Source organism: Halichoerus grypus, chromosome 9 (assembly GCF_964656455.1).
Source record: "Halichoerus grypus chromosome 9, mHalGry1.hap1.1, whole genome shotgun sequence".
Lineage (NCBI taxonomy): Eukaryota > Metazoa > Chordata > Mammalia > Carnivora > Phocidae > Halichoerus > Halichoerus grypus.
Window position 1 is genome coordinate 68780451 of NC_135720.1, and position 203204 is coordinate 68983654.

The following is a 203204-nucleotide window of genomic DNA, read 5'->3' on the forward strand; positions in this document are numbered from 1 at the left end:
ATTTAAAACGTCGTAAGAATTAATATGTGAAAATTAATAAAGGGAGACTTCACTCAAGTAGAGTCGGGAGGCTAGAAAGGAAAGCTGGGCCACTCAATGTCACTCCCAGGAAGAATGGTCAATAACAGACTCCAACAGAAGGTCAGCAGGAAAGGATCATCAATTACAGGATCCAAGGGGTGGGAAGATGGGAGAGGCGCAGTGTGCAAGAAATCAACTACCCTTGCAACTCCGTGAGAAATCTTGCTTTTTCACAATGGGCTTTTCATAACCCCTCTCAACTTCCATCTGTGTAAAATAAGTTCCTCTCCTTTATTGGACTTGCCTGCAGTTTTGCCATAGCTTGCATGTCCCCAAATGCAATTCTCTACTCCCAAATAGACCCGCTTTTGCTGGTAAAATAACCTTACATTTAAGATGAACATAACTAACGGCAACCATGGAAGATGCCACCACGGGGAAAATGGTTGCAAACAGAAAAGACCAGGATGAAAACAAAAGATGAACAGGACACAAACATTAAACATTTAAATTTTTATTTCTAACTGCACATTTAAAAAGCCAACAGGAATACACAAATAATTTCACCGCTCACTCTCAAAAGCTAACCACAGTGCCAGGAACTGTGCCAGTTCCCTTACCACTCCTATTATCACAGCTATTTGTGACGCAAGAACTGCTATCCCCTCGCACCCCCAAGAAAATGTATCCTAGGATAAAACTGCCCAAGGCTTTATAGCTCATTACTAGTTCCCACCGCTTCAGTTCAGCCAGACTGCGGGGGATTTGGCGGCCAAGTGCAAGCCGCGAACCGCCTCCCAGGAAACCCGGCTCGCCCTGCCCCCTGGTTACGCCCCCACTTCCGCTCCTGCGCACTGGAGCTCTTGGGAGGACCGCGGCTACCTGGAGGAAATGGCCACTTCCCGCTTACCACCGGCGACGCTAACGCTAAAGCAGGTAGCGCCGTTTTCGCCAGCCTTTCCAGGATCTGATCTCAATTATCCATCTCTCCCTCCACCCCACCCTGCGGAGTGGGTCGCGGGGGCGGGACTTCGTGATGCGGCAGCCGGCGGTGGGAGTGGGGAGGAGGGGTCGGGGAGGAGGGGGCTGCCCTCTGGCCCTGGGTTCGTGAGGCGGGCGGGCCGTGGGTCTCTTGGAACTTTAATGCCTTGGCCACGGTGAAGACTGTTATGTCTGTCGTACTGAGCTATGGTAAAGAGTGAGATTGCCGGCATTGGTTTAAAAAAAAGTGCTGTTACTGTAGTTACAGCCTCTAATAACTGGTAGTTCTTTTTCTGCTCATTGGTTATCTTTTGATGTTAAGGGTTTCTTAGGTTTGACAAAGGAGTAAGCAAACAGCCCCAATACACTTTTTGCCTTTTTCTTAAAAGAGAAGTTCTTTTTTGCCCTTTTCAAAATTGAGGACCAAAGAGAAGTCATCCATTTAGTAGATTCCTAAAGTAAAGCCCTCTGGGCTGTAGATTTTGCAGTTGTAATAGACAGTTCTCCTCCCCTCTACAGTTCATGAGAAGGCAACAAGTTCTCCTTCTCTACAGAAGGATTTTGCAAGCAATTCGGGAAGTGCCAAATGATTCTGATCGAAAATACCTGAAGGACTGGGCAAGGGAAGAATTCAAAAGAAACAAAAGTGCCACCCAAGAGGTGAGAACAAGATCATGATGAGGACAGGCCCCGACCATTTTGTATTTTTTTTTTTTTTTAAAGTTTAATAGACATTTTGGAATATAAGGATCATGGAGATGTACGTACATCTTGATCATTCCTTTAATGTTACCAATTTTCCACTCAAATGATAATTGAAATTTTACAATCTTTACAGTAGCATCACCTGACTTTTCTGTTAAACCATACGTACACACAGGAAAAGATTATAAATAGGACAGCATGATGGTTTGGGAAGTATGACGACTGGGGTTTACAAAAGCATGTCAGACACTGTGCACCCTTTGTTGTCAGTTTGGGGCTTTCCTAATACACAGTGGTTCCAATTCTCAGTGTTGGTCCCTGAATAATAAATGAAATGATAGAGCTGTACCTTGTTTAACCAAGTAAAACAGTGACCAGCTTTCACTTTCTTCTACAGGATACAATCCGGATGATGATTACTCAAGGCAATATGCAGCTCAAAGAGTTAGAAAAAACGCTTGCTTTGGCAAAATCTTAACGATAGCATTATTCTGAAAGACTTTCAAAGTATCCATGTGTATTAATTAGACTCAATGGGCAGCCTAAAAGCAAGTCAAACTGTACAGTACTTGGGAAAATGTCAGAACATGGAGCATGGCATGTCAGAGCAAACAAAAGCACATCAGAACAATTGCCTTAACACTGAAAAACATACCCTGCATTTTGAAAATGTTTTTGGATGTGTCAGCAGTTCAAGCAGCAAAAACCAGTACAAGTGGTCAGCACTTGAGATGCTCAACACCATTAACCCTCTGGGAAATGCAAATTAAAACCACATTGAAACAGTACCACATCCACTGGAATAACTATAATTAAAAACAGTTAAGCAAATGTTAGTAAAGATATAGGGAAACTGGACCCCTCATACATGCTGTGGGAATATCAAATGGCACAGCCACTTGGAAAACAGACTGTCAGTTGCTTAAAAGATTAAGTTACCAAACAGTTCAGCAGTTTTCTCCTAGGTTTATAACCAAGAGAACTGAAAATCTTTCTACAAGAAAACTTGTACAGGAATATTCATAGCAGCATTATTCATAATAGCCAAGAAGTAGAAGCAATCCAAATGCCCATCATCTGATAAATGATTAAATAAGATGTCTGTAGAATATTATCTAGCAATAAAAAGGAATGAAGTACTGATACATGGATGCACCAGAGACCAGTCACAAAAGATCACATATTGTAGGATTCCATTTATATGAAGCATCTAAAATAGGAAGAAGGAGGTGGTTTCCCAGGGTGCGGATAGCATGGAAAGTAATTGCAAATGGATATGGGGTTTCTTTTCTGGGTAATGAAAACATTCTAAAGTTGGGGGTGTGGGTTGTACAACTCTGAATATACCAAAGTCCGTTGAATCATATATTTTGCATGTGTGATATGTGAATTATACTTTAGTAAAGGCTTTACTGATTTTTTTGCTGATAAAGAACTGACGTATAATACTGTGTAAATCACTATTTCAAGAAATTGTATGAGATATATGGATGTATACTGACCTCAGAAGATACCCTGGACCTTTCCTGAAAAAAAATTCTTCTGTATTACTGATGGTTGTTGAGGTAGGTTCTTCGGATGTGTCATGATCCAGTAGTCCAAGGATTCCCTGAAAAGACCACCACCGGTAATACAGATCTTTGTTGGAAAGAGGAGAGACAGAAGCTTAATGAACACATTGAGGAACTTACCAAAAAGAAGAGGCAACGTCTGGATGAAACTAATGCAATTATCTTAGCATCCACATAGAAAGAAGTGAAACCGTCAGGGAAGATCCTTGGTGCTATAGGTTCTCTTCCAGTGACAGGAAGAAAGAGTTTGAAGAATACATTGAAGACAAGAAGTTGACTTGAGGACATTCCAACCAAATCTATACCAATTACTTCAGTGAAAATGAAAGCTTATGGAAGAGGTGGGATCGGCGGTCCTATAGACGGATGTCCTCTGTTCTTTTACAGAACAGATCTAAAAAGTTAATCCAAGAATCTGCCCAGCACCTGAAAAATGTAGGAGAAACTTTGCAGAATGATAAATGGTTAACCTAGTACTGGACTGCCTGCCAGAGAGAGAGGAGCAGATGGTGGCGTTTGTCCATGACCTGCCTGCATTGCCAGGGTCCACCCGCCCCTCCCACAGCCTCAGCCCACAAGACAAAATAATTCTGAATATTCTTCAGCCGGGTAATCTAATTCAAAATGCTTGAGCTAATTATCAGATTTGTACATAGCTGTACATCAGTTAACCTACTGCAAAGCCATTTGATGAACAGAAGCATTTGTGAGCAGTCTCTGAACAGAGAACACTTTTCTTTGTGTAGCATGATCTACCTATTCGAGTACAGGCAATTTCTAGTAAATCTAAAATCTTGACACTACAGATCATCCTTTCGTGAGGTGTAGAAGTCCATGACTTGGTGATGTTCTTCCTAGTGGTGGTGTATGTCAAAGATGTAGAGCATTTGTGGTTTAAGTTTGTAAGATACAAATACCAGACTCCAAGAAAACCTAACTTGGGATCTGTTGTGTTTTTTAAATTGGGCAAAACACTGCAAATTGAATGTTCATCTTCCAGACGCTAAGATTGTTATAATCTTAATAATGGACAGCATTTGAGTGCTAAATAAATCTCAGGCTAAACAACAATTTCTCCTCCCATATGGAACCATGCTCATTAAAATGTTGGCCAGGTTTGAACTCCTGGTGAAACACATTTTATTTAGCATCTTTATCAGTGTTCTGGCCTAGACAACAAATTACCTTTCTGGATATTCCCTGTGAACCAGACTCATGTGGGGGCACCTGGGTGGCTGAGTCAGTTAAGCGTCCGACTCTCGATTTTGGCTCAGGTCATGATCTCAGGGTGGTGAGATCAAGCCCTGCGTCAGGCTCTGTGCTGAGCATGGAGCCTGCTTAAGATTCTCCCTCTCCCTCATCCCCTACCCACCCTCTAAAACAAAACAAAAAAACCCATAACTATACTCTTGTTTGAATGTTAAAGTTTTGTTCCCAAAGTTTAAAGTACTTGGATGTTCAGTTTATGTATTTGAACTACAATAAGTCAAATCTTTATATTAAAACTTTTTAAATACCCAAGCTTTCTAGCATGAGGATAAGTGGCTAGGGCTATTATTTAGCATCCTGACTGTCCCTACGTCATTACCTTTTTTGAAGTGTGCCATCTGGTTGGAAGTTTCTGAACTCAGCACAGGCATTGCTGTGGGTGGGCCTGCAGAGGACGTTCTAATATTTGGGGAAAAGCAGCACGTATTCTTTGGTGTCTATATTACTGGAGTCACACAAGTAGACACTCAGGAGAGGCTGAGACCCCCACTTACCTAAATTGTCTCTTACGGAAGAAAAATGCTAGTCAAACAACAGAAGGAAACAGTTCACGTCTACCGTGGGAAAAAACTGGGATTATGTAGAGTAAGGTCCAAGCAGAATCAAAAGCAAATTGTCACTTTGTGCCAAACTAGAAATCGCCGCAGCCTATTTCCTTCCTTGAGTCAGGCATCTGAGAAATTCAGGATTAAGTTTGCTATTTTTGTTTACTAGGAAGAGGAAATTGCTTTTTACCCACTCTGGTTTGCATTAGGAAAATTGCTGTTTCCTGGTTATGTGTCTCATGGATTCAATATATTCATATTTATCGCCGTATTTTGACAATATTACAGAAGAATATTTCCCTTTAAAATCACAACAGGGGGCGCCTGGGTGGCTCAGTCGTTAAGCGTCTGCCTTCGGCTCAGGTCATGATCCCAGGATCCTGGGATCGAGCCCCGCATCGGGCTCCCTGCTCCACAGGAAGCCTGCTTCTCCCTCTCCCGCTCCCCCTGCTTGTGTTCCCTCTCTCGCTGTGTCTCTCTCTGTCGAATAAATAAATAAAATCTTAAAAAAAAAAAAATCACAACAGAAAACAATTTAAATTTTTTTCCTTATAAGTATTCTAAAAGGTCACTGGTTTTGTCTTCTAAATCTTAATCGATTTGGCTTTTATATCACAGGAAGAAATGTATTTAGCTTTTATGAATAATTTGTTAGAAAATGTTATTTTGCCTGCATACAGTTATAAGTGAGGTTTTGTTCTCTCAGTTCAGTATTTTCTAAAAGGTCAGCAGTCTAAACAAAAACATTAAAGCTTGTACTGAGAAATATTTCCATATTATTGGCTTTTGAAAAATTTATTTTTCATGCAGTACACCTGATCTCTACTCTAAAGCAGATGTATTTACCAGAAGTTACCCTTCTATCAAAACAAGGTAAAGTATGCCTGCATGAAGGCACTCTTTCTGGGAACCGTAAATTTGATTAACCACACAAACGAAAATATACACTAAATAGTCACATTTTCATTTTTTAAATAAGGATTTTAATATCCATAGTGTTGAGAACCATGTTTAATGTTTGAAAGAGACAAATTCAAGGTAATAAAAATATTAAATAGAAGACAACATACCTCTCAAGTATCAGCGCTTGACTGGAAAAAAAAAAAAAAAAAAAAAGATTTAAGCATGAAAACATCAATTCCTTTATTTTGGGCTCCCGAAGTCAAAAGTAAGATTAGAACTATATTCAAGCTAACCACAGATTTTACTTTACTCAATGCAATAATTCACTAATAAAAACCCCACTTCAGTATTATACAACCTTTCTGTGTTTTACATTTTCCCCCATAGCTATTGAAAGTTCCAGTCTCCGTTTCAAACACGACCCACATGACAGACTTTCAGTTAATAGTTTTGCTTCTTTGGAAGAGTACTATCGTGGCATTTGCTCATTTTAGCAGATAGCCTAAGGGAAAAATAAGGAAAGATACCCATCAGACCCGGAGTTGAATTTTTGACAATACTAAAGAATAAAAACCCATAAAATAAGCTGTTGGTCTTGAGATGCTGCCACTAGTTTGGGTTAGGAGGCCAACTGATAGGTGTTCTGTTTCCTTGCCTCTACTGGGCTCCCTTCGGTTAGAGAAGGATCCGTGTAATCGGCCAGACCAGGTGCCTTCGACTCTTCTCATTCCTCCCTCGTCTCTTCCCTGTGACTTGGACAAAAATACCCAGTTCATAATGATAAGCTGCCTGCTTCTGATGGGTAGAGGTTACATAATCAAAATACTTCCTTCCAAAGCACTCTATGGTCGAGATAAAATTTAATTTGTTTTCAGCATTTCTCAACAAGGATACTCCTTGGGGTAACAGGAGATATGTGGTAAGTGAAAAGAACTGCTTAGACTACAACTTAAGGAGTATCTCAGCATTTCATCTCTGAGTATCGGGCAGTTCTCAAGAAACTGATGTGTGTTGAGAAAGGATTCTAAAGCTGCCCATGACCCGAGAGACACTGAAGGCACCATCCCACTGCAGTTGGGTGGTTCTGCCTGGGGGCGCAGAGGGGAATGGAGAGAGAAGGCGCCTCCCCACCGAGCAGGGTAACAGGAGTCTCGGGAACAACAACACATCCTGAATGGTAGTTGAGGAACAAGACAAGCTCACAGACATGAACATCAGCTCGAGAGGACATTAAATTGATTCCCTATCTGGGTTGTGTAATGGTGACCTACATCTAGATCTAGATTTGTTAGGAATGCCTTTGTCCATAGATTGTCACTATTAAAAACAAAAATAACCACGAGCTTGATTAGGCAAAAACAAAGGGACTATAAACATACTGTGTTTTTCTGGGTGTGCCCATGTCAGGAAATCATTTTCTCTTTGGCTCAATGAGCAACATTTTATTCAACGTTAGAGACAGTAGTTACTCAGTTCCTGTGTTGTTGGAAACAGAATGGAGATTTCTGTGCATACATGGAATCTGGAGGAGATGAATATAATCCCACATACCAAGGGACAAGAAGCGGAGAAATCCAAAATTTCAACATACCCAAGCTACTTTTATAACTTCGTATACTCCACAGAGCAGAGTAAAATCCTTGGGGCTCCACAAAGCTGGGGAACAGTGGGGTCTAGATCAAGTTATTGAATTATTTTACCTTGACAGAATCACTGCAAAGCAGTGGGAAACTTTTGAGGCTCTTCAATGACCGGACACAATTAGAAGTGAAATACTTTCAAGAAATAGCCTTACTTCTTTATAAAATGTAGATCAAAAAGCTCAAATTTGGAAAGGTACTCTTGGATAATTGGGTGTGATTAAGGATAGAAGCTTCAGGTAATTGTTAAATGAATGTTTTTCCATTAATCTTTAAAATCAGGATTAATCAATTGTCGTATTGCTGTATTTTGGCTGAAAATACAGAAACAATGACCCAATGATTTGAACCTTTCTCATTTGAGTTTATTAACAAATATTCCCAGTGCTTTTTGCCAATTCCTCATTATTTTAAATACCCTCCGACTTTGCAAAATATTTTAAGATATGCTGGATCTAGTGACATTATGAAAATCTTTTTCTCCTCAAAATCTATTTGATAAGTTTTCATCTGGTTAAAAGGTCAGCCTTTTGAGAAGTAGGAATTTGAGAGGGGACTTTGCGCATCTCAGCCACAGCGCTCACAGAAAGATGCCCCTGTCTGGGCCCAGCAAGTGCGCGTCACATGAATGACTACTGGCGTTCACAAGGGATTCGTTTTTCTTCTTCCCTTCGATTTGTATTATTTCATACATCCTGAATTTTAGGGTTTAGACTCTATAGATCGTCAGTTTCTAAGCGTGGCTCACTTAATCTGAGCTTTCGAACCTCAGATGAGCCTGGACTGAGGTTATGAGTTTGTAATGAAACCTGAAACTAAGCAAGCGTCTCCCGGTTTCAGTCTCACTGTTGAAGTCGTCATAACTTCAGGGCATAGGAAGCATGGGTCTGGCACATCTCAGAAATTTGACTTTTTTTGAAAGACAAGTCCACTGTGTGCACAATAATGGACACCTTGGGCCTAGCTTTTCTAGAGCTGCAAAGCCAGCAATCATCAAGAATCCCTTCTTGTGCCACGCCCCAGGTCCTAATTGTCCTTCTGCACCTTTGTCCTTAGTTTAGCAAGTTCTTCTTCTAAGCTTTTAATATGTTCCTTCAGGGTGGCCTTGTCTTGCTGGGCCTTCTGACTGGCTTGGCTTCGTGCTTCCTCAATCTTCCTTTCATACCACTTTTCCATCTGGGTAGAAACGGCCTCAAAAAAGTACTGGGTAATCTCCAGAGCTTGGGAGGCATCTCGAGCGTGAGGGGCGGTCTGCTCGCTGCCTGTTGCTGGTGGCGGCCCGCAGGGGGTGCTGGGTGCTGGGTGCTGGGTCCGATGCCTCGTTTGCCCGCTTTTCCCAGACTTCCTGGTTTGGGTGCCTCTGTCTACACAGGGCCCAGCCTGCTGATCACATTTGGCTGCCTCTTTCAAGGGTAGCAAGGCTGTCTGGACCTTGACGTTCCTCAGCCGGGAACCCGTACAGTCTGAGGAAGACAGCTCCTGCTGTGTTCTCTGGGGAGCCGTGGGGTTGAAGGCCTTTTCCTTGGGCCTCACCACCTGAGGAGAACTGTCAGAAGCCGCGACTGGACCTGCAGTGACCACTGATTGATCCACACCTAGTTTCAGAAGGAAAACAAAACCACATTCACACAGTCCCGTGGCTCTGGGTCGGCATTTCAGAGTCCTGGTAATCCTGTCAACCATCAGCCTTCCCAACTGCCAACCACCATGTGCAATTTCTCCTCTGCCCTCCCCACTTCCACTTCCCCCTGATGATCATTTTTGCTTGTCAGGGCTTTCACAGATTAACGACACTGGTGGCATCTAAGCCAAAAAAGTTGCTGGCCTTTCCTTTAGCCAGTTAGAAAGCTTAGAAAGCTCTGGGTAATTTTGTGATTGCTAAGGATGACACAGCTCACCAAGTATCTCCAAAACAGAACTGGGTATGCATAGATGAGAATGAATCTGCCCCATTCCCTAATTTCTGGGCCTTTTCCACACCATAGCCCCAGTTACTAGCTCTCTATACCCAGAGCTCCAGCCAAGTTCCATAACTAGACCTAGCACGAAAAATTTGCCCAGGATTTCCCCAATGTTATGGGCACAAAGAAGATAAAACCACGGTTCCAGAAATGGTCTATAATAACATAATACACATGACATATCAAAATCCCTCACAGAGGCCTAATTACAAAGGTTCTAAATGTCCTCAAAATTAGCACTGAGTATAATCACTGCGGCTAATGAAAAGACACTTTGCTTGAAAGATCTCTATCTAGCACCTGGGGCTTCAATATATGAACTGCTGTTTATGGAGGTTTTACACAGTTGGACAAAGGTCAAAGGCTGATCAAGTAGAAAGCAGCCCAAGGGCCAGGGCAAGGACCCTGCTGAGGAGACAGATGTTCATTCCTCACTCTTCATCTTTGGGACCCACTCTGACACCATCAACATTGTACCTGAAACACTGCTATCACCAGTCAACAATTCTTGATTATTCCTTTATTCAAAAATGTCTGAATACTTAAATAGGAGTACCTTATTACCGTATAGTAACTGAAAGTACAGCAGTAACCAAAGTAAGTTCTTAGCCCTGTAGAATTTAGAATCCAGTGTTTTCCACAGCCCTATCCTAGGGGCTGCCTTTGGATACAGCAGAGAACAATCTCGGGGGGTTTTACCACCTTTGGATGGAATGGCTCTCTCTGCACACGCGTTACCTGTAGAGGACTCGCAAGTAGATGGTACGGATTTGGTCCTAGAGGCCCTAGAATCTCCAGAAAGCTTCAGCTCCAGATTCTGAATCTTTAACATGCACCAGGTTTTTAATTCATCCACCAATGACATCTACAAAAACAAAAACAAAAACAAACCCACACAAATGATTAGGTGAATTGGACATGTGGTTTATGAATGAAAGCACCAAGAGTGGACTCTTCAATTATGAAAGTTCAGGATATCATCTTGACAAGCCTAAAAGCTGTGGATTCCCTCCACTCCCACAGCCACACAGCCTTCTCTGCTGCCCTGTGTAGACCAGGATTCACCCAGCACCAAACCTGATAGTTTCTATAATCTTTGAGTGACTTAGGGCAAGAGACACCTTGAACACCCAAAGCTTCCCAAATCTTACAAATCAAGAATTTTTGGCTGTTCAGGAGCATGACCTCTCACACACTCAACAAGCACTCATTTTATGTGTTGTTCTTAGGTAGACAAACTCCCCAAGGGCAGGAAACAACTCTAGCTCAACAACAGAGCAATGCCTACCAGATGCACAATACATAGAAGAGATTCCAAGCAGAGACCACATTTTCCCCAGCGTATTCTATGAATGTTTCAGTCTCCACCAATTACCAGAATATTCAGCAACAAATGGACTGAACTACATGTTCTTTTCTATTCATTATATAAATGAATAAAAGGACATTAAAAAGGACATGCTACATAATACAAATGCTTTTATGGGTTCTTGGCCTCTGGGTTTCCAACGATGGGTCCAAGTCTTAACTCGGTGGAGAGGTGTAGTAAATACCCAGCTAATGACGCATCCTGGTTTTCACCTGTCGTTTCTCCCCCTCGTGCTTCTCGGCGTCCGAATGCTGCTGTAGGCGGGTCACGCACTCCGTTCTCTCCGCTGCGAGCCGCTCGACCATCAGCTTGTCCAGAACACGCATCTAGGATTCAGCGGGCAAAGAGCACAGAACTGACATGATCTAAGGATGGGGTGCGGACTCCTGACTCCTGGGACGGGGCTCTGGGGGACCAACAGGGGCCAGAGGAACAGAAGCAAACCTCCACTTCTTTTTTATCCTAGTTTCATCTAGTATTCATCGAACTCTAGGTTTTCACAATCCCTCAGCATGTTTCTGCGTTATTCAAGGCTTTTTTTCCTCATTTGTTAAAGTCCTAAGGGGTTGAAGACACTGAACACACAGTAAATCCACAACATAAGCCAACAGACCTTGTACATAGAATTTTTATATGTTTCAGAACATTATTTCCAAGACTATTATTGAAAGGAAAAACTACTTCTAGAAGTATGCAGCTGTACCTGATCTTAATTATCCTTTCTATTAATTTTTAACACCCCATCCTTAAATGTTAGTGGCTGCCTGTGAGGCAGCAAAAGCAGCTGAATGCTCAGCGCTTTTACCCAGTGTCCTTAATGAGCCAACCCCTTAGTGCGTCGCTGAAAGTAGTCAAAGCAAGCGTGAAGAAGGGTGGGGAATTAAAGTGTGTGTGTCAGAGAACAGATGATTGTCCCCTTTCAGTCACGCCCTCCTAGGTCCCCCCAACATCGTGACATTTCCCATAGGGCCCTAACACCCAGGAAAGCCAAACTTCCACTGCTTTGACAAGGTCCAAACAGGGGAAAGGAACTTTGTTAGCAGGGGCCAGCCCACAAGGGCTCACTGCTGAGCTCTCCCGTCAGGGACACACATGATGCTCAAAAAACTAAAAGAGCAGCAGGTTCCGGAGATGTGGTGAGCACCTTCTGTTTCGTTCCTTCAGCCCTCATGTTTTCCTGTGAGCCGCTCTCCTGTTTTCTAGGATTGGCCTACTCCCCTACCTCCTTATCCTCTGTCAAGAGCAACCGTGTTGACACAGCTTTGTTCGAGGGCATGGCTGACTGATTCACGCAGGAGTGCCTGACTCGTGCCACACCAGGGTCCTTTACCTGTGGTTAGGAATTAGGACGAAGGTTCCACACCCCCAACTGTCACCCTCCTTGAAATGAAGTGAGGTCCTTGAGAAGATCCAGCATTTATCTAACACATTTCCTCTCTGGGCTTAGGCTAGCCGAAGTGGGTTTTATTTATAAGACAGTCTTAACTAATATATTATGGCATTAGGAAAAGATTTCTTGAAGGTGCTTTCCATGAAGTACAAATAGCAAATAAACCCAAAATGTTCTACCTCACCAACAAACAAGGAAATAAGAATTAAACAGTATTCTTAATTCGACAAAAACTTTAAAAATGGTAATATTAATGACAGCAAAAGTTTGAGACAGAGACTCAATTTATATCCTATCCTGCCTGTTGGATATAAATTCACACAACCTTTCTGTTAAGTAGATTACTAATATTTGTCAAGAGCCTTAAACATATTCTTAACTCTGGACCCAGTTATCCTAAATCTGAGCAAATAACTTGAAGAGCAAACGTTTACGCATGGGGCACCTGGGTGGCTCAGTCGTTAAGCGTCTGCCTTTGGCTCAGGTCATGATCCCAGGGTCCTGGGATTGAGTCCCACATCGGGCTCCCTGCTCAGCCGGAAGCCTGCTTCTCCCTCTCCCACTCCCCCGCTTGTGTTCCCTCTCTCGCTGTGTCTCTCTCTGTCAAATAAATAAATAAAATCTTAAAAAAAAAAAAGCAAAGCAAACATTTACGCACATAAATGTCCATCATAGCGTTATTTATAAGAGTGAAAAACTATAAGCAACTTTAAAGTCTAATAAAAAGGAATAGTTAAATAAACTGTTGTATTAATATGCTGGACTATTATGAAGCAAAGGACATGGGAAAGTGCTCAGGATATCAAATTAGGTGAAAAAAGCTGGAAGCAAAAATATATAACTTAAGGTGACCTAACTTAAGGTTTCATCTAGTATTCATCGAACTCTAGGTTTTCACAATCCTTGAGCATATGTTTCTGTGTAGTCAAGGCTTCTTTTTCTCATTTGTTAAAGTCCTAAGGGGTTGAAGAGACTGAACACACAGTAAATCTACAACTTGAGCCAATGCAGACCTAGTATTAAGTTAACCTAAGGTGTAACGTAGGGAGGTGGGTGGGGGTTTGGGTGAAATAGGTGATGGGGATTTAGGAATGAACTCCTTGGGATGACCACTGGGTGATGTGTGAAATTGTTGAACCACTCTATAGTACACCTGAAATATAACACTGTTCACTATACTGGAAGTAAAAATAAATAAACCATGTACTAGACAAAAACAAATGATATGTTTAGCTCCATATACAGAAGAGTACCTTGTCTTAAACAGCACAACAAAACTCAGCATGTCGAAGACATTACTAAATTTAAACATAAGTTACAAAGATGACAAGGGCTCTTCGGGTCCAAGATGGGGAGGTAGTAAGACCCTTATCTCCTCCACAGACCCACCAAATCTACACCTATTTATAGAGCAATTCCTCCTAAAGCCCTGGGGGATGACTGAGCAGTTTCTGTACCACAGAAAATAAACCATATAGAGAACAGCAAGGGAGAGACATGGTAGCAAAGGGACCCCCCCAACACTGAACTATAGGGCAGATAGTACTGAGCAAACGTGGGAAGATTTGTCTGCCCTGGTGCACAGAAGAAAAGCCTGGATGTAGAAGGGCAACTAGAATACAAAGGAACCAGAACCCTGCCAGGTGTCGGGGGAGCCGTCGGAAAGCTCTCGAGTCAGAAGGGCCGGCAAGCCCCAGAGTCTATGTTCCTCCATCACCTTGATACCGCAGATGGGAGCAGGGCCTGGGCACTCCAGGCATCCTGCCACGTCAGTGAGCCCTGCCCTAAGCCACACCAGCCCGAGCCGTCCCACCAAGGCAGCCCAGCACAGCACACACGTGGACACCCTGGTCAGTGCTCACGACAGCTCCAGCCATGTTGCTAAGGTGACACAGGCGCAAAGCACCTTGAACACTCCAGGCCCACGTCGCTCCAACTCCCAATGACTTGCCAGGGCACACTCAACACAGTGCCCTGAGACCTCCCCCCCAACTCCCCTGTGGCTCCAGATGACGTGCCAGGGTGCATCCCGTGAAGAGCACCCTGCAACACATCACCTTGCACCCACTTCAGCTTCCGCTGGTCTGCCAGGGCACCCTCCGCATAGAGAGCTCCAGGACACCCCTATACCCACACTTCAGCTTCAGCTGACCTGCCATGAGGCCTGTGGCACAGAGAGCCCCAGAACTGCCCCGATTTGCACCCACTTCAGTTCAGGCCATGCCGCTAAGCCGCAGTGCAGAGAGCCTGGAGACCACCCCCCCCCCCACCAGGCCACACCGGCCACAGTTCTGCCAGCCAGCCAAAGTCACCAAGCATACACACTCTACAGAGTGGGTTACCATACATAAGACCCTTCCTTCAAGTTTAGGATAAGTAGCTGTTTTGCCTAATTCTGCCCAAGAAACAAAAGCAGAAAGTCAAGCAAACGAGGAGACAGAGGAATATACTTCAAACAAATGAACAAAACAAAAGAAGAACTAAATGACACGGAGGTAGCCAATCTGCCTGATAAGAGTTCAAAGTAATGGTCTTAAAGATGCTCACCAGCTGCACAGAAGAGAATGAATTCAGAACCTCAACAAAGAAACAGAAAATATAAAAAGAACCAATCAGGGAAGAACATAGTAACTAAAATGAAAAACACAATATAAGGAACCAACAGAATAGAGGATGAGGAAGAATGGATCTGGAATCTGGAAGATGAGGTAATGGAAAGCACCCAAACTGAACAAAAGAAGAAAAAATAATTTTAAAAAATAATGGTAGGTGAAAGGATCTCTTTGACAACCACAAACATTTGCATTATAGGCATCCCAGAAGGAAGAGAAAGAGAGAAGGGAACAGAAAACTTATGTGAAGAGATAGCTAAAAACTTCCCTGAGCTGGGGAAGGAAAACAGACACCAGGTTCAGGAAGCACAGAGAGTTCTAAACAAAATGAACCCAAAGGAGATCCACACCATGACACATAATTAAAATGTCAAAGAGTAAAGATAAAGAGAATTTCAAAAGCAGCAAAAGTAACTAGTAACATTCAAGGAAACCCCAATAAGGCTATCAGCTGATTTTTTTAGAAACTTTCCAGGCCAGAGGAAGTGACGTGATATATTCAAAGTACTGGGAAAAAAAAACCTACAACCAAGAATATTCTGCCCAGCAAGTTTATTATTCAGAATCGAATGAGAGATAAAGACTTTCCTAAACAAAAGCTGAAAGAATTCATCACCACTAAAACAGCCTTACAAGAAAAAAATTTTTTTTAAGATTCCATTTATTTATTTGAGAGAGAGAGAGAGAGCACAAGCCAGGGGAGGGGCAGAGGGAGAGGGAGAAGCAGACTCCCTGCTGAGCAGGGAGCCCAACACCGGGCTTAATCCCAGGACACCGGGATCTTGACCTGAGCTGAAGACAGATGCTTAACCGACTGAGCCACCCAGGTGCCCCAACTTTACAAGAAATTTTAAAGGGATCTTTTTAAATAGTAAAAAGTCCATAATTAGAAAATTATGAAAAAAAGAGTTCATGAGTAAAAGCAACATACAGTAAAGGTAGTAAAGCAATCACTTATAAAACTAGTATGAAGGTTAAGAGACAAAGAGGTGAAATTGTATCTTTAGTTAAGGAAACTCAAAAGAAAGATACAAAATGACAACATACAAAAAACATGGGGGGGGGTCAGTAAAAATGAAGTTCTTTTTGAATGTATTCAAACTTAAGTGACAATTTTTTTTGAGAGAGAGCATGCATGTGCACATGAGTGGAGGATAGGGGCAGGGAGAGAGGGGGCAGAGGGAGAGCAAGAATCAAGCAGGCTCCATGCCTGGCGCAGAGCCCAATGTGGGGCTCGATCTCATGACCTGACATGATGATCTGAGCCAAAATCAAGAGAGTTGGTCACTTAACCGCCTGAGCCACCCAGGCTCCCCAAGTGACCATCAATTTAACATAGACTCTCTACAATTACGAGGTTATATATGAATCTCATGGTAAACACAAACCCCAAACCTAGGATACACACACACACAAAAGAAAGTGAAGCAGAACACTAAAGAAAGTCATCAATCATAAGAAAACAGAGCAAGAGAGGAACAGAGAATTACAAAACAACAAGAAAACAATAAAATGGCAATAGGTACATACCTATCAATAATTAAATGTAAATGGTCTAAATGATCCAATCAAGAGACAGAGGGTGATTGAATAGATAAAAAAATAAATAAATAAGGGGCACCTGGGTGGCTCAGTCATTAAGCGTCTGCCTTCGGCTCAGGTCATGATCCCAGGGTCCTGGGATCGAGCCCCGCATCGGGCTCCCTACTTGGCGTGAAGCCGCTTCTCCCTCTCCCACTGCCCCTGCTTGTGTTCCCTCTCTCGCGATGTCTCTGTCAAATAAAATCAAATCTTAAAAAAAAAAAATAAGACCCATCTATTTGCTGCCTACAAGATACTCACTTCAGACTTAAAGGCACACACAGACTAAAAGTGAAGGGATAGAAGAGATTCCATGCAAACAGAAGGGAAGTGGGGTGGAGGTAGCCAAAGTAGCAATACTTACAAGAAACAGAGACTTCAAAACAAAGACTGAACAAGAGACAAAGAAGAACATTACATAATGTTAAAGGGATCAATCCAACAAGAGGATTATAACAATTGTAAATACATATGCACCTAACCTCAAAGAACCTAAATACATAAAGCAAGTATTAGGAGACAAAGGGAGAAATTGATAGTAATACAATAATACTAGGAGACTTTAACATCCCACTTGCATCAGTGGATAGATCATTCAGACAGAAAATAAGGAAATTGCCTTTTTTTTTTTTTAAATTTAAAGATTCTATTTATTTACCTGAGAGAGAGAGAAAAAAACGCACAACAGCAGGGGGAGCGGCAGGCAGAGGGAGAAACTGGCTCCCGGCTGAGCAGGTAGCCCAATGCGGGGCTCCATCCCAGGACCCTGGGATCATGACCTGAGCTGAAGGCAGACACTCAACCAACCGAGCCACCCAGGAAATGGTCTTTGAACAATACATTAGACCAGATGGACTTAACAGATATTTATAGAACCTTCTAACCAAAAACAGAATACACATTCAAGTGCACATGGAACATTCTTCAGAATAGATCATGTGTTAAAACAAGTCTCAATAAATATAAGATGACTGAAATCATATCAAGCACCTTTTCTGACCATAAAAGTATGAACCTAGAAATGAAATACAAGAAAAATAACTGGAAAAAGCATAAACACATGGAGCATAAACAACATGCTACTAAACAACCAATGGGTCAACAAAGAAATCAAAGTAAAAACAAAAAATATATGGAGACAAATGAAAACGAAAACAATAGTACAGAATCTTTGGGACCAGCAAAAGGAGTTCTAAGAGGGAAATTTAGGTAATATGGGTCTACCTCAAGAAACAAACAAAATCTCAAAACAATCTAACCTTACACCTAAAGGAACTACAAGAAGAAAAAGCCCAAAGTTGGAAGAAAAGAAATATCAGAGAGAAAATAAATGAATCAGAGACTAAATAAAAATAGAAAAGATCAGTGAAACCAAGAGCTGGTTCTTTGAAAAGAAAATTGATAAACCTTTAGCCAGAATCATCAAGAAAAAAAAGAGGACCCAAATAAATAAAAGAAATGAAAGAGGGAACTAACAACTGGCACCACAGAAATGCAAAGAATTGTAAGAGACTTCTACAAAAAATTATATGTTAACAAACTGGAAGAAATGGATAAATTCCTAGAAACACAGTTTTCTAAAACTGAATCAGGAAGAAATAGAAAATATTAACAAACCAATTACTAATAATGAAATTGAATTGGTAATAAAAAAACTCCCAAAAAACAAAAGTCCAGGACCAGATGGATTCACAGGTGAATCCTACCAAACATATAAAGAAGATTTGGGGAGCCGGGGTGGCTCAGTCAGTTAAATGTCTGCCTTCAGCTCAGGTCACGATCTCAGGGTCCTGGGATCAAGTCCCACATCGGGCTCCCTGCTCAGCAGAGAGCTTGCTTCTCCCTCTCCCTCTGCACCTCCCCCTGCTCATGTTCTATCTCTCTGTCTCAAATGAATAAATTAAAAAAACTTAAAAAAAAATAAATATGCAGACATCAATGGAACAGAATAGAAAACCCAGAAATGGACGCTCAACTCTATGGTCAACTAATCTTTGATAAAGCAGGAAAGAATATCCAGTGGGAAAAGGACAGTCTCTTCAACAAATGGTGTTGGGAAAATTGGACAGCCACATGCAGAAGAATGAAACTGGACCATTTCCTTACACCATACACAAAAAAAGACTCAAAATGGATGAAAGACCTAAATGTGAGACAGGAATCCATCAAAATCCTAGAAAACACAGGCAGCAACCTCTGTGGCCTTAGCCGCAGCAGCTTCTTGCCAGACACATCGCCAAAGGGAAGGGAAACAAAGGCAAAAATGAACTATTGGGACTTCATCAAGATAAAAAGCTTCTGCACAGCAAAGGAAACAGTAGACAAAACCAAAAGACAACCAAGAGAATGGGAGAAGATATTTGCAAATGACATATCAGATAAAGGGTTAGTATCCAAAATCTATAAAGAACTTATCAAACTCAACACCCAAAGAATAATGCAATCACGAAATGTGCAGAAGACACGAACAGACATTTCTCCAAAGAAGACATCCAAATGGGCAACAGACACATGAAAAAATGCTCAACATCACTCGGCATCAGGGAAATACAAATCAAAACCACAATATGATACAACCTCACACCAGTCAGAATGGCTAAAATTAACAAGTCAGGAAATGACAAATGTTGGCAAGGATATAGAGAAAAGGGAACCCTCTCACACTGTTGGTGGGAATGCAAGTTGGTACAGCCACTTTGGAAAACAGGGTGGAGGTTCCTCAAAAAGTTGAAAATAGAGCTACCCTACGACCCAGCAATTGCACTACTAGGTCTTTACCCCAAAGATACAAACGTAGTAATCCGAAGGGGCACCTGCACCCCAATGTTTATAGCAGTAATGTCCACAATAGCCAAACTATGGAAAGAGCCCAGATGTCCATCGACAGATGAATGGATAAATAAGATGTGGTGCGCACATATATATATACATACACACACACACACACACACAATGATTACTCAACCATCAGAAAAAGAAATCTTGCCATTTGCAACAACGTGGATGGAACTAGAGGGTATTATGCTAAGCAAAGTAAGTCCATCAGAGAAAGACAATTATCACATAATCTCACTTATATGTGAAATTTAAGAGACAAAATAGAGGATTGGGGGGAAGGTAGGGAAGAATAAAACAAGACGAAATCAGAGAGAGAGACAAACCATAAGAGACTTAATCATAGGAAAAAACTGAGGGTTATTGGCTTGGGGGGAGGGGGTGCGGGGATGGGATCACTGGGTAATGGGCACTGGGGAGGGCACGTGATGTAATGAGCACTGGTGTTATAGAAGACTGATGAATCACTGACCTCTTCCTCTGAAACCAATAATACATTATATGTTAATTACCTGAATTTAAATTAAAAAAAAAAAGATTTTTGGGGGGCTTGAAAGAAATCACAAAGGCAGGCCTCTTGCCTGATAGCCCGCCTGACATGCTCAGGGCAGAGGCTGCAGAATAGAAGGATGTGCTGAGGGCTCTTTCTGATTTCATTTCCTGTCAGAACACCTGGACATGAGAAGAATTCCAGGCAACTCACTGACCTGGTGCTGGGTCTTGTTCTCCATATGTCCCAGCTTTGTGTTCATTTTATCCTGAACTGACCCCAGCTCTGCTTTGATCTCCTCCACAGCTGCCTCCAACTGGTTCTCCAGCTTGTTGATTAGGGGTTCACATCGACAACCATTTATCGGTGCCTGACAGGGGAACAATAAAGCAATCAATCCACTCATCCGTTCCTTCCCCAAATTGGTTTTGAGTACCCATCCAGTGCCGGTCAGTATGCCAGGGGGATAGAGACGATGGAGGAGGCGCAGTCATGCCTGGCCTAACTTTGGGATGTCCAGTGGGCCAAGCTTTGGGACCAAGAGGCACTGAGAAGTTCAGAGAGTCCCAATCCTTGTTTCTTTTATCCACTCTGGGGCCTCAAGATGATGCAGACACCTAAGGATGGTGCAGAAAGCTCTGTAACTAGCCCTGTGTGCCTGGGCCTAAGCTAGGGGGTGCCATCTGCAGTTCAGGTCAGGAGGGCCGCCTGGTTTATCTTCCAAGCTCATGCCTTAAGTCAACACTGAAAGTGGATCTTCATTCCCAGGAATAGTAAGAAAGGCACAGCCTTGCTTAAGGCCTCCTAGGTCCAGACAGGGCTCACTAGATCTACATCACTCTCCCTGTGCTCCTAGGCCCAGACAGGGCTCACCGGGTACCTGCGTCACTCTCCCGTCCTCCTAGGCCCAGACAGGGCTCACCGGGTACCTGCGTCACTCTCCCGTCCTCCTAGGCCCAGACAGGGCTCACCGGGTACCTGCGTCACTCTCCCTGTGCTCCTAGGCCCAGACAGGGCTCACCGGGGACCTGCGTCACTCTCCCGTCCTCCTAGGCCCAGACAGGGCTCACCGGGTACCTGCGTCACTCTCCCGTCCTCCTAGGCCCAGACAGGGCTCACCGGGTACCTGCGTCACTCTCCCGTCCTCCTAGGCCCAGACAGGGCTCACCGGGTACCTGCGTCACTCTCCCGTCCTCCTAGGCCCAGACAGGGCTCACCGGGTACCTGCGTCACTCTCCCGTCCTCCTAGGCCCAGACAGGGCTCACCGGGTACCTGCGTCACTCTCCCGTCCTCCTAGGCCCAGACAGGGCTCACCGGGTACCTGCGTCACTCTCCCGTCCTCCTAGGCCCAGACAGGGCTCACCGGGTACCTGCGTCACTCTCCCGTCCTCCTAGGCCCAGACAGGGCTCACCGGGTACCTGCGTCACTCTCCCGTCCTCCTAGGCCCAGACAGGGCTCACCGGGTACCTGCGTCACTCTCCCGTCCTCCTAGGCCCAGACAGGGCTCACCGGGTACCTGCGTCACTCTCCCTGTGCTCCTAGGCCCAGACAGGGCTCACCGGGTACCTGCGTCACTCTCCCGTCCTCCTAGGCCCAGACAGGGCTCACCGGGTACCTGCGTCACTCTCCCGTCCTCCTAGGCCCAGACAGGGCTCACCGGGTACCTGCGTCACTCTCCCGTCCTCCTAGGCCCAGACAGGGCTCACCGGGTACCTGCGTCACTCTCCCGTCCTCCTAGGCCCAGACAGGGCTCACCGGGTACCTGCGTCACTCTCCCGTCCTCCTAGGCCCAGACAGGGCTCACCGGGTACCTGCGTCACTCTCCCGTCCTCCTAGGCCCAGACAGGGCTCACCGGGTACCTGCGTCACTCTCCCGTCCTCCTAGGCCCAGACAGGGCTCACCGGGTACCTGCGTCACTCTCCCGTCCTCCTAGGCCCAGACAGGGCTCACCGGGTACCTGCGTCACTCTCCCGTCCTCCTAGGCCCAGACAGGGCTCACCGGGTACCTGCGTCACTCTCCCGTCCTCCTAGGCCCAGACAGGGCTCACCGGGTACCTGCGTCACTCTCCCGTCCTCCTAGGCCCAGACAGGGCTCACCGGGTACCTGCGTCACTCTCCCGTCCTCCTAGGCCCAGACAGGGCTCACCGGGTACCTGCGTCACTCTCCCGTCCTCCTAGGCCCAGACAGGGCTCACCGGGTACCTGCGTCACTCTCCCGTCCTCCTAGGCCCAGACAGGGCTCACCGGGTACCTGCGTCACTCTCCCGTCCTCCTAGGCCCAGACAGGGCTCACCGGGTACCTGCGTCACTCTCCCGTCCTCCTAGGCCCAGACAGGGCTCACCGGGTACCTGCGTCACTCTCCCGTCCTCCTAGGCCCAGACAGGGCTCACCGGGTACCTGCGTCACTCTCCCGTCCTCCTAGGCCCAGACAGGGCTCACCGGGTACCTGCATCACTCTCCCGTCCTTGCCCCGGTACAGCGTGTACAGTTGGTAGGCTCTGAACTCATGGGGAGGGGGCGGGGGGGAGCATCGGTGCCTGGGCCTCTTTTTAGGATGATTATGTGCATGCGCGTCCTTCTGGCGTCCAGGCTGTTGGTCTGCTGGTGGGGTGGGGTCAGAAAACGCTGACACCTGTGGGAGAGGAAGGGACAACCCCCCTGAGCACCGTGACATCCGCAGGACTGACACCCAGCCCACCGCTCCCATCTTACTCCCGTCCTGCTCGGTCTCATGGCCTTCCCCTCTAAGCAGCCCACGTCAAAAGAAATCTATCAGCACGCTAACCGTGTGTTTGAAGTTAGCCAGATTTAAGTTCTGTGCTCCGGCTCCCAACCAGCAAGCCAAGCGAAGTGGCATTCTAGCTTTGGGTATGACGCTGTCCCAGAGCCCTCTGCCAGCCTGTCTCCCAGCCCTCCCCTGGCTGCTTTCACAGGCCTCCTGACCTTGGGCCTTGACTTTCTCTGCCTGTTGTCCTTTGCTCTGGGCTCTGGAGAGGCGGACAGGAAATCTTCTCTGGCCTCTTCTTTTCTGGGTACAGCCTGTTCACTGCTGGGGGTGTCTCCTGCTGAGACACTTCCCTACAGAGGAAAGAAAAAAAGCCCAGAAACCAGTTCTAATTGCCCCCCTCTGCCTTTTTCTGTAATGGTGTAAAATGCTGTTTGCAAGACTGCATCCACGAAAGGACCCGTGGGACTCTGAGCCAACAACAAACAGGGAACACTGCCTGGTGGTTGACACTGCACATCTTCCGTTTTCCCAGTTGCTTGAATATTTGGCTTTGACTCTATTAGGTGCCAAACTAAATATAGTCTTGGGTCTAATTCTATATTCTAGAGCTTCGGGAACCTACCACAAACACTTCAGCGTTAGAGATTTTTGATTTTTTTTTTTTTTTTGCATTTCAACAACCGCAACCATAACAAAAATACCATTCATTCTTTGAACTTGGACCTCACAATTCCTAATGGAGTATGGGAAATCTCTGAAATGAAAAAACATCACAATTCCACTCCTTATAAGAGCTTTTACAAATTAATATATACAATACACCCACAGGAACTTAATCAGAGTTACAATGCCTTAACCCTGGAAACGGATAAGATTTTGAAATAGAATAATGAGTACATGGTATAAAATTTTATGAGCCCAAAGTTGTCTTTATATCCTAGCCTTTTTCGTCCTGGGAGAGCTGAAAGGCAGAGTTCGTTCCAAGGCTACGGTGTCTAGTCGTGCAGGCTCTCCCCATACAAGGGCACCTAGCAGAGGGAGCTGAAATCCAGCTCGGGCTTGCTTTACCATATGTGCCCGAGCAGGGCTGGGCTGCCCAGGGGGCATCTTCTTCTCAGTTCTCACAGAGGAATCACATGGGCTAACACAGCCTCAGTCCATTCCCTAAGCAGAAAGGGAGGAAGCAACCTAGGCCAGTGGTGGTCAAACTTTAGTCCACATCAGGATCACCCGCGGGGCTCATTCAAACACAGCTTGCTGGGCCCCCTCCCGGAGTTTCTGATCCAGTAGGTCTGGGGTGAAGCCCCAGACTCTGCATATTTAACAAGGTCCCAGGTGACACAGTGGATGCCACACTTTGCAAACCACTGCCCCATACAATTAAGGGCACAGGGTCTGAGGCAGAGCTGTCCACATGGTGGTGACAAGGCCATAGATAGAGGGGGCTGGGAAAGACGGGCGAACAGGCACACGATCTGAACCCTTGGAGGAGTGGAGGACAGGGAGCTGAAGAGAAAGCACGGACGACAGTTTGAAGAAGCAGTGGGAAGGAGAGACAGAGGAGGGCACGGCCACTGCCACATGAGCCCAGAAGCAGCGGCGCGAGTTTCCCACCCTCTGGAAGGGGGTGAAGTTGGGGAGGCGCGGGAGGGCTACCCCCCACCTTGCTTTGTGCCACCTCATCTCTTGGCACAGACTGAGCTCTCCTCTCTTCCTTGAGCCTCTCTCTCTTTTTCCTCAGGCTTCGCCCACGACTGAAGCGCAAGACCTGAAGGAGGCAAGAGGCATTGTTACAAACCACCGGCGTGCGCAGCATCAGTGTGATGGACTCGGCCTTGGACCTGGTGCTCTGATCTAATGGAGCTTCCAGCCTAGTGGGAGAGACCAAGCGTTCACGTCAACAAGCACTTCCAGACTGTCTGCTAGGCTTCCTAGGTCCTGCGCCGGGCTCTCTAGGGAGCCAGAGAGGAGAAGCACATTATCCCTGATCTCCAGTAGCTTACGGTCTAGGACGAGAACAGGCATTTATGTGCCGGGCCACGGCCACCGTATAGGTGTGTGTAGGCTGTGTATGGCTGAGCTCCAGGGAACACCACTCACAGAGACTAGGACAGGAATGGCATCCCCTGGAGTGGTCAAACGTGGCAGCCCCGGGCCAGGCACAGGCTCACCATCTTGGTACACGGGATCTGAACTAGCCCATCAGATTTTCTCTTGACCAAACCGTATTCAAGGATATTTGCAGTTTGATTCAAACATTGAAGTGTGTCTGTGAACCATGGTCCCAACCATGGGACAGGAATCTCCTCCCCAGAAGGAAGCATTTGGTCTGCCCCTTCGAGTGCAGGAAGGTAGAACGGACACACGCATGTAGACACGGGGTCCGACAGCCTGATTTTGGAACCCAGCAGCAGCTAGCTGTAGAATCTTTGGGCAGGTTATTTGCCCTCTCTGTATTCTCCAGTGTAAATATGGGGAGTTAATGGAATTAACGATGACAAAGAGGCGGCTGGTACACCCTGGACCATCAATCACCATTAGGTGCCTTCCTCCTGCCTCGCTCCCTAGAGTACCTTGACTGGCAGAGGAAGTTTAACGAGGGTACAAATCTTTGAGCTGTCAGAAACCTTCAATCTCTGGCCCAGCTCCACACCCTTCCCCCAGGCCCCTTCCTTCCCATTTCCAGGGGCACCCCCTTTAACCAAGGAGGTCCAGCAAGTAAAAACACCTTTTTCAAGGTATCACAATTTCTCTGCAATAAAACATCTTGTCTTCATAGGTAGATAGTTCACCATAGTTTTCAGCTCAATGTTCAACTTTGTGTTCATTAAATTCAAGTGACACTATTATGGGACAAAACCTCTATGGGCAGCAGGTACCACCTAAATGGAGAATTCCTGACAATATCTGCCTATGGCTGAACCAGATTTTTAAACTGTATTCTCATCCCCTAAGCCAACAGCTCTGAAAGTGTCCTGGAACCAAGGCTAAAATTACCTTCATAATATTACCACAACGTCGGCCTTTTTCTCTCTCACACTGAGTATACCGCGGTGTTTACCAGAAGCTGCACACGATACTTCAACGGATCACATGCATCTTCCTTTTAGGAAAACAGTATGGAGATTTGCAGAAATGAAAAATAATGCTACTTACTCTTCTCACACAACTTGTTTTGATAAAGTTACTTTTCACAAAAACAAGTTCATTTTGTGGTAACATAAATAGAGTTAAAAATGTTTATTCATTTAAAAACATTTCTCAAGTTGAATTTCAAATATGGTAACTATTAACAGATACAAACACAGCTCTTTATGGGCCTCTAGAACATTAAGTGTCCCTAGACCAAAAGGTCTGAAAGCCACTGTCCTAAGCCCTTTCGTAAGCTAAATTCAGACTCACTAGGAAGTCAAGTCTGATGAGGAGTGACTAGTGCCCTTTGCTCATTCAGCTTATGGACTCCTGGAACAGAATACAGCCCCAACATCAACCCCAAATTCACTTTCAGAAGCATTTGTGAACTGTATCAATCTAAAATGGGAAGGGATACTCAGAGGTCACCCAAATCATCAGAATAATTCCCTCCATAGACCATGTTATTAGCCAATGAAAATAACTTTGCATGGCTTACAGCCTTTCTCAGCGAACCATGTCATCTACTAAATGGAAGGTCATCAATCTTTTCCAGTTCACGGAAATCAGGGTATATGGATCTTTAGAAAGTAACCTCTTAGTACTGCTGTGAGCCAGTGAAATCCATGGTCAGCTAACATCCCAAGGCAAGGAATTTCCTGTTTCACACACAGGAAGGCTAGTTCTAGAACCTCAGAACAGAAGAACGGCATGTATACAATTTTATGCACATTCCAAAGTTCCTTCTTCATGTTGAGAATAGAGTTTAGCATATATAATTACATAAAATATTCCATAAAATGTCATTTTATTTGCCATTCAAATGGGTGTGGAAAAACTGAAGTCTTTTTTTTTTTTTTTAATGGAAACACTAAAGGAGAATCACACAGGAAAATGGTCCACGGTAAAGCTTTTTCTCTATGAACTCAGACCCTTGAGTTCTGGAAGACAAAGGGCAGGTGGGTTAAAGGCCTATAATTCTGTGTGCCTTGGGGATACTCCACCCCACAAAATTCGATGATCTTCATACAGCCAAGGACAGAGCTGGCTCTCCAAACTGCCAAACACTGAAATGCCATAGAACAGAGATGGATTCTGACCTTTATTATAGCATCCCATACTTTTTGATCTGTAAAAGACCAGCATTTTTCTATCAGGATTCATGGATGTGATTCCGTTGATGATTTGTTTGCAAATAGTCGAAAAGAGGTGGAAACTTTCTCCAAAGGACCACGTGACTTGTGTCTGTCAGGGATTCCACAGACTTCCAGACACCACTGAGAAGGACCAACTCCACGGGCAACAGGGTGATCAGTTTTCAGAAGGCAAAAATCTTCACCACTTCCAGAATCTGCTAGTTATATCAGGTAGGTTTTGAAAACAAATGAAATAAAGGCCATGCAGACCCCTGGGCTGATGGGGCTCAGGCGCAGCAGGCTGGTATCTGGAATCTTCCTCTGGCTCTCTGAGACTTTACCTTCTCACAGTTATCAGGCATAATAAGTTCGAAAACTAATCTGTTTTTGCTGTAATGTAACAGAGTACCTCCAATCGGGAAGCAAACCATTTCCTTAATATTGGACATTTAGGTTAACAAAATATTGGACAGCAACAAAAAAGCAAACTGGCTTTCATTATGATGAATTATGTGAACTGCAGAACATTTTCCTACTATAGTTAGGATAAAGGGCAGGATACAAAAGGGTATGTATATTGTAGGCACAATTATGAAAATTATGTGTCTGAAAGGTAATATGAATAAAAAGTTATTTCAGGGTGCTGAAATGATGAATAGCTTATACATTATTAAATGTTAGGTAATTTCAATCTCAACTCAAATGATATCAATTTTTTAAGTTAAATGATGCTCCAAATACCACTATATTCAATAAAAAAGGAAAGAACACTATTATACTTGACTGCCTCTAATGGACATTTTACTGCCTTGTTTGCCTAGACTGGATCCCTTCCTCCCACCTTTCTCCAGGAAATGCCCCTTCCAACCACATAGTCAATGGATACAGCTATCTTCCTAAAGTGCCTGTCCTACTTGTTCAGGGCATTTGCCCCAAGCTCGCCAATCATGATCTTCTTCTGTATCATTTAAACCAGAACTTCTTCGCTGAGTACTTGGGGAGTTATAATCCACAAAGCTGGTAATGACCATGATCCAGCCACAGAGAAGAAAGGATGCCCATGTATGAAAACGAGCCCACTGAACCTTATGTCTCCAGTTCTGGTTATCTTGGAGGCCCATGTGGATTCCTGCATTTTCCACTGCCTGGTTGCAAACCCATCAATTTCTGATTTAAGTTATTTTGAATTGGCTTTAATAGATGGCCACTGGAGATTCCCAACAACTTTGCAGCCCCACATAATCAATATAATGGAAAATACAATAAGTCCTACCTGGGGAGCTTTAGTGAGGAGAAGAGCAACTTCCGGATTATTGTGGTAGCGGGCAGTCTCCAGTGGAGTCTGGCCTGCCTAGGGAAAGGCACAGGGGAGGACAAGTGAGTAAAAGACACCAACCCTGCACACATCTAGCCCAACTGGGACAGCAACTCTGCACTCAGTCACACCAGCATGTAAGCAAGCTCAACAAGATATAATCACACATAAGACCTGGCCTTGGGGCGCCTGGGTGGCTCAGTTGGTTAAGCGACTGCCTTCGGCTCAGGTCATGATCCTGGAGTCCCGGGATCGAGTCCCACATCAGGCTCCCTGCTCAGCAGGGAGTCTGCTTCTCCCTCTGACCCTCCTCCCTCTCATGCTCTCTGTCTCTCGTTCTCTCTCTCTCAAATAAATAAATAAAATCTTTAAAAAAAAAAAAAAAAGACCTGGCCTTGCTCTTGAGCCTCGCCCCATTTAGTGCAGGAGCCAAGTCACACCTGAGAGCACAATGATTAACAACATACAGCAAGAGAGGGTCAGTCCTGACCCTCTAGGAAGCAAAGCTCTGGGATACCTGCCCACCAAGGAATGCTTCCTAGAAAAGAGAGGAGGGAATGTAAAAGACAAGGTCACGGTGGAAGATTTCAGTTGAAGAAACACAAAGGATCATAAAATCCAGCCAAGCAATGAATTTTCCCTGAAGGACACTTGGAAGATCAGGCCCCAGCCAGTCTCAGGACCTGGATTGTAAAGAACAATTAGGAAGCGGGGCGCCTGGGTGGCTCAATCGTTAAGCGTCTGCCTTCGGCTCAGGTTGTGAACTCAGGGTCCTGGGATCGAGCGCCGCATCGGGCTCCCTGCTCCGCGGGAAGCCTGCTTCTCCCTCTCCCACTCCCCCTGCTTGTGTTCCCTCTCTCGCTCTCTCTCTGTCAAAAAATAAATAAAATCTAAAAAAAAAAAAGAACAATTAGGAAGCTTTGGCCATATCGGAGCCTTTAGGGAGATAAAGGCAAAAAGTAGGAGTTGCTAACAGCGGGATTCAAAAGAAGGGAAAGGCCATCATGGGACAGGTACGATGATGCACCACACAATATAGGTAGGAGAGCTGTGAGGAAGAAGAGGTGGAGGAGGAAGCTGGGGACTAGATACAGGAGCCTTTTGCCAGCTCCAACACTCCCCAACTCTCTACACAACTGTTCTGTCCCCAGCCCCTGAGTCTGGGCTACTTCAGGAGGGCAGAGACCACAGGTCAGCCTCAAGGAAGAAAGAGTGCCTGAGCTGGTGCCTGCCCTAGAACCTAGGAGAGAGAGAGGGAATAGGGTGGGGTGGGATATTGAGAGAGAGAGAGAAGGAAAGAATAAGGTGATTTTGGAGAGAGAAGAGAGTTTTGAGGATGATTAATCTGACAGTCATGTGGCCACTTTTCTGAGTAGCCTATTCGTTTACAGGGCAGGAACTCACTTTCCGTAACATCCACTTGTTAGTTTACTTAGACACCCACGACCTTCCCTTTACTGGCAGGATGTGCTCACTTCATCTAAGAGTCTAAGGATAAAGCCTTAGGGTTCATCAACTCATGGGGCTGCTAGGAGCAAGGGTTCCTTCAAGTCCACCTCTGGGGTCCTCAGCTTTAACAGCACCCCAGCTCTTACAGAGTAAGGCTGCGGGGGCTTTGTGCCCTTTGCAGAATAAGACTGGGTGAGGCTATGTGCCCTGCAGGAGGTGAGGTAGTAACAACACACTCCATTCTGGGAAGGGGTGGGAATGATTTTTAGAAACATTGTTGCAACTTAACTTACATTATTAACAATGGTCCCATCTGCTCCAGCTTCCAGTAAGATTTTAACCACCTTCTTGTGATTTAGGGCAGCAGCAACATGAAGCGCTGTGTCTCCAGCCTGAAATTAATCAGAAGAGAGGCTGCTAAACTCCATCTGATTATGGCATACAGCCCTCCAGATTTTCATCCCATGGCCTGGTGGTGGCTATTCAAATTAGGATTTGCCTTAGACTGATAGGGGGCCCTTTGCTCAAGTGTTACATGGTTCTCTTTAAAGAGATCTCTTTAAAATGACCTACGTACAAAGATCACACTCCTTTCTGACTAAGGATACTAGAAATCACAGGATTAAGTACAGGGGGCAAAGTAAGGTTGGGCTGGGGTTGTTGAGAATGGGGAGACCTGAAGCCTTACACCGAATTAGATAATGGGCACACAGCCATCACAGAGCTCTGTACCACGACCCTCTGCCCAGGCAGACGACCCCTTGGTTTCTGAGTACTAGAATGAGCAGAAGCTGCAAGAAAATGGCTACTTCTGCAAGCACCAGGGGGGATCCTAGCCCTGCAGCACCCATGGGAATGTAAGGGGCCCACTAGGAATCACTTTGCAGGCTCAGGGTATTCTTCGTTTGGGTGGAATCACTGAAAAAAAAAAAAATCAGTGTTCACTTAAGACCAGCTGTTTTCAACCTCTTACCGAATAGCCTATAATAAAGCTCTTATTTTCTTTCTACAAAAAATGTTCAGACAATCAACTATGAAAGGAGGCTATGGACAACTGCAGCTTGGTGGGCCAATTACCAATGTGAACATTTGTATTTCCCAAGGCAGAAGGATATAAATAAATCAGGCAAATACAGATGTGAAATAATCCATTCTCTCCCATTGGGTGATCAGGTAAAGCTCCGGATGACGTGTTTTCCTGGGCAGCATGAAAATCAAGCTGTCCCATGGCCCTCCTCCCCCAAGGGTAGCCAGGGAAGTTTTAGTTCACTGCTGAGTCACTTAGCTGCGTGTGTTGGGGACGCTCTGCAGCAGGAGTTTCCAACCTTGGCTGCAAATTGGGATCAGCTGGGGAGCTTTAGGAACTATTAACACCCGGGTCCCTCCCCCAGGCACTGATTTAATTGTTCTGAAGTGTAGGTTGGGCATGGGGATTTCTCAAAACTCTCAGGTGACTGAAAAACATCCTGCCAAAGTTGAGAAACATAGGTTCGTGGGGGCTGGGTAAAGGTATGATGAGCGAGAATCCGCTGGAAGCCTGGAGAAGGACAGGATCAGGTATTCAGCTAGGCCAGTGGTTCTCAATCCTGTCTGCACACTTAGGTCAAGAGCTTTCTAAAAATCCCATTACCTGGATTCTGGTCATTTAAACTGGGGTAGAATTCAGCAATGGTATTTATAATTTCCCTGCTGATTCTTAATATGCAGCGGGAGTCAGAAACCACTGTTATGGGGCACCGTCAATCTGAATAATGATCTGTTTTTAAAATTTCAGATATATGCACCCAACTCAGAAAAGCCAAACAATGTATCACTTAGGTATCAATAAATACCAAGACATTTAAAAAATTTAAACTACTGAAAATCATGCACATTTCTATGGAACACTGTAATAATCACAGCTTTATTGCAAACCCCCAGTATATGGCACAGATGCAGATCACATACCCAGTTTTACAGAGACCAGAGACTCCATCAGCTCAAAGTGGCAGTGCAAGGAACAGAACTCACGGAGTCAGGAGACACATAATTCCCTTGCCCATTTATTAAGCCACGTTCCTCTTTGTGGGTTTCCTTTGTGAAAGCATTACAACAAGCAAAACCTGCCCCAAGATCTTCAGAAAATGTTCAATATGCAAATGTGGAGCTATGCACTGGAATGAGAAGAGCAGGCTCTGTCCAGGAGGCCAGATAAACCAGGACCACAGGAACTCAGTGGGACACTCATGCAAAGGCCAGCACTGGCCTTGTCCCAGACTGGAGGCCCCCAGCAGTCTCTGTCCCCATTTGTGCTAACACACCTGCCAGCCTTGTGGGAATGGGGCCCGGTAGCCATGGGGAGGACACATGCACTGACCTGGTTCTTTTCATGGACAGAACAGAAAGCACTGAGGAGGAGCTTAATGATGGACAAGTGATTATAGCGTGCGGCAACGTGCAAACAGGTATCGCCTGCCTGCGGACAGAAATCAAACTCTGAGCACAATCTGAGCAGTTACATAAATAAATAAATAATAAATAAATAAATAAAGATTAAAAAACTGGCAGACTAGTGTTATGTTCTTTAGAGGTTATCAGCCTGAACTGGAAGCATCCCCTTTCCCGTGGACGCCCGACTGCAAGCCCCACAGCTCTGTGCTGTTCTCTGTGGCTCCACCGGCTTTCTCCGAGCGGACTCTCCGCTTTCAGGTTTCAGACGCTGGGCGCCCGCTCCCCACGAGGCCTTCACCGGAGCTAAGGCGGGCTCTGCTTACCCAGCACTTGCTAGGAACCCACTCACCACAGCCTCTCCTACAGCCCAAAGGCTCTGGAGTATACCGAATTAAGACCAACAGCACTGCTTTGGAAACGAGCCCTTTTCCATCATGGATTTGTCACGGCTCAAAGGTCAGTGCGGCAGGGACAGCCGTCAGATTTTAAGATCACGTGTGTTCTAAAAAAATTCAAGCTGCATCTCATTTTAGTAGGACCCCAATATTTCAGGCGGGGCGGGGCAGAACAGTCTGGGGAGCTGATGAGGAGACAATCACTGGCATAAGACAGAGCATTCAGGAAAAAACTCAGGATCAAGATCTTCCTTAGTGGGCACGGGCTAACCCACTCCCAGAGAGAATAAAACTGGAGACAAAGTCAGGACACTCTGCAGTGTTGATGTTTTCATTCAAACTTTGTCTAGAGATGTCCGCCACCCAGCATGACCTTCTCCCCTGGATTAAGAAGGAGCCAAGCTCAAAGCCCAAGTTCAGGGCATTCTGAGACTCACTTTAGAGGAGTCTGCCCTCAGTGAGGGAGACCTCAGTGAAGGCTATTTTTCGAGAGGAGCCCCAGCCAGAGTCTCTAGTCGAGGGATGAGGCACGGGACTTACAAAGGAAACACCGCTGCTTGTGGAGGGAGGGGGCATGCCCACGTGACCTCCAAAGTCAGGCATCCTCTAAGAACTACTGACCCATCGGCTCATCTCAAGGGCACCTCAGTAACCAATTTGTAGACACAGGCATCAGAGGATCTCCCCTGGACGGCATCGTCTGCCATTTGCTAACTGCACAACACTACGTGGGCAGAGGTTTCCTGGACTCATTTGCCAGCACATGCTATGAAAAATGTTGAAACAAACCCAGGCTGAGGAGCGAGGGGGAAAGGATGGGAGAAGAGCAGTGTTTGAATCTTTTGAGTCCTCTTCTCCTGCCCCTGGCCGACCCCTTAAGGCATAGCAAAAAAAATAAATACTTTATAGATAGTCCCCAAACACTTTTCCCATTTTCAGTTTCATTTTCTAGGTGTTAATACTCAAGTATGCTTTCAGGGTTACTTTCCAAGGTGACATAGGAGAGCGCGAGAGAAGCCGGATTTGTTCACCCACATTATTTTTGAGGTCGGCCCGGGACCCGCCCAGCAGGAGGACGCGAGTGCTCTGGGAGTGGCTGTTCTGGCAGGCCAGGTGCAGAGCGGTGTTCCCCGCCTTGGAGAGAGGCAAGAGAAGGGAGGACACGTTAGCAACATGCTTCTCGGCCGGCCTGCATGGGGCAGGCTTTGCAGGGGGCTGATAGACACTTGCAAGAAAAAAAGTCAATGCTCACATTCTCTGCTTCCTGACTGGTGGCCCCAGCAGAGGGGTTTCAGTGGCAAGAACAGTTAATGTGGAATCCAGACAGGCGCAAGAGTCCCATCAGCCACAAAACCTTGGCTCTGCCACTTCCTAGCTGAAAGTCACTGGTCAAGACTCTTAATATGCTCAGTCTGGAATTCCTTACCTGTAAAATGGAGTGTGACCCCTACTTCCTGAGGCTGTGAGGATTAATTCGGAGTGCCTGCGAGAGAGTATTTACTTAATGGCAAAATGCTGTGTGCGTGCAGTACGTTGCACTCCTTTCGGAAAGGACCGCATCCTTCCTGCCCAACGCAGATAACAGCTGTGGCTACAATACACCACTGGAGTAAAGGCAAAAGAAGCCACTTCCTGTGAGTGCAAATAACTGAGATTTAACTTGTACGCCTTTGGAAACCTTCCATTCTTGTGTTTTCCTTGAAACATCAAAATCTGAACTATGGACAAAGGTACGCACACTGCAGGCAATACGATTACGTCCACCACTTACCATACAGATGGAGACCCTCTTGCTTTTTGGGCTCCACCACCAATATGCCATTTCACAGTGACAACCAAGGGTCAGAATCACGTCCATAGCAACGTTACAGAAAGAATTCATGACATAAACAGAACTTTTTAAAACCATGCAGACGGTGCCTGCAAGGCTGCTGATAAAAGTAACAAGAAAAGCAGACAGCACAAGAGGAGATGCGGTGTTAGTCTGAGAGAGCCTAGGAGCATACAGGAGGTTAAGTCTATAAGCTCAGGACTGGTGGGCTGAGCTAAAAAGCTGGGTCAGGACTGCAACTGTGTGGGCTCAGAGCTATTTCACTGCCTGCTTACAGCTTTTCCTCGCCCCGGATCTGGATCCCATGGCACTGTCTGCCCATACTCATGGATGTTCTATTTCTCACCTCTTGAAAAGAACAATGACTTTTATAAAAAAAAAAAACAACAACAAAACACACAGAGGAAAACTGTATGTCGCTGGTTCACTTACCTCCCCTCTCATACCCTTAGCTCTAAGTAGCCTGGGTAGAATCTTTCTTCCTTACTGCTCCCTCCAAGGAACCTGAAGGTTATAGGCCTGAGCGCTTAGTGAGCTCAGAGGTTATCAACCTTCCACTGCACCAAAGAATCACCTGGGGAGCTTTTAAGACTACTGGTGCTCAGCTGCAACCCTTCTAGGGACTCTGATTTACTCAGCCTGGGGGTGGAGTCTGGGCAGTTCAGGTCTCAGCACCAAAAGTCCCAAACTCCGGGAAACCCCTCGGCCCAGGGAAAACTGGGACAGCCTGTCACCTGAGGCCCAGTCATCAGGTGAGTTTGTCACCCCCCCACTTTTGTTTTTGTTTATAGTTTTCCAGGAGATTTTAGAGCACAAACAGAGAGCCACTGCTAGCTTAGCTCTCAAAAACAGAGGATCGGCCCACGTTTTAAACACTCCGTCCTCTGTGCAAGGGCTCGGCGCCTGGCTTGGTGTAATTCTTACTGCCCTGGCAGTAGGTTGTCTCAAAGGTGTTGGTTTCGTGGGAGTTATTAAATGTGTTGAATAAATGGGGAAATAAAAGGAATCTGATGGTTCTGGAACTATACACCAAACATTGCTTTGCTAATAAGAAAATATCAATTATGCTGAAAAACATTTGGATCAAGAAAATCAAAAACTGTGGATTAGAATACACAAATGATGGTATGTTCATACACTGGACTCTTACTCGGCAATAAAAAGGAATGAACTAATCCCACATGTAACAACATGGAGGACTCTCAAAAACATGAAGGGAAAGAAGTTAGGCACAAAATGCTGCATACTCTTTGATTCCATTTATATGATGTTCTGGGAAAGGCAAAGCAGATCGGTGGCTGCCAGGAGCTGGGAGTGCTGGGTGGGTGGGAGACTGCCACTCAGGGGCACAAAGGAAGTCTCTGGGGTGATGGAAACATTCTATATCTTGATTGTGCAGGTGGTTACGCAACTGTATACATTTGTCAAAACTCATACAACAATATACCGAAGAAGGCTGAACCTTATTGTATATGGATTATACCTTAGAAGCTGACACTTAGAAAATGTGACCTAGGTAGATATGCGTAGCAGGCATTTTTCCATCCTGAGTAATGAGTACTTATTTCCCAGACAGGGGCTGATATACTCACTGAGTAAGTTCTTATACAACAGAATGTTCTTATACAACAGAATATCATCCAACCTCAAAAAAAGAAATTCTATCATTTGTGACATGCATGACCCTAGAGCACATTTGTTAAATAAAATAAGCCAGACAGGGAAATACTGTATGGTATCACTTACACATGGAAGGTGGGGAAAATAGGGAGAGGTTGGTAAAAGGGTACAAAGTTTCAGTTACAAGTATCCTCTAACATACAACATGGTGACTATAGTTGATAAATTGTATACAAAGAATAGAACTGAATGTTTACATCAAAAATTTTTTAGAAAGTGTAAACATGTGAGGTGAGGGGGGTGTTCATTAACCCGATGGGGGCAATCCTGTCACAACGTATACATATATCAAGTCGTCACTTTGTACATTTTAAATATCTTACAATTTTATTTGTCAGTTATACCTCAGTAAAGGTGGGGGCAGAGGGGAGGGCCTTTTTAGAGGCTTCGCCAGAGGATGTGGCTGGTGCAGAACGTAGAAGTCCTTTTCCGGGATAGCCCCTACCTTTGCTTCTGACAGTCTCTGCTGTTCTATCTAGAGAGACCTTGTGGCTTTCCACAACACCTTCGGGGCCCCATACAGGATAGGAGGCAGTGTGGTGGAGCAGACGGACTCAGGCTAGTTTATGGCCCTACCTGTGTGTCTTTGTTGAGACTACTGGCTCCCAGCTCAGGCTTCCCTATCCATTAACTGGGAACCACCTACTTCTCAGAGTTCCAGGATCTAAGATACAACATGGGTCCACCTACAACTCATGTTCCAGACAATATACCACTTTTAAGAAATGAAGGAGCCACCAGTTTGCAGTGACTCAGGCATTACTGGAGATACCATGATGCATGGCTTGCTTCTTTTCCTCCAGTTTTTGTCCCATGAGGGAACCATGAGAAACATTTTTTTTTTTTAAGATTTTATTTATTTATTTGACAGAGAGAGACACAGCGAGAGAGGGAACACAAGCAGGGTGAGTGGGAGAGGGAGAAGCAGGCTTCCTGCCGAGCAGGGAGCCCGATGCGGGACTCGATCCCAGGACCCTGAGATCATGACCTGAGCCAAAGGCAGACGCTTAACGACTGAGCCACCCAGGCGCCCCCATGAGAAACATTTAACCAGTAAATGACAGCACAAAGCTGTGTGGAGTGCCAAGGGAGCTCTGCAGGAAAGAGCCTGATGGGCCTTTGGGGAGGGAGAGGCCACTGCCCTGGGAGCCCGGGTTGGAGGTCTATAGGCGGATAGGAGAAGCAGCCTTCCCCAAAGGGAGCGGGCAACGGGAAGGACGGTGAGCCCACTCTGGTAGCACACGAGGACATACTGGGAAAGGCTCAGGGAAGAGGCTGCAGACAGACTGAGGCCACTCCAGGGAGGCCCAAGACAGCGTCAGGCTGGGGAGCTTTCCTGGAAGGTTTCTGAGCAGAGAAGGAGCAGGATGAAGAAGGGACTAAGCAAGCTGGCCAGTCTGCTGTGAGGTTTCTGCAGTAATCCAGAGATGCCTTCATTAATAATGAGCACAGAAGGAGGGGATGAGACATGATGAGTGACTGGAGGGGAGACAGGAAAATGCGGGACAAGAGGTGCTGCTGGCTCCTCCCCGTCTCCAGGGGGACAGGGCTGCTTGCCGAACCACACCCGGATAAACCAGTGGGAAAGCGGTGAGAGCCAGGAGAATTCAGAGGAAGTCAAAGCCACTCTAGTAGGTTCTCTTGCTCACCACGGAGATAATGTTTCATTTCCCCTGGTCCCCCGAGCTCGCTTCGCTCAGTGAGGAGGCTCACACAGGGACGACAGCCTGCAGCCATCCCCACCTGTGAACGGAGAGTTCTAGCACCTGTTGGGCCTCACCTTGTTCTTGGCAAGCACGTTGGCTCCTGCCTTAACGAGCAGTTTGGCTGACTGGCTAAAACCGTGCCAGGATGCTTCGTGTAGGGCCGTATTCCCGTCCTGAGGAACACATACGGAGACAGAAAGCACATTACCCAAGACCTAATCCATCTCATTAGATGATTACACTAGATGATCACTAGATTACACTAGATTACATTACATTAGATTACATTAGATGTACATTAGATGTAATCTAATGTAGTAGATTACATTAGATGATCACAGTGTATTTCTAGGGTACGCATCACAGGTCCTTTCTCAACTGGGGCTTCTCAGAGGAACCACAGAGCCCAGAAAGTGATTTCAGTGACTAGTTACTCCATTCTCCCAGAAATGGTACATAACAAGTACCATTTTATTTTATTTTATTTTTTTTACAATTTTTGGCGGGGAGGGGCAGAGGAAGAGGGGGAGAGAGAATTTTAAGCAGGCTCCACCCCCAGCATGGAGCCCAACTCAGGGCTCAATCCCATGACCCCGAGATCATGACCTGAGCTGAAATCATGTTGGATGCTTAAACTACTGAGCCACCCAGGCACCCCAGCAAGTACCATTTTAGATTGATGATGTACAACAGATGCCTTAAGGCATTAGGGCTTAAATCTCTCCAGGAACCCCGGTTGAGAAAGGCTCATCCATAGTCACATTTAACAGAAAACAACATCGAGATGATGTTCATTCCTTCCCACCTCCATCACCCCTAGGGTCTGCTCTGCTCTGCTCCTGGCCCCAGAGAGAACCCTGAAAAGATCAGGCAAATGAAGAGTCCAGCTTCATAAGCTGCCGGGCCCAAGGGCTGGATAGGCAGATTCCTCCTCTCTTTTTCTTCCCCCAATTTAATCTCACCCAGTTTAATCCAAAGTCTCAGGGACTGAAACAAAGAAGCAGACACTGAGACAACAGTGACTTGTAAAAAAGATAAACAAGTGTCCTCAGTATGTGGCTTTTTAAATAAAAACCAACCAATTAACGCACACAGCTGGTATTTGCTTAACTTCCTACAATAGAAATATTAAGTGCAGTGAAGTGAGTGGGTGGGGCTGAGAGGGCTGGGGTTATAGGGAGGGAGAAGCATGCAGAGGAGAGGTGGAGAGACCGCGCATGTGCTGTTCCAGGTCAGAGCGCGGAGCAGGCCTGGGGGCAGGGCAGGTGCACTGTCTGGGCACGTCCAGGAGCTGGCTTTGGCTCTTCTTTGTCCATACCACGAGACTGGCTGAATGGCACCGACACCCACAAGGAGGAGGCTAGGTAGGGTCTGAAAGGCCTGGGAATGGGGTGGTGCTGGGAATGGTAGTGGCCATATTTGGGCTGGCCCAGGGGACTGACTGCACACAGCAGGAAGCAGAAGGAAAAGTGACTGGATGGGGACACTTGTGAGGGGGCTTCTGGCATGCTGCTAATGATCTGCTTCTTGATCTGGGGGCTCACAAAGATGTGCTCAGTTAGTGAAAACTCACTGAACTGCATGCTTATAATTTGCACATTTTTCTGTATATATGGGACACTTGAGTTAAAAAGTTGTCTAAAAAAGTAAACACAGGCCAAACTGCACTTAATTACAAAGTTCCCTGCTTTAAGATTAACGATTTAAAAGCAACGATTAATATAAAATATATCATTGGGATTTCTTAAAGAATTGATTTTGCTCATTTTTTTCCTCCCAATATATTTCAAATTAATTCTAATTTTTTTTTTAAAGAAAAGTGAGCAAGTTAATTTGAGTCCAGGGCACATCCTTTCCCCCATCCAGGCCTCCACAGGTCATTATTTCTAGAATTTTTTTCTTTACCATTTATATTTATGTGGTTGCCCGCTGCTGCCACAGAACAGGGGGAAGGATTAAAAAAAATACAATTTGTTGGGATATTAGATACTGTTTCAAAAGAAAGTTGGGCTGATTTTATCATGTTAAAGCATGAGTGATAGGACTCAGGAATGATAACATTGAACAGTCACAAGCTCCCGAAGCAGGGTGCTCAGGCGGACACGTCCCACGTCACCTTGTCTTGGCGGTCCAGAGCACAGCCCTCCTGGATGAGCGCCGCGATGACATCCGTGTTCCCCACCACTGTGGCCCGGTGCAAGGCGGTCTGATCCCCCTGCAGAGTGACGTGGAGGCGGGAACATCAGTCGGCTCTCCCAGCCCTACCCTGCAGCACTCACTGCGCTACTCTGACACAGGGACATCTCCTGTCCTCAATCGGAGCAGACTGGCCACCATGCCAGGCACAGCTCTTTTGTTCCCAAACTCAGTAGGAACCTTAAACCGACCACAGAATGACTTCAGAGCTGACATCAGAATGAGGGTCAGGCACTCACCTGCCGCCCCGAGGAATGGCAGTGTTCAGAGATTATGACTGTCACATCTGGAAAGTGGGTCTGAGAGCTAGACTGTGCGTGCTATGCAGTTAAACCAGCAATCTTTACTCCCTACTGAGTCCTCTAGTTGCCTGTTCTCTTTCAGAGGAATCACTATCCGGCTAAGTCAGCTAGCAACACTCAACGATTTGATGATGGGTGTATATTTGTTGATTGACTTATATGGGCTGAGGGCAATGTAGAGGTTTATGCCATGTCATCTGAGGACTCCAGGGACTATCACTGCATAAGTCTATGAAGCCTATTCTGATATTTCATGACAGCATCCTCACTGATTTATGCTGCATTTTCTTTATGATCAGATGCTGGGGATTGCTGATCTTCTCCTTCTCCATCAGGGCACCAAAGGGAACTTGACTCTTTCCCCTAGCTGCAATTGAGAGAAAGTAAGATGGTCAAGATAAGAGAGAGTTCTGAAGTCTCTAAGAGCACATCTCATCTCTGACATGTACTCAGGAAATCAAGTCGAAACAAATTAAGTCTAGCCTGGGGTCCAAACTGAAATGGGGAGATAGGTGAGCAGTGTGGAAAACTTCTGGTAGGAAGGGAGAGGTGCAGGGCAAGGGGGACAGGAGATGTGAATCTTGTACAGTCTTGGGAGACACCTGTCATTTCATTGGGCCTCTGTTTCTTTACCTGTAAAGGAGGGGTGGATGCTCCCTAAGTTCTGTCCCTTCCCTTCTTGGGTTCTATGCTTTGGTTGGTAAGAGTTCTGCATAAAGATGTTCTGGTGGGGCACCAGAGGGGCAAAGGACACACCCTGGGGCATCCCTCATCTTTAGCCCAAGAGAGGAAAGAGAGACTATTATAAGACAAAAAATATGGAGATTTTTTTTAAGGGGGATACACTGCTACCTATGAATCGCCTTAATGAAGTACTGATTCTACTTACTAAACACGCTGGAATCTAAAACAAACAACAATGCACATTAAAATCACTTAATCCAAACAGAAATTCTGGAGATGGATGGTCATAATGGTTGTTCAACAATGCAAATGTACTTAATGCCACTGAACTGTACAGTTAAAAATGGTTAAAATGGTAAATTTTATGTTATAAGCATTTTATCACAATAAAAAGCACTTAATGGTATTTAAAACTCAAATTCACTTTCTTAAAATTAAACAAAAAACCTCCCTTTAAAAATCCATGAGGGGAAGTGATTTTTATTTTCTTCCTTATACTTTTAAATAGTTTCCTACTTTTTATATTTAACAAATATAATTTTAGCCACAGGAAAAACTCCTATTTATTAAAAGTCTAAGCTGTAACAATCTACCAATAATGGGATTGTCCACGTCTCAGAATCTTTTCTCACTGTTCATGTGTAGAATGTAAGGGATTTCCACAGTGATGGGTCAGCACATCCAGCTCCAGTATTATAATTGATTCACTGCCCACAGCATTTCTATCATGAATCCTCCCCGTTGGCATCAGAAGCCATTGTTCCCATTAGACATTAGGTTTAGACTGGGTTTTCTCTTGTCCACCTTCCCAGAGACCCCTTACTCAAAGAGAACCCTTTCTGCGCACCTGCAGTCACAAGAGGAATGTGGCCACTGGATGGGCGGGTGCAGGAGGCACGTCAAGCCATTACACATTCATCTCAAACATCCTAGGAAGTGTTTCCAGATGACATACACTATGTCCAAACAAGTCATCCTATGAGAAACTGCCCAAGTCTTAACTTTTAAAAATTTCTATAAGAATTCCCACGATTGCCATTTCCCCATTAGAATGGTGACAGGTTTTCCCAAAACGGGCCTGAAGTGCAATTTATGAGCTGATGTGAAAGATGGCGCTCTGGTCTCGGCAAGAAGGGAAGACTGCAGCTCATTCTCTAGGGGTAAACACTGATGGGGCTTTAATTCCCACAGACTGCCAGCACTCAGAACAGCACTTCTTGGACTGATGATAACAACCCTGACACAGAACAGAACTTAACCACTCGATCTGTGTTGTGCACAAAGCCCAGAACTCATGGGTCGTGTCAGTCACTCTTCTGTCTGAGTCCTTGCATGAGGGGCCTTGGCTGGTTAGAGCACAGTCTAGCCTAAGCCTTGCTGCAGGTCAAGTGTTTTATCGTGTTTCACAAGCTACCCCTAAATCACGAGTTCAAGCAGCTTTGGAGCCAGAACATCAGTATTATTTATTACTTGCTCTCGGCATGAATCATCTGTTTTTGCTTCCCTACAGAGGTCTTTTCCTTTGTGAAACTCTAGCTCAACGAAAGAAGCTAAATCTAACTTTTGGTTTAGCCTTTAAAAGTAAATTTCCAGACGGATTAACTAGACTCAAGGAGATCTAACAACTCGGTGAGACTACAGTGAGAACACAAACTGTCCTAAGCCACTGGGACAGGTGTCTCTTGCAGAGACCTTTTAGGGGCACTGCCTGTCTCCAGACCACCACTTCCCCTCCATCTTCACTGCCCTCAGAGGCCTCACTCCGAGCCCGGGTCCTGGCCTCCTCAGTCAGATAAACACTGCTGAGAAGGCCAACATCAGCCTTTCCCCACTGCAAGTGGCTGTCCTTGAGCCGCGCCATTAGCTTTGCGAACACCGAATGGGACAGTTCTGGAGGACTGAGGAAGACAATTTCTCTGGCTTATAAACACCAGCCACTCCAAAGTTACCAAGATGAGAGTTGAAGGCCACTCAGAGAGACATAAAACACATAAGCAAAGGGCCAGCCTGGGCTATCTATCTCAGGGCTACTCTTCCCCAGAACACAACCCAATCGAGCACCCGAGACCCTCAACTGAAACAGGGCCAGTTACCTGGGAATCAACTTTCCTCCTATAAAATGTACTGTGGAAACATTTCCTCTTTTTTTTTTTTTTTTTAATATTTATTTGACAGAGAGATAGAGAGCACAAGTAGGCAGACAGGCAGGCAGAGGGAGAGTGAGAAGCAGGCTCCCCGCTGAGCAGGGAGCCCAACGTGGGGCTCGATCCCAGGACTCTGGGATCATGACCTGAGCTGAAGGCAGACACCCAACCAACTGAGCCACCCAGGCGCCCCGAAACATTTCCTCTTTGAAATAGGACACAGAAAACAACAAAATGTGTCCTCAATACATACGTATCAGCAGACCCAGGCAGCAACTTTGACATAATCCTTATTTCTGTATTATCTAAATACACCATGAAATTCTGAAACTTTGAAAAAAAAAAAAATGCTGCAAAAGGTATGACACTCTTAATAGCATTCGATAGTTGTTTGTTCAGTAAATATTTATTGAACCTCTACTATACTCCAAGTGGCATCTAATTCTCATTTTATTGATTAAAAAAAAACAACAACAGCTAAGGCTCAGTGCTGTTCAGTGCCTAGCCAAGGATAACCAGCTAATTCGGGGTAGTGTGGTTAGGCCCGAATTCAAACTGTCAAGGCTCTTTGCACTTAACTCCAAGCTGTTTCCAGCCTGTGAAATCAATGAACCTCAGTCTGGCAGGCCTTAAAAAAGATCAGCTGCCTCTTGATGGCATCCCCTAGCTGAATGCTTTAGCACAATGCCATGGCCACTACAGGCGCCCAAGAAGTATCTGTGGAATGATTAACTACAAAGATGCAAAAGGAAAAACACCACAGCTGGAAATGCGGAGAGCCAGCCACCTTGCAGTTTGGCACTTTGGTTTGGAACATGCTGACCTGTTCGCAAAGTGCATGAACTGCCAAGCTCTCAATTTTTCTGACTTCAGTGTTTCTCACGTATGGAATCTAAGGAGTTTGGAACCTCTGAGGTCTCCATCTTTGTTGTGAAATACTTTTAGCGTTCTCTCCTACATGGTGAGAAAGAGTGGGCACAATGCACGCAGATGCCGAAGCTAAGCTCATGGAAGAAACCCGAGTCCCGCTAAGGCGGAACACGTCCCTCTTCAGGAGGAATCTCTCCCAGGTGGCACAGACATGTTGCAAGGAAGCCCAGGACGGCGCAGGTGTGCAAAGCAAGTTGCTGACCTCTTTTTCTCTCTCTGATCTTCTAGGGTTCTTGCTAGCCTTTCTTCTCTGGTTTTTCTTATTTTTTTCTTCCTTTGTGGCTTTTATCATGGCCACGGGGTCCTGGACTATTTCTGAAGTGGGGGCCGTGTGGTTGCTCATGGACCAATCAGAGATGGCATCAGAGCTCCAATGTGAGTTGACAGGATTGGCCGGAAGCAAGAGGGAATTTTCTCTTGGAGTTTCATATTCTAAAGAACTGGTTTCCACAGGCTGAAATTCATAATAATCCCATTCCAGGCCACTGGAGGTCATTCTTCAACTAATTCTCAGTCCTTACCATGACATAAGGAATGTATCTGTAGAATATGAAGTTAGGAGTAAATTCTTCACAACATTAACATTCTCTATTTCTACCCATCATCCAAGACAGGTAACTTCTGAACTGATTTTTTTCCAATAATTAACGTCCCAGCTTCTTTAAAAAAAACACCCATAGTTTTCTTCTTCGAATTCTTGCATAAATTTCAAAGCTGATCACCAACAGGCACAATAAATATGTAGAAGAGAGACATAAACAATATTCTGGCAAATGCATTGCTTCAGAACTAGTGAAGATCAATTCTACCTTCTCCTTTTTCAACCATTTTTACACTGTTTCGTTGCTGTGTTTTTGTTTTGTTTTTGTCTTGATTTAAGCTATCAGGGAGAAGCAATGTACACACTGTCTGATTAGGGCAAGGAAAAGATGCAAGAAAATACATTATTCCAATAAATGAAATGAAGGTGTTCCTGTCTGAAAGTAGCACTGAATTTCCTTCGGCTGACATGTCTCCCCTTGGCTACCTTGTGAAAACTCCTATTTTACTTCCTACCTTGCCTGATATAAACTTCTAGGAAGTTAGCATGGCTTTTGCTGCATGAGAACACATGTGATTCTCGGAGCTCAAGACCGGAGGCAGGAGTTGGGTAGGAATGGGTTAACATGCCTGGCATGGTAGCCTTGCCAGAATGGCCAGTGAGGACTCTAAGGCAAAGAGAAGACCTGATGCATCCCAACATGTCTGTACCAGAAACCCAATGCTCTGCCTTTTCTGTGGTCAGAATCTCTTCTCTCTCTCCTTGTATGTTCATTCCTGTCATCTAAGGAGATGATATATAATCAGGAATGTTATGAGAGTTACAGTGTGGGGAAAAAATATTATGACCCAAGGTAGAAATCAACAGCTAAAAGCTAAACCAGCATCTTTTGAAAGTAACATTTTTGATGACCCAACAGGTTCCAAACATAACCAGAGATTTATGAATGATACTGGACAGCCTTCTGCCTGTACATAAAGCGATGACATTTAGCTATTTCTTTACAAATGCTGTCCATCTCACTTGTGTGTCTGCCAAGTTTTAGAACATTACACAGATGACTAAAGAAAATTAGAAGCCCTTTGGTAACCTATACCCTAGCACACCTGAGGGTCTGAAATTTGATTAACACTCTGTAACCACAGTTATTAAAGGTGAGTCAGGAAGAGATTATGGTAAGTGCAAATTCTATAAGATTTTGTGTTCCTCACAAAATTTCTTATTTCTTAGAGTCCTACCACACAAATTAGAGTTGAAATTAGAAAGTTTCTGAAAATAGCTTCCAATCACATTATCATAGGACTTTTTCCTAATAACTAATCGGAGGACAATTTACATAATCTTATCTATATCCTCCTCTTAGAGAATTTACTTCCCCAAAGACCCAAGGCAACCCTGTGCGCTACGTGACATCACCCCAGCCACTGCTGATTGACTCAGAAATGGATACTTGACTCCAAAGGAGCCAATCAGAGTCTTTCTCTAGATAATCTGAATGAAGAGACTCAGAGACTGAGTCTTAATAAAGGCACAGCACCAGAGGGAACTCTTTCAAGACTTCCTTTTTCTTGGATTCTATGATATCAGTTGTTTTTTCTTTTGGACAGGTCCTCTTTAACTAAATGTACACTAAGAGAAATCAAGGTGAGAAGAGGAAAAAATTAAGTTTTTAAGCCCTACTTTTTTTCTAATGGTCAATGACACATTTCCAACAGGCCTTGCCCACACTCGGGTGTATGTGTATGTGGTGTGCTCCTTCACACTGAGACAGGACATAGGCAAAATACCCTTTGAGGCTCTACACTTGGATGATACTAGATAGGACATGAACCATGATGGGAAAACCACCCCACCCTTGCAAACTCTAGCTTGGTACCTAGAATGGATCCCAGGTCTTCAAGAGGAAGTTCTTCCCACCATGGGGACCAAGATGAAGCTAAAAAGTGCTAGGAGTGCATCTTTTACCCTCCCACATTATAGCAGGCTATACACTGTACTCTGGATTTCTAGGCAGACAAGCTCCCCTAACAACCCATCCCAATAGAATGTGGCTTCTACTCACATCATCCTGGACATCAAGGTCACAGCCAGCCTTCAGCAAGATCTGGACCACAGGAAGATGACCCTTATTGGCAGCAAGATGAAGGGGGGTCCGGCCATGCTGTTAATGCAAAGCAAACACTTATTTCAGAATAGGACATCAAAACCACTGCTCTGGGGGTGCCTGGGTGGCTGTCGGTTGAGCTCCTGACTCTTGGTGTTGGCTCAGATCATGATCTCAGGGTTGTGGGATTGGGCCCCGCGTCAGGCTCTGGGCTCAGCATCGAGTCTGTTTGAGATTCTCTCCCTTTCCCTCTGCCCCTCCCCTGCTCATGCACATACACACACTCTCTCTAAACAAATAAATAAATCTTTAAAAAAAAATAACCACTGCTCTGGAGGGAGTGGGGGCCTAGAGCAAGGTTTACATAGTGGAAGCCCCCTTCCCCTTCAGTTTGGCAGGAGATTCTTATATATTTACTCAGAATTCAAGTTTGTCTCAGTTAACCTTTGTTATTGGCATTGTGATAAATGAATAAAATATGCTAAAAATGTGAAGAGTTCCTTCAGTGCATAATTTCTACTCCCCACTCAACAAACAAGTAGGAATATGAGGGGTTTCATGTTTTCTCTTATTTTCCCCCTGGTGCTAATACTCAAGCATGATGGAGTGGTCACAATGAATTGGGATAGGGCAAAAGATAGGAGAACAGTAAGGGGTCAAGCTAATCAGCCCAGAAAAATCTGGTTAGTAATTATTAAAAATTGAAACTACTGGCCAAACAGTTTTGAATAGGTTCTCCCTTTTTTATTTACTTATTTTTTTTTATTTATTTTGGTTCTCCCTTTTTTAAAACAAATTTTTAAATTACAACATATTTCAGCCATTCAAAAATATGAATAATATTTTAAATGTACATACCCACCAATCACTTTAAAACACCATAGATGTTCCTTGTGAACCCCTCCCAGATTTCATTTCCCTCCAGCTCCAGGGATAACCATTCTTAAATTTGGTATTCTTCATTCTTTTGCCATTTATTATATTTTACTACGCATTTATTGCTATAAATAATAACTAAACATTGTTTTGCTTACTTTAGAGCCTTACATAAATAGTATTAAACTTTTTATCACTTGGCAATTTTTTTGTCCAATGTTATAATTTTTAGATTTTTTTTTTCATATTGTCACATGTAGTTTCGGTTCATGTATTCATTATTCACACATTCTCTACTGATGGGCATCCAGGTTCTTTTCAGTGGTTTGCAGAACACATTTGTGTGCACATCTCCCTGTGCATCTGAGGGGGCTTCGTAGCCCTATTGTTGGATCACAGAGATGACCATCCTTCAACAGCCCTAACTAATACACAGTCTCCTGAGGTTATGACACGGGGAGTAACATCCAGAATTACTCTCTTCAGTATAAATCAACTATCCGGAGAACTGACCTTGCCAAACTCCAAATTCCTCAAATTCTAAAGGAGACATTATGTTCCCTTTGCTTTCTCACTCAAGTTCACTGTGAGGAAATGTTCTCCCTCCTGCTTCAAAAATCATTTAGCCATGGCTCCCACCCATGTTGAAACACACCCTCCGCATCTCATATGGGTCTCTTATTAAGGGAATAATAGTCTCTTAGGTCCTTCTAGCACCTCAATAAAACTTTCCAAAGAGCTTTATTGATATTCTAGCAGGATACACCCATTTATGATCTCCATAAAGTGTCAGTTTGCCATGGGTACCTAGCCATGGAGGAAAGCAGAGATAGCAGACAATAAAGGATCTTAATTTCTACCCATGAAATGCAATCAAAGCACTAGAATGATTCTGTAAAGAGGTCAGAGCTCACTTTAAAATTAGAATTCTTAATTAAGAAAAAGGTTACTCCCAAGAAAGTGGGCTATAAAAAGTCTTCCTAAAAAGGTAATGTCTAAGAGAAGATGGAGTGACCTTCCTTGGCTAGCACTTGTCTCAGTGCACATTGCTTAACCTTCATTCTTTCAGTGAAAGGTCCACAGCCGATCAGATGGAGCCAACTAAGCGGGTTCCGCTCCCTGGGCCTGGTCCCAGGCTCCGTCTGTCATCACGTGTCCTTGTTGAGGACATCAGATAATGACCTTCACCAAGGTTCTAAGGCATTACGAAACACAGGGAAGTTTGTCATGTTTGTGAGGAGACAGAGGAGTGTGCTGTTAGGAAGGCTGACAGGATGGTGGGACCCAAGTGCTTCTGAGCAACTGGAAAATATAAACCCTGATGCGGAGAAGTCACTGGAGAGAGCCTGGAAAGAGGACAAAGGACAAGGAGTCTCTGGGTGTCAGGTCAGGGGAGCCCGAGGAACATCCTCCTCAGCAACCAGATATGGCTGGTTGGACGTGGAAACCCAAGGAGGTAAAAGGGTTTGCCCAAATGAACACAAATAATCAGAAGGCGGAAGGAAATGCTGCTGTGGTTCAAACCAGGTCACACCCGGGAGGGCGCTTTAGAAACTATAAATTACTGACAAGATGGGCCTGGACTAGAGGCACCTTCCCAATCCAACGTCAGCAGAAATCCCCTCCGTGGTGACAGGGCAGGCTGGAGGCTCTGGCGCCTGACAAGCCCAGTGCAAATCCCGGCTCTGACTAATAATACCGGTGTGACTTTGTGCACGACACTCTCCTAAGCCCATTTTCTCATCTATAAATGAGGAATAGCCGCCACTATCCACCCCATAAAAGCTTGAAATAGGATAAATGAGGTAATATCCACCATCTAAGATGGGTTTTCCTTCCCTCCAGCTGTCCTCACCCCTCACCCCTGAAGATACCCCAACTGTTCCCTCTCTTCTTTGACACCCCTGCTCCTTTGCCTTAGCAAAGACCAGTGGGGTATTTTCAATGGCAAACAGACCTGGGGGAAGGGTTGGAAATCAGATCACTTGGATAGCCAGATGGGCTCCAGCTGAAGGGTCAAGGTTCCTACTGGCCAGTCCTTTTTTTTTTTGAGGGGGAGGGGCAGAGGGAGAAAGGGAATCTTAAGCACGCTCCACACTCAGCACGGAGCCTGACATAGGGCTCGATCTCATGACCCTGAGATCATGACCTGAGCTGAAATCAAGAGTTGCACATATAACTGACTGAGTCACCCAGGCGCCCCTCCTACCAGCCAGTTTTGATCCACTTGTCCACTTCCATTTGAAATATAGCCCATGGTTTCCAGTTTCTGCATCTCTGCTGGATGGGCATTCTTCCAGGGAATGCCCTTCTCCAAACTATGCCTTCTCTGATTCCCCAAGAAGCATTCCCTGGCTTATCTTCTCCGTTCCCACAGCACCTGAGCTTCCTCTTAGGAAACCACCACATTCTGTTTTGAGTGTCACCCTGGGCCCTGGTTTTTCCTTCCAACTGGGCCATGATCTGCCTGAGGGCAGGATTGCGCCTTCCATGAATGATGAAGCAAGTTGACTCTGGGGTGGAATGGGGCCATGTCAAAGAGGTGCCAGTGTTCCTCAACCACAGGCGGACTGAGGCTACCAGGGACACAGGAGCAAATTCCCAATTCCAGGCTTGACCTCAGAGAAACGGAGAGTCTAGGGGTCGCTGCAGACTCCAGGTTTTGGGATGCCCCAGCCCCTCAGAGGAAGTGTATACCTCTAGGGGCTGCATAAGTACTGCAGCAGGTGCAACAGTGACATGGGGAAGGCTGCAATCCCTAAGTGTGAGGGCGCAAATAATACCTGACCCTAAGAGGGGCCTCTGAATGACTTAAGACTCCAGGATGCAACTGCTCTCATCTTCCTGCCTGTAGGACTGGCCAATGAAAGAAATGGGAAAAGGACAAAAGACTGTCAACTATGAATGATAACAGGAAGAAATTTTTGAAGCATCCATTTGTCCTGGGACCTCCCCCAGTTCAATGACTAGTTCAAGTTAACTCAACCTGGGCCCTGGAGGGCTCAGGGAGACCACTAATAATAAGGACAAGAGGAAGAAACAGCCACAGCTAACATTTATGAGATACTTACTATGTGATATCTTAAGAATTTTACATGTATTAGCTCATTCAATCCTCCCCACAGCCCTATGAGGTAGGCACTATTTTTAAGATGAGGAATTTCCATTTTACAGATGACAAAACTGAGGCATGGAGGGACCCTGTCACTTTTTCTATGTCATAAAGCAAGTAATTTGAGCCTGGATTCACCCCTAAGCCATCTGATTCTGGCCCCCACGTTCTGACCCACCATTCTACCTGCTGCCCCCTTTCTGGCGGTGGTGGGGAGCTCTCTCCTGGCAGAGGGGTTTCATCTCTCACTGTTAGGAAGCTCTGAAGACTCCCAGATGATGACCTATGGAAATAACCTGGTTTCCTTAGAATCTCAAGGACAAGGATAGAGGTTTTCTATTCTCACCATACATCGAATCACTTGGGCAGGTTGGTCTGTTTGTCCATCCACCTATATTGACACTTGAGCCCCTCCACCAGAGTTTCTGACTCCACTCTCTGTTGTGGGGCCCAGGCATCTGTGGTTATACACCCTCCATGAGTCATTCTAATGAGTGACCCAGGCTGAGAACTATAGGATGAGATGAAGAGGGGCCAGGATAATCCTCTCCAGGGAAGCTATAGGCCCTCAGGTGAAACCTGCCATGTCGGGCCTGTCCAAGCAAGAGTCATTCCTCTAGCTACATTCTTCATGATGCTCTCAACCCCTCCTGTCAGTACAAAACACTAAAATACTGCACCACCACAGCCCAGAGTTTCTGCTTCTTAAAAGAGCATGTGAGCAATATAATGACATTACTAAAAATCTGGAAAATAAAAAATCTGTAATTCTACCACCCAATACAACTATTATCATTTATTTTATTTATGAGAGAGAGAGAGAGAGCTCTCAAGCATGGAGGGGAGGGGAGGAGAGGAGAGGAAGAGAGGGGAGGGACAGCAGGACAGAGAGGAAGAGGAAAAGAATCCCAAGCATGCTCCACATTGAGCAGGGAGCCCAACAAAGGGTGCAATCTCATGAGCCTGAGATCATGACCTGAGCCAAAACCAAGAGTTGGATGCTTAAATGACTGAGCCACCCAGGTGCCCCACAACTATTATCATTTTTATCCAGTCTTTTTCAGTGCATCTTTTCTACTGATGCTTTTGCATAGTTTTATCAATAGGTCACATATAACTATCTTGCTTTTTATATATTATACCTTAAACCAGGGGTTCTCAAACTTTATTAGGCAGCAGAATCTCTTGGATGGCTTGTTAAAAGACAGATATCTGGGCCCCCCTTCCAGAGTTTCTGGTTCAGTAGGTCTAGGTGGAGACTAAGAATTTGCATTTCTAACAAGTTCCCAGGAAGGGCAGATGCTGCTAGTAGGGGATGACATTTTGAGAGCCACTGATGTAAACCACTGGTTTTCAAGCTGTTTGCACATTAGAATCACTTGAAATCTTAAAATAAAAACAAACCTAAAATTTACCCCCAAAGGACTGAGTGTGTTGTTTTTAAGTTCCAGGTGATTCTAATGTGTAGCCAGAGGTTATAAACCCCTGCCTTGGACCCTTTAAATGTGTCAGTTGCTCCAATCTGCCTTGGTATCAGAAGAGGCCAGCTGAGACCAGTAGGAGTGAGAGGACACAGGACCCTGCAGGGAATGCACATTTTCCTTGATCTACCCAGGGTGAGACAGAGACTCAGCACCCGTCCACTTCCGGGGAATAGCAAAGGGCCTTGAGATGTTGCCAGGCAATAACCACAAAAAAGGGCCCCAGTGTCAATGACTCTGGGGCTCTGGTCTAGGGTGCTACTTTGTTCTGGCAGGTCAGCCCCATGAGTCCCAACTTCCAGCAGAACTGCTGCATGGGGACAGCGGAGAGAGTCCTGTTCTGGCAGGCGACCTGTAAATTACACTCACAGGTGACCATAAAGGGTTGGCAGAATGAAGCTGCTCATTCTGAAGAGGCCAACTCCCAGCTGGAGGGGCTGGGCTCTGTCAGGGAGCATTCCAGGAGGATTCCTGTTCAGATAAAGATCTCCTACCAATGGGGATGACTCGGAGACCAGCCAAAGGTAATGAGCTTGAAATACACCTTGAAAGGAAGTGGAGGTGTTTTGTTCCCAGCAGGTGTTCAGATATGGTGCTTAACCCTTCTCCCAGGCAGACAATCCCAGGCAGAGGGGAGCGTTTATTGGACAGTCCTCCTAAGGAAGGGCTGAGCCCCAGGGAGGGGAACCAGGGACCATTTGAGAACCACAAGGGACAGAAGCCTGGAAAGACTCCTTTTCTACAGACTCCATGGGGCCATGACTCTGGTCACTCATTACTCTAGTCAGGATCCAGACGTTGGGTCTTGGCTCTTTTCTCGTGCTTAGGTATCCTGGATCTTCCATAGTAAAGAGCAGGCTTTTCAGACTGACAATACGTGCCCCATGAATGATGAGCCCTGACCCTCCGGCAATTGCTCGGTCTAACAGAGCAGGCCTGAAAAGTGAGAAGGCAATATATACAAATATCGAATCATTACATTGTTTACCTGTAACTAATATAATGTTAAATGTCAATTATATCTCAATAAAAAAAGTGAGAAGAAAGGGTGCTGTGCTTACCCATTCTATGACCAAAGTCACGCAGAGACCTGGGGCAGAACCCAAAGTAATAAAAAGGCTAGAAACTCTGAAGAGAGGAGAGGCAAGGTTGAAGGAACCAGGACTCAGTAGCTCAAAGAAATAAAACAATTAAACTGTCTTAACTGGAGGTTGTTACAAGGTGGGCAGTTGCACAGATGTTACCTACTTGAAGGGAAACAGTTTACGGGGAAAAATTTTAGGTTAGATTAATGTAATAACTTCAAAATGGCAATGCTTCCTTTCTTCCCGAGATCATGAAATACATCAGGGTCATGCAATCTTTACTGAGGCAAGAAAACGGCTGTCTATGTTACCTGTGGCATTAAAAAAAGAAGCAAGGAAAGAGAGAGGTAGGAGGCAAGAAAGATGCAATGCTGGGAAAATAAGAGTGACATATTTTAGGAACAACAGAATATTCAGATTGATAAGGGTCTTTGAGAGTTTAATTTGGATGAGTATAGTAAGGCTAACAGAGGTTCTATGACTTTGCAAGATGACAAATCTAATTTCTGGCAGAACTACATAGAGTAGAATTCTGGCCACTTGGACCCTCATTTAGATATTAAATTGTAGAAAACCCCCACCAGGGGCGACTGGGTGGCTCAGTCAGTTAAGCGTCTGCCTTCAGCTCAGATCATGATCTTGTGGCCCTGGGATCGAGCCCCGGGTCAGGCTCCCTCATCACCTGGGAGCCTGCTTCTGCCTCTGCCTCTTGCTCGTGCTCTCTCGTTGGCTCTTTCTCAAAGAAATAAATAGAATCTTAAAAAAAAAGAAAACATCTTTCTTAGATGCCCCCAGAATCCTCTTCTCAGACACTGTATTCCCCAAATCTCAACTGGATAGAATGGTATAGATTTGGGTAGAAAAATTCAGTCCTTCTTATGATTCAATGAAAACCAAAGTTATGAAGGCATTCAGAAGAAAATGGGCAAAGAAAAAGTGCCATGGATCAAAGGAGACTGAGACAATAAAACTTTTTATTTAAAAAAAAGCTGATAGTTTAAAAAGCCTTCAGAGGGGTGCCTGGGTGACTTAGTCGCTTAACTGTCCGACTCTTGATTTTGGCTCAGGTTATGATCTCAGGGTAGTGAGACTGAGCCCCATACCCAGCGTGGAGCCTGCTAAAGATTCTCTCTCTCCCTCTGCCCTTCCACCCACTCTAAAATAAATAAATAAATAAATAAATAAATAAATAAATAAATAAATAGCTTTCAGAGCTTTCTTTCCTTTTTGGAAAAGTATTTTTTCTACCTGTCTACTTGGATGAGTAACTTATCACATCCTAATGAGACTGCAGGTGACAAAAAGCAGTGAGAGAATAAATTCGTTGGATGACAAAAATCAGGATCCAAGAAAATCTCAGATTGGAAGAACAGGCTGATTTTCGCAAGACAAAATGTAATGGGGGCAGATGTAAAATTCCTGTGCTGAGGATCAACAGTCCAATCACACAAGGGCAGGGGTACAGGGATTGTCCCGTAAAATAATCCTCCCTTTTCAAATGATCCATTTCCTATGCCAAAAAGCTTCATAATCCTTCTCTAAGTCATACTTTGGGGATGGCCTGATAATCATAAATAATTTGGCGAGATGATTTGAAATGTATATTGTTAGGAATCAAGTATTCAAATATAATGACTTAATAAGACAGTTCCTTTAAAGGTGATCCAATAACTGCCAGGTTTGGGCTTGCTTCTAGAAAAAGCAAGAAGAACCAAAATATTTCAAGCAACTTAATTGGCTGTTAAGAATTCCATCAGTTCCTGTAGTATATCTGTCCCTAAGTGATAAAGCATCACTTAAGGGCACCCATATTCCTCCACAGGTAGCTGCTTAGACAACATTTTCAATCAGTTGATGCATTGACAGAGCAAAACATGGTGGTTCAATGCATGATGAGCTATGGTCAAGAGATAAGAACTGTCCTCTCATATTTTCTGTTTTTTACTAAAAATCACTGCCTTTTCAGCAACTAGTAATATAATCATTTGGTTTTCTCCTTTAATTGTTGGTATATCGAATTATGGAATCATCCATGCATTCCTGGATCAAATTCCACGTGATCACACAGTATTATTCTTTTGATCAATGCTATATCCTTCTAAGAAATGTTATTAAGAATTTTTATATCTATATTCATAAGTGAGTGTGATCTATACTTCTTGTACTATATCTTCCTCTCTCTCTCATTCATATTTACCTGGTTTTTGTATTCAGGTTGTGCTGGTTTCATAAACTAAATCTAGCTTTCCATTTTGTTCTATGCTTTACAATAGTTTAAATAACAATGGAACTAATTTTTTATTGTTGTTAAAATATGGAACAGGGCTAACCATTTGGCCCTAGTACTTTTTTAAAGTTACATCTTTAATCATATTTCTAATCATTTCTATGGTAATTAGACTATTTAAGTTTTCTGCTTCTTCTTGGGTCAATTTTTTGCTGATTTTTTTTTTCCCAATATTGATGTACTTTTTATTAAATATCTAATATATAATAATATACTATTATATTCAAACTCCTTCCCGCTTATAACCTGCTTTATCCCGTTGGGTTCCTTTGCTCTCTAGACTAGAGCAGTAGTCTCAAACTTTAGCAGGCATCAGAATCATCACAGGGGGCCCACCCCCAGTTTCTGACTCTGTAGGTCTGGGGGGGCCTGAGAATTTGCATTTCTAACTAGTTCCTGGTAATGCTGATGCTGCTGGTCAGGGCACTACATTTTGAGAACCACCATTCTAGAGCAGTGTTTTTGCTTTTTTTTTTTTTTTAATTATGTTATGTTAGTCACCATACATCACATCATTAGTTTTTGATGTAGTGCTCCATGATTCCCTTGTTGCTGATTTTTTTATTGTGGTAAACTATACATAGCATAAAATTTACCATTTTAACCATTTTTAGGTGCACAATTCAGTGGCATTACACATAGTCACAATGTTGTAAAACCATCACCACTATCAAATTCCAAGTTTTTGGGGCACCTGGGTGGCTCAGTCGGTTAAGCATCTGGCTCTTGATCTCAGCTCAGGTCTTGATCTCAGGGTCACGAGTTCAAGCTCTGCGTTGGGCTCCACACTGGGCATGGAGCTTACTTAAAATTTTTTTTACAAATTAACAAAATAAATATATAAATTCCAAATGTTTTCATTATTCCAACAAACTGTATCCATTAAACAATAATTCTCCATCCCCTGCTAACCTCTATTCTATTTTCTGTCTCTATGAATTTATCTATTCTAAGTATTTCATACAGGTGAAATCATACAAAATGTGTCCTTTTGTATCTGGCTTATTTCACTTAGCATGTCTTCAAGGTTCATCCATGTTGTAGCATGTATCAGAATTTCATTCCTTTTTAAGGCTGAATAATATTCCATTTCATGAATACACGTTTTGTTTATCCTTTAATCTTATTGATGGACATATGGGTTGTTTCCACTTTTGCTATTGTGAATAATGCTGTATGAACATGGATGTACAAACGACTCTTCAAGGCCCTGCTTTCACTTCTTTTGGGTGTATATCTAGAAGTGGAATTGCCAAATTATATGCTAATCCCGTGTTTAACTTTTTGAGGAACCACCATACCATTTTCCAGAGTAGCTGCACCATTTTACATTCCCACCAGCAATGCGTTAAGTGTTCTAATTTCTCCATGTTTTTAAAACACTTATTTTCTCTTTGCTTTGTTTGATAATAGCAATTCTGAGTGTGAAGCATCACAATATGATTTTGATGGACATTTCCCTAATGACATTTCCCTATTAAACATCTTATCAAGTGCTTATTGACCATTTATACATCTTCTTTGGAGAAACATCTATTCAAGTGCTTTGCTTATTTTAAAAATCGAGCTGTATTCACAAATCAATCAATGAGATACATGATATCAATAAGAGAAAGAATAAAAACTATATGATCATTCAATAGATGCAGAAAAAGCATCTGACAAGGTACAACATCCATTCATGATAAAAAACCCTCAACAAAGTTGGCTTAGAGGGAACAAACCATAACATAATAAAGGCCATACATGACAAACTCACACCTAACATCATACTCAATGGTGAAAAACTGAGAGCTTCTCCCCTAAGATCAGGAACAACACAGGATGTCCACTCTCACAACTTTTATTCAGCATAATACTGAAACTCCTAGCCACAGCAATCACACAAGAAAATATTTAACATCTTTTCATTTGCTTATTTGCCAGCTGTATATTCTCTTTGGAAATGTCTCTTCATGTCTTTTGCCCATTTTCTAATAGGATTGTTCATTATTTTACTGTTGAATTTTAAGTTTTTTATACATTCTAAATACAAGTCTTTTGTCAAATATGTGGTTTGCAAATATTCTCTCCCAGACTGTTGGTTGCCTTTTCATCTTCTTAACAGAGCGGTTCACACAGTAAAAGTTTTTAAATTTAATGATTTATCAAGTTTTATCAAGTTTTCCTTTCATGTATCATGTTTTAGGTGTGAAACCTAAGAACTCTTTGCCTGGCCCTAGATCCTGAAAATTTTCTCTTCTGATTTTTTTCTGAAAGTTTTATTATTTTACATTTAAGCTTAATTTCTGCATATGGTATTCTAAAACTATGGACGTCCAGTTGCTCCAATATCATTTGTGGAGCGTTCCTCTACTGAATTGCTTTTGTGCCTTTGTTAAAAATCAGTTGAACATATTTGTGTGCGTCTATTTCCGGGTTCTTAATTGTGTTCTATTGATCTCTGTGTCTATCCTTCCACCAATACCACATTCCTCAATTACTGTAGCTACATTTTGAGCCTTAATATCAAGTAGAGTAATTCCTCCCAATATACTTTTTTTTAGGTATTCCAGAGTCTATGCCTCTCCATATACATTTTAGAATCTGCCTGTCTATATGTGCAAAAAAAAACTTTGCTGCAATTTTTTTAAAAATATTTTTATTTATTTATTTGACAGAGAGACAGCAAGAGAGGGAACACAGCAGGGGGAGTGGGAGAGGGAGAAGCAGGCTTCCCACCGAGCAGGGAGCCCAATGCCCAGGACCCTGGGATCATGACCTGAGCCGAAGGCAGACGCTTAATGACTGAGCCACCCAGGCACCCTTGGAATTTTAGTAGAAACTACATTCAACCTATAGATAAATTTGGAGAGAATTGTTATCTTTACTATGTTGAGTCTTCTAACTGTGAACCTGGTATGCACCTCTAATTAGGTCTCCTTTGATTCCTTTCACCAGCCTTTTACAACTTTTCAGATCCTGTACTCATTTTGTTAAAAATATACTTAAGTATTTAATTCCCTTTAAAGTGACTATAAAGGGCATTGTGTTTTTAATTTCCATTTCCATATGTTCACAGTTAGTATATAGCAATGCAATTGATTTTTGTGTGTTGATCTTCTATCTTGCAAGTTTGCTAAACTCTCTTACTAGTTTTAGTTTTTTGTTGATTCCTTAGCATTTTCCATGTAGACAATCATGTCATCTGCATACAAAGACAGTGTTATTTCTTCATTTCTAATCTGTATGTCTTTTTTTCTTCTTGCATTATTGCAGTGGCTGGAATTTACACACTATATTGAATATGAGTGGTAAGAGCAGACATCCTTGCCTTGTTCCTTATCTTAGAGGGGAGTTCAGTGCTCCACTATTAAGTATGATGTCAGCTGTAGGTTTTATATCGATGCTCTTTATCATGTTGAGAAAGTTCTCCTCAATTCCTATTTTGCTGAGTGTTTTATTTTGTTTTTACAAAATATGGGTGTTGGATTTTGTCAAAAGCCTTTTCTGCATCTGTTGATATGATTACATAATTTTTCTTGTTTAGCTTATTGTTATGGACTAAATGTTTGTGTCCCGCAAAATTTATATGTTGAAGTTCTAACTCCCAATGTGATAGTATCTGGAGACATGGCCTCTGGGAAGCAAATAGGCTAAGATGAGATGGTGAGTGTGGGGACCTCAAGATAGGAATTGTCTTTATAAGAAGAGGAAGAGAGAGGCACCTGGGTGGCTCAGTCAGTTCAGTGTCCAACTCTGATTTCAGCTCAGGTCATGATCTCAGTGTTGTGAGATCGAGCCCCACATTAGGGACCACTCTGGGTGTGGAGACTATTTAAGATTCTCTCTCTCCCTCTCCCTCTGCCCCTCCCCTGACCCCCCCAATCCTGCTTGTGTGCACTCTCTCTCTTAAAACAAAACAAAATAAAACAACGAAGAGGATGAGAGACCAGAGGTCTCTCTCTGTGTCATGTGGGAACACAGTGAGAAGGTGACAGTCCACAAGCCAGGAAGAGGATTCTGACCAGGAACTGAATCTGCCCATACTTTGACCTTGGACTTGCCAGCTTCCAGAATTGCGAGAAATAAGGAGCTGCCCAGTTTATACTATTACAGTAGAGCAACCCGAGCAGACTAAGGCTTGCTCTCCTCAATTGCAGCCTGTCTCCCCACAGATTCCTGCTGGGACTCCTGTCTGACCTGCTACACCAGTTCTCACATTGTCCACCTTTCTTTCCTCCAAGAGCATCTCCAGACGGTGCCTCCCTACCTTTGCTAGAACTGCCTGCCTAATTAACCCCCTCATCATAAGTTAACACTGAGACTTTCCTAGTATTGACCCTACACATTTCCATGTATTGTCTCATAGGCAAGCCACGTAATTCACTTCCCACGTCTCAGACATTTATTTCCTGCTCATTAAACATGTTTCCAGGGGCGCCTGGGTGGCTCAGTCGTTAAGCGTCTGCCTTCGGCTCAGGTCATGATCTCAGGGTCCTGGGATCGAGCCCCGCATCAGGCTCCCTGCTCGGCGGGAAGCCTGCTTCTCCCTCTCCCACTCCCCCTGCTTGTGTTCCCTCTCTCGCTCTGTCTCTCTCTGTCAAATAAATAAAATCTTTAAAAAATAAAAATAAAATAAACATGTTTCCAGTTTGAATTATGGTGTTTAGATGATCAGTATTTCGTAGTGTTCTGCAAAGAGCATCAGGACTTACAGGTGTCCAACCACTGCCTTGGCCCAGTGCCCAACACAGTGTTGTTCTACCCCACATGCAAGGCTCTGGAACCTCAGGAGACACCTGGAGCGGTGAGCGGTTCTCCATCTGGCTGCTCATTAGAGCTTTGAAAACCCACCAAGCCCAACCTGCACCCAGACCAGTTAAATCAGAACCTCTGAGCATGGGACCTGAGCATCAGTATTTTCAAAGGCTCTCCACATGTGTGGTCCATACCCAGAACCACTGACCCAAAGGAACTTCTGTGCCTCTGAGGACCAAGGGCTCAAGTGAGAAAACAGTAACTATGAGAAAACAGGAACAATGAACTACCATTCATTGATCTTTGCATACCCTTCTTACACCAAGCACTCTGCAAGGACTACCTCATTTAATCCTCACAGCAAATCCCTGAGGGAGGTGTTGTCATGCTGATGTTACAGAAAGGAAACCAAGGCTCAAGGTGGCTAATAACTTGGCCAAGGTCACAGAGATGGCAAATGTGATTCACTGCCTCCACTCCTGGTAAGGAGAACTTGGGAAAGATTTTAAAATGGGTGACAAATTTATAGAGACAGAAAGTGGAATGGTGGTTGCTAGGGACCAGGGGCAGGGGGAATGGGGTGATACTGTTTAATGGGCACAGAGGTTCAGTTTGGGACAATGAAAGGTTTTGGAGATGGATGGTGCTGATGGTTGCACAAAACTGTGAATGTACTTAATGCCACGGAATGTACACTCAAATATGGTTCGGATGGTAAATGTCAGGTTATGCATCTTTTGTCATAATTTCAAAAAATAAAAACAAGATAAATTTTAAAATAAAATAAAAATGGGTGAGAGAGTCGGGTGAGGGGCCTCAAGGCCCTGTCTCATGCACAGCGCAATTCCAGGTTATCTCCCGGTTATCTTCATGGTCTTTTAGCTGTTTTACAGCTCTCAGGTATAGGATGGGGAGTGTGATGCCAATAAATTGTGTTTAGCAGAGATCCAGTAGATATTGGCCAGTTTTACATCTAATAAGCAAATTTATTTCCACTTTCCTGATGGCCTACACAATTGTAGTTCTTTGAATTCTCCTTTGAACCAGTTGCAACATCACACTGGTTCCCTCATGACTTGATTAAATAAAATCTTAACATATGTTTGTTTTATAACTGTTGCTCAGAATTACCACCATACGTCAAGTTTCCCTGATGATTTCTGACAATAAACCACAAAGGCCTAAGTTCTCCCGGTTGAGGTTTGCTCCGCACAAGGCGACTCTTCTAGCTACTGCAGAACAAAAAGCAGACTTTCTGTCTGACCTGACATGTACCTGAACGCCCTTGTTGCCCCCCATGGAGTGTGTAGATCTAAGAGCCCAGAGCAGGACCAGGAGCTACCTCAGCCCTGCGCAGGCTCCAGCCCTCATTCGGGAGGTAAGAACACACTGGGCCACTGGGTGTGAGGTGAAAAGCCCCAGGCAGCCTTGGGAGGGACCGCTGTTTTCCAGCTGAGGAGATGGTGAGGAAGGGGAGGGGTGTGGAGACACCCCCCCCCCTTGCTCCCCTCCCATCAGCCACTCCCGTGCTTTTCTCCCTGACTCCCAGTAGTGGGCCCTAGACACAACCCAGAGCAGGTGAAAAAGAGAAAATTCTATGAAACCCATGTTGAAGCAGAGAGGAACAATGGCCAAAAGAGAGGCCAAATTAGCCACAGCAGAGAGCTCCTTGAGAGAATGCTAGAAAGGCAGGATAAATTCAGAAGACGAAGGGCCAGGAAAAGAGGGAGGACGGAGCTGTCAAGAAGGAAGAGGTCAGTGAGTCACTGGTCAGAGTGCACATAAAGGTCAGACCTCCAGGCCTCTCTGTGCTGGTGGAATGTCCACTGGTACAACCTCAATGCAGAGCAATTCCACAGGCACACATGCCCCTGACCCAGCAGTGCCAATTAGAGAAATCTGTTCCACAGATATAACCACACTGCATGATAAGACCTTAGGACAAGGTTAGTCACTGCAGCATAATTTATAAGAGAAGATTAACATAATCTAAATGCCCATCAATAGGGGATAAAGTTAAGCCAATTATGGTTCATGGAATAAAGCATAGTGAAGAAGGCTATGTATGGATTCCTATGACTTGTATAAAAGGAGGGAAACACATAGAGATACATCTATTTGCACATATATGCATGAAATATATCAGGAAAAAACCAGCAGAAACAGATAACACAGGCTGTCTACCAGGAGGGAAACACGGAGTGGCTGGGAGGCAGCATGGGAGAAAGACTTGTCAACTTCTGTATCTTCGGTATTAGAACCACGTGAATGGATCACTTATTCAAAAACTGAACAATTTTATATCTTTTTTTAAAATTATTTATTTATTTATTTGAGAGAGAGTGAGAGAGCACAAGCAGAGGGAAAGGGAGAAGCAGACTCCCTGCTGAGCAGGGAGCCCAGTGCGGGGCTCGATCCCAGGACCCTGAGATCATGACCTGAGCCGAAGGCAGACTCTAAACCGACTGAGCCACCCAGGTGCCCCAAAATTTTTATATCTTTTTAAGCAAGTTCATGGAGTCTTCTGGAAGAAGCATGCTACGCACAACACATTCTCTCTCAAATGAACCTTTTCACCTGAGGAAAAACCTTGTAAGCATGTATTTCTCCCACCACCCACCTACTGAGTACTGACAGCTACAAACCTACAGGCTGGCAAACACAAGTTCAGACCCACATCATTCCAGTAAGTCCAAATATTAAACACACACCCAGAAAAACCGTAAGAGACTCTTAACTCTAGGAAACAAACTGAGGGTTGCTGGAGGGGAGAGGCGGTGGGGGGATGTGGTAACTGGGTGACAGGCATTAAGGAGGGCATGTGATGTAATGAGCACTGGGTGTTATATATAAACTGATGAATCACTGAACTCTACCTCTGAAACTAATAATATACTATATGTTAATTAATTGAATTTAAATAAAATTAAATTAAAAATAAAGTAAAATAAAGCATCCACACTTAAACAACAACACAACAAAACAACAAAAAAACATACCCACAGAATAAAAAACAAAGCAAATGAACAGTAACAAAATAGATCCTTGGTTTCCACTGCTTTGCCCTGCCCAGGAAAGCCGGCCTCACAGACCCCTCCTGGGGATTTTGCCCAATGGGAAACAGGTTCAAGAGCAAGAAGTCCAGGCAGTAAGAGCAGGAGGGATGATGCATGCAAAGCCTACTCTTGCTCTATTTCCTAGGCTGTGAATGTACATCATTTACCTCTTTGGAATGAATGCCAGAAAATATCTACCAGCCCCACATGCTCTTCCTTTCTACAAAAACTATCAAGAGTCATGCCTGGGAAAGTTACTTTACTACAATCAAACCCTTTGCATTTCTCTTTTACAAGTTTAGAGTTTATATTAATTGGAGCATAGTCATTGACTAGTATGGGGAGACAAGACATGAAAGCCCCCAAGAGGGCGCCTGGGTGGCTCAGTTGGTTAAGCGACTGCCTTCGGCTCAGGTCATGATCCTGGAGTCCCGGGATCGAGTCCCACATCGGGCTCCCTGCTCAGCGGGGAGTCTGCTTCTCCCTCTGACCCTCTTCCCTCTCGTGCTGTCTCTCATTCTCTCTCTCAAATAAATAAATAAAATCTTTAAAAAAAAAAAAAAAAAAAAAAAGCCCCCAAGAGTCACACCTATAAATGATGAGAACAAAGTTATTGAACCTCCTTAAGTTTGTTTCCTTATCTGTAACAATGATTATATTTAGAACAGCTATTTTAAAAAATCAAATTTCTGGGGACTTGCTTGTTGTTCTGCCATAGCTTGCATGTCCTGAATTGTAATTCTCTGCTATTCCTGAATAAACCTATTTTTGCTGGTAAAAAAACAAAAACAAAAACAAAAAAACAAGTTTCTGGAGGCATAATTTACATTCAGTAAAATTCACCTTTTCAAAGTATTCAGTTTGATGTATTTAGATAAATGTACACAATCATATGACCACTACTACATGCAAGAGGTAGAAGACTTCCATTGCACCCTTCCCCCTAATTCCTTCCAACTTCTTTTCAGTCAATCCCTTTCCACCATCCTAGACCTCTGTTTTCCATTCTAATTGTTTTGACTCTTCTAGAATGTCACACAAATGGAATCATATAGTGCATGGCCTTTTGTGGCTTCAAATGCATAATGCTTTTGACACTTGTTTATGTAGTTTCCTCTATCAGTAGCTCATGCCTTTTTATTGCTCAATAGCATTTCCCAATGTATTTATCAGTTCAGTGGTAGTGGTAAGGTTTACTTTAAGGAATTAACTCCTGCCAATCCCGGAGGCTTGGCAAGTCCAAACTCCGCAGGGTAAGCTAGCAGGCTGCAGACCTCAGCAAGAGTTGTTGCTTCACCTCAAGCCCAAATGCAATCTGGAGGCAAAACTCTCTTCCTCACAGGAATCTTTTTCTCTTAAGGCCTTCAACTGATTGGATAAGGCCCACCCACATTATGGAGGATAATCTGCCTAACTCAAAGTGTTTAAGTGTTAATCTCATCTAAAAAATATTTTTACAGAAACATCTAGAATAATGTTTGGCCAAATATCTGGGCATCATGGTTTAGCCAAATTGAAACATAAAATTAACCATCACACAGATCACAAAGATTTTATCCTGTTTTCTTCTACAGTTTTTACAGTTTGTAGTTCCTGCAGTTAAGCCTATGATCCATTTTAAGTTAATATTTCCACGTGCTACAATACATTCCCCCCTTTTTTTTTTTTTGCATACAGATGTCCAATTGTTCCAGCACCATTTGTCGAAGAGACTGTTCTTTCCCTGCTGAATTGCCTTGGCATGTTTGTCAAAAATCAATTGACCACATGTGTGTAGATTTATTTGTGGACTCCCTATTCCGTTCTCTTCATCTTGTCTGTCTTGGATTATCGTAGTTGTATAGCAAACCTAGAAATCAAGTAGTAAAAGCCCTCCAACTTTGTTCGTCAAGATTGCTTGGGCTAGTCTAGGGCCTTTGCATTTTCATATAAATTTTAGACTCAGCCTCTCAACTTCTACCAAGAAAGCCTGAACAGTCATTTATTTAATGCCAGAAATTGTGCTCAACAGTTGCCATCTTACTCAGTCTTCACAGCAACCCCACGAGGTTGGGATTATCCTCATTTTTCAGAGGAGGACACTGAATGGCCTTGTGTGCTCTGCTCAGGACTCGCTGCCTGCGACTCTGACCACGACTTTCAGAGAAGGAGGTGGCCACTGTGGCATCAGTGGGGTCTCCTGATGGCTACCACATCCGACACCAAGCATGGTTCTAAGTACTTTGCATATATTGATTTAGTTGCTTAAACAACCTAATGAGGTAGCTACTATTACTTATTACTCATTTCAGAGGCGACAATATGAGGCACAGAGATGAAGTAACCTCCCCAAGATCAAAGAGGTGGTAAATGAGCTGGCATCTGAACCCAAGGTAGTCGGGTTCCACATCCACACTTGCACCCTCTACACTACACAGCCTTGGTAGGGAATCTCGAAGTTGCTACAAAACTCTCGGAATGGTGTGCATGTGGCATGGGGAGGGGGATGGGGGAGAGAGTTGGTGGTGGAAAAGCCCCTTTGGCCTAACCCCTTCCATAGGACAGCCTTGTTCTCTGTGTGCACCAATGGGGAGGAGGAACCAGGAAGGAATGGCTGGGACTCATGCTGGAAGGGGCAGGGACAGTGTAGGTGCTGGAGAAAGGGGCAAGCCCTGTCCTAGGTATTGGCCTCAGAGCCTCACAGGGCTGGTTCCCTCCCGGGTCGGCTTCCCATGCTTACCTGGCCTTGACCCTATTACTTCATGTTCAGCAAGTCCCTTTCCTTACTAGCATGACAGAGACAACAGCACAGGCTTCTCAGAGCTGCTGGGACAATTTCAGAGATAGTATATGCAGAGCACTGGTCCAGTGCTTCGACGGGCACTCGAACACAACTTCAATCAACTTGATTTTATGTTTGACAAATCACTAAGGTAACATATGCTTATTTTAGTAAGTGGAACAAGGGGCGTCTGGGTGGCTCAGTCGGTTAAGCATCCGACTCTTGATCTCAGCTTGGGTCTTGATCTCAGGGTTGTGGGTTCATGCCCTACGTTAAAAAAAATAAAAAAGGAATGATACAATGAAAAAATCTATAAAACAAAGCTAATCATCTTCCACACCAAGTAACCAACTTTAGCAGTCTCCTGTGTTCCACGCGTTTGTCCCTGCTCAAGCAAATACAAGCATGTTTGCATAGAGAAGTGGATTTGTTTTTTAACCAAATGACATCATACTGTACCCATCACTTGCTACCTGGCTTCTTCATTTACCAATATATAACTGGTCAATATAAGTTCTAACTCTCCCAATTTCTTTGTGCATAAATATATGCAAATATGCAAATTTGCATATACATTTACATGTACATTACATATACATATACATATACATATACATATACATTTATATATGACCTTTAGTTCTCTTTTTCTCTACCTCCACAAAGCACCCCCATGTGGCCTCCTCCTGAGTTTTCTGCCTGCTCACTCTGCGGTAAACCCTGGGGGCTCCCTCTCTGAACAAACTTCTTGAGGCCATGATCTGTACTTCTTAATTGTCTAAATCCCTATGTCATTCCTCAGAGGCAGTGGTAGGTATCAAGTGGATATCTGGTAAACATTAATTTTATGAATAAAGCCATTTTTCTTCTTAAATAAAGTTACATCAAATAACCTTTGTCTGGTTGCTTTGGGAGGAAACAACAGCTGCAGTGAAACATCCCAAGGACCAGCTTCCTAAAAGCTCTTTATAAAGACCCTCTGCCTGTGGATTGCTAGAGGCTCACCACTCTTGCTACATGGTCAGGGCTTGGCAATGAGGTGCAGAGGGTTTACTCAGACAGCAAAATACCTACTGGTATTGAAATAAAATTAAGTGGTATGGAAAGATTTTTACCTAAAATGTGAGATGACTATGGAGAGAATACGTTCACATAAAACCAAGGCTTTCTTGTAAAGAAAAAAATCCCGCTTTCTGTTTTAGTACCAAATATCTCAGGCACAATCCATCAGTGGGGCAACTAGAAAGGCACAGAGGAGAGAGAAAATTAGGAGGCAGAAGGGGCTGCACTGGGCCACTGGGAACTTGTATAAGGGGAGGGATGTGAAGGAGTCCAAAGAAGGGAGGGTGGCTTGGGCTTCTGCTTGAGGACTGAGCAAATGGGTGCCATCCATCAACAAAGAGACCATGGAAAGAGGACAGGGTTTTGGGAGGGGCACAGGGTCAGTGCTATGTATTCAGATCTGAAGTAGCTGTGAAGTACCCATGCATCATTCAGACAAAGATGCCCATGAGGGCATCTCAACAGGTGCATCAGGAGACAGAGGTGAACGGGTGCCCGGCCAGAGCTGGTAAGTCAAAGTGAGTGTGCAGAGTGAGAGCAGAAGAGGGCTGAGAGCCCCGAGAAAAGACACCTTTGGAGGCAGAAACAGCAAAAGGAGATGGAGGAGGCAGCATCAGAGAAGAAAACCAGGAGGCAGAGCATCAGGGATCCAGGGGAGCTGCATGGAGGGGAGGGCGGGCAACATGCGAATTCTAGCCGGGCTCCCCAACAGAAACAGACTTTTTCTCCCTGTCTTGCTCACTGGTGTAAAGCAGGCGCTCAATTAATACTTGCTGGATGGGTGAGATAACAGGTGACTTTGGTGGGAACAGTGGCACAGACGTAAGGGGGGCAGGAGCCAAATTACTGGGAGATCCTGAGCTTCCATCTCTAACAGCCAATTTACTCCAGGGATGTGTCTGACTCAGGATACCCACTGTCCTTGTCAGGTTACCTGTTTCTAACTGAAAATGTGTTGGTCAATACAACATGAAAAATAATTGGTCTAAATATGAAAATTGGGCAAATGGCTAATCAGAGTTCTTAGTGAGCCTCTTAAAACATGAATTATAAATTTTTACATGTAGTTTCTACCCAATTCCCAACTCCCAACCCCATTAACTCTGAGGACTTGTCCTGTGCATAACTCCGCCCCTACTTGGTGAATAAGGTATTGCAACCACACACTATTAGCTACCAAGTAAAATCTCCATGAGAAGAGAAGACACTGCCTTTGTCAAAGCCCTGGTGTAACAGAGAGGACATTTGCATGGGAGCCAGGAGATCCCGGTTCTGGTCTCAGCTCTGGCACTTTCTAGCTTGTACCAGTCACTCCCCTTTGAGGGCCTCCCATTTCCTCACAACTCTAAAAGAAAAATCTGTATATGTATATGTCACAGGGTTCTGGGGCTGAGCAACACGAATGTAAAAATAATTTGCAAAGTGTAAAATGTTACATCCATGTGCAATACCATTATTGGGATACTGCTTTGTTAAAATACCTGTGGTCCCAGGCAGGAAAACATTTTACAGATTACATCTACTATGTGCAAGATGCCCAGGAAAATATTCTAACAAGAAGTAGCGCATAGGAAATTCACAATCCAAAGTTATAAACCACACAGTTGAAACATGCTGGCTCAGAGCAAAGACTCTGAACCAGATGGCCAGGGTTTGAATCCCAGTTCTGACACTTTCTAAATGAAACTTTGGATTGGTTAGTTACCTAACCTCGTCTTACCTCGGTTTCCTCATCTGTGTAATGAGGATAATGAAATTGTGGTGAGGTTTAAAACATTCAATCACCGAGGGGCGCCTGGGTGGCTCAGATGGTTAAGCGTCTGCCTTTGACTCAGGTCATGATCCCAGGGTCCTGGGATCGAGCCCCACATTGGGCTCCTGGCTCAGCAGGGAGCCTGCTTCTCCCTCTGCCTCTCTCCCTGCTCATGCTCTCTCTCTCTCTCTCTGTATCTCTGTGTCTCAAATGAATAAATAAAGTCTTAAAATAAAAAAAAAATCAATCACCGAAAAGCTCTTGCAAGAGTAGCTGGCACCTCCTAAGCACTATCTAAGTGCAAGCAGTTTACCCTCAACAACGCTATTCCCCTCACTCAATGTACATGAGCCTTATTGTATGAATACTGTGCTGGGCACTGCATATGTTGTGCCCACTTAGATTTTATAACTGTGGCAACTCATGTTCTCACACTTAGTCCTCACGGAAACCCTTTAAGTTTGGGGAGGAATTTGGGGCATCTGGCTGGCTCAGCTGGTAGAGCATGTGACTCTTGATCTTGGGGTTAAAGTTTGTGTCCCATGTTAGGTGTAGAGATTATTTAAAAATAAAATTTTAAGGGGTGCCTGGGTCATGCAGAGTCTGTTTAAGTTTCTCTCTCCCTCTCCCTCTGCCCCTCCCTCCCACCCATGCACTCTCTCTCTCTCTCTCTCTCTCTCTCTCTAAAACAAACAAAACTTAAAAAAAAAAAATAAGGTCTTTAAAAAAAAAAAGTTTGGTGAAGCATTTGAAACTCATGAAGTGAAAAAATTTGCCTACATCACTGACTCTCAGCCAGTGGTGATTCTGTCCCCCAGGAGACATTTAGCAATTTCTGGAGACATTTTTCATTGTCACAACTAGGGAGAAGGGGGTACTACTGGCATCTAATGGGTAGACGCCAGAGGACCTACCTACCATGCATAGGACCAATTCCCACAAAAAGAACTGTGTGGCCCAAAATGTCAATAATGTGAAAGTCAAGAAACCCTGGCCACATTAACAAGTAGTTAATAAGCAGTGGAGCAGGTACCTGTACCAAGGTCTTTGGATTCCAAATCCATTGCTCTTCTTCTGTGCCAAGCACAGAGAGATGTGGGAGATAAACTCAGACCCAAGTCAGAGTGATAGTCTGGTGGGGAGATCTGAGTACCCAACACAGCAGTATCCAATTATTAGAGAAACAGAGAGAATGGGCAGCATTTCACCAGTTGAGAGGAGAGAGAGTTCCATGCAGGATACTTCTCTGAGAAGAACTGCCTGAGCCAGGTTCTGAATGAGCAGGCCTCATAGGGGCAGAGTGTGTACATAATGCCTTTCAAGAGGTCTTGCAGGGAAGAATCTATAAACTGAGTTTCCCAACAGCAACACCGTAAGCTCAAGACAATAAAATATTGCCTTCAAAGTTCTGAGGCAAAATAATTCTCAGATTTGATACCAAGTTGTCACTTAAGTGAGAGGTTAGAATACCAAGTTGTCATTTAAGTGAGAGGTTAGAGTAAAGATATTTTTTCAGACATGCTGACTCTCAAAACATTTATCTTCCCTGTTCCCTTTCTTTAGAAGTTACCAGTCACATGCACCACCAAAGTAAGGGTGACATGCGTTCCAGCAAATGGGATCTAGCACAGGGGAGAGGTGAAAGGAATTCTCGGGATGACTCTGTTCAAGCAGAACTAGAGAGCAACACAGATCAAACTGGAATGGAAAGATGGATGGGTCCAGAAAAGATATCTCAAGGAAAAGAATAAAACTGACAAATCCATGATAGGATTAATCATATAGGAAATTTGTACTAATCAATAACAAAAATTGTACTAAGAATTGCTTTATAGAATTGTTGGATGGTAGAGGGAACTCTTAATTATAAGTTTAAATAAAACTAAACAAATAAAAAAATCAAGGCAATTATCAAGTCCAGGAAAAACAGCAAGTTATATAAAAATGGAAATGTAATTAATTATAGTACAACTCTTGGCTCACCAATGAACAGCAATTACATAATCACAGTAATTATGAATCTGCTTAATATTGTGATATAACTAGATTGAGAGAGTATGGAAGAGAAAGGGGCAATAGATTATGTCTAAAGTTGATCAATCTCTCCCATCCACTCATTCTCAGGAAGATATCACAGCTGTGCTATTCAATACAGTAGCCAAGAGCTACATGTGGCATTTTAACTTTAGTTAATTAAAATTAAATTTGAAATTCAGCCACACTAGCAACATTCTAGGCACTCAATAACCATGTGTTGTTACCCTATTAGACAGCATAGCTACAGAACATTTCACCATCACAGAAAGTTCTGTTAAACAGTGCTGTACTAGAGGGTATATCACATCAAACCAAGGGAGTAAACCAAGAAAGAAAAAGACACTAGGAGATCAACATATATGAAAGTGGTAAACAAAATCCCTAGGATAATAGTGAAGAGTGACATTTGTCAGAAGGCCTTAAGGGCCACCAGTCTGGACTGAAATAGGGGAGAGGGCTCCAGAGAACATCTCTTCAAAGAGACTCAGTGGAAAGACTACCTAACACATTTGAACATCCAGAGAGCAGATCAGCAACTGAGTTTTAGGATAATTTGTGATATGCACATACAAAACTAAGGAAACAAATATAGGACAATTATTAACATCAGAGTAAAGGAATTATTACAAAGAAAAAAAAAAGGAAACATAATGATAGTACAATCTACATGGTTCAGCTATAAATAAACTAGTTAAGGGGCACCTGGGTGGCTTAGTCAGTTGAACGTCTGATTCTTTTTTTTTTTTTTTAAGATTTTATTTATTTATTTGACAGAGAGAGAGAGCACAAGCAGGGGGAGCAGCAGGCAGAGGAAGAGGGAGAAGCAGGCTCCCCGCAGCGCAGGACCCTGGGATCATGACCCGAGCCGAAGGCAGACACTTAACCAACTGAGCCACCCAGGTGCCCCATGAACGTCTGACTCTTGATTTCAGCTCAGGTCATGATCTCAGGGCCACCTCAGGCTCTGTGCTCACCAGGGAGTCTGCTTGAGATTCTCTCCCCCTCTCTCTCTTCCTCTGGCCCTCACCCTGCTCTCTCTCTCTCCCTCTCTCTCAAATAAATAATAAATCTTTAAAATAAGTAAATAAATAAACTGGTTAACTTAATGTAAAGACTGAATGCTGATGTCACCTAAGTAATGACACAACTATATTGGAGAAGGTAGACATGCACATGTGAGAGCAGGGAAAAGAAACTTAAATCTTAGATCATCCGTTTTCATATTGTTACATCAACAGATAATGCCTAAATTGGAAAAATCGAGATTGAGCAATATCAGCATATCATTTATGAATGTAAACACTAAAATACCCAAAAGACTTGAATGTAGTTGGTTATGAAGGCTCAGAAATGGAAGAGAAACATAGTAAAAATATTTGACACTTTAATCTATGTGTAGGTACAACATAAAAATTAAAGTAAAACCTACTGTTTTTTTAAGTTTTTATTTTAATTATTAGTTAACATGCAGTGTCATATTAGTTTCAGGTGTGTGATATAGTGATTCAGCATTTCCATACCTCACCCGACAAGTGCACTCCTTAATTCCCATCACCTATTTTACCCTTTCCCCCACTCACCCACCCCTGGTAATCTATCTATCTATCTATCCATCTACACACACATATATATAATCTTCTGTTATATGGCCGAATAATATTCTGTTATATATATGTGTGTACATCTTCTTTATCTATTCATCTACCCATGGACACTTGGGCTGCTTCCATACCTTGCTACTATAAATAATGCTGCTATAAACATTAGGGGTACATGAAACACTTTGAATTAGTGTTTTTGTATTCTTTGGGTAAATACCCAATAGTGCAATTGCTGGATCATAAGGTAGTTCTATCTTTAACTTTTCGAGGAATCCCCATTCTGTCTTCCACAGTGGCTGCACCAGTTTGCATTCCCACCAACAGTGCAAGAGGGTTCTTTTTCTCCACAACCTCACCAACACTTATTGTTTCTTGTGTTGTTGATTTTAGCCATTCTGACAGGTGTGAGGTGCTATCACATTGTCGTTTTGATTTGCATTTCCCTGATGATAAGTGATGATGAGCATCTTTTCATGTGTTTGTTGGCCAACTGCATGTGTTTTTCAGAGAAATATCTATTCAAGTTTTCTGACCATTTTTAAATTGGATTATTTGTTTTTGGGGTGTTGAGTTTTATAAGTTCTTTATATATTTGGATACTAACCCTTTATTGAATATGTCATTTGCAAATATCTTCTCCCATTCAGTTGGTTGTCTTTTAGTTCTGTTGATTGTTTCCTTTGCTGTGCAGAAGCTTTTTTATTTTGATGTAGTCCCAATAGTTTATTTTTGCTTTTGTTTTCCTTGCCTCAGGAGACATATCTAGAAAGAAGTTGCTAAGCCTAATGTCAAAGAAGTTACTGCCTGTGCTCTTTTAGGATTTTTATGGTTTCAGGTCTCACATTTAGGTCTTTAATCCATTTTGAATTTATTTTTGTGTATGGTGTAAGAAAGTGGCCCAGTTTCACTCTTTTGCATGTTGCTGTCCAGTTTTCCCAGCACCATTTGTTGAAGAGTCTGTCCTTCTCCCATTGTACATTCTTGCCTCCTTTGTCGAAGATTAATTGACCATATAATTGTGGATTTATTTCTGGATTTCTTTTCTGGTCCATTGATCTATATGTCCATTTTCTTAAAGACTTATTTATTTATTTTGGGGGGAGGGATGGGGAGAAGCAGAGGGCGAGGAAGAGAGCAAATCTCAAGTAGACTCCCTGCTGAGGATGGAGCCTGATGCAGGGCTCGATCTCATGACCCTGAGATCATGACCTGAGCTAAAACCAAGAGTCTGATGCTTAACTGACTAAGCCACCGAGGCACCCCATGTGTCTATTTTTGTGCCAGTACCATACTTTTTTGATTACTGCAGCTTTGTAATATAACTTGAAGCCCAGAATTCTGATTGCCTCCAGCTTTGTTTTACTTTTTCAAGATTGCTTTAGCTATTTGGGATCTTTTGTGGTTCCATACAAATTTTAGGATTGCTTGTCCTGGTTCTATGAAAAATGCTGTTGGTATATTAATAAAGATTGTATTGAATGTGTACATTGCTTTGGATAGTATAGACATTTTAACAATATTTTTTCTTCTAATCCATGAGCCTGGAATATCTTTATAATAAATATATATTTAGTTTTAGTCCCCATTCCTGGCTCATGGCTCCTCAAATCCTTGGAATTTCCTAAGTGATAAGAGCAATGGGAGCATCTTTTGTTACAGTAGTTGGTCTTTTGTCCTCAGTTCCTGAAATAGCTCCAGATCCAAAAAAGTGAAAGAAGTGTTTTCTTCATAGTAAGTCCGTTTCAACCACACCTGAGTTTTTATTAATGAGGTAACTTTTGGAAAGCCCCTAAGGATGGGGGCTGGTTGCCAGGGGAACCAACCTTGATTAGAGGGTTAAACTTTCTGTCCTATCCCATGGCCTCCAGGGAGGGTGGTGAGACTGGAGGTTGAATGTCAATCAGTAATTATCAATGAAGCCTCCATAAAAACCAAGAGAATTCAGAAAACTTCTGGGTTGGTGAAGACGTGGAGGTGCTGGGAGGGTGGTGCACTCAGAGAGCATGGAAGCTCTGTGCCCCTTTCTTCATATCTTGCCCTAATGTCTCTCTTCTATCTGGCTGATCCTCAGTTATATCATATCCTTTCATAATGAACTGGTAATCTAGTAAGCAAAATGTCTTCCTGAGTTCTGTGACTGCCTCTAGCAAATTAATCGAACCCAAGGAGGGAGTTGTGGGAACCTTTGATTTATAACCAGTTGGTTAGAAGCACAGGTCATAACCTGTGCTTGGCAACTGTACCTGTGTGGGGGCGGCGGGGGCGGGGGAGGCACTCTTGTGGGACTGAGACCTTAAACTGTTAAACTGCTTGCTTGGTGATGCCAAAAAAGCACACATCAGAATCACGAAATATAGAGACTGCATATGAGTAACTGAAAATGTGGCCATTCTTTGCCACTGGTGATCAGGCATTACCATTTGAAAACTAAACTTTGCTTCTTACCACAGCTCTATCTGGGGTGGCCTGGAGGGTGGGCTTTGGAGTTAGACTCTGCAGGTACAAGTAGCAATTCTGCCACTCAACAGCTGAAGGACCCTGAGCAAGTTACTTATATCATTCTGTGCCTCAGTTTCCTCATCTCTACAGTGGGGATGAAAAAAAGAACCTCGTCTAGAGGACTGTAAAGTCCTTAGAGCAATACCAAGTGCTCAATAAGTATTTTCCATCAGCATTATCCCCTCTTTGTATTTTAACTTGTCACCTAACTCTGCAGCCTGACTTTCCTCCGTTTTGCTACAAAACTGCCCATTGGCCAGTATGTTCTCTCGTCTCCCATGGTATTATCTGTTGGTGGGGGATAAGTAATGTCCTCCAAAGCTTACCATACACTTTTACTGACCCATATGAAATGAAAGCCCAAAGAGATGGTGGCCGTCATCTGGTCCAAGCCTGTCACTGTATAGACGGGACCAGTGAGGCTCTGCACAGCGGATGGGCTGCCCTGTCCACAAGCTGGTCTAATGTGATTATTGTACAAACATTCTTCCCAATAAGTTTTTGTACCCCAACTTCTCCAGAGAGATCTCTTATCCATTTAGCTAAAGAAGTAGGTGAGAAAAAGCCACACTGTGATTTTAAAGACTGTCAAATGCTAATTACAAGTCACTCCATTTGAAAGATAGCACTGAAAGCATTTTAATCCCCCTTCCTTCTCTCCAAACTGTCATCACTGGAAAAAAGAAGAAGCCAGTTCTATGAAAGCTTCAAACCAAACACAACAGTTGTACAGACAATGGTTATTAGGAGGTAAGCTTTTTCCCAGGGAATGGCTAAAGCGTTTTTTTTTTCCCTTCTTGTTACCTTGGTAACTGCTACCTTGGCGCCCTTGTTGATGAGCTGAACCACATTCTCTGCTTGGCCTTTGTACGCAGCTATGAGAAGGCGTTCTGAAAGTGCAGCGACCGCATCCTGCTGGCTCATGAATTAGGAGAGAAAGAGGTTTTCAGGAACGCAGTAGACAAGTTCCTTCAGCTCAACACGGTGCCACTGGCCCGGGCAGGCACCCACGGGTCAAGATGCTCCCGATCCTTAGAAGGTGCCTCTATTATTACTATGCCATCTTCAGGACCTAGGGATTACAAAACAAAGTTGCCATCAGCACCACTCAGCACACAGGATGGGCCACACCTCTTCTCTCTGATCTCAGGGCATCTGCTGAGGGCTCAATGGCAGGGGACAGAAGCTGGGTAAAGACAGGACAAGCACGAAGCACACTCTGCACACCAAAGCCCCTGAACTGGGAAACAGAAGGCAGCAGCATGTGCCAATCTCCCTCCCTTCTTCCCGCTTCAGGGACGTTCTCCAGAGGATTATAACCAAAACCGTGAGGTCTGCTCTGTACTTCCATCCCAGGTAGCAGAGACCTGCTATAATCCCATCCACATCACGGGGGTTCCAGGCCTGTCTTTGGTAGGTAACTATACCATGTATGATCTCAAAGGGCCTCTGGACCATGTTTTGTGGGTCTGCCACAGCTAACACGCTGCTTCTGCTGGCAGGTGAAGGTGCCTGTGGATCACACCCCATGGACACCCTGAGGAGTGGGTTAAATCCTTGGGATTTTGTCCCAGCATTTACTGCAGTTCCTTTGCTTCATCCTTGCCTCACTGTAAACAGCGCAGTTTCCTGAGTTCTGGGACAGATGGAGAGCTGGGCACAGGCCCGGGCCATCTCCCAGTTCCAATTATTGTCGGAACAACCCACTTTGGGAACAACAAGGATGCTAGAACCACTGACAGTGCGCGCTGCCAACTGCACGGGGGGAGCTGCTTCTGTCGCTTCCATGCCTAACAGGAAATAAAAGGCCTACTAAAACCACCTCTAGGATGCGAAGCCCCACTCAGAGCAGTGGTCTGGAGGTAGTAACTAGCAGTAAACTTAACCTCTTCTTTCCACCAAATGGCAAATGGACAGAATTTTAAAGACTGACTCCTATCAGTAGCCCTGGGCCACCATTAGAGCAAACCAAAGCCACTGGTAATTATGTCAAAAGTAAAGGATTCGGGGCACCTGGGTGGCCCAGTCGGTTAAACATCCGACTCTTGATTTCGGCTCAGGTCATGATCTCAGGGTCCTGGGATCGACTGGGCTCTGCACTCAGCAGGGAGTCTGCTTGAGGTTCTCTCTCCCTTCTCTCTCTCTGCCCCTCACCCCTCAAATAAATAAATCTTAAGAAAAAAAAGGGGGGGCACCTGGGTGGCTCAGTCGTTAAGCGCCAGCCTTCGGCTCAGGTCATGTTCCCAGGGTCCTGGGATCGAGCCCTGCATCGGGCTCCCTGCTCGGCGGGAAGCCTGCTTCTCCCTCTCCCACTCCCCCTGCTTGTGTTCCCTCTCTCGCGGTGTCTCTCTCTGTCAGATAAATAAATAAAATCTTAAAAAAAAAAAAAAGAAAAAACCAAACCAATCCACCCTGCTCTGCTCACTGGAAGTGCAACAAATCTGGAGAAGGGATGCTCCAAAGCAGAGGACTCCTCTGTTAGCCATGGTCAGAGGTCCCTGGGATGCACCGGAAATCTTGGTTGAATGAATGAGCCAATGAAAGGGTAACGCTGAGACTCAAAGCAGAGAAACAGAGCTGGAAATGCCACTGGAGATTCCCAGGATCCCACTGAGAGACTAGTTTGGGCTTTATGTTTCCCAGACCGTTCCACTGTTTAGAGTGGTTTGTTTTTGTAAACATTGGATACACTGTCTCTCTATTCAGATAATCTGTGGTAACTTCAAGCCAGTAATACTGAGCTTCTGTTCTGTTTGCCCCAATACTGCAAAAGCATTCCAGGCCCAAAAGGCAGGAAAATACAATATTAGCTGTGGCTTCCTAAATGCTCTCCCTCTACAACCACATTCTTCCATTTACTCATTTGTTATCTTTGTGCACTCAACGGCCATCTTCCTGTACCCAAACTTTTCTTGTAATGGGCATCTGAATGTCTCAACTACAATGGCCCAGTTCATACAAATACTGTTATCATGACTAAAATTTCACTCATTTTACTTCAGAGCTTAGCTCCTGGGGATAGACATAGAGATGTCCTTGCTGCAAACTCAGTGCAGCCCATCAGCCGAGGTCACGAGCTGCAGACCAGCAGTGCTGTCCAGTCTCCCCAGCAACAGATGCGCGGGTCAGCAGGCCCACAGTACATGGACAGCCACTCCCCTCCTGTCCCAGACAATAAATCCAGCTCTTAGACACTTATTGCCATGGTTGCAGGCTTCTGAGATAGCCTTGTTTACATAATTACCTTTGGTAAACAGCCCTTTGCAAATCCAGCACACATTACTATTCCTTTTTTTTTTTTTAAGATAGAAAAACACTACAGTTGAGAAATATTGGCCAAACAGAAATTTTAAAAATTATTTTTAATTTTTTTTTGCTTTTCAGTTACAGCTACTTAAGAATGAAATGCTCCCCACTCCCCACCCCACTGCCTCCACCATGGCCAATGCACAGCCTGCCAGAGGAACAGGGCAGCTCCAGGACATGTTGCTTATAGGATTTTGGATACTTCCCCCAACTAGAGTTGCACAGAAAACTGCTTGCAAAATCAGGAACAGAATCCTAGGGTTCCAGTTACCAGTCTGCAGCTAGCATCATCCCTTTGTGCTTGGGCATCTCAAGTTCATTCTCAATTTAAATCCAGTAATAGGCTCGCTGGTAGGACCTCCAGCATTCACCTACAGTTGCATTTACACACAGCGTGGTGGGAAGAGATCAAAGTGGCTGAGTCTTCCTTTTGGCTTCCTTTCTACACCTCCATCCTTTTGGAATAAGGGGATACTCAGCTTCTTGTCTGACACCTCTGAACTAACAAATCGGGCCAGGTGGAGGCGGGCTGAGGGAGAGAAATAAGGGGGATAGAGGACCCCCAACAAGAAGTGGGGGAGGGAGAGGAATAAAGAGGTGGCAGCGAGTCTGCAATCAACGAGTTAAATTCCACTGCCAACTTGTTGGGTCCCCAGGCTGTAGCAGCCCCATTCCCTCATTAAATCTGAGCCTCCTCTTCCAAATAGATCAGCTATCATTCAAGACACTTCCCACGGCTGGCGGTGAGAAATTTCTTCTGCCCCACATCTATCAATCACATCCCTCTTTGTCACAATGCTCACTTTCACAGGGCTCCAGAGAAAAACATTAAATGCAAACATGCTGCCAGTTCTTTAAGCAGAAATGAAATAAATCCATGATCATAAATATTCAATGAGCTTCCTGAATCCATAAAGTATTTAGTTAGCTTCCTAAGAAAGATTTCCCTCCTTTCTCCTAGCCCACTGCCCCATTTTCACTGCATTCCAATTTGCCAATGCTTTTTTTCTCTCATCACGAATGCCAGAGGGCCACACAGCTGCTTGGTCTGTGATGCAATCTGTTTTCTTTTTATAGCAAAAGGTCTATGAGGTTTGCTCTTGCTGTTTTCCTGAGGATTTACAACAAAGTCTCCTGGTACCAATATCCCCAAACCACTACATTCAGTTTCCTGACAGACAAAATATTCTAGAAGAAACCTGGCAAACAAAAGTCCCAGCCAGGACCTTATGCACAGCCCACCCAGAGACAGTCCACAGGCACCCAGAACCAGTGGTTAGGGAGCACCATCAATTACAATAACTCGCTTTGCTCCTACTGCTCAAAACCCTGTAGTGAAGAGAGATTGTACTCACATCTGGGGGTCTGTCCTCCCCATTCTACATGGTGTTCTGTTGCTGGATAATTGCTGTCAATTCCTTCCTGGAGAGATCATTAGCTTCCTAGGGTTGTCACGCCCAGTGGGTCTGCAACGATTTACTCGCCTTTTTCCCTTGAGCTTCCTCTGCCAACTCTGGCCAAATCACATCTCAAAGCTTATTAAGACATCCACTCAGCTCACAATGTCTTGTGGCTTCCTAGTCTGCTCGTCACAGCTTCTGAAAGTCTTGGGTCTTCAGGTCTTGTCGAACTCCCTTCTGCTGGCAGAGGACCTGTAACACTGCCTTATCAAGAGTCAGGGAATAATTCACAAATGGGCGGAATGCTTTTGAATGATGCTCAGATGACAGAGAGATGAAGTTTGCATTCTGGCAGCAGTAATACCACAAAAAGAGATGAATGTGCATGTTGTAAGGGAGGGAGAATGCAGGCAGGGTCAAAACCTGTAATGAACTGCCTTTATGTTAACAGGGAAGAGCAGCGATCCAGACACTCCACCCTCCTCGGCAGAGAGTTCCAGCACCGTGACTGCAGCAGTACAGGAGTCAAGGGGCTGGGAGAGCAGCTGTTTCAGTGTTTGTAAGCCCAGTTTGTCTCACAAATGCTCCTCTAAACAGAGTCTCAGTGGGGAGGGGGGAGGGAGGAGATAGGGAGAAAAGCTGTCAAGTTTTAATCAAGTGCTGTCAATGGCCCTAACCATCACAGGAGTGTCCTCCAGACCACTTGTTGAAGCAACAGAAAACTAACTCCCCAACTAGAGCGGTCATAGAAAGGAAGAGGGTTTTCATTTTGACTTGAGCCATATTACCACTTTTTCCTTATTTTGAAAGCCAGAATTGTTGGTCCTGAAGATGGGAACATTACTTTCAATGCAAACCCTCCAAGCACCCTCCCTGCTCAAGGCCTTGCCCCCATTTCCTTGAGGGTAGCAGCTCTTATGGGCAACAGGCTGGAATTCTGCTTTGGCTATTATTTGGCTTATACCAAGGGGAGAATAGCCAGACTCAGGGCAGTGCATTACAGAGACTGAATTCCACTGGGCAGACAAAGTGCCAGTAGAATGATAAGCTTATTTTTTTTTTTTTAAAGATTTTATTTATTTGACAGAGAGAGACACAGCGAGAGAGGGAACACAAGCAGGGGGAGTGGGAGAGGGAGAAGCAGGTTTCCCACTGAGCAGCGAGCCCGATGCAGGGCTCGATCCCAGGACTCTGGGATCATGACCTGAGCCGAAGGCAGACACTTAACGACTGAGCCACCCAGGTGCCCCGATAAGCTTATTTTTAATACACAACAATCGTACTGGTTTATCCAAAAGTGATCACTGCTGGGATACTGCCATCGTGGACTCCCAAATGAGGTTAGAACAGGGAGCAATGTGACTCTCTCCCTACCTTAAAGAAACTGGCCCTGATAGGTCTTAATGAAGCCCCTAAGGCCAGGTGCCAAATGAGAAATGTAAACCGAATGTGACAACTATAAAGAAAGGAGTGGTTACTTTTCTCAAAACTTCTGGGACATTTCCTTTTTCTGAGAATAGTACCCCACATAATATTATCAATGGGGACAGTACAGCCCTGGCTGTTCACAAAGCCTGGGGTCCCCAAATGCTATCTGCAAAACACAGGGACAACAGGGGCAGAAAACCCTTTTGAGCAAGCCCATGACTCATTTTACACACCTCACTATTGCAAAGGAACACGTATGCTTATTTCTGGAGCCACGTGAAGTATACAGTACTTCTGAATCTGACAGTTACTGAATCGTTGAAATAATCCCCTCTGCAGGAGGCACACAGAGGCTGTTGCAGCAAAGGCTGAGTGACATCTGGAAACCTGTGACATACTCTACCATCAAGAAAAGCTGCTAACACATATAAAAATAGTATCAGAGGCCTAAGAATATCATTGAATAAAGTTATGATTGACAGAAAGCCTGTGGTATAGAGACCTCTTCTTTTTACATGGGACAATAGTTACTTGTTGACTGCCCAGCACTGCTAGATCACCAGAGCCTCCAAACTGGGGCTACCAAAATCACATATACTGATACCCACGTGCTCAAAATCCACACCAAGTCATCGCCGAGCCTTCTTTCCCTAGACAAAGCGATCATGCCCTCATCTGTGCTCTTACAGTTTTCTATAAGCTCCTGTCATGGGCTGAGTTGTGTTCCCCTCCCCCAAATTCATACATTGAGGCCCTGATCCTCAGTGTGACTACTTGGAAATAGTGCCTTTAGGAGGTAAATAAGATAAAGTGAGGTCATAAGGGTGGGGCCCTGATCTGATAGGATTAGTGTTTTTATAGGAGAGACATCAAAGAAAGTCCCTCCCCCTACTCTCTCTAATCATGCTCCTATCTGCCCCCCACCACCACGCCCATTCTCAGAGGAAAGGCCATATGAAGACATAGCAAGAAACTGGCCACCTGCAAGCCAGGAAGAAAGTCCTTACTGAAAACCAAACCCTGCTGGACCTTGATCTTGGACTTCCAGCCTTGAGAACCGTGAGAAAATAAATTTCTATTACTTAAGCCACTCAGTCTATGGTATCTTGTCCTGGCAGCCTGAACTAAGACAGCTCCCCTCACGTGTAATTGCTGGCATGGGCTCAAGGTTGATTTTCCTGCTTAGACTAAACTCCTTGAGGACAGGAACCCTGTTTTGGTTATCTTGTATTCCAGTGCCTGGCTTGGTTCCTGGAATATAGTTAGCCTTTAATGTCTGTTAAGTGGATGATAGAAAAACTAAAAACTAATTGCTTTTTCTAGTCATTAACTCGTCTTCAGGAGCCTGTGGATCTCATGAGAAAAAGTGGAAGTGTCTACCAAGTCAGCAAACCTTTTTCTCCTTCCCCCACAGATGAGGGAGGCTATGGCTCCTGAACCTCCATGAGATAATAAATGGATGTAGTCATTCTCCTCTCTCCCTCCCTCCCCAAAATAGAGGACCACGGCTCTGGGGAGAAGAATTACCAATCTGGAGACAGACCCTACCCAGTGCTGCACATTCGTCAGCACCGCAAGCATTGGACAGCACCACAGCCACTCAAGAATTTTCTTTTCACTACCCTCAATCCCTGTTGGGTAAAACCACAAATGCTAAAGATAAACCAAAACAAACAATGCCAAATTATAATAAAAAACCAATCCCCACACAATAATCTACCTTCCATGGATACATTTCTTCCATCCACTTCTTAAATCTGCTTTGATCAGGCTTCTTTCTGCCCCCCAGTTTTCCCACTAAGCTGTTTGTTGTTGATGTTGTACTGTACTATGCATTTATTGAAGAGATGGGCACAAAGAAAGACAGAAACCGAGAGGGAGTTTTCTTGCTTAGTGTGCTAGGAGTGAAAGGAATCAGCAAAGTTCTCACAGAGAAGGGTAGGTGTGGGATGAGTGGTGGAGGATGTGTAGGATTTTGTTAGCTAGAGAAAGGGAGAGGAAATAGGCAGAAGAAACAGCAAGAGCAAAAAGGCATAGTCTGGAAGTGCATGTCATGAGTGGGAAAGACAAGCAAAGAGACTGTTGCACCTGAAGCTTGTAATACATGGGTGATGACCCAGAGATCACGTTGCAAAGTTGAGCTGTGAAAAACATTTCATATCATGCCAAAGACACTGGTTTGTATCTTGCATTTGTGATGGGGAGCTCTAGAAGTCGATAAGCACAAGAGAAACTAGTCATATTTTTACTCAACTTAGAATTCAAGATTTCCAAGAATTGGATTAATTGTAATTATGGGTTCATGTTACACTTTGAAGATTGTATGCACATGGCTTTCTTTCTCATTCTTCCTTTGTATATTTCTTCTTTTATTCCCTTCCTTTCCTCTTTCCTCCTTTCTTTTTATTTTAATCAATAGATCTTATTTTTTAGATCAGTTTTAGGTTTACAGAAAACTGAGCAGAAAATACAAACGGTTTCCACGTACCCCCCCACCCCCTGCCAGTTTCCCCTATTATTAACATTTTGCATTGGTGTGGAAAATTTGTTACAGTTGATGAGTCAATATTGATACATTATTATTAACTAAAGTCCATGGTTTACATTAGGGTTCCTTCTTTGTGTTGTATAGTTCTGTGGGTTTGGACAAATGTATAATGAGGTGTATGCACGATTATAGTATCACACAGAATAGTTTCACAGGTCTAGTGCTCCACCTATTTATCCCTCCCTCCCCCCCCCAACTCCTGGCAACCACTGGACTTAATACTATCTTTATAGTTTTGCCTTTCCCAGAATGTCATGTAGTTGGAATCATACAGTATATAACCTTTTCAGTTGGCTTCTTTCACTTAGTAATATGCATTTAAGGTTCCTCCATGTCTTTTCATGGCTTGATAGCTCATTTTTGTTATCACTAAATAATATTCCATTCTACAGATGTACCAGTTTGTTTATCCATTCACCTATCAAAGGATATCTTCATTGCTTCCAAGTTTTAGCAATTATGAATAAAGCTGCTATAAACATTCATGTGCAGGTTTTTGTGTGTCATACTTTTTTATCTCATTTGGTTAAATACTAAGGAATACCACTGCTAAATCATATGTTAGGAAAATGTTTAGCTTTGCAAGAAACTGCTATACCGTCTTCCAAAATGGCTATAATATTTTGCATTCCCACCAGCCGATTTTACATTGACCTAATTGCCAAATGCACTGGTAACTTCCAGTTCTTACCTTACGTGAGTTCTCTGTTGCATTAGGCACTGCTACCATTCCTTCATCACACTTCCTTCTCCTCTGGTTTCTGTGGCCCAGTCTCTCCTCATTCTCCTACCATCCCTTGAACTGTTTCTTTTTCTCATTCAGGGGCTCTTCATTCACTGGTCCCTTAAATGTTGCAGGTGCCTGAGATTCTATCCCTGACTGCCTTTTCCGCTCATCTTCTTCTCTAGAAAATCTGTTACCCACCTCCCCATCCCCCGCTGCTGCTGCTCACATGCCCCTCTGCTGCCTAGATACAGACTTCTTTAGCCTCAATCACTTTCTCTGAAGCTCCATATTTTAAGCACCCGACCATTTAAAGACATCGTACTTGGATGTCCCCTATCAACATGTTCACAACCAAATCATCATCCTTCTTTCAAACCCATTCCTTTTCCTATGTCTCCATTTTGGGGAGCGGCTCCACCTTTCATCTATCTGCCTATTTCCCTAATCTGGAACACTCCTCCCAATTCTCTGATTCTCCTTCCCCCACCCCCACATTCCATAAATTACCAAATCCTCCTGATTTGAGACAGTAATACACAGAGATTAAAAATGAGAGTTTTGAGGGGTGCCTGGGCGGTGCAGTCGGTTAAGTGACTGACTCTTGGTTTCAGCTCAGGACGTGATCTCAGGGTCGTGAGATCAAGCCCTGTATCTGGCTCCATGCTCAGTGTGGAGTCGGCTAGGGATTCCCTCTCCCTCTCCTTCTGCCCCTCTTGCTTGTGCTCGCATGCTCTCTCTAACAAATAAATAAATCTTTAAAAAAATGAGTTTTGAGGTCAGATTCCTGGGGCTCAAATCCCGGCTCTGCCACTTACTTTGGGCAAGTTTCTAATGACTCTGAGCCTGTGTTCTCATGTGTAAAATAGAGTAACGGTTCTTACCTTATTGGGTTGTTGCAAAGATGAAATGAGATAATACACACACTATACAATGTCTGGCACATAGAAAGTGCTCAGTAAATATAAGCACAGCTGTGTGGTTGGTACTTAAATGTTCCTTGTTCTGTTCTCTCTTCTCTAGCTGCATGGCCACTGCTTTCATTCAGGATATCATCATTTCTTACCTGAACTATCGCAGTGGTCTCCAACTAGATGCTAATGATGTTTCCTGAAATTCTGCTTGTGATTTTCTAAACTTGGAAATTGGGATAAGAAAGGTGAAGTAGTTTTCAGCTTGTGTAAGGGAATCTGCTGCTGCAGATGAGTTTTTACCAAGGGAAAATTAGGCCAGACTAATGTTCAGGATTCTGACAGTGAGTGTGCTTTGGCTCAAAATGCAATAAAAGATAACTTTGTAGAAGTCAATATAACCTGCCCAGATAGTTGTTAGGGATTTATTAAACTTGACCCTCAGGAAAGATAGAGCCATTGAGCCAACAGTGTTAAATTCTCTCTCCTCCGACTGGGCCTTAGAAGATCACTGTGCCAGTAAGAGAGAAGTTCCCCCTTCTGATGTGTCAGTGTTAGAGGAAGGAGAGTAATGAGAAACTTCTCCTCCAGTTTGTTTCAAGATGGCAAAGATGGAGTAGAGACAGATGAGCTGCAACGCAGGAGGGTCATTAACTCTGTCTATCTGTCAAGCAATAGTCTGCTAGGTTGTGGCACTTATGTCTTCGGTGCCAATTATTTTGCCTTTGTCTATGGACCTCTCATCCTCTGTGCTTCTAGTCAAAGAGGCTTTTATGACCAGATCATATGGGGGCTATGGAGACTGCTAATCACAGGACAGAAGTTCAAGTGCAGAAGCTGCCTCCCATGGTAGTCTCCCTGTCTCAAGTCCTCCCCACCCCCTCCCCACCTCAATATATGTGATCACTCTCAGAATGCTCTTTTCACAACAAATGTGATCGTGCTTCCCCTTTGCTTATAACCCTCAGTGCCTCACGTTCCCCCAGAACAAAGTCCGGCGAGACACAAATCCACACATGGCCTGGTCTTACCTCTATTTCCAACCACCTGCTCTGCTGACACCCCACCCACCCATTCTGCACCCTGGCTTCGCCACACAGGTACTCACCACCTTAAAAGCACCACCCTGCCCTTTCTGCTTACAATGCTCTTTAGATCTTTTCCAAACTCCTTCTCATCCTTCAAACCTGATTCAAAGTGTCCTTCTCTCAGATGATTCCTCCAATGCTACTCCACCCTCCAGGTTCCTAAGGCCCAAATCCCAAGGACCCTGAGCTCAAATCCCAGCTTGACTACTTGTGTTGGGCAATGTATTTAATAAATCTAGGTTCATTTCTGCGTGTATAAAATAGGAAGAATAACAGTTTTTACGCATTGGGTTGCTGCAATCATGGAATGAGGCTGATACAAATAATGTAACTTTTAAATCTCTCTGTAAGTATTTACCAAACTGGACTGCAATTGTGTGATGTCAGTATTCTTGGCCTCTCCTCCTCCCTTCCGATTAAAAAGCCTTCTCCGTTTAGCAGCTCTTCTAAGGACACTGTCCCAGAGAGGCTCCTGGGCTCTAGGATGCAGAATTAAAGGACAGTCAGCAGAGAAAGGAAAGGAAAAGGTTGACTTGCCAAGGGAGGCCAAGCTAGTCTGTATAACAAAGAGCTGGGAGAGTGAGCAAGTAGTGCCATGCCAATGCAGGACAGAGCAAGAGTTTCTGGAGGCTGCTGGTAAACAACAGGCTTCTAAACATTGTGGAATGTGAGAGAATTAGGGCGGGGAAAGGGGATATGAAAATTGTTACTGAGAGTTTGTGAATTGAGTTTCCTTTAATTTTTTAAGAGCAACAAGTAAAGATTACTACTTATTAAAAAATTACTTTTGGTCTTTGGATTATGATTATTTGAAGATGTCCATACAAATACTAGACCACAAGAGACTGAAATTCTTTGGGGTTACCCTTGTTTACAATGTCTTTGCTCTCAGACTCAGCTTCTCTAGTGCAGGGGCTGTGTCTCATTCCTTTCTGTAAATCCAATGCAAGCACACAGCCTGGTATATGGCTTATGAGAATACATACTTGCTGAACAAATAAACATATCTATGCTTATACAACTGGATCATAGACTCCTATGAGCAAGTCAATGCTCTTATTTTTCCATGGGTCCAAATAAATCAGTTGAATGGTGGTCCCCAAAAAGGTATGTCCATGTCCTAACCCCCAGAGCCTGAGTGTTAAATTATATGACGAAGATATATTATGTTAAGGATCCTGAGAAGAGGCGGTTATCCTGGATTATCTGGGTGGGTCCTAAATGCAAGCATGTGAATCCTTAGAAGAGGAACAGAGGGAGTTTTAAGACAGAAGAAGAGGAGGGCGTGTGACCCCAGAGGCAGAGATTAGAGTGATGAGGCCACATGCCACCTGGACCCATCAGAGGATAGATGAGGAAAGGAAGAATTATCCCCAAGAGCCCCCACAGGGAGTACAGCCCAGCTGACACCTTGATTTCAGACTTCTGGCCTCCAGAATGTGAGAGAATAACTTCCTATTGTTTTAAGCCATCGAGTTTATGGTGATTTGTTACAGTAGCCACAGGAAAGTCACACAAATGCCTTATACATAATGGATGTTCAATAACTCTTTGTCAATTACCTATCAGGGGTCACTTACAATCACAAGCTGTGCTTCCTTTTCAAAGTCACTCACCCACACTTGCATGGCCAAGAGCCAGGACTCTACTATGTCACTTCAACACTTGTGATGCTGTTGTAACCAAGGGATCCTTCACTACTGTCTCAGGGACAGTCAGGTTCCAGGGGCTAAGTGTCTACTGACTACATATTCCAATAGAATGTTCTTCACTCATTCTTTCAGGAAGGAGACGGTACAGTAGGGAAGCACTTGACAATGAACTGGAGGGTGGAGAGCCACTCTCACTGGGGTCTCCCCAGCTGGCCGCCAGCTCAGGCTGAGTACTCAGCGGTTGACCTGCAGGAAACACTGCTGAACTGAAAGACAGCCATGTTAGATTTTCAGTTCCCAATTCTGAACCACAGTACTCACACACGCACGCACGTGCATACACATACCCCAATCATAAAGTTGCTCTGCCAGCCAAGAACTAAGTGAATGCAACCCTGCAGACATATTTTCAAATATGGTAAAAGGAAGTCTGAGATTAACATGAGTGTCTACTCAGAAGTAAAAATCCCAAGTGTCTACTCACAGTGACTTGCCACTATAATTTCAGCATTTTTTCCCCTACTATGTCCCTCAGGGAACAGGGGCCTTCCTCAAAGGCTTTCTCTCAAAGCTTCTCTCAAAGCTGGAGGAGGTCTCCCAGTTGGCAAGGCCATGACCCTTGCAGGAGACCACTCGCACACACAGATTGCTTCCCCTTATCAAAGTCTGCTCTGTGGTCTTCCAGAAATTATTGTTTTTAAGTCTGCTGGACCCAGTTTTCAGACGAGTGATTCCATTTTGATCAATTGTTCTGTCAATGAAGTATTAACATAATATCCATCTGCTACTACGTTAGAGATGATAGAGACTATGATGCATGTCACCCCTCCCTCCCAACTCCCATTTACCCTAATCCACATGACTTTCTGCAATAGCTCTTTCAAAATCTGTAACTTTCAGCAAGCATGACTGAGTTAGATATGATTTGATAGTAATACTGTCCATCACCTACAAAAGGAGACATCCAGTGTTCTGGAAATGCTGGTACTACATCAACTGTTTCTACACCACTGTTTGCAAAAGACTATACACACATGGATTTCCCATCTCAATTCCCTTTTAAGAGTGGTTGAGGTAGAAGTAAGTAGAAGCAAGGGGAGAAGATTATTTAAACACTCCACCCACAGAGTGTGCTTCATGACTTTGGGCAAGTTATATAACTCTCTTGGGCTTTAATGTCCTCATCTATAAAATGGGGATAATAGTGGTAGCTACTGGCTTCATCAGGCAGCTAAAAGAATTACCTGTGGGTGTAGATGACAAGCATAGCACCTGGCACAGAGTAAGCACTCAGGAAAAAGAAAATGGGGCGGGGGGCAGTGAAGCAAGGGTTATTAAGCGATAGCAAAGTAATAGCAAAGTGATAGTACAAAGCTCCCAAGGAGGGAGGGGACCCAAAGGGGTTGCCCAGCACTCAGGAAATATTAATTGTGCACATGCACATGTATAAAGTCAACCAGAAGCTAAATTCTTCAATTAGATTTCCAAATCCTTCCCATCATTTAATCCTTCCATCTTTTCTTTATAGTTCCCAAGGGCTGCCCCAGGGAGAGCTTGGTCCCTTGGCCTTACTCAAAACACAGCATGACACAGCGTTTGGCTTCAGCACAGAACTTTGCTGGGATCAAGTGTCCCTGGAGGAGGGGAATTAGGACTTCAAGTAGAGCTGGCCATCAGGGAGTCTCTGCAGCCTCTCCCCATACTCGGGCCATCAAATACCGACAATCAGACATGTGCATGCTTGGAAAGATGGGACCCTGACCTGGCAGACTCTGCATCCCAGGAAGGTGAGGACCTATCTATTAGGTGGAGGGCAAGCTTCAGGGGAATGCTCAGCCAGAAGTCAGCTCGTCTCACATTCAGCCTCTCTCTACCCATGGTTATTTCCCAGCTCAGACTTTCTCTCAAACTGGTTATTGTTCATATTTTAAGTTTCAGTCATAGATTAACCATGAGCAAATTTGGTCCAAATTCTTTTGCTAATAATTATATCACATGACAAACACATGCAGTTGTCATCAGCATCAGTTATGGTGCATTATTTGAAATTAAAATTCTACCACATCTTTACAAGAAGAGGTTCCTATAGTGAAGGCTGCAGGAACAGAAATGACACCGACCTTGAATTGCTTATTATATGCCCAAATTAGCACCAGAGATATTTATCCCCAAGAGTTTTAAACAATCTTAAAATAATTAGGTCTCTCAGGAATTTCTCATTATTATCATAGTCAAATTATTTCCACAATGAAAATATATTTAATTAATTGAGCTTCAGCAGTCTTCAGGAGACAGGGTCAACCTGAGAAATTACAAAGCATGAGACCCTCTGTGTAAAGTCCCAGGTGAAGCCTGTGCCCTCCATCTTCTGATTGTTTTCTCACGGAATGAGGCTGTGATTCTCTTCAGCAAAGGGTGTGTCTGGATTCGCTATGATAAGTGAAGCTTTCATTCCCAAGCTTCCATCTATCTTCTTTGGGACTCAGTCCTTGGGAAGAATCCAGACCCCCTCCAGCCTTTCTCTGTGGGGGAGGGGGTTCCTCCCCAAACCCTGGGCAAGGACAGTTCCATGTGTTTTCCACCTTTGGGCAGATCGCCTCTTTGATGGTCATTTATATCTAGCCCAATGTCCAAACAAAGAGCGTGGTGGGAAGAGGGCAATAGACAGAAAAGAAGGAGAAAGGGGAGGAATGCTGGAGGAAGGACAACATGAAAAGACAATTAGCAAACCAGAGGGAGGATGCAGCTACTGACAAGAAGAAGGGGGTGGGGGGGAGCACACTAAAATGCAATCCCTTCCAATCCCCACCCCTCCCCAAACTAGAAATATTCCACCCAGCTGAATCTCTGCTCACTGGGGGATTTTTTTTTTTTTTAAAGATTTTATTTATTTATTTGAGAGAGAGAATGAGAGAGAGAGAGCATGAGAGCAGGGAGGGTCAGAGGGAGAAGCAGACTCCCTGCCGAGCAGGGAGCCCGATGCGGGACTCGATTCCGGGACTCCAGGATCATGACCTGAGCTGAAGGCAGTCGCTTAACCAACTGAGCCACCCAGGCGCCCGGGATTTTTTTTTTTTAAGGTTTTATTTATTCATTTGACAGAGAGAGAGAGAGAGAGCACAAGCAGGGGGGAACAGCAGAGGGAGAGGGAGAAGCAGGCTCCCCGCTGAGCAGGGAGCCCGATAACGTGGGGCTCAGTTCCAGGACCCTGGGATCATGACCTGAGTTGAAGGCAGATAACCAACCGACTGAGCCACACAGGAACCCGGGGCTTTGTTAAATTAATGCAGGGATTCCTTGATAGAATATATGTATTAATGCAGGGATTCCTTGATAGAATATGAATGATAGAATACATTAAAGCCCTGTAATACATATGTGTACGTGTATATAGCCATTCTTTCTTTTTAAAATTTAAAATATACAGAGAAGTGTACAAATAAGTGTATAGTGTGTTGAACTTTCAGAAACAGAACAGACCTGTATAACTAGCACCTCGGTCAACAAAACAGATCACCAGTATCCCAGAAACCCCCCTCATGCACGTCTAATTCTACCTTCACCCCCAAGAGTAACCACTCTCCTCATTTTTAACATCATGGATCAATTTTGCCTATTTTTGAAATTTTTTTAATGGACTCAAATAGGATGTATCCATGTATCCTTTTCTGCCTGGTTTCTTTCATTCCACATTTTATTTGTGAAATTCATCCATACTGTTGCTTATAGTTCTACTCCAATCATTCGCATGGCTATGTAGTGTTCCATTGTATGAATATTCCACAATTCATTTATCCATTCTTCTACTGATGGGCTTTTGGGTGGTTTTATATTTTGTGTACTGAAAACAGTGTGGCTATGAACATTCTTACATGCATATCTTTTCGTGAAGACACATATGCCATGTCTACCTAGGAGTGGAATTGTTGGGTCATAGGCATGCATGTGTATGTTCAAATTTAGCAGATGTTTCTATGCATATTTCTCACAATCACATGTATCTATGGGTCTGTGTGAATCATATAAGGCACATGAGAGTCCCAGGGCAGGAGTGCTGGGTACTGGGTTTCTGTCTATTCCTTATGACTGTGAGAGGTCATCTACGCCTTCAAAAAGTCATGTAAGAAGAACAAATCTTTAACTCTAGTTTGCTTTTGTTATTTTTTTATAAATATGTTACAGAGCAAAAGAACTATCACTGCCTGAATATCATTAACTGAAAAATTGCTGGCAGACAAGGCTGACCCTGGACAGCACAGCCCTCTGCTCTAGGTCAACAGCAGCCTGGCCCCCTTCCACCAAAGAAGTGACTCACCTCCACCCATGGGCCCATATCAAATGCCCAATGGATGGAAAGAAGAGGACACCAAGAACAGCATTTCATTAGTTCATGACTAGTTTTTATCAAATTAGTCTTAAAAAGCAGTTGGATGTATTCCAATGATGAGAGATGAAAATGGAAATGGAAGCATAATTATTACTATGTAAATCATATGCTCGCCGGCCCACACATTGAGACTCAGGATCACACTGCTTTATAAAACACTGCATGCCACTAGACAATTTTATGAAAATGATAACAAAGCTCCAAAGGATGATAGTGTCTGGCAGAGTGACCACACATAGAAAGTGCCCAATAAACTATTATTGATGTTAAGGTTCACAGAAATAGTAGAAACTGGCTCCTAGCAAATGCACCTTTTGACATCCCCGGGATACACTCATCAATTATTTCTATTAGACCCACTAAAGAACATAACTTCTATATAATATATAAGGAGTTACACAGGTGAGGTTTCCTGTTCAGTCAAAAGGGGGAAATCCTGCCATAAAAGAAGACATAATCGACAAGCAGAAAAACAGGGATGGCAAGAGTTGTGTCCAGAGTTCCTGCGGATAAGCTGTCAGGCAGCTGCTGCCAGGGAGCCCTTGTCTGCTGAGAATCAGGTGAGCAGGATGCCCCGCCCAACTCCCCCAGGGCCTGGGGACAAGATACCATGCTTAATGGCTTCCCACCTTACCCCTTCATCCTCAGGTATGGGCAAACACATTAACACTGGGGCTACAGGCCAAAGAGGCAGGTCCTATTAGCATGCCTCTGAAACTGCTCAGCATGCAGCTCCCCAGAGCTGGCAGGAGGAGGGTGTGATAATGCTGGTTTCCCATCTCCGAGATCCACCTCTTGCCAGAACAACCCTTACCCCCTCCACCTGCCTCAATTTGTTGCTGGAACGCATCCTATGTAATCCCCCAAATAACAAGTTGTAACAGGATCTTCCTAGTTATTAGTTTTAGCAATGCGAACGGTACTCCATAAATCAGAAATTTCCTTGAAAGTAATATTTCAGGGGTGACAGTTCAAAATTTAACCTATAATTACCAAGGACTGAAGAAAGACTGACTGCAGGGGGTATTCCTTTAATGGTCCTTGGGACTGTCCCTCTTGGTGAATGTCAATCACAGTGAGAAAAGATCCTACATAATAAGGGCTTCCTTCTGTTGTTTCTTTTCTTTTTCTTGCTTTCTCTCTTTCTTTCTCTTTCTTTTTTCTCTTTTCTCTCTCTTTTCTTTTTTTGCTTTTACTTTTTCCTAATTGTAGTTTGATGCAATTTTAAAAAATTATCACACTGCTTTCAGCTTTTTTAAAATAGTGGGGTTTTTTTGTTTTTTTTTTGTTTTTAAAGATTTTATTTATTTTTGACAGAGCGAGAGTGTACAAGCAGGGGAAGCAGCAGGCAGAGGGAGAGGGAGAAGCAGGCTTCCGCTGAGCAGGGAGCCCGATGTGGAGCTCGATCCCAGGACCGGGAGATCATGACCTGAGCCAAAGGCAGACGCTTAATCATCTGAGCCACCCAGGCGCCGCTAAAATGGTGTTTTAAGAACATCATTGGCTTGCTGTACTGTTCCTTTCTCAGAAATTATTTACAAATGTATAAATTATTTGTATATGTATAAATTATTTACATATGTATAAAATACTGACTAGTATTACCTCCCTTAAATTTTGATGGCTTTGTTGGGTGTCAACATAGCTGCTAAAAATCAGTTGGTTAACATTAGAGTCAGATAAATTTAGGATCCACTCCTTACTGGTTATTTAACCAGTAGAAGCTACTTAACTTCTCTGAGTATCAGCTGCTTCCTTTGTAAAATGGACATATTATCTATTTGTGATAGAATGGTGATGAACATTAAATAAGATAGTGTGAAATAAGATAATAGAAACATTATGTTGTAGAAATAAGATAACGAATCTAGAACGTACATAGATACCAGCTTTTAGTAATGACTATTATTAATGCTATTACAGGATTAAATAACCAAGTTTGACTCTGGTTCAATATTGCCTTCGTCAAGAGTTAGTCCACCTTTTAGGATTTGAGACACTTGGAAGAACCTGGCCTCCGTGAACCCTGTGAATGTTCTGTCACACAGAAGTTCTGGGTTTAAATGATGTATTTTTCTGATTTCATCTTGTAAATAGTCTCGCGGAGACCCCTGTTTCGGACACTTGTCTGTACCCCTTCATCATTCTCTTGACTTCACCTTGTCAGCCACTGCTGCTCCAACCAGAACTACCGACCATAGACCTACACAGCACCTCACCTGGGATGCAGTTTCTTGGACACCACGGAGTGGGACTCCCTCAGGACACCTCTTGGCATGACCTACAGGTGTGGAAAGTACACACAGATGGAGCCACCCTGCGACTTGCCATAGGGACATTTTGTGGACACGTTCCAGAATCCTGAACTCCCAAGTTCCCCCTGAACTTTCTGAACCCCCAAAGCAACTTTTACTTGCTAAAGGAGAGCTGCCTCTTCTTGCCTAGAGACCAAAGACCTCACCTGAGGCAACTGCCTCATAAGTGATGCTCCCCTTCCTCAAAATCCACCCACCCTAGCCGATAATTAGTGTCAGGTCTCAGCACCACTCTGTGAGGAAACAGAGTCCCTGCTCTTGCAGGAACAAGCTTCAAAGCGAAGGACTTTCAGTTTCCACTGTTCTGTACTGATGGAACTGAGGGAACACACGGGTGAGGGAAGGTCAATGGGAAGAATGTCCGGTTAGACTGATGAGAATGTATCAACACAAAAGCACTCCCTTGTAAGTTGTGGCTTAGTATCTGGCACAGACACCTGAAGCTGGCATGGCTCCTTGAAGCCTGGGCACAATAATGGCCTACAGAGACTAATAGACATGCTGGGACAGCAATGGGAGAATATTGAGGGAGGAGTCAAAAGGCAAAAAGGTGGGTGTGCTAGACTGGATTTATTATAAGAGAACCAAAGAACTCCCTATCTGAACATGATCCCAGGAAGGCCAAGAGTTCCCTTCCTTCACTAAAGGGATAAGGGCACTAGTGAGGGGGATGGCATCATGGAGAAGTCCAGTGGTTCTGTTCTCTGTTGACTGGAGTGGACTGTAGGAGATGCTGCCATAGTATAAGGCTCTTTTGAATTAATGGGAGATGACAGGATTCCAAAATAGCAGAGGCCAGGCTGTGACAACTATCAGAGGCTAGGTGGATATGAATACCATAATTGCCAGCAAGGCCCCAGTGGCAAACAAGGGCCTTTGGCCATTAGGAAGGAATCTGTGGCAATGCTGATTGGCCATGGGCAAGATGGGAAGACAACTGACTAGGATATTACTTGACTTGCATAAAAAAAGACTGATCTGAGATCAGAAGGCTGATACCAGCTGCTGTAATTCAAAGGTTTAAAGGCCACTGGCTAAGAGACTAGGTCTTCTCCGGGAAGGACCCTGCAATACCACCACACAGCTCATATGATAAAGATTTCATTGATCCTTCTACAAAAGGACCTGGACCCACTTACTAGGATTGTTGGCACTGGGGAAAGTGGAATGCCAGATTTTTCATGTTGGCTATGGGTCTAAGCTGACTCTGATCCCACAGAACCAAAATGGTAGTTCTCCAATTGAAGCAGAGGCTTAGGGAGTCCAGGTGATAAAGTTGTCACCATGTCTACTTCATAGTGGGTCCACAGAAGCATCTTGTGGTTATTTCATATAGATATACCTAGAAACTGGCAGAACCCACATAATGGTTCCCTGTGGAAGAGTCAGGATACTCTCTCTGTAGAATAGGAAGATATATAGATGTTATTTTTCTTGTATCTGTAAAGCAAAACATAGTATTTTGTTCCTAGAATAATAGTTGACAGTATATATTCCTTTACAAGACTGTATGAAGGAACACTCACATTACATTTGCCTTTTGTCATATCTGATATTCCTTACATGTCCAGTAATTTTGTCCAGTATCAGGCAAGCTGAACGTAAGATACCATAAAAAGTCCACAAAAAATACATGTTTGGCAATTTGAGATTCAACAGTTAGAAGATACTCATTTGGGCAAATGAAATCCCCACTCTCCCTACAAAGTTACCATTTCTTAATGAGGAAAAATACAAATTTGTTAGACAAATAGGAAGAAAAAAAATGACACCAACTTCTGAAATTGTAATTAAAAGCTATAATTAGGAATGCCTGCAGTTCATTTTTAACTTTATAGGGGAAGGTTGTGGAGTGAAGTGATTTAGCACTGAATTACTTACACTGATGATTTTAAATAATTTTAGGTGTTAGAGCTGATCCAAACAATGACACACAAAAAAATTCTTAAGTTTAAAGAACCATATCCTACTCTTATTTATTCCTTATTTGCCTCCACAGTGCTTTGCACAAAGTAGATACTCATTAAACACTTGGTGAGACAAAGAATCCTAAAATTTATATAGACTCACAAAAGATCGATAATACTCAAAGCAATCTTGAAAAAGAAAAGCAAAGCTGGAGGCATCAGAATTCTGGACTTCAAGTTATATTTCAAAGCTGCAGTAATCAAAACAGTATGGTACTGGCACAAAAAGACACACAGATCAACAGAACAGAATAGAAACTCCAGAAATAAACCCACAATTATATGGTCAATTAGTCTTCAACAAAGCAGGCAAGAATATGCAATGGGAAAAAGACAATCTCTTCAACAAATGGTGTTGGGAAAACTGGACAGCAACATGCAAAAGAGTGAAACTGACCACTTTCTTATCTCATACATAGCATTATCATACACAAAAATGAACTCAAAATGGATTAAAGACCTAAATATGAGACCTGAAACCATAAAAACCCTAAAAGAGCACAGGCAATAACTTCTTTGACATAAGGCATAGCAACTTCTTTCTAGATATGTCTCCTGAGGCAAGGAAAACAAAAGCAAAAATAAACTATTGGGACTACAGCAAAATAAAAATCTTCCGTGCAGAAGGAAACAATCAACAAAACTAAAATGCAACCTACTGAATGGGAGAAGATATATGCAAATGACTATCTGACAAAGGGTTAGCATTCAAAATATATAAAGAACTTTTAGAACTCAGCACTCAAAAAAAAATGAATAATCCAATTGAAAATGAACAGAAGACTTGAACAAACATTTCTCCAAAGAAGTCATCCAGTAGACCAATAGACACATGAAAAGATGCTCATCATCACTTATCATCAGGGAAATGCAAATCCAAACTACAATGAGATATCACCTCGCGCCTGTTAGAATGGCTAAAATCAACAACACAAGAAACAACAGGTGTTGGCAAGGATGTGGAGAAAAAGGAACACTCATGCACTGTTGATGGGAATGCGAACTTGTGCAGCCACTGTAGAAAACAGTATGGAGGTTCCCCAAAAAGTTAAAAATAGAACTACCTTATGATCCAGCAATTGCACCACTGGATATTTATCCAAAGAACACAAAAACACCAATTCAAAGAGACACATGCACCCCAATGTTTTTTTTTTTTTTAAGATTTTATTTATTTATTTGACAGAGAGAGACACAGCAAGAGAGGGAACACAAGCAGGGGGAGTGGGAGAGGGAGAAGCAGGCTTCCTGCGGAGCAGGGAGCCCGATGCGGGGCTCAATTCCAGGACCCTGGGATCATGACCTGAGCCGAAGGCAGACACTTAACGACTGAGCCACCCAGGTGCCCCCACCCCAATGTTTATAGCAGCATTATCTACAGTAGCCAAGTTACAAAACAGCCCAAGTGTCCATGGATTGATGAATGGATAAAGAAGTGGTAAATAGGGTGCCTGGGTGGCTCAGTTGGTTAAGCGACTGCCTTCAGCTCAGGTCATGATCCTGGAGTCCCGGGATCGAGTCCCGCATCAGGCTCCCTGCTCAGCGGGGGGTCTGCTTCTCCCTCTGACCCTCTTCCCGCTCGTGCTCTCTGTCTCTCATTCTCTCTCTCTCAAATAAATAAATAAAATCTTAAAAAAAAAAAAAAGAAGTGGTAAATATATACAATGGAATATTATTCAGCCATAAAAAGAATGAAATCTTGCCATTTGCAACAACATGGATAGAGCTAGAAAGTATAATGCTAAGCAAAATAAGTCAGTCAGAAAAAGACAAATACCATATACTTTCATTCATATGTGGAATTTAAGAAACAAACAAGCAAAGGGAAAAAATTAAGAAAGAGAGACAAAGCAAGAAACAGACTCTTAATTATAGAAAACAAACTGATGGTTACCAGAGAGGAGGTGGGCAGAGGGATGGGTTAAATAAGTGATGGGGATTAAGGAGTGCACTTGTTGTGATGAGCACCAAGTGATATATGGAAGTGTTGAATCACTATATTGTATGCCTGAAGCTGATATAACACTGCATGTAAAATAACTGGAATTAAAATAAAAACTTAAGAAAAAAAACAGTTGGTGAGAGCTATCTCTCTATGACAAGAGACCACTAGAAAAGCAGCACCAGGTACAAGGACTCTTGAGAGTGTCAAAAGGATTTTGTGTCCTATACTATTCATGCCTACCATGCCTCAGGGTGATCAAACAGTTGATGAGATGAAGTTTCTCTTTGTAGAAGTATCTCATAGTACAGAAGCACAGAGATAAATGAAGGAGGAATGACAGAACATAACCACTGTACATTGCCTAATGAATTAATGGATCTTGGCAATCAACAGGTAATAACATCACAGAGAAAAACAGCAGCAACTAGACATTGTATACCTCCCCACAGAAGTACGTAACACCAATTGTTCCTCCCACCCCCAAAAAAGAACCTGACTCTGATCAAGCTTCTAGGAGATCTAACTACCAATTTATAGGAAATACAAGGAATAGAGGCACATGTTAAAGGACACCATGAGAATGCTTTCTTCTAACTTGACTTTTTATTTCTAACCTGTCTCAGTTTTTAAAACTATATTTGTAATTATAATAAAAATGCATTACCAGAAAAAAATTTTAATCCACAAAATACAAGCCCCAATTTTTTATTTATAGGTTAAAAAAACATAAAATAAGAATTAGGAAAGCTATGCACTTTATTCTTTGAAAATGTGCATATAGGCAATAAAAAATTGTTATTACACTCCCAACTTTCTGTCATTCTGCAGTCACAGCTAAATAAGGCTATGAACAAAGTAGCAATTCTTCATATTAAATGCTTACCTACACACTTTAAATGAACACTATGTATACCACCAGGTGTGGGGCACCTGGGTGGCTCAGTGGTTAAGCCTCTGCCTTTAGCTCAGATTGTGGTCCCAGGGTCCTGGGATTGAGCCCCACATCGGGCTCCCTGCTCAGCGGGGAGCCTGCTTCTCCCTCTCCCAGTCCCCCTGCTTGTGTTGTCTCTCTGTGTCAAGTGAATAAATAAAATCTTTAAAAAAAAAGTTTTTATTTTTTTAAAGATTTTATTTATTTATTTGAGAGAGAGAGAGCACATGAGATGGGGGAGGGTCAGAGGGAGAAGCAGACTCCCTGCTGAGCAGGGAGCCCGATGCAGGACTTGATCCTGCGACTCCAGGATCATGACCTGAGCCGAAGGCAGTCACTTAACCAACTGAGCCACCCAGGCACCCCCCCCAAAAAAAAGTTTTTAATGTTTAAAATCAGCTTGCTTCGAAGTTATTAATCAGTGTGACTTAAATTGGATTAAGGATAACACTACTTACTGAGGATATTTATATGAATTGTTTCAATGTTTAATAACAATCACAGTTGAGAAAACAGTTTCACAAAGGTATGCTTAGAGGAATGGAAGAACAGATTTTAGAGTAACTTTAGCAAACTCAAGATATTTACTTTTTAATTTTTATCTAAAATGAAACAAGAGAAGTTGCATTTTCAAAATCTATCTTCAATCTATAGTAGCCAATTCTAGTAATTTGTCATATAAAGTTAAATTTAAATTATCTTTCAATGAAAGAAACGGACTTCTAGATTCATGAATCTTCTCTATATGGATTTTCTTTCAATGGACAATTAAATTCAAAATGCTTGATCAAATTCAAAAGATGTCTGGTGGTCATTGTTATATATGTAGAATGTCACACATGGATATTGTTCATTGATAGTGGTTATAATTATGGAATATGTCATAACAATCAATTGAAACTCTGTTCTTCCAAGCTTTTATTTCCCTTTTGATCTTATTTGCCATTGAAAAACATGTTGCTTTTCTTCTTTGCACAAAATTATTAAGATGATTAAAATACCAAATATCAGAGAAATTCACATTTTTAAAGAGTTGCAACCAAACTGGCTGCTTATCTTGAGGAACACTAAGAGTTCTTACATTTGACAGAACGTTTTCCCTCAAAAACCATCACACTTCTGTATGCCATAACTATTGTTTATGATCAGCTTCCACTTATCACATAATAAAGACAATAATCTCGAACTTGGCAGATTAGCCTTTATGTAAATTCATAACTTTTCATATATCACTAAGCCTACAGTTTAATTCTGCTGACATGTTTTTTTTAAAAGATTTTTATTTATTCATTTGGTGGGGGGGAGAGGCAGAGGGAGAGGGAGAGGGAGAAACAGACTCCCCCTGAGCAGGGAACCCAATGCGAGGCTCTATCCCAGGACCCTAAGATCATGACCGGAGCCAAAGGCAGATGCTTAACCGACTGAGCCAACCAGGCGCCCCTCTGCTGACATGTTTTCATAGCCAAAACATTTGTGATGAAGGAAGCAGCAGGTTTATTTACTTTCTTACACAAGCTTTTCTTCATCTTCATAATTATTCTAGAAAGTTTTCTTATTACTCTAGCTTCAGCATTAGAACGGCCTCATATACAAAATTTAAGTCCAAATCACATTTGCTGATAATACTCATGCACCTGGGTGTTATAGCAATGTCTAACTGCTATAATAATTTCTAAACATTTACTCTATACTTGTCACAAACCAGCACCAGACCACGCTGAAAAACACTGCTCTGTGAGACAAATTACCTGATTTCTTCAACATCAACAAAAAACTGCAGAAAATAAAAAAGAGATGGAGGAGAAACCTAAAGATTAAGAAACTTAAAAGACAGCCAATTGTTATATACAGCCTCTTGGATTCCAGTGAAAAGAAACTTAAAATTTTATGTGACAGTGAGAAAAACATGAATAATTACTAAATATTTTACAATATCAAGGAGTGATTAATTTTTGAATGTGTGATAAAGATGCTGCAGTTATTTACTTTAGAAGAGGGCTTTTAGAGATACAAAATGAAATATTCACAGATGAAATAACATGCTGTCTGGATTTGTCCAAAGTAACCCAGTTTTGGAAGAAAGGAATATAGATGAAATATGATTGGCCATACTCTGAAAATTGTGAAACCAAGGGGATTTGTACAGGTCCATTGTGCTTTTCTTTCTACTTTTATACATATTAAAATGTTTTATAATAAAACTTTTTATAAGTGGTCAAGAAAATGCCCAGTGACCAAAGCTACTATGAAAAACTGGTTATTTTGGTGGCGCCTGGGTGGCTCAGTCGTTAAGCGTCTGCCTTCGGCTCAGGTCATGATCCCGGAGTCCTGGGATCGAGCCCCGCATCGGGCTCCCTGCTCTGCGGGAAGCCTGCTTCTCCCTCTCCCACTCCCCCTGCTTGTGTTCTCTCTCTCGCTGTGTATCTCTCTCTGTCAAATAAATAAACAAAATCTTTAAAAAAAAAAAAGAAAAAAAGAAAAAAAGAAAAAAAAAAAAAAAGAAAAACTGGTTATTTTATTCTTGATCTACAGACATTTAAAAAAATAGTAGGACATATTTACAAATTATCCAGGCCACGGATAATGGTTAGTGCACTAGTGGATTCACAGAAGACCCATCGCTCTGAGACACCCATGGTCCTTAGCTTTAAGCTTGTTTGTGGGTAACTCTTAATCTTTTAAAACTCAGGTCTCTTATGGTGTTTTCTCAGGATTACAACCAGTCTAGAAGGTTTTGTTAAAGTTTTTTTTTTATTCCTTTGTATTACAAACATAGATATCTAGAATATGTTTTTTAAAACCCTTCAGGGGGTACCTACGTGGCTCAGTCGGTTAAGCATCTGACTCTTGATTTTGGCTCAGGTCATGATCTCAGGGTTGTGAGACTGAGCCCCATGTGGGGCTCTGCACTCAGCAGGGAATCTGCTGGAGATTCTCTCCCTCTCCCTCTGCCTCCCCCCGCCCCCACCTACCCTCCCTCTCTCTCTGTCTCTTCAAATACATCCTCTTCTCTCTTAAAAATCACCATTCCAGGAGACTCAGTCAGGTTAAACTGCCCATGATTCAAACCATCTTCAGAAACATCCTCTCTAAGCTTGAACTGAGGAAGTGTAGTTTACCTCCACTCTGTTCTACCTAACAATAACACCAGCCGCCCCCCTTCCCTCCCTCCTCACTGCCTCTCCCCCTTCCCTCCCTCCTCACTGCCTCTCCCATGCCCCTCCCTCCTAAACCTCTCCCCTGTCCCTCCCTCCTCACTGCCTCTCCCATGCCCCTCCCTCTTTGTTTCCCAAGAAGTTGGTTTCCCCCTTCAATGCCCAAACCTAACATTTATTCCCTTAAAAGCACAACTTTAGCTTTGAAGCCAAATAAATTCAGCTCTCACAGATCATGTGCCCTCATGTCTGAATCTCCTGGGTGTTCATATTACCTTCTTAGTCACACCACTTTTTACTAATCCAGATTTAAGTTATTTGACAAAGATATCCAGCTTCTTTGGCCTAGTCAGGCCCTCAGAGCAGATTAAACTCCTTTGCAGACCACGGTCTAAATACTAGTACACTGTTCATTTTATTTAGTCATCTAAACACTGAGAATCGGAATAAAACATGGATTTGGGTTGAAGAAGAACCACTGGCTGTTATATCTGAAAAATACCAGTGTCCAAACTCTAAAACCTTGTGTGTGTTTGGGGTGGGGGGGGAGTCGGTATGGAGGGAGGTTCCTGGAGTGAGAATGTAATGTGTTATCTTCACAAATATGCAGCCTTATGCTCTGCAATGGGGATTTTCAAAAACCTTATAGGTTAGTGCTACAGACTAAATATGTGTCTCTCCAAATTCATATATTGAAGTCTTAATCCCCAAGGTGATGGTATTAGAAAGCAGGGCCTTTGGAAGGTACTTAGGTTTGGATGAGGTCGTGAGGGTGGTGCCCCATGATGGGATTAGTACCCTTATAAGAAGAGGAAGAGACCAGAGCCCCTCCTCTCTGCTATGTGAGAACACAGCAAGAAGGCGGCTGTCTATAAGCCAGGAGGAGAGTTCTCACCAAAACCCAAATCACTGCCACCTTGTCTTGGACTTCAGAACTGTAAGAAGTAAATGTTTGTTGGTTATTTGTTATCACAGAAGCCCAAACTAAGATAGTTCAGCCTCATGACTATTTTAGAAATTATTTTAATCACACAAGTAATACATGCATAAATTCTCACTGTAGAATAAAGTTCAAATATGATAAAGCAAAATTCCCCTTGACCACCACCTTCTCTCCATCCAATTCCCTTCCTGCAGGAAACCACATCCCCAGTTTGGTGTCATCCCATCCAGATTATTTCTGTGGGTGCACACACACATAGAACCAGAAATATACGCACTCCCTCAATGGTATACAGTTGTGTGTGTGTGTGTGTGTGTGTGTGTGCATTTTGTATAATTACCATATGTATTATCTGCAATGTGTTTTTTCAAAAACTGCTATTACAATATTCTATGGAATACTATAGTTTATTTAGGCAATTCCCTTATAGATAATCATTTAGGTTGTTTCCGATTTTTTTTTTTTTGTCACAAATGACATTGCAATGAACAAATGTCTCTTTGTGTCCATCATATTCACTGTCAGATGGGTAAATGAAAGGAAAAGAAGGTAAGTGTCTTGCCCAGGTTTGTAGCATGGTCTAGAGCAGAAGAGAGATGACCCACCGGTCTATTGGTAGCTTCCCAAGGATCTCCTTACATAATATAAGAGCATTCATTTTGCTTAATCAGTTCTGGTGCTATAATGTATTTTTTAATGTATTTTTTAAATGTATAAACATAACACACTTTATATATGATATATATAAATTATATTATACATTTATATATAACATATAAACACACACATTCAAGTTAGCCTGACAGAGAAGCCTTTGGATACAACTCCTACTGGATCAGCCACATTCCTGAAAAAATTCCCAGACATGTCTTTTTCTACACTCCAGGGCCACGGAGAGGTCAGTCACAGCAGCATTCCACCAAGGGCACATACCACCACTCTGAGACCGAGAGCAGTGCGACTTTAAGAGGCAAGTTCACGGCAGCACGTGCTTTCCTCCCAGCAGCACCACCATTTCTGGGGATGTAACTTTTGTGCTGCTTTACAGAGAAAAGGCAGCTGGGAAAACACAAAAGGGCAAAAGGAACCCCATGTGGGCACCCGGTGGACCCCACCATGATGATGGCAGGAATGACAAGACAGCTACCATTTTCTGAGCTTCTTACCCTAAGCCAGCTAGCGAGGTGAGGTCTCCACATAATCCTCTTGGCAGCACAAAGGGTTGGGCCTATGATTACCCACATTTCATACATGAGGAAATGAACCAGAGTGGGGTTCAGGCCACTTCATCAGGATTGACTGCACTGCTAATAAGTGGTCAGATCAGGATGTGCACCCAGGCTGTCAAACATCAGGGCCAATATTTTGAACCCCTGTGTGATGTTACTTCCCTCGTTTCAAGAAGGCATCAACTTTCCATGTTAGGTCAAGTATAGGCCATGTTCTAAGGTATTCTTTCAGAATAAATGCATTTTTGACTTAAATTTGCTCTCCACACTGTCTGTGGAGCAAAGCCCTAAATTACAGGTCGCTGCTGTCGGGAGTTCTCTGCAGAGCATCCTGCTGAACGGAGAAGGGTCGCATGTGCTTTATGGCCCAGCACAGGGCCGGGGTTCAACCAAACAACCACATGTGCATCATGTTTCATATATGTCAGTGAAACCAAAAGCACAAACTCCTATCTTGGCATTGGTCTTTCCCCACATGGTGGGTGTGTGTGTGTGTGTGTTAAACTCCTGTTTGGTTTAGTCTTATTATTTCAGCTGTCAAAATACAGTGGCTGGGGCAACATGCAAATAGTCTATAGTAGTAGTTTTTCAAACCCAATATTCTTTTTTCCCAGAGTGGCTAATTCTTAGAAATTATACTGCAGGAGCACCTGGTGGCTGGGTCGGTTAAGTGTCTGACTCTTGGTTTCAGCTCAGGTCATAATCTCAGGGTTGTGGGATCGAGTCCCATGTCGAGCTCTGCTCAGCAGGGAGTCTGCTTCAGATTCTCTCCCTCTACCTCTCCTGCCCTCTCTCTCTCTAAAATAAAATAATCTTTAAAAAAAATTATACTGCAGGCATTTTGGGTTTACTACTTACAAACACTTAATGAAAGCCAAAGATTTACACTGGGGGGCACACTTCTCCCCATCTCCTAAATGAAGATACCTTTAGACATCATGGAGGAATTCAAATATTATTACTTACATCAAAATAAAGTTAATCATAAGGAAGCTTTAAATATACATATGGTTTTAATGAACTTGATTAAGGCAGCGATTGGGGAACCTTAGTCTTGTTTAAGACTTTTAATGCCTTCTCCTCTTTTCCCTAAAGAAGCCATGTGCTCGCTCTACTTAGCTGAACTGGGAGTCCAAAGAGAGTCCCATTAATGGTTTGCCAGGTTTTTGCAAATGCTTCCACTTTTTGCATCACCTTGCAAAGCCAGGTAGGAAAGGGGCAGGAATGGGTAACCCTTCCCTGGCACTAGCTCCCTAAGTCTATTATGTTTTAGGTGGATCTGAATGGACTAGCTGCTTTCCTGCCCTAAGTCCACATACTTTATCACATTACCAATTTCTACTTTTTGCCCAAAGTCAACACCATTTGAAATTATCTTGTTCATTAATTTATTTACTTGTATATTGTTTGCCTCCAGTCACCTGCATGCCACGGGACCTCCAAGAGAGCAGGCGCTTTTCCATGCTCACCACTTTATCTCAAAGCCTGCAACACTCCCTGGGCACAGCAGCACTTATAAATATTTGTTGAATGAATGAATGAATGAGCTGGATGTGAAATGTCTAGTCAAGAATGTAAAAATACGATCTAAAGATTCTTCTAAATAATTGCCCTACTCACCAAATAGTACTTTATACACTCACTGGTTAGGAGAAAGAATAGGCCAGAAATCTTTTTTCTTCCCCACTCTCCGCTCTGGAGGAGGGAACACAAACCTTTTTTTTTTTAAACCTATGCTCTCTTTCAAGTTCATAAAAGAACTTTCCCATAAAACAGGTTTTCAACTTATTTTTGGCAAAGGCAACAACCACAGAATAATTACAGGCTTTACACCTAACAGAATCATAAATTAATTGAAAAGCTTTGTACTTCCCACATCTTATCTCTCCTTTGACTGTCAGCAAGAACCCGTTAGGGAAGCAACATGATATCAACTCAGTGGTTAGGGACAAATGCTTCAAGTCAGCCATAAAATTGTCTAATTGTCTTTGAAAATTAAACTCTTTTATAGCAGAGCCACATTTGACTGCATTATTAATATTGTGACTTGGTATAGAAGAAAAAAAGACCTGCTCCCTCATCTGGGGAATTTGTTCTTCTAGGGTATCGGTTTATAATTTAACACAATGAAATAGACATTTAACTACCATATCCCCAAATTCTGGGGGCACAGATGTAGGTTCAAGTCTTCCAGGGAAGACACTTAGCCTCAAAACATACAAGTATATACTGGATTTCATAAAACCAACTCTTACTATTTATTGATTAACTAGGTAATATCTGACACCTCCCTTCCCCCCCACCCCCCAGGTCACTGAGATGTCAACTCAGAGAATATGGCTTACCCCACACACACCCCCGGCTAGGTTGATCTAAATGGAAGACAGATAGAGAGGGCTACTTTTTGAAGAGTACAATGACTATGAAGAGAAGCACTTCGCCACACATGCTTATTCGTGGTGGCTGGAGGCAAGATGGTTCTTATAGAGACTAGGGTAACTTCACAAGGGGAGAACAGCATTCTGTTCCTCAACTGGACATCTGCTTGGCCAGGAGACTTGCTAACTTGCCCCTATTTACTGGGACAGACTTGCTAACTTGTCCCTATTTTCTGGACGGAGATGGTCCAGAAAGACCACAGGGTGAAGAGGGGATCAACCTCCCCGTGAACTCCAGATTCCAGGTTCCTGAGACATACGGAAATGGACCCTCCAGAGTGAACACCAGGAGGCAGAGAATGAATGCTACAGGGCTACTTATTAAGTTACTGTGAGTTCTCAAATGTATAGAACAGTGCCTAACACTTATTACGTGCTATAAGTGCTAGTGCTTGCATTTATTATTCTTTTATTTGAAGCCCAGATTCTACGTAAATAGTCCCTATCCTCTGTGGGCTTCAATCTGTAAAAGTAAAGATAATAAAGTTTACCTCACAGGGCTGTAACTATGTAAGAGCCTTGTAAGCTTTTAATGCAGTGTAAACTTTCAATTCATTCATTCATTCATTCACTGGATGATCTGTGAACAGCTAGTAAAAGCCAGGTATATAGCAGCAAAATAGATATGCTTCCTGCCCTCATGGAGCTTAAGGTCTAGTGAGGAAGACTGGCATTAAACAAGTGACTCTCAGTGTGATATTAAAGGGAAGTTCAGTGTGCTCTAGCAATATGTATCTGAGAGGATGAACCTAGCCTGGGAAGATCAGGGAAGCTCCCTTTAAGGAAGTGGAATTTCAGCTGACACATGATGGTAAATAAGAATGGGCCAGATGAAAAAACACTCTGAGTGGGATAGGCAGCACGTGCAAAGGCCCAGAGTCAGAATTAGTGTAGTACATTAGAAAAGCTGGAAGCAGTCCAGTGTGGACAGATGACAAAATGCAAACAGGGAGGGGCGCCTGGGTGGCTCAGTCGTTAAGCGTCTGCCTTCGGCTCAGGTCATGATCCCAGGATCCTGGGATCGAGCCCCACATCGGGCTCCCTGCTCTGCGGGAAGCCTGCTTCTCCCTCTCCCACTCCCCCTGCTTGTGTTCCCTCTCTCACTATATCTCTCTCTGTCAAATAAATAAATAAAATCTTTAAAAAAAAAAAAAAAATGCAAACAGGGAGTGAGATAGTTAATTTCATGTGTCAATGTGGCTGGGCCACAGGTGCAAAGATATTTATCAACATAGTCAAACATTATTCTGGATGTTTCTGTGAGGTTGTTTTGGATTGGATTAACGTTTTCATCTGTAGATTTTGAGTAAAGCAGATTGCCCTCCATAATGTAGGTGGGCCTCACCTAATTAGCTAAAGGCCTGAATAGAACAGCAACAACAACAACAACAAAAAACCCAGCCTCCCCCAAGCAAGAGAGAATTCTCTAGCAGACTGCCTTTGGACCTCATCTGCAACATTGGCTCTTCCTGGTTCTCCAGCAGGTTGCCAGCAGACTGGAACTAAAATATCAGCTCTCCTGGGCCTCCAGCCTGCTGGCCCACCCTGCAGATTTTGGACTTGCCAGCCTCCATAATCATGTGAGTCTATTCCTTATAATAAATCTATGTCTGTGTATATACATATACCATTGGTCTGTGTCTCTGAAGAACCCTGACTAATACAGGGAGTAAGGAGAGACGAGGTGGCGGTGTAGGTGGGAGCCACTCAAAGTCCAGTGGTCCCAGTGGGGAAGTTATAGGATGTGAGGGCAAGGAGGTTTTGGGGGCAATGCTAAGCCCTGGGAGGGCATTTCAAAGGAAGTATCATGACTAGATCTGTGATTTTTAAATGGTCTGCCACGGTACAGCATGACGAGCAGAGGGATGGGGCAGGGTTATCAATATGGGCTGTTGCAGCTGCAGCACAAGCAGATGTCAGAGGCTTGGATTGGCATAAAGATGGGGAAAAGCTAACCTAGAAGGATCTATGAAATGTTGAGAAGTTTTGATCCACAAGGTTGGGTATGAATGTCTTTTCTCTTAGAAAAGGGAGATAAAACATTCTGTAACTCTCCTTCCAGGTAAGTGCTTGCTAGTACAATGGATTCATTGGTTCTTCCAATTTAAACATATTTATTTGCCCATATCTTCCATTCTATTGATTCTTCTATCTCCTTTCCTCAGTCCAACAGTGATATAACTGTAAAAACAGGAGCCAAGAGAAAAAATGGATCAGAACTTTAGCTGAATTCCCAGACAGGAACGTACCTTCCCACCCACTGGGGAGGTGGATACATGGTCACAGGCACACACAGTCAGCTCTCATTCCCACAGACACAGCTCTCTGGGGCTCACAGCAACAATGATTGATCAGGTATCCTTCACTTATGACTCCTAAAGCAAATTGAGGATAATATGGCCTCCCATGGATCCCCATGATTGCATTTTGTATGTGTGTGGTACAAACAAAACCAACCATCTTTTTAACTCTTGACATTCAAATGCAGAAGTTTAATAAATAGATTTGCTTCTCAAAGCAACCTCTGTGATTTTTAACTGGTCTATCACTATGCAGCATGAAGCTGGGGGGACAGGGCAATGGGGGGCAGGGAGATATCTCTAGCCCCCACAAGGTAAGATTTTCAGAATCAAGTTATACACTTACCCTGGGAACATTTTCAAAGCAAGCCCTTCTGGCCGGGTGTTCCATATTCTTGATTTAGTCCCAAAGGGCCCTTCCTGCAGGCTTTCCCTGGCCCTGGGTTGAGCACTGTGCATGGCGGCCTGATGCTGTCTGGGCACTGCCCGAAGTGAAGACCACTGATGATCTGTGTCCCTGAAAGTAAACTAGGTTACTTCACTCCCTGCTGCCACTGAAAAGTCTTATTACTCACTTAAGGTCACAACAGAATCAGGTCAAACAAAAAGGGGTTCCAAACAGCCCTTTGGTCCCCCTTCCCACATGATATTAAGTTAGTTTAGGAGCCCTGGAACAAAGGAGTTCTAGCCCACTTTGGAGATGGCAAACGGGGCATGAATTTCCCTGCAGAATCTGAACCACTGAGAAATGGACAGGCTCCACTAGTCCCTCTCTCTCCAGCTGAGGCCAGAGCTGCAATCTGAGGAGCCATATTTCAGAGCCTGGGAACAGAATTGACTACTGGGACTGGCAGCAGCTATCACTCTCTTGGGGGGTTCACAGATGAAAGCGTGTTGGGGCAAGGCTGGAAAGGAGGGCATGGGAGGCTCGAACTCTTACCTCTTGGGGTGAACTATCTTTGGCTCTCTGGATGTTAGCACTGGGGCATATGGGCAGATGACACAAGACCATCTGAAATCTATGGTAACCAGAGGGCATGCTTGCACTCACACTCACACACGCACACACAGTTAGTACCTCAGAAGCAAACCAACAGCTCACGGCAGCAAGAGGTTGCTGCAAGAAATATTACAAGCACACAAGTGATAGGATGGAAGTGCTGGTTTCCCACTGCTGGGACAGGAGGAAGTACACCTGCTGCAGTTGAGAGTCCTCAAGGCTAGGGTGCAAGTCTCCGGGAATGGAGACCTGGGCACAGGCACTCATTTTTAATTTTTTCTTTTTTTTAAGTAGGCTCCACACCCAGTGTGGAGCCCAATGCAGGGCTTGAACTCATGACCCTGAGATCAAGACCTGAGCCAAGACCAAGAGCTGGGTGCTTAACCAACTGAGCCACCCAGGTGCCCCCATTTTTAATTTTCTTAAAACAGAGCAGAAAGAAAAAAAAAAAAAAAAACAGAGCAGAAAGAGCTCCTGGGGTGCAAAAGTTGAGCTGAGGGCATTTTCCTTTCTTGATGAAGGTTATAATTTTACTCTTGCTATTGGGGCTCCTCTAAAATAGGGTGAAAAGCATATGAACTGACATTATGCACCTTTGTCCAATTGCATATGAGCTAATCTCATTACAGAAACATGTTTTGTAGCTGAGCTAATTGCAGCATTATTAGACACCAGAGGTAACAGAATTTAGCATTAGGATTATTCTCGGATAGTAGATTACCAGCTCAGCCAAGAGAGAGTCACTCATGCTCTAAACTCCTTGAGGGTAGTGACTTCAGCATATTTACTTTGGCACACTCAGCATCTAACACAGTCGCATCCTAAGTGGTTGTTGAATGAATAAATGAAACTATATTCTCCAGCTGCTAGGAAAACAGTACAGAAAAGTCTGAGGCTGATGGCTCTGGCACACCACAAATCCTGTGACAGCAAACTTTTCACATCAGCACTTAGAGCAAAGATGGAGAACTCCAGAGCCAGAAGGGACCTAAAGTTCCTCTCTGGGCAGGATAAGAATGAATCACCAAGATGATAAACATAAAAAGAACTGTCCTGTTGTGGCAGAAAACAGTACTTCTGAGCTCTTATTAAAAAAAGCAGTGCTTGGTTTTGTCACTTTTTATGACGTACCTGAGTATGCATACTCCCCTAGAGGAGCCTGAGGGTCTTCCAACCCTAAGCTGGTCCAGTAACAAAAAGCCTCCTTGAAATACCTTCTCTTTAGATCTTCAGCACGACCATCTTCAAAGGCAAATTCCCTCTTTATATTTACCCAAAGCCAGCCTGTCTCTTGCCTCTCCCACAAAGACAGCTGCTCCCCAATGCAAAGAAGCAAACAGCCTCTCAGAGAGAAGAGGGAGGATGCAAATCTTGTCCAATGCAAAACAGATAGCCTGATGGTGCCACCACCCCTTAAAGACCCTCTTCCGGGGCCCAGAAGCCAGTACTTTGGCACAGCCTAACACCGTTAATGAAGAGAGACTAAAACAACAGACTGAAGAGGCTGCTCCGGCTCTCAGGGGGAAACCTCCTGTCTCTATCTGACCTCCGCAGGCTGAGGGCACAAAGGGTCATCCCTGCATCACTGTTTAGGAATGCCTGTGACCTGCAGCAATCTCCGGTCCCTGTACTTTTGACTCCCTGACAAGCTGAAGGCTGAATCTCAGGAAGGGTGGGGCTGGGCTTTGGGCCACTAGAAGTACCCCTCCCTCCCCTTCCGCAGTGCCAGGGGGGCCAGATACCAAAGTCCAGCAAGCGGCCATGTCTAAATAGGTGGAGCTCACGGCCATGAAGACTCTCCCTCCTAATCTCTTCTGGAAGAAAAGGGGGGGAAAATTCTATGAGAAATTTCTCTAGTATCAAGAGATGTTATTCCCTAAATCTGTGGCTGCCCTAGAAAAACTTCCCAGACTACTGGTGTGTGCTGCTGACTCAGGAAACTAGAATACCTTCCACGGATTTTGCAAAGCATAAATAAGCATCGTCAAAATGAGAGAGACAAACCAAACAGAGCTGACAATTTCCAATTTAGGAGGGTATAGGTTTATTTTATGGCCTGTCAAGAAGGGTCATCACACTGATTCAAGATCATATCCCCAATATTGCTTCATTTTTTTAATTGAAATAATATTGACATATAACATTATCTCATTTTCAGTATTTCACTTCTTAGTTTCCCCTTCAGCAGGTTTTGAGGGAGCATGCCCACTTCAGCTCACTCTGCAGGAAGGTACTTGGCAATTCATTTCTTTCTTCAGAGATGCACCTGAGCTCCTTAAGCATTGAACTGGCCCCAACAACAGCTTCAAGAAGCCCCTATTGGTGGTTGCCTGCCCTTCAGCAGAGCTCTGGAAACTGGAGCTTCCACAAGCATCTCCGAGGGACCCTTCTCCCATGGTTTAGATGCCAACATACTGTGAAGACACTCCCGCAGGCCAGAAGTTAACAAGATCAGGACCATGAATGGCAGGCTCTGAAAACAGGCCCCAGGTTTATCTATATACACAGATAGGGGATTCTTTCTGGGGACACACACAAATGGATACCAAGGCATTTCACTTGCCAACACAAGCCAAAGAACTTACCTTGGAGGCTAGGAAGGATATCATTAAAAATATAGGTGGGGCACCTGGGTGGCTCAGTCGGTTAAACATCTGCCTTCAGCTCAGGTCATGATCCCAAGGTCCTGGGATTGAGCCCGCATTGGGCTCCCTGCTCAGCTGGGAGCCTCCTTCTCCCTCTCCCTCTCCCTTGGCCGGCCGCTCCCCCTGCTTGTGCTCTCTGCCCCACCCCCGCCCCATCAAATAAATAAATAAAATCTAAAAATATATATATATATGTGATTAAACAATGTATACATAATATATAAATTTTGTTTTTAAAAATAAATGTGTGTTATAAATGCATAAAAGAAAGACTGGAAGGATTTACATCAAATAAATAATGTTACTCCCTCAGAGCTGGAATTGGGTGACTTATTTTCTTTTTTGTGCTTACATATTTTCTGAGGATTTTCTATAAGAAAAATATTATGAGAAAAAGACCATTATTTTTACAAAGGAAAATAGATCTGATCTGTTCAATTCTCTCCAGCCCCCCTGCAGCCACCCCAATGCAGGACCCCATCATCTCCGCTCTGAACTAAAACTTCACCTCTAACCTCTTACAACCAGACTTGTCTCACCTTCTCTGGTTCCTCCTCATTGAGGCAAGAATGCTCTTTTAAAAACAAAAATCTGGGTGGCTCAGTCGTTAAGCGTCTGCCTTTGACTCAAGTCATGATCCCAGGGTCCTGGGATCGAGCCCCACATCGGGCTCCCTGCCCTGCGGGAAGCCTGCTTCTCCCACTCCCACTCCCCCTGCTTGTGTTCCCTCTCTCGCTATCTCTCTCTCTGTCAAATAAATAAATAAAATCTTTAAAAAAATAAAAATAAAAAAACAAAAACAAAAAAACATAAATCTGATTATGTCATTTCCATTCTTCAAGCCTTTCACAGCATATTGGATGCCCCTAGGATACAATTCACCATTCTTAACATGGCTCAAGCTTACTGGCCCCTTCACTCCAGCCTCACCTCCTGGGGCTTGCTGTGCTAGTTCTAGCTTGTCGACATGCTGCTTCCCCCATCTGGGACTCTCCCTCTTGCTCTTCATTTAATTCTTACTCATCTCTGAGGACTGAGTCTAGATACTGCTTCCAGAAAGCCCTTCCCTGACACACCAATCCAGGTAAATCCACTCTCTACCTTGAAGGGTTTTTTTCATGACTCTGATTAGACTTATAATCACTTGTTCAACGTCTGTCTCCTGGGACGGACCATGAGCCCTCCGAGGACAAGGACCACAAGGGCCCCACCTTGGCACAAAGTAGGTGTTCAATGAATATTGAATTTGAATGCTTTACTTCTTTAAAAATGAAGTTCTAAAACCAGGGCAACATTAAAGAAAATCTCTGTATTTCTCAGCATGTTATCTCCTGTGATATTTTAAGAATTATATTTTAAAAGAAGAGCACGTGGGAGGACAAACATTTATCGTGCCAAGTTTTCCTGTATCTTCATACCTACTGTGCTCTAAGACAAAACAAACAGCAACTACTATAATAACTAAAGCTAATATCATTGCTGCCTTTTATTTTTTATTTTTAAAGATTTTATTTATTTATTTGACAGAGAGAGACACAGCGAGAGAGGGAACACAAGCAGGGAGAGTGGGAGAGGGAGAAGCAGGCTCCCCGCGGAGCAGGGAGCCTGATGCGGGACTCGATCCCAGGACCCTGGGATCATGACCTGAGCCGAAGGCAGACGCTTAACGACTGAGCCACCCAGGCGCCCCTCATTGCTGCCTTTTAAAAACATGCACCATTCTTGTTCACATGAAACAAGAAGGGCTGGACTCACAGACCCCTTCCACTCTGCATCCCAGATTTCAAAGTTCCAAGGGTACTTCTTAGCTCATCTGGCCATCTGGATGCCAGGTCCGTGCCTGGCTCAATAAAAAAGCCATTAATAATCCAGGCATATGGAATAATCCAGGAAAGATATGAACTGTTGACAGAGACCATTTTGCTAAGACCTTGGGCCCCTATCTTTCTCATCCTTTGTGGCTTAACTGTGGTGATTGCTGTGATATTTTTTGAGTCTTTGCTATTTGTTGTGCCGCTGACAGATCTGCACCCAAGCATATGCAGCACACTTTGTTCATGCATCTGTGCAGGTAATTACTGATGGGCCTGTGGACCATGCAACAGAGGAGACAGGTGTAAGCTGCAGGACTCTCAGGAAAATGGGAAATACCAAATTTCCTCTTACTCTCATAGCTTGAGTTCATTTTCCAACCTTTTTAAAATTCTTATTGGAAAAGTCAAATGCCCAGACAAAACACCATGTGATACAAAGAATCATTTCTGTTTGGTTGGAGATGTCTTCTACTATTTTTTCTTCAATTCATAGCCTTCCTAAGGAGATGATTATGCACTACCCTTATATCCTGCTCCATGACATATGAAACATTTTAGACCATCGTTTATTTTTTTACTCAAAAACATTTATCAAAAATTTAAAATATGCCAGATAGCGCACTAAGTACTATTACCATCTGTAGGCCCAAGACTCTCAAATTTGTATCTCAATTCCAAAGCTCTCCTCCAAACTCCTGACCCACATATCCAGCGACTCATCATTTCCACCTGGATGTCTCAAGAGACAAATCTACAAATCTAAGCCCAAACTTATATTTCTCCAACCTAGTCTCCTCTGGTGTTCCTATTGCAACTCTGCATGTCTAAAAATTTGGCATCAATCTTGAAATCTCCCTTTTCCTGTTCCCTCTCTCGAATACTTCAATCCATCATCACTGCCTCTTGTTAATTTCGCTTCCAAAATCTCTCTCACATCCATCTCTACCACCAAAAATTAATTTTCTTACAGTTCTGGAGACTAGAAGTTCAAGATCAAGGTTCAGGCCAATTCAGTTGCTGATGAGAGCTCTCTTGCTGGCTTGCAGATGACCACCTTCTTGTTATGTTGTCATAACAAGGCCTGTCACATGGCCTTTCACTGGTGCATGGGTGGGAGTGGGGGAGGATGAGGTACAGAGGGGAACAAGCTCTCTGATGTTGCTTTGTATAAGGACACTAATCCAATCAGATTAGGGGATTCACCCTTATGACCTCATTTAACCTTAATTACTTCTTCCAAATACAGCCAACCACACTAGGGATTGGGGCTTCACATATGAACTTTGGGGGACACATATATTTAAACCATAACAGCTTTAAGAAGAAGATGCTTGCACAGGGAGAAAAAGTCATATGAGAACGCAGCAAGAAGGTAACTATCTGCAAACCAAAAATGAGGCCTCAGGAGAAACCAATATTGCCAGCACCTTGATCTTGGACTTGCAGCCTCTAAAACTGTGGAAAAATAAATTTCTGTTGATTTAGCCACTCAGTCTATGGTATTTATTATGGCAGGCCAAGCAAACTGATACAGATTTCCATGGCTCTTAAGATACCTATCCATGTCCCTGACTTGCTGTAAAAGGTTCTGCATGAAACCACCCTGCTAAGGTCATCTCTCTCAACACAACTCTTAACTTTCTAGGAATTGGTCACACTGGGTTTTCCTTCAGTTCCTCACTGGTGATTTGCTTTCTTGTACCATATGCCTTTGTGTGAGCTGATATGTCTTCCTGAAATATTCATCAGATATCAGCTTTTCTTCCTTCCTTCCTTCCTTCCTTTCAGACTTTACCCCTTTATTTGACGGAGAGAGAGAGAGCGCACACGCACACAAGCAGGGGGAGCGGCAGGCAGAGGGAGAAGGAGAAGCAGGCTTCCCGCAGAGCAGGGAGCCTGACGCGGGACTCAATCCCAGGACCCTGGCATCACGACCAGAGCCGAAGGCAGACACCTAACCCCCTGAGCCACTCAGGCATCCCAGATATCAGCTCATCTTTAGCTCTTCCTGATCCCCCCAGCTTAGATCAAGCTCTGTTTTCCCATGTACTCATAGACTAATGTTCCTTTCTTTCAGATCACTGGTCTCAATTTGTACAACACATTCATTTTAATGACTTTTTTGGTTGTCCGTTTCCCCTCAGATTGTAAACACCATGAAAGTAGGAATCATGTTGGGTTTTGCTTCTCCAAGTATCTTCAGTACCTGGCTCAGTACTTAGGATAAGGTAGGGGAGTAACAGCAATTTATTAAATGAATCAGTGAAGGTATGAAGACGTGGGCTTTGCTCTCAAGGTTCTGCAGATAGGCTTGTATCTGAAAAAGGTGAAGCAACTGTTACAGGGGCTATGACCAGGGAGATTCCCAGGATCCTAGCTGGTGTTACCATGGTTTATCCACATCCCACTACATATCCCAAAACCTTAGGAAAATAAACTGGGCTTCTGGGCTTCTACTCTATTTAGTAATTTTAAACTGACAAAAGAAAAGATAATTTCTCTTTTTAAAAAGTGTTGCTTGTTTAGAAGTGGTGAGAACACACATAACTATCAGTTTTTCCTTGTAGCAAATTATAAGGATGATTATGTTGGATAAACAAGCTATCTGGACTATAAATCCAACTTGCTTCATCTGTAATGATTCCACTCTAAGTTGTTCTTTTCTACATGTTGTTTTTAATCAGTTTCTCAACAAATTTTTTAATAAATGCACTACACTATATTAGGGAAAACTAATAACGCACATCAGATTTTCATTCTATCTAAATTTCATCAAATGAGTTGCTTAATCCTATTAATAAAAGAGACCTGTAGTAACAATAGAAATCACTGTACTTCTTTTTACAATGTATTAGAAATTACATACTTGTCATCACTATAATCAAAGAAAGAACTGCATTCTACTAATTTAATCTGAAAGGGTAATTACAATCTAGAAACTGACTATAATAAATTAGTTAAGCTACTGCTCATTAAAAGAAGTTATGGACAGGGGCACCTGGGTGGCTCAGTTGGTTAAACAACTGCCTTCGGCTCAGGTCATGATCCCAGGGTCCTGGGTTGGAGTCCCACATCCGCATAAGGTGTCCTGCTCCGCGGGGAGCCTGCTTCTCCCTCTCCCACTCCCCCTGCTTGTGTTCCCTCTCACGCTGTCTCTCTCTCTTTCTGTCAATAAAATAAATAAATAAAATCTTAAAAAAAAAAAAGAAGTTATGGACAAAGTAACTTCTGTCAGACCAACTGTATCTGTTTCCTGCGGCTGCTGTAACAAGTTACCACTTAAGGCTACCATTTAGGGCCCACCCAGATAATCCAGGAGAAGCTCCTCCTCTCAAGGTCCTTAATCACAACTTTTTCTTTTTTTTGCCATATAAGGTAGTATCCACTCTTTTATCATATAAGGTAATAGTCATAGGGTCTGGGGATTAGGAAGTGACTAGATCTTTGGAGGGCCATTTTGTCTACCAACCATACCAACCCTACCACCAATAACAACAAGAAAAGCCAACAAAACAATAAAAAATCTGTTTGAAGGCATCAGAGAGCTGCCAAGGCAGTGGGGACCTAGAGGCCAAGATTATGGAGGAAAGGTTAGTACAAAGAGATGAGCCAAATATTTAGGGTCACATTTTCCTTTCTGGCATTTGCTGATTTGCAAGCAGTTGTTGAGGGAGTTCAGGAGACACTAAGGTGGATGGACCTGAGTACATACTTCACACTGCAGTTGGCGGATGCTATAAAGGGGGCAACTGCCCTAGGAATAAGGATAAACTGGAAAGAAACTAGCCTTCATGGAGAATGAAACCCAGCTTGGGAATCTATTCCAGTGAAAGCAAAACCAAGGAGTGAGAGAAGAAATGTACAGATTAGATTATCCAGCTAAGGTCTGATGTCCAGAATACATAAAGAATGCCTCCAAAATCAATAAGAAAAAGAGACAATCCAATGGGAGAATGGTCCAGGGTCTTTCACATAAAACTTCACAAAGAGTCTATCAGAGAGCCAATGAACATATGGAAAAGGTGCTCAACTTCAAAAGTCATCAAGGAAAAAGAAAATAAAACCACTACGCTCTCATAAGAATGGCTAAAGTTTTAAAAGACTGAAAATACCAAGTGTTGACATAGATCTGGAGCAATGGGAACTCTCTCCTACACCTCTGGTTGGGGGGTATAAGTTGGTATAACCACTCTAGAAAACTGTAGTGCCAAACATACACGTATCCTATGCCCAAACAATTCCCACTCTACAGATATAATCAACAGAAATGCAAACACCTGTGCATCAAAGGATATATGGGGAATGTTCATTGTAGCATCACTCTTAATAGTAAAACACTGTAAAATAAGTTATTGGTAACCTGTCTAAACATAGGGATGATGTGAATTATCTCTGTTTCCACAAAATATATTATGACAGGCTACTGAGGATGTATTATGTACATTGTAATTCCATTTATGATTTGATTACTTAAGTAACTAAAATGTGACACAGTTTGATAATTCTTGTTGTCACAAATTAGAACATTACATTTTCCTGTTATGATTTTAACAATTTATCTATAGAATAACAAATGCATCCTGAATCCCTTAACCATGCCATAAATAGAGAAACATTTAATTACTTTATAAAGAAGTATAAACTTCTCTGTCTCTTCTGTAAAGCTCATTGCTGCCTAAAATGAACATTAATGCCTTTCTAGTCTAGAATGAAATTAACCAAGATATTTGGGTTATGTTCTGAAGTAGTTGCTTAGTAACTGCTTAGTGCTTTAGTAGCACAAAAAATTGAAAATAAAATTTAAAATACAGTATAGACAATTTTAAAAAGCCATAAAACAACTTAAATGTCTATTAATAGTAGAAGGGACAAATAAATTATGATATATTCAGACTGTATAACAGTGCATATCAATAAGCTATTACTACCCACAACCACATGAATAAATCTCACAAACATTCTGCTTTGCAGAAGAAACCAGACACAGAAAAGACACACTGTATGATTCTTATATAAAATTCAGAAACAAGCAAAACTAATCTATTATGTTAGAAGTCAGGACAATGATTTGGGAAGGAAAGCAGGTAGTGACCAGGAGGGACGTGAAGGAGTCTTCTGGGCCACGGCCAGCATTCAGTTTCCTAATCCAGATGGTAGTTTCGTTGACTTTTGAAAATTCATCCATCTGTAGGTTCATGATTTATATACTTTTCAGTTGGTATATTTTAATTGAAAAAAAAATTTTAAAGCTCTAAGCCTCTGGTTCTCAATTTTCTGAAAGGAAATCACTCACTTTTCTAAGAAAAGAAAGGCTTAACAAGGATTATTACTCTGCTTTGCAGGTTAGCTGAGAAATCTCCCCCAGTCAGTCAGTATCTTTGATGAAAATTGGTATTGATGTACAAAGTGCTGGAGCAGCCAGTTGCTAAGCTTAGTGGCATTTCTGACACTGCCAACTAATTAGTTTCCAAGCTTCATGAATGCTGGTAAAGTGCTGCAAATATCTTCTGGTAGTCAAAATCCAAGTGCACACCAACAGAAAAATACAGATGCTGCTGCTGTGCAGACCCTGGCCCGTAGCCCCACACTCTGGACTGCACAGCCAGCTCCAGATGACAACTCAGGAATTCTGCATCCCATGACTGCACATCCTGCCCCAGACTTAGATGGAAACACTTGCTGTTGTGTTAAAGATTTTATTTATTTAGTTATTTAGTTGTTTAGTTGTTTAGTTAGTTATTGAGAAAGAGCACGGGGGGGGGGGGGTGGGCAGCAGGAGAGAATCCCAAGCAGACTCCCAGCTGAATGTGGAACCTGACTCAGGACCTGATCCCAGGACCCTGAGATCATGACCTGAGCTGATATCAAGAGTTGGATGCTTAACCAACTGAGCCACCCAGGCGCCCCAACACTCACCGTTTAAAAAAAAAAGCAACAGATGGCTTAGATTTGCCTCATGGCAATTCATGAGGGAGTGGAGAGAGTTGGGTATGACAACTGACTTATCCAAAAGAGAAATTTTTAACATTGTCCCTTTGTTTGTTGATCCTGAGACTCAGCCTCTCTACCAGATGTGCTTGGAGTTTTGCAAATATAGGATTTACTGATTTTTAAAAAAATAATTGCTGTAAGTTCCTTTTGGTGGTGATGATCATCAAAGTGGGAGATATCTGTTACCCTCTACAACATCTGTGCATTAAGGTTTAAGTGGCTCACATAAGCTTATAACGTGGCCCTGCAGCTACTTTCAACTTGGCTTCTTCCAGACGAACAGAAAGGGTAAGCCTACGATAGGACCATTCTGAAGACCAAATAGGGAGGCAGTACGGTCTTTGCTGCCATGGCCATCCATGGCCTTTCTATTCTTTCCTTCAACTCCTTTTCAGGAGATGACAGGCACATGGAAATTCAGTTACTTGCCACAAATCATCAAGCAAATCTTAGGGCAATTAAGAAAAGACTAATTTAAATTTGGTTCTTTTGTTACCTAGGGAATAGGGACATCGACAATATCATGGCCACATTACTGATAATAAGAAAAGTAGCAGCAAACAATTTACTGGGCTGGGCACTGCACTAAGAACTTTACATGCATCCTTCCAGACACCCATCATGAGTCTATTCATATTATTATACTTTCCTTATCCCATCTTACAGATAGGACATAAAGGCTCAAGAAAGATAAGTTTCCACAGTACTAGGCTGCCTTCTATATACAAGGAAGAAAATGAATTAGTGAGGCTAAAAAAATAGCCAGTGAGGATAAAAAAAATAAATTATTTGGAAAGATCTTTAAGTGTCCAACTTATTTACTAATGTACCCCTTAAAATATTAGGCACATCAGAGATTACATCAGTCAGGATAAGCTAGGTAACAAACACACCCAAAATCTCAGTGGATAAACAACACAAGTTCATTTCACATTCAAGCAATGTCCACCTAGGGTTGGTGGGGGCTCCTCCCTCTCTGACTTGCCCAAGCTGACACAGAAACCATCATCTGGAACTTTGCAGTCTCTGTGGCACAGGGAAAGGGAGATCTAGTGATCACATGATCTAGCCCAGAAGTGACATAACACGCTTTTCACAACTCACTGGCCAGAAGCTGTCACATGGCCCCACAAACACAAGGAGGCCAGGAAATGCAAACCCATCACATGCCTAGAAAATAGAAAGCTTTGACTATTCAGTAAGTAGCACTAATGTTTGCACAGGGAATTAGGGCTCAGTGTGGTTAAGAGCACGGATTGTGAAACAGCAGGCTTGGCTTTGAACCCCAATGCAGCCACGCACTAGCCAGATACCACACCACAACTTAGAGAAGTTAACTTGATCTATTCATGCCTCAGTTTCCTCATCCATAAAATGGGGTAGTAATAGCATTTACCTCATAGGTTTGTTAGAAGATTAAATGAGTGTTTCTATCCGTAACCATACCTGGCAAAGGTACTAACACCATAAGTACTACGTGGCTTATATTATTTTGAAAACAATTTTGAAAGGAAATGCTTTTTATTTTTGTAATATAGTTAATGGATGGGCCCTGTGTGAGGTTATCAGCACAGAAGCCAACACATACAAAGTAGGTCCAAAACTAACAGCAGCCTTTATTAACAGAGAACCAGGAGGCCCAGGCCCTACTTGGCCTGGCCTCTAACCAGCTGCCCGGGCCTTGGCTTCTAGGTTTCTGTCTTATCTTAAAAAAGAGGGGCTGTACAAGGTGATTTTCAAGGTTCTCCAGCACTAAAAGCTTGAAATTCTTTGATTCATGGGTCACTGACTTCACCTAACAAGGTATTTTTCATTGTTTACTCTTTATTCTTTTACCATAAAGGATGATCCTCCCCTTCCTTGCCTCATTCAGAAACGTGAAACTCACCTGAATTCTCCCCTCTAGGCAGACCTACCCTAACCCTACAGATCTGGAAACACACCCACCTGCTGCCAACCGGTGCCAGGAAGCTGCCAGGAGAGAGGCAGGTCCCAGTACACTTCAAAGGAAGTGCCTCCCCTCCCAAGCAGAGTGGTAAGAGGGGTAAACACTCACCCAGAGGGCAGCTGGCCTCCACCCAGAGGGTGGTGAGCTCACCTCCTCCCACAGGGGAGTGAGGACTTCCAAACACTCAGCACACGACTCCACACAACACTCGGAAGCAGCCCCCCCAACCCTTCACCTTCCCTCCAGTGTCCTGGGTGGGCACTGCACCTGTGTGTTGGAGGGCAGGAGATGTCATCCTCATGGTTTAAGAGGAGCCAAACATTCCCAGGGACTTTTCTGTTGTCCAGTCTGACCCTATTCTGCAGTCAGGAACACAAATACAAATTTGAAAATTAGGAAAATGTGCTGTGAGGGGAAAAAAAGCTGTCAGTAAAACAAAGCTTTTAAGAGTGGGGAGTCATCCACGATATCGCAACCTAGCTGAACATACTGACTGTGTGAATAAAAATGTATGTGTGCTAGGAAAAGAAATCTCTCAGTGCTGCTGTTTTTTAAACATTAATGACTACATCACGATCTTAGTCTCAGTAGCTGAGGCCCCTCCTTTCTAGGAGCTATTAAAGCCACCTTCACGAATGTGATCTATCATCTTGAACCTGTTCTGTGTGTCTCGGAGCATGCACTCCATATGATTTCTCTCTCTGCACCTTGTGTTACCATCTCTCCTGGCTGGAATGCCATGCCCATGGGTACAGGCTCCAGGCCAGTACCCATGCAAGATAAAGCTTTCCCTGAATTCCCCACCGTTTCTGGGTCACTTACTGTCAACAGCACCTGTTGGACACTACCATGTGCCATCGTTTAAGGTTCAAGCCAACCGCCATGTGAGTGAGCCCTCTTGGAAGTAGACTGTCCAGCCCCAGTCAAATTGCAGATGACAGTAGTCCTGGCCAGTGTCTCGACTGCAACCTCATGAGGGACTCCAAGCCAGAACCACTCAGTGAGGCCACTCCCAGATTCCAGATTCACAGTAACTACGTGAGGAAATAGAAGCTTATTTTTCTAAATAAACTGCTAAGTGTGGGGTAATTTGTTATGCAGCAATAACTAACTGACTTTGTAAGTAACAAAACACCTATAAGTACTTGATAAAACCATTTTTTTTAAAAAGATTTTATTTATTTATTTGACAGAGAGAGAGAGCACAAGCAGGGGGATTGGCAGCAGAGGGAGAGGGAGAAGCAGGCTTCCCGCTGAGCAGGGAGCCTGATGCGGGGCTCCATCCCAGGATGCTGGGATCATGACCTGAGCCAAAAGCAGACGCTTAACTGACTGAGCCACCCAGGCGCCCCTGATAAAACAATTTTAATAAAATGTTGATAGAATTTAGGTGATGGTTGTACAGTGTTCACTGTAAAATTCTTTCAACATTGCCATATGTAGAAAAATTTTCATAATCAAATGTTGGGGGAAAAACAACATAAAACATAACATAAAATTGGCAGCTAGATTAGTCCATGACACAGCTGCAGTGACGTTTCCTGAACAATAGAAGGGAATGGTTTACAAGGGCAACCAAGGAATATAGTCTATTTCTAAAGCAGATATCTTTAGAACATTATATACTATATATGATTTTAAAGTACATATTTGTGTGTATCAAGTAGTATTAAATGTATGCGTGCTATGTTACTCATTTTTTACCCCAACTTCCAATTTTCAAAAAGACATCGATCTGCCAATTTCAGTTTTATCAGTCAGGGTGTTTTTCAGGAACCCCATGATTGATAAGAAATTACTGTCAGATCAACAGTAACCTATTTCTTCAGATGAGGGCACCTACTCTGTGCTCTGTTGTACATTCATTCGGTCTGATTTAGTTCCTAAGCTAATTAGGCTAGCTGAATTCCCTGCTGCCTTATCAGGTAATGGTCAGAGAAATTTGATTAACTTTTACAAAACATACTCAACACAAAGCTGCAAGAAATGGATACTTCTGCACTCCAGAGAATGTGGACTGGTCAGACCGGTATTGATGCCAATTCATGTTTTCCTTCATCTTTACCTGGACCTGACACCCACTAGTTTGTACCAAACATCGATAATGAATTTTTAGATAAATAGTGCAACAAGCCTAGGTTTTTTTAAATTAAAGATTTTTTTTGAGAGAGAGAGCAAGAGCATGGGGGGGGAGGGGCAGAGGGAGAGAGAGAATCTCAAGCAGACTCCGTGCTGAGCGTGGAGCCCAACGCAGGGCTCGATCTCACGACTCCGAGATCGTGACCTGAGCTGAAATCAAGAGTCAGTCACTTAACCAACTAAGCCACCCAGGTGCTCCATAGCCTAGTTTTTTAATGTAATGACATGAACCATAAAACATTTTGTGATAAACAGCAATCCAGACTCATTGTTTTCTCCAAATATAAATAAACTGAAATATGCCTGTCAATGATGGGAGTCCACTTTGTTTATCTTACAGATATCAGAGGGGGCCACCACAATGTAACTGATTATCTATTACAAAGCACACAGTATTGTACTAAAGATAAACTTGGAAAATATTGACATTTGGATTCAGTGTTTAATATAGAGTTGGGCGTGATATCTTCTCAACACAGGCCAACACCAACATATCTGGAAGGAGAGGCCCCCACGGTATTCACTGCAGACAAGTGACATGTCATGGGGACTAGGGATTGGCTTGTTTAACCTCACCACATCCTCCTCCTAGCTGGAGGACAGAAAACTACATTTTGTAGTCCCCACACCCCATAGCCAGAGATTGGGATGTGATCCAACTAAAGGCCCCTGTGCAAAATTAGGAAGCTGGAAGTGCAGTGGAGGACTTCTCTGTGCAGCTTTAGGCCCGCAGGCAAGAAGTGGAATGGGAGGTTTTCAGGAGCCACCTTGTAGCACCATTCTCCCGGGGGGAGGGGAATGCTGAAAGCCATCATGCTGGCAACCCTCTCTCAATTCAGACTTCCTGACCCCTGGCACCCAAGCAGGGCGTAGGTTCTTGAACCCACGGCCCCAGTTACTGTCCTCTGAGTTGGGAGCCCCCGGTAGGCCAGTTCCTCACTGTTCTGGGAGCCACCTGGGGCCCAGCCTAGAGCTGGGTAAACTGGTGAGCACTCAATGCCTCTCTCTCCCACTTAAATTACCTGGAGTGGTTTCTGTTTCCTGCACCCAGCCCTTACGTATTCACAACAAAAATCCTGCATCTTTTGAAAAGATTACAAAATGCACCTGCAGCTATCCTATGTGTCCTTTCTAACACCCCAAGCTCTGACCACTTCAGGATGGGTGCAGATGCTGGACCTACACAAGCCCCTGGAGGAAACAGAAATACAGAGAGCTGGTAAGGAAACTGAGAACTAGCACAGCGCCAGGGTTTAGGGTCAGCCCAACTCTGCACCCAAGGGACAAACAGAAGAGCGGAAGAGGCACAGGAAAACCCAAACCATAAGGTCAAATTTAAAGACAATTTAATTTGTATTCAATTAACCAGCGCATGAAATTGATTTAAGTTGACTTAAGTTGATTTAAATTAATTAATGAATTGATTAACCAACCGGCCACAAACCCTGCCTGAGGACACACGTGACTTATGGAAACCAGGCTTGCTGCTCTGGAGTCAGAGCTCACACTGCATACGATGAGGCTAAAATAAGGTGTGCCGGCAGCAGCTCTTCTCCGTGTGGGCCATTTAACTGAGCACTTCCAGGCTGTAGTTTCACAGTGGTTTAGATTTCCAGTTCACGGGAAAGGCAGGAAGCACGCTTTTGGATCAAAGCCAGCAATTCCGAATTCCACTCCCAACACTGTTACTGCTGACTGGACAGACAAATCTCTGACCTGTTTCCTGTCTGTGTGTCAGGATGCCCTACAAGACAAGCCCCTCGGTAGCAACAGTAGCAGCCAGCACTCTCTATGAATCTTATGTAACCTTACAGCCACGCAACCAGGTGGATAGCATTAAAGAGGCCCAGCACTCCATCCCCTCTGCTCGCTCCACCACTCCATCTTGGTCCGAGCCTCCATCCTGTCTCACTTGGTCATTGCACAGCCTCCTGCCTGGTCTTTCTGCTCCTGCCCCTCCCCTCCCACTACCGACAAGTCCTCATCACAACTGCCAAGGTGGTTAATCCTGTTAATCCTTAAGTCGGATCATGTCCCTTTTCTACTCAAACCTCCTTTCCCCAAACATGGCTTCTCACATTAACCAGAACAGAAGCTCGGGTCTGCAGAATGGTCTATAAAGTCCTCTGGGATCTGCTCCCTCTTTCCTCTCTGATCACACCTCCTACTAGTCCCCGGGGCTCACTCTACTCCAGCCACTCTGGCCTCCTTGCTACTCTTCCAACACACAAGGTACACTACTGCCTCAGGGCCTTTGCACTGCTGTGTCTCTATGTAAACTGTTCTTCACCTAGATATCTAAATGCCCTCTCCTTGAGCCCCCACAGGTGTTTGCACAATGGTACCTTATCAGTGATGCCTTCTCTGACCACCTTATTTAAAACTGCAGTCTTAGCATTTATCACTACCTATATATTTATTTGGTTTACTGTTTTTTTACCCTTTTCTAGCTCCATGAGGGTAGGAATTGTTTTGTTCAAGGCTGTATCAGCCACATAGTAGGCACTTAATAAATACTTGTTGAATTTAATGAATGGATGAAGAATCTACGGGGTAGGGAGCTCGCCCATGTGTGCACAGGTACTAAGAAGCCGTGCTAGAGGCCAAACCCAGGTTCTGACTCAGATGTTGCACGCTATCCAGGGCATCCACAGCTTGGGGTTGGCACAGATGCAGCAGGCATAAGTTTTGAACTGATGTGAGTCTAACGGTTTGCTGTCCTCTTCTCTACCCAGCTCACCTTCGATGCATTGGGCCCAATCAACACTGCTTCCTAACTGGGCAGAGAAGCAGTGGGAGCCCACTTTCGGAGGATTTTCCTTGTCCTTCTCCCAATGCTTCCTTGAGAGCCCCAGCAGTCAAAAAGCATCAGATCCACCCACTAGTCGAACACAAAAAGATGGGCACAGCCCCATGGGCTCTGTACTTTTAACCCAATCACTAACCTCGGCAAGGTGGCTTCTACAAATTATATTTAGGCACAAACACCGGGTCCAAGCCAAGTGTTCTGCCGCCTGCGGGATGGAAGAGAGGGTGGACGGGCTCTGCAGCACTAGGAGGAGGCTGGGGAGGGAGCGATGGTTGGGTTACAGCACAGGCTTATATAGAAATAGGAGCGCAGTAGCCCAGCAGCAAAGGATGGCTGAACGCCTGTTAGAATCACCTCACCACACCCCTCCCTTTGGTGACTGAAATACGTCTTTGAGGAGGTGGACCATTAGCTAGAGATCGCCAGTCTTTCTTGTTATACTCTATGTTGAGAACTCTGTGTTTCTTTTAATTAAGCGAATTAATATAAATAACAGACTTAGAATAGTACCTGCCATGCTGTAAGTCCCACATTTCCGTAGCTATTATATCATAATGGGATTTAATCTCTGTATTTTCTCAACAACAGCCAAAAGCTCAAAAAGGGTCCTGTCAGGTAAGGAAGACAGGATCGAGTCTGCATATACCTTAAGAGCTGACTTTTTAAAAAATATTTATTCATCAGCCCAGACTGTTCTAAAAAATAAATAAGACTAGGCTGTAAGCCTGGTTAGAAAGGGATCTAGACCTATTTCTTTTCCTATCTCTATTGAGATGTTGAAATGGTTATTCTGCATGAGATAATTACAGTTAGGTTACTTTTATTATGGTTATGTTAATTATGGTAATGTTACTTAAAATAACATATTATTATATATGTTATTATATATTATAAAATAACATATATATGAAACCAAAAGCCATTTTAAAAATAAATAGGCAGTATAAATCCCAGATCTGACAATTACCATAATGATCACCACTGTTACTGTGAAGAAATGTGGCAGACCTCAGAAGAATTACAAACTTTTTTTTTCAAGATTTTATTTATTTATTTGAGAGAGAGAGATCAGGAGTGAGGGGAGGGGCAGAGGGGGACAGAGAGGGAGAAGCGGACTCCCTCCTGAGCAGGGAGCCCAACGTGGGACTCGATCCCAGGACCCTGAGATCATGACCCGAGCCGAAGGCAGATGCTTAACCGACTGAGCCACCCAGGCGCCCCAAGAATTACGAACTTCCAATAACCAGTGAGAGAAGTGGAATAAAAGGAAGTTTTAGGGCAAGTATAATTTAACGTCAACAAGAATGCAGGGGCTAGGGCACTGTGCTGTGTACCGCAGCTGCCAACCGGAAACCAGTGGAGGTGAGCGACTGAGAAATTAGACCCGTTAAAAGAAGAGAAATTCTGTGAGTCAGTGGTGGGATGGAGCACAATGTTACCTGCACCACTCAAGTCATTGCTTCACTTCTTTTTTAAAGATAACTTTCTCATATTAAAAACCTAGCACCACAATGTCTTTTCTCTTTTTTTAATTATTATTTTTTAATTTAAATTCAATTACCCAACATATAGTACATCACTAGCACAATGTCTTTTCAATGAGAAAGGAATGAAAACAGATACCCATTCACTCCAGTGTGAGAAACAGATTATTTTCAAGCATCTCCAAATGGTATCACCCAGAAAGCCCCTCCCCAATCACTGAAATAAGTATGTTTCTTTAATGCAAAGATACCGCAGGATACATAGTTGACAGGCATTTTGTTATGTTTTGTTTCCTTCCAGAGAGGTGCCTTGCTGGGTGGTGACAGAAACTATATGCCCTGAATAAGCTGAGCACTCTCCAGGCAGGGAGTCAAGACGAGCTCTTCAAAGGAATGTGTTACTAAGGAATGTTTAAGTAAGCTTAAGGAGTTCCAAGTAACCCAAGACTGATGGTGTGGTGTGCTGTATTTGCCAAGAAGGCATTTCCCTTTTGAATGCAAATGTAGATTAAGCACCATTGATCTGAACTTAAGCTGTGGAGGGGAGACACAAGAGACTTTTTGCTGAAAGTATTTGTCTGTTTTTATAAGCATGTGCTCCTTAAAGGGCAAAACACTGGAAATACTTAGAAACAAGCCTGGTGCTTCCAGAAGAGAAAACAATTAGATAAGTCTAAGTCTTGATTTTGTGGGTAGGATTTATGTACCATGTAAAGGGAAGTCAACCTCAATAAGAAGCATTCTGACGGTGTGTTGTGCAAATATAATGAAAAAAAAGTTCCTCCTAAGAAATGGCCTCAACTGCAAGCCCCATTTTGATGCACATTCCCAGCAAAGTGTCTTTCAGACACAGTGAAGGCTGTGCTTTTCTGTGCTGGAAAGAAGTATGAGTCAGCTGGGTACAGTCCTCTTCTGACTTTGCTAAGTGCATCCTTATTATCTTTATTGCTTCCTTAACCCACTGCCTTGGCCTGAAATAAATTCAGTTGGTCCTAATAAATCAAAATACTACAAGAACCAACACAAACTTAAACTGTGACCCACCATCCTGCTACACAACCTTTGACTATTATTAATGCCCAAAGCCACTAAAAGCATCCTTGCTCTCAAGAGAACAGTAATTAACTCTGATATAGCCATTTACCAATTCCAAAGTGCTTTCCCATCCCACATCCCCTTTAATCTCCACTCAGGAGCTGGGAGATAGTTGTTATGCTATTAAACCTATTATCTGTGAGAACTCTCAGAAATTCAGTGGCTTACTGAAGAAGACACACCAGGACTTTTTCAATTCTAAGTTACTAGCTAGTTACTAGCTAGTTACTACAATTCTAAAGTTACTATCCACTTTCAATGCATTTTTGTTGGCTTTTTTTTTTTAATCCTGTGATATTGTTAATAGTTAGACTGCCTGGTGAAAACTCTGCAGCTTGATGTATTTTTCTAACCATGGTACATCTCACTTCCACTTTTTGGTGTGGGAACTTCAGAGTAGCATTTCTATCCTGGATACTGCAGGGCAAGCAGCCTCTGGCCTCTTTCCCTAGAATCTCACCTCTGGGTAAGAGGAACAAAGAAAGAGAGTGGCACCTGACTACCTCCTGGGTTGCCAGTCTAGAGGCTCTAGATCTCAGCCCTGGGCTGCTCCTCAAGGAACCAAAAGCTGTCTACATGACTAGAGCCTCTGCCAGTTGCCTCTGCCAGCATTAAGGCCATCAGTTGGAGCAAGACTAAGCCACTGGGGGCAAAAAAGGTGACCCACAACCTCTCTCACCATCATGGTCATCAATGTCACCCCAAGCCCAGACCTCATAAAACTGGGAGGGGATGGAATATCTGGAGACAGTGAACAAAAATGCTAAGCCCAGATGCCTCAGAGACCTTTCAGAAGTGTGGTTTTGTCGAGGCCTTAGGGATTTCAATGGGCACTTCATGCTTTTCCTCTTTACTCCCTAGTTTGCAGTGCATCTGTCTTCCACTCGGAACACAACCCTGAAGCTGCAGGCTTGAGGGATCAAGGAGGGTGCCCAAACAGAGGGGGAAGGGAAGCCAGGCTAAACTGAGAAGAGGCATGAGAAAGGGACTTTGGGACTTCTCTCTAGACTGTCCAAACTAGTGCAGCAGGGTCTCCAGAACCCTGGGTGGCTTGCTCCCTGTCTAGGACCAATCAGGGAAGTAGACTATGTCAGTGTTTCTTACTGTGCACTTCTGGCATTTTGAACAGCAACATTTGTGCTGTGGGACTGCCCCACACAATACGGGCTGTCCGCTCCCCTGGCCTCTAGCTGCTCAATAACAGTAGCACCTTGCAGACAGTGACCTCCGCCCCCTGGTTGACAACCAGTGCACTAGATATTTTCTAGGAGTTCCCATGCTTAAAATTTCCCAAGTCCATGATTAGACCAGAACAGCATTAGGTATGAAAGTGCTCTGAGGTGGGAAAAAGCTACAAACACACAATTATCGACAAAGAAGAAGGCATTCAGCTGCAAACAACAATAACAAAAAACAGACTAAGTAGGCTTCACTAGATAGGGCTTACTTTTCTCCCATATGAAGAAGCCCTGAGGAAGGCAGGGTACAGTGAACAACGGTTCAATAACACCCCCGGGAACCCAGACTCCTTTTATTTCTCCTTTGCCATCCTTCGTGTGATGGCTTTTATCCTCATGTCAGCTCATGATTTCAAAATGGCTGCTCTCCCTCCAGATGTCACATTCAGGTTCCAGGCAGGAAGAAGGCACAACAGCAAAATACTTTTTCCAGCTTAGGTATGTCTTTTTATTCATGAAGGGAAGCCCTCCTCAGCAGACTTGAGCTTTACTGCACTGGCCAAACTGCATCACATGGCCACCCTGACTAGCATAGTTAGGACAACTGAACATTCAGATTTCCAGTCTCTGCAGTAAGAGGAAGGCAAGAAGGACGAAGGCAGCTGAGAAGAGGCCTGGAGAGAGCCCACCTCAGGTGTCCACCACAGGCATCTTTATTCAACAGTGCTCACATTCCACCAAGAAGCTGGCTTATGTTTTATATTCAATAATTCTGAAAACATTAACAAGTGGTCTGCAAAGCTAAGCAGGAGTCTATTACTCTTTGCCGATTTTAATTCAAATAAGAATCCATCTAATCTGCAGCCAACTGGGCTCCCAAATCAACAGAAACAATGACCACAGTATTCTCACCTAAATCACAATTTCAGATTAGCAAATTTGAAATTATCTGCTTTTATCTCCCCTATAACATGTTTCAACAGAAGATGTCCTATCATTCTCCATAATGCATCTCTCTTCTTAAAACAAAACTTGATTCTTAGCATAAAAGCAAAATATACACAAGGTAAAAGAAAAAAAAACAGAAGGAAAATCTATTATCAACACAGAGTGATGTCTGAATTAAGTATTGTTATTTTATATTGCAGACCTAGTAGACACACAAGATGTATATATCATTGTATCCTAGATTGCCACATGTGGTACCTTGAACATAGCAGGAGTGTTACGTCTTAGTTATTTTAATATTTAGCCCTCTTATCTTCCCCTTTAACCTAAGTACCCACATTTTCTAAAAAATATTTAGCTCCTTAGCTATAGTAAAGCAGAAGATAAATACAAATGAATATACAAAACTATTTACAAATTAAGTGATATTGCATCTGGGATTGGCTTCAAAATAATTCCAAAATAAGGCAGTGGGGAGAGAAAAGCAGAGGGGGCAGTAGAGGAAACAAGACTGATCATGAGTTTGTAATTATTGAATCTGGGAGTGAGGTACATGTGGGTGATTTATACTAGTCTCTCAAATTTTGAAATTTGCCACAATAGAAAGGTGTTTTCTTAATAGCTCTGGAATTAATACTGATATATACTTCATGGATGAACCTCAAAAACATGCTGAATGGAACACAAGAAACTTATATACTGTATGATTCTATTTATATGAAATGTTCAGAAAAGGCATATTTGCAGAGGCAGAAAGATGACCAACGGTTGCCTGGAGCTAGGAGTGGGAGTGGGGACTGACTGCAAATGGGCACAAGCAAACTTTTAGGAGTGATGAAAATGCTCTAAAACTGCGTGGGGTGATGGTTGCACAACTGTATAAATTTGCTTTTAAAAAATCAGTGAACTGCACGCTTATAATGGATAAATTTTATGGTATGTAAACTATACCTCAATAAAGCTATTTTTAAAATAGCTCTGGGGAGGGGCGCCAGGGTGGCACAATGGGTTAAGTGGCCAACTCTTGATTTCAGCTCAGGATGAGATCTGTTCCACATTGAGGGTGGAGCCTGCTTAAGATAATCTTTCTCCCCCTGCTTCTGCCCCTCCTCCCATCTGAATACACACACCCTCACAGAGAAAGAGAGAGAGAGAAATGCACCTTGCTCCTGTTAGTACTACACTTGGGAAAACAAGACTTGCAGAAGTGTTAAAAATAAAAATAAAAGAATTTTGATAAAAGGACACTTTCCAAGGATTCCAAAGGTTCTGAACTAGCATCATAGGAAAGCAGTGTTTCATCATATATACCATTTTTTGCAATGTTTCTACAAATCTGAAAATGGGAAATAGAAAAAGAAAAACAGCAAATAGGTCTGTGCTTGATAGAGCTGAAGCAGTGCAAGTGCTTCGTGGGGAGCAAGAACCCAGCAGGAGTCAGGAACTCCACAAGCCAAGATGAGGTAATTAGATCCCTTTGTTTACAAAAGTTACGAAGTAAAAGAGAAAAACAAAGTATGCCAAATAAACAACAACAAAAAATAAATGTAGTTTAAAGTTTCTAATTCAACTTTTTTTTTTTTTTAGGATTTTTAAGTAATCTCTACCCCCAGCACAGGGCTCAAATTTTACAACCCCGAGATCAAGAGTCGCATGCTTCACCGACTGAGCCAGCCAGGGACCCCTAATTCAATTTTAAATATCCTAAATCATCAGGTTGTGCTAAGCAACAAAGTAATTTTTTTCTAATTTTATTTTTTAAACCTTCAGGAGAATCTAATCCATTCAAAATCACCTCAGATTAAATCTACCTTGTAAGGAAAATTAATTTGAAACTTCAAATATAATCAATAATATTGTAATAACTTTGTATAGTGACAGATGGTAACTGGACTTACCACGTGGATCATTTTGTAATATATAAAAATATCAAATCACTATGATGTACACCTGAAACTAACAGAGTAGTGCATACCAATTATACTTCAATTAAAAAAAAGAAAATGTGCAAAATGAAAACAAGAAACTTCATTTTCTTTTGTGAAAAGAAGCATCTCTGACAAGTTAGAATTTACACTAAAACAGGATAAAGGAAGCTACAAAGCCATCCAGAGCAGGAGGCATTATGTTTGGGGAAGAAGTTTTGTCTGTTGCAAAGTAAGAAGTAAAACAACTTTAATTTTTTTTATCAATATTGTCTATCAAACAATAACTGATAGAGTTTACACTTAGATGTTGTAACAAACCTCTTATTATAAACCTCTTAAGTTTCCCAAATTCTGACACTTAATAAAAGTCTGTTCATTGTCACTTGAAAGACAGTAGGATTCAGTAGGATTTTTACTTTATTTTATTTATTTATTTGACAGAGAGAGAGAGGGTGAGCACAAGCAAGGGCAGCAGCAGAGGGAGAGGGAGAAGCAAACTCTCCACTGAGCAGGGAGCCCCATACAGGGCTCGATCCCAGCACCCTGGGATCATGACCTGAGCCAAAGGCAGACGCTTAACCAACTGAGCCACCCAGGTGCCCCAGACAGTAGGATTTAAATTTTAAACTTCCCCAGGGCACATACCTGAAAGGTAAAGTGGGAAGGAGGCAGATTTCCTGGTCTGGGATGGCACCATGCTTCATACTTCCCACATTTCTGAGTTTACACATGGACTTCAGTTAATGTCCTGCAGGTTTGTCATAAACAGGATCGTGGCTGGTGATTTATTCTGCCCTCTGACAGCCTTAATCACTCCAACAGAATCTCACCTTCTATGTACCCCAGATGCCTACAGCCCTTCATACACAGAATTCTATTGTTATCCATTCAAATACTGTCTTTCCAAATGAAAATCCTAAGTACTTAAAAAAAAAAAAAAAAAGGCAAGCAACATGCTTGTTCCTGAGACCCAGAGAAGTACAATTCCAAACTTTTAATTTTTCAACAGGTTTATCAGTAAGATGTCCTAAAGACCTAAAGGTGGCCATCAGTTAGCTCCCGGGTTCCTTCCCTTCTTTACTGGAGCTGCACCCGAGCACACACACTGGTATAGAGCCAGCAGCCCCAGAGTCCAATCCTGACCCACAGTCACCAGATGGGAGGACCTGGGCAAGTCAGGTTTGACCTCAGTTTCCTCACTTTAAAAAATGGAGATAATAGGGCACCTGGGCGGCTCAGTCGTTAAGCATCTGCCTTCAGCTCAGGTCATGATCCCAGGGTCCTGGGATAGAGCCTTGCATTGGGCTGCCTGCTCGGTGGGAGACCTGCTTCTCCCTCTCCCACTCCCCCTGCTTGTGTTCCCTCTCGCACTGTGTCTCTTTTTGTCAAATAAATAAAATCTTTTTTTTTTTAAAAAGGAGATAATACTGATAACTCAAGGTGTAAATGAGATAAAGAAAAAGTGTCCTAGATAGCATGCAGCATAGGACTGCTGTTCAATAAACGTGAGTTAAATGTAATAGAATTAGAGTACTGAATTGTGCTAAGCTCTATGAAAGAGTTTCAGTTTGACAAGTAAGAAGCACTACTGTCTCATCCTGGAGTAGAAAAATGAGCTTATACAAGAGTACCAGAAAATACTATGAAAGCGGGGCCTCCCATTCCCTGAAGCACCAGTGGGAGCTACTTGCAGAATAGAGTGGATTTCATTTATTTACTACCTGTCAGAGTCCAAGGCACGATACAGGCCAGCATCTACCTGCTCAGAGGTGAGTCCAGCAACACACCCGAGGGATTAGGTCATCTTGGGGTTTGAAGGAGGACCCTTCCTCCCCTGCTATAGAAGAGGGTCCCCCCACACCCTCCTCCTACAGAAGCCCAGTCTTGAAATTGGACCAGCTCTGCCCCCACTCCTAAAACCACAGAGTTCATGCTAATCAGGTCCTTAGAATGGCCACAGGGCTTATCAGTCACCAAATGTTCCCAGTCTAGGCCCAAAACCAACAATCTATTTCCTCTTCCCACATTATGATTTATCTAACATTCTCTGTGATGTTGCAATGAGTTTCCTAACATCAGCTCTCATGGGTGTTTTATTTTTCCTGTAGTTTGAAAGCAAACAATAATATCCAGACAGAGGCAGGTGCTGCTTTATAACTGGGGGGCTGGGGAGCAGACTGCCCTGTAAGCTGACCCTCTTAGTGAAGGCAGCATGTCCACACTGCTAGGGCAGGTCTGCAGAGGCTGGAGGCAGTGACTGCAGGAGACCAGAGAATCCTGCGTGGAGCCACTTCTCCAATTAGGCAGCAGCTGCACTAGGCTGCAGAAATTTCCCCACCAGCACAAGCTTGGTTGCTGATAATCTGGGTTTGGAAAACCCAGTCTTTCTGGGTTTTCTCTTCTCTGAGTCTCGAAAACACTGTTTAAAGGATTGTGACAAAGACCCTCTCCTCGACCCAACTTACCTTGACCACGATTCTTGCCAGGTGTGCATAGCTCAGTTTTACCAAGAATCCTGCAAGTCAGTGTAGATAGAATCCTCCCACCCTTAATTTTGGATCGCCTCTTATGTGATCAAATTCCTCATGCCACACCATCCTTTAGGTAATACCCGATCACCCTGGCCTGTCTTCAGCAAGAATCCCATACCCTCCATCCTGCTCCTATACTATGAATCCCCAGTTATTCTTGCTATATTCGGGGTTGAGCCCGATCTCTCCCCCACACTGCAACAGTCTTGACAACTATCACAACAATTCGGACACCTATCACAACAATCCTGAATAAAGTCTTCTTTACCATTTTAACATGTGTCAGAATAACTTTAACAATGGTTAGTGGGTTAAATGGTGGTCCCCCAAAAGTTACGTTACATCCTAATGCCCAGAACCTGTGAGTATTAACTTAAAGAGCAAAAGAGTGAATATTGCCTTTTGGGGCCCTATATGCAATCACACGTATCCTTATAAGAAAAAGGCAGAGAGAGTTTGGGGACACAGACACACAGAGACACACAGAAGAAACAGTAATGTGAAACCTAAGCAAAGACTGGAGCGATGTGGCCTCGAGCCAAGGAATATCTGTGGCCAACAGCAGCTGGAAGGGTCAAGGAACAGCATCTCCCCTAGAGCCCCTAGAGGGAGCTTGCCCTGCCAACAGCTTGATGTTGGACTTCCGGCTTCCAGAACTGTGAGAGAATAAATTTCTGTTGTTTCATGCCACCCTGTTTGTGTTCATTTGTTACAACAGCCACAGAAAACTAATACAGGAACAGAAGTATGTCTCAGTCCATTCAAGCTGCTCTAAGAAAATACCACAGATGGGGTGGCTTATCAACAACAGGAATTTATTTCTCACTGTTCTGGAGGCTGGCAAGTCCAGGATCAAGGTGCCAGCCAATTCAGTACCAGCTGAGAACTCGCTTTCTGTTTCAAAGTCAGTACCTTTCCACTGTGTCCTTACATGCTGGAAGGAAGAAGGGAGCTCTCTGGGACCACTTTCATTAGGGCGTTTATCCCTTTCAGGAGGGCTCCACCCTCATGAGACAATAACCTCCCAAACCCAGACCTCCCAAGACCATCACATTGGGGATTAGCTTTCAACATATGAATTTTGGGGGGACAAACATTCAGACCATAGCAAAGTGAGAAGTGGTTTTGCGGCCAGCTCAGTATTAAGGAGCAATATATTCAAACCTACCATTTGAAATTTCTATAATCTCGAATTACCTTTATAATAAAAACTAATAATTAAAAACCATAAAACATGAATATATGTGAAATTGGGGGCATGGAGGAGAACCAAGATATAAGAAGATATCGTGCAGGTCATAAAGACAGCTGAGAAGACACAGACCTTTAGCTGCTATTTCTCAACCCAAAGAAGTAAAATTTAATTTGATCCCAAAATGTACTCCCTACTAAATTCTATCCCATTAAAGAAAATACTAAGGTATCAAATGGTCCAGTTCTTCTCCAAGAAAGAGCATAATGTGGGGAGAATCTATTCTAGAATCTCAACTCCTGAATCTCTGAAAGAATAGGCTAGTTTTGTGTTGAGAAACATGATTTTCTTCATCAGGTTTAAAGATGTTCACTACACATCACAAGAATGATTATACATTAATTGATAATTTCGAGGAAACAAAATGCCATGAAAATAGGGGCACCTGGGTAGCTCAGTCGGTTAAACAACTCTTGGTTTTGGCTCAGGTCATGATCTCAGGATCGTGGGACCCTGGGTGTGGAGCCTACTTGGGATTCTCTCTCTCTCTCCCTCTCTGTCACACCCCCGTCGAGCATGTGCACATGCGTGTGTGCGCACGTGTACATGCACGTGCTCTCTCTCAAAAAAATAAATAAATCTTAAAAAGAGAAAAGAAAAGAAAATAGGGGCACCTGGCTGGCTCAGTGGGTAGAGCATGCGACGCTTACCTCAGGGTCATGAGTTCGAGCCCCACGTTGGGTGTACAGCTTACGAAAAAATAAGTAAGTAAATATTTTTAAAATGCCATTAAAATATATCTTTTTAGGAAAATGCAGTGAGAACTGCAAGTTCAAGAACAAGACTGGAGAGTGACTAAAGCAACCCTCCAGGGGGCCTATATGGCTCTCTCCAGGGGGCAATAGTCAGGGAACCTTTACACTCTCCACATATCCTGTGGAGTGTAGCCACCTCGTCCTGTACTTTTTGCCTTGTCAGCCAGTGTTAACAGCCGCTACCTACAAGGCAGTACAATGAACTATCACATGATAGTTTATCACCTTTAAAAACAAGTTGTTACTCGAACCACCACAAAGGCAAGGAGTCAGTTACACACTTTCCAGCCCTATCCCCTGTTACTCCCTCTCAAAAATCTGTGCTCCAGCTAGATAGCTTGTCTCTTTCCAAACACGGCTTTGCCTCCTCTTCTGTACTCTCTCCGGAAACAGCCCTACCTCAGTAGGTCCTGCCTATGGAAATCCACACTATGTTCTTTCTCTCCAGGAAAAAAAAAAAAAATGTGTTTGCATATAGTATTACATATACTATTATTATAGCATATAATATTATTATAGCATATAATATTATTATAGTATATGTGTTTTGCATATTTCGGTGAGTTTATTGACTTCCCTAAAGCACATCTGTGAATCCTACAAGGATCCTTATACTCCATGTTAAAATCCTGCCATAATAGTTATATTCCCCCAGACTACTCTTCTATATTAAAATTATTTTCAGAAAAATTTGTGCTCCTGTGGGAGTCCCTATACTAGACAATCAAAAAAAAAAAAAAAGAAAAGAAAGAAAAAAGTTTCCCAGGGCTGCCATCATAACAAATTACCAAGAACCTGATGGCTTAACACAACAGAAGTTTATTTTCTAATAGTTCTGGGAGCCACAAGTCCAAAATCAAGGTGTGGGCCGGCCTGCACTCCCTCTAGAAGCCCTTGAGGAGAACTGCTCCTTGTCTCTGCCAGCTTCTTGTGGCTGCAGCAGTGGGCATTCCTTGACTTGTGGCCGCATCACCCCCATCTCTGCCACCCTGGTCACATGGCCTCCTCTTCTGTCTCGGTCAGATCTTCCCGTCTCCCGCTTAAAAGCAAGCCTGCCGTTGGATTTAGAGCTCACCCAGATAATCCAGGATGATCTCATCTCAGAATCTTTCACTTCATCACATCTGTATAAATCATTTTTCCAAATAAGGGAACATTCCCAGGTTCCAGGGATGAGGGCATAGATTAAATTTTCAACCCACTACACAGGCCAAGCTGAGCCATCACCTGTCACCTGGAAGCCCTCCCTGGTCTTACCTTCTGACCCCAGAGGATGGTTTTCTGTCCTCTTACAGACGCACCCTGCAGCTTCTCCTCAGCAGTGCTGGGTCCAGAGGAAGCAGCCAGCCCACGGCTTCTCCAGAGTGGAACCTCACCAGGGTAAGGAGGAGGTAACTATGTATCTTCACCAGTGCAACCACCATGCTATCCCAATAACCTCTGTGCCTGTCTCCCCACTATCACCTGAGCATCTCCCAGGCAGGGCCCACGGCTTACTCACCTCTATCCCTGCGCCTCATTACAGTACCTATAAACAATAGGTGCTTAATTGACAACTGGTATTTGTCAAAGAAAAACGACTATATCCGTACCACATGAAATGTATTGCTGTGCACATGGCTACTCATCAGGAGGTGCTGCATCTCTGTGACACACAATGCTTGGTAGGGAAGATCAATATTTACGGGGTTCTCCCCCATTCCACCACCAACACCCTCTATCAGTAACACCCATGAAGCCGATGTAATGACCCAGTCACGGGTAGATAACAACAGCTTGAAAAAACACTGACCCAGATGATCACTCAGGTCTTTTTCAGCTCTAAATTCTATGATAACCAACAACTGGAAAAACAAACTGGTGTGCAAGTGAGCGGTGGTGATCTGAGCAATCAGAAAACTAAGATTAAGGGAAAATGCCTAAGTAAGTGCAAGGTGCTGAGAAGACACTGGGCAAAATAAGCTGTGAACCGTGGGTAGCATACTTCAGTCATGTCGTCTACAGGGAATAAATGTGGTAACAAAACACAAACCACTGGACAATACTGGCCACAAAATCCCCAAGTAGCAAGTGGTTGTAAGAGTTCTGGCCACAATTGGTGGGCATCAGTGCCCTCCACCCTAAGCCTGACTCAAGTCCACCCCAAGCCACCAGGTCTTCACAACCTTCTCATAAAAACATTTAGAGCGCCACAACTTCAAATAACTTTCAAGTGACCATTAGAGACAAACACTTCCATGGGCCTGCAGCCTTCTCTGTTCCTGTAGACAGGCCTCTAAGCTCCCCATACCCCCTCCTCCCCCCCCAGCCCTGGCTCTCAGAGCTTTTCAAATCTCTATCAAATGTTATCTGATACAATCTTAAGGCATTCTCTTTCCTAAGGACATTTTTATATTGATCTGGAATTCTGGGAGACCAAAAAGCTTATAAAAATTTAAAAGAATGAACTTTTTTTTTTTTTTTTAAAGATTTTATTTGACAGAGACACAGCGAGAGAGGAAACACAAGCAGAGGGAGTGGGAGAGGGAGAAGCAGGCTTCCCGCTGGGCGGGGAGCCCGATGCGGGGCTCGATCCCAGGACCCTGGGATCATGACCTGAGCCGAAGGCAGACGCTCAACAACTAAGCCACCCAGGCGCCCCAAAAAGAATGAACTCTTAATTATAAAATTTTAGGCACCCAGGGGTCAGGAGGCATTTTAAGGAAAATCTTTTCTGGACTCCTTCCGAATACACAGACTGGGGAGCCACCTCTCTACGTCCTTGAAAGTGAGCCAGCCCTGGCTACAGATATATCAATCCGTGGGCAGCTGATATCCTTAGTAACAAACAACTTCCTTCTGTTCTGTCAAGAGCAGAGACAAAGACATGATGCAGGGACACTCAAATTGAATTATTGTCTTTGTTTAAACCTTCCCTCTCAGGCAGAGCCCTTGGCTGCAGCACCCAGCCCAGGGAAGGATGAAAGTTCTCAAATGCAAGGCTGTTGAAGTGCCCAGACAGCCAACACAAGTCGCTCGACCTTCCCCTTCTGCCAGGCCCAATGGCACTGAGACCCTTCCCGAGGTGATACCCCAGCACCAAGAGGAAGGCACTGTGCTTCCACCATGAAAGGGCTGTAAGAACCCACCAAGGTTACCAGTCAGCTCACATTCAACAACAAGCCACCTCTGGAACACAATTTCCAAAGTCCGGGTCATGGCCCATTTGTGGGTCATGAAAATAAGTGAGTGGGTCACAAGCAACATGTTAAAAAATGAAATAGAACAGAAAATATCAAAATTTCCATAGATTTTGGGAAACAAATTTTTCACGTGTGTGGTATATTTATATTTGTATGCTTACATACCAGGTTACTATTTAAAATGCATTTCTTGGGCGCCTGGGTGGCTCAGTTGGTTAAGCAACTGCCTTGGGCTCAGGTCATGATCCCAGAGTCCTGGGATCAAGTCCCACATCAGGATCCCAGCTCAGCGGGGAGCCTGCTTCTCCCTCTGATCCTCTCCCCTGTCATGCTGTTTCTCTCTCTCTCTCTCAAATAAATAAATAAAATCTTTAAAAAAATAAAAAATAAAAAAATAAAATGCATTTCTTACAGGGGGTCACAATCCAAAGTTTGAAGGCCACCATTCTTGAACAAAAATGAATCAACTGTTCAATCCAAAAAATAATAAAAATATAACCAATGTTTCTTTTTAGAATGCCAATAATTATCAAAAGTACCGTGGCCAGTATCTGCAAACTGAGTCAGCATTTCCCACACATAGTTCTGGGGTCCTAAGATGTATTTTCAGAAATCTGAGAATTCTCAATGAGAATTTTGCATTCTTAATGAGAATCTAAACTGAACATATTTGGAATCATCTGTCTCCCTCATAGTTATGTTAGGTCATGTGGTTTAAATGTTCATGTTTGTATTCGTGTTTATAATCAAAGGCAAGTGGGTAGATTACTGAGAACAAAACAGAAGCAGGTTTCATCTAACAACACTGCACTAAATACACGGGAAGGCCAGGCTGCGGCCATGACATGCTGTACAGGGTGGGTGGGGGGCCTCAGTCATCCAAACAGAGATGATGTGTGGGAGAACTGAGTCATCACCCAGCAACTGGTAGCACAGGCATGCTGACAAGGAACCTGGGCCACAGCATTCACTACAAAGTCAAGTAGCACCGGGCACACTGTGGATCCCATCTTTGTATATACCAACTTGCAACAATTTCTTCATGGTAAAAGTAAAAATTGTACAGTGAAGCAAGTAATGTTTACATACCACAGAATGAAGGGATTGAAGTGTTTTATAAATTATATAGTTAGTTTCATGTACATTTCCTATTATATTCCTGAAAGAAGGTTTTTTTTTCCTTCCAGTACATCTAGAAGTTAAATTGGGTTGGGGAAAGACAGCATAAAGACCACACTTATGGGTTACACACTCACATCCTCTCACACATAAACAATTCTTGATCAGTGAAGAAATTGTAGCACAGAAAATATCAAGTGGCAGGGGATCTACCTTGTTTTTTTATTCGACTATGGAATGTTTTATTGACTTTGTCTTGTGGCTAACTCATTTCCGTAATTATGCTTGCCCCAGAGCAATATCAAATTAGTTTATATTCGCAATTATTGGAAGGGGTGGGGGTTTCAGAGCACGAAGGATATTAGAAGGAAACCAGGCTGAATTTTTTAAATTCAGCTAAGAAAAGTTCGTAGGAGTGAATACTGAGACAATTTTTCTGGAAGGCAATTCAGCAATATGTATCCAAAGACACAAACTGTTTGCTCTGTGGCCTAGAAATTCCACTTTTAAGAATTGATATGAAAGTAATAACTCTGGACGTCAAGACAGATTTCGATGCAAGAATGTCTAATACCAGGGGATTGGTTAGCAGAGATGGTACAGTCATACAATGATGTTGATGGTATCTCACAGATATTGAGTGCTTACTTTATGCAAGATTCTATTCTATGCACTCAACATCCAGTATCCCATTTAATTCTCAGAACACTCCAATGTAGTGGGTATTATTATTCTCCCCATTTTACAGAAGAGTAAACCAAGGCACAAAGAAGTGAATTGCCCAGCTAATAAGAGGCAGAGCTGAGATATGAAGCCGGAGTCTGACACTAAGGTCTGTGCTCTTTGACCATTCTCTCAATGGATCACCAGAAGTCATGTAAGATTATGTAATATCTATGTTACAGAAACATGTTTATGAGATAGTGTGACATGAACAAAGCAGGTTATAAAACATCACATACTGGAACCTCATTTTTGTAAAATTTTTAAGACTGGCAGGATATATATACTGAATACTATATATATATAATTACTATATCGTACATCATACTATTATATAGTATATACATACAGTATATAATATATATTCAAATATACATATATTTGAATGTTTTAGTTAAATAAATTATTTGTGTAGCTACAAGCAACATATCAATTAAAAAATATGTTCCAGGTAAACTTACAATTTAGTTAGTGAAGAGTTGGATATATATCCAACATCACAGCAAATTTCTGGTGAAGATTTATAACTCATCTCTCTATTGCTTTTTACAAAAAAAGACAATCCTAAGAGACGATGTTATGTGGGACTTTGAATTAATAGCACTTCACTGTCAAATAAAAAAGTAATTTAATCACACCAAACAATCTAAGAATTCAGACTCCCCAGGAGTCTTTATTCCAACCAAATCCCTTTCTGCCTCATCTAGGTCTCTGGTCCGGCCTCTGACAACTGGCAGGCAGATTTTCAGGGCAGCACCTGCCTCCGCAATGACCCCTTCCCAACAGACAGACAGCACCCAGCAGCAGGGCGGTGTGGTGAGATAGCTGCCGCTTTCCTCTAAGCGGACAAGTCCAGGGCCTAGAAGCCGGGCTGTGGCCACAGTAAACCCACTTCATCCCCCTGAGGAAAGAAGGACATGAAGGAAAATCCAAAGCCAACCAAAAAACCCAGGTCTGGCTCTGCACCTGCTTTTGAACAGCATCGCTGGGTCTGACTTCACTTCCAACAACACAGCATCTAATGCTAAATGTGAGATATAGACACTAAATGTAATAGTTCAGTATCACTTCAGATGTTTCTCAATGCTCTGCTTATGACCTTGAGAGAAATAAAGCTGAAAGAATCTTAGAGAACATCCAGTCCAGTGTTTCCCAGTTGGGGTGCCACTGGCATTCAGAGTGGGCCCATTCATCACTGGGCTGGGTGGCATTTCAACGTTTCTAATTTCTGAGGTTCTCAACCATTAGTGCCCCCATACACTGTGACAACTAAAAACAACTCGACATTTCCAAGCACCCCTCAAGGGACATGGCCACCCCTGGTTGAGAGCCGTTGATTTAGTCCATCCCTGAGGTCCAGAGAAGTTAGTCATTTGCCCAAGGCCATTTAGGTAGCGAGACACAGATCCCATAACTTACATCACTTAGTTTTGTGTTCTTTCCATTGTACCAAACTCCCCTATGCTCACTGGAGCATGAGATGCTTAAAAATAGACTTCATACTTAATGATAGGATTTATGGATCTAAGACTGATTGAATGAGTTTTTTTTTTTTTCAATTTCATTATGGGTGTTCTAATATAAAAGCATAATTCTATTACTATAATTACTTTAAAAGAGCAAGAAAGTATCTGAACTAACAACCACCAATCAAGGTTTCAGGATGCGTCGTGTACAGAATGAAGTCATACTACAAAGAAGAGTATCTATGAGTCAGACAGAGAGAGAGAGAGACAGAGACAGAGAGACAGAGAGAAGGGGTAAAGGGATGGAGGGGTATATCTGGAAATATTTGCATTTTATTAAGAAAATATTTTCTTAAAAGCACCATCTCTGCAAGCAGTCAGGAAAGTGAATCCTATGTGGGATATTTTACCAAATTAAACCCTTTATTTCAAGATTTTTTTAAAGATTTATTTATTTATTTGAGGGGGGAGGGGCAAAGGGAGAGGAAGAGAGAAAATCTTAAGCAGCAGGACCCCCCCCACCCCCACCCCATGAACACAGAGCCCACCCCAGGACTTGATCTCCGGACCCTGAGATCATGACCTGAGCCAAAATCAAGAGTCAGAGGCTTAACCGACTGAGCCACCCAGGCACCCCTACTTCAAGATTTTTTAAAATCAAGACTCTCCTCTAACTCAATCTAGCACTCAATTCTGAATGTAAAATCTAAGCTCATATTTTAAATAATTTCTTGCTAGTTCTTAAAGGACTTGTAACAAAATCAGTCCAAAGTATGACATATACCTTCCACCATAAGAACACCATAAATTTCATAATTCGCATTGTTACATTTAGGACACTAGCACTACAAAAACTCTTCCACTGAAGTTTCCGAAGGGGGCGGAATCAGCATATCCCCATTTTTTAGCAGTGGTTTATTCAGGTGATTCTTCTAATCGTGTGTAATTTTCCTTTGTTTCTCTAACTCGTAAAGCACATAGCAATATTTTCCTTATGAATTACACAATTTACCATCCCTACAAGGAAAGGGAGGGAGGAGGAAAAGTAAAAAAGTTTAGAGACAGAGAAGGGGAGAGAGAGAGCTAGACTCCAGAAAACACAGTAAGAAAAATAAAATTATCCTATAGAAATTTCAGGTAAAATTCAAAAAGTTCTTATATATGTACCTACACATGGGCAGATGTGATTGCTTCTTTTTAGTATTCTTTTTCATTTCAAAAACCTTTATAGGGCCTATGTCTGCTTCCAGGACAGAGTGAGGTCCAACGAGACCACTCCCACTGCATGCATGTGGCTGGGAGAACTTTCCAGCCCATAATCACTGCCCCAAATGGAACAGTTTTACGACACAGCTGATCTGGGGACTTACCTCCACAGCCAGGACGCCCAGGGGCCTCAAGGAGGCAAAGCCTGCAGCCCTTCCAGGCCAGGGCTTTGTGTGGTCGGAGGGTTGGTGGGAGGGTCTGCTGGGGATCCGCCTCGCCCCGCGATCATTTACACGTCAATGGTCAAACCAAAGTTCCTCCAACTCCGGTGGCCAGGGCCCCTTTGGGCAGCGAGGCCCTAGGTTTTGTCCTTATCCCTTCGACACAGAGCCTTGAAAATGCCGGCTGCCAGCAGGCACTTGGCAAACTCATTATGAGGGATTTGTCACCCTATTCAAGCCCTGAGCCTAGGTAAATACATCAGCAATCTGCAGGCAGGCTTTTCCAATGATGCGAGGACGACACCACGCTGGGAGAGATGAATGCTTTAGATAAGATGACAGAATCAGAATTCCAAAAGCAGTCTGGGTTGAAAAGAAAGCACCAAAAGGAAAAAAGATATCAGAGAAATAGATGTTGTATCTTCCATTTAAGCTCAGAAAGCAACTGCTCTGGGGTTTTAGTTTATTTACAAGTCAATATGAGACAATGGTGTGATGTGGATGCCAAAAACAAATGAACAAACTTAATTTTAGGACTCATTATCAGAAAGGCAGTCTTATGAATATGGGAGAGATGAAGGAGAATAGATGGTCTGTGTATTATTTATTCTACAGAGATGACTGGATAAACAAGACAGCAAAAATTCTAGGATAAGAAAGAAATGATTTGGAAAGGGAGGGAGCGGAAAATGGCCATCCTCCATACACGAACGGTATAATGAGTAGATTTATTCTGGGGGCTGCAGACAGCAGAACAAAGGATTGATGGTTGGATGGAGATGATAGCCTCTGCATAAGCACAGGAGAGTTTTCTAACAATGAAAATCTCTGGTCCCCCATCAGTCAGCGGGGCAAGGGAAGTTTCCTGCAGGGCCCTGTTCAGGGACTTACACCAAGGCGCAGGCAGAGGCTCCTCTGCCTACTAGCCGGGGGGCCAGCTGGGCTACCGTGGCTTCCTTAGCTCCTGATGTGAGGTCACCTTGAGTACAGATTCTCAGGATTTTTAGAGCTGGAAATAAAATGACTATGAAATAAAAATACAGATTTAAAAAGGGGCACACAGTCTGTGTAATATAGAAAGATTGATTTACATTGGGATGGGCCACTCTGATAATGATCAAAAACAGTCCACGCATTAGTCATTTCTGAAATGACACAATGCAGATCCATGACCCATTTATATGGTTTGAAAATGCCAAGGTTGGCTCCCTGGAACCCATTCCCTTAAATTCCTTTTCCTTTCTCTCTCCATTTCTCAAAAAGCTGCTAATATAATTTGGGTCACTTACAGCACTTACATTTAGAAAATATTTTAAGGTCAATTGAATTTTATGAATATTTCATAGGGTAGAATCTCACTGCTGGTTTCAGACTTAAAAGCAGAGAAATGGGAGGGGAGTTCCTAGGGAGTGCCTTCTGAATGTGTCTGCAGGGCCTGTGTGGGCCCCTGACGGTTTCCAGCTTAGGAAGGGAATGGTCAAAGTCCTTCCACCCCTGGGAAGCTGACCCTTCTGCCCATGTTGAGAAAGAATCATGAGAATTGCTTTGACCCAAACTGCCCCCCTGGCACTGTTCCGGGTACAAAGCTGACTCGAATGTGACTTCATCCAGCCTCCTCATATAGTAGAAAACACCAGCACCGCCATGACCACCAATACCAGCACCAACACCACCACCACAATACCAAATAACATTGTTATAAGTTACCGACTTTCTTATTTTTCTAAAGTCAGCAGAGGAAACGCACAAGGTATGACTATATAAAATTTTGGCAATTAAAAAAAAACATTTTGGCAATTATTGACAAATTACCCTCCAACTAGATTTTTCCAATTTATACTCCCACCAACATCATATGGGAGCACCCATTTCCTACCTGTTTTATCTTTGAGAACTTGACGGGGGGTGGGATGGGCAGGGAATCTGATTCTTGGTCACTCTGTGTTTTATTTATTGTTAGTGAAGTTAAACATCATTATATTTTTTAAATGCTAGGGAAAAAATCTGTATAAACATATCCTCAATTGCAGACCATGTTTGCTTATCTTTGTGGGGAAGAAATAGAGGAGACTTACACTTTTCAAATTGTACACTTCTCTAATATTTAAAATATGTATAACTTTGTTTTTTTCTGATTTCAAAAATAAAATTTTAAAAAGTAATTAGTGGGGCATTTTAAAAATTACATTATGATTTCACATCAATTAATTAATTTTGCCAGGCAGGCCACCACGTATAAAATACAAAACTGATTAGGGTGTAGTCTTCGTTCCTTGATGCTTGTTATCTGGTACTCACATTCACTTTGTTTTTGGATTTTTTTTTTAAGATTTTATTTTTAAGTAATCTCTCCACCCAACATGGGGATCGAACTTACAACCCTGAGATCAAGAGTCGCACACTCTTTCGACTGAGCCAGCCAGCCAGGCGTCCCCCACACTCACTTTTAAAATGAAGGAAACAATGCAGTACTTGCTAGCAAACTCTTCTCTCCTTGAGGCAGAATGCCATCACTCTTGACCTGACTCCTTCAGGTGCCCATATTCCCAGCATGTCACCATGGTTGTGGTTCTTTTTGTTATCCTATAACAGTAGGTATGTTGCCAACATAAGTGGGATTTGGAGTCCAGCAGAGTGGAGATTACAGGAGTCATGGTAACAGGAGCTCAGGAGAGAAATGAAACAGCTAACTAGAAGGCTGATCTGGGATAGTTACATTTGAGATGGAAGGGGAGTTAAGAGAGTATAAACAGAGGCCAATGCACACATCTGCTGGTTAGAAACCAGCACACAAAGTTGTGTAGGCAAGTCTGTGTTGGGACAATGCCCTTCAAGCAGGTTGTTTCAGATGAAGAAAGGAACCCAAGGAAGTGGGGTTCTTTCAACCCAAGTGTTACAAATGACACTTTGGTTCCTAGTAAGGGTTTAGTCTTCAAAAAAGGGAAACATTGAACTCTATTTTCACAGACCCCAAATTATATAAGACTATAATAAATCAAATTGATATAATAGATTTCACTTGCTTAATAATGGGAAAGTAACTCAACATTTCTGAAAAACAATTTGACCTTTTTGATAATGTAATTCTATTTCTAGGACTCTTATCACTAAGGAAATAATTCTAATTATTGAAAAAGCTTCACACAAAAAAGATGTACACTACATGATTATTTATAACAGCAAAACATTGGAAACAGATCATTAGGGAAACTTCTACAAGTAAAAAAGTAGGATTCAATAACCAGGAAACCTCCATCTGGTAGAATATTACATTGCCCTAAAAATAATGTCTCAGGCTTCACATCCTTACCTTAGGAATGCATTATTGGGAATCTACCCTAAAGAAATAATCCAAACACATGGGAAATTAAGAACACCCTAATGTTCAACAATAGAATAGTTAAATAGGCTCCTATTGGTTCCTCAAAACTCAGCTCAAGTGGTACTTCTCTAGGAGAAGTCTGCCCTCACCCTGGCCCAGCTCTGGGCTCCTAGGATGCTCTATGCATGGCCCATCAGAGCATGATCCCAGGGTTCTATACGTTATGTGTCAATCTCAGCACCTTAAAGACAGGGAACTTGACTTCACTGACTTAATATTCCCAACATCCAGCACAGTGCCTGGCACCAAGTATTTATCCAAAGGTCTATACCTTGTAAGATGATAAAATCAGTGTTATTAGTTTGCTAGGGCTGACCTAACGAAGTACCACAAACCGGGTGACTTCAACAACAGAGATTTACTGTCTCAGTTCTGAAGCTAGAAGTCTGAAATCAAGGTGACAGCAGGGTCAGTTCCCTCTGAGAGCAGTGTGGGAAGATCCCCTCTCGGGCCTCTGGCCTTGGTTTGTAGATGGCCATCATCTCTGTCTATGCACAGCATGTTCCCTGTGCACATGTCTGTCCCCAGAATTCCTCTTTTTATAAAGATGCTGTCATATGGATTAGGGCCCACCCTAATGACTTCACTTTAACTTGATTACCTCTGTAGAGACCTTATCTCCAAATAGGGTCACAATATAGGGTAAGGAGAGTTAGGACTTCCACATATGAATTTTTGGGGGGACACAATTCAACCTATAACAATCAGCAAATTTAGCAAGAAGCCAGATGTGGACTTGATCCCAGGACCCCAAGATCATGACCTGAGCCAAAGGCAGATGCTTAACTGACTGAGCCACCCAGGCGCCCCCCTAATTTTTTTATAATGAACTTTATTACTCCTAAAGCCTGAACAAACCAACAAATCTTATTAGTTAAAAACACACAGTTTAAGTATTTGGTTGTATATTAAATCTTCAATATTAAGGACAGAATTAGCAAATTACTGATACAGTAACATAATGCAGCATTATACAGCTTTTAAGTGACCATTATGAAAGATATGTAGAAACAGAAAACAGCTTATGAGACACTTCTGTGAAAAAACTAAAATATGAAAACACATATACACTAATTATGACATGTAAAATATATACATGTAGATGGTAATTTGCAAAAATGAAAATCTTTTAAGAGTAGGATTGTGCATTATTTTTAAAGATTCTTTAATAAAATTTTATTTTCACTTTAAAAGTATTTATGAAAATGTTCCTTTCTAAGAATATTTGTATCTTGTTTAACATTGTCTGCAACACCTTATAACCATTCCAAGAATCAACTTCTGGACTAGAAAATCGCTGGCAAAACCTCAGACTAGTCTATTTCCCCTACCCCCCCCAGCCCTACCCACCACAGTTCATTACAAGTGGTTGGTCTTACCTTCACTTGTACGTGCATACCACCTTTCTAGAGGACAACTTGGCAGTATCTGTTAAACCTGTAAGTAAATGTTCATTCCCGGGGCACCTGGGTGGCTCAGTCGGTTAGGCATCTGCCTTTGGCTCAGGTCCTGATCCCAGGGTCCTGGGATGGAGCCCCACAGTTGGGCTCCCTGCTTCTCCCTCTCCCTCTGCCACACCCCCTGCTAGTGCTCTCTCGTGTGTACGCACTCTCTCTCTCAAATAAATAATAAATAGGATCTAAAAAAAGAGAGAGAGAAATTAGAAAAAAATAAATGTTCACTCCCTTTGAGCATTTCCACATGTGGGAATCTGTCTTAAAAAAACAATTCTACACATGTACAAATGTAAAGGTAACAAGAGGGGACAACTAGTCTACTTGCGGGGGGGTCCTTTGTGGAAGGGACTGGCGGAAGGACAATTTCATTTAGAAAAGCTGCAGACAGACCTAGAATAACTACTAAATGAAAAACCCATGTAGCTTTGATTTGCTGCCCAGTTTATCTATTTCCTTTGATGTCTTTATTTCTGGCAACTGACGAAAAACAAGGGTGCTGATTTAACTCTCCATGTTCCAGTCCTATGCATGCCAGTACAGATACTAACATACAGCTTCAACTGAATACTGTGTTTTAGATTGCTTTCTTTGCTCCCAGTTTCACAAACAGAATTTAGAGTATAGAGCAACTCTTAATGTGAAAACAGTCATGGTATGAGAGCCATATGTGCTTTCATATTTTCCTGTTTTTGTTTATATCAGAAATGTCTAGATCCTAAGTTTGGGCTCCTCGGATTTGTTTCCTAAATACGTTGTGTTCCCATGTACCTACTGGCGTTTACATAGAGAGGGTTCAGATTGTTGCTTTCTGATAATTTATAAATGCATAAATATTTCTTTTTTTTTTTTTTTAAAGATTTTATTTATTTGACAGAGAGAGACACAGCGAGAGAGGGAACACAAGCAGGGGGAGTGGGAGAGGGAGAAGCAGGCTCCCCGCAGAGCAGGGAGCCCGATGTGGGGCTCGATCCCAGGACCCTGGGATCATGACCTGAGCCGAAGGCAGACGCTTAACGACTGAGCCACCCAGGCGCCCCTAAATGCATAAATATTTCTTTATGGTTGACTCAAAGTACAAAAATTCTGAGCAGGTCAGGAATACAGTTAAAGCAGATCTCTTCAGTGTAGGTTGCCAAGGAGGCCAATTAAAAATGAAATTAACACAATGTTTCTAGACTATATTCATCGTAACAATGTAGTGGGCAATTTTTCAGATTAACAGAGGGAAAAAATTATATAAATTATTGATATTTGAGTTCCTCCAGATGAAAATATCTTCATGAACTCTGCTAACATCTGTGGACCACCGCACATTCTGTACTTAGGCTGAAGACAGCTTTTAGGGATGTGAAGAAAAAAGAGACAAGGAAGTAGGGTGAGCTGTACAACAGCACGGTGTGGGCTAGCCGGCAAGGTCGGACACACCGCAGCAGCGCCTCCTGCAGCCCCCGCATCCGCAGCTTTTAAGTTGTTCGGTTTTAGGCCTTGAGTCTCACCGTCAAAAGGACTGACAGCTGGTTGAAACACAAAGTTTTTAAAAACCATTCACATTGGTAACGTTAGATGTTACTTTCAAAATAACCTTACTACACTTGATTAATAAACACTATACCTCTAGTAACAGAAATTTTCTGGTGAGACTTAAAGGTAATCAACCCTAGAAGGATAAGAATAAAGATGAGATCGGGGCGGCTGGCTGGCTCAGTCGGTGGAGCATGTGACTATTGATCGCAGGGTTGTGAGTTCCAGCCCCACACTGGGTGTAGAGATTACGTTAAAAAAAATCTTAAAAATAAATAAAGATGAGATTTTATTTTTTTTTAAAGATTATTTATTTATTTATTTGACAGAGAGAGACACAGTGAGAGAGGGAACACAAGCAGGGGGAGTGGGAGAGGGAGAAGCAGGCTTCCCGCGGAGCAGGGAGCCCTATGTGGGGCTCGATCCCAGGACCCCGGGATCATGACCTGAGCCGAAGGCAGACGCTTAACCGACTGAGCCACCCAGGCACCCCTAAAGTAAAATGTTTTAAATGATGTAACAAACATATGCTTTTTTAAAATAAATTCTCTAGCCCTACAGCAATACGTACATTAAGGTAAAAGGCACAGGCAAGGGAGGAAAAACTTATAGTATGCCTCAATTTGAAATTTAGGATGCCAGGTTAGAAAATCTAATAATGTCTGATTTAAAGAAACTATTAAATACAAAAAAGTATAAGCAATGCACAATGACAACAAAGAGCAAGCTCAGTGGCTACGAGGATGGATGAGAGATCAGAGGGCAGGCCGTGGTCTCTCTTCCTCTGGGGCTTTTCCTCACCAGGTGTGAGCCCAGGCACCTGGGGGCGCAGAACCTTCTCACAGGGCCAAGACATAACACAGCAAGTTGGCCTGAGCAATCTGCAGACATGGGGCAGAGGACTGAATGATTTTCCCTGCTTTTCAGAGGGAGATGGTGGGGCAGATGGCCTGAAACAACACGATTCACCTTGGCTTGCAGAGAAAGCCACCCATAGCCCAAGAGATGCCAGACGGGGAGACTAGGTGAGACGCTGAGATGGTGGTGGCGATAGGACCCCCCTCTTCATAACCTGGAGCCAGGTGCATATCAGCACTTTCACTCTGAGGTTTTCTGGAAGAATCCACAGGCAGTGCATTCATGCTCCTGGCACAGCAATCCTAAGAGGAGCTAAGAGTAAAGGCCCCAGCAAGTTTTTGACAGGTGCACAATGAAGCAGAATTACTACCAAAGACAAGGGAAGACCTGGGGCGCACAGTGACCTCCAGTAACCACCCACTCCCACTCCTCTGCAGGCTCCTCAACCTTCGGACACTTGTGATGAATTTACTAGCTCTGGGCAGAATCACAGTTACCTAGACTTTGACGGTATGGGGCTGTTCTGAAACTCTAGATAATAAGTCTGTGCATACACATAGATGCATCTATATTTATGTGTGTGGAGATGAAAGGGAAGAAGGAAGAGCTGGGGGAAGGAGGGTTATTCCTCATTTAGAAGAAAGAGGAATTGGAACTACTTGACCCCCAATGTGGGGCTTGAACTCACGATCCTGAGCCACCCATGCACCCCAGAACTACCTGACCTCTTCACTACTCCATCATCTATAGGACCTTGTGCAAAAATCTCTACACATTTGTAAGTTGAAACCCCATGTTGGGTGTAGAGATACTTAAAAATAAAATCTCAAAAAAAAAAAAGAAAATATAGTAATGTATGATGCTATTCACAATAACAACTTTTTTAAAAAGATTTTATTTATATGAGAGAGAGAGAGAGAGAGGTAGTGCAGGTGGGAGGGGCTGAGGGAGAAGGAGAGGGAGTCTTAAGCAGACTGTGCACCGAGTGCAGAGCCTGACCCAGGGCTCAATCTCAGGACCCTGAGATCATGACCTGAGCTGAAACCAGAGTCTAACGCTTAACCAACTGCACCACCGAGGTGCCCCTATTCATAATAACAACTTTTAAAAAGTATAATTTAAATAAAGATATATGCACCCCTATGTTTATTGCAGCATTATTTACAATAGCCAAGATATGGAAACAACCTAAGTGTCCACTGATAGATGAATGGGTAAAGTTCTGGCAAAAAAAAAAAAAAGTTCTGGCAGATGGGTGCCTGGGTGGCTCACTTGGTTAAGTGACTGCTTTTGGCTCAGGTCATGATCCTGGAGTCCCAGAATTGAGTCCTGCATCAGGCTCCCTGCTCAATCGGGAGTCTGCTTCTCCCTCTGACCCTACCCCTCTTGTGCACTCTTTAAAAAAAAAAAAAAAGAAGTTCTGGAAGATAGATACACACACACACACACACACACACACACAATGGAGTATTACTCAGCCATAAATAGTGCTCGCTTTGGCAGCACATATACTCAGGCATAAATAAGAATGAGATCCTGCCATCTGCAACAACATGGATAGATGTAGAGCATATTATGCTAAGTGAAATAAGTCAGACAAAGACAAGTACCATATGATTTCACTTATATATGGAATCTAAAACACAAATGAACAAAGAAACAAACAAATACAGAGAACAAACTGATGGTTGCCAAAGGGGAGGTGAGTGTGGGGATAGGTGAAAAAGATAACGGGGATTAAGAGATACAAACTTGCAGTTATCAAATAAGTCACAGAGATTAAAATTACAGCATAGGAAATATAGTCAACAATATAGAAATAATGTTGTTGGTGACAGATGGTGACTACACTTATCATGGTGAGCACTGAATAATGTATAGAATTGTTGAATCAGGGGCACCTGGGTGGCTCAGTTGGTTAAGTGTCTGCCTTCAGCTCGGGTCATGATCTCAGGGTCCTGGGATTAAGCCCCACATCGGGCTCCCTGCTCGGAGGGAAGCCTGCTTCTTTCTCTCCCACTCCCCCTGCTTGTGTTCCCTCTCTCGCTGTGTCTCTCTGTGTCAAATAAATAAATAAAATCTTTAAAAAAAAAAAGAATTGTTGAATCACTATGTTGTACATTTTAAAGTAATATAACACTGTATGTTAATTATACTTCAATAATTTTTAAGAAGTAAAATATACCTAAGGAATAAATTTAATAAGAAATGGATAGTCCCTATATGAAGACAACTAAAAACTGCTGAGGAATGTATGTGAAAGATGACATAAACAGGAAGACAAATCTGTTCTTCGATAGGAAAAACCCCTTAAAGGAGTGGTCTACGCCTACAGCTCAGATGTCTCTTCTCTCCCTTGAGTCCACTCCAATCAGGCTTTCACTCCGTCACTCCACTATAATTGTTCTTATCAAGGTCACTGGTGATCTGCACATTACTAAACTCCAATGTCACTTCTCATTTCTCCACTAACTTGACCCCTAGCATCATTTGAGGAAAGTGGATCCTTTGTCCTTGACGTTGTTGGCATCCAGGAAAACACACACACACACACACACACACACACACACATATTCTCTTTCTCTCTCTCTCACCTAGTTCTATTCTTACCTTTCTGGCCATTCCTTCCCATACTCTTTAGCTTGCTTCCCCTCATCTCCCCACCTGTAATGTTACACAGTCCCAGGACTCAGTCCTTGGACCTCCAGTGTATCTATACTCATTCTTTAGGTGTCTTATGCAGTCTTGCGGCTTCAATTACTTTCAAGTGCTGATAACTTGAGCATTGGACTTACCAGCCGAGATCTCTCCTCTAAACTCTAGACCTCTCTGACCTTGTCTCCTATTCTCTGTACTACTCTAATCACGATGGCCTCTCTTCCTCCTGTTCTTTGAAAATACCAGTGTGTGTTCACCTCAGGACCTTTGCACTTGCTGTTTCCTCTACCTGAAATGCTCTTTCCCCTACCTGAAATGCTCTTTCCCCAGACATTCACATGGCTTGCTTCCTCCCTCCCTTCCTTCAGAACTTTACTCAAGAGATTCCTCATTGAGATCTTCCTGACCATCTTACACAAAGTGCACACAAATACTTATATTCCCCTTTTCCTCTTTAACCTTGTCTCTTTATCACTTTTGGCCACCTAATATCTTATATTATTTATTTATCTTGTTCATATTCAGCCTCTCCTCTAATATACATCTCCTGAAAGATACTCTAGGTCAGAGTTATCAAATAGAAATATGATTGAGCCACATGTGCAACTTAAAACTGTCTAGTAGCCATGTTAAACACATAAAAAGCAACAAGTAAAATTAATTTTAATTACATATTTTATTTTACCCAATATATCACTTCAACATGCAGCACTAGCAACATTTAAATGCTTATCAGTAATGACATGTGGCCAGTGGCTACCATATTGGATGGTGCAGCTCTAGAATGTAAGCTTCATCAATGGCAGGGCTTGGTGTGGATTTTGTAACTAGAAAATGCAGGCACTTCATAAATTTCTTTGAAAGAATGAATGATTTGATATTACATTGAGTCTCCACCCAATAATCCATACATTCAATATAATCCCAAATAACAGATATTTCTTTTAATTTATTTTTGTTTTAAGAGGGGGTGGGCAGAGGGAGAGAGAGAATCTTAAGCAGGCTCCATACCCAGCATGAAGCCCAATATGGGACTCGATTTCACAACCCTGAGATCATGACCTGAGCTGAAATCAAGAGTCAGTTACTTAACCCACTGAGCCACTCAGGAGCCCCTCAAATACCCCATTTTATAAACAGGTGTTTCCTCTTCCCTTTCTGTAACTTACTGAGCAGGGCATAAAAAAGTGAGGCAGTAATAATTAACAGACATCCTAAAGAAAACCCAAAACATAAGAGACAGCTTCAGTGCCTCATTTTGAAAGAGTTGAATTTGTAAGAGAAGTCTCAGGCAATATTCATTACTCATGAAGTGAAAAATAAACAGCCCCAGAACTAGAGGGTGGAGTTAAAGGGATACAAGCTAAGGGAGGGGGAATCAAGAAGAAACAAGTTTGTAATACAAATTTTTACAAAATGATGTGCTTTGAAAATTTCTCTAAATACTAAAAATTCTAAATTCAGATTAAGCAGCCAGACAAATACTATAAATAAAACCACATATGTTAGCTAGGAAAAGTCATCACCACTCAGAAAAATTAAAACTGAAAATTTAATTCTAAGCAAAACTGCACGCTCAACCATCAAAAAAGAACATATTTGTCATGCCTAAATAAATAATATCTAAATATTTATAACTAATATTGGTAAGAACTTGATTTTTGCTCAGCTGATTTATGCAGATTTTACATATTTCCCCATAGTCTATTCTCACTTTTAAATAAAAGGGTAATACAGAATATTTCATTAAATTTTGAGTAAAAAAATCCAGACAGGTAGATAAGCATCCTCATTATTACCTACTAGGTAAAATGTGAATATTTAGACTCCCCAACCAGAACTTCAGAAATGTCTTTGGAGAGAGAGGGTAAATTAATAAGAAAAAATCATCTGTGAGACCTAAAGTCATAGATGCCTGGTGTGAGTTACCTTATGGTTTTTAGAGGGCTTTTCTGCTCAGTAGCGATGCCTGCTTAGACATCTGGGGGGATTTGCAAGCGGGGGGGGGCTTGGGAAGTAAAGAATGTGCAACAACATAAACACCGCCACATGAACTCCAAACGCCTCAGTGTAACAGGTATTTTTGCGGTTCTTTTAAATTGCAAAATGTGTTTATAAGTACAAATAAAGTTTCAAACTGCACTAAAGGAATGTACTTCAGCTCCAGGTTCCACAAAAATATATGCTTCCTGCTCATGCCTCAAAATGCTACACGGATGAATGAGTCCCCCAACATGAGATGCTTTCAGGAGTTATGTGTGCAGGAGGCCTGAGCAACAATGATCTTCCCTACGCAGGGTGAGCTCTTGTGATCCTCTTCGAAGAGAATCAGTGAAGCGTAAATCTTTTGCAAGGGTTCCAATCTTTCTAAGAATCCTATCTTTCAAGTCATTTGGATACAAAACATTATGACCTCAGTTCTAGCATCACAAAAATCTGTGCGCCTTCCATCTTGACTTTTGACCTATCTACACAGTGAGTCCTTGATAAATACAGGGCATAAACACTGTGGCTGACTATGAATTTAAATACTAACATGGTGTCCAGTAAATAGCTGAGGAATCTACCAAGATATCACAAGTGTAGCACAAAATAGGATTCATAATATCTAATCAAAATGAATGAAGTATATGCCACCCAAAGCAAACTCCAAACCATAAATCAACTTACCATAAGTATCTGTTGTATTCAGAAGGAAAAAACAAAAAAAAAGACTTCCCTGTTGTATCAATAAATAATATGCCATGTATTATAAATATCAACTGATTTGTAGTTTTTCTCTTAGAGAATTCATGGATGAAGTTTAATTAACCAACCTCAGAGCATTAGATTCATTAGCAAAGTTGTTGAAACCTTACTTTGTGGGGAAAAAATTTTAACAAAGCCAATCAATAGCTTTTCATATAGAGCTCTTACAAACTGATAGTTTACAAGAAAGTGAATACTTTAAAAAAGTGCACAAGAAATTCACAGGCATTTCACACACAGAGAAGAGAATGAAATTCAAGAGCTAAAAATATATACAAATGTTTGGCTTTCTTTATGATCAAACAAAAATAAAACAATAAAAAGAATTTTTTTACCTAGAAAATGGAATGTAAAAAATTAGAATAATCAATACTGACAAGAGGGCAAAGAAAACAAACATGTACTGTTAGTAAAAATTTCTGGAAAGCAATTCAGCAATATATGTCAAAAGCTTTAAAAATAGGGGTGCCTGGGTGGCTCAGTTGGTTAAGCGTCTGCCTTCAGCTCATGATCCCCAAGTTCCTGGAGTCCCACATCAGGCTGCCTGCTCAGCAGGGAGTCTGCTTCTCCCTCTCTCTCTGCTCCTTCCCTAGGCTCATGCTCTCCCTCTCTCTCTCTCTCAGATAAATAAATAAAATCTTTTTAAAAAAGCTTTAAAAATATAAATAATTACCTTTTCCTTCAGCAATTCCATTTCTCTTTAAGGAAAGTAACCTCAAGAGTTACATACAAAAATGTTTATTGAAGTATTACCTGTAAAAGTGAAAAACTGGAAACCACCTAAAGCTTCAATAATATGGGAACAGTTTAGTAAACTGAAATATATTCAATATATTTCACTCAATGTAGTACTGTCTTTTAAACAAAATGATGTTGAAAAACTGAGTAGTGGGGCACCTGGGTGGCTCAGTTGTTAAGTGTCTGCCTTCGGCTCAGGTCATGATCCCAGGGCCCTGGGATAGAGCCGAACATCGGGCTCCTGCTCTGTGGGAAGCCTGCTTCTCCCTCTACCAGTCCCTCTGCTTGTGTTCCCTCTCTCACTATGTCTCTGTCAAATAAATAAATAAAATCTTTAAAAAAAAAGAAAAGAAAAACTGAGTAGTATGGGGAAAAGCTCATAATATAATTATTAAGGGGGAAAAGTTACAAAACATCATGAAGAGTATGATCTCAATGTTGTGTACAAAAAATATATATAAGGATATATACCAATATAGTAATAGCGGTTTAACTATAGGTGGAAGGATTGGAGATGTTTATCTTCTTTTCTGCTAAATTACTATATTACCTACTTTTCTACAATGAATATGTATTAATTTTGTGACTATGTACCTTCCCCATAACAAACCAAAAAGGTAGATACTATCAGTATCTCCATTTTAAATACGATATAACTGAGGAATAGAGAGGTTAAGTAACTTGTCCAAGGTCACACAGTTAGTATGTCATGGAGCCAGGATTTGTCCTAGGTGACCTAGCTCCCAAGTCTAATCTCTTAACCACTTTGCAATGATTCATATTTTTTAAAAATTTAAAGCAAAATGCCAGATAATCTATAATTACATGCACTATAAATTCTTAAAGAAAGAGGATCCTTGTGGACCAGAATTTTCAGGGCATATTGGGAGGCAGGGGGTAAAGCCGGAAGTTCTCTCCTGTCTTCAAGTTGTCCCTTTTTTGTTTTAGGTTTTTAGTCAGGTTATCTGAAACGTGATTTATTTACTCTTCTATCACCATTCTCCCTCCCCTCAACACACACACAAACACATATCATCAAAATCTCAAGCGGTAATTGGCAACACTCTCCTGCTCCCTTCCCAGGCCACAACAATTCCCTGATAATTTCTTTCCTGTTCCTAAAAGCCAAGGTGGGTCCCACACAAGTAATCCTCAGAAGTCTATCCAGACATATTAAAATTTTACCTCACAATCTGGGAAGAAACAAAGTATCTTCCATTTCCCTTACAAATAGAAATGTATGCTCTTTTCCCCTAAGGATGTTACAGGGTGGTTGAGATGAAAGCAATGTAAGTTCTTGGAAAGGTGCTATTAAAATACAAAAGACTCTTGACAAACTATGGTGTGTCACATAAGAATAGATAAGATTACAGGATCTTTTCCTGTGTATCACATGTCATTCCTGCTCTGGCCTTGGAACAAAAGCCTGACAGATGTAAGTGCTTGTAGATAACACTGAGCCAGGGTGCATTGCGATTTCCGTAAGGGTGCAGATGATCAAGTTGCAAGAGACTAAAAAAATGTCTTATGTAACTTAGAGGAAAAAATATTACTAATCAGTATAAAGCAAGCTTCAGACATCTGTTGTTCTAAAATTGGACACTTGATCAGGTTAAAAAGAAGAGAAATTCCTGCTGGTGGAAGCAGGAATTAGGCTACTAGATAAAATATCACCACTAGTGATGAAATTATCTTATTACAGAACAATGGCAGCTTTTTAACTTCAGGGACCAATAACAGTTCTCCTCAGTTACAGTTCATAAGAAGTATTTTATTCTGTTATTCCAAAGCTTCTTCAAGGCAGGCTCCAGTTACTGAGGGCTGTGGTCTTACACCTAACTGATAAATTACATTGGTTCTTATCTCCAGTACAAAGATATTCATTATCATATCTTTGTTTTGCAAAAGTGAACCTAACAAAAGACTGCCTTACCAAAGAATGAGATTAGTTAGTATGAGCTCCTTCAATGATAAAAATTTATTGAAAAATCTTAAAATTCATATGAAACCCCAAAAGACAAAGCAATCTTGAGCAAAAAGAACAAAGCTGAAAGCATCACACTACCTGATTTCCAAATGTACTACAAAGCTATAGTAATTAAAACAGCATGGTACTATAGCCTAATGAAACAGAATAGAGAGCCCAGAAATAAATTGATGCATTTATAGTCAATTGATCTTTGAGAAAGTTGCCAAGAATACACAGTGGGGAAGGACAGTCTCTTCAATAAATGGTGTTGGGAAAACTGATTATGCACATGCAAAAGAATCACATTGGACCCTTATCTCACTCCTTATGTAAAAATCAACTCAAAATGGATTAAAGACTTAAACGTAAGAACTGAAACTGTAAGACCACTAGAAGAAAACATAGGGAAAAATCTTCTTGACACTGGTGTGAGCAATGATTTTTTGGATATGACCTCAAGCACAGAGGCAACAAAAGCAAAAATAAATAAATGGGATTGCATCAAACTAAAAAGCTTCTGCACAGCAAAGGAAACAATCAACAGAGAGAAGAGACGACCTATGGAAAGGGAGAAAATATTCGAAAATCATCCAAAATATATAAGGTACTCAGGGTGCCTGCGTGGCTCAGTCAGTTAAGCATCTGCCTTCCGCTCAGAGCATGAGCCCACAGTCCTGGGATCCAGCCCTGCATTGGGCTCCCTGCTGAGCGGGAAGCCTGCTTCTTCTTCTCTCTCTGCCATTCCCCTTGCTTGTGCTCTCCCCCTGCTTGTGCTCTCTGGCTCTCTCTCTCTCTGCCAAATAAATACATAAAATCTTTAAATATATATAGTACTCAAACCACCCAATAGCAGGAAAACAAATAACCCAATTTAAAAGTGGGCAGGGGAGCCTGGGTGTCTCAGTTGGTTGAGTGTCAGATTCTTGATTTTGGCTCAGGTCATGATCTCATGGGCCGTGTGATGGAGCCCTGCATGGGGCTCCATGCTCAGCATGGATTCTGCTTGTCCCTCTTCCTCTGCTCCTTGTCCCCATTCCTGTGCATGCACTCTCTAAAATAAATAAATAAATCTTAAAAAAAAAAAAAAAAGGTGGGCAAAGGACCTGAATAGACATTTCTCAAAAGAAGACATAAATAGCCAACAGATATGTGAAAACATGCTCAATAACACTAATCATCAGGGAGATGTAAATCAAAACCACAGTGAGATATCAGCTCACATCTGTTAGACAGGCTAGTATCAAAAAGACAAAAGATAACAAGTGTTGGTGAAGATGTAGAGAAAAGGGAACCCTTGTACACACTTGGTGGGAATGTACATTGGTGCAGCCACCATGGAAAACGGAAGGGAGGTTCCTCAAAAAATTAAAAAAAGAAGGGCACCTGGTGGCTCAGTCGTTAAGCGTCTGCCTTCGGCTCAGGTCATGATCCCGGGGTCCTGGGATCAAGCCCCGCGTTGGGCTCCCTGCTCGGCGGGAAGCCTGCTTCTCCCTCTCCCACTCCCCCTTCTTGTGTTCCTGCTTTTGCTGTCTCTCTCTGTCAAATAAATAAATAAATATCTTTAAAAAATAATTAAAAATAGAACTCCTATATGACCCAGAAATTCCACTTTCGGGTATACATTCAAAGGAAATGCAAACAGGATATCAAAGAGGCATCTCCTCTCCTGTGTTTATTGCATCATTATTCACAATAGCCACAGCATGGAAACAACCTAAATGTCCACTGATGGATGAGTGAATAAAGAATGTGGTGCATATATATACAGTGGAATCTATTTCAGCCTTAAAAAAGAAGTAAATCCTGTCAGTTTTAACAATGTGAATTAACCTGGAGGGCTTCTTTACCCTACCTGAAATAAGCCAGACAGAGAAAGACAAATACTATATGATCTCACTTATATGTGGAATCTTTGGGGGAGAAAAAAAGGTGAACTCATAAAAACAGAGAGTACTAAAGAGGTTGCCAGGGGCTGGCAGGTGGGGAAAATAGGGTACAAACTTTCAATTATAAGAGGAATAAGGTCTGAAGATCTAATGTACAACATGTTGACTATAGTTGATAACACCATATATAATTGAAATTTGCTAAGAGAGTAGAACTTAAATGTTCTTAACAAAAAGTGAAAAAAAAAAAAAGGTAAACGTGAGGTAATGGAAGTGTTAACTCCAGAGGGGGAACCCTTTCACAACGTATAGGTATATCATCATGCTGTACACCTTAGATATCTTGCTAAAAAATTAAACTTACAATTTTATTTGTCAATTAGGCCTCAATAAAGCTGGGGGGGAGGAGGAGGAGAAAAAAAAAAAAGACAAATGCCTCAACAATGGTTTCTGATTAAAGACAGTTTATTAAACACCTCCTCAGTCTCCTCTCCCACCAAAGACCCCGCTAATGTGAGAAAAAAGGAATAAACACAAGTGCCATTAAGAAACAGAACATGGCGGGGGGGGGGGGTGCCTGGGTGGCTCAGTCGGTTATGTGTCTGCCTTTGGTTCAGGTCCCTTCAGCTCAGGTAGTGATCCCCAGGTCCTCGGATTGAGCCCCGTATCCAGCTCCCTGCTGCCCTTTCCCCACTCTCACACTCTCGATGTCTCTCTCTCAAATATAAATAAACAAATAAACAAACAAATAAATAGAGAAGTAGGAGTGGCCAAAAGTGGAGGAGAGATTTAATAGTTACACAAGATGGAAAGTGGAGAAGCGGTAACTGTTATACCAGGGGTGGGAAAAGCCTCAGCGTGGTGTTTACGGAGGGGACACTTGCAGAAAGGGACAATTTTGCTCTACAAATCCCTACTGAGTTTTGGGACTTAGAACCATTTGGCACTGGGGAGGACACAATACCCAAATTGGGGAGAACCTGTCAGCATTTGTATCTTGTAATCAGTGCCCTACAGCACTGATTCATTATCACACTCTCGTCTCAAACATGATAATATTTTTTTTTTAAGATTTTATTTATTTATTTGAGAGAGAGAGACTGAGAGAGAGAGCACATGAGAGGGGGGAGGGTCGGGAGGGTCAGAGGGAGAAGCAGACTCCCCGCCAAGCAGGGAGCCCGATGCAGGACTCGATCCAGGGACTCCAGGATCATGACCTGAGCCGAAGGCAGTCGCCCAACCAACTGAGCCGCCCAGGCGCCCTCAAACGTGATAATATTAAAAACTATGTGCACACACCCACCCGCACACACAGGTGAATCCTTCCAGTACTGAGGACTGAGCAGAAGGCAGATGCACACCTGCTGGCCATGCCCCTCCCCTGCACTAATCACCACACACCCCTTTCTCACCAAGCCGCTCCTTTACTCCACGGAGGTCTCACTTTCTGCCTTTATTTCCTGTGCAGCTGAACAGTTTGGGCCTATAATGCCTTGCAGAGATGTGTAAGTGACAGCAGTAAAGGTGGTGCAGAAGTGCCTGAGGCACCCTGCAGAAGGCAAAGGATGGAACTTAAGACCAGCAGGTAATCAGGGACACGTGGAAGTACCTCCTAGACATCACTGGGAAGACTGATGAGGGTCTGGAAGAACCTATGGCTAGAGTACATCAGGGCTTCAGAGAACATGGTGCCAAGAACATCTCCAAAGGACTTATGCATAACCCAACCTGTTCATGCTGATTCATTTCTCGCTGTCATTTCTCAAAGCGTATACTGAGCTGAAAAGTGGATCTTGATTATGAGCAGTCAACGCCCCCATTCCAGGCACAGAACACTGTCAGTCAAGCATCTACTCTCTCAAGATGGACTGAAAGGAGTTTTCTTCAAAATTTCTCATTTTTTAAAAAATATTTTACTTATTTATTTGAGAGAGAGGGAGCACAAGCAGGGGGAGCAGCAGAGGAAGAAGGAGAAGCAGGCTTCCCCCTGAGCAGGGAGCCCGATGTGGGGCTCGATCCCAGGACGCTGAGATCATGACCTGAGCTGAAATCAAGAGTTGGACACTTAACCAACTGAATCACCCAGGTGCCCCCAAATTTCTCATTTTTATTATGAAATATTTGACACGTATAAAAGACTGTATGTAATACATTACACATATGTTAGTAGTGAAAATGATAATAAAGCTCACTTCCCAATTTAGAATATAACCAGTAACAGTGAAACTTTATGCTCACCCCAATCACATATCCAAAGTGTAAACACTATTTTAATTTTGTATTTAGTTTCCTTTGCCATTATGATGGTTTTGCCACACATGCATATATCTACAAGCCATATAACACTGTTTTATTTTTCAATTTGTAAAATTAATATTAATATTGTATTAATTCTTCTGTGGCTTGCTTTTTTTTCTGCCAACATTATAAGCTTCCTCTCTAGAAATTTTGAACGGTTTCTAAGGCACATGCTTCATATGCACCACATTTTGCCCATAAAGCCTCCAATTGCCTTTTAGTCTTAAACATGAACAAAAAACCAAGGATCACCAGACATTCAAGTAAAGTTTCCAAAATGAAAAGGAGAGACCACAGTAAGCAAAAAGAAATAACCCTGGAGTAAGTCCCTGAGATAATGCTGGTAACTGACAAGAACTTAAAAAAAAAAAAATTGAATTAGTATTCGCAGAAAGATTAAATAAAGTATTATAGAATAAGTTACAATGAAAAAAGAATGATCAGAGAACAAAAGAGAGTTCTTGGAAATAAAATGCAACTGACAACATTTTAAAAATTCAATAGGTGGATCAAAAGTTTAAAAAAATCCCCCAGGAAGTAGAACCAAAAGACAGAAATAGAAATAGATACAGAAAACTTAAGCAAAAAGAGGTTCAATCCAATAAGTCCAATATCTGCATATCAGAAGTTTTTAAAGAGAAAGGAAAGAAGACAGGATAATTATCAAAGAAATGATAGAAGAAAATTTCCCAGAAGGGAAAAGCAAGTCTCCATATTGAATGAGCCAAACACAATGAATGGGGGGGAAAAAATGAACCACACCATGTGGTTGACATTTCAGAGTTACCAAATTCTCTAGATGGAGAAGGAAAGATCATTTTTAATTTTTTTGATCATTTTAAAAAAGAGGATAAGGATCCATTCCATTTTCTCTTCCTCCTCATTACTCTGGGATGAGTGTAACCATTTGAAGATGTACCAAAAAAAGACATCCAATCAATTACACTAAAAGCCCCTGACTGTCCTAGAAGTAAACAAGTCACAGTTTATTGCTAATGTGAAGTAGTGGGACCGGTGAGTTTACAAAGCACTGTAATAAAGTTAGAAGCTACAGTTATAAATAAAAGCTGCCTTGGAAGGGATCGATGTTCTGCACTCTGCTAGTCCTGTTTCCCACAAGCTGAAAGACTTTATGCTGAGCATAATATTTTGTGAAGCAGGAAATCAAGTTCCCATCATGAATATGCTAAAAACTAGAAACTCATCTTGGTGGCCAATTCATAGGGGTACCTGTGTACTTTTCTGTTTTTTAAAATGTCTCTAAAAATAAATAAAAGGGCTCAAGTAACAAGGGATCTGTTAAAACAGAAAGTCTGTTATAGGAAGTAATTGCCCAGCAACAATCTTTCATTGTCTTACCCAACAGACCTATTCTCTCTGCGACAAAAGGTTATATGTGAAATATGAAAGAACATGGAGTCGTGAACCCCACTCCAATCAGGACTTGGGAGTGTTGGTATTTCCGAAGCAATCCAGTCACCACACTAAGTGCCTGGGATTCTCTGCCCTGTACGTGCTCTTCAGCCTTTACCAGGCGGTCCCTTCACTCTAGGTCTCTATCCTGCAACACAGAGACATCTTTGTTCCTCAGGCAGACAGACAGAAGCCAAGGGAGAGCTTGTAGTACGTGTTTGGAAAGAACTGCTTATTATTCACCCATCTCTACCACAAATAAATTTTAAAAACTTGTTTTGTCTCTGCAAAACTGTCAGATCCCAAACAAACACAAACACTGCTAACTTCCTTCACTACATTTTTGAGACTAGCAAACCAGTCACCTCTAATGAGCCTGTGAAGTGGGGCAGAATATAACTAAATTAATTCTTAGTTATATTTTCAGATAGGAATTGCAAAAAACGCAGTGTGACGAGTACCCAATTTATTAGACACACTTCCAGGGGTGTAAAGGTTCAAGAACATCATTTCTAATATTCTAGTCACAAGAGTCTGGATTGAATACTGCACACATTTCTGCAGCTGTGTGAAGTCCAGTCAAACTACAATACGTTAGGGGGCTTTTTAAATAATGTTCCTCATTTTCCTTTATGAATAAACCCCAAACATCTTTATTTAACAAATGATACTGAGTCATTGAGTGAATGTACACTGCTAAAAATATTTAGATCCTAGAGTATTAGCATCAATTTTGCAATGGACATAAATTGATTTAACATAAAGCCAGAATCTCATACTTCTTCATGCTGCAAAGTTACTTGGGTAACTGTAGATCTTCCTACAAAAAGCAAATAATACTTTAGCACAGTCTGTCATCAGAAATCACATTTCACACCAATTCTATTATCTCCCCTCAACTAATAGACTGAACCTATTACTACTACTCACCTTCACCTCTGTTCAACTTGCTTCTCTTCCTTTTTCTATTCTTCCTGCTCCTTAGCACATGATCTTCTGTCATTTCTAATACAGTCTCCTACTCACAAAAAGGCATATATGATAATTGAAACTGCTGATCCCAATTTCAAGAAACTCAGTAACTCCCGAGGTGTGTATGAATTCTTTGGAACTAACGTTCTACTTTGTGAATCCTGTACACTGATACGGCATCAGTACAACCCAGCAAGAGTGGATAATTTGACCCTGAGATAATGATTTCATTTCTTTCTCTACCCCTCCACTGTCTCTCATTCTGAAACGCCCCCAACTAGCAAATGTAACAGAAAACTTGAGAGAAAAATAATTCTTAAAAATGTATACTTCCTAAATCTTGTTAATCTATAGGGCATTTTTGAAACTCCTCTGATTTTAATAGTTGCTTATCTAAGTTGATTTGTCTTGTAAATATTGCCCAGACTCTCTCTTTAGAAAAAAAGGAAAAAATTAATTTGTTATTTAGTAATGATAACTACATTGTTATCCAAATGGATCAATGTCAGGCAAGTTTCCTATCTCCGTGATCATGATCTTTCAGGTACCATTATTCCCAAATCTGGTATGCTTTTGGAAAAGGCTGTCTAGATCCTCAATTTGAAAAATTGAGGAAGAGCTCCAGGAGGACAATTCTAAAAAACTGCCACAAGGGAAAGTGAATTATTTGATTTAAAAGTAAAATGCTTGTTTTCAAAAAATGTATCCTCCCTAGGGCCAAGGATAATATCTAATCAATTTTACACAGTAGCAGCATAGTTCTGGAAACATTAGAAATACAGATTATCTGCTTTCTTCATCCATATAATAATTAAGCAGATGCATATTTATGGAAAGAAATAAAGGTGGGGCCTGATACATCTGCTTATGACTGCCATCATGTTTAAGTAAAACCAACCCTAACTCTTAGAAGGCTGCTTGGATAAATAAATGATCTTTAGATGGCAGTGGAAATAGAGGCTGGAGGACTAGATCAGGAAAAGTGGCAGAGTTCAGTTCTTGGGAACAGAAGCTTTTAATTCACTTGAAATTCATTTGAGTTATTGCTGGATTTATGGAAACTGAAGTGATGAACTTAAAGGCATGGTAATTTGGAAGAATAGAGACTATAAGAAAAAGGAAAGACAAATGAGGATGAAGTTTGTGAACCAACAGGATACGAGGCACCTACATCTGCAGGAGTGCACACCCCCTACACACACACACAGATTGCCCTAGGTTGCTCTGTCACCACTCTGCAAAATCAAAGGGTGGATCCAAGGTGGACAGCAGGAGTAGCTCCCCATGGTGCTGAACCCCAGGGCATGCCATAGGCCAAAGACTAGGTAGGACCACTGTCCCTCAGTGGAATGTCACATACATTCTCCTCCTTCATAACGTTAGAGCCCAAAATCATCACCAGTTTTCCCCCTATAATTTCCATTTATAAGTTGCACCATTCAAATAGATTAATTAGAAATCCTCTTTCCATATAACAGACTAAAAACTGAGGAAAAAATAGTTCAATTAATTTATTAGGGTTCGGGCACCTGGGTGGCTCAGTCAATTAAGCATCTGCCTTCGACTCAGGTCATGATGCCAGGGTCCTGGGATTGAGTCCCACTTCGGTCTCCCTGCTCAGCAGGGAGCCTGCTTCTCTCTCTCCCTCTGCCTCTCCCCACCTCTGCTCCTGCATGCCCTCTCTCTCTCTCACTCTCTCTCAAATAAACAAATAAAATCTTTTTTTTTAAATATTTTATTTATGTATTCATAAGAGACAGAGAGAGAGGCAGAGGAAGAAGCAGGCTCCCCGCTGAGCAGGGAGCCGGATGCAGAACTCGATCCCAGGACCCTGGGATCATGACCTGAGCTGAAGGCAGACGCTTAACCATCTGAGCCACCCAGGCACCCAACAAATAAAATCTTTAAAAAAATTTTTATTAGGGTTCAGAAAGCCAGAAAACTTCAGACTTATAACTCTAGCCTGTGAGTCACAGTTTCCTAGTAACATAAGCCAAAATTCCAACTGCCATATTTTAGAGTTCAGAATCCACCATTTGATTTAAGATCAGTATCTCAAATGAATGATAAAGCTAAATAGAAATCTACTAATATATAAATGCATGTATTTGGATTAGTATAATGCTTTTAGTCAGGCATAGAAACTGAACATACAAAGTTATCTTGAGGGGCGCCTGGCTGGCTCAGTCGGTAGAGCATGCGACTCTTGATCTCAGGGTGGTGAGTTTGAGCTCCACACTGGGTGCAGAATTTATTTTTTTTTTTAAAGTTATCTTGAAAACTTCTAAAAACATTAACTCATTAAGTGTGTGAAGTAGAAAGCTAGCATTTAGTAATGTTTAATTTTTTTATTATTATTAAATAAGCTGGCAACAATCATATTGAGAGATGAGAATCATAACCTCTCAACTGGGTCACTCTCCAATTCCTGGCTGCCATAATCTGGGCCTAATCTTCAATAGTCTCCTTCATGAATGATCCCAACGAAAAGTTTATGTAACTATAATTTAGATTTTATGCGACTACTGGTCAAACAGCCCAACTATCTTGATAGATAAGTAGTAAAGAAAAGAATGGGATAGAAGGTGTTATGGGCTGAATTGTGTGCACCCAAAATTTGTATGTTGAAACTCTAACTCCTAGTACTAGAAATGAGACTGTAGTTGGAGACAGGGCCTTTAAAGGAGAAATTAAGTTAAAATGAGGCCATTAAGGTGAAGCCCTAATCCAATAGGACTGGTATTGTTATAAGAGAAAGAGACACCAGGAGTGCACACACACACAGGAAAGACCATGTTTAGGTACAGTGAGAAGGTGGCCATCTGCAAGCCAAGGAGAGAGGTCTCAGCGAAACCAAATCTGCTAACATCTTGATCTGGAACTTCCAGCCTCCAGAACTATGACAGGATAAATTTCTGTTGTCTAAGCCACCCAGTCTGTGCTACTTTGTCATGGCAGCACTGGCAAACTAATACAGAGGAGAAACTCATAGATCACAAAAAGAGAGAGAGAGGAGACAAAACAAAAACAATTTAAGGAACAACATTAAACCATAGTTTCTAAAGATGTGCACTTGGGTAACCAAAATATAAAAAAATAAATAAATAAGAGGAAATGGTTAACTATAACAGGCAGCCTTCACTTCACATGGTTCTAGTATGCACAATTTCAGTTCCTAGAGTTTAGTTAAATCACACCAATTCTCCAACAATACAGTTCAAATCTCATCATGGTATATTAACTGAGAAACCACATCAAGTCCAAGCTTGAGTAATACTCTTCAGTCTGTAAGTCACTATGTGATTAACAGAATGTGCATCATGATCAGTGACGAATCACGTCCCATCTTCCAAAGTGTCAGTGATCGGTGGCGCCTCACTTGTTATTCAGTTCACAGACAGTAAACCATGTATTGGTATTGTCAGCTCATCTCCCACTGAGAAACCCACACAATATTTTTTTTTTTTTTTTTTTTTTTATTTGCGAGAGAGAGAATAAGAGACAGAGAGCATGAGAGGGAGGAGGGTCAGAGAGAGAAGCAGACTCCCTGCTGAGCAGGGAGCCCGATGTGGGACTCGATCCCGGGACTCCAGGATCATGACCTGAGCCAAAGGCAGTCGCTTAACCAACTGAGCCACCCAGGCGCCCCCACACAATATTTTTTTACTGAAACGAAAATTGAGAGCGATAATTGGCCAACAAAGAAGAAAGTACACCAAAGAAATGAAAAGTGGTAACATTGGTGCGAAATCTGAATGGAAATACAATGGAGTTATAGAAGAGATAGCTGACCATGGGAATGCTGATGTTGCTACCACCTGAAGACTCTAGATGTGCAGCCAGAGGAACTTAACGAAGGCAACTCTGACATAAACGAGCAAAGTGACTGAGATGAAAAGGACAAAGAAATGCTGGCAAAAACTTCACATTAGGGGCACCTGGCTGGCTCAGTTGATAGAGCATGGGACTCTTGATTTTGGGGTTGTGAGTTCAAGCCCCACGTTGGGTGTAGAGATTACTTAAAAAATTAATTGTTTAAAAAATAATAAATTATTTTTCTTTAATTTCACATTAAAGGAACTCTTGGAGGGGTGCCTGGCTGGCTCAGGCGGTAGTGTGTGTGACTCTTGATCTCGGGCCCCACGCTGGACATACAGCTTACTTAAAAAAAAATTTTTTTTAATTTTAAAAATAAATTCTTGGGAATACTTCACAACATTAAAAGCACAAAGGATAAAATGTCAGAATTTCCAAAAGGGCTATGAAAAATTCTATCAAGGCATAGAAAAGGTACTTGTATCCTAAGTTATAGGATGGGAAGAAGGCAAACCAAACTACTCTTGGTAAGTTTTTACAAAGCAATAAAAGCTTAATTCTCAATGTTGCTAATGTTTTAAATTACAGTGTAGTAAATTTTATTGTTTTTTTTCATTTCTCTATACAATTAAAACAGACAGTAAGAGAATTTTTAATGTTGAAGCCAAATGTCTAAAAGTCCCAGAACAATTGCAATTTCCCTCACTGATTATTAAGAGAGCCTCCGAGGGCTTCAGCATGCACAATAATCTTTGCAGACCTACAGCACCATGCCATGCCATGCAAGCACTGCCTAGAGTCACTTTGGAGGGAGGGAGGGACCGGGTCACGGCTGAGATCTGACACAAGGAGGGCCTTCTGGGGTGACTGGCAGAGTTCTGTTTCCTGACCACAGTGTCTTACCCTTACCTAAGGGTATTTGCCCGGTAACAATTTGTTAAGCTAAAAAAATGCTTCTGTGACTTAAACCCATGGCAGCAGGGGACTAGTCAATGAGGACCCATCTGAAACATCAGGCCTATGGTCACCTTTCTGAGAGAAAAGAAAAGAAAAGCCACAGAAGCAGGAAAGTGACTTGGCAGAGGGCACAAAGGCTGCTGTCAGGCCTGAAACCAGAGCCCAGGTCTTCCTGGTAGCCAGGTGCGCGCTCCTCTCTTTCAAGCCTGCCAGTCTCCCATGAAACAGACGTCCCCTAAAGGGCATCTTTATTGTCCACTTCCAAGAGAGGTAATTCAGCCAGGTTTGAATGTGGAGGCCTGGGGTTTTAAGATACATTACCTAATGCTAATCAGAAAGAAAAAGACAAATAAATAAGGAGGACAAAAGAGAGTCTCTGACCTTAAAATTTGTTTCTCAAATTATTTTTCAAGTGGAGAGATTAGGCTTTGCTGTGAATCGCTGAAACAATCTGCATCCTGATCTTAGGGCAAATGATGATGAATGCCATTTATCCTATCCTGTGGGGCCGAGGCAATGCTGCTGTGGATTTATGATACCTGGTTAGGTTACAATCAATACTTGATCTTTCCTTCTACATTTAGTACCGTAATGTAACATTTTCCCCCTCACTTATAAATACCCTAGAAGCCTCTGATATTCCTTTTTTCATACCGAATCCATCAGGTATTATCACATGGCTTCCACTGCTTACTGATGTGGGGAATGTTTTCCCTTCACTTTACACACAGCTTTCATTAATACTAACAAGAAGTACACCTTAGAACAAACAAACAAAAAACAGAAACAGATTCATACACAGAACAAACTGGTGGGGGAGGGGAGTGGGCAAAATGGGTGAAGGGGATTAGGAGGTACAAGCTTCCAGTTATAAAATCAGTAAGTCATGGGATGAAAAGTAAAGCATGGGGAGTATAGTCAATAATATTGTAATAACTTTGTGTGGTGACAGATGGTAACTATACTTGCCACAGTGATCCTTTTGCAATGTACAGAAATCACTATGTCATATACCTGAAACTAATATATATCAACTATTACTTCAATTAAAAAATTTAAGGGGGGGCACCTGGGTGGCTCCATCATTAAACGTCTGCCTTCGGCTCAGGTCATGATCCAGGGTCCTGGGATCAAGCCCCGCATCGGGCTCCCTGCTCGGCGGGAAGCCTGCTTCTCCCTCTCCCACTTCCCCTGCTTGTGTTCTCTCTCTCGCTGTGTTTCTCTCTGTCAAATAAATAAATAAAACCTGGGGCGCCTGGGTGGCTCAGTCGGTTAAGCGTCTGCCTTCGGCTCAGGTCATGATCCCAGGGTCCTGGGATCGAGCCCCGCATCGGGCTCCCTGCTCGGCGGGAAGCTTGCTTCTCCCTCTGCCACTCCCCCTGCTTGTGTTCCCTCTCTCTCTGTGTCTCTCTCTATCAAATAAATAAATAAAATCTTTAAAAAAAAACCACACACACAATAACCCAAAAACAACACCTGTATTTAGAAAAAAAAATGATAGGGGCACCTGGGTGGCTCAGTCAGATAAGCATCTGCCTTCAACTCAGGTCATGATCTCAGGGTCCTGGGATCGAGTCCCGCATCGGCCTCCCTGCTCAGCGGGAAGCCTGCTTCTCCCTCTCCCACTCCCCGTGCTTGTGTTCCCTCTCTCACTGTCTCTCTCTGTCAAATAAATAAATAAAATCTTAATAAATAAATAAATAAATAAATAAATAAATAAATAAAACCTTTAAAAAAAAAAAAAATTAAGGGGAACCTGGCTGGCTCAGTCAGCTGGGCATGCAACTCTTGATCTCAGGGTTGTAAGTTTGACCCCACGGTGGGTGTAGAGATTACTTAAAAATAAAATCTTTAAGGGGCACCTGGTTGGCTCAGTCGGTTGAGTGTGGGGCCCTTGGTTTCAGCTCAGGTCATGATTTCAGCAAAGGTTGTGATTTCAGCAACATGGGATAGAGTCCTGCAGCGGGCTCCACACTCAGCATAGAGTCTGCTTGAGATTCTCTCCCTCTCCCTCCCCCTCCGCGCCCCCTACTGCTATGCACACGCGTGCACACACTCTCTCTTAAATAAATATTTTAAAAAATAAAATCTTTTTAAAAATTAAAAAAATAGGGGCGCCTGGGTGGCTCAGTCGTTAAGCATCTGCCTTCGGCTCAGGTCATGATCCCGGGGTCCTGGGATCGAGCCCCACACTGGGCTCCCTGCTCCACGGGAAGCCTGCTTCTCCCTCTCCTGCTCCCCCTGCTTGTGTTCCCTCTCTCGCTGTGTCTCTCTCTGTTGAATAAATAAATAAAATCTTTAAAAAAAAAATTTAAAAAATACTAAGTAATAATAAAATAATAACAATGACGATGTCATGCTAACATAAAAAGAGAACACTTGATATATAACCGAGATGTTAACTTCCATCCAATTTAATTGGCTAGTATATTCAGAGCAAATACTAAAAGTCTTTAAGATTTATTCTTTAACACTCAAAGTTAACGTCCCTGACAGTAAGGGAATTCCAAAGGCTGGGGAAAGAGAGACATCGTAAGAGACTGCACATAAGTCCTGGGGCAAACCTGACACAACAGTTTATGTTCTACTTTCAGATGCACAAAAAACAGGGTCACTTTTAACACGGCCAGTCAATTACAAGCACAGCATTAGTGTTTTTGAGTCTTTAAATACAAAGGCAAGAATATAAATTAGTGAATTTGGGATTTAAAAAAAAAAAAAAGGAAATGCACTGAGCATTAAGACAATTACTACCTAATATATCAAAATAATAATTAGTTTTTAAAGATATAAGCTTTATTTTCTGAGGCGCCTGGCTGGCTCAGTTGGTAGAGCACCGACTCTTGATCTTAGCCTCATGTTGGGGGTAGAGGTTACTTTTAAAAAATAAAGATATAAACTTTATTTTCTTCAAAATGGCCTTTATGTTAAGGCTTCAGTAATCAAAAAGAAAGAAACCCTGGTATCTAGAGATAAATTAGACCTGTACATTTTTTGGAGGGGGGAAAGGAATAATCTAGAGCCATCAGGTTAGTAACAATAAAAGATGGCTGTTTAGTTTGCAACCTTTCAAGAATGTGGTGCTCCTCAGTGTTCCTACTTCCTGGCAAGGATGGGCTCCTGAACAGAAGATATACTCTGAATTTTAATAATTCTAATCGTATTTTAAATATCCTTGGTCTAAGGGAACTCATTATTTAAAGGAATCCTTTTAATAATCTTACATAGGATTTTTAAAATCCCTATTAGCTTGTCTTTGAAATCAATTTCCCTAGATGTCTCCCAGCAGGAAGATATCTAATTAGCTGGAAATCCTTCATTGGGTGATAAAGTGTTCCCTTTCTTTACATTTCAAAGTACAAAATACCCTGGCTTACACCCAATCAAACATCCATATTTTATTTCAGCAGGGTAGCAAAAATTTAAAAAAATGTTTAAAGGCACCTGATTCTTAGTTTTAAAGCAGTGTTTCTGAACAGCAGCAACATAGCTCCACTCATATTAAGTACTGAAGATGTGAGGGTCTTTGACTCTTCCCTCAAGTTTTTATTTTTTGTTTTTTGATTCTGGGGCCTTTTGGTGGCGTCTTACATTTTTCTGTATTGTATGAAAACCCAACAGGGCCCAGGGGATTTTGCCGTTATTCATGACTGGTTCTGCAGCTCTTTACTAAGTTTTTGAATAACAAATGGAGGGAAACAAAGGCTTCAGTGAGCAAGCCATTCATTGGGTATCCCCTAAGCCAGGATAATATATTCTGGAGATTAAGGAAATTATGAACAATTAAATAAGCATCCGTTCTTAAAGCGCTTCTAAAGCACCAGGACTTAGGTTCTTCCTCTCATGGTAAATCCTTCTGCTGTTAACTTTTACCTTGATTTTTAGAACAGACAGGGCCATCATGCTAATCTTAGTGTTAATTTCTTCTCTCTTAGCATCAAAAGGCATACTGAGCTCCAGTGTAAAGCAGTCACACGCACTAAAGCCCCAGTGCCAATTTTCCTATCGTTATTTCTCTTTGGAAGCAACGCAGCCCATGGCTCTATAGGGTGGGGCCAGGCAGTGAATGATTTGATTTATAGGACAAGCCCACTGACTGGGTCCCTCAGCACGTGTTCAGAATGCCGACGATTAACACCCGCTGGGCATTCTCCTTTTGGTTGCAAGCTCTCCTATCACGTAGGCGAGGCTTCAATTCTGGGTGAGACAGGAAGAGTATCTAGCTAGAGCTGCCAGAGAAACTATTCCTAGCGACCAAAAGACAAGTTGCCACAAGGGCCTGAGTTCCGTCAAGTCTAGGCCACCTGCAACAGAATCTGGGGTGCTTGTGAAATGTGCACCTCCCCAGCCCTACTGAGTCAGTATCTAAAGGAGTCAGGGGAGGTAATCTCTGAATTGTAATGGATTTCCCAGATGATTCTCAGCAGGATAGGTTCGGAAAGTACTGGTCTAAGGAAGCTATCCCGAGGATAGGGAGGCAGAGAGCTAACTAGAAGATAACCTTAGTGACTTGCCTGAGGTCGTTTAATTTAAAGACTACTTTCTTTCTTTCTTTTTTATTTTTTTTAAGATTTTACTTAAATGTCAGAGAGAGAGAGAGAGAGAGAGAGCACAAGCAGGGGGAGTGGCAGGGGGAGCAGGCAGAGGGAGAAGCAGGCTCCCCGCCCTGCAAGGAGCCTGATGCGGGACTCGATCCCAGGACCCCGAGATAACGACCCGAGCCGAAAGCAGACACCCAACGTACTGAGCCACCCAGGTGTCCCAAAACCACTTTCTTTAACTACTTCATTAGGTAGGTCTTATTATCCCCCACTCTGATGGTGAGAAAACTATGGGCCAGAGAGATTAAGTGAGTTCTAAATAGGAGCAAAATTACTCTCAAAGCAAGTTATACTAATTTTAAGTCTCATGAAAGGGTTATTAAACTTCTCCTGTAAAGGAATAGACAGTAAATATATTAGGTGTTGTGGACCATATTGTCTCTGTGATAACTAGTCAATTCTGCCAGTGTGATGTGAGTGTGGCCATAGATAGTATAAAAATGAATGAGTTTGACTCAAAGTTCTAATAAAGTTCTCCTAAAACTTTACAAAATGAGGCAGTGGGCTACATTTGGTCCATGGCTATAATTTGCTGACCATTGCTTTGGTGTACCTTTAATTCTAACATGGGCACCATGAAATGTAACTTTTTAAAAAACTAGGACTGGGGCTCCTGGGTGGCTCAGTGGGTTCGGTGTCTGCCTTGGCTCAGATCATGATCTCAGGGTCCTGGGATCGAGCCCCACACCCGGCTCCCTGCTGGGCGGAAAGCCTGCTTCTCCCTCTCCCTCTGCCTGCCCTCCCCCTGCTTGTGCTCTCTCTCTCTGTCAAATAAATAAATAAAATCTTTAAAAAATAAAATAAAGATTAAAAAACTAGGGTTTAAAAGATGGTAAATATTAATTTGGACGGTTTCCTGAGGTAGAACAGTAATGGATAAGTGAAGCATTACTATAGTTAGTGTACACCACCAATGTTGGGGACCATTTTCTCCATGCCTCCAACTGGGCACTGGGATCTTTCATATGGTCTTACATTTAATCCCTCAATACATTCCATTTGCAGCTGTTAGAGGCTGGACATGCCAAATGGTACCCCCCCCAGGCACAAATTTACTTCAAGCAAATAAGACAAATAGGTCTGAATTTTACAACTTTAGTTTCCCTTAGTAGCAAATAAGTCAAAGTGACACATACATTTGTGATTGTGTAATACATTCCATGGCAAAGACTACTTTTTTTTTTGAAAAGGAAAAGAGTTTCACACTTTATTGCCAGCAAGTTGAAGTAGTTTTAAACTGTTACGATAACATTCATGAAGCCAATAAAACATGCATATTCTTGTTCTTTGCTAATCCCCCTCTGTTCCATCTTTCTCAAATGTACAGTTCTCTACGTGGTTGGATGACTCGAGTAAATCAAATATGCTTTGTTCCCTAATAAATATATGAATCTAGATGGCTTATTCCCATTTTCATTTATTTACATGGCAATTATGATACAATTGCTTCCAATGTGGAGGTCTCATCCATACCTTACACTATAAAGACATACTACATATATATAGATGTTTGGAAAGTGAGAGATAAATTATGTGAAGGTAGTTACACTGAACTGACTGGTCAAAAGACTACTTATCCACCAAAGAGTTCCATTCCCCTTTCAAAGTAAAGAATTATTGCTCAGAAACAATTACCAGTCAGGGAATACATTTCCCAGCTTCCTTAAATCTAGGTGGGGCCACGTGACTCCTTCTGGCCAATAAGATGTGAGCAGAAGTGACGTGTTTTCACTTGCTGGTGAAGGCAGTTAATCTAGTATACCTTTCCATACTGTCTTCCCCCTTATAGTGACATGGGAGACCACATGTTGAAGATGGTGGCATCACAAGGTGGAAGGAGCCTTTATCCCTGAGTCACATGAAGGAGAGCTAACCAGGAGAAATGCCCAACCAGGAATAACAGATTTGGACTTTGTATGAGCTAGAAATAAACTTTTACTGCATCAAGCCACTGACATTTGGAGATGGTTATTAGAGCACTTAGCCTACCTTAAGAGAATATATTTGAGTTGGATAAAAGAGTCAATTAACATGATTTATTGAAGGGTTTCTGAGATAAATTCAAATACTGAGGAGTCGTATGTATAAGAAAAACTTTCAAATTACAATTTTTGCCATTTATGCAATCCATCTATAGGAGCTACAAACCAGTCTGAATAAATTCTAATATTTAACATCTCTTATAACAATATGTCAATGCAATGGCTACCTAAATCACTGGATACGGGGCTCCTGGATGGCTCAGTCATTAAACGTCTGCCTTCAGCTCAGGTCATGATCCCAGGGTACTGGGATCGAGCCCCGCATCAAGCTCCCTGCTCCGCGGGAAGCCTGCTTCTCCCTCTCCCACTCCCCCTGCTTGTGTTCCCTCTCTCATTGTGTCTCTCTCCGTCAAATAAATAAATAAAATATTTTAAAAATAAAAATAAATAAATAAATCACTGGATACTACACAAGGTAGAAGACATTGTATGATATATTTATAATACATTTAAAACATAAAGTGTAAACCAGAAGACAATCTTAAAATTAAATTTACATTCCCCAAGGCAGAATTTACTGAATTTCAGTCATTTGGTACTACTTCATGAGTTTTTCCTTTCTATTTTCTAGCGCCTAAGGAAGGTGGGGAGAGATTTGGCAGTTGTGAGGCTGAGTTCTGCACAAGACTTTAGACATGTCCCCTACTGGGGACTCCAAAATAGTTTACCCTGGGGCTCCTCTAGCCCTTGAGGAATGGGTCCTGGAGTTTATAGGACACAGGTGAATGGCCAGAGGCTCTAAGGGTAAAGAACTGTTCAGGCTTATCCCAGGTTTGAGCACAAAGAAACCGTCTGGGGGAAAGATATGCCAGAGAACTAAAAGGAGTGAAAGAGCCTATTATGGGGTGGCTATATCTCTGTAAACAATATTTTCTTAATTGCTTATTAACCATTTTTGGGTTAGGAAACCATTTGAGAATCTGATGAAAGCAATGGAACTTCTTTGTTCTCAAATCTACATACGAACATTCATTTAAATATTTATACATAAATTCAGGGAGCTCAGGACATCTGTAGCCCATGGATGAACTCCAGGTTAAGAATTCCTATTTCAGTGAGAGATTGAATAGCTGCCCCTCAGGTTGGTATAAGAACTCACTAGTAAATAATACACACAGTTCCCTATACAAGAGAGAACATTGTTACTTCTTGCATCTTTTCCCCTCCGGCTGGGGATTGGAGAAGGGGAAGAAAGGTAATGTCACCCCTCAGCTTTTCTAGCCATCCTGCACTGTCCCTAACCTTTGTGCTTGATACAGTCCAGCATCGGGATTCCATCAATGGGATTTTTTTATTTTTAAACTTTATTTTGATATAATACTGGCCTCATATAAAAGTTGCAAAAATAATACATGAACCTCAAGGATATTAAGTGAAACAAACCAATCAAAAAAGGACAAATACTGTTTGATTCCACCTACATGAGGTGTCTAGAACAGTGAAATTCATGGAGACAGAAAGTAGAACAGAGGTTACCAGGGTCTGGGGCATGGCAGGGAGAGGGAGAATGAAGAATTATTGTTTAATGTATACAGAGTTTCAGTTTGGGATGATGAAAAGTTCTGGAGATTAACAGGGGTGATGATTATACAACATTGTGAATGTAATTAATGTCACCGAGTAGCACACTTAAAAATTATCAAAATGGATGGGATGCCTTGCTGGCTCAGTCAATAAAGTCTATGACTCTTGATCTTAGAGTCATAAGTTCGAGCCCCATGTTGGGGGTAGAGGTTACTTTAAAAAATTATTAAAATGGTAAATTTTATATTATGTATATTTCAAATGTATATTATGCATTTCAAATCCTCACTTTATAGTTAAAGAAACTGAGGCATAAAAAGGTTAAATAAAGGGGCACCTAGGTGGCTCAGATGGTTAAGCATCTTCCTTTGGCTCAGGTCATGATCTCCAGCTCCTGGGATCGAGCCCCGCATCTGGCTCCCTGTTCCCTCTTCCTCTCCCCCTGCTTGTACTCTCTCTGTCTCTGTCTCAAATGAATAAATAAAATCTTTAAAAAAAAAAAAAAAAGGTTAAGTAAATTGTGAAAATTTTTATAACCAATAGGTGACAAGCCAGGCATCAAACTCAGTAAGATCAACTGTGAAGCCTATGGCTCTTAACTATTGGTGGCTCTCCGTACAGGGTATATGTAGGATACTCAAATGCATCCATATATCCCCACTCAAGAAATCTACTCTCCAATACTTATATATGGTATAATATAAAATATAACTAAAATATAACTAAAACATAAATTACAGTGCATCTCAGCATTCTACCTAAGTTGGGGTGAATTCAGAATTTCATGCTGGGACTTACAGTTAGCTTGGCATTTTCTAGCTTAAAAATAAGTTTTAAAACTGGCATGAGACATGTTATCCCTGCCAGAGAAATAATAACTTTGTTTTGTGAAAAACCTGAACTGAAAATCACGGTTTGGTTTATTTTTTATCCTTAATAGTAAATTCCAATCACTATTATGGGGGGGGCCTGGCTTGCTCAGTCAGTAGAGCATGTGACTCTTGATCTCCAGGTCATGAGTTCAAGCCCCACCTTGGATATAGATTTATATTAAAAATAAAATATAATATAATATTTATTTTAAAAATAAAAAATCACTATCATATAAGCATGATAAAATAGGTCCATTCATGTCATCATATTTTCACCTCTCATTAAATACATATATATATATTTTTTAAGATTTAATTTATTTGAAAGAAACAGAGAGAACGAGCAGGGAGGAGGGACAGAGGGAGAGAGAGAGAGAAGCAGACTCTCCGCTGAGCAGGGAACCCTATGCGGGGCTCAATCCCAGGACCCTGGGATCATGACCTGAGCCGAAGGCAGCCAATTAACCGACAGAGCCACCCAGGTGTCCCATAAATACATGTATTTTAAAAAAGATTTTATTCATTTATTTGAAAGAGAGAGAGCACACGCAAAAGGGGGAGGGGGTGGCAGAGGGAGAGTGGGAAGCATACTCCCCGCTGAGCAGGGAGCCCAAAGCAGGTTTCAATCCCAGGACCCCAAGATCATGACCTGAGCTGAAGACAGACACTTAACCGACTGAGCCACCCAGGTGCCCCATAATTTTTAAAGCTTTTTACCTGATTTTTTTATTTTGGTTTATTTATGTAGGCTCCACGCTCAGCATGAAGCCCAACAAGGGGCTTGAACTCATGACCCTGAGATCAAGACCTGAGCTGTGATCAAGAGTCTGATGCTTAACTGACTGAGCCACCCAGGTGCACCTATTTTTGACTGTAAACATAATATATGCTCATTGCAAGGAGTCTTTACAGTTCCCATAAATACGCAGGGGGGACAACCCCAATACTTCTAAAACTCACCATCTAGAGGAATTTCTTTATATATCAGATTCCCATGGGACTTTCCTAGAATTAGAATAAAATGCAGGGAAAAAAAGAAACTGAAAATTCTAATTCACTAAAATAAGAATATGAATTTTTTGACCTTGGAAGCAAGTTTTAGAATAAAATGGCACTTTTGGTTTATATTGTAGAATGTGAATACACACAGTCTTTTTTTTTTTTTTAATTTTATTTATTTACTTATTTGACAGAGAGAGACACAGCAAGAGAGGGAACACAAGCTGGGGGAGTGGGAGAGGGAGAAGCAGGCTTCCCACGGAGCAGGGAGCCCGATGCGGGGCTCTATCCCAGAACTCTGGGATCATGACCTGAGCCAAAGGCAGACGCCTAACGACTGAGCCACCCAGGCGCCCCTACACACAGACAGTCTTAAAAGACACCACAAAGGAAGCTAGTGATGTCCATACTAAAAGGAAATCATCCGGTTACATCAAGTTAACAATCTCATTAGTTCGCTTTGTTCCACAGACCATCAGGTCAACTTGAAGATACCTCTCTCTAAACTTATGGGAAAACAAAGTGTTGCCACTGTGAATATGCATAATTTCACAGAACTGTGCATTTTTAAAAGAAATATTTTGGTCCTGTCCCCTAACGTAATGAAGAAAAAAACTGAGACCGAGAAATTCAGAGTGTCTAGAGCTCCACAGTGAGTTGGTGGCCAGGACTATACCAAGTTTCCTGATGTCCATCAATGTCCTTCCATCCTCTCCAAGGTCCCAGGATTTGCTCCTCCATCTCCCACTGCCTCACCCAACCCAGCCAGATGATAACAGAGAACATTCCTAAACCTAATGTGGAAAAGGTCCTAATCTCAATAGAACTAAGTTCTATATTCATCTTTCATCTACTTAATGTCTGTAAGAAAAATCAACCTTATTCTATTCTACTGTATCTATTCATTTTAGAAAGATGTATTAAAGCAGACGTTCTCTATAAAAACAAAACCAAACAAAAAGCTTGCTTGTTCCTGTTTAGCTATTAAGATTAGTTTACTTTGGGCTACTTCTCCATTCTTGGTTACTATTTACTGTTAGGTCCATTAAATTCACTTTTTTAAAAACAACATTTTTTACCATCATGGGTAGAAATATTTCCTATAATCTCCATTCTTGTACCAAGAACAAGTCAGTGATGTAAGAATTCAGTCCACATTCAGCTACCAACAAGCTCTCAAATTTAAATTAACTGTTTTAATCTTTATATGCCCTTTCCTAGTTTTTCATGAGAATACTAAGAGTCAAGCATTTCCCAAAGCACTTTGTACCTAGAACTGAATTCTAATAGTTAAATAGATGCTCAAACTTTCTGACTTTCAATTTTCTTTTAATTTTTTTAAAGTACACCTACACCTAATGTGGGGTTCAAATTCACAACACTGAGATCAAGAATTGTATGTTCTATACAGGCACCCCTCTATTTTCTTTTAAGTAAAAGAGTAACAGACAACAAAAGGAGAAACGATTCATTCTAATCAGTTTTATTATCTATAATGTAGTTTTCTACTTTGTACCCTAAAACCTTAAGATATTGAGTATTAAATATAATCAGTCTAACCCAGGAAAAGATTTGAAATTCTTATTTTTTTTTTATTTAAAAAAAAAACTTGAATTATTTGAGAGAGAGAGCATGCACAGTGGGAGGGGAGGGGCAGAGGGAGAGAGAGAATCTGAAGGGGACTCCCCACTGAGCATGGAGCCCTATGTGGGGCTCAACCTCACAACCAGAGCTGAAATCAAGAATCAGACGCTTAACCAACTGAGCCACCCAGGCGCCCCTTATTTTTTTTTAAGAGAAATTCTATGTTAAATGAAAATGATGCTGACAATTATATGGGCACTGATGTGGTTTTTAGAGTGTTGTTGGGGTCCAGAGCTGACAGCCAAGAAAGAATTCTTGAGATGTCTTTGGCACAAAAAGGTGATTTTATTAAAGCACGGGGGGGGGGGGGCGTGGGCTTGGACCCGTGGGCAGAAAGAGCTGCATTGGGGTTGTGAGGGGTGGCGATTATATATAGTTGGGAGGGGGTTAGGGACAGAACAAACCTTCAAGGTATTTTGGAAACAAGGTTTCTAGGACCCTGAGGGGGCCAATTATTGTTAGGAAAGGTCATTTATTATTGTTTAGTAAACCCTCAGTCCTGAGACCCTTCAGATGTGTATCAGTGGGCTATATGCTTGGAGGATGATTCCTAACGTGTATCTTGGGGGGGGAGGGGGATGTAAGAGATAAAGGGAACTTCCAAAGGAATTTCTATATGTTTAAAGTAGACTCACAGGATCCTGGGGGGCCAGGCTAAGACTGCCTTTTGCCCCTAGCAAAGTGTCAACATCGAGGGAGCTGAGCTCCCAGTGGAACGTCACTCTGCGTGTTTCAAGGACTTGTCAACGGGCTGTAAGAAGTAAGGAAATTTAATTTTTTCTTTTGCCTTTGTTTCCCACATCAGGCATCAAATGGAAAAAAGAGAACAATCAGTTAAGAAGAATCAAAATAGTTTCTCCCACACACATACATCCCCAAATCTCACAAAGAAATTAAAAACCTTCAACATTAGGAACTAGGGGCGCCTGGCTGGCTCAGTTGGTAGAGCATGCAACTTCTGATCTCAGGGTCCTGAGTTGAAGCTCCACGTTGGGTGTGGAGCCTACTTTAAAAAAAAAAAAAAAAAAAAAGAATCAAAACAAATAAAAATTGTATCCAGTAGGATTTATGTCAACTTGGAAGCATCATCACCTACGGTTCTGTACAGGTTGCTCAACGATAAATGACCAAAGCAAGCAACAATAAAAATAAAAAACTACACTAGAAATATCACTATTGAATGTATTCTCACAAATTGTCAAGCTATCACCAGCTTCTAACTTAGGCTTGGGTTCTGGAAAATGAACAGGACAAGGGAGTAAAGGTCTCTGTTTCCTAAAAGACACCATGACAGCCATGTATGACATCTTTACTCAAATCAGCCTTTCCTTGGAGGATTAGTAAGTACCACTTATTGACGGGAATTATCATGTGATGCTAATAAGTTTAATAAAATTATTTCATCTGAAAAGATTGTCTGCCTCTCTATGCTATAAGCAGATGCAAAAATTATTTATTTATTTTAAAGATTTTATTTATTTATTCATGAGAGACAAAGAGAGAGAGAGGCAGAGGGAGAAGCAGGCTCCCAAGGAGCAGGGAGCCCGATGCGGGACTCGATCCCAGGACCCTGGGATCATGACCTGAGCCAAAGCCAGATGCTTAACCATCTGAGCCACCCAGGCACCCAGCAGATGCAAAATTTAAACCCTACTTGAAACATTTGCAGGTTTGTAACCAATCCGGGAGGAAGACCTTCCTCTGCCCTGTGGTCCTTCTAGCTGGACTTAGAATCAAACTGACAAGACAGGTTAACAGGAGAAGATCAAATTTAATAGGCATATTTAGGGGGAATCCACACAGACAAGAGATTCCAAAGACAATGAGGCAATTTGAAGCTTACGTGAGCTAAGGAAAAAGGTAGGGGCCTGAGGACACAGAGAAGAAAATTCATCAGCCAGAAGATGAAAGGAGATGTTTGGAAAAACAAGATGTTCTATTATGCAGATGAGTTCCTAAAGGGGGCCTCAGTTAGTACTTCTCTTCCTGTTGCAGTCTCTCCTTTCCAATGTAAATTTAGGCAGTTATGGGGAGGCAGAGCACCTTTGCTGCATCTGCTGGATTTCTGTTACTCTTAACTCGAAATAATCTTTATGCCAAAGAGGCACATTTTGGGGCAGCCTGCCCTGGGCCCCTACAAAGCCATGTCCAAATTTCCCGAGACCTAAGACAAAGTACTTCCCTCCTGAAATCAGAAATCTACTTGTCCAAGTTCAGGACTTCTCCCTCCAATCAGTTATGACTTCCTCCTCAAACCTGGACACAGGCTGGCAAATGAAAATGAACATTCCAGAGATGGGTCTGCAAAGTCAAAATGTATCACAATGGCACACCAGAGTTTGCTGTTTGAAAAATGATAAATCGGGGCGCCTGGGTGGCTCAGTCGTTAAGCATCTGCCTTCAGCTCAGGTCGTGATCTCAGGGTCCTGGGATCGAGTCCCACATTGGGCTCCCCGCTCTGCGGGAAGCCTGCTTCTCCCTCTCCCACTCCCCCTGCTTGTGTTCCTGATCTCGCTGTCTCTCTCTCTCTGTCAAATAAATAAATAAATCTTTAAAAAAAAAAAAAAGAAAAAGAAAAATGATAAATCATTTTATATTGTGAACCAACTACTTCATAATTTATTTGCTAAGATTGAGATTTTAAGCACTGACTTTTTTTTTTTTTATACTGGCTGTTCTTAAATAGGGACTATGATATATATACCTATTACTGGACTATTTAGTACTATTTAACAATCATAAAAGAGCTATCATTTCTTGAGACTCTGTTATATTCCAGGCCCTTTAGAGATGCTTTTATGTACACTATCTAGTTTAATCCTCTCAGTGACCCTCCGAGGCAGGCTTTCGCCATGCCATTTTATGTAGAGGAGAAACCAAGATTTAGCCCACTCCGCACAGTAGCTTATCCTGGGGCTACTTCAGGCAGACAGACCCCTTCTTTAATAACTGCTCTCTCCCCAGAAGAGGGTTTTACCTTAGACCAAAAATGCCCAAACTGAGCACCAAGGCACTCTGGATACTGCAGCAAATTCACAAGGGCCACTTAGGTTATTTCAAAGTTTTGAGGGAAACACAGTATAGTCAACACGTTGGAAAATGCTGAATCTACAAACCAGAATTCAGTTTCAATGTTAGATCACATTACACTCCTATCAATGACATCATACACATCTTTGCAAAACCTGGGTTTTCAGTGAATGCTGTGATAAAAAGCAAGTGCTACAGAAAAATTAATGTGGAACAGGAAATGAGAGTGGTGGTATCCAATTTAATCCCAAAATTTAGGAATTAGTACAGGCACACACATCCTGCTTGTAATTGGAGTTATTTAAGAATGATATTACAATATTTTTTTCTCTCAGTTTATGTGTACTATTTTTCTAAAAATAACTTCTATGTTGTTAGGACATAAATACTTAATAAGTTGTTTGAACCTAACTATGACCAACTACTTAAAATTAGGGGCACTGTGAAAAAATTACTAAGATACTAAGGGAGCCATGAACCAAGTTTAGGAATCTTTTGCCTTAATCAAGAAGTGATGGAGTTGTGCAAGATTCTCCGGGAGAGCTGTGTGACCCTGCAAAAGTAACTTAAAACAAAGTCCAAAACACAAACATAATAACCAGGAAAAGAAGAATTTGGATTAAAACCATTTTTAAAGGTTGCTCTCTCTGTCGGCTTGATCCTTCAAATCCCACACAATGTTCCCCTGGATAATTTGTATTTTAAAAAAAAGTTCAAACACATGCACACAAATTACTGTTTTTCTCATTCTTAGGGACTCAAGCAAAACTTTTAAAAATTATAGGCTCCAAGCTATGCTGGAAGAGACTGGGCCTCCCTCGTACAGACAGAACACACCCGCAGAGCCTGTGCCAAGGAAACCTGGGGAAAACCTTGGAAAGACAAACTGCCTCACCCCAGTACTTTGAGACTGTCAGCTTTTTTGTGGTTTGCATCCTACTCTCAATATCCTGCTTTTAAGTTCAGTAAGAATGCTCCAGGTTATTGTGGAAATGCTTGTTTGGAAACTTCCCTTTCACAGAGCTATTTATGTAGCATATGATGTGTGAAAGCAAGGAAAAAAAATTAACAGAAGTCCAACCAATGGTTCCTTGCAGGAAGAAGGAGGGCTGGAATGCCATGGGGAGAGTTACTGGGGGGCTCCAAGGTCCTGGGGATGCTCCAGTTCTTCAGCTGGGTGATGGGTACTTGAGTGTGTGGGTTCTATTCTTATTCTTTACATTAAAAATGTAGTTTGATACTTTGTGCAGGTATATTTCACAGTAGGAATAGGGAGACCTGAATTCCTATATGGTAGGTCCTCAGGAGTTGAAAGTATGCATTGTCTCTATGCTGAATTAATCACTAGCCATTAGCCTTTACTTGGGAGTAAATGCTTAGCCAGAGGGCTCTGGAGACGCTGACAGGTTTAAATGGGAGGTTAAGGTTAATTTTTGGTACAATCACTGAAAAACAAGGAGTTAACAAATGAACATTTCTCTTAATATATATTTTTTTCTCTTAAAAAATATATATTTATGCTTTTATTTAAGTAATCTCTACCCAATGTAGGGTTCAAACTCACAACCCTGAGATCAAGAGTCATATGCTCCCCTGACTGAGCCAGCCAGGCGCCCCATTAAACAAGCATTTCTTTATCACCCTTGGTCCATACCTTCCAACAATGTGCAGCTAGTTTTTTTTTTTTTTAAGATTTTATTTAGTTATTTGACAGAGAGATAGAGAGCACAAGTAGGCAGAGAGGCAGGCAGAGGGAGAGGGAGAAGCAGACTCTCCACCAAGCAGGGAGCCCGACGTGGGGCTCGATCCCAGGACCCTGGGCTCATGACCTGAGCCGAAGGCAGCCACTTAACCGACTGAGCAGCTAGTTGTTTTATGGTGTCTTATTCTTCTTCAACCTCTCCAACTCTCCCCTCCCCACTTATGACCAAAAGGGCAGAAAACTCTTCCAATTTTAATTTATATCCCTAATTTAAAAAAAGAAAAAATTCATTTGCCATATGCTAAGCACCTGCTAGGGATGGCAGAAGGAAGTTAAACATGTATGGTTGCACCTCCTACATGCAAGAACAACAGGTTGCTATTGCTATTCTAGGGATGGGAAATATCTGCTCAAAGACAATCAGTGTACTTGTGCACTACTCTGGACCCAGGTGTGTTTGTCTTCATTGCCAAGTTCTTTCCACTTACACTGGCCTAGTAGACATGACCTAAAATAAACATGAATGAATATTGTCATCCAACAGGTTCACAAAAAGGATGCCTAACATTCAAGAGCACCATGACAAGCATTATACTTCCATCATTTCATTTAATTTCCACAGTACTACTGAATTATGTCTAATACACTCAGTTTACAGTTTTAAAAACTAAGTTTAATGAAATGGGTTTTCCAGGCTGGTCCAAGCGCAGTGGTGTTTACAATTAATTGATCACAGCCAGTTACGGATTTCTTTGTTCCTTCTCCACTCCCACTGATTCACTTGACTAGCAGAAGGAACGAAAGAAGGAAGGAAGGAAGGAAAAAAGAAGTGGAGTTTCCAAAGTCACACACCTAACAAGTGGTGGAACCAAGACAGTCTCATAACCCCAAAGCAGATCTCCACCACTGAACCATCTCACTGTACTGCAGGGAAAACATTCTTGACCAGCTTTATGAAATTCAAGCCCCTCTCCTGTCACAAATAATGCTCCACACTTCCCCTCACGCTCCCCAAATCTACCGGAAGCACCACACTTAAATCCCCAAGACAAGTGTCGGTAAACTGGTATCTGCACTCAAACCAACGTGCCTCGCTTCCTCTGCCCCGGCCCTGGGAGGTGCCACTTGCTAACTCTTCACAGAGCTTAATTCCAGCCAGGGCGGATCTCTGCGGGGCAGGAGTCCAGCCCCCACCCTCCCGGGTCTGCGCCTCTTTGCAGTCTTCAAAGGGGTAAGAGGAGGGGGCAGGCTGCTGGCGCGTCCGAGCCGAACCCGGTGACTCTGAGGCCGGCCCGCAGGCCCGGGGGCGGCGGAGAGCGCAAGGCGACCAAAGGGGACCCTCCTTTACTCCCGCAGGCCACCAACCACCGCACCCGGGAGAAATACCTGGGGACCCCCGCCCCCCCCACCACCACTTTCTTTAAACTCTGAGCTCACTGGAGAAAGAGGAGGGGGACAAGCCGAGACGACAAAGTTCGCCACCCCCACCCAAAGTTCTATACTCTAGGGAGGCAAGTGAAGCAAAGCGGTAAGAGAGGTGCCCCAGGAAGACCCCCTCCGGTCCCGGCTTTCCGGAGGCCGCAGGAGAGGGGGCAACGCGCTCCCTCTGGGTCTCCTCCCCCAAGCAGACGGCGACCTGGGGGCACCGAGGGAGCAGCGCCCCCACCTCCGACACCGTTCTCCCTGGCCGGGAGGCCCCCCGGGAGTGGGGGACGTCGGCCCTCAGACGAAGAGGGGTCTCGAAGGAACCCAGCGAGGTCGCACTGTACCTTCTTCTCGCGCGCCGGACGTCTGCGCCGCAGGGACCGCTGCCGGCGACAGAGTTGGGGGCGACGGGAGACGACCGGGACGGGTTCCCGCAGGCTCCGGCGGCCCCTGGGCCTCGGCGCCGCCCAGCGCCGCGCCTCCAGCCGCCCGCTCGCCAGGCTGCGCTCCCGGCTCCGGCAGGTTACCTGTGGCGGAGCTCGCCGCGCCCGCCGCCCGCACGGCCCTGGCCCCGCCCCAGCCGCGCCTCCTAAACTGAGGCCGCAGCGCCGCACAGCGGCCTGCGCCCGACATGGCGGGGACCTGTGGGAGGTGGGGCCCGAAGGCCCTGGGGCAGTCCCTGGGGCCGTCCCTGGGCTGCAGGCCGCTGCCAGCTGGGGCCGGGGTCCCTTCCTTGTCCGCCCGGGAGGCCTCCTTCTGAAGACTGGGAGGGAGGGGGGCTGCGGTGTGGTGAGCTTTTCCGGGCACGGGTCGCCAGGAGGTTTACTGGTGGGGGAGAAGGGAATTGGGAGGAGAAAACCATGCCTCACCCTGTGGCCAAATGGATATTTCAGTATATTCTTCGTTCATTCTCTTAACTGGAATGGCTCAGTGGGAGCTCAACAGTGTTGAATGAGGCAGATTCATTAGAGAGCTGGAAAGGGTAAGGAAGCCCCTATTCCAAAGAGCTTCTCTGTAAGTAGCTTGTCAGAACCATCCCATATGACACAGACAAAAGCATTGAGCATTCCTGACTCCTATATTCAAATCACACTTTACACACCATTAACTTGGTCCATTTTTGTCTGTTTTTCAGTTACTTCTTCAGCACCTAGAAGAGTTCCCTGAAGATATGAGCATTCAATAAAGTATTATCGAGTGAATGCGTGAATGAATGGAACCTCATTCAGCCTTCTGAAGAAACATGACTGCTAACTGCTGCCCAAACACAGCAGGAGGGGGAGATGGAACCCTAGAATGGAGTCTCAGTCTTACCTGAGGTTTGGGACAAGCTTATTTTGAACCTGATTTTGCTGATCTGTTTTGAAATAGGCCTGGTTTCCATAGGCAAAGAAACGTGATGATCTCCGTTTTCTTAATATATTTGTCTCCCTCGCTCTTTCAGGGAGCATTAGGTAGGAGAGATCCAAACTCACACCAGGAAAGGGTAAGAGCTTGGTTTTCCTCTACAATCTCAGAACTTCCCCACCCCATAGCCATACCTGCAATTTTTCTTGGCAGGGTGTGAAACCTCTCCTGAGTATGCTTTGACCCTCTTCAGGTTTGTTCCCATCCCTGTCACTCTTCATCTAGAGCTGTTAGGACACGTTTCCTTTCCCTGCCCTTTGGTAGCTCTGGATTTCTCTCCAGGCAAGTCACCAGAGAATTACAGGTGAACCCCCCGAAGTCAAGATATGTATGCATGACTTTTCAACCTGATCATTTCTTTCTTATATGTTTCCAGATTAAAGAGTTTTCTTAGCCATTTCCCTGAATGAACTTCCAGAAATAAAGAGTGCTCCCTTCCTCTGGGAGGCCTTTAGAACACCACCATAAAGTCGAAATGAGATGGAGTTTTAAGTTACATTTGTGGGCAGTCAGAGCAATCACACATTAATTCTGCTGAAAGGAACAGAAAACTGGCCCATAAAACATGTGAATGCTCCTGGAAGCCAACCGGTCTGTAATTATTCATAGTGGGAATTCCTGGCAGAGGGGCCTCATGAGAGCCAAAGCGGACAGTGGGTGAGCTGCTTGGAGATCTTGTTTGCTTATCTCCAAGTAGGCACACAGTCTTTGGAAAACTAATGAAAAGAGACTCTAAACCTCCCTCTATATGAGGAGGGCTCCCAGCCTACAGTTCCATTCTTGTACCTCTGTTCAGCTCAATCAAAGCCAGCCTCATAGATCCACCTCACTACATCCTCTTTCTGCCTCATGAGAAAAAAGTCTGTTCTGCCAGTGATAGTTTTCCCTGCGTTCTGAGAATATAACCTGCTCTGATTGCCAGCAACATTTCCTTAATGAGTTGGCTGCACTAGCTGTCTTTCATGTCATTAGCTTCACTTCATCCTTCAGCCCACCATTCCAGCTTCTAACCCTGCCACTCCCTGAAACTGCCCTTGCTAAGGCTTCTACCTGGGAAACCTTCCATGTGCCTCTCCATGATCATATCCTCCTTCTCCTCTAGAGGAAACCACCATACTAAATTTTGGATTATCTTTTTTGGCTTTCAGCTTGGAGCAGGTAAAGGTGCAACTCACTTCAGTCATCCCAAATCCAGGTTCATCTGACACCAGCTGCGTCCACCATGCCACCTAAGTTTGACCCCAATGAGACCAAAGTTGTATACCTGTGGAGAAGTCAGTGCCACGTCTGACCTGGCCCCCAAGATCGACCCCCTGGCTCTGTCTCCCAAAAAGGTTGGCACCTGTAATTGAAAGGATCTGAGGATTACAGTGAAACTGACTATTTAGGACAGACAGGCCCAGATTGAAGTAGTACCTTCTGCCTCTGCCCTGATTATCAGAGCCCTCAAGGAACTGCCAAGAGGCAGAAAGAAGCAGAAAAACATTAAGCACAGTGGAAATACCACCTTTGATGAGATTGTCAACATTGCCCAACATATGCAGCACTGATCCTTAGCCAGAGAACTCTCTGGAACCATTAAAGAGACTGCCTGGTCTGTGGGCTGTAATGTTGGTGGCCACCACCCTCATGACATAGACGACATCAACAGTGGTGCAGTGAAATGCCCAGCTGGTTAAAAACTACAAAGGAAACATTTCAAAGGAAATATTTCAATGAAGGATCATTTGACAACCAAAAAAAAATGTTGCCTGTGTATATTAATAATTCTCTTATCACAAATATATATATCCCTAAACACAACATTGTACAGTTTTGCCTAGTTTTGAACTTTTTTTGTAAATGGAATCATTCTGGGGGAGCCTAGGTGGCTCAGTCAGTTAAGTGGCCAACTCCAGATTTCAGCTCAGGTCCTGATCTCAGGGTTTGTGAGATTGAGCCCCGTGTAGGGCTCTGCGCTCAGCGGGCAGTCTGCGCGTGCGGGCGTGCTCTCTCTCACCCTCTCTCTCACTAAAATAAACAAATCTTAAAAAAAAAAAAAAAAGGAATCATTCTACGTTCTTCCTATGCATCTTGCTTTTCTCACTCAGCATTCTGTTTCTGAGATTCAGCTATTCAATTTCTCTGCTATATAGTGTTTCATTGTAAGAAGATACCACAATTTATTGATCTAGTCTACTTTTGGACATTGGGTTAGCTCCAGTTTTTGCTGTTGCAAAGAGTGTTGCTATGAACACTCAAATATTTCTCCTGATACATGTGTGTAAGAGTTTTCAGGATTATTATCTAGAAGTGGAATGGTTGGGTCTTAAGGTATGTATGTGTTCAAATTTACTAGGTAATGCCAGATTGTTTTGTGTGTTTTTTTTTTAAGATTTATTTATTTGAGAGAGTGTATGTGAGCAGGGGAGGGGCAGAGAGAGAGAGGGAGAGGGGCAGAGAGAGTGGGAGAAAGAGGATCCCAAGCAGACTCCACGCTCAGCATCAACCCAGGGCTCCATCTCATGACCCTGAGATCATGACAGAAGCCGAAATCAAGAGCCCGCCAATGAACTGACTGAGCCACCCAGGTGCCTCACCAAATTGTTTTCTAAACCAGTTGTATCAATTCTCATTCCCATCAGCAATGTGTTAAAGTTCCCCTTCCTCCACCTCTTTGGTTTGTGTGCGTGTGAAATTATTACTTATTATGGTTGTGATTTGTTTTTCCCCAATTACCAGTGCAATTGAACATCTTTAATATTTAATAAATTTTCTTGTTCTCTCTTTTGTTAATTTGCTGTTTCATGTATTTTTTTAAGCTTTTATTTGTTTATTTGAGAGAGAGAGACAGAGAGAGCACAAGCAGAAGGAGAGGCAGAGAGAGAGGGAGAAGCAGACTCCCCGCTGAGCAAGGAGCCATTGCTCCATCCCAGGATTCTGGAGATCACGACCAGAGCCAAAGACAGATGCTTAACCATCTGAGCAACCACGGCGCCCCTGTTTCATGTATTTTGAGAAATCCTTCCTGACCCTGAGGTATACAAATATTCTTCCATATTTTCTTCCAAAAGTTTTAAAGTTTTAGGGCACCTGACTGGCTCAGTCAGTAGAGCATGCAACTCTTGATCTCAGGATTGTGAGTTCAAGCCCCACGTTGGGTGTAGAGATTACTTTAAAAAATAAAATCTTGGGGTGCCTGGGTGGCTCAGTCGTTAAGCGTCTGCCTTGGGCTCGGGTCATGATCCCAGGATCCTAGGATCGAGCCCCGCATCGGGCTCCCTGCTCCGCGGGAAGCCTGCTTCTCCCTCTCCCACTCCCCCTGCTTGTGTTCCCTCTCTCGCTGTGTCTCTCTCTGTCAAATAAATAAATAAAATATTTAAAAATAAATAAATAAATAAATAATAAAATCTTTAAAAAAAAGTTTTAAAGTTTTGCCTTTCATGTTTAAGTCCATATTACATCTGAAATTCATTTCTCCTCTTATTTGCAATGCCAAAGCTATCTTCTAATGAATTTCCATGTATGCTTGAGTCTGTTTTGGGTTCTCTATTTTGTTTCATTTGCCTATTCCTTTTTTTTCCATTTGCCTATTCCTGTGCTAGTACCATACTGCCTGAAAATTGGTGGTTTTTTTATTAAATCTTGATTTCTGATCATAGAAGTCCTACCCTGATCTACTTCTTTTTCATAAGAAATCTCAAGTATTCTTAGCTCTTTTCTCTTCCATAAACATTTTAGGATTAGCTTGTCTGGCTCTATGAAAATTTTGTTATTTGTTTTTTAATTTTTTAATTTTTAATTTTTTTTAATTTTTTAAAAGATTTTATTTATTTATTTGACAGAGAGACACAGCGAGAGGGAACACAAGCAGGAGGAGTCAAAGAGGGAGAAGCAGGCTTCCCACGGAGCAGGAAGCAGCCACCCAGGCGCCCCTAATTTTTTAATTTTTTAAAGTAAACTCTATGCCACATGTGGGGCTCAAACTCACAACCCAGAGATCAAGAGCTGCATACTCTACTGAGCCAGCCAGGCACACTTCCATGAAAATTTTGTGATCCTGATTTGAAATCATAGAGAATCTATATGGCAGGTGGCATTTTTTATTCATGATTGTTCTCTTCCTACCTTGCCATGCTTTCCTGTAGTGGTGTAGACTCCTCTGCCCCACTGGTTTGGGGCTTGGGGTGACTTGCCTTGACCAACACCATGTTGGAGCAAAAGCTTTAAATATGTTGTGTACTGGGCGCCTGGGTGGCTCAGTCGTTAAGCGTCTGCCTTCGACGCAGGTCATGATCTCAGGGTCCTGGGATCGAGCCCCGCATCGGGCTCTCTGCTCCGCGGGAAGCCTGCTTCTCCCTCTCCCACTCCCCCGCTTGTGTTCCCTCTCTCGCTGTGGGTCTCTCTCTGTCAAATAAATAAAATCTTTAAAAAAAAAAAAAAGATATAAATATGTTGTGTACTTTAGTGCTTCTCTGGCCCTGCTTTTCTCACCTTGAGCTTTTGCCCTGTACCATGAGAATATGCCACAAAGATTGGCTGCCTCTTTAACTGGGATCTCAGTATGAGAAAACACATGGAATCCTACAGAGCCCAGTATGGCTACAAGTTGTCTGCAGCCCACATGTAATGGGAGCAAGAAATAAATTGTTTGCTGCTACTGCAATTTGGAGAGAATTAACATCTTTACACTGTTGAGTCTTCCTATCTATGAACATATTTGACATGTCTGTCCATTTACTTAGAATTTTAGTGACTTAAAACATTTTTAGAACTTTTCATTTTCTGGGGCACCTGGGTGGCTCAGTTGGTTAAGTGTCTGCCTTTGGCTCAGGTCATGATCTCAGGGTCCTGGGAACAAGCCCCGTATCCAGCTCTCTGCTCAGCGGGGAGTCTGCTTCTCCCTCTCCCTCTCCCTCTGTGTTCTCCCTCTCTCTCTCTCTCAAATAAATAAATAAATAAAATCTTTAAAAAAAGAACTTTTCATTATCTGAGATTTATTAGTTTTTTTTTTACCATTGCAAGTGATATCTCTACCTCTAAAAGTACATTTTCTACCCTTTTTGTTGTCAAGAAAAATGCAAATATCTTTGTTTATTGAAATTACATCCAAAAACCTTGCTAAACTCTGTTATTAATTTGAGTGATTTGTAAATTATTTAGTTTTCTGTGTACCTACAAGTAAGGATATTTTATTTCTTCCTTTCTAATCCTTATATCTTTTTTTTTTAAGATTTTATTTATTTATTTGACAGAGAAAGAGACAGCGAGAGAGGGAACACAAGCAGGGGGAGTGGGAGAGGGAGAAGCAGGCTTCCCGCCGAGCAGGGAGCCCAATGCGGGTCTTGATCCCAGGAACCTGAGATCACGACCTGAGCTGAAGGCAGTCGCTTAACCAACTGAGCCACCCAGGCGCCCCTCTAATCCTTATATCTTTAAAAAAATTTTATTTTGAGATAATTATAAATTCATAAAAAGTTGCAATAATTATAGATTCATAAAAAGTTGCAAAAATAATATAAAGAGGTCTGGTGTATCCTTCACCCAGGTTCTCTCAATGGTTACATTTTATATACTATTGCACAATATCAAAACCGGGAAATTAACACTGGTATAATGTGTGTGCAATTTTTTTTTTAAGATTTTGTGTATTTGTTTGACAGAGAGAGAGAGAGCACAAAAGTAGGGGGAGTGGCAGGCAGAGGGAGAGGGAGAAGCAGGCCCCCCGTGGAGTATGGAGCCCAAAGAAGGGCTTGATCCCAGGACCCTGGGATTGTGACCTGAGTCAAAGGCAGACGCTTAACCGACTGAGCCACTGAGGTGCCCCAACGTGTGTACAATTTTATCACATGTGTAGCTTCATTTAACCATTATCACAATCAAGATAAAGAACTATTCCATCACCACAAAGAATCTTACTCATGCTCCACACCTTCCCCTTTCCCCATACCAGCCTAACCCCTGGCAGCCACTAATCTGTTTTCCATCTTTACAATTTTGTCTTTCAAGAATGTTATATGAATGACATCATACAGAATGTGACCTTTTGAGATTGTCTTTTTTCACTCAGTGTAAGTGCCCTAGAGATTCATCCAAGTTGTTGGCATGGTTCAATAGTTCATCTTTTTATTGCTGAGGAGTATTCCATGGTGTGGATGTACCACAGTTTGTTTAACCGTTCATCTGTTGAAAAGCATCTGGGTTGTTCAGTGGTTTTGGCTATTATGGATAAAGCTGCCATGAACAATCATGTACAGGTTCTTATATAAACATGTTTTCATTTCTCTAAGTGCCCATAACGGCAATTGCTGGGTTGTATGGTAATTGCATGTTTAATTTTTTTTTTTTTAAGATTTTATTTATTTGACTGAGAGAGACACAGCGAGAGAGGGAACACAAGCAGGGGGAGTGGGAGAGGGAGAAGCAGGCTTCCTGCCGAGCAGGGAGCCCGATGTGGGGCTCGATTCCAGGACCCTGGGATCATGACCTGCGTCGAAGGCAGACGCTTAACGACTGAGCCACCCAGGCACCCCTGCATGTTTAATTTTTAAAAAATATTTATTTACTTATTTTAGAGGAGGGGAGGAGAAGAGGGAGAGAATCTCAAGCAGACTCCACCGGGCATGGAGCCCGACGTGGGGCTCAATCACACAACCCTTGAGATCAAACCAACTGTTTTACAGAATGGCTATGTCATTTTACATGCCCACCACCAATGTATGACAGATCCAGTTTTTTGGGGTTTTTTTAGATTTTATTTATTTATTTGACAGAGAGAGACACAGCGAGAGAGGGAACACAAGCAGGGGGAGTGCGAGAGGGAGAAGCAAGCTTCCCGCAGAGCAGGGAGCCCAATGCGGGGCTCTACCCCAGGACCCTGGGATGATGACCTGAGCTGAAGGCAGACGCTTAATGACTGAGCCACCCAGCTGCCCCATGAGAGATCCAGTTTTTCCACATCTTTGCCAGCCTTTGCTGTTATTACTGTTTTTTAATTTTAGTCATTTTTTTAAAAGATTTATTTATTTATTTATTTATTTATTTATTTATTATTTTATTTATGAGAGAGAGAGAGAGAGAGTGAGAGGCAGGAGGAGGGGCAGAGGGAGAGACTCTCAAGTAGTCTCCCTATTGAGCATGGAGCCTGATGCAAGTCTTGACCTCAGGACTCTGAGATCATGACCTGAGCCAAAACCAAGAGTAGGATGCTCAAACGGCTGAGCCACCCAGGTGTCCGTTTAGCCATTTTGATAGGTAGTAGTAGTATCTCATCGTTGTCCCTATAATTTGCATTTCTCTAACGGGTAATGATATTATCTATCTTTTCTTTTACAGCCTAGAGGGTTTATTTTTTATACTCATTATGCCATGAATTCATAAGAAATGGATTCCAGCAGCTCAGACCCCTCTCCATTGGCTCTCACAAAGTGTGCTTCTCTACGTGGAGCAGGCTGGTACTCCAGACGTCCAACTGACTGAGCCACCCAGGCACCCAAACAATCCCAATCCTAATGGCTTTAAAAAACAGCCATTTTAGGGGTGCCTACCTGACTCAGTCAGTAGGGTATGTGACTCTTGATCTAAGGGTGGTGAGTTCAAGTCCCACTTTGGGTGTAGAGCCTACTAAAAACAAAAATAACAACAGCCATTTTATTTGTTCATGATTCTGTGGGTTGGCTGAGCAGGGTTCAGCTGGAATAGCAAGTCTGTATTCCATGTGGATTAGACTTGCTCATGTGGCTGCAGTGTGGGCTGGAGAATCGAAGATGGTGTCACTCACATGTCTGGCTCTTCAGCTGGGATGGCTGGAAAGCTGGGGCCTCTCTTCTTTTGTGCTATGGCATCCTTCACAGCCTCCCTGTCCATGGGGCTTCTCCAGCAAGCTAGCCCAGACCTCTTTTCATGGTGGCTCTGAGCTCCAAGAAAGTGAAAAAAGAAGAAGCAAAGCCTTTTATGGTCCAGTCTCAGAAGCTGCACAGCGTCACTGTCACTTCTACCACATTCTATTGGTTAAAGCAAGTCAAAGGGCCTGCCCAAATTCAAAAGGAGGGAAAATGGGTGGGAGGAGTGGCAAAGTCACATTTGCAAAAGGGCATACGGGATGGTGTGGATGGTTGTGGCCATCTTATCTACCAGCAAGGGCTTTTAGAAAAGTAAACCACACATCTCACTTCCCTTCTTGAAACTCCTCAATGCTTCCAGAGGCACTTAGAATAAAATCCCAAAACCCTTTCTCCTGAAAAGACCACCTGTCCCTCATGCTTACCACTGTCCCCCTCTCTCATTGCACTGACATTTTGTTCCTCCAACACCCTTTCCTTTCTCCTTGGTTTTTCCTACTACTGAGAAAACTTCCAGGGAAACACTCTCCATCCCAGCTTTAACTTTGCTATTTCCTCGTGGTCAATTGAAATGTCATCTTTTTAATTATTTATTTAAAAAAAATTTTTTTAAGACCTTATTTTTTTAAGTAATCTCTACACCCAACGTGGGGCTCGAACCTATAGCCTCAAGATCAAGAGCCACATGCTCTATGTACTGAGCCAGCCAGGTGCCCCTAAAAATGTTTTTTAAGTAAGTTCTATGCACAATGTGGGGCTTGAACTCACAATGCTGAGATTAAGAGTCACATGCTTTACCAACTAAGGCAGCCAGGTGCCTCAAATGTCATCTTTTTAAGAGAGGTCTTCTCTGTGCACCCCATCAAAATCAGGCTCCTTCTCTCACCCTTATGTACTCTTTCACCTCTCTCTGTTTATCTCTTCCAAAGCACAGCCCTGAAAATCTAACTGTCTTCATGGTCATTAAAAAAAAAACAAAACAAAACATATTTGTTGACTGTTAAAGAGATGAAGTTATCAAATATAAATCTCTATAATGGCTACAAATATGTTTGTACATTTAAAAGCAGAGTGTTTCCCTCTTTGGAGGGGAGCCAGAAAGAAACTAACATTTCACTGGATATTCTCTTACGCTGTTTGACTATTTTACCATATGCATGTTTTTAAAAGATCAAAACATTATTATTTTTAAAGTAATCTCTACACCCAATGTGGGGCTCAAACTCACAACCCTGAGATCAAGAGTCTCATGTTCTACTGACTGAGCCAGCCAGATGCTCCTCAAAACATTATTTTAATAAAATCTCTTTAATAGTGGATGGCCTCAGTGAAAATGATTTAATGATTTTTTAACGATTTGATCAGGTCAATGACTGTCTTAGGAGACCTGGAGACTGTGAGCTGCCCTCTTGAAAAATTTGGTTGGCTTCCCTGGATTAGCAGGAGTCCAGGGAGATTCTGTAGAATTTGTTTGCTTCAAGAGAGAATTAATGGCTTTAAATACATATTTTAAAAGAAAGCCTAAAAGGCTCTCAATATGTGAATCCCAGGAACCAGGCATAATGCCATCAGATGCCTTAAAATATCCTAAGATGCAGGATGCAGGCTGTATTTAATTGCTTGCCCTCTTCAGGACTGCAATTATTCTGCCTAAATTGTACAGGTCTCTTTTAAATAGCTCTCACGTTCCTTGTCACAAGACATCTAATTGCAAGCGGCAAAATAATTCAGTAAAATAAGGGTACAAACATCTGGCCTTTAAAATTCAAATTTTAGGGCGCCTGGGTGGCTCAGTTGTTAAGCGTCTGCCTTCGGCTCAGGTCATGATCCCAGGGTCCTGGGATCGAGCCCCGCATCGGGCTCCCTGCTCCACGGGAAGCCTGCTTCTCCCTCTCCCATTCCCCCTGCTTGTATTCCCTCTCTCGCTGTGTCTCTCTTTGTCAAATAAATAAATAAAATCTTTTAAAAAAATAAAAAAAATTAAAATTTTAAATAAAAAACCCACTTGGGTATTATACTTTGGCTTTATGGTACAATATAGCCATATAAACCAGAAAGGGTATTAAATTACTTGCTATTTGTGTTCCTCATAGAAGGAGTGATGACAATCAGCGACTTTATTTTGAGAAGTAGTTTTCCAACTTCTGTTGGTTAGGAAGATTTGGGGGCAACAGACCCATTTTTTTAAAAAGATTTTTTTTATTTATTTGACAGAGAGACACAGCGAGAGAGGGAACACAAGCAGGGGGAGTGGGAGAGGGAGAAGCAGGCTTCCCACTGAGCAGGGAGCCCGATGTGGGGCTGGAGCCCGATGTGGGGCTCGATCCCAGGACCCTGGGATGATAACCTGAGCCAAAGGCAGACGCTTAATGACTGAGCCACCCAGGTGCCCCAACAGACCCATTTTTGAGTGTATATGTATGTTTTGAATCTT

General features: G+C 42.7%; 2 protein-coding genes across 14 annotated transcripts; one reads left to right on the plus strand and one right to left on the minus strand.

The window, feature by feature from the left end:
- The first annotated feature begins 853 nt into the window (after positions 1-853).
- LYRM2 (LYR motif containing 2) lies at positions 854-5868 on the plus strand. Its single transcript, XM_036065161.2, has 3 exons — positions 854-957; positions 1522-1662; positions 2105-5868. Exons 1-3 carry the CDS (start codon positions 913-915, stop codon positions 2183-2185), a joined length of 267 nt encoding a protein of 88 aa, XP_035921054.1. The 5' UTR covers positions 854-912; the 3' UTR covers positions 2186-5868.
- Positions 5869-6052: 184 nt separating this feature from the next.
- ANKRD6 (ankyrin repeat domain 6) lies at positions 6053-192113 on the minus strand. 13 transcript variants are annotated; one of them, XR_013441184.1, is made up of 16 exons: positions 46539-46637; positions 44138-44475; positions 39796-39894; positions 37754-37852; positions 33498-33596; positions 31994-32092; positions 29931-30029; positions 28147-28224; positions 24269-24373; positions 22821-22955; positions 22324-22509; positions 20091-20243; positions 11178-11291; positions 10335-10461; positions 7696-9230; positions 6053-6497 (listed from the first exon to the last, which is right to left on the minus strand). XR_013441184.1 is itself a non-coding variant. In XM_036065155.2 (16 exons), the coding sequence occupies exons 2-16, from the start codon at positions 75852-75854 to the stop codon at positions 8662-8664; spliced, it is 2181 nt and encodes a 726-aa protein (XP_035921048.1). In that variant the 5' UTR covers positions 75855-76002; positions 191888-192113; the 3' UTR covers positions 6053-8661. The 13 variants fall into 13 exon arrangements, 11 of the variants coding, with proteins under 11 accessions (XP_035921048.1, XP_077911128.1, XP_077911127.1 ...); XR_013441183.1 differs by having other exon boundaries at positions 7375-9230; XM_036065155.2 differs by lacking the exon at positions 44138-44475 and adding exons at positions 75735-76002; positions 191888-192113 and having other exon boundaries at positions 6053-9230.
- Positions 192114-203204: the final 11091 nt, after the last annotated feature.

What these genes read in the sequence shown, in the direction of transcription:
- ANKRD6 (XM_078055000.1), bottom strand. Translation starts at nt 44,431, where the DNA reads ATGACCTCCAGTGGCCTGGAATGGGATTATTATGAATTTCAGCCTGTG. An exon ending in GATCAGAGAGAGAAAAAGAG is followed by an intron (nt 39,895 to 44,137) that starts GTCAGCAACTTG and finishes GTCACTCTGCAG; the next exon opens with GGGGATCAGACCGCCTTGCA. An exon ending in CTCTGGACCGCCAAGACAAG is followed by an intron (nt 37,853 to 39,795) that starts GTGACGTGGGAC and finishes TGTGTTCCTCAG; the next exon opens with GACGGGAATACGGCCCTACA.
- LYRM2 (XM_036065161.2), top strand. Translation starts at nt 913, where the DNA reads ATGGCCACTTCCCGCTTACCACCGGCGACGCTAACGCTAAAGCAG. An exon ending in CGACGCTAACGCTAAAGCAG is followed by an intron (nt 958 to 1,521) that starts GTAGCGCCGTTT and finishes TCCCCTCTACAG; the next exon opens with TTCATGAGAAGGCAACAAGT. An exon ending in ACAAAAGTGCCACCCAAGAG is followed by an intron (nt 1,663 to 2,104) that starts GTGAGAACAAGA and finishes TTTCTTCTACAG; the next exon opens with GATACAATCCGGATGATGAT.